The 243005-nt window shown below is 39.5% G+C and overlaps 9 protein-coding genes and 2 long non-coding RNA genes across 25 annotated transcripts in view; 3 read left to right on the forward strand and 8 right to left on the reverse strand.

Annotated features, from left to right (window-relative positions):
• Nucleotides 1-292: 292 nt before the first annotated feature.
• Nucleotides 293-5468, reverse strand: LOC110960019 (zinc finger protein 665-like). 2 transcript variants are annotated; one of them, XM_051939819.1, is made up of 2 exons: nt 4320-5468; nt 293-1096 (listed from the first exon to the last, which is right to left on the reverse strand). In XM_051939819.1, the coding sequence occupies exons 1-2, from the start codon at nt 5353-5355 to the stop codon at nt 414-416; spliced, it is 1719 nt and encodes a 572-aa protein (XP_051795779.1). In that variant the 5' UTR covers nt 5356-5468; the 3' UTR covers nt 293-413. The 2 variants fall into 2 exon arrangements, with proteins under 2 accessions (XP_051795779.1, XP_051795777.1); XM_051939817.1 differs by lacking the exon at nt 293-1096 and adding an exon at nt 1103-3686.
• Nucleotides 5469-5601: 133 nt separating this feature from the next.
• LOC127531149 (cyclin-dependent kinase 11B-like) lies at nt 5602-7416 on the reverse strand. The gene is made up of 2 exons (XM_051939842.1): nt 7085-7416; nt 5602-6274 (listed from the first exon to the last, which is right to left on the reverse strand). The coding sequence occupies exons 1-2, from the start codon at nt 7191-7193 to the stop codon at nt 5622-5624; spliced, it is 762 nt and encodes a 253-aa protein (XP_051795802.1). The 5' UTR covers nt 7194-7416; the 3' UTR covers nt 5602-5621.
• Nucleotides 7417-8391: 975 nt separating this feature from the next.
• Nucleotides 8392-42274, reverse strand: abca5 (ATP-binding cassette, sub-family A (ABC1), member 5). Its single transcript, XM_022207065.2, has 38 exons — nt 41623-42274; nt 39201-39370; nt 37361-37547; nt 37076-37249; nt 36484-36581; nt 35468-35694; nt 35243-35384; nt 33082-33270; nt 32192-32339; nt 31864-32041; nt 31415-31473; nt 30330-30616; nt 29131-29250; nt 28873-29011; nt 26469-26559; nt 26177-26316; nt 25618-25737; nt 25325-25526; nt 22560-22726; nt 22155-22282; nt 21861-21998; nt 21662-21775; nt 19312-19482; nt 19111-19224; nt 18864-19001; nt 17779-17847; nt 17592-17683; nt 17171-17294; nt 16929-17046; nt 16155-16246; nt 15237-15412; nt 15037-15112; nt 14644-14738; nt 14159-14278; nt 13912-14064; nt 13209-13288; nt 13057-13112; nt 8392-11665 (listed from the first exon to the last, which is right to left on the reverse strand). Exons 1-38 carry the CDS (start codon nt 41633-41635, stop codon nt 11525-11527), a joined length of 5046 nt encoding a protein of 1681 aa, XP_022062757.1. The 5' UTR covers nt 41636-42274; the 3' UTR covers nt 8392-11524.
• Nucleotides 42275-42372: 98 nt separating this feature from the next.
• On the reverse strand, nt 42373-53302 carry asb3 (ankyrin repeat and SOCS box containing 3). Of its 3 annotated transcripts, none has more exons than XM_022207069.2 (10): nt 53226-53301; nt 50332-50542; nt 49053-49223; nt 48834-48946; nt 48627-48759; nt 47698-47875; nt 43803-44021; nt 43415-43717; nt 43186-43319; nt 42373-43098 (listed from the first exon to the last, which is right to left on the reverse strand). In XM_022207069.2, the coding sequence occupies exons 2-10, from the start codon at nt 50537-50539 to the stop codon at nt 42866-42868; spliced, it is 1692 nt and encodes a 563-aa protein (XP_022062761.1). In that variant the 5' UTR covers nt 50540-50542; nt 53226-53301; the 3' UTR covers nt 42373-42865. The 3 variants fall into 3 exon arrangements, with proteins under 3 accessions (XP_022062761.1, XP_022062762.1, XP_051795968.1); XM_022207070.2 differs by having other exon boundaries at nt 52977-53257; XM_051940008.1 differs by having other exon boundaries at nt 42921-43067; nt 53226-53302.
• Nucleotides 53303-83492, forward strand: c19h10orf88 (chromosome 19 C10orf88 homolog). Of its 4 annotated transcripts, none has more exons than XM_051940010.1 (9): nt 53303-53486; nt 54669-54832; nt 55036-55227; nt 57190-57259; nt 57382-57573; nt 58502-58624; nt 59367-59484; nt 59797-59995; nt 82403-83492. In XM_051940010.1, exons 2-9 carry the CDS (start codon nt 54699-54701, stop codon nt 82464-82466), a joined length of 1092 nt encoding a protein of 363 aa, XP_051795970.1. In that variant the 5' UTR covers nt 53303-53486; nt 54669-54698; the 3' UTR covers nt 82467-83492. The 4 variants fall into 4 exon arrangements, 3 of the variants coding, with proteins under 3 accessions (XP_051795970.1, XP_051795969.1, XP_022062770.1); XM_051940009.1 differs by lacking the exon at nt 82403-83492 and adding an exon at nt 77993-78988; XM_022207078.2 differs by lacking the exon at nt 82403-83492 and adding an exon at nt 66415-67581 and having other exon boundaries at nt 53321-53486.
• On the reverse strand, nt 70777-112362 carry htra1b (HtrA serine peptidase 1b). Its single transcript, XM_022207071.2, has 10 exons — nt 111837-112362; nt 101120-101219; nt 100303-100417; nt 98708-98797; nt 82439-82633; nt 81411-81443; nt 80365-80479; nt 78239-78296; nt 75021-75116; nt 70777-71381 (listed from the first exon to the last, which is right to left on the reverse strand). The coding sequence occupies exons 1-10, from the start codon at nt 112294-112296 to the stop codon at nt 71213-71215; spliced, it is 1431 nt and encodes a 476-aa protein (XP_022062763.1). The 5' UTR covers nt 112297-112362; the 3' UTR covers nt 70777-71212.
• On the forward strand, nt 112239-113653 carry LOC127531203 (uncharacterized). Its single transcript, XR_007938182.1, has 2 exons — nt 112239-112359; nt 113027-113653. It is a non-coding gene; the product is annotated as an uncharacterized LOC127531203 (long non-coding RNA).
• Nucleotides 113654-132863: 19210 nt separating this feature from the next.
• plekha1b (pleckstrin homology domain containing, family A (phosphoinositide binding specific) member 1b) lies at nt 132864-161258 on the reverse strand. 9 transcript variants are annotated; one of them, XM_022207075.2, is made up of 13 exons: nt 161185-161258; nt 156498-156683; nt 152856-152912; nt 152320-152365; nt 149835-149932; nt 147156-147281; nt 146590-146727; nt 144935-145003; nt 143264-143328; nt 143127-143190; nt 141829-141909; nt 139867-139907; nt 132864-135426 (listed from the first exon to the last, which is right to left on the reverse strand). In XM_022207075.2, the coding sequence occupies exons 2-13, from the start codon at nt 156636-156638 to the stop codon at nt 135186-135188; spliced, it is 1167 nt and encodes a 388-aa protein (XP_022062767.2). In that variant the 5' UTR covers nt 156639-156683; nt 161185-161258; the 3' UTR covers nt 132864-135185. The 9 variants fall into 9 exon arrangements, 7 of the variants coding, with proteins under 7 accessions (XP_022062767.2, XP_022062765.2, XP_022062764.2 ...); XM_022207073.2 differs by having other exon boundaries at nt 139834-139907; XM_022207072.2 differs by having other exon boundaries at nt 141825-141909.
• Nucleotides 161259-169884: 8626 nt separating this feature from the next.
• LOC110960022 (wings apart-like protein homolog) lies at nt 169885-240317 on the forward strand. Its single transcript, XM_022207066.2, has 20 exons — nt 169885-170216; nt 171939-172450; nt 184296-185037; nt 188967-189325; nt 191891-192015; nt 201879-201974; nt 202954-203124; nt 205197-205333; nt 205410-205521; nt 217332-217571; nt 218887-218998; nt 219086-219183; nt 220488-220564; nt 225346-225482; nt 226647-226762; nt 228171-228344; nt 231393-231606; nt 231690-231778; nt 232835-232930; nt 234400-240317. Exons 2-20 carry the CDS (start codon nt 171961-171963, stop codon nt 234463-234465), a joined length of 3651 nt encoding a protein of 1216 aa, XP_022062758.1. The 5' UTR covers nt 169885-170216; nt 171939-171960; the 3' UTR covers nt 234466-240317.
• LOC127531024 (uncharacterized) lies at nt 190266-197122 on the reverse strand. Its single transcript, XR_007937810.1, has 2 exons — nt 193219-197122; nt 190266-192099 (listed from the first exon to the last, which is right to left on the reverse strand). It is a non-coding gene; the product is annotated as an uncharacterized LOC127531024 (long non-coding RNA).
• Nucleotides 240318-242801: 2484 nt separating the features above from the next.
• atoh1c (atonal bHLH transcription factor 1c) overlaps nt 242802-243005 on the reverse strand; it is an 825-nt gene continuing 621 nt past the window's right edge. Inside the window, exon 1 of the mRNA XM_022207080.2 lies at nt 242802-243005. This exon is cut by the window's right edge and continues 621 nt beyond it. Coding sequence (XP_022062772.2) covers nt 242926-243005 — 80 coding nt within the window. The 3' untranslated portion in view covers nt 242802-242925.

Here is a 243005-nt window from a genome sequence, read left to right on the forward strand (position 1 = left end):
ACCACAAAAACCGCAATCAAATGGCTTTTCTCCAGTGTGGATTCTCATGTGAGTCTTAAAGCTTGTCTTCCCCATAAATCTTTTACCACAAACACTACAATTGAATGGTTTCTCTTTCTCTCCTACATGGACACTTGTGTGTCTATTAAGGTAATACTGATTTCTGAATTTTTTTTCACAAACGTTACAACTAAACGGTTTCTCTCCTGTGTGGACACTCATATGTGTCTCAAGATATGTGTTCCGGGAAAATCTTTGGCCACAAACATCACAACCAAATGGTTTCTCTCCTGTGTGAACTGCCATGTGTGTCTTAAGATTATGCTGATACTTAAGTCTTTTACCACAAACATCACAGCCAAAGGGCTTCTCTTCTTTCTGGACTCTAATTTGTGAATCTATGTTTTCCTCCACTATAAAACAGCTGGAAGAGTTTTTCCTGAATCACATGCACTGTGTTTCTTAAGAGATCCCTTGTAGAGAAACTGTTTACCACACTCAGAGCAGTTGAAGAGTTTTTTCTCAGTGTCCCACCCCACATCGCTATTTACATCTGAGTTAGGCACTGTGGTTTCCTTCAAACTATTGTCACTGTTTTCACCATCAGGACCAGATTCCGACAAAGGTTCCTGCCAATCCCCATCCTCCTCCTCACCATCCTCATCACTGACTTCAATCTCTAAGGCGTCTGAAGCCTTTTCCTCAGTATTGGATTGTGATTGACTATTTGGCACTGGATTCCTGACTGTTTCTGGTCCTCCACAGTCCTCTCCATCACTTCCTGTTGTCATCTGTTTAGCTGAGCAGCTGGTTGGAGGCTCTGTCTCTCTGTAGTTTTCAGTTTGGCTTTGATCAAGCTGTGAGCAATGAGGTTTCTCTTCATCTTTACTTTTCACAGGAGTAGCAGTGAATGGGAAGTTAGTGATATAAGTCTCCTTCTGCCCATTAAGCATTTCTTCCTCCTGACTGGTCCACAATTCATCCTGTTCCTCCTTTATGCAGACGAGTTCTGGGTCCTGCTGGTCCAGACTGGAGTTCCATTCATGGGAAACTTCTTCTTTAATCACCAACACTCGCAGGACATCTGCAGGCAACACTGAAACACACATTACAGACAGCTCTGACTTTTTTGTATATTCAAACACTCAGTAGTATTGGTATCATTTAAAACACAACTAAAGAACTCAATGGGCTTTTCCTAGAAAGTTAACAAAAAATAAAATATAATTACAAATTAACATATTGTAAAGGGTGGTGATGTCTGGCAAGCTTGTGACTTAATTCAAATTTACTGAATGGAAATTATGCTTAAGTATGCTTAAACTGGGGATCATTGTTATGCAAAATGCTGACTGCAGGGTCTTAGAAACAAAGCAGACCATACAGGCAAGGGTATTTTCTTTGTTAACCCAGAGCACATTGTGTTGGAGAGTAACTCTCAGTCTCCTGCGAATTGACCAAGACCGGGATCCACAATCAAGCAGAAAACAGAGGCTAAGCTGACAGCAAAGAACCTGAGAGCACTGAGTGAACTAAAGCAAACCAAAAGCTAACACTAAGGGAAAGACTCAATGGAAATGCCCCAAATGTCCCGTTTAAGGAACCATGAAGTTTGATATTTAATTTTTCTATCCAAGTTTATTGTGTTGTTGTACTTACTTTGGCAATTAAAAGTTAAAAGATAATTAAGGATTTAATTAAGCTGTGGTGAGTAAGCTATTAGGAATTAGCAGGAAAGAGAATGACCAAAATGGTAAGAACGAAATGGGGAGGTCAAAAGATAGACAAAAATGTTCCGCAATGAGAGCAGTTATTGCCATCACTACACTGTTACATTTCCATTTCAGTCTGTTGTAGAGCTTAATTTTGAAGAATTCTATCTGAAACAAGGAGTTAACAGCATTTTACAACATTTTGCCATAAAAATGATTGCTTACACATGTACATCTCACACTGGGTCGTGACAGGCCACCCTGTGAATCTATGAAGCATGACAGGATATTTAACGCTGAGTTCAAAAGTGTTTTAACATCACCAGCTCACAGAAAACATCAGTGCATTCCGACATAAAAGTAGCAGCTTTTTTTCTAGGAAAGTACTCCACATTAAATTATTCTTACCAGCATTTTGGTTGATAATGGTGTGATGCTCCTGATGGGCACTAAGACACTCAGTACCCCGCTCTTCCTCTGCTTTACTTGGAGCTGGTGACATATTAAGTGACAGAGCAACAGTTCCATCATATCTCTTCAGATCTCCTTGAGATGCAAATCTTTCACCACAGTCAAACATTGTCTCTCCTAAATGTACCCTCCTGTGTCTTTTCAGGCTTTCTTTTCGTGAAAACTTTTTCCCACATACATCACAGCCAAACGGTTTCTCTCCTGTGTGGACTCTTAGGTGTTTCTTCAGATCCCCAAGTTGTGAAAATCGTTTACTACAAACACCACATCCAAATGGTTTCTCTCCCGTATGCACTCTTGAGTGTGACTTAAGGTGCGCGTTTCGTTTATATCTTTGTCCGCAAACATCACAGCCAAATGGTTTCTCTCCTGTGTGAGCTCTCATGTGCTTCTTCAGATTTTCTGGCTGTAAAAACCTTTTACTACAAACACCACAACCAAAGGGCTTCTCTCTTGTGTGGACTCTCATGTGTTTATTAAGATGGATCTTCTGGCTAAATGTTTTACAACAAACATCACAGAAAAATGGTCGCTCTCCTGTGTGGACTTTTGTGTGTCTCTCCAGATCCCCTGGTTGAGAAAATTTTTTGCTGCAAACACCACAACCGAATGGTTTCTCTCCTGTGTGGACCCTTGTGTGTCGATTAAGATTATACTGACTCCTAAATTTTTTTTCACAGACATTACAACCAAATGGTTTCTCTCCTGTGAGGACTCTCATCTGCGAGTGTATATTTAGCTTTACTCTAAAGCATTTCTTATTATTAACCAAACAGCTGGAGGAGCTTTTGCCTGAATGAAATTTCATGTGTCTTTGAAGAGACTGCTTGTAGCAAAACTGTTTATGACACTCAGAGCAGCTAAAGATTTTTTTGTCAGTGTCACATTCCACATCACTATTTACACCTAACTCAGGTACCCTGGTCTCCTCCCAACCATTGTCCCTGCCTTTGGTTTCAGGCCCAGTATTAGACAGAGGTTCCTGCCACTCATCCTCCCCTTCATCATCATCACCATCCTCATCACTGACTTCAGTCATAGAAGACTCTGAGGCCTTTTCATCAGCATTTGGTTCTAAATTAGTATTTGGATCTCGATTCCTGGTTGGTTGTGGTTCTTCACAATCCTCTTCATCACATTCTGTTTTCATCTGTTCAGCTGAGCTGCTGGTTGCAGGTTCTGCCTCTCTGTTGTCTTCCATTGGGATCTGATGAAGCTGGTCATCATCATCTTCACTCTTCACAAGAACAGTGGTGAAGGGGAACTGGGTGATATGAGTCTCCTCCTGCCCATTAACTTGCTCTTCAGCCTGACTGGTCCACAGTTCTTCCTGTTCCTCCTTTATGCCATCAACCTCCTCTTGTTCCTCCTTTATGTCGTCAACCTCATCCTGTTCCTCTTTAATGTGGAGATGCTCTGGGTCCTGCTGGTCCAGACATGGGCTCCATTCATGGGAAACCTCTTCTTTAATCACTGACACCTGCTGGACATCTACAGGGGAGACTGAAATATATGTATGCATTATAGACAACTGTGACTTTATGTGAATTCACACAAATTCTCAGTAGTTTTAACATCATTTCAGATAATACTTTTCTAGGAACCTAACAAAAATTATAAAATGAATAGGAATGAGCCAAAACTGTCAAGGTCAGAAATATTTAGCAAGTTCATGATTCAACTGTGCTTCAAGGTGCTAAAACTCGGGAACATCATTGTTATGTAAATTACTGTCAAGGCAAAGGGTTTTAGCAAGAAAAAAACAGACTATGTAAGCAAAATTATATTCTTTGCTCCACCAAACCTAACTGAAGTGACAGGAAGTGCATCAGATAAAGTTAGCAAGCTGATCTCAGTCTCCTACTGACTGAACAAGACTGGAACCCACAAATTACAAGAAGTACAGGCTGAGCTAATAGCAGAGAACATGGAAGTAGGGACTGAGCTAAAACTCTAGAATCTGATGAATCCACAGTAGTGTTGAAATGTTAGAATGTTTACACAATAGAAGCCTGTGAAATGAACAACAATTAACATCACACGTTAACTTAAAAATGTCTGCACATCATTGTCAATATCTGAGCCACTTCCACTTTGAGAAACACTCCACATTTGCACAAATCTAATTATTCTCACCAGCATTTTGGTTGATGACACCCTCCTGGGGCTGACAGACACCAGCTTGTTCATTTTCTTGATTTTCTCCAGGTTCAGATGGAGCTGGTAGGAAGTTCAGTGACAGAGGAACGGCGTCTACATGTCTCATTAGATTTCCTTGTGATGTAAAGCCATCATCACAATCAAAAACTGTCTCTCTTCCATGGACTCTCATGTGTCTTTTCAGACTTTCTTGTCGGGAGAATGTTTTGTGACATAAGTCACAACCAAATGGTTTCTCTCCTGTGTGGACTCTCATGTGTTTTTTCAGATCACCCGGCTGTGAAAATCTTTTACTACAAACACTGCAACCATATGGTTTCTCTCCAGTATGGACTCTTGCATGTGTCTTTAGATGTGCATTTCGTTTGAATCTTTGACCACAAACATCACAGCTAAATGGTTTCTCTCCTGTATGGACTATCATGTGTTTCTTTAAATCTCCTGGTTGTAAAAATCGTTTAGTACAAACACCACAACCAAATGGTTTCTCTCCTGTATGGACTCTCGTGTGTGTGTTAAGATGTGCAATTTGGCTAAATCTTTGTCCACAAACATCACAGCCAAATGGTTTCTCTCTTGTGTGGACTCCCATGTGTCTCTTCAGACTTTCCTGTACTGTAAACCTTTTCCCACATACGTCACAGCCAAATGGTTTCTCTCCTGTGTGTACTCTTAGGTGCCTCTTTAGATCCCCCGTTTGTGAAAATCTCTTATTGCAAACTTCACAACCAAATGGTCTCTCTCCTGTATGGACTCTCATGTGTTTTTTAAGATGTATTCTCTGGTTAAATCTTTTACCGCACATGTCACATCCAAATGGTTTCTCTCCTGTGTGGACTTTCACATGTCTGTCCAGATCCCCGGATTGTGAAAATCTTTTGCTACAAACATTACAACCAAATGGTTTCTCACCAGCATGGATTCTCATGTGAGTCTTAAAATATACCTTCCACATAAATCTCTTACCACAAATATCACAACCAAATGGTTTCTCTCCTGTGTGAACTCTCATGTGTCTCTTAATATGGATCTTCTGGTTAAATTTTTTACCACAAATATCACAGCCAAATGGTTTTTCTCCTGTGTGGACTCTTGTGTGTCTCTTCAGATCCGCTGGTTGTGAGAATCTTTTGCTACAAACACCACAACCAAATGGTTTCTCTCCTGTGTGGACCCTTGTGTGTCTATTAAGATTATACTGATTCCGGAATCTTTTTTCACAGACATTACAACCAAATGGTTTCTCTCCTTTGTGGACTCTCGCCTCTGAATTTTGCTTCACTTCAAAACACTGATTATTAAGTGAGCAGCTGGAAGACTGGAGAATGTGTCTCCGAAGAGAACGTTTGTGGAGAAACTGTTTACCACAGTCAGAGCAGGTAAAAGATTTTTCTCAGTGTCACATTCACTATTTACACCAGATTCAGGTGTCCTCGTCTCCTTCCAATCATTGTCACTGTCGTCAGTCTCAGGTCCAAAATCTGAAAAAGGCTCCTGCCAGTCTTCATCATCCTCCTCCTCCTCCTCAACACCATCCTCATCACTAACTCCCGTCTCAAAAGAATCTACAGGTTTTTCCTCAGTACTTGGCTGTGAATGAGTATCTGGATCAGGGTTCTGGGCTGGTTCAGGTCCTCTACAGTCCTCTCCATCAGTTTCTGCCTTCGTCTGTTTAACTGAGCTGCTGGTTGAAGGTTCTGACTCTCTGTAGTCTTCAGTTTGGCTCCGATGATGCTGTGAGGACTGACGTTTCTGTTCCTCATCACTCTTCACAGGAGCAGCAGTGAATGAAAACCTGGTGATATCAGTCCTCTCCTGCCCATTAAGCTGCTCTTCTCTTTGACTGGTCCACAGTTCCTCCTGTTCCTCCTTTATGTGGAGCAGTTCTGCATCTTGTTGGACCGACAGCAGCTGAACATCTGCAGGGGATGCTGAAACAGACATGCACATTATGGGAAACTGACTTTTTGTATATTCACAAAATGCTCTGTATGATTTGTATGTTGTTTCCGAATTATAATAAAAATAAGAAGAAGAAGAATAAACTTGATTTCTACAGCATCCTATCAAAGCTGGAGTTAGAAAGTGCTTTATAAAACATTAAAATGCACAAAGCATTAGTAGACAGCAATGAAATACTAAAAGAAGACAATAAAACATGAGTGCAGACAGAATTTACTGAAAAGGGGCTTCGGAAAACATCTGGATTAGTTGATAATTGCATAATTTACAAGTTATTTCAGAGTGGAGTGGTTGTTTGATGCCGTAGATGTGCTCACCGTGATATTGATGTGGTCACAGTATTTCACATATTGCATTAATTTCACTTGAATAACTTGAAATTTGTAAATTTATCAGGTTAAAATATAAAGATTTCAAGATCTAAACAACACCCATGAACAATGAGCATCTTCACAGCCCAGTTTATCATAAATTTAAATTTACTGAAGGTTGTGTATAACCTGATATTTGATGATATTTTCTGAATCATTATCAGCTCTGACAGTTTTTGGGCGTTTCTGTCTGCAGACTGCTGGAAAGTGTCCAGCTGGTGCAGCTTTTGTTTTGTCTGCTGCTGATCTCCAGACGAGGATCAGATCATCCCAAACATCTCCAGCTAATCTAAATCCAGCTGACCCTCTGACACCTTCTCTGCTCTAGTCTGAACATCTGTTAAATGTCCAGCTTTAGCCTCCTTTAGCCAGCTAGCAGTTAGCATTTTAACATTTAGATCTTCTTACCGGCGGTTTGCTTCAAAACGACGTCCTGCGGCTGATGGAGGCGTTTCATCTGCACTTTCTCCTCCAAACACACACTTCCAGTCGGCTGCTGTGGATCACATTCGTTCATAATGCCCAAACTGCTGCTTCTTGTTAAAAACTAACTGGAGGCTCGCTTGGGGCGAACCGCGCCTGCGCAGAAGCCACCCGATCAATCACAGCCGATCGGCCGGTCATATTGGTGCGAGGTGATCAATAGATGCATCCTCGGAGCTGACAGAAACCGTGAGATCTCTCCGTAATCCTGAAAGATTTACCGACGTGTCGTCTGGGTTTTAAACAGGCACCTGCACAGACACCTTTATTCTCCGTCACCATAGAAACCGCACTTAAAAGTTTATTTTCCTGCTTTTTTAAAATAAATACTTGACATAATCACTTCTAATCGGATTTCCCATTATTTTTATTTAATTGTTCGTATTTTTTTTAAATTTTATTTAAGGATAGTAGCTTAACTATTTAATTCTATTTTTTAAAAATAAAACAATTTTAAATAAATTATTTGTTAATTTTAAATAAATTACTATGATACATTTTAAATGAAATTAAATAAAAACAAAAGTCATGTATTTGTTTTTAGAGAAAAATTTTTATCTGTAAATTAGTCAGGTTAATCTTCAGTAATTTATAATCTTGCCCTTCATATTTACATTAGTGAGGTTAAATGTATAATACTGTGAGGTCCTAGCAATATTATTACATTAGTCAGCGTATTTATCATTAATAACACTATATCCTTACTGTATCATAATCAGGTAAAGCTGTGTTTTATATATTTTTATGTAGGGTTTTAATCCCTAAATTAAAATTTAATCCTCATGTGGATTACCAATTGCACAGTTCTTACATGATTCATATTTTTCTGCCTACTTTCAGTTTTAGTGTATACATTCTGTACATAACTATGCCTTTATATTTTATAAATATGTTTATATAGCCTGTGTGCTCATTTATTTTTATATATTCTGTATGTTTAATATGCTGCTTTCCCTCAGGACATAAAGTGCCTCCTACCTACCTAAAAACAAAATTATAATCACACCATAACTGACTGCAATACTTGAAGTTTTTAGGTTAATTCGTAACACCAGCTAGCATCTCTTAAACCATAGAAAGCACTTTGGTGCAATAGTTGTTTTTTCAAATGTTCTAAATTTTAAACAACTGTGACTTGACTTAACCCCCACTGATTCATTTATACAGTCACCAGCCACTTTATTAGGTACACCTGTTCAACTGCTTAACACAAATATCTAATCAGCCCATCATATGGCAGCAACTCCATGCATTTATTCATGTAGACATGATCAGGACAACCTGCTGAAGTTCAAACTGAGCATCAGAATGAGGAAGAATGGGGATTGAAGTGACTTTCAACATGACATGGTTGTTGGTCTGAGTGTTTTACAAACTGCTGATTTACTGGGATTTCTACTGAGACAATTCCACGTTTTAAATGAAAACTCACACTTTTATTCATGTACTAACACGAATAAAGGTAAAAAAAACAAGGGTTTTCTAATCATCAGTGAGCCTTTCAACACCATTAGCTAACACAATGTAGCATTAGAACACAGGAGTGATGGTTGATGGAAATGTTCCTCTGTACCCCTATGGAGATATTCCATTAAAAATCAGCCGTTTACAGCTAGAACAGTCATTTACCACTTTAGCAATGTCTACACTGGATGTATCACTCATTTAATGCTATCTTCATTAAAAAAAAAAAAAAAGCTTTTCTTTAAATAAAAAAAAAAAAAAAGGACATTTCTCGGTGACCCCAAACTTTTGAACGGTAGTGTACATATTGCCAGTGTTTCCTGCTTTTGTTCAGAATAAACCATTCACTTAGTTTCTTACTTAATCAAGTAAAGTTGAACAAACAGAAAAATGATTTGGATTAACATTTAATCATGAAATGGTCGTGTTGAGACCACAGAGTGTCCATTCAGACATGGGGAACATGGGAGACAAGAGGGAAACACAGCTAAACCACAGTCTTTAAAAAACAAAATCAGTGCACAGATAATCTTACAAAGATTGCATAATATAAAGTAAGGTTATAAAATTTCCCAGAAATAGTGCAACTTTACCACCACCAGGAAAAATAAAAGGAAACCTGCTCCGCTGTCGACGCCAATCTGTCTGAACGCTCCACTCTCCACGGAGCCGGACAACGTTTTTTGTCGTTTTTTTTTAAATTTAAATGATGTCTTCTGCAGTGGAAGCAGGGGTTGGAGAAATGCAAAAGAAGCAGATGTTTTCTGGATGGCTACATGTCACTGAAACTGACAGGACACACACAAACGTTTGCTTCTGCGAGCAAATGTCCAACATTGCACTTGGGAAAATGAATACAGAAAGAAATGCACATGAATGACGGCGTATGAAGCGACGCTCCAAAGTGAACCCACCGATACTCACCACACAACCGAAAACGGAGCCAGTGTTTTTTACTTTGAGGGAACGAGGCTACCTGTGTGCAAAAAGACACAAAAATAAAGACCTCCACAGGGTTTTAGAGTTTTCACATTTAAAAGGATGCCCGACAATGCAGTTCTTCAGCACTTTCTGTGTAGTGTTCTGATGTGTGGAGTGCATGTCTTGTCTCTTGAAACGCTTCACGAACCAGGCTGATAAATTATGACATCGTACATAAAGAAAACTGCAAATAAAGTGTGTTTCAGATTAGAGGAAGCTACTGCATGAACACGTGAAGGTGACTCAACCCCGACACCTCGTGCATGAATGAAAAAACCCACCGCTAGAAAGTTTCTGCACCGTGCACCCAAGAGGAAATAAATAGAATTCATTTTCAAAATCAAGTGTCAGCTTCTGCTCCAAGGCTGGTAAATGACAAGTAGAACATTTTTATCCTGCAGAGGTGGATGCCAAACCTGTGATTCCATTCGATATCATCACATGGATAATGTCGATTGCTGCGCCAGAGTTTGCGTTGGGTTTTTGCGTGTCCCTGTTGCTTTGTCCACCCCTGAACCAGCTGTCACACAGTAAGGCGCTCTCAGGTCGATGAAGGAAATAAAACTCAACCCGACAGGATTTCTCATTAAAAGTTTTTTTTTTTTTTAAATTCCCTTTAAACGAACTTCCGCTTGCCTGAATGTCATGAAAAAATTACAATTTATCGGTTTGCTGATGGGCGTTGCACCAACAACACACCCCAATACAAATATCTGATTATGCAGAAACACGGAATATTCACAGCACAACAAACAAACACACACCGATTAAGCTAGATAGGAGTTAACTAAACACAGCTGCGTGATCAAAAAGTGGCACCAAAGTGAAACTTAGTGACGTCGGGAAAGTCACCAAGTTTACAAACCCCTCCTCTCGCCTGGGGGCCCAACGTACATTCAAAATCTGTTATCAAAAATCCTCGTAAAACCCAGCTGAGAGAGAAAACGGCTCCTGGATGTGGCCTCGAGCTTCGACCTCTTCGTGTGCTACATGTACTGGTGTGCATATTCTACTCTACGATCCCAAACTATGGGTTCTACGCTAAACCCGCAGAGAGGAAGGCAACGGGGGGCGAATATCTTCTATCCAAAAACCCTCATTCCAACACTCAGCTCTGAAGAATGTGGCTTAAATGCGGGTTTGGATGTGTAAATGAGGAGAAACGATTCTTTTCTTCAATCTCAGAGAAAAAAAATGTGCTTTCTTTAAAGGTCCAAAGACTGTTAGCGTCTACGCGCTAACTCCACTGCCCCATGTCGATAATAGAACTATTTTCGCACATGCTACCGACACTAAAAACAACAAAAAAAAGGTACTTCTCAGTGTCTATATGTGATAGAGGTGTGGTAGTGTGTGGTTCAGAGATGTGCTGCTTTGGTACGATCATGGATGGATTCCAGTTCTGGTAGTGCTTTAAAAAAAATCATTTAAAAACTTTCACAAACAACAGACGGAAACATCCGAAGAGACGAGCAAACACACTTACTCCTGCTGAGGAGAACGGATGAGAAGGATTACAAAGCATAAATATCAGATATTATTTATACGGTTTCTTTTTCCCCCCCCATTCACTGACTCCCTGTGAAGATAAAAAAAAAAAAACACCATCAGAAAGAGGAGTAAAGTGTCGCGTCGGCGTGTGGAGACAGACTGCAGGCCCCTCGGTCGGTCAGAAAACACGGAGCACCAGTGGACGAGGGTTACACAACATGCACGCCTCGGACCCACAAAAAGAGGCCAGAGCAGCCCTGAGCCCCAACACTCAGTCGGTCCCAGTGTACGCCGACCCCACCATCGTCCGTCTCGTTCACTGTAAAGGGCGGTGGGCGTCGGGGTTTGCGTGGAGCGGGCGAGTGCTGGCGTGAGCCCTCAGACGCTGAAGCCGGTCAGGTCGGGACGGACCGGTCGCTTCCTCTCGCCTCAAAGCTGGTGCACGATGCTGTCTGTGTGGTTGACGGAGACGGAGCCGTCCTGACGCAAACGCTGCCACTGGAAAGTCGTGCTGAGGGAGCCCACCTCGTCCTCCTCGTTCTCCTGCTCCTTGGCGAACTCCATGAACACCTGGAGGACGGAGATGAGACATAAAGGTGAACACACCGCGATGCATGCTGGTTGCTTTGCAGCGTGTGCTCCTGCAGCTCATTTGTAAAAAGTAGACTTGACTTCTACTTTATGCAAATTGGGTGGCAGAGGTGCAATGCCTTGTGAAAGTTTTGTAAAATAAATAAACCAGTAGTCGTTGGACCCACCAAGCAGGTGATATTTAGATGTGGTGCGTTCACATGCGAGAAATTGAACGTGTGCATGTGAAACACCCCGCATTTCATGCTTACGGCGCTGTGGTATTGAGCTGTGTTGCTGCGGGTCGCCATGAAGTTGCCTGCAGCTCATTTGCATCTGTGGAGGCAGTGGAGGACCAACACCTCACAAAACTTTCGTTAAATGTCTAAGACAACGGTCGAACTAAAACGAGGACAGATTCAGCAGCGCATTTCTCTCCACAAATGCTTTTAGAATACTTTTCTTTTTAAAAGAGAGTTTGCGACCGAGCTGCCATGTTGGTCCACGGCTTCTACTGGACTGAAGGTCTGAAGGGTTGTCATGTGACCGCTGAGTGGAGGAAATTCTCTTTATCTAGCTGCAGCCACCACACATGGGATGGGATGAGCTGTCAAGGATCTATGGGGGTGGATTTTTTGCAGCACACATTAGAAAGAACCTCTGAAATGGTCTGAAGCCTTCGTGGCACCACTGTGATGCATTAGGTGCTCAAATGCAGCCTTTAGCCTCGACTACAGTCTGCTCAGAGGACTCCGTTCTGTACATGCACTGTAGATCAAATCTGAGCAAGTAGCAGAAAGTATCTGTGGACTGTGTGCTGCTCTTTTTCTTTCTACTGTTTTTTCTATTTGCTGCTGTAACAACAAAAACTTCCCTGCTGCAGGTACAATAAAGGTTTAATCTGTCTGTCTAATCTAGACTACTGCCAAGAATGAATATTTTGCTTTTTCAAAAGTAACCATCCCTGGACTTGGATGACAACATTTACATCACATGGACCCTTGCATAGTTTGAAAATGTAACATTTAGTCTTAGAAGGATGCATTCTCTGATCTAGGATGCAGCTTAGATGTGCACATTAATTGAAAAAGAAGCAGAGTTATCCAACATATTAATCATTTGAGAGAAGAAGTTCTCAAACGTATAATCCAAAGTTGTTCAACAGAACTCTTAAAACACGTCATAGGCTCGAGATTGAAAGTTTTCTAAATAGCTAACATTGCAGATTGATTTAAAAAAAAAAAAAATCACTCGTCTGTAAACTTCCATAAATCCTGATAAATGCCCACTGCAGCTGGAAAACTCTGGAGGTAACATCATCTGATGACTGATGTATGAATATTTTTGCTTATTTCAGTAGTAATGTTATTGTGGATTGCATTTTTTTTTACCTGCTCTAAAGTCGACTGGGAGAAGTTGTACTCTTCAAAGTTGAAGGTTTGCTTGGCTGAAGACAGAGACAGAAACATTTACGTTTAATGAATTAGCAGGCATGTTTCAGACAGCTGAAGTGTTTGTGTTTGAGATATGAGCTGTGACTCACCGCTCTCTAACTGAGAGAAAGACTTGGCCAGTGATTTGACGTCCTCCATGGGGATCTTATAAACCATCAGAGTGGCAAAGCTGCAGAGAAACGCATCAAAATACAGAATTACACCTGGACATGCACAAAATCGGAAACAAGGAATCACACGTTTAATTGTGACTTATGCAGCTCATATTTCCCATTTTTCACTTTCTGCAGAGTCTCAGATGAAGCTAACGTACATTTATGGGAGTAAACAATGAATTTAAATGTCAAACTTTCACATTTTCCTACAAAAGGAAAGGTTCTGTAACAGTTTGCATGTGTTGAATTTTGACTTTCACAAACTTCACTTCCACTTTTCATTGTACACTTTTGTTTTCTACAGTTTCAGGAGCAGTTTTGCTGCAATTTGGTGCAGAAAGACGGACCGTTACTGCGACCCAGATATCCTTTATGCAACTGACATTTACACCCACTTCATGTTGCCATTAGGCAGCTGTGCGGTGGTGAAAGAGGAGAGACTCACCCGATGCAGCTGTGAAAATGTTTATGTGAACAGTTTAACGCAACACCGTTAATGTCTTCCTGAAGATATTGTCAGAAAATACTATTTTTAAGAAATGTATCTCCTCCCGAACTCTCTTTAAAACAACTAAATCTGACCAAGCGCTACTTCTGAGACGCCTCAAGCTAAAAACACAAACAGATTTGGTCTCACCTCTCCTGCCGGGCAGCGTGAGGGAAGATTCGGAGGATCTCCTTGTGCAGCAGCGCCACCTGCTGGAGCCCCGTCAGCTCCTCCCTGAGCTTCACCTCCAAACTGTAGCCTCGGCCGTACTTCCCTTTTAAATGCTGGATGGAGCCGATGCATCTGTCGGGTTGGAGAAAGATGAACAGGAGGTTAAGCTTCCGGTGATTCAGAAATGTGAGGATTATCGAAAGCGCTGCTGGAAGTCGGCGCAAACCTCAGCTGGCCAGAAACCATGATGGCTACACGGTCACACACGGCCTCGGCCTCTTCCATGTAGTGTGTGGTGAGGACGGCTCCTCGCTGGCGGTTCTTGAATGCAGCACGAATGGCCCTCCTGCACAAAAAGACAAACAGGTTGTTTCTTAGAATAAAAAAAGACCGTTGATGAGAGGGGAACCAGCCGTATGAAGACCACGGTTCATCGTCTACAAGATCCAGACAACTTTTTGCTTTTTATTGCAATGTAGTAAAATAGAGGTGACCACTGAACAGAAATAAGAGTTTCAAATCCAAACAAACATTCAGTGGACTTAAAGTGCATTAGTTTAAGGCTTCTTCCTTCCTCTCAAAGCGAAATAAAAAACAAACAAGAAGAAGTACAATCTTCTGATTTATGACAGAACCACTTGTTAAACACTTGAGAATCCACAAATATGAAGCTGAGGATGTGTATGAGCACTAAATACTGTATAATCTCACCACATGCGCTGCTTAGACTTGGGATCCATCCCCGATGACGGTTCATCCAGTAAGACAATCTGAGGATTCCCGATCATGCTCAAGGCAAAGCAGAGCTGTAAGCAAAAGAAATAACAGTGTGATAAAATACACAAATCCAGCTACAAATACAGAATTAGTTGTGTGAAAGAATTTCCAATTTCTTTGTGATGAAATGTGCAACTCTGATTCAGCAAAGTGGAATACATTGTAAAGTGTCCAAATTGAGTCATTTCAGTCATCCAGGTTGCAGCAAAGTCGCTCTTACTTTACTTTACTGTTCATACAGATGAGCTTCTACTGGATTTTATAGCATCCAGGCAGGTCGAGCAGAAAATCTTTGCTCAGGTTTGTCAGTGGTGAACACGTTCTCACCTTTCGCTTCAGTCCTGCCGACAGAGTCTTGGCTTGTTTGTTCAAATGATCCTTCAGCTCCAGAGCGTTCACAACACTGTAAACAACAACAACAACAACAACTTCTACACGGACCATTCAGCTCCAACAACGGCGTATTTAAAACTTGGCTCTGATGTCACGATGCTGACTCTGTTTCTGTGAATAATCTGGACACCGACCGTTTGATGATTCCTGGTACGTCCTGTCCTTTCAGGCCTTTGATGGCGGCGTAGATCTCCAGATGTTCCTGCAGAGTGATCCTGGGCCACAGTGGGTTCACCTGTGGACAGTAGCCCACGTGTTCCAGAGGACTGTCCACGGGACGAAACTCGGTACTGTAGTCTCCCATCAGCACCTGGAGCAAGATAAAAACAGATCAGAACAGATTTACCCCATTTTCACTTCAGATTTTGGGTGCAGCCAGCAGGAAAAGGCTGCTTTTGATTGAGATTTTTCTAAGAGCTCCTGACAGAAAGGGGACGTAGAACTGTCATTTCATGGAGATAATGGAAAAAAAAGTTCATTTTTTTCTTATATAAAGTGAGATGATGCTCATATTCATGTATATATGGATTCACCTAAAATATGAGGGTAATTTGTTCATTCTGATTTCAAGTTACATGCAAGTAAAATAGTCACTAATGTTAAAACTGTGTTTTGGGTTAAACTGCCAGGAAAACACCGCTTTTGGCAGACTTTTTTTTTTCCTCAGACTTCTTAACAGAAAACAGATGAGATGTGCAGCAATACTAGCACCATTTCATTACTTTTTAGATTTAAATTAATTAGCATTTTTGTTTTTACAATAATTAAACACCAGGCTGAAATATAAAGTGACATTATGCTCATATTCTAGTAGATTTTGATGTCTTTCTTTCAAACATATCAGTGTAATCTACCTTTATTCCATCGTATAATGATTATTAAAACATAGAACAACAAACTTCTCACAGGTTTGAATTTTAAGACACATGGAAGTGAAAGGATCACTAATATTGCATCTATATGATATTGATTTAACCCCATAAAGCTACAGGAGTAACATTCTTGAATGGGAATCGGTCGTTTATAATACATTAATATTATGTGTGCTGTACCTGGCCTGCAGTGGGGTCAGTGTCACCCGACAACATGTGCATGACGGTGCTTTTTCCAGCTCCGTTGGGTCCCAACAGTCCAAGAACTTCACCTGAACAAACAGCAGGTCAGAGTTTTCCCACAATGAAGTTTCCTGACGTACTGAGGCTTCTGTACATTCTAATAAGTCAAATTTGACTCTGGTTAAGACTATTATGAATGTAACTGGCAGAATTCTATGTCACATCAAATTCTAGTGAGGTGGACTTTTGTTATTATGCCGCATGTTTCAATAAACATAAGATTTATTGTGTTGTGTATTTAATCATCATCAGTTTCTCTGTTCAGCGTTCATCTTCAGTACCTGTGTGGGAACATTCAGTGAAGCAAAAAACAAACATGAAGACGACATGGAAGCAGCTCGTACCTTTAACTGACATCTAATTCTATTCATGTTAGAGGCCTCAAAAGGTGGTGAAACGACAATTAAAGATTGTATTTTTAGCAGAAAAAATAAAGATATATACACTCACAAGAACCACTCTACTTTAAAGATATACTATTTTTCATTTTCCAGGGCTAGTTTTTTTTTTTAGGGGAAAAACACAAAAAACCTGAGTCTGGAATCTATAAAATCCTCAAAATTGAGCCAAAACATTTCTCAGAACTTAGTTTCGGGTCCCAAATATCAAATAAACTCTGGAGAAAATTTATTTTAAGACTTTCTGAGGACCTGAATGTAATTTAGGTCAGAAGTCGTTGAGTCTTTAAAGCATCAGAGAAACTACACGTACCTTTACGAACACAGAAGGAGACGTTTTTTGTGGCCACTTTGTTCCTCTTGCTCAAAGAAAAACCTTCTCTTCTGCCCTTGTACTGCTTCCTCAGGTTGCTCACGACCACGACTGGTTTCTAAACAGACACAGAAGAGCCAAAGTCAACTTGTGTTTATGGGGCAAAGAAACGACAAACTATGAAGAAAATCCTACAAATGCAGACTCTAAACGTAAAGCACTGAGATAAAATATCTCGTCACCTCTTCACAGGACTGACAGGTGAGGGCCTCCTTCACTCTGGCCTTCTCCATCTGAACATCCTCATCCTCATTCAGACCATCTTCTGGGTTTCTCTCCACTTTGGGCTTCGGCTGAGACGAGATCCTGCAAAGATTTCAAAAAACGTCTAAGCCGGTAATATGCTAAGATTTTTGTTTTAATGAACCTTTTTGCTCAGTTTGCAATCATTTTAGGACCTACATTTATGTTACACAGACAGAAACTTTGGCTTTTTTCACATGCAGACAAACTGTAAATACGACAAACATCCTGCTCAGATCAACCTGGTTTTTAATCCAAATGCAGAATTTGGAAATACAAAGCGCTAAACCTCAGTGTTTAAGATATAAATGTCCTGATGCTTCCTGTAATCAGAGTAATGATCCGACATCCGATCATCACCTGCAGAACTGATCGTTTTTCATCGTCCTCCCTCCGTAATGGATCTCCAGCCAGCGAAGCAGGAAAAGCAGAATGATGCACTGGAGATACGGCTGAGCACAGAAACACACACTCATTACTGTTAAAACACACTTCTGTCATCCCTTTATTCATATTTTGCCAAAATTTATTTAAGAGAGATACATACAGCTACAACTGAAATGAGAAGGTTCTTCCACAAGAAGTTCTCCTCATACAGAGAAGGAAGGAAGGTCGCCTAGAAATGGAGAAAAAAAAAAAAAAAAGTCTTTTGTCTCAAGCACTTCACCGTTTCTGCAAAACTCAGTGCAGATTCTGTATTTCCACCTTTATTAATGACAGAAAAGTTTCAGTGGATAGGTCATAACCAACGTCTGAGAACATATGAGCCTCTTTAGCTGCAAAATGTTCCACTGATCATCTTCTGTTTGGCACCGTGAAGCCACGTATCAGAGCTTGTTTGCTTACAGCCCAGCGCTGCCTTCCAGTGGGGTTGTGTTCATCTTGGTCACGAGAAAAGCATTCATGACCTCTGAAAGTCTGGACTTCATGAGTTGTGACATGTTTGCAGATGTTTTCAGAAATTGCAGAAGCCACGTGTGTTAGATTTTGAGGGGATGGTAAGTTAATACATCAGAATTTTTGTCGTATACAGGGTGTCATTAAAATCTACACACATATGAAATCTCAATAACTATAATTTTTTGCCTCCACAGGTTAAATAAGGCTATTATATTAAATACATATTTGATTAATTATCAAATATATATTAAATTCAATATACTAAAAAAATATCTTTAATAAAATGTTGTTAAAAATTTAATTCATTGAAAATATGCATTTTTGCCGATGTGTGTTCGTAAAGACTTTAGGGACACTCTGTAGTTGAGTTTTTCTTCCAAAATTCATAATATCTGAAGAAAAATATTGATATTCCCAATGATCTCCTTTTCTTATATTTATGCCATTTCCTATACTACGTTCCATGCTCATTAAGTTGCTAAATGTTTGAGTTACAGACATTATTACAACCTGAACGCCAAGTACTTCCTGTATACAACTCCCAATAAATTTCATTTGAAGGCAACTTATGTGCGAATGGAAAAATCAAGACAATGAGCTAAAATAGGCTCAGCAACTTTTCCACATCACATGACATGTCTGATATAGTTTTAAGATCTAAAAAAAGCAGATAAATGCAGGTTTAAAGATAAACTATTTTCAAAGTGCCATCATGTTGTTTGGAGCTCCCACCTTGGTGATGCAGTTGAGGCAGCCCATGAGAGGATACAGAGGGTTGAAGAAACACAGGATGTTGTGCAGGTTCCTCGTCAGCCCGGGGCTGTCGTTCATGAAGGACAGCTGAACCACGGAGGCCGACACCACACACACCTGAAGCGAGAGCCAGTCATGAAGCAGCAACAGCAACCAGCATTCAAAAGCAGAAGAAGCTGAAGCTCTTGTCTTTTCAGAACTCTATAAACAAATCATCGTGTCTCACCATCATGGAGATGACAGAGAAGAAATCCCTGTTGCTCTGGACTCGAGCGAAGCCAAAAGAAAACACGTACGTGAAGAGGATCATGGCTGGACCGAAGCCCACGGTGCAGAGGACCTAAAACAGGAGGGGGAAAAAGTCAAGATTAGCGATCCATTTTACTGTAAAATGGAGTGATAAAGTGTAAAGATCAGGCGTACGGACCACAGCGGTGAGGTTGCTGGAGGTGAGCAGGTTTCCAGTGTGGAAGGAGAAGAGGATGATGGTCATACAGGACAGGATGAGGTAGTAGAAGGGGATGTCCACCGCCGCCTGGCCACACCAGTAGGCCGACGGTACCAGACCGGAGATACGAAGGGTGGAGCGACACTTGATCTGAGCAGGACAAAACATACGCATTTAACATCCACGCCTTATCAGGAGTATTGAAAAAATGAAGCAGTAATGGGAGATGTCAGAGGTAGAAAAGAAAGAAAATATCACAGTTTGTGTGTTTTAGAGGAAGATAGAACAGGAAGAACATCAATCGTTAAAAATACAGACAATAAAACCATAAGAACAGATTCACCCCATTTTTACTTTTAATTTTGGGTTCAGCGAGCAGAAAAAATGCTGCTTTAAGTGGATATTTTTACTCAGTGTTCCCAACAGAAACTGGATGTGACCCGTTGTAGAGTTGTCACTACCTCATAACTTTTACGATGGAGAATAATTTGCATTTTTTTGTTGTATAAAGTGAGATTATGCTAACATTCACATACGTTTTGATGTCTGTCTTGCTCCGCCTAAGATATGAGTGTTATCTGTTCTTATTGCATTTTGATTAGCAAAGTAAGTTCATCAATTTCAGGATGCATGCAAGTGAAATGATCACTGATATTAAACTGACAGAAAAATGCTGCTTCTGACAGATTTTTTTGTCAGAGTTTTGAACAGAAAAGGGATGAGATGTGCTGCAAAGCTAGTGCTAGTTCATGAGTTTTTTGATTAAAATTAATTAGTATTTTTGTTTTGACACCCATTAAACACTGGACTGGTAGAAAAGAAAGAAAATCTCACAGTTTCCATGTGTTTTAGAGGAAGATGGAACAGGAGGAAGAACAGCAGTTGTGAAAAATAAGACATGTTGTTCATGTTAACTGCACAGCTGTAATTCATTAGCCACGTCGGATCAACCGCTGGAAGTCAAGTCTGCTGGTTTTGTTTTGTTACAGAAAACTCATTAAAGTGTGACGAATCAGGGAACGACGTGTAGTGACAGCTTAGACCAAATCAGAAAAAAACATGCCAGTCTGCTTCATAGTTTCCAGATTTTCTCTTTCCAAAATCTAAAACACAACCAAAACATCTCAGCGGTGTTTTCCAAAACTCTCCGCTTTAAGGGTCCTAAAGCGCTGGAATAGTGTGAGGAATAGGTGAAAACATAGCAGGAATTAAGACAAAAACACATTAGTGTGGATGGAACCTAACCATGACAAAGGATTTAACTCGACCTGGACACCTTCGTTTCACGTGAGCCTTCATTTTTTCTGCTGCTTCTCCATATTTAAACCGTGAAATAAATGCAAACGTCCACACTAACAACCTCTACTTTAAAGCAAAGTGTCCAGTAACCACTGAACAAAATGTCTAATTTGTAAATTTAGTGGAAAAACAATGAAGACAGTTCACAAAATGTACAATTATTTTCCCTTATCTGGGTTCTTTTGCAGCAACGTCACTCCAGTCACACATATTTTAAATTTACTTAATTCATTTACTCACAAGATTTCCAATAAAAAAACGCTTGAATCATTGACAAACCTATGCTAAGCTAACACTTTCTTGGTTAAAACTGTGTGTATAAATGCTTCTCTGCACGATTATGGCTGAAATGATAATCATGATTATCATGATCAATATTGAGATCCCGATTACTCAGTTATTTTGGAGACAGAATATTTTTACTGCACCATTCCATAAATAAACAGAGCTCTGCTTTCACTTCCATGATGTGCTGAATTCCTGCTAATATACAAATTAGCATCAATTTAAGACCTAAAATATTTATCAAGTATCCTGGAGGCAAAATATAAATAACACTGTACACAGAACACCTCACTTGCTGAACACTTGCTTATTGGAAGGCGCTATAATTTACAGACGTGCCCTGAATGCCTCACATGCAGTCTACGGATGCTTGCTTAGTCTCCACTCAGACAGCTGTGTGACTAAACATTTGTTTGAAAAGGAGTGAAATTAGGTGCTCTAATGTCAGGAATCTCTGAGGCTAGAACCAAATGATGACTATTATATGATTAAAGTTATCTTATTAACTGTGCAGCCCTAATATCACTACAATCTTACACATTTAAATTGGATTATTCATATTATTGCTGTTATAATTACTTCCAATTAAACATCCTTGATTGGAATACTTCAAATCTATTATCTTTTGATTAAAGTAGTATGTAGAGATGTGCCAAAGTGTAATATTTTAATATTTTATGTCTTTGTGTTTGCTGAAGAGATCAAATTATCACAGGCAATTATAACCTCTGGTGGTGGCGGTTACCTCTCGGTCTCGAGTGTGGTCCATTGCAAAATACGCAGGCATTCCAGCAGCCAGCATTCCCAGTATGATCGCCTCGATGTACACCAGAGCGTAGGAAGTAGCGTCTGGGATTTGCTGAGGGATGTCACAGTGGAACAGTTTAATGTCTTTAAATGGCAGCTGGGAAACTTCACATGTAATTTCTCTGTCAGATACTCACATAATCAAAAGGTTTGGTCCATGTTCGGATGTGTCCAGAACCATTTAAACCTCGCAGAAGAGCGTTGCTCAGTATGTTCACCGCCATCGGTAAGGAGTGAACTGTGGTGCTGTTAAAAGCGACGCTGTACCTGAAACCCTGTTGGCAAACAAAACAAAGTCATCTCCAACTAAATAAAAAGCTCTCAGAGGATTCAACAATTCATCTCTGCCTCTATATTAAGTTTAGACGCTCAGGTTTCATCAAATATCTGGTGCAAAGACTAAATTCAATCTGCGCAGTGCTAAAAGTGACCTTGCTGGATCCGGTTACGTTGATGGCAGCGCTGTGGGGAGCTGCGGACATATAGTCGCTGTGTTTCATCATTTCCACTCTGATATCCTGCAATTCCAGGTTGTGGATGAAGTCAGAAATATCAGAACCTGGAGACAAAGAGAAAGAAACACAGCTAATGTATGTGGAAGGAAAACTGCACTTAGAGCTGGAAAAATATTCACGCCACCATCCTCAAAGACAGAAGTTAGAATTACACCAACGGGACGAACCTATCTATGTTTTACTTTGTAATTTAACAGCAGTTGGTGTTATATCACAATATTTACAGCACGCAGCACTTTCTGACAGACAGAAGAACCAAAGTCGCATTCAGAGGACAAGTGTCAGCAAAACATCAGGATGCAAATTGTAACTTGATCTCACCTGAAGAGTTCTGCACCAGGAGGCTGGTGGCGTATCTGCGGGGCGCCTGGTGCCTTCTGAGGAGGTAAATGGGTGAAAACTGGCGGTCTGAGGAGTGAATCTGGATGTTTCCTGTGGCCAGAGACAGGACGAGGACGGCAGCGACGAACACCAGGAACAAGGCCAGACTGCAGGAGGAGTTAGGAAACACTGGATGAAGGTTTTTAACCACACACACGTGCAGATGCACCTCACAGGAAATGAAAGAGGGATATATCGTCCAACTAAGATTTCCAATTCAGAAGTCAAACCAGAGATGCTGCAGTTCAAACCTGAACGTAATTAAATATTTGATCTGCTACCTCCAACTCCTACATGGAGACTTGATTAAAACGTTCAAACTAACAAATTAAATATAAGAAAAACTAGGTTAAAGTTTACTAAATATGCACATAGAAGCACTTTGTATACGACGATGTAAGAAGTTGGAAAAGCACTGTGGCTGTTTCTGAGAATTTTCAGTTGGTGTCTAAAAAAAACTTATACATGTAAACAGTGAAAAATCAAAAACTTTTGAAATACTGGAATAATGTTTTTTACACTTGACAGATGTGGAAAAGCAAATTGTGCCAAAATGCAACGGAAACTGAACATTTCTTAAAGACAGCGACCACCTTCAAGGCCAACTTTCCTCTCTTCGGCTCTTCCAAGCTTCTTTGGTGGAATTTCTTTTTATTGCAAACAACTGCTTGGTTTTAACTCTGATAAGCTGCTTGGTTTTTGCATCAGTAACTTTACAATCAAAAGACCACGTGAACTCTTTTCTAGACTATAATGCATCTGACAATAAACACAACAACAATTAGGTTGTTGATGCCTGGCTGAGTTGGAAGACTTTTACTAATTAACCTACAAGTAGATGCATCAAATTTAAATGATTATGTCTTCCATGAGAAAAACAACACGCTGTTGCACGTTGTCAGAAAATCAGCATCAATCAGATTTGCTTTTAGAGTTGTATAACCCACTTTCTCTCTATATGAGCTGTTTTGGGGTGGCGTTTAATGTGGTATAACCTTCACATGAATGTGTAGAAAAAGGTAGGTGTAGGGTCTGGATTAACAAAGGCCCATAGATGTAGCTATTAAATTAAGGTCAGCACTAACAAGAAGACATGGAAGGAGAAAAAAAAAAGGAAATAGTGGCAGCCAAATCAGCAGAAACACCACATTAGAACTGCAGTGTCTATGATGGTGCCACCAGCAGGTCTTCCTGATGGTTCACCTCCTACTATTTGCATAACGCTAGAATATGGAAATGAAGATTAATTTGCATCTTTGCAAGAATTCTCAGCATTTGGTTTCAGTTTGCATGATTACATGCAAAGAAGTCTTTGGATGGAAATTCGACACGCTGATAAATGTCTGATAGTGTACCTGCCTGCTCTGGTTTGTTTCAGAAAGTCTGACCAACAATCAGCCGCTCATGGTTGGTCAGTGGCATCTGAGAGGGCTTTAAAATGCATTCATTAAACTGTTTCCCTCTGTGTCAGCCTGCAGAGTTCCCTCACACCCTAATATTCGTGGTTTTTAACGTATCGTCTTAGAAAACGTAAAACTGGGTTGTCCAGTATTTGCTTCCTTCTTTCAGGGTTTTTCCAGCTCAGAACAGGCCTTTGGTTGACAGTAAGCAGGACTGATCCACGTTCAGTAAAGGCAGTACGTCTAAGTAGCCTAATTCTACAGAAATCTATGCACTTTTTTTGTTATTTCCAAGTTTTTCATGAACAAAAAGATCTATTAAGCTGAGATAGTGAAACCTAAATCCATTAGTTGTCATCTTCTTCTTTAGTCCAGTACATCCTATTAGCTTCACAGTGGTGTGTTTGGGTCCATAAATTATAAAGAACACATTACAGGTCAAAGTGTCTGTTCACAATGCCTTTCTTAAAAACCAGTATGAATTCTATGGATTTAGGATGTTGGAGATTAACTGATGTGCACCACTTTTCCTCAGTTCACCTTGAGCTATACATTGAAGTGACCAGTTTGCTGAATAAATCTTAACAAAAGAAAAGAAGGGCTTAGTTTTAGGGTTGACAGGATTTGCAAGAGTCACAACTTCAGTGCAAAAGTAAAAAAAAAAAAATAAATAATAATCACAGTTAGCATTATTCACTTTAGCTCTTTGGCTTTTCCGAGTTTGCAGACAAAAATCCCAATAAATCTCCACTGTGTCCATATCTCTATAAATACCACAGAAATCACTGGAAAGAAACAGCTGAGTAAAGAAACAAGAGCACAGATACAAATACCTCAATTACAGCAAAAATCTATTTTGATGAGTGATTCTTTATATAATAATCATGCTTATTTTGTGGCTAAGTTCACTTATAAAACAATGACCTTTTTTTTGTACAAATCTGATCTTGTTTCCAAATTTTTGGCCTGTAGTGTGTATAAATATTAAATAAAATAAATAAGTTAAGGAATGGGGGACTCCTTGTGTTGTACTTGCTCAACAGTAGTTCGATAAATTGATATTTAACAAATTCACAGATGATTTTATTTGATATTTTTATTCTGAGTTTTTATCATTTTCCCTTTGAGTTCGGATAAAATCTCTTTAAAATGGCCCCACAAAATACTCCAGTCATGTTGCTACCTCCCGAGCCAGTCATGCAAGCCAACAATAACTCCAAGAAAATAGCAAATTGGTGCGCGAGTCCTGAATGACAGGTCTAAATTGGCATCTAGTTTTCCAGTGTTCTGTTTTTGTGTGCTCACGTGTAAACGAAGGCCTTCCTCTCCCGGCGCATGTTGAGCATGTGCAGCCACGCCACGGTGCTGAACTGCTGCCGCCACAGAGCGTGACCCGACACCACGTCCGACTTGCCGTCCGAGAACGTGAGCAGCCGCTGGTCTGTGTCGTCGATGGAGGCGTTGTCGCACTCGTCCTCCGCCTGCTCCCGATTAAACACGCTGTAGTCTGGAAACATCGCAGCTTTGCTCAGTGAAAGGGCACTTCGTCGTTTAGCAAATCAAACGCTTACAATCTCCGCTTTGGGAAAAACTCTCACCAGCTTGATCCACTTCAGCCTCGGCCTCCAAACGAAGGAAGACATCTTCTAGCGTTGTCATGGAAACGCCATAGTTGACTATACCCAGGTTGGGCTGACCGTCGAGCTCGGAGAACAAGCCTATAAAAGATAAATTAATCACTGCTCAAAGCTGAGTCACAACTTGAAATCTGTTTTTCTAGCATCTATCTGGGTGGGTCTTTTGTTCTGACGGACGTAGCGCTAAGAGGAAATTATATAAATGAACTTTTGCAGACCACAACGGTAGCTGAAAATTAAACCATTCACAAGAAAAGATTTCTGAATTCCATTCTGATCGCTATCACATTAAGTATTTATGTTACAGTCATTTGTGTTACAAAAATGTGGACAGCATCCACTTCAGCCTCGGCCTCCACCTGATGTGGATGTAAATAGCCTCAAATTAAAGCTGAAGTCTGCACTTCAAGCACATCTTGATTGTTTCTTTTCAAATCCATTGTGGTGGTGTACAGAGCTGAAATGTTGAAAATTGTGTCCAAATATTTATGGCGCTGACTGCATTTGTCTGGATAATGACCTGGAAACGTGTCCATGCTCTCAAAAGGCAGAGTGTAAGTCAGCTCTGCTTCGTGCTGTCGGGCCAGCTTTGCTCTGGGAACGTGGTGCTTCACCAAAGACGTGATCTTTTCAGCTTCACACCCCTCGTTGATAGACATTCTGCAAAGGAGGAAAAACAAAAAACATCTAAAATTAGTTGAACGAAGACACATCTGGTTAATCCACCGACTCTTAGGACGCATATTTAGCTGAACTTGTAGCTAAATCTATACATTTAATGAGCTTTTTTTTTTAAATCATTTGTCACTCGCCTGAGATGGTATCCGACACCACACTTGGTCTTTAGATACAGAGACGAGCCGACACATTTGAGCTGTCCTTGGGAGATCACAGCTTTGCGATCTGGAGCAAAACACACAAACACAAAACAGATTTCAGAGTTAAATCGTCAGTCTTTATAGGTTAACCCTTTAAGCTTCAGTCATTTCCAGCCGTTTTCAGTACAAAAAATCGCTAATATTCTATTTTTAAATAAAAAAAATTACGAAAAATACAGGGAATATTGGACGTGCATCGGGAGGTGCATTTCCTTGAAAACGACCGATTCGGGGATTTTATACGACTTCAGGACATGTTTTGGACAAAATAGTTTACTGGCTTGTGTCATCTGGATGTAAAAGGTTGGATTATGGCCGTTTTTTGTGGAATCTTTTTTTTTGTGTGTAATAATAAACCCGGAAATGTGAGTCGCGCTGTGTGCGTTGAAGCCGTGTATAGAGAACGGATGGATGAATATTTGTTTTTGTCGGACAAATGTGTTTTTCTCACCCGCTGTGGTAATCGCATCTGAAAGTGGTTTATACCGGCGGATTCATGAGAATCTAAGCTTTCCATCGGTGTATAGTGTTTGTATAATCGCGTTTGCACCCGTCGGACATTCTTGAAATTCCTATGCAAATTAGTAGGTGTACCGCCGGCGGTACACTGAAGCTTAAAGGGTTAAAAAGCTTGTTGCTGCTACTTTTATGGCTGTGTGTGTAAGGTTTATCCCCACACAGTCTGTTTATTACAAATCTTAAATCTCTTACTTACTCTATAGCTGTCAAACATTACTTTACAGCCATAAAAAATGCACGAGGCGTTTAAGTAATGCTTGGAGTGAGTTACTAAAAGGCCCAAATCTTAAAGATGATCCCATTGTATGAATTTAAAGCAGGTTTCTATGACTTGGAGGCACTGTATGATCATTTATGTCTTAGAACTGTGTCTATTTTTAACAGTACAGCACTTTGGTTCAGGTTTTGCTGTATTTAATGCGCTTTACCCAAAATTATTGTGATTTAAAATATATTGCTTTTGTCCAGTACCATAGGGCATTCTTAATCTTTACGTAAATCATATTTAAAAGCAGAGAGAAGCACAGAATCTGGGACTCTGCAGCTGCAGCTAGAAGCTATTTAATGACACATCTTTAAAGTGTAAGTACAGCTCAGATACTATTTAGCAAGAATAGCAAAGTTTTTATGTACATCGATTAAAAACAGACACAAAATGATAAAACGGGAAGGACAATGGCCAGAAAAAGACACAAAATAGCCAAATAAAGACACAAAAGGATCAAAAAGAGACACAAAACTACCAAAATGAGACATAAAACAACCAGACACAAAACAACTAAAAAGACACAAAACAAGCACAACAAGATGCAAAATGACCAAATAGAGATGTAAAGTAGCAAAGAGACACAAAATTATTATAAAGAGAGTCAAAGAAACTAAAAGATGTAAAATGACCAGAACAAAGTGCAAAATGGCCACTAAGAGACGCAACAACGTGCATAACAAGACACAAAATGACCACAAAAAAGTCCTAAACAACTACAGAGGCAAAACAGAAAAGAATATCTTAAACCTCCACACAAAGCACAAAATGACCACAAAAAGGTCCTAAACAACAGAAAAGAATATATAAAACCTCCACACAAAGCACAAAATGACCACAAAACGGTCCTAAACAACAGAAAAGAATATATAAAACCTCCACACAAAGCACAAAATGACCACAAAAAGGTCCTAAACAACAGAAAAGAATATATATAACCTCCACACAAAGCACAAAATGACCACAAAAAGGTCCTAAACAACAGAAAAGAATATATATAACCTCCACACAAAGCACAAAATGACCACAAAAAGGTCCTAAACAACAGAAAAGAATATATTAAACCTCCACACAAAGCACAAAATGACCACAAAAAGGTCCTAAACAACAGAAAATATATAAAACCTCCACACAAAGCACAAAATGACCACAAAAAGGTGCAAAATGACCAAATGGAGACGACAACACAGACACAAAATTGCCATAAAGAGACATAAAAACAGCCACTGAGTGATGTAAAACAACTAAAGAGAGATTAAAAACGACCTAATTACTAAAACATAACACATCTTTTTAAGTGGAAAGCTAAAGGAAGCAAAAGCAATATTTAGAACTTAAAAGATGCTTATTCCAAAGTTGTGGCTGCAGGATTTAGAACTCTGATGAAGGATTGAATCTTTCAGACAAACACTTTAATAAATGCAAACATAATACAGTGACTTGCAATCCAATATTTAAGCAACTAATGTTAATTTTAAGTATTTTTAATTTACTGCAGCTGCCTGATGCCTCTGTGTGTGTGTGTGTGTGTTATGTAACAGGGAGTGTTTGTACCAGCGAGGATGTCGGCTTCGTCCATGTAGTGTGTGCTCAGTACAGTCACTCTGCCGGCTCGGCGGCTCTTCAGCAGAGACCAGACCTGGTGCCTGGAGCAGGGGTCCATGCCGGCCGTGGGCTCATCTAACAACAGGATCTGACAGGAACAAATATGTCGCTCAGAGCAGCCACAGACTGGTGTTTTACAGATTAAACACTCTCCAGTCTGACACACAAACAATCAAATATAAGCCTATCATCAATGCTCAGAGCTACCTTGGGATCTCCGAGGATGGCGATGCCCACAGAGAGCTTCCTCTTCTGGCCTCCACTCAGATTCTTGGCCTGAGCTGTCATGATCTTCTCCAAGTCCAGGTCCTTCAGCACTTTGGTAACCTATCAGAGAAACAAGAACACACTAAGGATGAACAGATCTAGACTTCCATTGAATTGCATCCAAAGCTACATAGGAAGCATCAGAATGATAGTTCATGTCACATCCTGGCATGTAGATATCATGAAAAGCTGATATATTATCATTTTATTTAATGTTCTGTAAAGATGTTGAGGACTAAACTTGTGATTTATGTTTCTAATGTCACATGAAAGATTATCACTGCAGTTCAAGAGATGATGAAATCAAAGACATTCCATGGGAAAAGCCTCGTGTAAAACATGTTTTTACTTCATCAAATGGCCAACAACAGTCTAACTCATGCTAAATGTTGTTTAATTGTAATGCTGTATATAGAGCACCGTCTTTTCCTTAATGTCATAATTAGCAGGCAACATATCCTAAGATGTTAGTTACCACTGAAACTGAAGTCAAAAAGATAAACAAAAAGGAGAAATTACAGAAATTTTCCTTAATTTCCACTATATACTATCTGAAGTTGCACATGTCCTTGTTTACAGTTTAAGCATCAGACTGCAACAAACTAAAGGCGACATTCAAACTAATAAATGCAGAACTTCTGCCACATTTATGTCTAGCGTCCACACTACTCCAGCGTTTTAGAGCCCCTAAAATACAAAATTTTGGAACTGATGCTGACTGAGTTTGAAAACTCTGAGGTTGTGTTTTAGTCTGACTGGACATAAATTCAGGCTGGTGTCATTCCTTGGTTTGTCTCACTCTAAAGAAAGAGTCATTTCAAAACGCATGAATTTGTAAAAATGTATTGGTGTAAACTGGTGCTACCAAATCCTAGCTTGCTGAAGACACTAATGTAAGATGAAAACTACAAAAAAGAACATCCTCTCTTAATGTCATATAACCTCTTTGGCAATCTGTGCAACAACTTTAAACTGCAAGGAAACGAAGCATAAATCTTGTCAGCTGTGTTTTAGCATCTTTGCCTTTCCCCTTTGAAAGATGTGCTGCATCATTTTTAGGGACAATTAAAGACTTAACTTTGTCTAAATTGAGTTACAAATTCTGAACACGCGGACCGATATTTTAAGCCTCACTCTACCTCAGCATCAATGTCTGCAGGTGGGATCCCTTTGATGGCAGCGAATATCCTCAGGTGCTCCTCTACGGTCAGCACATCAAAGATGATGTTGAACTGAGGGCAGATTCCCACCAGCTGCTTCATCTCTGACCCGTCCGCTATCTCCGCCACGGGGGAGCCGTAGATGGTGGCCGTCCCGTTGGTGGGGGGGCAGATGCCGCACAGGATGTTCATGAGGGTGGACTTTCCAGCGCCGCTGTGTCCGAGCAGAGCTGTGATCTGACCCTCGTAGATGTCGAATGTCAAACCTAAGAAAGGGAGGTACAGAAACAGGAAGATGATGTCAGGAAAATGAGTGACAAAACTTTAAATTAGACTCTCTTCTTTTAATTCTAAGGCTTACTTGCTGCTCTGATACATTTTTACTCCAAGGAACGGCTGAGTTATGCGATGATTGGAGTACGTTTGTCTGTCTGATGGTCTCTCTGAGGCTTTTCTTGTTTAAACTGTTCTTACTCTTTCATTTGTCTGTCATTGTCAATTCCTGCACGTTTTTCGGCCTGTTAAATATAATTTTTATGTGCTATAGCCATGTATTCTTTGGACTGAAAACTTGTATTTTTGCACCTCAGCATGACTAAAAATGAGAACTGTCCATCAATGTGGTCTTAAATAAATGAAATGAAATGAAATGAAAGGAGGAGGCACACTGTGGTCAGAATATTAAATTATTTCAGCCTTTATTTCCAAAGTGTTCATGTTGCACTAAAATGTGATGTGATAAGAGAAATTAGGCTCAACATGGGACACTTTCTGCTTTGTAAATTTTTTTTACATTGCGAGAAAAGGGCTTTTTCCACAGCTAATCTTAAAGTGAAAGTGTCTTTTGGCCATCATCATAAGGCCTCTGTATAAATGCTTTGCCAGTATGGGTAATAACCAATCATATTTATTCTCATATCAGACTTATTCGTGTAATACTTAATGCTTTCCGCAGATTTTTTCAAAACTATTTAAATTACTTTAAATTAAGATGTCACAAAATTGTAAAAAACTAAAACTGGGCTCTAAAGGCCTTTGACCTGAGATAAACCTCGGGGACTCACCTCTCAGAGCCTCCACAATGCCGTCCTTCTCTTTGTACACTTTCCGGATGTTATTGATGCTGTCAGAGACGGAACAAGTGAGGGATGGAGACGGAAAGGGGAAAAAAAACAGAAAGCAGAGAAGTGTAAACAGAGAGAGTGTCAGAGTGAAGAGCAGGTCTCATGTTACCGGCTGTTCCCACAGGCTCTTCTCAGCCAGCGGCACCGTCTGGCTCCAAACCAAGAACAGGCTGCACATCTATCTGAGCCTGATGCTGATTTCTGCAGGAAACTCACAAGCTGCATTCTGTTTTCCTTTAGATATTTTGTGTGGTACGCTGAATATCAAGTCAAATATAGAATCAAACATACAAAAGCAGAAATTTAACAACCTACATGTACAAGAAGCAGACTGTAGCTCCCAGAACTTTCAACCCAACAGACATTCACGTGCAAGCCTAGACTTTTACCGGATGGCTTCTTTCCCTCTGAACTCGGGCGAAACCGGCTCGACTGACTCGTCCGCACCGGGAGCGCCGTTCACCTCCGCGTCGTACACCGAGCTCACTTCGACGTAGCGCTTCCTGCGCTTGGACCAATAGGACGGCTTCAGGAAGTACACCAAGGACCGCCTCATTCCAAACTCGCCTGCACATCAGACGGCGTCAGATTTACAGATAAGCACCGCACATTCCAATAAAACAACAGGTTAAAATTAGGGATGCCCTGATCCGATCTCACATCTGGTTTGAGGTAATCAAGATCAGGACATCCCGAGTAAAGTGTTTTTGTACCTACCAGGCAGCACCTGGTCCAGGTAGATAGCCAACAGAAGGTAAAGGACGCAGTCAAGAACCAGCATTAGCAGGGGCACGTATAGAGGATGAGGGCCGTTGGTCAAAGATGAAAACACAGCTCCGTCCCCTTGTGCCTCCAGGTAAACCACCTACAACAGATGCAGCAATGATCAGGACCTCTGACTCTCACTGTTCTACGTTTAGCTGCTTAACAGACACCGGCAGCTTCTGTAAGCTACTTCAAAGCGACTTAGCATTGCACATAAAGCTAGAAATGTTTAATCGGTGCGCTTCTTCACAATTTAGAGAACAATTTCAGAAGATTTTAGAGTCTCCAGAGGTCTCAAATTTCACACAAGTGAGGTTGACAGGATGTTGAAGATGCATCATGATTTGCTTAGTTCTGACCTCAGTTATTCAAACATGATTAAAGATAAAGTTTTTTTTGAGTCATGTTCCAGCTGGTGTAATTCAGGCCACGTTTTTGCAGCACAAACATATTTTCACATTTTATCTTCTAAATTAAGCCTCAAGCATGAATTTTGGCCATACAGTCTTCCATTAGATTTTTCTAATTGACAAATATGTGAAAATTCCATAAAAAGAAGCAGTTGTTAAAAAGTTAGAGGTCACAAGAAAGTATGCTTCAATTTAGAGGGTTTTTAGCAACAGTATGTTACATTTTTATAACTATATAGAGTAGAAACTAAAGAAAAAAAGAAAAAGCAACGTTAGCAGGAAGTCAAATAGATTTGGAGCTTGATTAAAGCAAAGTGCCACAGTCACAGTGGTGGTGGTGGTGGGGGGTGTTATGCAACAAACTACAGGAGTACTAACTACGTTCATACTTCAACATGACACATGAAGAGTGGTTAACTGAGTGTTTTTAACCTGTGCAATCCCGATGGAGAAGGCGCTGGGGGAGAGCAGGCAGAGGAGCCAGACCAGCGGCTGTGGGAAGTCCTTCATCAGCACAGTGAACAGGGACAGGCAGCCAAACACCACCGTCAGCATGGAGCCCACTGTGCTGGCAAACTTGGGCTTCTTGAATAACGGCGTCAGCATGAAGGAGAAAAAGATCTGTGGGACAGGAATGAAAGGAGACTGTCAGAGACCAGAGGAAGAAATCACGAGTTTCTGGACTCCCACCGTGTTGTTCTGTGGAGCTCTGACAATTTCAGCACAAAAATTCATAGTTTAGAGATTGTATGGAGGGAAATATGTGGATTTTATTACTCTGAAAAGTGAGGAGAAATCACTTTTTTAGCTGCCTAGCAATTTTTAAAAATATTTTCTTGGTAATTTGCAACTTTACTTTGCAATCACTGGACCTGATGTATTCTCAAGTCATGTGGAGACAGGGTTGATTTCCTGGTCTATATTGATCTATCGCCAGTTATTTTAGGGATTAGATCTAACTCTCAAAGAAAACTGTTCCAAATGTGAATTATCCAAAGTTACAGGTACATTGTTCTGCAAAAATTCGCCATTATTTTTCACTGTTGTGACCAAATTCAAATGTTTGTCTCAGATCTTTGTGACGACCCTCCACCTGAACACCAGGTGTGTCTGTTCAGGAGCTGAGGGTTTTCAGCTGATTGAGCCACACCTGGGATCCAGTGGCTCAAACTGAATAAAGCCTCCCTCCTTTCTAGCATCGGTCTCTCTCTGACATTAGCTGCTTCCTTCTGGATCTCCAGCAGCTTGGTTCTGGTTTGGTTGGAGGTCTTCAGTGCACCTTTGTTGACTGGGTTTGTACTTCAATAACACCTTTTTTTTTTGTCGCCACCCAGTGTTGTCTCCCTGTTTTTGTTGCAGCATCAGAGCCAAGTTGTAACATCTTGTGCACACAACCCAAACTGTCTACGGTACATGGCTGGACAGAGTTAGGGACAAATGAAATGACAAATGTAAACTGGCTGAAGAGGTTTGTTAATCCTGTAAAAACCTGCAGAAATGTTTAAAAGGTTTTAAAACAAAACAACAAAAATCAGAGCCGGAAACAGTTTGAACACAAAATTTCTAATTTTGTGACAGCTCTTAAAACACTTGTCTGTCGTCAGGAATCGTAACAAAATCCAAGTTAAAAATCATGATGATTCAGCAAAATGTTTTATTTAAAAATGACCAAAAATACGGGGGGGGGTCTGCTCAATAAGACAAAAATTCTGTTCTTGGTGGTGCAGCAGCAGATCTATTAGTGACTCAACTGTGAGCAACAGTCACATGACAAATGATTTTTGGTTTAACTGCAGGATGTGTTAAAGATTTCTGTATCATTGCAAGATAGCAGCACAACATCACTGTAACCATGACAACAAGTGAACACTACATCAGCTGCCTGCTGACGATCACATGATTGTGATCCTACTACAAATCGACAGCTGAAGACTTGTATGTTGGAAATGATACCAGGAACAACTGATTAAATTGCGGGGGTGCTTCTGAGTCCCATCAATTCCCACCACCCGCTGCATATTTAGGTCAAAGTGATTTGGTGTCCATACATAACATGTGCTCAGCGCAAGGTCATTTTGTTTGTGAATACATTCGTTTTAAATAGTCACATTCTATGGTGCTGTGATTTCTGCCACAATTTTTTTAAAGGTTTTTTTTTTTAAAGGTTTCACCCACTCTGAGTGCTTTTCTTGTTTCGACATGTGGTCTTACTATGAGCAGAAAAAAACAGCGTATGAAGGTGCACTTTAAAGCATTTTAAACATTTTTATGTATTGTTAAGCGTAAATACAGCACTACACCAAAGTCATAAAAGTGCTATTTTCAAACAATGCGACCAGTTCAAATTTTAACTCCTACACTCCCAAAAAAAGGTCGCAAATGCAACAGTTTTGGTCGCGCTGACTCCACGTTTTTACCATTTTTAAAACACATTTAATCATTACATTTTCTGTGATTTATGGCATATCTATCATACTGCATAAAAGCCACTTCTGAGTTCTCTCTCTTTCTAGCCATGGCTGCTCTGGTTCCACAGAGGCACAGAACTTAATATTGCAGCTCAAATAAAGGGGTTTAATTTCTCTCTACTCACAGATGATATTCCGTAGAGGAAGATGAGGAAGAAGATGACAAAGAAGTCGCTGTTCGGGAAAAGCGCCGTGAACGTGGCGATGACGGCCATCAGGATGGACATGGTGGTCACCAGAGCAGCGTACAGGAGCCCCCACGATAACCTGCAGGACAGCATAGGAACATCAGCACAAAAACAAGCTCACATGAACACAGATACTTCAGTAAATGCCCCTGTTTTCCTCACCAGAACGCTGTGTCGTAAAGCCCCATCATGGTCATGGTGTCCTTGAGGCGATGCTCCTTCTCAGCCGCCACGTTGACGATGAGGAAGGTGACGAAGGGCGTGAAAGCCAGGACCAGGTAGATGGAGATGAGGGCGTGGGGGAACTTCTGCACCTCCACAGAGCCCGGCTGACCCATCATCACCACCTTCAGGTCCATCTCGCTCCACACCGAACGCTTTGTCTGCATCTGCACGCAGCAAACGGACCAAATCGGTCAGTTGTTTGGGATTTAAAATGTCGGAAAATGGAGAAAAGTGTCAATCAATGTTTCACAATGTCCAAGATAACATCCTAAGCTGTCTTATTTTGTCTCCAACCCAAAGTAATTCAGTTTACTGTCATAGAAGAGGAACAAAACCAGCAAATATTCACATTTAAAAAGCTGGAGTTATTCACCTTGAAATTTCTCAAACCAATAACCATTTATTGGAGAAGCTTTTTTTTTTAATTCTTATAATTCCAACAGCAAGTAATGACTGCTTTTATCAGCAGTTTGTTTCTCATTCTTTATTTATTCATCATTTAGTGAAGAAAATGTCTTCAGATTGTGCTTATTTTGTCTTGGAAATAGACCAGTATTTTAGAATGCAACAATAAAAACATGTAAATAAAACAGCAGATGCTTAAATGAACAAATGTTTGGAATTTTTCCTTTACAAATGACTTAAATCATTTATCCAGTGCAAAAACAATGCTGCACATGTTGCTCCGTGAAGCTAACAGATCATCATTGTTCTTTGGAGGCTTCAAAAATCTTTATTCTTTTGAAAACTTTATACAAAATGCGTACCAACTAATATCATCTGCATATTCAAATGCACATCTGTATATTGAAAATTCAGATATTATGCTTCAAATGAGCATCACAAACTTCAATAAGCGTCAAAGATATTTTCTTCACTGCACAAGACGTCACATGCCTGCTTCTTCTTGACGGTAAAGTGGATTATTTGTGGAGGACAGTGCTCGGTCTCACCTGGATGATGGCTGCGTCGATCAGCGACTGGAGGCGGATGAAACCGGAGTACCAGTAGTTAGCCGCCCTGCAGTTCACCGAGCTCGTAAAGCAGTTGGCTGCAGGAGAACAATCACAGCAAAGTCAGTGCCGGATGCAGCTGACAAACACTTTACATTTCAGCTCGGGAAGGTGATAATCTGGCTTGTGTTGGTGTTACTCTATTTCTACTCGAGTCAATTAAACACCGCGTTTCTGACGACAGCTAAAGGATGTGATGGACACAACAACCACAGAGAGAAAACAGTCGCATGTAAAATGCCTCAAATTTTAACTCGCACACTCCTAAAAATGTTGCAAAGGCTTATTTAAATACGCATGCCACTTCTAATACACCTGGAAAATGTTCTGCTTTGTCCTTACGGGGTACAAAACTGGGCGGGCACAATGTTGACAGAAACTAAGCTACGTCTATTTTAAAATTAATCTATAAAACATGAAAAATGTGCAGGGTGGCTGCTCGGCGTCTCCACAGGGAGAGAGAGACGACAGAACCCAGAAAAAAAAAAAAAAAAAAAACACAAGATGAACCAAACATCACATCAGACTGTACCGATAGATTCTGTGTAATCGCTGGGTAGAGGCAGCTGGTTGTACGGGAAGCGCAGCCTGTAAGACGTGGCCGAGCTGTCCATGAACACCACACCAACGTAGCTGGACGGCTCGTACAGACTGGCGTTCTCCAGATCCTCCTCGCTGGCAAACATCTCCAGGCGATCCTGCATGTCTGGAAACACAAGAAGGGTAGAGGTTCAAAGCCTGTCTCATCTTCCATTAACTAGTTTCCCTGCATCTAACCCTGACTCAGTTTAAACCACGAGATGGATTCCAGACTTACGCATCTCCTGAGCCACCTCCTCCATGATGTGGTTGGTGACGTTAGTAATCGGTGTGTAGCCCAGGCCCTTGAAGAAGGGGTTGTCGGGCTCCAGCTCCGTCGTGTTGATGCCTCCATAGTAAACGTGGGGATTCAAGGTGCTGATGAGTATCAGGAGACCCAACAGTAGCAGAGGTAGGATCAATTCCTGTACAGAAAGACATGCAGTAGAAACTGCACATTAATCTAAATCCAAGAGGAGCTCCGTTTAGTCTAATTTTAGTGATTGCTCGTCTTGGATAGCCCCACTTATCTCCACAGTGCTGAAGAATGGTCTGGCTACACCTCATAATCAATCTGCTATAGAGGGACAAAACACAGTCTGATTAGTTTGTATTGCTTCAAACTAATCTCGATCACTTTGGGCAACACTAAGCCCAGGATGCAGCAACGGCCCTGCAAAATAGTGCCAAGAGGAGTTGTTTTAGTGGCAACAGCTAATCTGTATATAAAACCAAGCACACATGCCTTTTTAGTTGGCATTTTCATCGTGCAGGTGGCTCCTTGAAGCTTATTGTTTTTTTTTTTGATGGCGAAGGGTATTTTGCAGCAGAAATTAAATGCATTTACTTAGTCTAAATCCGGTGAGTCAGACCAGTTAGCATCAAAAGCTCACGGCCATGCCTGTGGGAATTCTGGCAAACTGCGACCACAACAGTGCAAAGACATGTCGATATTTTCTGCTGATGAGTGTGAATTCAGCAGTGAATGTGACTGAGGCCCTTTTTTCCCTCCCTGACAGACAGCATGCTACAGCTTGACCTTGAGCTACAGACTAAACTCAGAGCGATTTGATGCTTCTGGCGGTTGCACCGGTAAAGACTTGATCAAGTACTCTCAAACACGATGTTTACGATTTGGTTCACATGGGAAAACCTGTGTGAACATCAAAACTTGAACATTCTGTGCCCTCGAACGAAGCTCAAGATTCCTGTCGATTCTTGGGACAAATGAACGGCCATCCAGGGTTTAACAATTAACAATAAAAGTTTGCTTCTGAATCTAACAATAATACGCAGTGATGCTTATGACAGCTCTGAACTTCCCTGACCACCGTTGCAGAAGCTGCAGAGTGCCGAAGAAAAGTTGATACACAGGCGCATTAAAAATGCATCAGCGCAACTTAGAGCCAAATAAAAAATGCATGGCGTAACAAAGGGGAAATAGGAAGGAGAAAGAGGCAGGCCATGTCACCTATTCAATCCTAGAATTAACATTTATCTTGTGGATAACTCATTCGTATTTCTTGTTTTACCAACAGCAGAAGTTTGTGGTTTCTTTTGCAGCCACAGGTTCACCAAGTCGCAGCACAAATGTGTGACAACATGAACGCATTAAAAGGTCTGTTGGCTAGAAGTGAGGCTTCCCTGGAATGACTGCAGGGAGATTTCTCAGCATAACAGAGCGGCAGCCTTGGGGGAAAGGTGTGTGAAGGCAAGGTCACGCTGCATCATGGGAAAAAAAACAAACCTGCAGACATTTTTAGACAGGCACTTATTTGGTTTTCAGAAGTAAACGACTTTCTAACTTCAGGAAAAGAGGCTATATCAATGTAAGTCAGTAACAAACACAGTGCACATAGGTTTTAACTTGTGAATAAATTAAACTCCTTATCTATTATTCATAAACGACCTTCATTAGGCTCTCTCCAAGTCTAGTTCTGTCTTCACTCATGTAATGTACATTATTAAGCCATACTTCCAGGTAACCATTTACTCAGCTGCTGGATAAGCTGAGCAGCATGAAGGCAGCGGGGCTTCACGTTGAACACATTCATGTCCGTCTGCTGAGAACTAAGCACCTGAAGGCTCTGTTGCTTGGTCCTCCACTTGATGAGCAAATTCTTGTAGAGGAGGCTTCGCGTTTGGTGCCAGACTCCAGCATCTCGCCTGTACACGGGCTGCATGCTCCCAGCATTCCTCATCTGGATGACGTATGGGCGAGAGGTCGACCGACTGATGCTGGCCTCAGCTGCAAGGGAAACAAATGCACCCTTCAAGCAGTGTTATTCACACTTACAGGGACAATCACTCCAGATTTAAATGATTCTCAGTAGAGATTCCAGCTGTTTACACTGGGGCTAATAAAGTTCTCTAAAGCACTTCATCCAAAAATAACTCCCTGACCTATGCTAAAGGCTTCTGCCCACTGTAAAGCATCTAACTAGAAATATAACAAAACAAGGGATGATTCTTGAACTTTATTTAGAAATTTAATTCATTCAAGGGAAGAAAAGATGCTCCCACATCGTGTCCTGGGAACACATATTGCATTCCTGCTGTTCTTTCTAATTAAGCATCAATCTCAGCAGCACATTTTTACACAAAAGAGCACAAAGACATTTTCCCAGCTCGCAAGAAAAGGTAAACTCGGAGCTCCTTTCTCTGCCAAACCAGTGGATCAAAGTCCGAAGCAAAGACTGGTGGGTGAGAGTTGTTCTCACAGAGTTTACTGATCACTGAGTGGGAGTGGAACGTGGGGCAAACATGTGCAGAAAGAATATATTTAGTCCAACCAGTAAGACAGGATCATTTTAAACAGTTACATGTTTACTGAACAGACTATCAAAAAAGTTGTTGAAGATACATAAGGCATTTTCAGCCTGATTGTTCGTGAAATATCAGGATGCATGTGAGGAACAGGAGGGAAATGCTGAAAAAGAAGATTTGGCTGCAAAATCAAATGTGTGTCAGCTGAAATCAAATGTTTCGGGTACGGAATGGACGAGTTAAACCAAAAACTGGAGTCCAAACACAACCAATTTGCTTAATGAGTGCAAAGCCAGATCTGAAGCCATCTAAAGCAGAAAACTTCCTTTTCTTGATTGCTTATTTGCTCCATAAAATGACAGAAAATGGTGAAAAATGTTTTGCAGTGTTTCCTCAAATGTCTTGCTTTGTCCACAACCCAACGATATTCAGTTTACTGTCACAGAGGAAGAAAGAAAACTGAAGATATTCACATTTAAGATGCTGGAATGAGAAGATTTAGTCATTGTTTATCGTTTTTGTTTTTTTAAATAAAAACTAACTAATTACTTAATGAACAAATGAGTTATAATTGGTGTAGTTTAGCTCACACCCAATTAGATAATCATTGCAGCTCAATTTTGGATTTATAGTTTAAGAGGTGAAGGAAAGATTTCAAATGGTTTGCACTCCAAAAAAAAGCCTGCACAGTAAAAAAAACAAAAAAAAAACATTTTTAGCTTATTTCTAAAAGTTATTTTGAATTGTCTTTCTAATCAGCAACTCATCTGGTGAAAATTTAAATAAATCACAGAAAAATAAAATATTGTGATGCCCTAGTTTTTTCTTTACTGCCCATTTAACACTCACATTTTGTTCTACTTATCAAACTCTGTGTGCTTCTTAATGATGTCTGTTCCTGATAATAAATTATTCAGTCAACCATAAATATCGAATTAAAAACAAGCTAATGTCCACTTTAGATGCCTCTGCCTTGTGAGCAGTTTGTTTCAGTACAACTTTTTAGTGTTGATTTTATTGGGCTCCATGTGTGTGAGATCATGCACTTTTTGTGTACATTCAAGTAAAATTAATCAATATCATCCAGCAATTCTCTGTAGTATTTTCAAGATTTTTTGCACTTTGGATTTCTGATGTGGTAAAGAAGCAAACAGCACATAAACTAAATTATGTTCATTATTCTCTGATATTTTACCGGTGCTTAATCAATCACTTATCACAATGACAAATCAATAATCATTAATTACAGCCCTAATTTTGATTCATAGATTGAACTGCAAATTCAAATACAGCAGTGCAATCATGGATCACCCTAATAAGAATCCAGGAGCAGTGCTGGCAGCTGCATTATCAGACAATACAACAGTTAGCAGTGTGTTTTGTTAAATGAAACTCAGTGTTTTTGTTATTTAGCTTGTTTTTAGGAGCAGCTAGCTGGCGTTGGGTTACCAACTGCCGCTAACGCTCACATTTCTGTTTGCTAACAAACAGTTCCCTTGATTTGGAGCGGCTCAGTCTTCGCTGCTTTGCTCTCACGTTGAGTGCAAATCAAAAACACAAAGTCTAGGTAAGCTAAATCCTCAAAAATTAGTCGCTCCAGACTGAAAATGTTGTGTTTTCTGTGAGCTAACGCGCTGTATGGCAACAAGCAACGCGAAGCAAGCTAGCAGGCTACAGCAACACAGCCGACATCAATGAGGAAAAAACACATTCAGTGACATTTGGCGTACTCACGTATGAAATACATTAAGGCATATCCTTCCTCGTCTTGAATTTCGACGGCATCACATCACAGGTGTTATTTTATGTCACGTAAACCCCCCGAAATGAGCCTCTCGCTTCTTGCGTCGCTACTTCCTCCTGTCAAATTCAGCTCCCACAAAAAAACGTGACGCTGACCAATCAGAGCCAGCTTTTGTGTGACTGACGGCGCCTTGGGCCAATCAGAGTGCAGCCAAATGTTTCTTATTTTCATATCACAAACAGAGCACGTCGATAAATGCATGAACCCAACGAACACCGCTTGTTTGGGGATTTATCAACTTAAAATACAAAAAAATAAGGGAAAATACATCTAAAAATATGTTAATAAATATGCACATTAAAAAACATACCATTTATGGAATCTGGCCAATGCAAGTCAATGCATAAACCACAATTAAAGCTGCAACTCACTTTTACTTTCACTGTCAAATACTTAAGTCAGTTGTTTAGCGTACAAAAAGACAGAAAATTACGAAAATGTAGATCAAAAGCCCAAAATGACAAATCTCCTGAGCACAACACAAAGGTATGCAGTTTATTGTGTTGTCATAGAGAACCTGGAGTCAACGAATTTGTAACTTTTCTCTTTAAAAATTACTTAAACCAATTTCAAAATAGCTGTCAATTAATTGTACGGTCACCAACTAGTCATTTAATCATTGCAGCTCTAAACATAATATGCAACTGACTGAAAATATTTGAGAAAAGTGATAGATGAGGTCATATTTTATTCAATTTATTTTAAACTTTTTTGAGGGAACGCATACAAAATGCTGCAAAAACTCAAATATTTACATTTGACGGAACGGTGCAGCCATAAAAACATCAGATTCTTGGGTTTTGAATATGTACACTCAGTCTAATCATCACATAGCCTCATCTACTGATCCGTTGGCCTTAAAAGCACAGCTCTGGAGGTCCTCTGGAGGTGTCCTCAGGTGTTTGGCACTGAGATGTTGGCAGCCAGTCCTCTTGGTCCTGTGGGTTGGGGGGGGAGGGTGACACCTCAATGGGTCGGGCTTGATCCAGCACATCCTGCAGCTTTGGATGCCAAGTGAGATAAATATCTGGGTACTTTGGAGTCTTTTAGCAGTTTCTGAATAGTTCTCAGGAACTCCACTCAAGAGTTGAGTACTGCAGTAGCATTGTAAAGAGATTATCACCTGTCATCTTGTCTGTGATTTTAACTCATCCAAAGCAGCACTAGCCGGAGCTACAGAACATGTCGGTGCTGATGCGTTCTGTGGTACTCATATATTCGATCTGAAATTGGCAGTGGTGCTGAGTGTGTGTTGGAAGGTTCTGGGATGTCGCTGAATTTGAGGAAGTCGTGAAGCAAGGAGGGCACCGGGAGCTGCTGGACTACACCGGTCCTCATCAGCTGATCTGGTCCCAACGTTACCCGAACCTGCAGCCTGCAGAGGTGGGCGAGACAGGGAACAGAGTCTAGAGGGAGGAGGAGAGAGAAGATCGCTCGATTTAATGTTTACCACACACATAAAATAGAATCTGCAATCTATTTTGTTACTGCACCAAAATGTAAACGGGGTTCCCAGGTTTTTTCTGCCCGCCTTCGGTCCAGAATAAGTTTCAAAGATGGAGACAGAGTCGACCAATTTACAAACTCCAGCAGGTAATTCAACACGTCACTGTCTGCCTGTTCCAACCTGGTGAGAACAGAGGACATAAAGAAATTGATAACTGCTGATAAATGGTGGAAATGTACAAGTGAGAGAGGTTTGATGGCAAATTGACAGCTTACATGTGGGGGTGAAGCAGCAAAGACGGTTCCAGCCCCGTCTTTAAAAGCAGAGGGAGCCAGCAGGCGGCAAAACGGACTTGGTGTAGTGCCACACAGAGAAGCTCCCTCAGTTCTTGGAGCTTCAAAACGTTTTTTCCATGACGTTGTGGTATAGAACAGTCAGTGGTCAAAGCCTCGGGTCCAGGAATCCATCTGTGCTCCAGGATGAGCTGCAGCAGGTCTGTGCTGTCAGCGGCCAAAGCATAAATCCAGTCGTCCTCGCTCAGTTTTGCTCCTGCAGTCAGCAGCAATTTCACCGATTCACTGCAAGAGATGTTAATCAGAGGTACATCCATCTGGTTTACTCTGCAAATGTGCATGAGGAGGGGAAATCAGCTTTCTCACAAACCTGTATGGCTTGTTAGATGAGCGATCCAGGGCTAAGCCGAGCGGTGATCGGAGGCTCAGGGTGCGTGTGCAGTCCTGGGCGTCTGGGCTGTAACCTTCCCTCAGCAGCACCTCCATGCTTTTGGCCTGATCTTTCTGGACGGCGAGGTACAGCGGACTCACCATGCCGTCACCATGGCCACACACCCGATCCGTAACAGCTATCAGCCTATGAAGGACACTGGTTTAACAGAAACACAAAAAAAATACATAAAGCATCGACAGAAATGAAAGAAATAAGGTGCTGGTTGCAGATTGTTGAGTATTTATTAGGCAATGAAAGCAAGAGTACGAGGTGTGATCGATAAGCTCCCAGTTTCTGCCTTTAAAAAGCTGAACTGCATTAGAATTTAATTAGGCTAGCATCCATTTCAAAGTCGCCTTCTTGTGCAGCGACTTTACGTTTGGAACGCTCCCTGAAAGTGACGTTCTGTAGGCGCATCAAGCTCCATCTGTCATGAGCTGAATCTCTTAAACTGGGTCAAAGTGGCGACTTTTCCTCTTGAATTCCATTTTGTTGAAGAGGAAGAAGTCACAGGGAATCAAATACGACGAGTAGAGCGGATGGAGAGCGAAAATAATGGTACGAAAAACTCAGACACGTTGTTATGATGGAGCACAAAACTGCCATACTGCCACAGTTAGGGCCAAATACTCACCAGCCACCTCTACTTGTTGCAGCAGAACTCGTCCTTGACAGTCCAACAATGGGGAATGAATTCATGGTGCAAAACCACATGAATGTCAAAGAAAATGTCGAGCATGTTCCTAGTACGCTACTTATCTCATATGCTTTCTTAAGTCTCAGAAACTGCAGCTCTTCCACTCTAAAAACTGTTGTTTGGTCTCTGGGTTGTAAGATCTGCCACATGAAGGTTTAAACCACATAAGGCCTGCTGAAAAAGATCCTTCAGACTTTGACATGGTGCTGCTTCTGCACATCCATGGCCAAATCATAAGTTCACTTTCACTACCTGGATATTATTTATGACATGATTCCTTCTGTTTTTCTATTGTTTTATAAAAATGTTCTTGTAATTTCTTATTATGTGACGATCATCGTTGGTTTGTTCATCTGGTAGCAACAGATAAACGGATTTGGATGAAATTTTCAGGGAAGGTCAGAAACGACACAAGGACCAAGTGATTAGATTTTGGCAGTGATGCAGCTCATAGTCTGGATCCACGGATTTGTTAAAGATTTCTGTATCATTGCCAGATAGTGGCACGGTGTCACTGTAACCATAACAAGAGAACACTACATCAGCTGATTGTGATTCTACTACAAATCCACCACTGTGGATTTCCACAGTTATTTATTACTGTTGTTTATGTCCACCCGAAGGCTAATGCTGATGTAGCAACTCAGGCCATGCTAAAAACAGTGCAGCAGCTGCAGGGGTTAGCGCCGGACGCACCGTGCTTCATTTTGAGTGATTTCAATCACTGCAAACCGTCAAAGTCCTTGGCCAATTTTTATCAATATGTGACGTGTCCCACTCGACATGCAAAGTGTCTGGACCTTTGTTTTGGATCCATAATATGAGCATATAAGTCCTTCAGCAGAGCTCCACTCGGCATGTCTGATCATAATATGGTTTATTTGGTTCTGACCTACAAATCCATCCTGAAGAGGAACAAGCCGGAAAGAAGACTGGTTCCGGTTTGGTCAGAGGAATCAATCCACTGCCTCCAGGACTGCTTCCACAATACAGACTGGGATTTGTTCACAAATGTTTGCACGGATATTGATGAATTAACTGATGTTGTTTCATCATGTGTTTCTTTTTGTGAGGCCTCCATTATTCAACAGAAAGAAATTTTCCTCTACCCCAATAATAAACCATGGGTGACCAAAAGTGTCAAATCTGTGATTAATCAGAGGAACATCTGTTTCACTCAGGGTGACACTGCTAGATATAGGGAGCTTCAAAAACAGCTTAAAAAGGAGCTGAAACTTGCCAAATGTAAATATAAGGACAAGGTTGAGAGCATGCTAAGGACAGGCAGCTCTCGGCCTGCATGGGAGGGGGTCAGATCCATGATGGGGATGCAATCCAAGAAGAGCCATGTCTCCCTTAATGGAAGGTCTGATCTGGTGCTCTCAAATGAACTGAACAACTTTTACAACCGTTTTAACAACTGTGATTTTAGTGAGGAATTGTCAGTTTTTGAAAATGCTGGCCCTTCACAGAATAATGTTGTTGACAGGAGCAAGGTGTGTAAAATTTTCCGTGGAATCAAGGAAAGAAAAAGCCCTGGCCCCGATGGCATTGGAGGCCGTGTTCTTAAGCACTGTGCTGATCAGCTGGCAGATATATTTACTTTCAGTTTTTCATTGTCCCTCCAACTTCATAAGGTCCCATCAATTTGGAAGAATTCCACTATTGTCCCAGTTCCCAAGTCTGCATCTCCCAAATCACTAAATGATTTTAGACCTGTGGCATTAACTTCTCTTGTTATGAAATCATTTGAAAAAATTGTCAAGGAGATGCTTATGGCCTGTGTTTATGAGAACCTGGACCCACTGCAGCTCGCTTACAGGTCAGGCAGAGGTGTTGAAGATGCATTAGCCACTCTTTAAAATCTTGTCTTAACTCATCTTGAGAGAACCAAGACTTTTTCCCATCCTTTATTTATTGACTTTTCCTCTGCTTTTAACTGTATACAGCCACACATTTTAGCAGAAAGACTTCCATTGCATTGATCCTGGTCTAAAAGCGTGGCTAATGGATTTTTTTACAGAAAGACCACAACATGTGAGGGTCAATGGTGTTTTGTCAGACACCCTCATCTCCTCCACTGGATCACCTCAGGGCTGCGTCCTTTCTCCTTTACTGTTTGTTTAATACACAAGCGAGTGCCGCAGCCAACATGTGGGGCGTCACATCTTGAAGTTTGCAGATGACTCAGTGATTGTGTCCTTGCTGAGTAGTGAAGACCCTGACCATGGCCCTGCATTGAAGGAATTCACTGACTGGTGTTCCACATCCCTTATGCACATCAATGTGTCTAAGACTAAAGAAATGTTTATAGACTTTAGGAAACATCGGTCAGTCTTCCCCGCTCTTGTCATCGAGGATCAAGCCATCGAGCGGATCCATACTTATAAATATCTCGGCACTAATACTGATGACAAGCTGTCTTTCGACTTTCATGTCGATGCTGTTTGTAGGAAGGCGCATCAACGCATGTACTTTTATAGGAAACTGCAGAGTCTTAAGGTTGATAGTACTTTTATGAAAATGTTTTATTGAGTCTGTTTTAACTTTTTCTTTTATCTGCTGGTACAGCTTACTTTCACTTAAAAAATTACAGAGTATAGTGAGAGTATGCAGCAAAATTGCAGGTATTAACCTCAACAATCTCTCTGATGTATATAAGCTCAGAACCTTAAATGAGGCCCGCACACTCCTCACTGACCAGAGCCAGCCCTTGGTTGGTGAGTTTGTGCTGCTCCTTTCAGTTTGCAGGTACATTCTTCCAAGATGCAGGACAAACAGACTTAAGCATTCCTTTGTCCCTGCTGCAACTGTCCTGCTAAACAAGTGACCGACTAACCTGTTCGTGCTATCCATTGTTATTGTCTGTGCTTGTTACTTTGCGATTGTTGTTGACTTGCTCTGCTGGCTGCATAGTGATTTGCCCCACGGGGACAATAAAGATTCCTTCAACCTTGAACCTTGAACTGAATTTCAGTGATTGTTGCCATCCGGTGGACAGGAACCACCAAGTTCTTAAAATGACACAGATTCATCAACCTAAAAAAGCTAATATTTAAACTGTAAACAAAGAAACCACACCCTGCTCAGGTCAGGAAGCACTGCATCAACAAAAGACACGGTGTGAGTCAGTACCTGATGTGGCCAAACTCAGCGGCTGCATGAATGGGAAGCTGGGGCCACTCGCTGCTGCAGGCTTTGTTAGGATCTGCTCCGTGGTCCAGCAGAAAATCCACACAAGCCTGGTGGCCCTCCTGAGAGGAGATCAGCAGCGGCGTGGCCATGTCCGCTGCCTGGGCGTTCACATTGGCACCTAGAGTGACGAGGAAATAAATCATCATTGACGGCATATTATTTTACCTGATTGCTGGTTCAACCCTCGGAACCCCAAAACCCGACAGTGAGTTTTTAAAAAACAGGTTACCTTTAAGAGATTCTAAAATGAAACTGTACAAACTGAAACCATCCTACAGCTCTTGAACCTGTCACCTGTTCTGTTTGACAGCTGAACCGAAGCACGGCTTATAATGGCAATATTTCATCAAAATCAGTTCCATTCACATTCAAAAATTTGCCAGAAATAAACCTTTGCCCCAACCACATTCTGTAAAGAACATAAAAATCTGTGTTCCCCTCTGCAACAGAGATGCCATGACGTACTCAGCCGTCATGAGGAAAAAATTCAGGGACTTTTCGGCTGCACTGGGCTGAACTGCAGAAAAGAGACTAGCATGAAAATAGGTTAATACTGTAAGCAATACAACATCTATGGGATATTCACATTTTTTTAACAGTACTGATAACACCTGTGGGCAGTTGGAAAGTTGTTAAATGTTGATCCTGCTTTTTTCAATGGAAAGATTTTTTTTTGTTTATGATTTATGGCATTATAACGGTTTCATTCTACACAGAGGACATTTCAGAGTTCTATGTGTAGTCATGGTTTAACTGCTTCCCGAGAGGTGCAGGATTTTATATTGTAGAGAAAAATGAGCTCATGAAAAGAGCAAAAAACGTTCAGTGTGCACACAAACACAAAGTCATGAATAAAAACTGTTGTTTACCAGCATTAACGAGTATTTCCAGACATTCCCTCTGCCCGTACTGAGCAGCTAGAAACAGTGGCGAGATCTTGTGGTCGTCTAAAGCCTCCAGGTTTCCAACGTTCACAAGAATGCGCACAATTTCACTGTGACCCTACAGGAGAGACGGCCCATTCATTACCAGTCCTGACAGCCGTCACAGAGCGGTGTGTTTGCAGTCATTACTACCTTATAAACGGCTTGATGAAGGCAGGTCCAGCAGGACGCGGTGTGTGTGCTGTTCACCTCTGCACCTTTACTGACCAGCAGCTCCACGATTTCCATGTGGCCGCCGTCGACAGCTGGAGGCAAACAGATTTAACTTTACCACCCAAAAGAGGAAGCTCATTTGGTTAGGATGTGATGTGAAAAGCATAACAGGTAACACAAAGCTGATTATGTGCAAACCTGCGTATAAAGGGCAGGACGAGTCGTTGGTTAGCTCGTTGATGTTGGCGCGTGCTTTGAGGAGGAGTCGGACCACGGCCAGGTGTCCACGCTGCGCCGCCAGGTACAACGCCGACTCCCCTTCATGAGTCAAACAGTTCACATAGGAGCGACATCTGCCGAGAGAGATTCCTGCATGCAGAGAGGAGTGGAAAACGAAAAGTAAAATGTAAAAATGTAGTAAAAGTAAAATGAACTGAAATGTGTGTCAAAGCCTGGACTGAAGGGACTGACAGATTCAGCGGTTTGTCTGTCACAACAAATCTGAGAGGAAAGCTGTGAAACATTCATGTGGAAACTGGATGAGAAGATCATTTAAATAAAAAGGACAGTGAGAGAAGTCTGCAGACAGATCATTGCTCTGTCTGCAGACTTCTCTAGTTGTCCTTTTATCAGTATCTGCAGCCAACAGAATTAAGTAGAATATAGGAAAAAGGTACACTTTTCCACTGTATTTGGAAATGAATGGAAATACAACAATTAGCAATTAATACACTGAAATTAATAGGAATTGTAACCAGGTGTGAATGTGAGTGTGATTGTTTGTCTGTATAAAGAGGATTAAGCGATGTATAGATGGATGGATGGATGGATGGATGGATGGATGGATGGATGGATGTGATGGATGGATGTGATGGATGGATGGATGGATGCATGGATGGATGGATGGATGGATGGATGGGATGGGATGTGATGGACGGATGGATGGATGGATGGATGGATGGATGGACGTGATGGACGTTTTGAACTGTGGGAGGAAGCCTGAGAAAGCTGCCGCTCATGCACAGGGAGAACATGCAGACTCCATGCAGGAAGATCCCAGAACCAGGCCGGGATGCAAACCAGGGCTCTTCTAGCTGCAGGGCTAAAGTGCTAACCACCAATCCACTGTGCAGCCAGTTCTGGACATGACTGTGGTATTTTTCCATGTTGAATCAACTCTTATGCAAGTTACCACTGTTATCTAATGTTTGTATAAAGCACTGCACCTTAAATCTGTGATTCCAAGAACTAAAACTGGACATGAAATTTGATCCTGTTCTGGAAACCCTGATTTAGATGACGCACAGTCAGTCAGTCTTTCCTGCATGAGGGCTGAAAAAAACTCAACTACGTGGGTTGTCATTGGGCCAGATCTAATTTTCTGGACGGTCTTCTACTTCTCTGTACGCTCAGCTGAAGGAAAAGCACTTCAGTAAGCATTTGCAGCAGGCCTGAGTTGTATGATACTGCTTCTTACCGCGGACAGCAGTCAGAATCTCCAGCGCACACGCCTTGCTGCCAGCTGCCGCCGCCTCATGCAGAGCGTTCCAGCCGCGGTTGTCTCGAGCGTTGACATTGCATCCTCTTTTTATCAGCCTCCTCACCCTCTTCCTAGAGCCTGCACGAGCTGCAGCGGAAACGTCGGACACCGTGTCTCTGTAACACGTTGTGAACACGAAGTCCATCCCCTGCTCCAGACACAGTCACAGACATCAATTACAGTAAGCAAAATGGATTTCTATCGCACCTTTCACAGATATAAAATCACAAGGTGCTTTACAACAAAAATAAAACAAGGATTAAAAACAATAATGCCAAAGGTGTTAAACTGTTAAAACAATGGAGCAGCAGCTAAAATAAAGTGCATCAAAACAATCAATGAAATAAAGCAGCTACAGGTCAACAAAAGGCCTGTCGGAATAAAAATGTTTTCAGCTGCCTCATAAAAGCTCCACAGGAGTCGATCGATCTCAGCTGTAGAGGAAGAGCACAGTCACCACGGGTTTTATACTCAGAACGAGGGACAATGGCCTGACCTGAGAGCTGTATTCAGCGCGTAGTGATGGGCCACGTAAAGCCTTAAAAGTAATCACCAGAATTTTAAAATGTACATGAAAGTTGATGGGGAGCCAGTGAAGAGAGGAAAGGACCGGGGTGATGTGGAGTCTCCAGTTAGCTCCAGATAAAAGACGAGCAGCTGCATTTTGGACTGTCTGAAGATGATTAACAGAGGATTGATTTAAACAAGTACAAAATGTATTATAATAATCTAAATGGGATGAAAGAAAGCATGTAAAATTTAATTTACCACCGTTTATCGACCAGGTAACTGGGACATCGAAAAGCCAATGCAAGATTAATAGTAGACATTAAACATCCAAATTACATTTCCAAATCAGCTCTGTCTGCTTCAGTATCACAGCTTCACCAACTCATATACAACCCTTGAAATTCACTCTGTGCTGCACTAAATAAATACATTTAGAATGCAGCCCTCTCCTCTTTGGCTTTATCAAACAGAGGCTTCACACTCAGAGAAGGACTGTGCACAGTTTAGAGGAGTAACGTCACTGATTATGTCAATCTTCTGCTGTGCCTTTGTGATCATACGTGGCCTTATTAAATGCTTTGCTACACAGATTCACAGTCTCTATATCTCTGAGATGAGCTCAGGATGAATCAGCGCCACCACAGCTGTACGTGTATTTTTATTTTCTGCAAAAAATGTTTATTCTGGACAATTTGTTTAAGGCGTAGGAAGTAGTTTTAGTTTTGCTGCTTAAATGCAGTAGTATTTGCTGTCATGAACAGAATAGAACTAATCATTAAAGTAAATGTAATAAGGTTATAAGTTCATGTATATAGTGTAGTTGGGTCACTGCAAACTTATGTTAGTTCTTACTTCATTTCTGTTCTTACTGGTTTTAACAGACATCTCCCTAACTCTGATTTTAAGATTTTGCTAATCACTTTTAAAGCTCGCCAGGCTTTTCCCCTGGCTATATTTTAGACATGTTAACACCATATGTCGTTACGCGCAGCCTTAGATCCTCGGGTGGGTCCCTCCTAGTTATTCCAACGTCGAGGCTTAAATCCAAAGGTGACCTTCTCTGTCAGGACCCTCGGCATTGGATCAACCTGTCTGAGGAGATACGGCTCGCCCAATCAGTAACTTCTTTTAAATCACCTCTTAAAACCCACTTTAATAGACTCACCTTTAAATAAAGCTCTCTTTTATTTCTCTATTATTACTCTTTTTATCCCTTTTAAAATTTTCACTGCTTGTAGTCCCTCTTTCTAACCTTTTGATTTTAATCTATTTCTATCTTTTATTTTCTCTTCTCCCTTGTGTGATGTTGTCCTTTTAACTAGCTATCCCATCTGTGAATTTTTGTCATTTTTTATGTTCTACATGTCAAAACACTTTGTGAATGTTCGACTTAAAGGCTCTATACAAAAAAGTTATTGTTGTTAAGAATGAGTTTCCTGAGCCATAAATTAGCTACAATTATAAAAAATAATAAAATGTAGTAAATGGTTGTGAATATTGTCACACGTCTTCTGCATATACTGTTTCTCTTTATTTTGCGTGTCCTTGTCTTTTCTTGCTTCTTTTTTGACTGTTCCCTCCTGTGTGTTGCTGCTACAAAGTGTACAAGTCAGATCAGGTACACAAAATATTTCACTATGCAATGTTCTATGTACAACTGTGAAGGTGACAGATCAAATTGGATTATCATGATTATTATTAAAATGTCCCTGCTCAGTCTATATAATTGAGACATTGTATTATTGTTGTTTGGTACCTCACAGAGCTTCAGGTAGATTTTTTCCTTTCAAATCCATGAAACACGTTTAAATCAAAATTACCAAAACGTACATGGACATGAAATACAACAAAAATGATACACTGGCTTCTCCCGAATTGAATCTGGTTATTTAGATTCGATTTAATTTCAGATATCTGACTCTAAAATGCCACTAATAAAGCGGAGATAAAGGGAATTAGGTTTGTGGTGCAACATTAGAAGCTAACATTCAAAACTTAAGCGGCAACACCTAGAAACAGCAATCCACATGTACAGAACACAATGTGTGCAGCTTTAACTACTTTTTACTTACACAACAGTCCTCCTAAAAGGTCTCAATTTAACTCAAAAAATAAGATTTAAGACATCGAAACACAACTTCAGGCACCAAGCTAACTTTGCTGGCTAACTACGATGCTACAAATCACGACATAAGTAACTAAAAACGATTCAAAATGCTGTGAAACTCAAACATGCCTCTACACAACGCTACATACACTTATTTCCATAAAATATCAAACGATATATTATGTGTTTCACTGAAATTAAAGTGTGCTTCTACCGAGAGACGCTATGGAAGCTTCAACTGTCGTCCCGAGAGTCGCCGCCTGATGACGTCGCACCACAACAACCCACGGTACATCGCGTGTCAGCTGTTAGCTCGCTGCTGTGGATTTAGCTTCAGCTAAAACCGGGTTACCAATCCCCCGTTTTACCATCGTTTTTTGCTTGAATAATATTTTTTAAAAGTACGTGTTAAGAAATGGAAAGGAGGAGAATCTAAAACGGGAAAATCGACGCATTCAGCTGCAGCGGTTTTAAGGTAAATGTGTCTTATCGCTTCATGTTAGCAAGCTAATATTTATTTTTCTTAATACAGTTATTACTGTTTTAACATATATTTACATTACATCCATTAAAATGCATCCTGATATAAAAATGTGAAAGCATCTTCAAACCATGCAGCTCTCCAGTGCTTCCAGCTGTGCATCCATTAAAATGAAGAGATGAAATGATAAAAAAAAGATTAATATAAGTTTACCTGAACTAGTAAGCAGATTACATATTCACTAGATAGATTCAAAAACTAAAAAGATGAAATGCACTAACTTGCCTGTTTGTAGACAGTCCCATGTCCTGATTTGTCTCCTGATTTTTCTTTCTTTTCTCAAATTGTCTTCAATCATAAACCCTTTGCCAGAAAAATACAGTAAAAACAAACAAAACAGCAGGATACTGTAGCATTAAAAATAGGAGAAAAATGTAAAGCAACTATTTGTAAAAATACAGATTTATGATGTTTACATTATAGTAAAGTACAGATTGTTTATTGAAATAGAAGTACCAGTACAGAAAAGCAAAAATAGTTAATAACAAATAAAAGCCCTGCATGAAAAATCTTATTTAAGTCATGTAGTTAAAGCAGTAAAGTAAAAGTTTGACAAATTGGTCTACAGGCATTATTATATGTGCCATTATTATTATTATTATAAAAATGAAGCCTCAGTGTGTCAGCAGTGTGTTACTGTTGTAGCTGTGGCAACAGATCAGTCTGAGGGCTCAAAGCAGGATTAATCAGAAAAAAAATAAGAAAAAAGTTCTGATCCACAAATCTGTTTTCTCTAATCTTTGACTTTTGATGAGATATTGGATCAATTTATTGAAATATAACCATGTGAGAAGCGTAACAGCAAACAACTCAAAGACATCTGAAATATGAGTCAGAATCAAGTAGTGTAATCTTAAACTATTTATTATATTTGAAAAGTGTTTATTTTTCTCAAGAAATTTCAGGTTGTTCATCATGTTACGTAAAAAGCTAGTTCATTAAATGTGAGCATTTTCTGAATGTACTTTGTTTTGCACTAAAACAAACGTTATTTATAGGTTTTTATGCTCTGATTCTTCTGGTCCGGCCCGCTTGAGCTCAAACTGCTGAATGTGGCCCCTACACTAAGACAAGTCTGACACCTGTCCCCTAACCCGTTCCTACTTTGTCTTCTAGCTCGTCTCCCCAGAAGGTCACAGCAGCATCATGGTGGACATCGCTGTGAAAAGCGAAGCTGCTTGGGTCTGCCACACCGAGGGACGAAACCTGGCTGATGTCCTGCTTCCTGTTAGCATCAGTAACAGAGGCGGTGATGAAGAGGAGCTCAGTCAGACTAACCAGTGAGAAGCGTACCATTTTTTTACTGCCAGCATGTGGATTCATGACTGTGAGCATTAATGCTGCAGTAAAAGCACAGTCTGTGAGATTATTCTGTTTGCAATGTGGGAAAACAACCTTCATAACCTTTTCTATTACCAGAAGAGACAAAGAAGAGGGAATTTTCCATTTGTAAGTGAATGCCATGTTCACCATTTCTTCACAGGGAAGGTACGGTTCTGTTGCAGCAGATGGAGGAAGGCTCTCCATGCGTCCTGACGCTCCACTGCAGCTCCTCTGCAGCCATCAGCCGCCTGCTGGTCGTCAGCGAGGCTCGAACTCTGGAGGTTTACGACCAGACGGGAGAATACTGCGGGACGGTGAGAGGGTCGAAGGACGACAGCATCCAACCAGACAGGTAAAATACAGCACGGCTGGGTCACCAGGTGTGCAAAGGTTTTATGTTATTTGGGCCGTTTGATCAAATTTGTGAGAAATTAATTTGAACCACGACAGATCCTCCCTCCTCTGTCTTCTGGTTCGTCTCTTGTTAGTGATAAAAATCTAAGACTTTATTGCTTCAATTTTTTTCATTTTGAAGTGATTAACACACAAAAATGTAACATACAGTGCTAGCAGTGAAATTATAATCATCAGCCTAAGCGTTATAAAGTTATATATAAATAAGCTTAACTTTCTCATTTAGTCGACCCTCCCACCTTGTCTCCAGCAAAACACATCATGCAGCTGAACATTTTGTTACCGACAGACACTGCAATTTACCGATGTTCCCTAAAAGCCCCACATTGCAGGCAAGGGCGTTGTAACGTTAGATTTGTCTCAGATGAAACTGGATGATTTTTTTACATGTGGTATTTTCTATAAGCAGCGCGTGTAGGTGCATTTCATGAGAAGACTGCATTTTAAGAGTAAATAGAAAGGGAAATTTGTTTTGCTACAGCAGAACGAGTAAAGTTCTCACCACCATAAATTCGGATATATAAATAAAAATATGCAGTAAATAAAACTAAACAAGAAGAATGATATAGAAAGCAAAATGTCCCATGTAAAGGCTGTACACATGTTAAAGTGTTGTATAGTGAAAATAGTGTACAAGAGTATAAAAAAATGTGCAATTTCAAATTACAAAACTGGAAGAAGATGCTACAAGGCAGAGAGGACTGAGAGTTCTGCCAGCCAGTACCAAAGTACACAGAAGTCCATGGAAAGTATTTCTGCACACCACTGTGGTTCAGGGTTGGAGCTTCATGCCTCAGACCGACCCGCTTTAGACCACGACCTATTATTATTAAAATCACGTAATGATCAGCTTCCATATTAAGAGACCAATAGTGCACTAGTCTGTAAATCTTTGTAATTCAGTGTGTTTTTCTAAAATATTTCCAATTCAGTGCAAGTAAGGGTTGCTTCACAACATGGATTTATTTCAACATGAGTGCACAACGCCAGCGTTATTCTTTACAACATCACAATCTATTTTCTGTTCAAATAAGTGTTCACAGATATGAAGATATTCAGTTTTAAAAATAAAATAAAAAGTGTTGCACTTTCTAGTAACACCATCATCTCCTTTTCCTCTGTAAGGAAACAGTTCCATCACAACTTAGATTTCACAAATATGAGAAGATGAGTTAAAGGATAAAGCTCCAACACTATTCTTCACAGCTTCACAATGTCCTTTTTTGCAATATCAAATATCAGGCAAGTGTCCCAGTTATACGGTGTAGCATCGTACTATTGTTTAAATCATATAGCGTTATGTTGTATGCCACGGCGTCACACAGTTCATCATCCTCGTTAGTCGTTTCAAACCGTGAGCCCGTTTTAGTGAAAAAGGTTCCAGTTTCAGCACGTTTTGCTGTGTCTGTTTCCAGAGCTTTCCTCTTTTTAATGCTTGCCTTCTCCGCACCACCCTTACTCTTTCTATTTTCCGTCTTTCAAACATGTCAGGGTCCGTCTACAAAAAAAAGAAATAGAAAAAGAAGAGCTGCCAGTGGAGGTGGAGGTGGACAGGGACAGCGTAGTGATCAACCCAGTGCCATGACTGAACACCGGCCCAAAAAAAAAAAAACAAATAAGTGAACACCGGCCATCAGACCAGTCCACCGGGAAGTGTCCCAGTCCTCCCGATGAGCCACTGTGGGCCTGCTGTGGTTAATGCAGTGGCTGTCTGTGGCGGTTAGAATGACGACAGTACAGCTAACTGATCGTCATGTAACAGCACAATGACACCAGCTGAAATCTGAAATTGCACACTCTCAAATAAAGGTCGCAAATTCAGTCTGGAGCCCTGTAACAGAAAAATCACCTGAAAATGAGGTTCTTACATCACTACTGTGTCTCTGTTTTTTGCTCTCAGTGCAGACAGAGGACCGTTCTATAAGAAGCAGCTGATCCTTGAGCATCCATCCTCCTCCTGTGAAGTGAAGGTGAGTTTATACGGAGATATAAAACTATAAACCCTTCTGGATTGAGCTTGTTTGTCAACCAGTCGTATTTATATTCGTATACAGCTGTGTTTTGGTTTTAATGAGCTGCTTCTGTCTGCCAGTTGCTCTCCCTGGCCGGTAGAAACAGTGTTCTGGTGTCTCGAGTCGTCGTCGGCCTCCAGGCGCTGCAGCCCTGCCCGGCCCGAGGCCCCGGCATCGACATGCAGCAGGTCCAGTGTCTGGTGGAGGAGATGGGAACAAACCTGTCACCGGGAGCCCAGAGCCTCATGGACATGGTGCAGTTCCAGCAGAAGGTGGGAGTAAATCAGCAGCGAGTTTGTTTCTGTCAAAAACTCTCTCTGATATTTGAGATGTGGGAGTTTCCTCCTAAACATCAACATTAATCATCGTGTTTTCAGTAATCAGGTCTTCTGGGTTTCTGAGCTTCAGTGCAGCTCAGTTATGTCACTTTTTGGACTTCACATTTGAATGATGCCGTTTCCTGGAACTTGACAGGGACTTTCAGCTTCATTCAGATCCAAAACGATTCAACAACAAGCTGCATTAACCCTCCAAACCCCAGGCAGCTTCTGGGCGTTGCTCGCTCCTGTCACATATTTATTCACTCATTTTTAAATTTTATTTACTGCGGTATAAAATCCTGTACCTCTGTGGAAACAACACAGCCATGGCTAGAAGGAAAAAGACTTAGAAATGTGTTTTTGTAGTTATAATGCCTTAAATCATCAAAAAAGAAAACTAAAGTTGAATTTCTTTGATTATTTATTCAACAAAAATGTAAAAAAAATGTAATGTACAATACAGGGTGTTATTGATACAAAGAAAAAATGATAGCTGTACATATTTAAATATTTTACTGGTTACATTTTTTATTAGTTTTTCATCTTGTCTTTGCTCTGCGGAAACACTGCCTGCAGTTCAGCTGAAAAGTCTCAGAATTTTTCTGTCCCAACTGTTGGTCTGAGCTCGACCAATCATAGCTTCTCAGTTATGCTGATGAATGCAGAATTTCTAGTTTTTTACCGTTTGTGGTTAGAAGAAATGTTTTATTTTTGACAAATTTTTAAATGAGACGTGTAAAAATTGGAAAGTTGAAAATACAAAATTCTTGTTTTTTTGTTTTTACAGCTTCTGGCTCTGATAAATGGTGTAATTTTGGTATTATTTTAGAGCTAACAGGCCTGTTGGAGCGTTATCATATGATGGTGTGTGTTTCTGCAGAATCAGACCGGCTCTCTGGGCGGTTTCCTGCCTCTCCTGATGGGCGGTGGAGGTTTCGCTGCCTTGGCGAGTGGATTCAACATGTCCCCAGCATCCATCATCAACCAGCCTGCAGACTTCACGGTAAGACAGTAGAGCATTTTCACCTTAAGTCACACAAAAACTGTTTACTACTGATTATTTTACAGCTAATTTCTGCTCTGTGTGACTAAAAGCAAAAGGGAAGGAAACTTTAACAGCAAGAGAGCTCAAAGTGGCTTTTAAAAAATCATTAAAGTAGTCTAAAGTAATATAAAAGAAAAGACATTTTAAGACAATTTAAACACAGAAAATCTAAATAATCAGAAAAAAAGGGAAAATAAGAAGTTAGAGTGCAGTTTAAAATCTTTATTATTTATTGAAAGGCAGAGGCAAATAGAAGCCTTCAGTCTTGATTCAGTAGAAATGACAAAAGTCGTAACTGAAATTAGAGCAAACTGAATACATTTAGAGATTTTTCCCTAATGTTTATAAATACATAAATGTCACAAACTAGAAAAAAACATCTGGACAACCAATAAATCAGTGCCAGACTGAAGCAAAGTTAGAGAGAAGAAACAATAGAGTGAAGAAAAAGTGGTTGGCGTTGACAAAAACTGAAGTTTGTCAGCTGTTCTGAGATGTAAAAACCCTCATTTTACACCTTTTTTGCTCATCGTCAGTAATAATTGTCACAAGCCATACATAAGTTAGAAAAACATTTAGATGCTAATAAAATGTGGGTTCAGAAGATGTGACACTGACAGAGCAGCAGTTCATGTAAGCAATGCCAGCATCAGTTCTGAGGATTTTCTCTGATCAGAAAATATTGTTTTTCTGTTTCCAGCCTATGGACGGCTGCATCGGTCACACAGTTCAGAACGGAGGGATGTCTGAGAGCTCCACCTCCACCTCCTCGTCCTCCCCGGACCTGCCTCCGTCCAGCGACAACGCCAACAACAACAGTAAGGATTACTGTTTCTCTGGCTGAATTACAACGTCAATTAGTCAAAAATGACTTATTTTTTAAGATTCCGCTCATAAAGGAGGAATATTTTTGATGTTACGTGACTAGAGAAAGGAACATTTCTCCTGAAAGTGGTCATTTGTAATACATGTGTGTTAATGGCATTTAATTAGCCAGAAATGACCTCATTTATGTATATATTTTATATAGACTACCCCTTCTACGTGGAGTTTGAAGCCTGATTTTGTTGTCAGACTATAAACCTAAATCTTGAGGCAAACATCTGGATAAAATCGTCTCCCACCTTTAGGCAGCGGTCAGAACGGCGGCCCTTTTAGCCACGCCCAGCTGGCAGAGATGATGTCACACTTCCTGACTGGTGCAGGTCACGGCCAGACGTTGACCTCCGACGCTGAACTCCTGCCGATGCTCCAGAACGTGTGCGGTCAGGTGACCCAGCTGAGGCTGGATGATGCTGCAGCAGAGAGGAAGATGAGGAACGGCAGCTGGTGAGTGAAGCTGAAGAAAAAAGATGAGATAAAACTTTATTGATCCCTCACCGGGGAAATTCACAGTATTTAAGTAATTAAGTCTCCTATATAGTAGCTTCCTACATTAAGTAATTAATAAGTCAAGTCTCTTTTATTGTAGCTTCCTATAGTAACGTATTGAGTGGAATTCATCCCACTGATCGCTGCTGCAGCTTTGACTCAAAGTGAACAGATTCTTCTGGTTTAATTAGTCAATAAACTCACTCAGCCAGGACTTCTTCACATGTGGTCATTTCTAATCTACACTGAGAAATAGCTTCATGTTGTAATCATTAGAATTGTCTCCTCCTGGTGTCAGAAAGATGTTACTGTTTGGATTCTGCTGCTGAGCTAACTGAGGCTAATATCAGTTATTTATCAACAAAACACTCATTTAAAATGATAAATAGCATTAAACTATTATCATAATGCCTAATATACTACAGTCATATGTGTACTACTGCTAAATATTTAGTAGAAGTAGAGGTTTGTAGTAATGCTAATTTGTTTGACATAATTATAAATGATTTATTAAGACTCTTATTTTCTTGCCATGTGAAGCAGTTTTATACTGAGAACACTTGGTTTGTTTTTTAGGTGGATTCACTCTCAGTCTCTTATTGTTTTGTCGTGGTGATTAACAAGTGTAACGCCCAGTTAAACCTAAATGTTTGACTTTAGTAGTAGTAAACTACAAATGAAAGCACCGTGGGAAAAACTGCATTTTGGCTTCAGCTGCTGTGGTTTGCTGTTTGCTGTCCAAATCTGACCGTATTTAGTGTTAAACATTTATGAATGTTGGAGTCAGAGCTGCTCCTAAAGGGACCTATAGAATGCATAAGACATGCGGATTGTTTCCACCATAATCAATTAAAGAGGTTACATCGGGTGTGGGTGCCGTGGAGATTAGCTGAGCATGGAACAGACATGGATCATCAAATGTCCATCTATTTATTTACTATATCAGCTTCAGAACATGCAAACTTTACACAGAGATTTAAACCTTCTAACTGTGGGGCAACAATACCAGTCACTCACCATCGTATTGCTCATAAAATATCCATATTCTTTTAATGTCATTACCAGCATACAAGCAATGACTGCACTGCATGAAACAAGGCTTGCAGGTTGCGGTTTTGATCAGTGCTACCTGCTACTTTAGTCTAGAAATATTAATTTAACCATATTTCCCTAAATTACAGTTTGACAAAGCTGTGTTTGGTCCAGAAACTGGTTGTGTTTTACATGTGTGTGCTCTGCAGGTGAACCTGTGACCAAAAACCCCAAAAGTTCACTGCAGCTAAAGTGTCTTAAAAGACTTCAGCTCGTGTTTTCTCGCAGCATGACATTCAGAAAGAGTCAGAAAATACAAAACTGTTCTGTTTTCCAGCACCACACCTGTTCCCCACTCAGCAGGTGAACTCTGTGTGACAGGATGAACAGTTTTTCACTTTACAGCCCGTCTCTGTAGGTTTTTGCACATTTTCTTCAGCTTGTCTTCAAAAAGAAGCTGCTGCCGTAGAAACAGTGAACGCTTTGTTATCATGTAGCCGAGGAGGCTGAAACAGAGACACGATTATTTAACGGAACAACAGTTTGGATTGTCTGAGGTCACATTTTCACAGCGAGCAGACGCCCAAACGTTTCCTATAAAATATTCGCTGATGTCATAGATTTTTCTTCTGTTATCTGCTCTGGGTAAACCTCAGGCCCTCGTGCTGTAATGCTGTTTTTCAGAAACAATTACGGTAACATATCCAGCTAGTAGAAAAAGAGATCTGGGTTTGGTTTGGGCTGATAGAGAGACAATAGAGTTGATTTGTCAGCGGTGTTGAATCCAGAAAATGCTGCAAAATCAAACCGAATAAGTGTATTTATGTAAAACAAACACTCAGGCACCTGTTAAATAAATCTCCAGCTGACAGTAGATTCCCTCTGCGGCTGAAAAATGTCTTTCTGACCCGATTCCTCCGCCTGCAGCTGAATAAATCAGACTCTTTGTCCAAGCCGAGCAGCGCATGTGGGCTGATAGATGGTCTGCTGAGTCCACATCGAGCAGAGGACAGCAGCTCAACGGTACGTCCATTTAAAGAATTTAGAGGTAGATTACAGAACACTCGTTGAAAATTGATGCCTGCTCTTATGTAGGAAGGAAACTCGGCAGCCTGCTTGATGCTTTTCAGATGATGCTAAGTGGAAATCTCTAAGGATTAGTTTGACTTTTTATTGTTTCCTTTTTTTTTCTGTCTTATGAACTGCTTTTTGACAGATTGAAAGAGAAAGTTGTTTTTAACTGTGGAACTGATAATATTTGCAGTAGAAACAGCTCGACTTTTATTTTCAGCTGGAGAAACTGTGAGATTTATGCTGATTGGCTCAGAACTGTCCTGTGGTGGCCCTGTATTCTCATTTTCTAAAACATCTTATCTGTGTTGTCTTGAGTGTATTTGCTTTTAAATGAAGACGTTTCGCAATAATTAAGACTTATTTCAAGCTGATAAAGTTAGCCACTGTACCATAGTAACTCTAATTACACACAAAAAATGGGGAAATGTGGCTCAGAGAAGGGAAAGGCTTCTTCAAAACCACACTGAGACCTTTGACCTTTTTGTGTTGTTAGACTCTTCACTGAATTAATTATCTGCTGGAATGAAGATAGTTGAGCGTCGAGATGTTTTTGAGATTGGTCTGAGTCCGGGTTCAGATGAGATTTAAAATCCAAAGGAGAAACTTTACAGATTTTATCTTCTTCTATCCAATGCCAGACATGCAAACACTTCAAGACTGGAAAGTAATATCAAACCACACACTACAGGATAGTAATAGGATTATGGTACCTGTGGACCAATCAGGGATCAGAGCAGCACCTCACATGACCTCATGGTTAAACAGATGGAAACTGAATGGAGACTGTGGAGCGGCAAGTAGCTCTAACGCTAAAAAGAGTTTGCAGTGAGGTTAAAATCAAAGCTGAAAGTTGAGGAGACGTGGTTTGTTTATTCTAACAGCTGTAGCTAAAGTTTAGCATTGCTTGTCAAGTCTGTCAACATGCTGATTTTCACTCCTAAATGTCATACATAGATGTCACTTTAAGAAATACTAACTGGGTGATTTAAATGATTGTCATGGAAAAACCCATCAAACTTCATTTGTTACTCAAGGAAGATTGTTTTTGCGTGTCTGTAACGTGCCTAGAAAAGATGTGGGCATTTTCCTAGTACTTTTAGACACTTTGTTGAACCAAACTATTGAACTGCTGTTTCCATTCTCAGTTCATATCTTTTCGTCGCTGGTGATTTTCCATTGGAGCTGCCTCCACACTCGCATTACCAAATAATCTGCATCAGTTCAGTCTGAGACGTCAGACCAGATCTCCTCGGATTGTCTGGAGTGGTGAATTCGGGGTAAATCAGGCTGAAATTCCTGGAGCATGTGCCAAGACTTTAATTTACCCAAAATTCATAACAAACTAGTCCTGTTTAGGATATTCTAAACCTAAAAAACTTTGCGCAACGCCTTGTTTTAGAGGCCGAACCAAATCATGACTGTTAGTAAGCGTTGACTGAATAAAAGTGGCCACTGCCGGAGTCCTTCTAAGTCTCAGCTAATTGGAAAATTAGCAAAGAGACGGAGCATGAGTGCTGCTACAGCAACCATGGATTGTCCTACAATGGCACCCATGTCAGTCAAAGGGACCACACTCTTGATTATGCATAACTTCAAGCATTAATGCAATTCAAACAGGTGAGTTATATTAGAATTCACTCCTCTGCAGTTGTCAGAATGGGGGAAATTAGCTGTAAAGAACAGAAATGTTTTGTGTACTGGGCTGTAAACAGGTTTATTTCCACTGTAAAGTTCAGCATTTTAACATGGGTGTCTATGGGGAATGGCTCATTTTTGGAGTCAGCCTCAAGTGGACATTTGAGGAACTGCAATTTATGGCACCTCAAAGTCCAATTTTGTGAAGTGGGCTACTTTCTAACCCAAGTTCTGGTTCTTTCGTTGCTGAAGCTGCTCTATTTTGACCACAAAATTCCACATCAAAGACAAAGACGTATCAAGTTGGTCATTCGGTGTGGTGATGTTTTGTAATGCTGGAGATTTCCCTGCAGCGCTCTAATAACGTACATAAAGCTGAGCAGATGGGCAGCGAGGATCAGAGGTGAACATCACGATGCGACAAACCGGGCAGCAGCAGCATTCTGGATTTCCCCTGGTGTGATTCACTCGTCTTCAAAATCCCTGAGGGCAGAAAGTAATGCTGCTGGAATCTGCTGAGAAACCAAAAATACAAATAAAAAAAGTCCTCCAGGTGGTCAGGCTGAAACAAAGCCAACATCAGCTGTCAGAGGGTTTCATTCTGCTTGAGTAAGATGAACACAGAAGGACTGAGGTTGGAGGAAGACGATGGTCAGCAGCGACTGTGGGTGGTTTGGTTTTTAGATTCTGTGTTTATGTTGGAGGTTTTGTCTTTCATGTCTCTCTGCTCACCTCTCTGAACATTTCTGTTCTCATTTTAGTGACTAACGCTAAATCACACAGTGCAGTTATGATTGCATTTAACAGAACTAGTGTTAGCAGGCCCTGGAGGAAAAAATGATGTTCCTGTTCAGACAGGGCTTTTAATGAGTGAATGGATTAAAGATGATATTTGATGAGTAATAAGCACAAGACGGTTTGACTCAGCTTAATCAGGTCACTTTTTTATACTGGAAATAAGAGAATGTGCTGCTAAAGAGGAGGAACAGTGACTGCAGGCTGTGTTTTTAATTTAGTTACCAAGAGGTAGAAATACACCCCCTGTCAAAAGGTTTGACTTTTGACAGGGGGTGTATATCCGTAAAATAAAATACTTTTTCTTTCTTTTGTATCCCAGTGCCAGTAACAGTGCTAATTTGCAGCTTGTATTTAGATATGATTTAGTTACAGCAACACACAAATATTCAATGTAAAATTAGCAAAATTTTATGACAACAGTACCAGGAAAAAAACATTCTTCTTAAGGGTCAGTCTGCAGAAATTGCTCTTAAGCATGAGTGTAGACAGAAGAGCTTCTAGAAGAATGATTTTATCTCAAATTCAACACTACAACACTGAAATATAGTTAGATTTTCTTAGTAATTATTGTTAATTTAGCTTGTTTCAATGCACTGTCCAGTGGCAGCTACTTATATTTTTGTCATGCCTCCATGTATGATGACAATAAATCTATTCTATTCTATTCTATTCTATTCTATTCTATTCTATTCTATTCTAAAAAATAACTGCTTTTCTCCAACCAGTAAGGAGGCATAGATCACAGATGTTTTACCTGTTATTTGAAAGTTCAAAGGAAATACTTTATTTTCATTTTTGTGACCAAGTATTTTCTAATAAGAAATTGTCTGTGTTTGGTTTGTATTGACATGCATGGTTTGACTTTTTCATAATCAGTTTTTTTCTTAATGCGCACTCAAAGATGGGACTTTTAAACATGAGGCATTATTTGATCTATTTGTCCAATATTACAGATTTTGAATCACTGACACGATGTGAAATAACTGCAAACAATTCAGGATTTTATCTTAAATAGTTCCTGAGATATTGTTGTTCAAAAGTGGGTCGATGGATGAATCTGGGGAAATACAGTCGTGCTCATAAGTTTACATCGTCAGGCAGAATTATTAAAATATCTACCATTATTTGATGAAAACATGAATGATCAGCGCAAATACAATTCTGTGACAACAAATAACTCTCTCTGACCACTAACCCTGTTTTTCCATGAAAAAAGGACAATATTTCACAAATTTTTCCAAATGCATGAGCACAACTGTATTTGATTTACCCGTCTAAAATTTACATCTATAGTTTATGATTAAAAAAAGTTTCAAGCAGAAAGTCCCTGATGATTTCAGATGTAATGACGTACACCACCGTTCAAAGGTTTGGGGTCATCCAGACAATTCCATGTTTTCCATGAAAACTCCCACTTTTATCCATGTGCTAACATAACTGCACAAGGGTTTTCTAATCATCAATGAGCCTTTCAACACCATTAGCTAACACAATGTAGCATTAGAACACAGGAGTGATGGTTGCTGGAAATGTTCCTCTGTACCCCTATGGAGATATTCCATTAAAAATCAGCTGTTTCAGCGAGAACAGTCATTTACCACTTTAACAATGTCTACACTGGATTTATCATTCATTTAATGTTTTCTTCATTAAAAAAAAAACAGTAAGGACATTTCTAAGTGACCCCAAACTTTTGAACGGTAATGTGTATGCCTTCTGATAAATCCCCTGACGTCGATCCACTCCAGGGTTGTTTGGTGCAGCTCTCCCAAGCATCCACAACAAAGCAGTGTTGTCTGGTAGATGCAGAACTGAACGGCCCTTCTTCGGCTCTGCAGGGAACTGGACGAAGCCATGGAGCGCCGTCTGGAAGAGATGGAGCGACGGCTGAAGGAGCACATGGACCGACGCCTGGATGCTCTGGAGCAGAAGCTGGAGAAGGTTCTGCTCAGCGCCTTACCGCTGCTCGCCCTGAACCACGGAGCTGGAGGAGCGGCGTCCACCGGGCCGTCGGAGCAGATGGAACCGACGCCGGCGACGCACTGAGCTCCAGAACATGCAACCTGGAGGCCTTTCTGGTCGCTAACGGAGACACAGCAATAGAACAAAACAGGCTTTAATTCAAACACTTAACACCAGAAGTGTCTCGGCTCAAGACGCAGCTTCAGTAACGGTTTCTGATCCGCACCAGTGAATGCAACACCGTTTTAAAGCCTGAATGTACAGCAGCACTATCCCAACTGTTCCTACTGCAAAAAAAAAAAAAAAAGTTGCACTGCATTTGGAAAAGTTTGGCCCCTAGAACCAGGAGAAAGCCTAAAACCAGGGAGGTACAGAACACAAGGCCACTCATTAAATGCTTTAAATTATTGCAGTGATGCGATCGTATCCTGGTTTTAATGATTAACACCAGCTGAACACTCATTTATTCCACTTGAAACTGAAACGTCCAGTTATTCCTCACAGGTCTCACCATCCAGATGTTGGCCTCCGTCTTCAGTGTTGTTCTTCACACCCTAACAGCACTAAGGCTGCAGCTACGGAGTATTTTCATTATCGATTAAACTACAGATGATTTAATCCATTTTGCAAACGGTACAAAAAATGAAAGCATCCTCAAATGTCTTGTTTGGTCAGATCCCAAAAACATTCAGTTTAAAGCCAGGTAAACAGAGAAAAACAGCAAATCCTCACATTCTGAGAGGCTTAAACTAGAGAATTTTGACATTTCCGCTTTAATAACGACTAAAAAGATGCAGTTCTGATCTGGTGTGAAGAGTTTTGGTTGTTCGAACCTCATCAGTGTGGTTCAGTTTGTGTTCAAACTTTGTCAAAATCTCAGAATGAACTCATCTCCAGGAGTGTAAATAGAAGGTGTGACTGTATTTTAACACGGCGCTGTAATGTTTTAAATAATGTACATGTCTGTAAACTATTAAAATTTCCACTTGTGATGTTGAAACTGTGCTCACATTAATAGCAAATAAAATATATATTTATACGGATTGAATGCGCTTTGTGGTGTTTTTTCTGAAGTACAACAGAAAATACATGATAAGTTAATTTTGGATCACTTTTTGGTGCATTTCAAGATAAGAACTGAGGTACATTGGTGATAACTATGGCAACAGAACATTTTAATTTGTTCTCTTTGGGATGTGGCGCTGATTGTCTAACTGAAACATGAGTCAGACAGCAGTGATTTATGGATGTATTGTTTTGGTAGTTAAAGGAAAGTGGCGCTTATGAGTTCCCAAAAGGTGAAATTAACTCGGCTGGTGTTTCCCAGCACGTTTTCCAGTAACTGATGCAGGAATGAACCATTAAGTTTAAGTTCTCCACACGATTCTGCACAGGAGAACAGGAGAAGTTTTGCGACAAATGTTATCAGAAATGAAATGGGTCACAGGTTGCAGAAGGAGGACGCCAAATTAAGAAAAGATGTTTTGTTGGGAATGTGCCGGACAGACGGTGAGTCAGAACAAACCGGGTCACTGCTTCCATCCCATCAGCTGTGCTAGCTGTTATGTTGGCAGTGATTTCCCTAAAGGTCCTTCCAGGAATGGTCCTTTAAATCACAAACTTGTACAGAAATAGTTACATTAGTACCGACTTTTGAGATTCAACCTCACATTTAAGTGCTTGAAGTGCTTTGGATTTTGCTCTGTAATTTTAATTTGCCTCGTTTTGTCCTCTATTCTCTTAAATGTGTTTTGACATCATGCTTTATATGATCTTTTCGTGCTATGTGATCCACTTTGTAACTTCATTATACTATAAAGGTCACCATTTATCTACTGTACAGCTAATTCTAAATGGTTGTATTTATATAGTGCTTTTATCCAAACCGCTTTACATTATACATCACATTCACCCATTCACACACACATTCATACACTGATGGCGGGAGCTGCCATGCGAGGCGCTAACCACGACCCACCAGGAGCAATTAGGGATTAGGTGTCTTGCTCAGGGACACCATGACATGAGCACGACGGGCCGAGGATCGAACCGCAAACCTCCGGTTGCGAGACGGCCACTCTACCCACTGAGCTATGCCGCCCCCCTAATTCTGCTTGATGTACACGGACAATCCTACACCTTACTGTACAGATTTTAGTGGAACATTCAACTAACGTGCACACTGTAATATCTTATGACATGATCATTGTACAGTGTATAGTTAGCACATAGTATGGCTCTATGTTCCCATACAATTGAAGTATCTGAACTTGTTTTATGGCTCTTATCCAGACGAGCCCTTTAACTAACCTCCTGCTCAGAGATCACATCATAACATCGCTGCTTTTTAACGTTATCCGGCGTTACGTAACACTTTATCTCCACTGGGCTTCACACATGCACTGCATTCATGCACACTCTCATTGTGTCATCCTGCAAAGTTGGAGTCAGTGTTCAGTGTGTCACATTGCACAGAGGGAGGTTCACACACCGAGGTCACCGAGACCAGAACACGGTGTTTGAGACTCGATGGGATTCTTTCCTTCAGTGTTTTCTCCGTTTCCTTGTGAACGGAGCTCGGGCGCTGGGGTTTAATTTCTTCTCTGTTTGTTTTTAACATGTGCATATGATTAAACATCCCTAATGAGGAAATATCATAAAGGTTCACTCATTCAGAGCTCCGAATGCCAGATTTCTTTTAGCCACTTGGAGGCAGTGCACACAGCAGAGACGCACTGTAAATTATGAAACTGATGCGGTGATTGTGTTTCATCAGACGTTAATGTGCCAATGATTTACTCATTATTACTGCAAAATAATTTTAAAAATACTCACCACAGCTTCCCAGCTCCCTTAAATGTCTTTTTTTGTTCAGATGAAAGTCCAAACAGTCCAGTTTGAATGATAACAAACAGACAAAAACAGAAAATCATTCCATTTAAGGAGTAGGAACAAGCAAGTGTTGAGAGTTTTAATGACAATTAAAATAATTGTTGACTCATTTTCTAGAGATCATTTAACTCTTTTGGGTCAAAACACAATGATTTTGTGTAATGTTTCAGGATACCTTTATTCAGAGTTCTGTTAGGGAAAATAACATCTCATTAGCTGCTAAATGCTCCCCTGTGTTCATCTGGTAGCTGCAAACTTAACAAAACTCAATGTATTGACTGTATTTCTACAAATATTATTAGCAACTAGTAGGCCAAAAATATCACATATGCCTCGTGGTAAAGTTGCAAATTTAAGTTGTATTTGTGTGAATGTATGCTTTACGAGCAGCAAAAGAGAGCTGCTGTGTGAGTTAAAAGGTTAAACAGAAATTAGCTATTTGGTGAACATTCCTTCATTGTATCATCTCTCAGTAGCTGCAATTTTACATTAAACAACAGAATATTTGCTCTGATAAATCACCAAAAACAAATACTTTTTAAGGATTATATTGATGTTACAGTTCACCTGTGATTTTCAATCAGTCTGACTGCATAAATAAAGTATAAAATGAGCTTTTTGAAACAGAACTTCTTCAGATTTGGGCTTATCGACAGAGTCTGTACATCTGCATCATGACTCTACATGGGAGCAAATATTTTTCGTGCGATTTTAATGAATTTCACTTGACTTAATAACTTCCTTTGAGCCAGCTGAGACAAATGGGGGCTCGTCCGGGATATTCAACCTTGTTTGTTTGAATACATGTCAAAGCTTTTCTTGGTGCTACGTGCAGCTTAATGTGACTTTTGAATTCATCATTGGTGTTTTTGGGGAGTTCAGTGGAAGACTTTGAGTTCTAATGTGGACTGTTTAGGTGGATATGGAAAGAAAGCAGCATTATTCTCCCATTAATAATAATAACAGTAAACTAGGGACTGATTAAGGTTGCTTTGCCAACTGCATTATAACTAATACATTTTTTAAACAATGTTATATGTTTTTTGGTAAACACTGGCATGAAATACTTTCCAGTGTCTAGTTTTAATAAATTTCATTTCAGAACATTTTCGAACCAGTTTGAGACAAATGGGGGCTCGTCCGGGATAAACAAACCAGTTTTGCTTGTTCATGTATTAAATGCAGCTTAATGTGGCTTTTGCATTTAGTATTGACGTTTTTTTTTTTTCAATGCCATGCAAGATTTTGCATTGTGTGTAAAATATTTGGGTGACTGTAGCACTATTCTCCTTTGCAATAAAGTTGGGAATGATTATTACATCAGCTATATTACAATAAAAACAACATTTTTAAAAATAATTTTATTCCCTTTCTTGAAAACATTGTCATCAAACACAGAGACAAAAAAATACTATTACAAAATATTCCATCCAGAACATACAGTACACAGTGAAACTACGGTAACCTGCAGGAACCTCTTTGTAGTGACAGATCGTTAGTAGGATATAAAAGGTTTGTGACAATGAAAGTTTAGAGGAAACATTAGTTTGAGATGACAGGGTAGAAGCTGCAGTTTCAAGAAGGTGTGTGTGAGCATTAAAAAAACAAAAACAACAAGAAGAAGAGCACTAATAATTACAATCTCCAGACAGACGCACGCCCCCTATTGGTTGGTCGGTTTATTGAAATGTTCATGATTGGTTGGAAGACACTGAGAGCCAGCTCGGGATTGGTCGACTGGTTAAGGTGTTGCGTTGACTGGTCGCTCAGTCGGCTGAGAGGTCAAGGCTCGATCTCCTCAGGGACGATACTGAGCATGACGTCCTCGTTGCCTCGCCTCACCACCATTCGCAGCGTCTTATCCCGCTTTATGGCGGCGCTGACGTCGCTGGCTGAGGTGATTTGCTCGCCGTTGATGCTGATGATGACGTCGCTCTCCTTCAGGCCAGCTCTGTTGCAAAAAAAGAATAGAATTGAGGTCTTACAGTGAGATATTTCACTTCCTTTTGTCTGATTATATTCTCTTTGTCACCCAGAAACCCAGCTATTTGTAATGGATGCTCTTTCATAAGGTATCCCCCTGTTTTTTCCTTTTCCAATGACAACATGAATGACAACATAGTTAAAGTTTGGACCTTTGAAAAAAACACAAATTAATTTACTAGTCTAAATTCTTTTTAAACTTGTCATCGATGCAATCTGACAATTAATTGCTTTTGTTGATAACTTGAAATTTATGTAGGAGCTGCCCATATAGTGTCTAAAAGTATTTTCGAACAGAGAAACTTAATGTAAAATTCTCAAAAAAAAGTTTTAAAATGACTAGATAAGACCATTTTTTCACTTTATGCTTGATAAAGAAATAGAATTACACAGCAGGGTAAAATAATGAGGAAAAACAAGCATATTCTCAGAAATTAAAGAGGTAAATTTGTGAAAAAAAAAACTCACAAATTTACAAGAACCAGTATGTAAAATTTGAATACAAGAAATTAAATTTTGCTAAATTTGTAATATCTTTAAAAAATACATAATGAGTTGGGCAAGGGTGATAATATTCGGAATTTTCAAGTGTAAAATTATCAAGAAAAAACTTTAATCAGAGAATTTTTGCAAGAAAAAACCTCAGATAATCTAAAAAGTTGGATATTATTAGAAGGTAAAGTTGTAAATTTGCAGGAAAAACTCTCAAACTTATGACAAACAGGCTCAAATAACTTATGAAGTCAGAAATGTAGGAGAAAAGAGTGTTTATACTGTTTGCAAAGCTGAATCAACATTATCACACCACAGGAAGCAGAAATAAATAGATAATTCCACATTACTGTCAAAATGTGAGGAACTCGTGCAAAATGAGAAAAAGTTGCATTCATGCACTTCATTTGCTCCCTTTTTGTCTTGTTTGCCTTGATTTGTACGTCTAAACCTGCCTGGTTTGATGTCATCCTTTGGATTTCTAGCCTGAAACATGACAGACGTGGATCCAAACTGGATTTAAGGACAACTGTTTACTTTTGGCTTCCCAGCGGCTCGGTATTTCAGTGAAGTGAACCCGAAGCCCTGCATTTCTTTCAGTTCTTCAAACGCCCAGCCTCCATTTCCAGAGCTGAAAAGACGCCAACAAGAAATCCAAATCTATTCCACTCTGACTGCAGAGGTTTGTCCGACCTGCCAGAGCGAGTTGGACGATCTGGGTGGGAAACGTTTTTCCTGCCAGCCCTCGAGACGTTTCCAAAAGCAAATGCAGCAGCTTTAAAACCAGAAGTGAACTTTCCGAACCTTCACGCAAAACCTTCACATCTAATAAACGTCCTTTCAGCGAGATCAGACGCTCATCCCGACCCCTCCTGTGTTAAACCCACCTGACAACAGGAAAACAACCTGTATTTTCTCAAGTGGGATGTTTATTTTCATGTGAACAGAAAAATCTTTCCATAGAGCAAATATGTTCTGCAGGAGTGAAGCTGAACCAAGCAGCAGGTACTTTTATTCAGCAGGGTAAATCAGGAAAGAGGTGATGAATGCGCCACTTGTGCTTTTGCTGACATTAAATCAAACTCACGATTAACACAGAAATACATCAAATAACGTCTTACAAGCTTCTGTAAATGCAGCTGAACTTCGGATTTAGGTTTCTAAAGATGCTTCTTCTGTTTCTACTAAAGCTCCAAATAGGGGTGTAAAGATTCATCGACACTAAATCAATTTGAACTTTAACGACATGAAAACATTGATCAATAGGCCTCTATATCTATCTACTGTAGAGCGGTCGATGTCCGGTTGTGAAGTTAGGAATCGGTTGATTGGAGCTCTGCTACTACCAATCTCGTGAGACTCCTACTGTGACATATTACGAGAGTAACGTTCGCTTAATGCGTTTGCTAACAACAACACAACAGCATGGCCAACAGCACCGCCACAGTTTGTACCCTCACATCTTAAATCTAAATGTGGAAGACTTTTTAGATGGAAAGTTTTATAAATGTCTAACCATTTGTAAAGTGTTTAAAGCTGCAGCGGTAGTACAACTTAGGGCTGCACAATTAATCGAATTTTGATCGCGATCACGATTTTGGCTGCCACAATTAAATTAACCTGATCGTTGGCGATATTTACATTTAAACTGCGGGCTCTGGTGCATATCTTATCAAGCACCTTGTCAACCAGTAGTCAGCCAACCACCAGGAGGCGAACACATGGTTAAGGCTTCATTAAGCTGCCTAAATAACAAGCGAGCGCACCCTGCAGCGGCAGCCTCAAATCACTCAGTGGACTGGGCTGATGAGAGCGAGTCATGTCGAGAGAAGAAAGTACAGCAGCATTTGGAGATGAGGAGCATCATGGTGAGGAGCTGGTGCCTCGAAACGGATCAGCATCCATCGTCTGGACTTGTTTCGGATTCAGGGCAAGTGACGTTAAACAAGAACAAGTCACAAGTAAAGCGTGTAGCAGAGTTGTGTCTGCCCCGCACAGTAACACAACTAATCTATTTAACCATCTGAAAAAACATCACAAACGCAAATACGAGGAATGCATGAAGGCTAAAGCTAACGTTGAATCACAAAATCCCCGTCCGTGTCCAGTTGCAACCCAGACAACCATTACAGCGACCCTGCATCGGGCAACACTGTATCCTGCTACCTCCCAAAGACACACAGAGATAACGGACGCAATATCGTTTTATTTGGCCAAAGACGTGTCCAATAAATACAGCGAGCAACGAGGTCAGAAAAATGGTCAGAACAGTGGACAATAAATATGTGATGTCCTCGCGCAATTATTTCTTCAAAGTGGCGTTATCTACACTGTATGAAAAATGTCGGGGAAAAATAGAGAGGGAAATCACAACTGTCGAGTTCTTTGCACTGAAAACGCTTCATATATTGTTTGCTTAAAAGTAGTGCAATAAAAATACAGATATTTTCTCTAACATGATGAACAATCGTGATTAATAATCGTGATTACAATATTGATTAAAATAATCGTGATTATCATTTTGGCCATAATCGTGCAGCCCTAGTACGACTAATCTCACCTGTTGAGACGGCATGGAGACACCAATACGGGCGAGAAGGGCTCTGTCAATGCTAGTGCTAACAAAGTTAGCGCAAGCAAGAATACGCAAAACAAAGACGCTGGATTAAAAAACTTCTTCAACCTTAGTGACAACTCCACAAGGTCCAAGATAATCGCGGCATCTATTGCCTGTTTCATTGCGGGACCTAAGACCCTACAGTGTCGTTGGAAGTGACGGATTGCAATATACTGAAGGGGTTAATGTTTTCTCATATTTAATATAGCAACAGTCTGTCTTTTTGTGTATTTGAAAAATAAACACAATGACATTGCTCTGACCTGATACATTTCTCTTTCATTTTTTCACCACACAAATAGATTCAAGCTGCATCGCATTGAATCGCATCGCAATGTATTAAAATGTAACGTTAGTGAATCATAGTGTCACCCATGTATCTAGACTCATATCAGATCACCTCTTAAATTAGAGATTCACACCCCTAGCTTCTAGGGTTACCATGGCCTAAATGCCTGAGAATCTACACAACTAATATGACTCTGACTTGACACTTACGCCTCGGCTGGAGTTCGGCTGATGACCTCAATGACGTACGCTCCAGAAGTGACATCTGGGAAGTCTGACTGCCTCTCCTTCAGCTCCTTCGCCAACCTGAAGTGGAAAAAAACACCCAAAACATGAGCTTCATTACCAATCATTTTCAACTAAACAGTCTGGCTTTAGTTGGGTTTGAAGGGACGATGCATCTGATTCGTCCTGAACATGACATCTGATTTTGGAGGAGCATCTTTGTGAACACAGAACAGGTTCAACTCCAGGAAAACGACTAAAACAACAAGCCAAAGTCAAAATAAAATCCTAAACCACAACAGAGCATCAGGTCTCTAACTCTGAGAAAACTTAAGTTTTCATTTAGACTGATAAAGTATTTCAGTGCTGTGTTTTTTTCAGCCCATGTCAAGGAATGTGTGAGGCCGTAAGAAAAATACCAACGAATAATTGCCTGAAATTTGATTAGGATATCGCAACACTGTGGTCCAGTCAACCCCCCAACAAAAACATTTGGACAAATGGGAACTAAAAGGTATTTCTAATCAGGAAAAACAGCTCTTTCTCTCTGTTATAGCATTTTATATTCTCAGTCATAAAGATTGAAGAGTTGCAAGTCCTGATTCACAGCAGTCAGGACTGTTTTTGACATTAGATGTCCCTGGTGGATGTCACATTTAAAATACTCAGTAAACCTGAGGTTTTTCAGATGGATCTGTGCTTACTGAAGGGATGAGAAAGTGCATTAAGAATATACCAATCTCTCTGATATTCTGTGGGTTAAGTGGTTCCTTTAGCAGTTGGTATACATTAAGAATACACCCACTTCTTGAGGAACCACTTATCCAGGTGAATATCAGAGAACAACCTGCAAGTAGAAACCTGCCACACTGAAAGAGTTCAGTTTTGCTGTAAATTTAGATCATGCACAGAGTGAGCCCTGCTACTGTGTCCAAATGTGATACCATGTACCTAGATAATACACACTCTGAGTTTTGTAGATCAGTTGTAGTGCTAGTTGTGCCACCAGATGGAGTCCTGAACTGTTTAATTCTGCAGCAACCAGAGAACAAGCATTGTGGGGTTCCAGCTAGTGATAAAGGGGCACCATGACAAAGTCGTATGTGACATTTAATGACTTTCATCCAGTGCACACGCCTCAAATTAAGCTAGGTTTAGGTTAAGGTTCAGGCGTCTCTGTAATATAAGCACCAGAAAAATGTCCAGTGTACTCAATTTATGATGCAAATTAGTCAATATTTGATTGATGATGCTGCATTTATTCAGAAATATCTTTAAATTTAAGACACCTGAATGACAGGAGATGTAAATTTCACCCTGATCTTTAAATCTGGACCAACACAAGAAGCTAAACATACAATATACTTAGTCTAAAAATGATCTTTTCTTCATTCACAAAACAATACAACAGGTGGCAACATTTATCTTTCATATGCATGAACGTTCAAAAGTTTGGGGTCATCCAGACAATTTCATGTTTTCCGCAAAAACCCATACTTTTATTCATGTGCTAACATAACTGTACAAGGGTTTTCTAATCATCAATGAGCCTTTCATAACCATTAGCTAACACAATGTAGCATTAGAACACAGGAGTGATGGTTGCTGGAAATGTTCCTCTGTACCCCTATGGAGACATTCCATCAAAAATCTGCCGTTTCCAGCTAGAATAGTCATTCACCACATTAACAATGTCTAGACTGGATTTATCATTCATTTAATGTTATCTTCAATGAAAAAAAAAATCTTTCAAAAATAAGGACATTTCTATGTGATCCCAAACTTTTGAACAGTAGTGTACATTCCTGAGATTGGAGAGTTTAGTGATGAAAAGTTTGTGCTGTCCGTCAGATCCAAAAGCCAAAAAACCAAGAACAGCATTAAAAAAACATGTCCTGTGTGGTCTTTAGCTCTTATTCTTCCCTCATCTCCAATTACAACCACATGGACGGACCGGAGACAGAACGGCAGCAGTAAAACTACCATGTAGCTCCAACATCTGCTCATTTAATAATACAACAGACACAACACTCAACATGTTGTGGATGGCAACAGAAACTCAGAGGAGTTCTCTACACCGGAATGAAGTTACATTTTACAATATTATTTCCTCTGTCTATCTCAAAAACTTGTAAAAACTATTTCCAATAAATAATCCTCAAAAAATGATGTAAAATTTGACATTTCTGTGTATTAATCTGTTCCCAAATGTTAAGTCGTTAAATGCAGCATCATCAGGGCAACTGCATCACGATGTCATGACACATGAGACAAAGACTCAAACATCTCCCAGATCACTTCTACAGTGTAGTAAAATGGTCTGTAATCTTTGCAAAAAGGGTCATTATTGATGAGACAAACAGGCTGTTGATTTTAAACGTACCCTCTGGTGTGTTTAAAACGATCTAGCGGTCGTAAAATGGAACTTGTTTTGGGGTTTGGGGTGTTTCCTGCTGAGCCTCTGGAGGCCGGTTTAGGCGTGACTCTGACCTGGAGGCTGTGGCCTGGATTGACTCGCATTCCTGATCAAACTGGTCATTTGGCAGCAGGTAGCTAAAGCTGAGCTCACGCTCTCGATACGATCGCCACCCTTTTTATGGATGGAAGTCAGGATTGAGAAACATCCGGAGATTAAACAGACTGCAGCAGAACGGACTGACGTCATGGAAACCCAAGATTTAAAGCAATTTTGTAATCAGTGCATGTGAAAAAATGGACTGATTATTACGTAAAATGCACTGATGGTGTAGATTTAGTCTAACCTCGCTGTTTGCGTTACTTTTCAGTCACTGTTTTTCGTCACTTCTGGTCATTTTTTTTGCTTTTTCTATCATTACAAAGGTTTAGTAAGTGATTGCGGTTTGGGTTAAAATACACCCATAAAAGCACTTTTCAATCACTGTTTTCTGGTGTTGCTTTCACCCACTGTTTGCTTCAGCTTACACCTGTTCTTTCAGTTCACCACAACAACTCCCCTGCCACTGCATCGAAGGGGCACCATCCCTGCATCCTGGGCTGAGCATCGCCTAAGACGATTGGTTTAAAGAAATACAAACAAGGCAGAGTTTATCCTCTACAGCAGAATGATGACGAGGTGCAGCAGGCCATTCTACAACACCGACAGCTCTGTGGAGGTTACAGGTCTGAATATGTGCGACTAGACGCCACAACACCACCACGAAACATCAGAAACTTTAACTTACGTTGGAGTGAGACTCATCATTCTGACGCCGATGTATTTCTTCTTCAGGGTTGTTTGACCTGCAGAACAGAAGGAAATGTGCCGTTTGTAAAGCACGCTTAGAAAACCATCTTCCTCTTTATTTTATTTGTTTTTAGACATCAACACAAGTCAACAGAAAAGCATAAAGATGTTCGACAGGCAGCTTTTCAAACCGGATATTTAGCGTCTGCGTGTCTTGTAAATTCCTGACATTTCCCCACATCTGTGAAGAAATTACACTGTTGACACTTTCTCACAGCTGTTAATGTCCAATACTGAAAACTGCGTCCAAAAGCTGCTCTGAAAGCAAATCTGGAAATCATTATTTACATTCTGGACTTAGATGTTTACAGACACCGCAGGTAGAAACCTCTAAACTGAAATGGACTCCAATAAAAAATGCTCATGCTTTTAGTCTGTGTTTGGCTCCTGGAAACTCAGTTTAATTCACTCATTATAAACTGACTGCTTTAGTAGCTGCTGAAGGCTGCATTTTACTGCAAAAAAGACTCTCTACTGTTAACTGAGGTGGATTCCAGTTTTTAGTTTTCATGTGTTCATGTTAAATATCAGAAATATAATCAGGCATTTTATAGTTTATGTGCAAATCTTTAAACAAACTGAACAGAACTGTAAGCCTAAAGTTTATCGTGATAAATGGATCTTAAACATTTTACATGTAAATGATTCAGTGTTTGTGCATCATAAATGTTTAAAATTTTGTCATTTTTTTCTGTTTTCATCTCACTCTTGTCCTACTTTGTGCACTAAGTGGTTTCCTTTACAGTGGAAATAGACTGTTTTCTTTTTTTGCTTTAGTTTGTCATTATGAAAGAAATGTTGATTACACAATGTTAAAAGAAGAATAGCACCATCAGTGTGTAGATTGGTTCACTGTGAGAACAGCTGGAACTATGGAAACTCTACTATAGCGAAGAAAAAAAGAATTGTTTTCCAGGTTGTGTAAAATAAGAGTGAATCTTGATGGAGAGGCTTCAAAACCGGCATTCACTTATTATTTCTACTACATCAGGAAGTAACGAAACCTGCAGAGATATTATTACAACCGGGTGTTTATTCTGCCTTTATAATGGCACTGATAGCAGGGCGGAAGCTGAAAAGTTATCTGTTAATTTCCTTTAAGCTGCCCTCAGGATTTCCTAAGAACTAGCAGGAATTTGGCTCCAAATCAAGGATTTTTCAAAGGAAGTCCTGCATAGTTTGGTGCAGAGAAGGAAAACAAAAGGAAATTAAGTTGTTAGGAGAGTGAAAAATAACTCAAAAACTAACAAAATAAATAGCTAAAAGATAATGTTTAGTTGGCAATTTGAGGTGAGGAAAGTTTCAAGGAACCACGCTGGACAAAGGGAGCCATAAAATAATGCAATACTTCATGAAACTGTTGGATTTTAGTGAAAAAAAATCTTCACAGAGGTGGAAAAGCAAGGAAATAGCTTAACATTCATCCACAATAACTCAAAAATTGTTTAAATGGCTCAAAAACGGTTTCAAAATATGGTAAAATTTGTCAGTAATGACTCAAAATGATTAAAAATGACACAAAAATGGTCCATAAATATTTCTTGAAGGACTCAAATTGTGTCCAAAATGACAAAAAAAAATGTCAAAAACAACAAAAACCTGCCTGTAATTCCTCAAAACTTGTTGAAAATTACTTCAAATTAGTTCAGAATGGCTCAAAAACTATTTCAAAATATGCTAAATTTTGTAAGAGATGACTCAAAATTATTAAAAAATGACATAATTAGTTAGAAAATGGCCAATAGGACTGAAATTGCATCCAAAATGACTTGAAATGTGTTCAAAATACCTCAAAATGCCTCAAAATGCATTCCGAAATATACAAATTTGTACAAAAAGACTAAAAATTGGTCTATAAATAGCTAAAACTCTGCAATTACGCAAAAAAAATCATTCAAAATGACTTCAAATCTGTTGGGAATGACTCAAAAACTGTTCATGGCTCCACATGGAAAACTGCCAGAGGAACTAAAACATTTTAGATCTCACAAACATGGAAAAGGACAGAAAATGCCCCAAGATTTCCTCCAAATTGCTTGAAAAGACTCCTAACTGTTGCCGAACCTTTGGCCTGCCTGTCGTGCGACTCGGCCAGGAACTGTCTGATCTTGTCTGATGGGATGGCGAAGGAGATTCCTGCTGTGACCTTCAGCGTGTTGATGCCGATCACCTCCCCGTCCTGCAGAGAAACCACACAGTTACAGTCACACATCCTCATGAAGCTCGTTGTTGTCGCTTTAGTAACACGCCTCCTAATCAGACTCAGCTGTGGACGAGACCTTCTGCCAAGCGTTACCTAAACTCCTTATTTACCTTCCTAATAAGGATTTCATGGCCTCGGGTGTTTGTTTATATGAGATTACGTATGTCTCCGTTTTGCAACATGCGGACGTGTGCCAAAAGAATTACAGTGTGTTTGTGTTTCACAGATATGGAGAGACAAAGTGCCAATTAAGTTAAATCTGAGGGTGGAGAAAATAGCACAGGACTGCTCATGTTTTACCAAAAAATTCTGTTTCAGCTCCTTGAATATTACATGAAATAAACTTAGATAATAAATAACTTTGACTATATGCAGAAAAAACATTGTGTGCAGCATTAATGCATGAAATCTAAGTGATTTTTCCATTTTTTGACAACTGGAGAAGCTGCTTTTATACAGCAAATCCTCTAAAAACAGCCACACAACATAAATAATCCTGTTTGCACTGAAAGTAGCAGCAACATATCTGTTTTTAGTTTACTTAATGTAAATATATGAGCTTTGCTTGCTAGTAAACAGTGCGTTTAATAAATGAAGAGCTCAGAGTTCCCTAAGCGAATCAAATTAGGTTTAGTAGAAATAAAACCATCACAAGGAGACACTTGCAAGGTTATTAGAGAGTTAAAACTCCGCAGAGCCTCTTTGTTTTTTGCAGATTGAGAAAACAGGCTGGCCGTGTGTCTGTGTTAAACCTCATTACGGTTGTTTCATAATAATGAAAATAATTCAAAGTCAGTAATGAATTCAGTCCCTGTATCCACTGGAAACACTTAAATGAGCGTCACTGCAAACATTTAAAACTCATTTTAAATCTTATTTTGGAAGCAACACGTTTTTATTCACTCACCAGGTTGACTAGTGGTCCTCCTGAGTTGCCGTACTGCAAGAAAACAGACACGCAAATGCAGAATGTCAATGTATTTTTTCACATAATGAGACAATTCATTTTCATATTACACAATTTTGGAAGTATTTTCTACGTAAATACGCATTAATTTCTACATCAGAAACCTGAATGTTTTTTTTATGTTATATTAAAGTAAGAGGTTTTTTTGCAGAGGAGATTTTGGATATTTGTTTTTTATCACTCCATAATTCAGAAAATACAGTCAGCAGCTGGAGAGAAAAACTGTTTTTTTTGGCATGTTTTTAGAGCAGAATAGAAAGAACAGAAAGCCTTTAGTGTCATTATACAGCGAATTTTAAAGAGCCGCTCCCAAAGTGCACCAACAGTACACGCTATAAAACATTAGAAAACTATATAAAACACTATATATATATGTGTGTGTGTGTGTGTGTGTGTGTGTGTGTGTGTGTGTGTGTGTGTGTGTCTGTGTGTGTGTGTGAGAGAGAGAGAGAGAGAGAGAAAGAGGTGATATTCACAGAAGTGACATCAGTGTAGGTCAAGAATAAAATATTCTGTAAATCAGGCTGTAAATGATATATGAACAAACTCCTCTGTAAAACCTTCAGAATGTACAAAAAAGGAATAAAACTGGAAAGTCTGGTTACACATGATAATAAAATAAACACCTAAATGTTTATTCGAGATATTTTCCTCCCATTACTCTGAAAGAAAACATGATATGGAGGCAAAATAGTCCAAAATCTCAAAATTGTGCATGAAAAAATCAATATTATTCTAGTCATTCCTAAACAGAAAGACAGTTTGATATTTGAAGGCAGTCTGTGCTGCTAGAGCGGACATTAATGCAATATGAAGAATATCTGCACTCATATTCCACACCAGCAGGTTTGCATTACTGCTGCAGAAGATTTTCACTGATCAGGGACTTTTACAAACACAGTCATGCAGTTGCATCATTTCTACTTCTGCAGGCTCTGGAGACTCTTTGTGTTGGTCTCTCCACTCACGTTGATGATGGCGTCCGTCTGGATGTAGTCCATGTCTGAGTTTCGGAGACCCAGCTCTTTGCCTCCCCTCTGGGTGGTGCTGACGATGCCGGTGGTGACGGTGTTCTGGAGGGAGAACGGGCTGCCGATGGCGACCACAAACTCTCCAGGACGCAGATCTGCAGAGCGACCGAGCAGCAGCACCGGCAGCTTCATCTGCTCCAGAGAACACACAAAGCAGAGAGAAGGAAAGAAAAGTTCAGCGGGATTCAAAATACACAGCCTTTTTATTGACTTCAGCTGATAAATCATAGTTTAGAGACTGTATCTGCTGGTTATCTGGCCTAAAAACTACATTAAATATACATTATAGTGAAGAAAAATCCTAAAAATGATCATGAAAGTGTTGGATTTGAGTGTTTTTCTGCTAAACTGAGCAGACTCTCGGCAGTAAACAGCAGTTTATTCTGTGAGCAGCTGCAGACGGATTTCCTGAGCAGAGCTGAGTCAGCGTTCCTCCAGCATCAGGCTTCTCTTCATGCACAAACCCGACTCTCACCAAAGCAAACTGAGCTATAAATCCCTCGATTCGGCCCTGTGGCCTCGTTTCCACCCGGAAGGACCGACTTCTCCGTGTGTGTCCCGCTTCCAAATCATCGCTTCGTTCCTGACGACTAAAAGCTTCTGACACACAGTTAGTTCTTAATATTTACACCCCAGACTGAAAGCTCTACCACGCAGAGTTTAGAAATAACAAAACATCTGGAGGAGTTGTGAGTCTCTGCTTGTGTTCTGTGTTTATGTTGGTTTAAACATGAAAGCTTTGATTCCTTCCTTAAGATCTGGCGTCATGTGTGGCCACTGATTCCACGTCTTAGTGATCAGATGAGGTTGTAAAAGCTAAAAACTTGACTTTATACACTGCCTACTTTACCCTGTAATGAACATATTTCAAATGATTGATTAATGCATCTCATCGTCACCAGTTTGTTGATTTAAAATGTAAATCTGTGTTCTTGACTGTGTTTTTATTGTGCTGTAGAGCAAATTTAAATAAAACTGAATTAAAACTACAGATTTCAGCGTCATTGTGACTAGTCTGATGTGACACCAGATTTCTGCCATAAAATGTCACTCTGACCGGTAAAAACCATAATCTAATCAGAAAAACAGCTGCAAATCGTCACAACTCGTCTGAACTGTGCTGCTCACAGATGGCTTCCCGTTGGATGTTGGTCCTGCAAAGCGTTTTCACAGTTTTAGCAGAAGCAACAGCAGCTGCTGTGGTGGAGAAGATGGTTAAAAAAATGCAGTGAAATGGAAAAAGCCAGAAGTTTGTGGCGAACTAGAGCTTCCTTCATTATCTTGTGGTGGAAATTTACTAGAGCTTTGGTCTGGGGCTGCTCTGAAAATGGTTTTAAAAGCAAGCTGCCACAACTTCTCAGCTTCTGAAGCAACTGCAGAGATCTGCAACACCATTTTGCATTCCTAAACTCTAATTTAAGGTATTTTAAAGTTAAATTCCCAGTTCAAAATGTCTACAGCATCACTTTGGCCAGTTTAAACTTAATGTAAGAACCTAAAAAGGACAGTGGAGATTTATTAAATTGAGGAAGATATTTTGAACCAGAATGTTGAAAAGTCAGAATTAAACTGGAATGACAATTAGTCAGAATTCAGCTGCAGATATTTGCAATTCAGTCATAGTCTTTGACTCCTTCAAACAAACAATGTGGCTCAAATCAGCCACACTCTCACCTATGCAAAACTTTAAACTTTAATAGAATTTCAACAGGTGAGTTTTATAAAAAATTGAACTCCCTGTACAGCTGGAGGAATGTTGAAATAAGCTATAAAGACCAAAAGAGGGGATGGTTCCAGGCTGAAAACATGTTTATTCCTGCTGTAAAGTTGGACATTTTAACATAAAGGTCTATGGGGATTGACTCGCTTAAGTAGGCAGTCTCTAGTGGACATTTACAGAACTGCAGCTTTGGCATTTCTTCATTTTTCAGCCCTGAACGTTTCTAATTAAGTGCAACAGAGCAACAAACTGTGGACTAAAAGGCAAAGATGTAACGTAAAGAAGCTGGGTTGACTCGTCTAGCTGCTAAACTAGTGTCCTGGCCTTCCTCATCGGTCTCTCTCTTTTCATTTTCTGGCAGATTTTTCATTTTCTGTCATGAAATCCCACCAAAAAATCTTAAATAAAACCAGGACGACGTCCACTTTCGACTCCCTGTTGCAGTTTTCTCGTCTTTTTCCATCGTATGAATCGATTCGCACCAACATGTGGCCACTTGGCAGCTCTCTCTCAACTTCCCTGCTCGTTTTTGTTTTTTTTTGTTTGGTTTGGTTTACATGTACATCTGCAAAAGATATTAATCACAGCAGAGTGTCATTACTGTATGACTGCGGTTCGCTGAGGTGGGAACCGAGGTCAAGAACAAGTCCAGCTGGATGGATTTGTGAGATTCCAACAGATAGTTTGTGTAGTTGTACTTGTGAGCAGCTCCTAAACATTAGCTTTTCCATGCCTGGCTGTGCAGCTTCCAGTGTTGCCGTATAAAAGCTCCACTGCTGCTGCAAACACACTGAACACTCAAGATTTTAATAGGTAATAATCTGTTTAAATGGACTTCAACAGGATTTTATGACTCTCTAACTCGCTCCTTCTTGACGTTATATGAAATCCAGCAAACGCTCAGACTGCAGACCGATGCTAGTGCAACAACAGCTAATCTTCATCAGCCACTAGACAAACACGCTTTTATGTGCATGAGCCAAAAAAATGTGAAAATGAGGATTTTATTGTGCATTTAAAACAAACACGAGCGCCACAAGCTGCTTGCAGTCGGCCTCCAGTTGCTCTGTTAGCATTTAAAATTAATGAAAAGACAACAACAATAAAGAAAAGCTTCTTCTTTCTGTGTGCAGCTTCTCATGCAACAGTGGACAGATTTCCACATAAAACAGATGACTAATGGTGGCATTTTCAAGCCTTAGAAACATTTTTCCAACCTTTAGTCATCATCTTGCAAGTTTATTAAAATGTACGACTGAACTTTAACCCTCAGATCTTCCTCTACACCCTTGAAAACTTTGGTACTTCAAGCTCTTACATGCTGCTCTAAGGTTGCCCAAAACTGTTTTGACAGTTTTCCTCTTTTTGTGTGCAGCTTCTGCACTGACTCATGCAACCCTAACCCTATCCACATGAAACAAATGACTACTGTTGACATTTTAAAGCCTTACAAACCTTCTTCCAACCTTTAGTCATCATCTTCAACATTTACTAACATGCACTCCTGAACATTAACCTTCGGATCTTCCTCTAAACCCTTGAAAACTTTAATGTCTCAGGCTCTTGAATGCTGTTATGTATGCTCTGACAACAAGAACTGCCCCTGTGGAGCCTCTTCCAGGGCTGATTTTGGGGTAGAAAAACTACCTACATTGTAAATGCTAGCAGGTTAGCTCTGATTCAGAACTCTGGCTAGCTCACACACCAGTCAGAAATAATGTTTGAATATGTCGCAACAATCTTCTTTGTTTATATTTCATAGATGCTGAAGATATTTTCATAATTCTGTTGACATTACTGGTAAAACAAAGATGGTTTCTGACAAAGACGTAGCATGTGGTTAACTGGATATGTGACATAGTTAGCCATTTAGCTTTGAAGCTGGTGAGGAAACGGATACTTGGCATTACAGCGAGCTCCACCGTTCTGTTTTCCTGTTAAATGATGGTGAAGATGTAAACATAGTAACACGGTTCCGGTTCCTCGTCTCTGGCCAGTGGCTGAAAAACTCCGACACTGATTGTTTGGCTCTTTAACATCGCTACCAACAATGTAAAATCCACCACATGTGTCATTCTAAACCCTCCATAAAACAGCAGTTATGTCCAGTAGCAACCATTTGTTGCTATTTTGGTGCACTTGGAGTTAAAGTTGCGGTTGAAGCTGTGCCGCAATGAAAATAGAAAGACTAAAAAGACCGATTACACAGGCGGTTACTGGTAACGCTGGCATTGCCTCATGGAAATCCTGAATTCCAGCCGCCTATTGAATCATCGTGACTTAGTTTTTTTCCCTAATGACACAGCAAGAAAATTCCCCAAATGGAAACTAAATATTCTGCTAACTAGTGGATCTGAGCAGCTTTTTAAGGGCAATAAAATACCAGAAATTCAAAGTAAAGATGCTCAAAAAAGTTGTCATATCAACTTAAGACGAAAAATACATTAAAGGCCTACTTTAGACAAATAGTCACTGTGATTTGTTCAAATGTCACATGTAAGTCACCTTTAAACTACACATGTTGACTCAAAGTGCTTTCCAGTGCTAAAATAAGATTCACGAGCAAATGTAACTATATAATTTAAATAGTAAGGGTTAAGATAAAATATTTTACAGTATAAATACAGCTTTAACTGCAGTCTTACTAAAATAGTCCAACAAAATCAGTTACTCAGATTTCAGGGTAAAACTTGTATTTTTGCAGTTATTGTACACTAGAAAAGGCGTGTTTTATTTGGGTTGTTACCAGTTAGTTGTACTTGAGTGACTCCTGTTTGTTGTTGCTGTTTTTTTTTTCTTCTGCAGCCTGCACAGTGAAACAGAATTTAGTTTTATCACGTAATTAAATTATTTATCATTAAGGTAATTGTCAAGCATTTTAAAACACTTTTAAGTGCATTTGGTTCTTGAAAATCTTTTTGTTGGGAAAAATAAGATTGCAGCCTGAAAGCACTTTAACACTTGCAAATGTTTCAACACATGTCTGTGTTTTCCGTTAGAGCATTCCAGGAATAATCCTTGTTTTTTTGCAGAAACGTAAAACAGAAAATGAAAACAGGAATGTAAAAACCCGTGTCAAGTTAGCACTAAAAAGATAATTCATTAACATGAGCTGCACATGCTCATGGATAAACACGAAAGAACTGTACCAATGAACAACCCACTAATAATATCCAGGGAACCTCTAATCATTTCTAATAACTGTACAGATGTACTGCGATCTTACTCTTGTGACAATCTGCCATGTTTGTTATTTGTAAAGTCAGATTTATGAGCATGCATTTTTGAACACATTTAGGGGCATTTGGATCTTGAAAATTAAAACTGCTGCCTGAAAGTCATCCTGTCTGCACTTGTAAGTGTGTCACAGACTTCTCTTGAATAACTGTGCACTTTCTGTTGCAGTTCTGATGTTGACCACCAGGACAAACTGTTGGTTCTTTAACACTTCTAAAACTTTAAAGCCCTCCAGCTGCTGCCCAGAGTCTGGAGGTAAACCGAGTGCTGGCTCGTCGCTCGCCGTCCTACTAACCTACTTCAGGCCAGATGTGACGCGCAGCAGAAAAAGTGAGACATAAAGCAGCCGTGACTTTCATCGACTCCACCGTTGCATGACAAATGTCTGCTTGTCTGTCAGCGTCTGAGTGCGTGTTGTTTCCTCCCGGCTGACAGACACATGTGCAGCCCATTTCCTCTGTTAAGTAACATGACTGTGACCCACTTTCAGGGAAGGTTTGGTAAGTCGTGGAACAAGGTGAGCGGGAGGGCAAGAAAGAAACAAAGCAGACAGCCAGTTGACAGCATGCAGAGAAACACATGCAGCCAGATGTGACAGCTGTGGAAGTGTTTCAGTGCAGCTGTGCACAGATGAAGACATTTCCAGACTTTGTGCTGCAGAGTTTTGAGTGGCGTGCAGGAACAGCACGTCTGCAGCCACAGGTATGTTCAACACATCTGTACACGACCGACAACAAATCATCAAAATGAAATGTGCAGCCTCGAACAGAAGCCAAAAGTTTGGGATTAAAGTTTCACTGAGCTCCGGAAAATCAGGATCAAAATGGAGACTTGAAACTGCCTGTTTCCCCTCAGATGATGTAAAGTCCTGCACAAAAAGCAGAAATCCATGTTCTCACTTAAATCATTAGGAAAAATGCTTTTTGCACACAGTCTCAGGTGTTTTTTTCTCACCAATAAGGTGAAAGGAAGCTGCATAATATTCCACTGTGGCAGCTTGAGCGCTTTTCATACAACTCTGGCATTAAGCTTCACAAAAATGTTGATACAACTGTTTGTCCAGCAACAGATCGTGTTTTGAAGACCCTGGTGTCACATCTTCTTATACTCCCTGCAGTTTGGAACATTTCCTTTCCCTACCACTTGATTAGATGTATAAATAAAAGGTGTAAATTTCATAATGTAGTGAAGGTGGTGGCAGCATCATGATTCAAAGCACAGTTGTGAAGTCAAAGAGCAGAGCGTCCCCAAACACAACTGACTGGTGGACGTAAAACACACTCCAGGCCTGAAGAAGAAATTGAAGTTTAATTTAATGAATTTGCTTCACATTCAAAAAATTTTGAAGTTGAAAGTCAATTTAAGTTTATTTAGTAAATGTGTAAATTTAATTTCTTTGGTTTAAAGAACATATGATGTTTGATTTCATATTGAAGGTTATCAACCTGTCAACTTTCATTCCATCTTCAGCCAAAATTCATCAATAAAACAAAGAAAGAAGGCTGAGTTGTCCCTTTGTGTTCCTCATGGCCAAACAGGCTTTTTTCAAGTTTGGGCAAAACTGTGTTGAAGCACGTACAGAACGGTAGTGGCAATATCATGATATGAAGCACGGTGGCGGCAGTATTATATTATAAAGCACGGTGGTGACAGCAGTCAGTAACATTTCTTTTTTCCACTACATGATTAATTAAATGCATGAATATAAGGTTAAAATTTCTGTTAGTTTCAAAACATGATTCTGTTGTCATGTTTTGCATCAACTTGATATTTTGTGTATTTTTAACTACATTTTTCTGTGCATTATTTGGTGTAAAACCAAAAATTAACTTAATAAATTGGTTTAATAACTTTTTTTCTCCAGCTTGAGGTCAAGATTTTAAGTTCTCTCCTCTATCTGCTGAACATTTGGAGTTCTTAAACTGACTTTATCATGATGAGCGTCTAAAACACGTTTCCTTGCATCTACATCAAAGCAGTGACAGACAAAAGGAAGGCAGATAATGAGAAGGAGAGACAAGGGATGAACAGAAGCGCCGCTTTGTTCCTTGTTGTAGCGTTTGGTTCTTTGTTGCTGCTCTGTTGGCGTCTCTTAAATTACGACTAAACACGACCTCTTGGCTTTGTAATCTCGCTGCGGACAAACTGCTGTCATCCTGGAAACCACAGAGTGGGAAACGTGGTCATTTTGCTATTTGAGCTTCAGAACAGAGGAACTTTATGTTGAGCTGATTAGAGCAGCTGAATGAATCCTTTCATAAGCAGCTCCTGGTGTTTACGTCTGTACATGCAGCCCAGTCATTGAGTTTCTGTTTGTGTGTTTATGTGGGTCGACCTCATTGGAAGGACTAATTATATAAGTATTTATCAGTGTACGTATAAATTAGGTTTGCAGCCACAAATTGCATGCATTTCAGTACAAATTGACGAAAAACAATAAGAGCTAAATGCAAAAGCATTTAGCATAAGGTAAAACACTGTGTATTGTGCAGTTTTTCTGATTGTGCACCACCAAACTGAACAGTAATAGAAGACACTTTAAGAAAAAGTATAGTTTCAGGATAAATAATGGGATTAATGCAACCTGAATTCCATTTTTTAGCTTAGCTCATATTAAACCTTGACTAGAGTTCACCAGTAGACACGTGGAGGCTCTGGAGTCAACTGGAAGAAGGTTCTTTGGTCTGATGAGAAAAAAACTTAGCTTTTTTCAGCCACAAGACTAGATTCTATGTTGGTAGTGTCTACAGATTAGGACCCGTACCCGTAGCCTGTGGGCTATGGATACGGCACTTTCCATTTGCCAGACAGATACGGACCCGTACGCGAGTCTCACGAGTCAAGAAGCTGCTAACCACTGCAAACTGTTGAAAGGTAAGCAAAGGTTAGGGTTAGGGTCAGGTTTAGGGTCCGTACCTGTAGTACCGATGCTACGGGTCCGTACCGCTAGCATCTACCGGGAGTCACGTGACCAGATCTCGGGTATCTGATTGGCAAATGGCAAGTGCCGTATCCGTAGTCCACAGGCTACGGGTACGGGTCCGTAACTCTAGCAACAACCTTCTATGTTTGACAGATGCTAAACCCTGCACATAATCACACACACACCATCCCCACTGTGAAGCATGGTGGTGGCAGCATCATGAAGTGAAGCATGGTGGTGGCAGCATCATGATGTGAAGCACGGTGGTGGCAGCATCATGAAGTGAAGCATGGTGGTGGCAGCATCATGAAGTGAAGCATGGTGGTGGCAGCATCATGATGTGAAGCATAGTGGTGGCAGCATCATGATTAAAGCATGGTGGTGGTAGCATCATGATGTGAAGCACGGTGGAGGCAGCATCATGATTAAAGCATGGTGGTGGCAGCATCATGATGTGAAGCATGGTGGTGGCAGCATCATGATGTGAAGCATGGTGGTGGCAGCATCATGATTAAAGCATGGTGGTGGCAGCATCTTGATGTGAAGCACGGTGTAGAAGCTTTGGCAGCTTGGGGCCACAGTTGTAATAGGTAAATTAAACCAATGCTGTATTTATTGTGCAGTTTTTTCTGATTGTGCACCATCATACTGAGCATTGGTAGAAGACACTTTAAGGAAAAGTGTAGTTCCAGTATAAATAATGGGATTAACGCTGCTTGAATCCCATTTATTAGCTTCCAGATTCCTGCAGACTCATAGTTCACTGCTATTCTTAACCAGATGTTAATGTTCCTACTAACACCTGTGTTTTGCTACACTGACAGATTCATAAAGTGTGCTGGGAAACTGTTCTGCTGCATGAATCCAATGAAATGTCATGTTTTCTCTCTCATACAGGACTCAGCCAGACCTTTCATGCGCCGGGTTGAACCAACACAGCAGAGATTTGGCAGCTCTCTGGGGGATAAAGAATTACAGAAATAACAGCAGAGGATTCACACTCTATGGAAGGTAGCTCTTAGTTATAACAAACTCTGATTTTGCTTCCTTCAGATCTCTTTCTTTGAACTCGAGAATTTCTCATTCTTGGGAACAAATCAACTCCTTCCTCTGTGCTGTTCATGCAAACAGCAGCCTGTAAATACTGACCTGCGTGTAAAAGCTGATTGGATCAGCAGCTTCCATAATCTGCTCATGGACACGTGTCATGGAAAACAATCAGGATCAAGGTGGAATATAGCCGCGAGGCTTCGCTGGATGAATCGAGACTCTAAACAGCCGGCAGCTCTTGTCTGCACACGCTGCTGGATGAATGCCTAGGTAGGTCAGCAGGAGGGACTCAAACACTCCCTCGTCTAAAAGCCACAGATATGAATGCAAGATTCTTCCCATTCCTGCAAACTGATGCATCTCTAAAACACCCATTAAATCCTCTGACCTTCGTTTCAGCTCACTGCTTCATTAACTCGCCTCCAACTACAACCAGTGATTGACCTTCACCTGCACTCTCAGGTGTTTCCAGTTTACTGATTAAAATTAGGTGCAGTGACCTGATTTCACCAAACTTTCTGTACTAACAGCAAGCAGTAAGTTGGAGATGAAGTGCAGTTTTTGCTCCTCAAATGATGTATAATCAGTCAGTGAATCAATGCAAACGCCAGTCTGGGTGAACTATGCTGCTTTCTAAAGGCACAGTGCAGTAAAATGGTCAAAACACTCTAGCGTTTGTTTTACTGTGCTGGATGTATGAGAACGAGTTGCTAAGATAGCTGCATTCTGGCTCAGCTAAAAGCAAAATTTAGTTCAATTTCTGATCTTAAAGGCTGAAATCTTGATAATCTGTAAACAGTTTGCAAACAACAGGATGACCAGGAGCAGCTTGGCTCCTCTCAATAAGACCTGAGCTCCGATGAAACAACATTTGGGAAGTTTTCGGTGGCGTTCGTGCTATTTTTGCCATGCATTTGGCAGCTACTTGTGCTTATACAGTGGTTTTTAACAGTCATTTTGTCTCGTTTTATGCTCAGTTTTGTGTTTTTGTGGTCATTTTTCATCTCTTTGCAGTCATTAAAACATGGTGGTGGCAGCATCATGATGTGAAGCATGGTGGTGGCAGCATCATGGCATGTTTTTCTCCTGCATCTTTTGAATGAAAAATCACGCCAAGCAATTTTTAAAAGGCTAGTTTTGATGTATAACTCATACATAAAGCCACTAAATGACAACATAAGCAAAACATTAATCTATATAAAATCAAAGAAATCCCCTCAAAACGATCCATGTGAAATTAAAAATACAGTAGAAACAAAGATGATCCAAGGAATGTTTGGATTTGGTGGGTTTTCATTAATATTAGCTCAAAATTAGTCGGGTTAATCTCCATGATAATCAAATCTTTAGGGTCTTAGCCTTAATATTTCCATTAATTTGATTAAAATCTGTAAAAATTACCATACAGGGTCTCGAAAGTAGTATTTTTTGAAGGTTTCAATCCCTATTCATATCTTAAATAACACTACAGGATCACAGCCTCTATATTTAAACTTGTTAGGCTAATTTGAATGTTAAACATATTCAGTTATTTTACACTTTGTCACTGCAGCTGTTTTTTAAATGTGCTGTATGAATTAAAATGGCTTGACTTGACTTGTCATCACTGCTGAAGCACAGCAGCACAGAATCGTAAACTCACAGATCAGATAAAAGTTTTACTGGTGCCAACTGTCATATAACAAAACAGGAGAATAAAACAAACTGCCTGTGGAGCTGAAAGCAGACAGAAGCAGCTATTTTCAGCTTATTTTTAAGGTCAGAAGCAGCTTATTCTTGGAGGTCTTATACCTATTTTTCAAAATATTGCTAAATAAAAGCTAAATCAAAAGTATTATAAATAACGTTTTGGTTGTTTCGGACTATGTGAAGCATAGTGGAGGCAGCATCATGATGTGAAGCATGGTGGTGGCAGCATCATGATGTGAAGCATGGTGGAGGCAGCATCATGATGTGAAGCATGGTGGTGGCAGCATCATGATGTGAAGCATGGTGGAGGCAGCATCATGATGTGAAGCATAGTGGAGGCAGCATCATGATGTGAAGCATGGTGGTGGCAGCATCATGATGTGAAGCATGGTGGAGGCAGCATCATGATGTGAAGCATGGTGGTGGCAGCATCATGATGTGAAGCACGGTGGAGGCAGCATCATGATGTGAAGCATGGTGGTGGCAGCATCATGATGTGAAGCACGGTGGAGGCAGCATCATGATGTGAAGCATGGTGGTGGCAGTATCATGATGTTCTGAATGCTTCCATTTGTCCTTAAGTTTGTTTAAATATTAGTTCTATGTAAAAATCGTCTTTTTTCAGGTTTTTCCCACTTAGACATGAAGACAAAAATGAAGGTTTTACTTCTTATTTGTTCATTTTCTTCCTTCATACCAAAATGAGCCATTAATTGTGTTTTTTGCAAACATTTAGTTCATTAGGCTCGTAAGTAATGCTAACTTCATGGTATAAATTTGACCCTTGTAGTTGTACCATTGTAGTTGACAACTTGCTTGACAGTTACTGTTTTTATTATTTTTTAAACAATATCTTTAAATTTCTGCAATCAAGTTGTTGATTTAAATGTCTACAAATGACCAGGAACGATCCCCAGACCTGTAAATATCAGAATGCAGGCTGTAAACAAACTGTGACATTTCAACATCAAATAACCTCCCATTAAAAGAGACAATGTTTGTGTCGATGAATGCACAGTTCAGGTGTGTTTTGTAATGTGAGGGAGGGTGGAGGTCTGAAAGTGATTTGTACGCAAACAGACTCTTCTTTGTTTTTGTTTCTTGCATGCATGCAAACCACGACCACTAATGCCGAGCGTGTTTGTGGACTTCTACACCATTTCACCTCCTGAATCTCCAGTTCCTCCCTGTCAGCCGCCCAAACATGTCCAGGGAAAACCACAACTCTGTCCGACCGGCAAACATGAACTCATATCCTGCAGCGTTGCTCTGTGTGTGTGGGATTATTGTGTTAATTCATGTTTGTCTTGTGCGTTGTGTGTTGATCTTAAGTCAAAACAAGTCTGACTTTAATTCTCTTCGTCAGCCCGGCTTTCTGACTGTGCAGTAAACTTTTTATATTTAAATGTGTGCAATCATGCAGCCAACAATAACAGAAAAAATATGAGCTGTTATTTGATTGCAAAAACAGCAGTAAACTTAATCCTCACACAGCATCCTTGTTACAATAAAAAACAACATTTTCAGACGCCTATTTACTACAAGAAACAGTAAATATTCTCGATATTCCCTTTAAATAGCTTTTTTTAAGAGGCTTCTGGGCTCAGACTTGCAAATCGAAACAACTGCAAACAATGCACAAGTGCTTGTTTTGTGCTTCTTTGCAGTGGTTTTGTGGCTGTTTGTGATGACGTTGCATCTACATGTCATCTGGTCCATCTCTGTAGTCGTCCTTTGGCTGTTGTCCATCTCTTATTGATTAATTTTTGACTTTTTGTAGTTAATTTTCAATTTTGTGAGGTCGTTTTTCACTTCTTTGTAGTTCTATTGCTTCTTTTTGGGGTCGTTTTCTGTCTTGTAAGTCATTTGGTTGCTCTCCATGGTAAAATTTTCATCTTTTCGTCTTCATTTTGTGTCTTTTAGAGGTCATTTTTATGTAAATGTAGCCATTTTGTGTTTATTTGTAGTCGATTTTGTGACTTTCATTCCTTTGTGGTCACCTAATGTGACTCTGTGGTCATGATTTTTGTCTCTTTATAGTTAGTTTATAGTAACTGTCATTATCTGTGTGGCTAATTCAAATCTGTTTGCAATCAATTTTCATCTACTTGTGGCTGTTTTGAATCTCTTTCTGGTAAATTTGGGGCTTTTTGGCATCAGTTGTTGTGCCTTTATAGTTCATTTTCATCTCTCTGTGGACATTGTGTCATTTTGTGTCTCATTTTTGATCTCTTTGCCACTTTGTGACTTTTACAATACAGCAAGCTTGATAGCCAACCAAATGACGTGACTGTAAACGTTGTTTTAACTATTCAATTGATTGTTCAGTGTCTAATATGTCAGAAAAAATCGCATCAATATCACCTAAAGACCGAATTATCCAATTTCTTTTAACCTAAAATTTGAAAATATCAAGATAATTATTAGGATTACGATTTGAGATGCTGTCACCGGCACATTTTCAGCAGTTATGCAGTTAGCTGCTGAAATTAATCATCAATCAGGAATAATAGTATCACAGTATGGGTTTATCAGGGTGTCTGATGAAATAATGAAGCTGACATGTAAAATGTGGGTCAATAAAACTAAGTTTAAAGTGTCATATTATGACATGTAACTGTAGTATATTAAACCTTCTGTTGAAATGCTGTAATATTTTCACAACTCTGACACACATGCACGTGTTAATCCTTGTTGATATGAAAAGACCAACTCAATATCTGTATTTTATGACCTTTAAATCTTCCTGTTGTTGATATTATGAAAAGTGAAACCAGATTAGAGTTGTATAATACAGTGGCATGACATAAGATGCTTACAAAAGCAGGCAGAGCTTTCATAAGTGCAGCTGGACTTGATTTCTCTTCATTCTTCGTCTGTTTTCTCTTATCCGGCCTATTTATAACCCCAATCTTTAATTATGTGCTCTCACAAACAGACTTCTTATGAAATCGCAGAATAAGGATTAGTCTGTCCTGCTCTCTGTCTAATATGAGATCTCAGACTGTGATTAAATGCACTTTGATTGTAGATTACTGTTTTTAAACCTTACCTAAGAAAACCGGCTGAATTTTCTGACCTCAAACAGGAAGTAGCAGCAGTAACCTCCCACCGTCTGGACACAAACGGGACACACCCACCGCCTAATCCGAAAAATGTTTCTTCCAGTTGATAAATGTTGTTAAAAACCTCCCTTCCTCGACGTCCAGTCATCGGCGGACCAAAACAAAGAGCCGTGAGAACACGAAAACCCAAATCAACCCCAACCTGCTCCACAGATTCAAAACTCTCATGAATCATGATATTTTTCTGCTTCGAACTGAAAAAAATCCCATAAATTAAAACTAGGCTTTCCTTCCAGGAAACAGAGATCTTGGAAAAACAAAGACAAAAATACCTGAATTCAGCAGTTTGTTTACGACAATAAAAACAAGGTATGAGGAGGGAAAAACATTTGTTATCCGTCTGACAATTCACAGGACATTTTAATCCAGTGTGGAAGCAAAGAAATGAAAGATGATACGCATCTTTTATCTCGAGCCCTGCAGCAAACCTGCTCACTGTCTGATTTCTTACAATTATCATTTCAATCCATTTAAGTAATCACGATGAAAGGCAGATAAAGGAAAATTAATGACATAGACAATGAAAAATAGGTATTTTTTGTTTTTTTCCTCTCTGATAGTGGTCATTTTGTGGTCATTTTGCAGCTCCTTGTGCTTTCACAGTGGCTTTTGAAAGTCATTTTGTCTCGTTTCACGGTTAATTTTGTGTTTTTGCAATCATTTTTTATCTCTTTGCAGTCATTGGAACATCGTGGTGGCAGCATCATCATGTGAAGCATGTTGGTAGCATCTCCCTGTGCTTGTTAAGTGGCTTTTAACAGTTATTTTTTTTCTCAATTTATATGTTTTTGTTATTTTTGACGTCTTTTTTTCATCCCTTTCCAGTCATTTTTTGTCCTTTGGTTGTCTGTGTGGTCATCTTGTGTCTTTTTGTGGTCATTTTTCATCTCTTTGCGGTCATTTTTTTGTCCTTTGGTTGTCTGTGTGGTCATCTTGTGTCTTTTTGTGGTCATTTTTCATCTCTTTGCGGTCATTTTTTGTCCTTTAGTTGTCTGTGTGGTTATCTTGTGTCTTTTTGTGATCATTATTTATCTGTTTGCGGTCATTTTTTTGTCCTTTGGTTGTCTGTGTGGTCATCTTGTGTCTTTTTGTGGTCATTTTTCATCTCTTTGCGGTCATTTTTTTGTCCTTTGGTTGTCTGTGTGGTCATCTTGTGTCTTTTTGTGGTCATTTTTCATCTCTTTGCGGTCATTTTTTGTCCTTTAGTTGTCTGTGTGGTCATCTTGTGTCTTTTTGTGATCATCATTTATCTGTTTGCGGTCATTTTTTTGTCCTTTGGTTGTCTGTGTGGTCATCTTGTGTCTTTTTGTGGTCATTTTTCATCTATTTGGAGTCATCTTGCAGCTCTTTGTGGTCAATTTGTTTCTTTAAGAGGTGATTTTTTGTGTCTGTGGTCATTTTGTAGTTCATTTTGTTTTTTTATTATCACATCTTTGTGGTAGTTTTACTTTTCTTTTTGATCCTTTTGCAGCTTTTTGTGTTTACATTGCATCCCTTTGGTCATTTTGGGACTTTTTGTCGATATAATTTGTCTCTACAATCACTTTACAGCTCTTTGTGATACCATTGTAACTTTTTCTGTTCACATTGTGTGCCTTTGGTCATTTTAGGGCTTTTTGTAGCTGTCTCTTTGCGACTCTTTGTGGTCATTTGATGGCTCTTTGTGGTATTTTTGTAGTAATAATGTGTCACTTTGTAGTCACTTTGCTTATATAGTGGCATTTAACAGTAATTTTGATCTCATTTTATGGATAATTTTGTGCTTTTGTGGTCATTTTTCATCCCTTTGCAGTCATTTTTTGACATTTGGTTGTCTATTTGTGGTCATTTTATGTCTATTTGTGGTCTTTTTGTGTCTCTTTGTGGTCTTTTTGTGTCTGCAGTCATTTTTCTTGCATCTCCAATTACTTTGCCTCTCTTTGTGGTTATTTGAGACTTTCTGTAGTCATTTTGTGTCTCTTTGTGATAATTTCAGATCTTTTTGTGGTCACTTTCCAGGTGTATATGGGGCTTTCCATTTGTGGTTTCCTTGAGTATTTTGTGGTGTCTTTGTGGCTTCTTTGTGGTCATTTTAGATCTTTTAATGGCTGTGTTTCTTTGGTCAATTTGGGGTTTTTTGTAGACATAATGTGTGTCTTTGTCGTCAGTTTGCAGCTCGGTGTGCTCGTTTCACGTCTCATTTTGGTCATTTACTGTCTGGTTGTTGTTATTTTCAGGCTTTTTGTTGTCTCTGTGATTCCTCCTGATCTTTTTTGTTTCTTTGTGTTAATTTTGGATCTTTTTGTGGTTGCTTTGAAACTATTTGTGGTCATTCTGTGTCTCTTTATTTTATCTGCGTTTGCTCCACCAACACTCACCTTCAAGACTCGTAATGCTATTTTGCATCAAAAATCCCTTCATGCTGAAATTAAAACCAGACTCGTCTCCAAAATAGACCCTTCCTTTATCTCCCCGCTGCTCACCGGTGTGTCGATCTTGATCAGAGCGATGTCGGCCTTCTCGTCGATGTCTTTGATCTTGGCATCATATGTGGCTCCGCTCTTCAGCTCCACCTGGAAGAATCAAATAAAACACCATCCTGATCAGAAGCACACATGTTTCACATCCATAAAACACCTCGTTCTTACGAGAAAACTTGCCAGAAAGTGAACAAATACAGACTAAAGACGGGACTCATTTTGCAGCTGGGAGACACCATTTTACTTCCTGTTTTTTGTGAAAGTTTACATCTGTCCACACAAGCTCAGGTCCAGATCTGTTTTTTTGTGCACCTGGATTTCAGGAATTTAGGTCTTGGGATGTTCTTTTCTTACAATACTGCGACTGATAACCTACAATTTCATTTGACATAAAACATTAAAACCACCTGACTAATATTGTGTAGATCAACCTCGTTCATCCAAAACAGCCATGAGGCCGAGTTTTCCATCAGAGCATCTTCCAGAGCATCTTACTGCCTTCTCTCCATAATGAATCCTTCTTTCTAAATGACGCCCACACCCACAGGATGGAAAAGAAAATTCATCAGACCAGGACACTTTCTTCCATTCCTTCGTGGCCCAGTTCTGATGACCACTGCAGGACGCTGTGACTGTGCGGTCGGACACATTTTCTATCAAAACAGTAGGAAGGTTTGCGCTACAGTGGTTCTTCTGTAAGATCAGAACAGTCAACCTTCACTCCGTCTCTGGACCACTTTGTTAACATCCCACAATGCTCATTGCTTTGTAGCAGCTCTGATCCAGTCGTCCACCATCAGAGTTGGTCGCGGTCTCTCAGATCAATGAACTGTTCACCCGGTGCCTGCTAAATCACCCAATCATAATATTCCCTTCACCTGTCAGTGGTTTTAATGCTGTGGTTGATGGATATATGTCAGCAACAGAGAAACAATTCTCAATGAAAACAATTTATAGAATTTAGCTATGAAAGTGAGGTGTTGTGAACATGTTTCTGTGTGCTTCTCATGCCTTAACTCCGTGTTTATTGACGACCACGTGAGCGTTGGTGATGACTCTCCTATTATTCAGCCTGTCTTTGTGGTCATTTGACACTTTGTCGTCATGTTGTGTCTCTTTGTGGTAATTTTGGATCTTTTTGTGGTCGCTTTCCAGGTGTATATGGTGCTTTCCATTCGTGGCTTCTTTGAGTCTTGTGTGGTGTCTTTGTGGCTTCTTTGTGGTCATTTTAGATCCTTTAATGGTTGTGTATCTTTGGTCATTTTGGGGTTTTTTGTAGACATAATGTGTCTCTTTGGTCACTTTTCAGTTCGTGCTTGTTTTACATCTTATTTTGGTCAGTTAGTGTCTGTTTGTGGTTATTTTAAGGCTTTTTGTGTTTCCTCCTGAACTCATGTTCACCCGGTGCCTGCTAAATCCCACCCACTGACGGCTGCAATCAGATAATCAATATTATTCCTTTCACTTGTCACTATTTTTAACGTTGTGGCGGACTGATATATATCAAACAACGAGACACAATTCTCCATGAAAACAATTTATAGAACTTAGCTATGAAACTGAGGTGTTGTGAACATGTTTCCGTGTGCTTTTCATACCTTTACTCTCTGTTTATTTGCGACCACGTGGGCGTTGGTGACGATGAGTCCGTCTTCAGACACGACGAACCCAGAGCCGCTGGCCACCGCCACCTCCCGCTTAGAAAATATCATCCTGAAAAGAAATAGTAAAAGATGAGCCTGGTTTTACATCGGAAACAAGAATATGAGGTCACCTCATATCAGCTGTTCCTGCTGTCAAGTGCTGCACTAAACAACAGAAGGACTTTATTAGGTGGAAATGTATGCTAGAAGCCGTAACACTTACTGTTAGTGTAAACAATTTTTGTAATGGAGTAGAATATTATCGGTTTTGCAGGTATTTAGTGTTAAAACGAAGTGAAAAGTTCAAAGTTTGGCCGGATGATGACTCTCAGTGGAAAGTAGTTGTTTTGTGTCTTTTGGATGTCATTGTATTTGTTTTGTGTGTCATTGTGGTTGTTTTATATGTCTTTGTGGTTATTTTGTGCCCCTTTGTGATTGTTTGTGTCTTTTGTGTGTCATTGTAGTTGTATTATGTGACTTTGTAGGTGTTTTGTGTCTCTTTCTGGTCGTTTTTGTGCTTTCTGTGTATCATTATAGTGGATTTATGTGTCTTTGTGGTTATTTTATGTGTCATTGCAGTTGTTTTGCATCTCTTTGTGATTGCTTTGTGTCGCTTTGTCTAAGTTGACTTTGCCTCTACATATATTTTATACACATTACCTCGTCTAGTCCACAGGAATCCACATGCAACTCAAAGTTTTTGACCACACTGTCGGTATGTGTACTGAGCATTTATACATTTTGTGTAAGGTATACAAGTAGATTTTCTTACTTTCGGTACAGTTCAATATGAACAACAGCAGGTGCGATCTTCTCCACCACGTCAGCAATGAAGTTGTACTTGTAACGAAGACTGTCGGGGTTCTGCTGACCTGAAGGAAGGAAAACAAGGTGTTAATGACCACTCTATGGCAACAATCAAAGGGATTTTCTCAGCAGCAACACATCTCCACCTCATCCATCATGGGAGTTGTCAGACCACAGTGACAGAGGAGGAAACTGTGGGCTTGGGTTGCCAGGTTGGATAAAAAAATCACCGTCTAATTGTTGCTGGCTTGTGAGAGAATCACGTTTCAAGCGTGTGAATCGTGGCGACTGTCTGCGCTTCGACGTTTGGTGCAAACCGACCCAAACTGTAGCCGCTGTGTTAAACCAGATCCAGATGTGCGGCATTGGGTATATAAACTGTAGGTGTAAGAACAGCTGCAGTCTGTCTGCGGCTCCCACCGATGCTTATAAACCAAACGGAAATGACTCAGGAGACACGAGGAGACAGAAACCGTCACTGTAGCTTTACGTAACCCAACACAACATCAGCTGATCATTTGTGTTGTTGGACACCTTCCTCCATCTGACGTAAACGTGTCTTTTAAAGCGAGACGTCGAGACGCTATTAAATAAGACCACTGTTCTATAGTCACAGTTAGAGTATATCACATATTGCGGCTATAGAAGCAGTTAATGCGCACAAATATTGAAAACAAGCTTGTAAATATTCTGGATATTTAATGTCCACGCCGAGTCATTTAAACAGTGACCTGTAGGAGGGTTCAGAAAGCAAACATTGTCTTGTATTGCAGGTATTTTGTGTCTTTTGTGGGTCTTTTAAGTGTCTTTGTAGTTGCTTTGTGTCTATAGTTTTTTGTGTCTCTTTGTAGTTGTTTTGTGTGTTTTTGTAGTTTTATGTCTCTTTGTAGTCGTTTTGTGTCTCTTTGAAGTTGTTTTTGTGTCATTTGTGCCTTTGTAGTTGATTTGTGTCTCTTTCTAGGTATTTTATGTCTCTTTGTAGTTCTTTTATGTGTCATTGTAGTTGTTTTGTGTCTCTTCTTGGCTGTTTTGTGTCTCATTGTGATGGTTTTGTGTCTCTTTGCAATTGTTTTGTGTGTGTTTCTAAGTGTTTTGTGTCTCTTTGCAGGGTTTTTTGTGCCGTTTGTGGTTGCTTTGTCTTTGTAGTTGTTTTATGTGTCACTGTAGTTGTGTTGTGTCTCTTTGTAGGGTGTTTTGTGTCTCTTTGTGGTTGTTTTGTGTCTCTTTGTAGGTGTTTTGTGTCTCCTTGTGGTTGTATTGTGTCTCTTTGTAGGTGTTTTGTCTTTTTGTAGGTGTTTTGTGTCTCCTTGTGGTTGTATAGTGTCTCTTTGTAGGTGTTTTGTGTCTCCTTGTGATTGTTTTGTGTCTCTTTGTAAGTGTTTTGTGTCTCTTTGTGGTTGTTTGGTGTCTCTTTGTAGCTGTTAATTGTTTCTTTGTTGTTATTTGTGTTAAATGTGTGTCTTTGTAGTTGTTCCATTGTGGAGCTTTCTGAATGATTTCTGTGGCCGTTTTGTGAAAATCATTTTTGAAATAAATCGTTAAATCCCACGTCACAATTACTACCACTGAGTAAGAACAAAGGAAACACTGACAGACACACAGTGGATCGTATGAAGCGATTCAGGTCCAAATGTCAAACAATGGACGTGTTGTTTGAAGGACATTAAGAGAAGAACAGCTGGATTTTGGACCTTCTTGTTCACAGATCTGGATCCAAACCACTGGACTAACATGACCTCTGAGTCAGCGGTCACACAGCTGAACATCAGTTTATATGAAGATGAACCTGAAACACGTCTCCAGTCACATGATGGCTCTGAAGTTTCATTGTTTCTTTTCTTCAGAAAGAAAATGTCAGATGTGGTGACAGAATCAGACGTTGAAAAAACACAGCTGTTCATAAAGCAGCTGGTCTGACAGGACTGGATGCAACTGTGTTTTAAAAATGTTCACATTCAGTGGATGGTTCAGTGTGTCTTTGCAGTTGTTTGGTGTTTTTCTGTGATTGTTAAGCATCTCTTTGCAGTTGTTTGGTGTCTCTTTGTAGTTGCTTTGTGTCTCTCAATAGTTATTTTGTGTCATTTTGTTGTTGTTCAGCATCTCTTTGCAGTTGTTTGGTGTCTCTTTGTAGTTGTTTTGTGTCTCTCAGTAGTTATTTTGTGTCATTTTGTAGTTATTCAGTGTCTCTTTGCAGTTGTTTGTCGTCTCTTTGTAGTTTTCCATATTTTAGGGAGCTCTGTATGCGTTTTTGAGGTTATTTTTCATGTTTTGGTGAAGGTTTCGTATATCTGTAGGTTTTTCATCTTTGTGGTTGCATTGTGCCTCATTTGAGGTAGCTCTGTGTCTGTGGGGGTTGCTAAATTTTTTGTGCTTGTTTTGCATCTTTGCTTGAAGGTGTTTCTTCTTTTGGTGGGTACTTTGCATCTCCTTGTGGAAGTTTTGTGTCCCTTTGTGAGTGATTTGTGTCTTTTTTAGGTTGTCTTGCATCTTTTTGTGGTGGCTGTGGGTGTTTTTGTAGCTGTTTTACATCTTTTCATAGATGTTTTCTGTCTTTCTGGAAGTGTCCTGTCTCTTTGTGGTTGTTTTGCATCTCTTTGTGATGTTTTTGTTTGACCTTTTCATCATTTGGTAAAAATTAGTTTAGAATGAAACAATTACATTTTGAGAAATTCTGACTTTTTTTTACTTCTTTTGTGTCTCTGTCATTATTTTGTGTCTCGTGTTTTCCAGAAATTCTCATTTTTACTAAGTAAGAACAGATAACACTGTACTAAGGACAGAAAACACACTTAGAGAAACACACAGTAGATCATTTAAAGTACTTCAGGTTCAGATGAAAAACAATAGAAATGTTCTCTGAAGGACAAAAAACTCACTTGACCTCCATCACATAAAGCAACAGGAGGCTGAACAGCTGGATTTCAAAGATCTGTGTCTAAACCTCTGGACTAATAGGACGTGTAGGTTGATTTTTTTCCTGTGTCATGTGCTCTGGAAACTTGTTTAGAAGCTGAAGCTGAATATCAGTCTGCATGATGCTGCACTTTTTAAAAAAGGAAACAAATGAGGGCACATTGTGTAGAACAGTTGTCGGCTGTTTAAACCTGACAAACCGCCGCTGTGATCCGTTTAATGTAACCTCCAGCTTTCATTTTTCCAGCATTCGACAGCCGGCGGAGCTGCAGTAAGGACACGTCTGGGTTTGTCCTCGGCTCACAGATCTGCAGGATCTTTCTGAGCGTTATCACCCGATCCTTCACATTCTTCAGATCTTAATCAGCAGATCGTTCTTCAGCACATCGCTCCACTTCATGTCAATCCTTCCCCAGACGACATCGCAGCTGATAAAACTCAAACCAGTAGCAGCTCGTTCTTTGACCTCGCAAAGGAAAGCGTGTATTTTTAGAAGAAAATTCCATTTTTTTTACTTTAAATGAATGCTCTTTGCACATCATTGCATGTTTCAGTTATAAAATGTCTTCCTTAAAAGGTAAAAATAAATGCAAATCTAGCATCAGAAGCTTTATTAATGTGGCTTTGTGAAGTTCAGTAGCTCTTTACTGCAGAAAGTTAAAGGTTCATGCGACATATAATCCACACTTTACTCTGTGTCAACATCTGCAAAAACAATAAAACCTGTAAAACCACTTTTACAGCGATGGGAAATGCTGCCACATACCAAACTAATATTTCAAAATGTCACCATAAATAACTCTCACATGGTCTTACTTTCTGTAAAACATCAATAAGAAAGTTGTTGAAGAAATATTGTGGTTGTTTTATGTCTCTTTGTGGTTGTTTTCCATCATTTTGTTGAAGTTTTCCATCCCTTTGTAGAGGTTTTTGGATCTTTGTAGTAGTTTTTTGTCATTTTGTGGTGGTTATGAATCTTTTTTGTCGTTCTTTTGAATCATATCACGGAGGTTTTGTGTCTTTCTATGGCTGTTTTTCATTGTTTTATGGTAGTTTTGCATCTATTCATGGAGGTTTTGTATCTTTGTGGACATTTTGTGTGTTTTTGTGGATATTTTTCATCTTTTAATGGAGATTTTGCTTTGCTTTATGCAGAAGATAATCCAGATTTAAACAGTGTGTTAAGAAATTCAGATTTCTACAATCAATAAGGTAGTTTGGACCTTTTGTCTCCCCCTTCAGGCAGTGAGAGTAACTACACTAACACTGCCCGTGCATGTATATGATGTACATCTCGCTGTCTTGTTTTTTCTTTAGAACTTTAACTTTTCTCTGAATCATCTTTTTTACGTTTCTCCTTGGTTTTTCTTTCATATTCTTCATCTTACTTCTTGCTGTCGTTGCTTAGAGCTGATAGAAAAAGTTGACTTAAAACTCAGATCAACTGTGAAATACAGAGAAATTTAACTGACATCGAGTGTTTGGCTTAAATATAACAGAAGGAGAAGCCCAAAAATCTTTCTTTTAAATTCTAATGTCATACTTTATTCGGATTTTTGTTGGTTTGTCACATTTTTGCTCAAAACAGAAAAGAAACTGAAGAAAAAACAAACTCCTCCAGTTTGCTTCAGCATCAAGTGCAATAATCTGATTTAAATATGACTTCTGAGGATCCTTTTCATCCAAATTAACATTATAAACATCTTTTAAAGTCTTATTCTCTACATTATTTTCATTAACTGAGTATATTTTAGCAGAGATATTTCTGAATGTTGGAAAATATTGAGAGCAAATCAGGTGAATTCTTCTGACTTCTAACCAGTTAAAGAGGAAGTTTTCCTGCCTGACCTGCTTTAAATGGTGATTTTTACAGTGTTTAAAAGGCTTTTTGTCACATTAAGTCTGAGGCTGTTAAATTCTCAGCTTGGCTTTGACTCGAGGGGAAGTTTTGTCATTTTGATTCCATCTTACACGACTCCGGTCTCCAACCTGATGAGCTTTCCTGCTGCAGAGTTTCCGTCTGCAGGACTCAGCTGTTTGTGTGTTTGGCTGCAGGATTAGTGGTTTCACTGCAGCTTTGAGGTGAACTCAGAGTCAGTATACGGAAACTGAGCGGCTGCAGGTGTCGGTGACATCGCTGCAGAAGTCAGGAAAGGTCGACTGAACGCCGAGTCGGTGTTTAAAACTTGCAGCAGGTTCATTAAATAACGACGGTTTCTGGTCACACTGGTGCTACATGATAACGCAGTTTAATGGATAAAGCAGGAAAAGCTTCATTTTCAGTATTAAAACCCAAATAAATTAAGTCAAATGATGTGTTCCTTCACCCCTAGAAATAAACTCAGTAAAGCTGCAGTCTGCTGAAGAAAATCTTGATGTGTTTGCGGTTGTTTTGTGTTTTTGTGTGGTTGTTTTGTTTGTTTTTCTGGAGGCTTTATGTCTTTGTGTACTTGTTTTATGTCTTTTAAGACTGTTTTTTCTTTTTTGTAGACACTTTGGGTCTTTGCAGAAGTCTTTGTGATCGTTTTGTGTCCTTTTCTGTTCGTTGTGGATCTTTTTGTAGTTCTTTTGTATTGTTTCATGGAAGTTTTGTGTCTTTCTCTAGTTATTTTTCACCTTTTTTGTGGATGTTTTGCATCTTTGTGGTTGTTTTGTGTCTCTGTGGATATTTTGCATCTCTTTGTGAAGGTTTTTCATCTTTGTGGACATTTTCTATTTCTTGACTGTCGTTTTGTGTCTTTTGTGTTTTTTTTTGCAGTTTTGCATCTTTATTTTAAGGTTTTGGTTGTTTTTGTTTACTGAATTTGTTTGTCTTGTTGTGTTTCAACAATTTACATTTCAAAGCTGTAACACACATGATTGTTTGATTTTTCCTGCATACAGTACATGTGTGATGCACATCTTCATTAGGAACCAACAGATGCAGTGCAGAGCTCCACAGAAGGAGCTGAACTATCTCGTGTTTCCATGCAGTTTGTAAACTCCAAGAACAGCGCAGTGCAGCAGCAGTGTTGTTCTTTAATAAGAACCGGAATGTGAATGTAATTTGTAGTTGAACTAAACTGTTCTTCAAGTATTTTTTGCTCCAATAACAGAAGCGTGTGTCCTGTGAACCCAAATGACAGTTTGCATTTCAGGGCATCATTTTGGAAACATTCCTGCAGCTGAGTCACCGTGCGACCGTGTTTTTTGTTGTTGCCGTTTCCAAGACTGTCGATCTGACAAACAGCCTGCAAGTCTGCACAGGAGGCAGAAAAAGCAGCAGAAAAAACTGTAATAAAAAACATTTTGATCCCCTCGAATCTGGGTTAAATAACTGCCTGACCTAAATCTGTGTCTGTTTAGGAAGTTACACAATTGGCCAATGAGATCCAAGAGATGAATCAGCGCAGACTGAGTGTTAGCGCGTCGCTAACTGCTTCCAGACTTCTGTCCTCAGCTGGAGAAGGTCAAATCCTCAGAAAGAAGGAAGAGCATCTCTGGCGGTTAATTACAGTTTTAGTTTTATGTCTTTGTGTGGTGGCTCTGGATCTTTTTCTAGGAGTTTTGCATCTTTGCATGAAAGTTATATTTCTTTTTGTGGGTATTTTGCATCTTTTTGTGGAAGTTTTCCATCTCTTACTGGAGGTTTTGTGTCTCTCTGTGGTTATTTTGTGTCTTTTTATGGTTATTTTGTGTCTTTTTCTGCTGGTTATAGCTGTTTTTGTATGTGTTTGCATCTTTTCATAGACATTTTGCTTCGCTGAGGTAGTTTTGTGCCTTTTTGTGGTTGGTCTGTGTCTTCTTGTGTTGATTGTGGATCTTTTTGTAGCTGTTTTGCATCTTTGCATGAAGGTTTTATTTCTTTTTGTGGGTATTTTGCATCTTTTTGTGGGTATTTTTCAACTTTTTGTTAAGTTTTGCATCTCCGTGTTTAGGTTTTGTGTCTTTTCATGGCAGTTTCGTGTCTTTTTGTGGTGGTTGTAGCTGTTTTTGTAGCTGTTTTTGCATCTTTTCATGGCAGTTTTGTGTCTTTTTGTGGTGGTTGTAGCTGTTTTTGTAGCTGTTTTTGCATCTTTTAATGGCAGTATTGTGTCTTTTTGTGGTGGTTGTAGCTGTTTTTGTAGCTGTTTTTGTAGCTGTTTTTGCATCTTTTAATGGCAGTATTGTGTCTTTTTGTGGTGGTTGTAGCTGTTTTTGTAGCTGTTTTTGCATCTTTTAATGGCAGTTTTGTGTCTTTTTGTGGTGGTTGTAGCTGTTTTTGTAGCTGTTTTTGCATCTTTTAATGGCAGTATTGTGTCTTTTTGTGGTGGTTGTAGCTGTTTTTGTAGCTGTTTTTGTAGCTGTTTTTGCATCTTTTAATGGCAGTATTGTGTCTTTTTGTGGTGGTTGTAGCTGTTTTTGTAGCTGTTTTTGTAGCTGTTTTTGCATCTTTTAATGGCAGTTTTGTGTCTTTTTGTGGTGGTTGTAGCTGTTTTTGTAGCTGTTTTTGTAGCTGTTTTTGCATCTTTTAATGGCAGTTTTGTGTCTTTTTGTGGTGGTTGTAGCTGTTTTTGTAGCTGTTTTTGTAGCTGTTTTTGCATCTTTTAATGGCAGTTTTGTGTCTTTTTGTGGTGGTTGAAGCTGTTTTTGTAGCTGTTTTTGTAGCTGTTTTTGCATCTTTTAATGGCAGTATTGTGTCTTTTTGTGGTGGTTGAAGCTGTTTTTGTAGCTGTTTTTGTAGCTGTTTTTGCATCTTTTAATGGCAGTTTTGTGTCTTTTTGTGGTGGTTGTAGCTGTTTTTGTAGCTGTTTTTGTAGCTGTTTTTGCATCTTTTAATGGCAGTATTGTGTCTTTTTGTGGTGGTTGTAGCTGTTTTTGTAGCTGTTTTTGCATCTTTTCATGGCAGTTTTGTGTCTTTTTGTGGTGGTTGTAGCTGTTTTTGTAGCTGTTTTTGCATCTTTTAATGGCAGTATTGTGTCTTTTTGTGGTGGTTGTAGCTGTTTTTGTAGCTGTTTTTGTAGCTGTTTTTGCATCTTTTAATGGCAGTATTGTGTCTTTTTGTGGTGGTTGTAGCTGTTTTTGTAGCTGTTTTTGTAGCTGTTTTTGCATCTTTTCATGGCAGTTTCGTGTCTTTTTGTGGCGGTTGTGGCTGTTTTTGTAGCTGTTTTTGCATCTTTTCATGGTGGTTTGTGTCTTGTTGGAAATTGTGTTTCTTTGTGGTTGCTCTGTGTGTTTTGTGATTATTTTGCATCTGTTTGTGATGTTTTTGTGTCACCTTTTGATCATTTTATAAAAACTAGTTCTGAATGAAATAATTTCCTTTCTTTTTTTACTTCTTTTGTGTCTCTGTCATTATTTTTTGTCTCGTGTTTTCCAGAAATTCCCAGAAAACACAGACGATCATTTAAAGTACTTCAAGTTCAGATGAAAAACAACAGAAATGTCCTCTGAAGGACAAAAACTCACTATACCTAAGTCACATAAAGCAAGCCGAGGCTGAACAGCTGGATGTGATTAAACATTGAAAGACCTGTGTCTAAACCTCTGGACTAATATGACTTTTAGGTAGACTTTTTATTTCCTGTTTCTTTGTGTTCTGGAAACCTCTTTTGAAGCTGAAGAGGAATATCAGTCTCCTTCCAGATTTCTGTCCTCAACTGGGGGAGATCAAACCCTCAGAAAGAAGGAAGAGCATCTCTGGTTGATTAAAGTCCATTAGGAGGGAAAAGGACGAGAGAAGTCGAAGAAGAATGAATGAATGAATGAATGAATGCTTTGGATGCTCGGATCAAAGACGGAGAAGGACTCTGACCTGGTTTAGCTCCTCGGCAGGTCGGTGTGTTCGCAGCTAGAGCAGGTTGTGTTTGCTCCTCCGGACTCTTTCATTGCTGCCTCTCTGAGCCTCTGTTTGTTTTAGCAGCTCAAGGGAGGCACTCAGGACTTCCTGGCCTCGTTTCAACACATTATGACCCTGTTAAGATAACACCGAGTCTGAGAGCGTTGTGAGACAGATTTAAAGGTGGAAAACATTTTTTAAACGTGATGGAAAGACGCCAGAGAGACTGAAGGATTTCATGTCGGATTCTTGCAGCGGCTCGCCAAGACATTAAAACGTCCTTTTTACAAGAGCTGATGAAGTGGGATAAAGTTGAAACGTGTAGCTGCACATTCTGGTAATCTGATGAATAAAAGATGTGGAAAAAAAACTGCAGCATCATTTGCAGAAAGGTCACCTCAGAGGTTACTGATTAGAAGTTTTAGAGCGAAACTGACGACAGAGGGACAATCTAAAATGCTTAAAATGCAAACCTCGGAGATGCACAAAGACACTTACAAAAAGGCACAAAACAACCACAAAGAGACACAAAACTTCCAACAAAGACACAAAACCTCCATGCAAAGATGCAAAACACCGACAAAAACACCCACAACCGTTGAAAACCGTTGAAGTATCAGACTGAAAATATGAAATTCTAATTTTCCTAGATTTGCTGTAGCGTCTAAAATGGCCAGATTTGTAGTGATTTCACCTCTTTTCATACTTTTTTCCTGGTTATTGAGTGAGAAAAAAGACATTCATCACCGAGCGGATTCACATCAACAACATAAAGAACTTAACGTCTTCAACACACATTTTCGACTTTGTAGATTTGTGTCACAGTTCAGTCAACAAACTTCCTCTCGTTGTTGACTTTTATTCATCTTTTTCTGAAATACGTTGCTATGTTGGATTTCGTCTCTCTATTTAAGAGCGTTTTGTTGGAGTGACATCTAGTGGTCATTCTGAGAATTTCAAGTTCCGACGCTCCAGTTGTGCTTTCGTTTTTCTCCAAAGTTCTAAGATGTTTTTGCTGTTATTTTGCATGTCTTTGTGGAGGTGTTGTGTCTCTGTGATTGTTTTGTGTCTTATTATGGTTGTTTGTGTCATTTTGTGATAGTTGTGGATCTTTTTGTAGTTGTTTTGCATCTTTGCATGAAGGCTTTATGTCTTTTGTGGGTATTTTGCATCTTTTTGTGGAAGTTTTGCCTCTCTTTGTGGAGGTTTTGTGCCTCTTTGTGGGGGTTTTGTGTCTTTTTATGGTTGTTTTGTGTCATTTTGTGATGGTTGTGGGTGTTTTTGTAGGTGTTGTGCATCTTTTCATGGAGGTTTTGTGTCTGTGGTTGGTCTGTGTCTTCTTGTGTTGATTGTGGATCTTTTTGTAGTTGTTTTGCATCTATGCAAGACAGTTTTATTTCTTTTTGCGGGTATTTTGCAACTTTTTGTGCGTATTTTGCATCTCTTTGTGGAGGTTTTGTGTTTCTCTGTGATTGTTTTGTGTCTTTTTATGTCTGTTTTGTGTCGTTTGTGATTATTGTGGGTGTTTTGTCGGTGTTTTGCATCTTTTCATGGAGGTTTTGTGTCTTTGTTGGAAGTTTTGTGTGTCTTTGTGACTGTTTTGTGTCTTTTGCAGTTATTTTACATGGCAACTCTAAACTTTGTAACTCTAAAATGTTGGACTGGATGTAGAGATGTGTATGTTTTTAATGCTTATTTTAAAGTTTAACAGATAAACTATTATATTAACAGTTGCATCCTTACTTTGAATGCACGTGTAATTTAGTAAACTAGTGTTTGTTATGTGATTTAAAGGTGATTTCTTTGGAATATCTGGTGAAATGTGAGAACATTGTGATGTTTCTGATGGAGAAGGTTCATTCTGCTGCTGTTACTGAAATTCTTCTTTCTTATCAGACTTCAGGCTTTTTAAAACGTTTCCTGTTTGTTTTTTAAGATACAATCTCTTCCTCTCACACGCACACGCACGCACCTTTCCCGCAGGCTCCCCTCTGGATGAAGATCACCGGCGGCTGCTGCAGCTTCATCGCCCGGTTGCTGACGCGCTTCAGCTCGCAGATGTTCCGGTAAGAGACGCCGTCGCTGCCGCACACCGGCTCGGAGTTGGTGCACACGCACACGCCCGCCTTGCCCCTCCTCCGGACGGTGGCGGACACCTCCACGCCGTCGGTCACCAGGCACTCCATCCCCTCGGCGCACTCCCGGTCCCCGGTGCCGCCGCACTGCTCGCCCTCCCCGGACGCGCACACCGGGCAGCAGTCGCAGCGGTCCAGCACGTCTCCGGCCAGACAGTCGGCGGGGATCGGGGCGCACTGGGACTTGTCGCACTTCTCTGGACAGCCGATGGCGAAGCGTTTGGAGATCCTAGCCTCGGACAGCAGGAGGGAGGAGGCGAACAGCGCCGCGACGCACAGAACCGTCTGGAGACGCATCGTGAAGAAGAGAGGAGTTCTGGTCCAGAAGTTCTAAACGAGCTCCTGACTGAGGAGTTAACGGTGAGTTTACTAAACTGATGCAGAGAGAAGAAGCTGCTGAGTTTATATCAGCTGCAGGATAAACGCGGGAGCTGATTGGCGGACCTGAGTGACGTCACGCTGGGGGATGAGGGGAGGTGGAGGTGAAGCGAGAGGATGAAGTGATGCACTGTAAAAAACAAAACAAACACAGCTAGCATCAGACTGTCAGAGTTATGAGAAGTTCTACACTGTAGAAAGTGTTTATTTCAGCTGATTGAAACCAGAAGAACCAGTGAGGTGGAAATGAACAAGTTTACCAAATATTAGCCTTTTCTGTGTTTACATTTTTTCCTCTGCAGATTTTATTATATTTCCAGGTGACCTTTAATACATCTGTGAAAGAATCAAAATGCCTGATTTTTTTGTCTGAAAATAGATTCCTGTGTTTCAGTGATTTCCTCAGAGAAAATCCTAGGACTGTCATCATGTAAAGGTGTTTAGAAGTGGATGGAAACTTTTATTCGTGTCTGTAGTCAAACTGCAGCTCAGTCCTGTTGTTTAAAGTTTGTGTTTTGTGCAAGTTTTCTACTAAACATTAAAACAACAGTCTGGTAACACTTTTATTAACGTCTACAGTAGACCTGTTTCTGCTTCTGGTCTTACACTGATCAGTCTTCTAACGTCTCCTCTGTTCTTCATCCTTCAGTCTGAACGTTCTCCAGCTGTAACTGAACACTGATGCTGCTGCACTTTGTCTTTGACCTGCTGTCAGCTGATGCTGCTGTTCAACCATCGATTTTTCCAGTAACAGAGACAAAGTTCAATACAGTGACGGAAGAGTTCAGCTGGTCTGAAGCCTCACATCAAACAAAGAGCTAAAAGTCAGGGATGTTTTACAGGAACGTATGTTTAAGAAACATCCACAATAACACTTTAATACCAACCATTTTATTGCTGTGCATGATTTGTTGTAGGTTTTGATTCATATGTGACCGTGCAGAATAAAAGTGTCGTGGATGTTGCTCTTATTAACACCAATATTCTACATTTCAAATGAAAGGAATCCTCCTGGTGCTTCCTTTAAAGATGAAATATGATCTGAATATTTATATATTAAGCATCAATTAAAAATATTTTATTAACTACACCAAAAAATCTAGCATTTAAATTTTCTTTGCTCCACGATTTCACTATTAAATTCACAGTTTAATTTAAAAATGAATAAAACAAATCTCTACTTAAAACCTGTAGATCTGAGTTAATTACTCTCCTTTTCTTGTGAAGCTCATGGTTCCATTTCACCACCTAATTATTAAAATTGTGTTAAAAACAACAGTATTTTTGTGTCCATAATCATTTAAACTTAAATCACATTCATCTACAACAACATTTAGTCTCTCATTTGTAACTCAAAGCTGCAAATTAGTAAAATATTTGGCGCTCGTTCAGCCACAGACACAGAATTCTAGCACCACAGCTATTTCAGTGCTTTGGTTATGCCTATTTTATTATTTATGAGTACAAATAGATCCATAAATGTGCATTTTATCTCATCTTAAATGAAGCAGTTCATTCAGAATGTAAAAGTTGTTCAGAGCAGCTCAGACGTCACAGAAACTCGGGGCTGGAAACGATCAATAGTTCCGAACCTGAACGCTCGATGACGTCGGTTTCTGTGACATCATGCGGCTATTATGTCATTGTTTGACATCCAGGAAAACTAATGGATCCTCGACGTAGCGGTAATGAAGAAGCTCATTTGTCTCGCCGCTGTGGAAAAGCTGCTTTTTAAAACATCTGTGGGGAAAAAGCCCATTTGTTCTGCAACACATTAGGAAAAAAATCAGTGATGTGGAACTGGCTTTACAAAAGAGAAGGAACCAGAGTTATTGCTCTTATATATGTCTATTTAATAAATTCTCTGGTTCGTACACTCGAATTAGAAGCAAAAGCCAAGAGCACAGTGTTGTTTCAAAACAAAAGGCATCCAGTCTTTTTTTTAAGTTGTTTTTTTGTAACTTAATAAATCTCCTGAGGGAAAGAGGAATCACATAATATTTCATAACTCTGGGTTTTCGATATAGGAATCGTTGAATTACTTCTCTCATAAATTTATTAAAGGTCTTCTGGAAAGATGACAAAATCCATTGGGTCAAAAATACACATATAGCAACTTGAATGATCAGTTCTGATGATGTAGAATGTTGCATTTATCAAATGTTCTTAGTTTAATGCTTCTTAACATCTGTTGAGTAATTACAATTGACTACAGCTGCTGACTCCACTGGAAAAGTCTGCTAGGTGAAAAATATAAATATAGCAATTTGAATGATCAGTTTTGGTGATGCAGAAATTGTGTTAATCAAATTTTCTTAGTTTCACGGCCTCTCAACTTCTGCTGAGTGATTACATTTGACTACAGCTGCTGATTCCTCTTGATATGACAAAATCTGTTGGGTCAACAATATAGAAACAGCAACTTTAACAGTTTTGGTGATGTAGAAAGTTGCATGAATCAAATTTCCCAAGTTCGATGGCCTCCAGACTTCTCCTGAATGATTAGAATTGACTACAGCTGCTGACTCCTCTGGATATGACAAAACCTGTTGGGTCAAAAATATACAAACAGAAACTTTAACAGTTGTGGTGATGTAGAAAGCTGTCATTTTTTCTTAGTTTCATGACCTCTTAACTTCTCCTGAGTGACTACAGTTGACTACAGCTGCGGACTCCACTGATCCAGTTTAAATAGAACCCATTAGATCCACTCATTAGACTCAAACACTGAAGTTGGAAAGTCTGAGGAGCTCAGCAAAGATCTGAAAATGCAAATCGTTGACTTGAACAAGTCAGAAAGTCATTTGGAGCCATTTCAAAGCAGCTTCAGATCCATAATCATCTGTTTGTCAGGATAAAGTTCATGGTCCAGTTGTGTTACTGCCACCATCAGGAAGAAAACACAAACTACCACCTGCTGCTGAGAGACGATTGGTCAGGATGGTCAAGAGTCAACCAAGAATCATCAGAAAGCAGGTCTGAATTAATTACAAGCTATTTATTAACTTCTCTGTGTCGTAGACTTGACCTAGAAGCAAAAAACAAAGACCACAGTGTTGAATTTCAAAACAAAAGCCGTTCAATCTTGTTGTTTTTGATTTTTAAAACAATAAATCTCATATAGGAAGGACGAATCTGGCCTGAGAAAAGGTTAACACATCCTCACCATGTCCTCTACCACTACGTCACTTAATATTTCATGTTTCTTCGCTATTCTTGGGCGGACAGTCTGTGATGTTCTGAACACAAAAATAACCACAAACTCATTTGTCTTTTCGCTCTGAATCAACCCACAGTGGCGTCTCCTGCATTGATGCCAGCAGAAGAAATAAAACACTGAGATGTTTTCTGTGTGGTTTGGTGTCAGGAACAAAAGCTACTCAGTTGTACTCTCCAGAACCCAGTCAAGAAAAGGCAGCACTCCATGTAACCGTATAATTCATAACAACGTTGTGTTTTGATCTTTTTGATGAACTTATTTGGCATCGACCGGCTCATAAATCTGCAGAATTTTTCTTTGGAGTAAAGCCTCTCTCAGTCAAAGTACAACAGCAGCGGGTGTTTTTTTAAAGAACACACTAGCTGGATACGAATCTGCAGGAACATTTAAACCTGTTTACCTGAGAGGCGCTCCTTTGTACTTACAGTTTCCAACAACTCTGACACTTGAGGCCGAAGTTCCTGTGCTGAGGGACATAATGACGGTTAACTTTACAGAAAACTATTAAGGTTTTACTGCATTGGAGGAGATTTTACAGCAGAAAAATGCAACAGTTTCACCAAAGTTACTTTGTTTCCTTATCTGGAGAAAAATTACAGAGAAAAAGAAGGCAATAAAACTAAATCGATCACTATGTAAAGCCTAATTCTTCTGGCGGGATACAACCAGAAAGCATGGATTTTCTTTCAAATGTAATCCTTAACAGGAAAGCAAAGAATGTATTGGGGAATTTGCAACAAAATTGATTCAAGAATGCTGGAACTATTTATTCTCTTTATTTATCGTTATACCCTTGTCTATGTTTGGGTTAAAAAAGAGTTAAGATTTTTCCTGTCTTTAGTTGCTACCGTCTTAGCTTTAGCTAACTTTGGGGATTTGTCAAGTATAAGACAAAGATAAGGAAGAAAAAAACTTCAAGTAAACATTTCATGGAAACTTTAAGAAGAAGACTTCAGGTGTTTTGTGCAGCAGATTTCATTTTAATCAAACCTCAATGCAGACTTAAAGTAAAAGCCTGACTTATAGGGTTTTATGGACATTTTGTTGTCATGCTACAGACAAAAACACACAATTAAAGTTCTGATATGACCACGGTTAGAAGCAGTGTTGACTTTGAGATTGATTTGTGAAGGATTTTCTTTGTCCAATGTTTGTTGACCCAACCATCCACCCCAACCTCCTGTTTATACCAACTTTATGGTTTCTTAACTGCATCAGATCACTTCCTTTGACCCAGTCATAAAAATTGCTGCCACCAGAGGGCGCTGTCATAATAAAGCATAACTAGGGATCATGTAAGGTGCACTTACAAAATATTGGGTCTTTTTTTGAGAGAACAGTCTGATTATACCCACTTGAAGACTTGGTGCCTGAATGAAAACACCACATGCCTCTGAACATCCTTTAGACTTCACATGATGACAATATCAGGCCAGTTAAACTCACTTTTCTGGCCTCTGGGAACTTCTAACAAATGTAAAACTTCATTGTTTGTGGCTAGTAGTCTCCTGTCACAGTTTTAAAAGCTTCTCCTTAATAATTGGGGTCGATGGGGAAAATGTTTTCTGGCTCTAGGAATCGTGTCGTTGCAAAACCATGAATCACGACTTGTTGAACTTCTTATTTTGAGCCATTAAAGCACGAGAATTACTCTCAAGTACCTTGTAAACATGACTGACATGTGAAAGATTTACTCGGCTAATAGCACTTTTTAATGTTTACCAGATCTGAGGACTTTATTTACTGGCCAAAGGGTATTACATAACTCTGACTGCACAATCCAGCACAGTTTCTGCTGCTTCTAAGGACATCTAGAAGACTTCAGTTTCATGATTTCAAATTTTAGTTCATCTGTGCATTTAATTTGAAATATCTGAGACATTTCTGCTCATAAAACTCCGCTAAGAGGCTGTTTAACGTGAGCTTTAGTGAATGGAGTCACAGCAGCCTTTTCCTTGATTCTGCTCGGTGAATATTTTCACACAATTAACTAACAATCTGCATCCGACTGTTCGGCTGCTGCTGTTGTGTTTGACAAACTTTCCAGAGCTATTGGTGCAGGAGGAAGCCAAGGAAACCCACCCAGAGTCTGATCCCCGAAGGGTGTGTTGGTCTGAAATAATGGTGGTGACACATAAATCAGAGTGATAAAGCACCAAAAAGTAAGAGCTCCGATTTAAACCACCGCAAATGTGACGAAGAGAGTTCTAATGTTCCTGAAAGTGTTTTAAATTCCAGGTTTTGAAAAATGAAGGCGTGATGTTGTGTGTTTGTTTTGTTCAGGAAAAAGTTTTGGGCTTTGTCACGGTGGATGAGCGGTTCAGAGTTTAACCACAACGTTCCTGATTTAGTTCCACTCCAGGACTGTTGTTTTGTGTTCTCTTCTCTGAATTAATATGAACTTTCTGTCTTGCCAGATTTGAAACTTCATCATAAAACTCTTGGCGGTAGGTAAGACTTTGTATTTTTAGAGAGTTTGCCTCATAGAGACAAAAACAATAAAAAAGCAACTACCTTTCTGTGCATAATGACATGTACAAACGTCTTTGAACTATTTTCTATCATCATTTTGCACTAATATGCACATCTCAGCTGCTGCGACTTATAATCTTCCTGTTTAGAGCCATGTAGGTGTAAACAATTAAAGTTCTAATATGACCACGGTGAGAAACAATATTGACTTTGAGACTGATTTGCGAACGATTTTCTGTGTCTTGTGGTTTGTTGACCCATCCATGCACCCCAACCTCCTGTTTATACCAACTTTATGGTTTCATAACTGCATCACCTTACATTCCTTAGTACTTTGCCAGGTATTATTAATTCTGGGGGGAAAAAAACAGGTTTGAAGCTTTCTGTAAGATCTCGTAGCCCAGCAACATAAAAAAAAAGATATTTTTAAAAAATGTAACCTTTATTGAAGCAGATACGTCAACTGAGAACCAGTTCCCCTTCATAATGATGACCGGGCCAAGAGGCAGCATAAAAGGTAGATACAAAACAATAAGGACATAAAGAGAAAGAAAATTAAAAAAAAACAAACAGATAATGATAAAGAATAATCCATGATTTGGCCTTTGTGAGCAGCACATTTATATGAGTACAAAACAAGAGTTTACTGTCAAGCCAGATACTGAGATACTTGTAACTTTGGACATCATTGATCTCAGAGCCATCCAAGGAGCAAAGTTTGAGGGGACACTCAGTCAATGTTGGATTTCTGTTGAAAACTATGCATTTAGTTTTATTTGTGTTTATAACTAAATGGATATTGAAGTTCATGAAATTGGACTGCAGTGAAGATCAGTCAGGCAGGAAATAGATGTGTAAATAATGGTGTCATCAGCGTACAGATGTACGTGAGCATCACCAGCAAGGGCAATGTTATTAACAAAAATATTGAATAGTGTAGGACCCAGTGTGCTTCCTTGTGGGACACCTTTAGATTTGACAGAAGACTGTCTGTCCTCACTGACTGTAGATGACCAGAACAGTAGCTCTTGAATCAGAAAGTCACACATCTCTTATCCTGTCCAGCAGTATTTCGTGGTCCACAGGGTCAAAAGCCAGACCAACAAACCCAGTTACACAGTACTCCTTTTGGTCAATGGCAGATATGTCATTGAGGACTTTAAGTGCAGCGGTGATGCAACTGATCTGAAGCCAGACTGAAACTGGTTGAGGACATTATGAATTACACAAGAGTAGCTAAAGTGAGACCATCATCATCGTGAAATAAACCCAAATGTTTGTTGCTAAAGGATGCAGATTACATCCCAAATTTTCCAGGCAAAAGAAAACCTGCAGGATGGAAAATGGCCTGCAGCAGAACTGTGACAGACAAGAACCTATTCCCAAAGATAGGAGGTGATGCAGAGAACTCATTAGTGTCTTAGATGATAAAGACAGTTAAAGGAAACGTCTGGCATTTAGGGAATTGGAAACAATTTAGATGAAGATACTGATGTATTGTATACTGATATAAAAAAGATTTTTCTTGGTTTGAATTCAGTGTCCTTTTGAGATGGAAAGAAATTATTTTTCTAACATTATTTAAACAAAGTTAACTACATTTCAATACACTTTTTTTTTTACTTAAACTGAAGAAAACCTGGGCTGCTCAGTGGAGTAGTGGTTAGCACTTTTGCCTTGCAGCAAGAAGATCTCTGGTTCAAATCCCGGGGTGGGCCTGGGATCTTTCTGCATGGAGTTTGCATGTTCTCCCTGTGCATGCGTGGGTTTTCTCCGGGTACTCCGGCTTCCTCCCACAGTCCAAAAACATGCTGAGGTTAATTGGTTACTCTAAATTGTCCGTAGGTGTGAGTGTGTGTCTGTATATGTAGCCCTGTGACAGACTGGTGACCTGTCCAGGGTGTCCCCTGCCTTCGCCCGAGTCAGCTGTGATAGACTCCAGCACCCCCCATGACCCTAGTGAGGATAAAGTGGTGTATAGAGAATGGATGGATGGATGAAGAAACCTGTACCTGTAAATATATATCAAAGAATGTATTTATCTCTCTGAAAACAGAGGACATCTAATATGAAAAATGAGGATTTATTGCGTTAACATTTTTACTTGCTTATATTCAGGGTGAAAAAAATGTTTCCGCTGCTCTGATAGTAAATGTTGTTTTGATAGTAAGATAAAGTGTTTAGAGAGTTTTTAAGTGCCTTTAAGTGATCTTTAATGTTTACAAGATGCACTCAGTTGTAATGAAAATAAATGGGATGTTGGATAATATTTTTACTGACAATGAAACAGCAGAATAACCTCTAATTGTGTATAAAAGTAGGCTATTAGTTGCTAATAAATTACAGCCCTCCATTTGATTATTACAGCACTAAGTTTGGTTATTAAAAAAGCAGTTTCATATGTGAACAAACTGCAGATGGAGATCAGTAATAAAGAAAAGTTCAAGTCACATAACCTCATAAAATCAGCTTCTTGAGGAAAGGAAATGCCAGAGCTTATTCCTAATGTGTCACACATGGGAAATATATTTCATAATTAGATGAAAAGGAATGAGTGTCCTACTTTGGTAATGGAAGTCTTTAGTCCTTGGAAAGTCCTTGGCCTGATGGAGACTGAGTCAAAACATGCTGGTTTATCTCTGAATTAGCAAATTATTTTTATATTTAAAACCTGATTTCTGTGGATACTCTTTGGGAGAACCATTATTTTTCTGTTTACTCTGTCAAAAGCACCTGATTTAGTATTTTCTTCACTTTTAACTACCAACGTTACTGATTTTCAACCAGACGGTGCATTTTTTTATTCTGAAAACACAGTGAACTTATAAACACAACAATTTGCATGAACTGAAAGAAAGAAACCACAAAAGTGAGTGTGAGTGTACATTAGAAATGTAAAAAATGGAAGAAAATACTGCACAATTACTGGGAAAAACCATAAAGTGTGCCTCTATGCAGCCCTTAAACAAGTCAAAATCCACATTTTTTGCATTAATTTGCCCACAAATCAGAGTTCAAACGTAAGAAAATGTAATTATGAGTCGACCTAACAGTCGACACTGGTTCTGTGCAGTGCAACAGAAAGAAGGAAGTTAGAAAACCAAAAGACTTAAAGACTGATCTGTGCTGTAATGAGCGGTTGGGCCTCTGGAGGCCACCAGAGAGGCTTTCAGTGCTTCAGTCTGGTTTTCTAAACACTCCGTTGGATGATTCAGGACTTCCTGCTGCAGCCCGTCAGCCCCACAGAGGACGTGATGCTGAGCTGATCTTCATCCATCTTCCCCTCTCTCTGTTTGTGTGTGCAGCTGTTGCCACCCTCATCGCCATGGAGACCAGAAGTTCCGTATCGATGACGTCAGGAGCAAATGCCAGGAGGATGCATGTGCAGTGAGGCTGAGAGGTTCTAATGTTGCTTAACAGAGATTGTTTGAGGGTCCCTTAGGTTCCTCTGACTCCTTTGGAGGTTCCAGTGCAGAAGATCCTGAGGGTTCACCAAAGTTTCCTTACAACGCTTTAGAATGTTTAAAATGTTTATGCGTTAGCATCCAGGTTTTGGATGATTTGGTGCATTCATATCCAAGTTTTTGACCATTTTGTGTGTTACTATCCATGTTTTTGACACTCTTAACATCCACAAAACAACAGTTTTTGACATGGTGGTAATATGCAGGTTTCTGGGACTTGTGTTAAAATCTAAGTTTTTGGCGTTTTTGTGCCGTAATGTCCAAATTTTTGACACTTTAGTGCTTTAATATCCAGGTTTTTGGCACTTGGTATGTTGATATTTCTTTTTTTTTTTTACCCTTTTGTACACTGATATCCAGGTTTTTAATACTAATGAGTGCTAATATGCACGTTGTTGAAACGTTAAAACGTTAGTATCCAGGTTTATAACTATTCATTGGATTCATATCATAGAGACATTTGGCCTTTTTGGTGTTTGTTTAAGGGTTCTACTGGTTGTTGAAAAGGTTGAAGTTGGGATCACTAAATACTGCTCAGATTTAATGAGTGCACTGACAGGCTTTTGAGATTTAGCCATCAATTATTTCTGCTTAATTCTAGCTGATGGTTTGATGTTTGATGTGGTAATATTTGGGTTCTGGATGCTTTGACACGTTTGTGTTTCAAAATCCAGGTTTATGACACTTTTCTGTATTGATATCCAGGTTTTTGAAATGTTTATGTGTTAGCATCCAGGTTTTTGACGATTCGGTACGTTCATATCCAGGGTTTTGGCATTTGTGTGCTTCAATATCCAGGTTTTTGACACTAATGTGTGGCAATATCCAGGTTTTTGAAAAATTTGTGCATTGGTGTCCAAGTTTTTGACTATTTGGTGCTTCAGTATCCAAGTTATTGGCATGTTTGTTTGTAAATGTCCACGTTTTTGACAGTTTGGTGAGTTAATATCCCGGTTTTTTGACACTTTTGTCCATTAAAATCCAGATATTCAGCATTTTTGTCCATAAATATCCAGACTTTTGACACTTTGTTGTTTTTATATCCAGGTTTTTGACCATTTATGTGGCAATATCCATTTTTTCACACTTTTCTCCATTCATATTTAGATTTCTGACAGTTTGCAACATTAACATTCATTTTTTGATGTTTTGTTGTGTTAAAATACAGTTTTTTTGTCATTTTTGTGTGTTAATATCCAGGTTTCTGAAACTTTAAAGCTTGCAATAAAGGCCATATGATGGGAAGATGCTGAACGTAGCTTTTCTTTCTTCCAGAAGTTCAAAAAGCTAATGAGTCATGTTAGTTAAATGACTGCTAGTTAAAGAAAAACAGGAACTACATACATTTACAGTCTGCGCAGTCCTTGATAAGAACGTTTCCTAAAAATAAGGTTTGGCATGTTTAATTAACAGGACTTCTGGGGAGCGTTGCAAATGTTGCAGAAGTCCTGGGAGCAGAGTATCACTGTGCAAGGACCCTACTGGCAGTGGCCTCTTTGGGTCTTTGACGAGGTTTAAATGGTCTTTAGGATACCCAAGAGGTCCTCGGAGGCTTCAGTGATCTCTGGTGGGGCTCCAGTGGTCACTGAAGGGTTTCCAGGGGATTATGAAGCAGCGCTACCGACCACTGAAGAAGCCTGACAAGCTTTAAATGAGTCTCACTGAGCCTTGAAGGGTTTTTCAGACGCTCTTTAATTTCATCATCTGTGTCATGGAGGAAAAATCCCTGGAGGACTTCTAGCGATCCCAACCAGGATTCCAGTGGTCGGTTTGGTTTGGAGCGAACTGGTGGTCAGTGCAGGAGTTCAGTAGTTTCTGAAAGGGTCCTTGAAGTGGTTTCAGTGGCGATTTGGAAATTCTACCAACCTTTTAATGTGTTTATCCCAAAAAAATCTGCTGCCTCTTGAAGGTTTCTTAGTTTTTCTTCTTGTGACCGAGTTCATGGGGTCTCAAAGTCCCCCAAATCCTGAAAGTGATCCGAAGCAACATGAGGAACAACTTAACAGCAGCAGGCTTTCCTAAGAATGTCCTAATGGATCTATAATCTCAATCATGATTCAGCTCTTTTATATAATAATAAATACACCAGGGGAAACAAGCACGATGCGAATCAGCTCCTCGGTCATGTTTAATGTCCTGTTACATGATCCTGTGAAGAACATTTAGTGGAGAAGGTTTGGCTGAATGGAGGAAAGCTGTTCCACTCGGTTTAATTCAATTATGTACATTTCTGAGCTATAAAGTTATCCGCAATTTGTCATCATGTTGCAATCGGGCCCAATAGTTGAAATGTTCTAATTCCTCTTTTATCTGATAATTCTGACAACTTCTAATCAATGATGGCTTAATAGTTAAGACTTCAAGTTTATCACCAACCTTGGTGCATTAATGTTTAAGTTTTTGACACTTTGGTGCATTAATATTCATGTTTTTGACACTTTGTGTGTCAATGTCAAGATTTTTTACACTTGTGTGTGTTAGCATCCATGTTTTAAATACTTTGGTCCATTAATAGATGTTTTTAATGATTTTGGATGTTAACATCCAGGTTTTCGACACTTTTGTCCAATAATGTCCAGATTTTTAGCAGCTTGGTGAGTTAATATTTAGGGTTTTTTTTATACTCTTTGTGTTAAAATCCAGGTTGTCGACACTTTGGTGCATTAATATTCAGGTTTTTGAAACTTTTGCGTGTTAAAGTCCAGATTTTTGACACTTTTGATGTCAATATCTACATTTTAAATACTTTGGTAAATGAATATACACGTTTTTGATACTTTTTCTCCAAAGCTTCAGTGTACCGCCGGCGGTACACCTACTAATTTGCATAGGAATTTCAAGAATGTCCGACGGGTGCAAACGCGATTATACAAACACTATACACCGATGGAAAGCTTAGATTCTCATGAATCCGCCGGTATAAACCACTTTCAGATGCGATTACCACAGCGGGTGAGAAAAACACATTTGTCCGACAAAAACAAATATTCATCCATCCGTTCTCTATACACGGCTTCAAAGCACACAGCGCGACTCACATTTCCGGGTTCATTATTACACACACAAAAAAAGATTCCACAAAAAACGGCCATAATCCAACCTTTTACATCAGATGACACAAGCCAGTAAACTATTTTGTCCAAAACATGTCCTGAAGTCGGTATAAAATCCCCGAATCGGTCGTTTTCAAGGAAATGCACCTCCCGATGCGCGTCCAATATTCCCCGTATTTTTCGTAATTTTTTTTATTTAAAAATAGAATATTAGCGATTTTTTGTACTGAAAACGGCTGGAATTGACTGAAGCTTATCCACATTTTTGCGTTAATAGCTTTGACATTTTGAATCAAACCTGTTGTTGTCTAAGTTTCTGACACTTTTAGGTGTTAATATTCAAGTTTTTGATGCTTTTGTGTGCAAATATCTACATTTTTGACACCCATGTGTTAATATTCACGTTTCAAATACTTTGATGCATTGATATACATGTTTTTGACAATTTTGTGTGTTAACATCCAGATTTTTTGAAACATCTGTCCAATAATACCCAGCTTTTTTTTAACACTTTGGTGAGTTTGGTGCATATAAATATTCACATTTTTAATACTTTTGTCCATTAACATCCAGGTTTTTGACATTTTTGTATGTCAATATTCAGGTTTTTGATACTTTCGTTCATTAATATCCACATTTTTGCCACATTAGTGAATTATTATCTGGATTTTTGAGACTTTTGAAACAAAGTCAGTTATTGTCATGGTTTTTGACCCCGCTTGTGTGCATGATGAGTGATATATGACGTCACTGTAAAGCACATTTAGTGAAGAAAGTTTGTCTGAATGAGAGAAAGCGGTTCCACTATGCTTTGTTAAATTATCTAAATAATAAAACACCCTGCAATTTGTCATCATTTACCCCACTGACCAGTTTTTCTTGCAGTTATTTTGCATTTTTTGTACTTGTAATTGTAGAAAGCCATCTTTAACTGTATTAAGAAGATGTTTTGTCCCATTACTTTTACAGAGTGAATGAGAAGTTTAAATGCCCTTTTATCTGACAGCTTTTAAAACTTTCTAATCCACGTCTCTTAGGAGTTAAGACTGAAAGTGCATTATCAGCCTCGGAAACACGACCTTAAAACGTCTGTTGTGCATCTGAAGCGAGTCAGAATTAACGTTAAACAGACCGACTGTAACAAATGAATAAAGATGTGAGTGGAAACGTCCTCTGTCTGCCTCTCGTCGGCTCCAGCTTCACTTGGACAGCTCATCATTCCTGTTTATGATGTGAAGACCGCTGGAGGCCATTCAAACACTTTCCCAGAAACCCAGAGCATGTGTGTGCGAAATATCAATCTGATTCCACTCCGCTTGAGTCAGTCAGCAATAATGTTTTGATTTATTCGTGTGCGTGTCCGAGTTGGAGTGAAAAAGACAAAAAGACAGAGCAACAAAGTGAGAGTTGGCGCTTGTTTCCGTGCAGCTGTCGGCCCGAACACACTGTGCTGGTGTTGTCTGTTTGCTCTGGGATGACTCAGGCCTCCTCCCATCCGTCCAAACAGTCCGAGCGAGTCCTCAAGTCACCGCAGATCTGCAGCGTTCAGTTGTGGTTTTACATGTTGGCTGCAAAGTGAGCATCCCGAGGCTGATTTTTAAGTGGAAACCAAGACAAACAATGTGGCGTCTCCAGAAACAGATCGACAGGAGACCCAGAAACGGAGCTTTTTTCTGGCTTTAAAGCACTGGACTCCAATAAGAATCTGGCCCAACATGAATCATCTACTAGGCTTCTCTTCCGTCTTTCTTCTTGTCACGCTGAATTCAATCTCTGCAGGCCGTCTTTAAGGATGCTTTAGCTCCTAAAATGCGTAGTGAGAGGAGCCACTACGAGCTGTGTCTTTTTCCTGATACCTTTTTGGAAAACAGGAGCCGTATCTGCCGTACCAGCTGCTGCTCTTCTCACACCTTGAAGACGTCAGGTTGGAATGAAAGCAGGTGTCTGGAGATGAATAAACGCTGGCCTCAGATCAGATCTGACTGGACTCAGGTGCTGCTAACACGTTTGCTTAGTTTGCTGCAGTAAACAAACAAACTCACAGATGAACAAACGTCTGTCTTCATTTGACTCGAGAGGAAAAAAAAATCACCAACCAAGAACCCGCCTCCTTCACAGGCTGATATTTAACACTATAGAAGTGAACTTTTGCAAAAAGCCTGCAAGCATCCAAAAAACGAATTTCAAAAGTGCATCCTCTCCTTTTCAGTCAATTTTGAACAAACATAATGATAATAAATAACGATTTTTTTAGTTTTTGCGCACCAATTTCTGCATTTCCTGCATGAAATTATGGCAGAATATTATTGTTTATGTAAAGAAAAATAAGTAATAATTCAAAATAAAGTGACATTGATACAGTGAAGCTCTCGAGCATTCTGTATTGATTTAAAGTATCTATTGTCTTACACTTAGATGATAATCCCCAGAGGGAAATTAAACTGTTACAGCAGCACGGATATTCAATAAAGATATTATAATTATAGTAAATAATAAGACAGCAAAGAATATTAGGATGGAAAGCAAAAGCAGAATAAAATAAAATAATAAATAAATAAAATAAAATAAGCTGAAATTAAATAAAATGAAATAAAGGAAAATAAAATACAATAAGGCAAAATAAAATAAAATAAAGTTAAATGAAATAAAATAAAAAATAATTAAATTAAGGAAAATAAAAGGAAATAAATTAAAAATAAAATAAAGTTAAATAACATAAGGTGAAGGTAAAACTAAAACTAAATTAAATAAAGTAAAATAAAACAAAAATTAAATTAAATTAAATTATGGTCAAATAAAATAAAACAAAAAAGGTGAAATAAAATAAAAATCTAATTAAATTAAATGAAGGTAAAATAAAATAAAAATCAAATATGGGAAATAAAATTAAAAAATAAAATAAAATAAAGTGAAATAACATTTTCAAAATATCTAAAAAAAATCAACAGAATATACAAGAGTGATGCAGAAGCGTCTTGTAGACCAGCTTTCCTTGTTTAATTTGATCCATGATGCGTCACCACAGATAATAATATATCATCATATTTTACTCTTCTGCTCTCTTTTGCAGCTTTTGTCAGAGAAAATTACGGGTGAGTCATGAGAAAGATTTCAGATCAGATCACAGGTTCTGTGTGTTGCATTCAATATGGATTCTTTATTAAGATTTTGACCTTTTTAAGTTCACATGTAGGCTCTTGTGGTCTTACATGGCTCTTTTGGTGCTTTATATTTATAGTAGAGGCCTGTTTTGTGACTTTTTCATCTAAAAATGAATGAAATGAAAGAAGACTGAGCGTCTAAAGTGATCTTAGGTGTTGGTTTATTTGAGGCTGCAGCAGCTTTTTCTAATCTCACGTCGGCTGATTAGTGTTTACACATCAAACTGCATCATTTCCTTCTGAGTTTACTGATGAAAGAACTGCATAATTTATTTGTTTTTAAATAAAGAGAAACAGATGAATGAAGCTGCTGTGTTTTTCTTTTTGTGGATGAAGTTTGAAAGCGACTCCTCTCAGAAAACATGAAGCTGAAGCTCGTCTCAGGTGGTTTTGGCTCCTAAATGCAGTTTTTCTTTCTAAGGATTTGTTGTCGTGGCTCCTGCTGTGGAAACTCTCCACGCTGCTTTTCCAAACACCTGATTTATTCTAAGTCTGTGTTTACTGAAAGAACAACTGAGCTGATTTTCCAAAACCTGTAAATCTTCCTTCAGACTGAGCTGTAAAAACATGGATCCAGAGGAATGCAGATTTAAAACTCCTCTGATGCAGAAACATCTGTCAGATTCTGACAGACGTTACTGAAACATCTGGAGGAGAACAGATGTTACGTAAGCAGCTGAGCGGTGTTTAGAAGAATCGCAGCTAAGTGACTTTTCTGGTGCTTATATTGTGTTTCTGTTTGTTGAACTGACATCGTGTGCAGGGCCGGATCCAGATTCATTTCAGTGGGGGGCACAGGGGGGTACTACAGATATTTGGGGGACACCGAAAAGTTGTAAGAAAAAATGAAAGCTGCTACCGACCTCTCGCTTTTACAAAGTAATTTTCATGTTTTTTTTTTGTCTCTTTAACCCAATAGGAAAGCTGTATATGACTTTTCCATGTTGGACTGCTAACATTCAAACTATGATGGACTTGTTTCCTTGTTTATGTGAATTACAGCATCATCAGCTGAAGCATCTGTCTGTTATGTAAAACTGGTAAGCTCAATGACAGAATCCTGAGGGCAATTAAATGACAAATATTGTGCAAGAACAGCACGATTATACAACCCTGTCAATTTCCACTTCTTAGAATGTTTACTGACAATTATCACACCTAAAATAAGAAATAATATTCTGTACTAGCTAGTTCTCAGCTGTAAACCAGAAACATCATAGGTTCTCTATGCTAATCAGTCTAAATCAAAATGAGTACTACCCAGTACACAATGAACAACAACAATCTGTACCCTTGATCTGTGCTAAAATAATCTGAAATGTTCTGTGCAGTAAAGTACATTTTTAAAATACAGAGATTTCAGGTTTCAGAAGGTGGTTTTCAACTTTCTTTGTTAACTTTCTGCTTCAACTTTAAACTAAATTTCCTTCACTAAGCAGCCCTTCTGGACTTCCAGTAAGCTGTGTTCCTATTGGCTGTCCAGGTGGCTGCTTGGTGTCATCAGGAACACCTGAGCAGCTCAGTGTCTTCCTGCTTTATGTCTGCAGTCAAACATTTTTTCTGCTTCTCTTCACTGAACCGGGTTTGGCTCCGTAGCTTTAGTTTGTTCTTTAGGCGTTGGCTTGCAGCTTCCAGCAGTAAAATCCTCTTTAATGTGTTTCTTGGTGTGTTTTAGGGCTTTGTACTGGATAGTTGTCTTGGTAAATGTGGTTCTTTAGCCACAGTTAGCACATGGTGCTAATGTGTGCAGTGATTAGTGGATTTGGTGCAGCTGAGTTGTGTCTTTATCTTGGCTGTAGTGAGTCTTTAGAGGTTTTTGGTTGTTTGTGAACCAACGTTGGTTGTCCAGAAGGTAAGAGTTCCTGTCCTGATTCTCTGTTTAAAGAGCTTCTCTGGTAGGCTGCAGGAGACTTTAGCGGTTGGGTTGTGCTAGTTTGGTTTTTGTACGGTTTCATTTGGACGACTATCTTGAGGCCCCTCCATGTGGTTTAGTGAGGTTTTCTGGAACAGTTCTACAAAGCAACCTGCAGCAGAAGAGACTTTGAGAGTTTTTAGGAAGTTCTGGAGACCAGACTTTAGAGCAGCACCAACATTTGTCAGCAGTTTGAGCAGGAGAAGGTGAGCTTCAGAGTAGAAATGAGAAGGAAACCTTGTTGACCGTGTGGTGAGGTCCTGTACCAAGAGTTTGAGCAGGTTGTGAAGAGTCTGTAGTTCTTTGGTCTGAAAGCACCAGAAGAGTCGATTTACTAAAGGAGAAAACAGGAGATATTGTTGGTTCTTCTGTCGCTCTGCAGTTTCCAGTTTCCTTAGACTGAATATCAAGTTTCTATTTTAAATGATTTACCGTGTGAGCCCAAGAAGACTTCAATAAACTCCCTCCATCCCCTGAACACAACACATTTTATTACCATGTTAAATCTTTGTCTTTCTTTTGTAATTAATTTCTTGTTTTGGTTTATAAAATGTCAAACCCAAATATATTCAGTTTACTGTCATAAAAACCAAACAGATTTACATTCATGATGCAGGAATCAGGCAGTTTTTCACTTTTATCTTAGTTTAGTCAGAAAGATAGCTGATGTGTGAATTGTTCCAGCTTGTGAGCCGTAGAAGGTTTAAATCTTTGGGGCCGAGTGTCAGAAAACATTTAGAAACCAACATCAACTAAACCCTCAAAGATTTGAACATCATTAAAGGGAAATCCAACTTTTGCATGACAATGTCTAATTAAAGGACATTTATTTCCAACGTAAATGTGTGATATTCATCCTCTGGAGCTTCTCTTCACATCGTCACATCAAACTCAGAAGAACACAAACTCCAACAGAAAACTTAGTTGATACGTTTTTGTTTTGTTTACAGATGTTAAGTTAAAGGAGTTTTATTTGTGACGTATAACCAATCAAACCGCTCTAGAAGACAGAGCGACCACAGCTAGATAAAGGTTCAGAGCCAAAGTAGCCCATTTTTTATTGATTTCATCACATAACTCTGCCACGTTCTGAGGGGTTACTTTGAATTCTTGACTATTAATTAATTGAATTAATAATCAGTTTATCAGATTAATTTGTCTTCTGAAGACCTAAATTCTCTTGTTGCAGCTTTTAGAAGGTGAAACTAAATGTATGATGTTTTGGACGAAACAAAACAGGCTTTGGAGGAGAAAATCGACACATTCGCAGGGAAAATACACAAAAAGGCCCAAATAGACCGTCAGGTTTCACTATTTACATTTGTTAACTGTGAATTTTCAGTTTCTGTCAGATAACAGTTTGTTCAGCTGACTTTCCTGTTGTTTCTTCCTGCTTCTATCAGAAAATGAATGAATAAAAAGCAGCACATTTCACATGTTCTGTGTTTCAACATTTCAGACTCTGAGGTCACTGATTGGAACGAAGCCAAAGAGCAACAGAACAATAATTATCCCACTGAAGAACATGTCCAGTCCAATCAGATGAATAATGATGGAAAACACCTCATTTCTAACCAGCTACAAGCAGAAACGTGGGAAAAAAACGAGAGAAAAACAGCACAACGCACGAAGACACACTGTTTATTAACTTCTCCTTCACTCTGTTGGTCTCTGAGGGAATAAATCCTGACCTGGTGACCGACAGGCGCCTCAGCAGAGTTTATCTGGAGAATCTGAAGGATGGAGGAGCTTCACAGTGTTTAGATCAGCGCCACCTGGTGGACAGTCAGATTTTATCCAGGATTCATCCAAACAGAAACGTGCTGCAGAGTTTAGAGTCAAAGAAGGATTCATGACAGAAAACTGTGAAGACAAACGAGGATGAACAGATGGAGGAGACATGAAGCATCCACGAGGAAAACATGTTTACAGATAAATAAATTAAAATTATACTTTAATATGGTAAAACATAATAAAGAGAAAATGATGCAATTTGAAGAATTTATAACTTTTTGATTGAAAAAAGCACATCAAATGCAAGTTATTATTGAAAAATTAGCGTTTTTGAACATGTCTAGAAGAATAATTTTTGGGTTGCTTTAATTCTTATATACACACAATAAAAATCCCATAAAAATATGAAAATCTGTCAGCAACAAATAAATAAATGATTAAATAAATAATACTGGTGAAATACTGTAATGATATTTCAAAAACAACAGTAAATATCTGTAATATAATCATATTTCTAGCTGATTTAAATACAGTAAAAGAACTAACAATTAACCTTATCTTAAATTTACACAATGCAAAAAACAAATTAAAACCAATCAATACTGTGAAAATAAAAAGTTACCTTTAATTTAGCAAAATTTTAATTGTGTAAAACAAAAAAGGAAATATCTGCAAAAAAATACATTTTTGCTGAATTAAACACAATTAAACAATATAATATTATTATTGCATTATATAATGCACAAGAATAAAGTATTATTTGTGAAAACAGAACCTTTTGATGTGAACATCATTTACATTTCTGGCCAACATACTTATTGGGTAAAAATTTAAATACTTTTTTTTTTTTTTTTACAAATTTGGTTGTTACCTTTAATTTAACAAAATTTAAAGTAATTTCAAGCTTTGTTTAATAAGAATAATTATTTTGCTGATTTAAATACAACTAAAGGCAAACCAAGAAGTTATTTTTTTTTTATTTGGCCACAATTAATAATTCAACAAACTTAAAATCTCTAAAAAAAAAAGTTAAGTGTAAAAAAAAAGGAAATATCTGTAAAATAATGATTTTTTTGTTGATTTAATACTATCTATATATATACACACAATGCAAAAGATCAAATTACTAATTAACGTCTTATTTTTAAATTTATTGTTCAACAAAGCTTAAAATGTGTGTAAAAACAGTGTAAAAAAAATGGAAAAATATTTTTGAAAAATTATGCGTCATGTACAAATGTCGCCCCAAAAGCACCAAATGTGTCTCAAACTGCCACTGAAAATAGTCCCAACAAATGCTCAAACAGCTGATTTAGGAAATTACCGAGCATTTATGAAACACTGAAGGCTATAAATTGATGTGTTTGTGTGATGAAAATCACAATTTTAACCTAAAATCGGACTTAAAATACTGAAATTTCCTTTAAAATCTGGTGTGAAGAGAAAAAAAAAACATGAATCCAAATGATATTCTGTTCAAATGTCGTTTAATAAATAGAGCACATGGTCTGAGTATCACACTAAAAAGGGTCAAAACAGCTCATCATCATCATCAACGACAACTCTTTAGAAAGAACAGGCACTTTACCAGCTCAACATCAGGGTGGAGGCGTGTGCATGTAGCCGTGCACACGCCTGTAGAAAAGTCAATAAACAACATAAACATGTAGATTTTATTTTTTTGTTTCAGCATCATCATGACTGCAAATAATATCAGAAAAAGCTCGTCAGAGAAATTAAAAAAAAAACACCCAGAACCAACGCAGCCGTTTGGTTTCTCCCCACGTTTTACACAGAAAAACACCAAAACAAGAACATGGGAAGGAAACTGGTGAGACGAACGGAAACGCAGCTTCAGTCCACAGCAGTAAAGACTTTTTAAATCCATTGCATTTTTATTAAAAGTCATCAAAAACCTTCCAGTCACTGAATCCAGATCCTCAGCAGCGACTAAAGCACCTCACACTTTGGCAGATTTTACGTTTTTCATTCCACTTCCTGTCTCTTTCATTATTTTTTTTTTTTTTTGGTGAATAAAACATTTTTCTTCATTCAAACTGATTTAAATGAAGCAAAAACAGTAAATGGAACAGATGAAAAGCTGCAAAAAGCAAAATCAGGCAGAATGTCATTTGTTTTCTGCTGCTCAAAAAATGAAAATTTTCAGTCTCGATACCAACAATCAGGAAGATGTTTTCCTGGAAAAGAAAAGGTTTGGCTTCTCCTGCACATTTCTACATTAAATATTAATAAGATTTTGGTCCAGAAGCCTGTTTTCTACCAAAACGTTATTGGCATAAACCATTCTAATTTGTGATAAACTTTGCACAATCAGCTGTTTTGGACTCTTGTTGATGAATTAAAGTACTTCTGAGTTAGTTTACAGATAAAATTCAAGTTAATTCTGCTTCACTTTTGTGTTTTTTCACCTCTTTTCTCCCTCTAATAATCAGTCAGGACGGCTGCAAAATGCATCTAATTTGGTCTTGGAAGCTCCACACAGACTGAGCAGCTTTAAAACAAACTGATTTCAGTCATAAAACTGAAATTTAAAGCCCTTTAATCAAAACTAAGAACCTCTTGGAGGCCTATTTCACGAGACGGCAGAGCAGAGCTGCAAGCTGAAATTATTTCTGTATTTTCTCAATTACTAAATGATCATTTGGTCTTGAAGATGTTAGAAATAACAGATATATAGTTTACGGTTATAAAGGAGGAAAGAAACCAGAAAATGTTCACTTTAATGAAGCTGAAATCACAGAATTTAGACTTAAAAAAATTCACTAAAAACCGATTAATTCAACCTATGAACTGGTACAGGTTTATTACTTAGTCAATTCTACAATAAACTCTCGTATTTTGGCTTCTGACTTCAAAAACAAGAGTCTCCAATATGTTGAACGACCAAAACCTCCAACTAAAAGTCGCATTTTTTGCTTACTTTTTACTTAAAGCTGCCCGATGAATTCAGTACGACAAAAGCTTCAGATTTATTTCAACAGCTGACATCTAAATACATCAATTTTTGACATTTCTGTGCTAAATTTTCATCGGCCAAACAGTTTGTGACAAAGAGAAACCTTCTTAAATTATCGTCCGTTAGAAAGTCTGCTTTTTCACATCAGAAAGAGAGAAACAGGAGCGAGACGTGGATTTAACAACGCTGCAGGAGCTTTTAAATGTGTTCTGACTGCAGGAAAAGTTGCTTTTACAGCAGAAAATGTAAAAACTGGAGAGTGGGTGCTTCCTGAAAACCTGCTCACACCTGCACACAGCTGAAGATTTAGTGTTCTTTCATGTTTTTTTTTTAATATTTGCATCAACAGCATCCTAATTTTGACATAAAAGCTTCCTGAAGAACCACCAAAGACATCTGCTGGAGGTGAATCTGGACCTCGGTGCTCGAAGAAAAATCAAAACGTAACAAATAAAAGAAGAGGATTGTCGTTGAGAATCTGGATTAGTCAGTTTCTCTAAACCTGCTGGAAGGAAACCAAAACTAAAAACTGCAAACTTTGGTTCTTCTGTCTCCTGCACTGCTGCTGCTTATTTGTTTGTTTGTTTTTTTGCACAACAACAAACACGTGCTGTTGTTTGTTTGGAGTAAATATTCGGTAACAAACACGAGGAAGACAAACCCCAGATGTGCACCAACGTACAAAAAGAACTGGTCCCTGGAAGAGTTCGGAGGATCCTCGGTCCGGATTGTCAGTCGTCGTCAGATCAGGGTCATCTGCAGGTCGGGGTCGTCCACAGTGACGGCGCCGTCGCGTTTCCATGGAGACGCATCCGTCAGTCGGAAGGCTGCAGCGTCTCCTGCAGCGACAAACGCGATCGAGTCGCTGGCAGCATCGCAGACGGGACGCCGCTCAGCCTCCACGGCAGCAGGCCCAGGAAGTTGTCCCGGTGGTGGGGGGAGTCCAGGGTGAGGCTGAGCACTCGCTGGGGGGGAGACGGGGCCCGGCGGAGGGTCGAGAGGGAAGTAGAAGGTGGAGGAGGATGGTGGGGAGTGAGGGGAGAGCTCACCGCGCTCCTAAAGGAGGAGGAGAAGAAGAAGTAGTTAGAGGAAGAAGATAAGTCTGGAGGGAAAATGGATGGACGATGGATGGACGATGGATGGATGAGTGTGATGGAGAGAAAAGAAGATGAGCAAAAACTGTCAAATAAAAGCCTCTGATTAATCTGCACGTCAGAATCTAGAAAAATCACTTTGTTCACCAGCAAACTCACTGAAAGGCTTTTTATCTAATTAGAAAAAATCCACAAAAATTACAGAACTTATCAGAGCTAGAAACTGGAAAAAAAAAATGTGCTGGATTTTCAGCTTTCCAACTGTCTTTGAACACATCACATGTGATCTGCAGTTCTGTTGGAAAAATTTACTCACTGTAAAGCATTGTATCTAATTTCTTTGTGAAAATTTTCAAAAATTACAGAATTTATCAGAGCGAGAAACTGGAAAAAAAATCGCTGGATTTTCAGCTTTCCAACAGTCCTTGAATGCATCATATGGTACACCGAGCGCTGTTACAAAAATTAGCTCACTGAAAGGATTTTATCTCATTTTAAAAAATCACAAGAATTACAGAATTTATCACAGATAGAAACTGGAAATAATTAAAAATTTGCTGGATTTCCAGCTTTCCCACAGTCCTTGCACACACCATGTGCTACACGCAGTTCTGTTGGAAAAATTAACTTACTGAAAAGCATTTTATTTAATTTTTTAAAAAATCACAAAAATTACAGAACTTATCAGAGCTAGAAACTGAAGTAAAAAAAAACAGAAAAATTTCAACAGTCCCTGAATGCAACACATGCTATACACAGTTCTGTTGGAAAAATTAGATTAAAACTGTGATATTTCATCACTTTCTTCACCGATACTTTTAAAACCCATATCTTTATCAGTGTCCTACCGTAGTTTGGGTTTCTGTTTATTTTTATTATTTAATAAATATTATTTTCGGACAAAGTGTGCGTTTAGTCTCAAGTCCTTTTCCTGGTTTCACTTTTTCATGTTCAATAAAAACATAAAGTGCTCTGAATGCATTGGATTTGTTTTGAAAGGTGTTATATAAATACAATAGATTTATTTAATAAATTGCCCCCCAAAAAACATTTCCTTTGCCAGATTCTGTAAAAAAAAAAAACTTCAGAAATTCAAATCATCCTACATAAAAATTATCTTAAAATAGTGACACTTTGTCACTTTCTTTTAAACGTGTCATCCAGTAAATTGCCAAAAAATAAACTGTTTGCTTGAACCTAATTCTGTCAAAAATAAAAATTCTGGGTGTCTTGGTGCAGCCAGAAAGTTCTAAATGACTCCGCTGTGACCAACAGTAAAGCAACAAAAATTCTGAGAAATTTATCTCACAGGTTTAAGCATTAAGGTAAAGAACTGACAATGTTACATAAACACATTTAAAACAAATAACTTCCTGACTATCCTGCTGGTGAACGTCTAGATTCTGACGTGTGATTTGATTTAACAAACAGAAAAACATGCAGAAAACAGGTTTTATGGGTGAAATTAAATTCTCATGACATTCTGTATTAGTAGAGAAAGTGAGCAGGCAGAAGACACGACATGACGCAAGAGAAAAACAGTGTTAGACTGTGAAATGTTAGTTTTCAGACAAAATTAGTTAAAAAAAGACTAAATGTACCTTTAAAAGACTTGTATTTTAACGGACACAGCAAAAAGACATTTACGCTTCATTTTCTTATGCGACTAAAGCTATTAATTCTGTGAATTCTGATATTAAAATATGTGAACTGAATCTGTTTTTTTAGCTACATATGAATGCAGAATACTTTAAAAAACATTTAATAATAATGTGTGCATATACTTCATATGCATGGTGTTTCATGTTATAAAGATGATTTTACAATTAAAAATAGCAAAATCCTACTTTTTAAAAGCTAGATAGTGAACTCTGCTGATAAAAAGCAGATATAAAAATGTAAAAAACGAAAAATTTCAGGTAAAATACAAAATTTTAGAGCAGAAATTCAATTCATACGACATACAAGTTATAAAATAGAACACAAAAATTAGCAATCCTTCACAGATGTATGTCAGAAAGCAGTATAAGTCATGAAGATTAGCTTATTACAAAATTAGATTGAGCCAGAAAATTTTGAATGATTACAAAATCAGTAACGAGAGAAACCCTACCACTGACTACGACAAACCTGGGTTTCACGGACACAGAACTTTTCCTATTTTTCGCACATCTTATTAATTCCTTACTATTTAGCATCTGTAGCATGATGTTAACAGCTGCTAGCACAGCTTCTCTCCAGAATGAGAAACGTCACCCCAAAACAAAAGGTTCATGCAGTTGCTAGCGACACGTACGAACGAGTGATGCTGCGGTTGCCAAGGAGCAGGATGGGGTCAAGCGGCGGCGGCGGTTGCTAAGGAAGTGGAGAGGCAGTGGGGCGCTGTGATTGGACGATGAGCAGCAGGTGGGAGGGACGGGAAGCAGGAGGGCTCATTTGGGGAAGGTTAGTACATCACTGTCACACCTCACTCTCTGAAAAAGCAGACACACGAAGACGCAGAGGAAAAAACAGACAACAGCAGGGTTAGCGGGAAGAAAACAGGAAGCTGAGGGTGAAGGAAGTTCTGCTGGGAGTCGGGAGCGCTGGAAATGTTATTCAGGCGTGAAAGACGACAGAAAGAAGGTCAGACAAGTGTCATTTTACTGCCCACATATCGACATACGGCGTTTAGACATAAAAATATGATGCAAATGGACGGATGAGTTAAACGATGACGTCTGGTGGAGGGAGGAGGGAAGACGGAGGAAGCTGCCGACTAACAGCAGCAGGAATGAAACCAGGATCATAAGTTGGACAGATATTAAAGCTCCTCCATGTGGATGTCTTTATGTTTGACATTTCCTGAATCACTTTCCACCTGCATGACTATCGTGTATTAAATCCACACAGCTCAGACAAAATGTGGGAAAACGTGTAAAATTACTGGGAAGGGGAAAAAAATTGAAATGCAAGAATGAATGAGTTTAGCTAAAGTGAATGAGCTTCTCTGAAATATTCATTTGATCATCCAACAAAACTGAAATTCAGATTTAAATGTCATTTTGTTTTTGCTTAAATTGTTAAAAAAAACAATTCTCTAAATAAACAGTGAAAATCTGGAAGCACTGGAGTCAGAAAATAATATGCGGAGCTTTAACGTTCAAAAACAGTAAAATAAATAAATAAATAAAATAAAAAAGAAGCAAAAATATATAAAATAATTCACTTTTTTATAAATATAAATTAACATTAATTCAAATTAAATATGAATATGGTCACATTGTTAACAGAACAAAATGCTATTTGGAAAAATACAGATTTTAATGCACATATTTAAAAAAAATACATTCAGCATGTAATTAATACTTAAATTACGGATATTTACTAAAAATCACAGAAAAACAGCTTAAATTTACTTCTCAACCGCAGAAACAATAACAGCAAAAAACCTTCCACATCAATAATAATAATAATAATAATAATATTATTATTGTCATCATTACACTATCCGTTTGTTTGTAAAAATAAGTAATGAAATAATTAATATTATTTTGAAAAACAATAAGAACAATAATGAAAATATTATTAATAACATAATAATAATTCTTAGCATTACTATTTTACCATCATTTGCCATTATTTGAAAAAAACTTACAGAAAAATTTACATATTTCTTTCATTTATTTATTTACTGATTTTTCCTGTTTTGTTAAGCTACATATAATATTCAGTAAAATCACAGAAAAAGGCAATAATTTAAATGCTAACTATAAAAAAAAAAAAAACACAGGAAAAAAACTACAGATAATGTCCACATCATAAATCTGTATTTTTGCTCAAGGTTATTTTTTCTTTTACATTATGTTTTACTGTATTTAAATCCCCTAAAAATAAAATAGTTTTACAGATATTTTCTGCTATTTTTACAGTTTTTGAACACTACAAGAGTCCAGTGATTTTAACTTGTTTTTTTCTTGCAATGTTGCCTCCAAATTTTCACCATTTAAATTGTTTTTTGATTTTATTTTTTGTATTTTTTTTCCAGTGCCAAACTAAGCTTCCAAATCAGATCCGGTTAAAACATAAGAAGCTTCTTCATGGAGGTGGAACAAAAACTACGGTCTGAAAATTGAAGTTTTGTCCATTTTGAGGAGCAAACTCTGAAACAAACTCGTCTAAATCCACAAACTGTGGCTCCGGCTGTGATTTGAAAGGTTGTCCTGCTTTAAATCTAACAGCTAGCTGCAGCTTTAGCCTGGATGGAACTAAATCTGTGCTGGTCTGAGCTGGAGGAGGAACCAGAGAACACCTGTGGGGTGAGATGGGGGAAACTGTGATGGGCGTGGGGGAGGAGTGGGGTGAGGAGAAAGGGGGCGGGGTCACATACGTGCTGCATTCACCACTGCAGAATGGCGAATACCTCTGAAAACAAGGAGTGGACAGACGCCGGGCCTGACGGATCTGAAAACAACAGTTTACAGTTACAGAGGCCGAAGAGCTGCTTTCCAGAAGACCACACGGATGTTTCTAGAACATCTGCATTTACTTCAGTTTGTGGTAGAAATGGAAACGTTCTGTTGATGTTCCTGCATGTTTCAATTAATTTGGAGAAATCTGAGTCATTTCCGACCAATTTTCTGAATTATTTTGAACAAGTTTCTAGGTTTCAGTCATGTCAAGTTAGACAGTTCTTTCAATTATTTCTTTAAGCCACTTTGGACAAATTTTCAGTCATTCTGGCAAAAAAAATCTCAGACATAAACCGTCTTTTAGGATGCACCGAAATCACTCATAATACTACTGATGTCTGATTAACAACAAAATTAGCTCATATTCATTCACATCTGTTCATCTGCTAACTAATCATCAAACAGGCTCCAAACGTTTCCACTTCACATTTACACCCAAACAGACCTCAGTTTTTCAGAGCCGTCGTCATTTTTGCTCATTTGAACCTTTTTTGGTTTGTTTTAGTGGATAACTCTGCGGTTTTGGAAGGAAACTCTTCAGACAGAAAGAAGAGACGAAGAGAGAGAAAGTGTGTTTGTGTGCGTTTGTGTAAGAATTAACAACAAAACATGAAAACACACTTCAGTCGTCATTATCAGGTTGTGAAACTCCTGAAAACACAAAACATTGAAAGTACAACATGTGAGACTTCGGCTAATATTAAATGAACAAACAGAAAAACCATCTTCTGACTGAAACAACTTGATTTATAATCATCAAATTCCTAAATAAGAGGTGAAACTGAGCATCCAAGAGTAAATTAATTTAAATTGTAGATGACATACAGTACCCATATCTGAGATATTAAGTCACCAAAGTGTTAATAATCTTAATATTAACATAAAAAAGTATCAATACCTGGATATTAACACAGAAAAGTGTCAAAAATCTGGATACTAATGCACAGAAATGGAAATAATCTGAATATTTTTGCACAAAAAATGTAAATAACCGGGATATTAATTTACAAAAGTGTCCATAACTTGGATATTAACATAAAAACTGTCTATAAGCTGTACATTAATGCACAAGAATGTAAACAATCTGAATAAAAATGCCCCATAGTGTAAATAATCGAGACATTAATGTACAAAAGTGTCAAAAAAATTAGATGTTAAAGTAAAAAAGTATCATTAATCTGGATATTAACATTAGAGACTGTCTATAACCTGAATATTAATGTACAAAAATGTCAATAACACGGATATTAATGGACAAAAGTATCAATAACCTGGATATTAACCTTAAAAATTATCTTGGATACTAACACAGAAAAGCATCAATAACCTGGATATTAACATTAAAAAAACACGGATATCTTGGATTAAAAACATCAGAAAGTTCCAGAATACTGGACATGAACACACAAAAGTGTAAATAAACTACATATTCTACATATGATACAGAAACGTATCAATAAGCTGGAAATTAGCAGTAAAAGTACCCATAAATAAGTTGATTTAAATTTTAAACCTTTCCCAGTTTGTCTGCTGCAGTGATTCTTTCTGCCACTAGATGGCATTCATTGATTAACATAAGAACATGGAGCCACGTCTGAGTGACTGCACAGAAAATAAACCAAATCATGAATTAAGTATTTACCATAATGTTACATTGTTGTGGCTGCAGTGTTGGCACAGTATGATGCTTTTTGCTCTTTTTATGTATTTTTGTGCATAAAAAAAGCTTTAAGTCTAATTTAAAAATGATGTAAATTATGTTCTTATGATACACTCTTTTGTTTTTATACTGAATTCAGGCTGAATGTGATTTAAAGATTTCATTCCGGGTCTGATTTTTGTTCCATACAAACACATTTTTACGCTAAACGTATTTAAGGCTCTCGGACCTCTCCAGGCATCCAGATACCTACTGAGCGTCCGGGGCCCCGCTGAGCCACGATGGCCCCTGAAATGGCCTTAATCCAGCTGTGCATGTCCTCTGGACTGTCAGACTGAAACAAACAGAAACAAACGTGAGGTTTAAGCAGCCGGTCGAGGCAGACGTCTGACCGGAGGTTTCTTTTGGTAATACAACACAATTATGCTGTTTCAGAGATCAAATAAGAGAAATCAACAATCTAAATTCATATGTGTACTCATGCAAAGTGATTCTTTAGAATATCTAATCAGCTCACTATGAAAAACGGCACATGGGCCCATTTAGTAATCAATATGTCGATAGAACAGGTCAATAATGAGCTGTGAAAGGGCAATGAAACATCAATAACCTGAATATTAACACAGAAAAATGTCAACAACCTGGATATTAATGCACAAAAATGTAAATAATCTGGATATTAACATCGAAAAATGTCAACAACCTGGATATTAACGGACAAAAGTATCAATAATCTGAATATTAACATAAAAACTACCAATATCTTGGATACTAACACACAAAAGTGTAAATAATTTGTATAATAACATAAAAAAGTGTCAATAACATTGGTATAAATCTTTACAAAATTACTAATAACTTGAATATTAACATAAAAAGTATCAATAACCTAAATATTAATGTGATAAAGTGTCAAAAATCTGGATATTAACTCACAAAAGTGTCAATAATGTTCATATTAATGCACAAAAATGTAAATAACCCAGAAAAAAATGACCCAAAGTGTAAATAGCTGCGATATTAAAGTATAAAACTGTCAATATTCTTGATATTAACATAAAAAAGCAGAAATATCTTTGGATAATAACATGAAAAAGTTTAAACAGATTGATATTAACATGATAAAGCATCGATAAACTTAACAATAAAATAAAAAGTGCAAATAAACTGGATATTAACATTAGAAGCTATCAATATCATGGATAATCTAAATAATCTAAAAAAAAAGCTAGTAACTTGGATATTAGCATAAAAAATATCAATAACCTGAATATTAATGCACAAAACGTATCAATAATCTAGAAATTACCAATAGAAATACCCATAACATGAATATTAATTCACAATTACAGCACAGAATCTGGGTATTTTCCTCTTTTAAACTGTTTTTTAGCTTTGATTTGTTCACATTTCTTTAAGTCAGTGACAATAAAAGCAGCTAAATTAGCCTTTAGCGGCTAACGTTTGTCATGTTTTCATGGACGTACAGAGAAGAAAAGTGACACTTCAATCCATGCTCAGTAACAAAGAGCAGAAGTCCAGGAGTGCTACCTGAACGTAGAAGGTCCTGGTGCCGGTCACCATCTCAAACAGGTTGTCTCTCATCATCAGGTCGCTGCAGAACACAACACATTTTAACAACCTGCAGTAAATAGACATAAAAACAGTGAAGAGGAGAAGCTGCTGACCTCTGTTTACACTCCTGGACTTTATGGATCTCCTTCAGAGGAATCACTCTGAGCGCCTCACGCTCCTGAGGAAAGAAAAAGGAAAAAAAACAGCATTTCTCCATGAGGTTTTCTGGTTTTATTCTGCACCGCTTTGTTCTGTTTTACTTCTGTAAAACAAATTCACAACAGTTTGCTTCTGGTATAAAAGAGGATCCACTTTCATACAGGCTGAGAATCACAGAAAAAACATGAATCTGCAAACATTTTGGTTCACAGAGACAAACGTTTGCAAAAATCAAGGCCAACGGGCTCTGAAAACATTCTTTTTCTGAATGAAAATAAAACGACAGTCATATTTTATTGAGAAGATTTTGGGGGAAAAAAGGAATAAATGGGAACCGGCAGCAGCTCCGTCTGTCACTGACTGATGTTGATTTGTTGTGTTTTTTACGTCAACAAAGCACAATTTTTGGAGCTGCATTTGAATCAATCAAGTATTATATTCACACAAATGCATTTTCATTTTAATTCCCCAGAATTTTAGGGTTCTAAAACGAAGGTTTTTGGATTCAAAGACACAGATTGTTAACCTGAATAATAAAACACAAAAGCATCAATAACCTCAATATTGTGGCACAAAAGTGTCAATAACCTGGATTTTATCACACAAAAGTGTTAATAATTTGGATATTAATGCAAGAAAGTGTCAATAATCTGGATTTTAATACATAAAAGCATCAATAATCTGGATATTAATGCACAAATGTATCAATCACCTGGATATTAACATGAAAAACTGTCAATGACCTGGATTGTAACATAAAATTAGTATGTAACCTGGAAATTTACATGGAATAGTCTCAATAACCTCAATATAATTGCACAAAGGTATCATTAATCTCAATATTAACACATGAAAATGCAAAAAACATGGATATTAATGCACAAAAGTAGGACTAAACTTGATTTAAACACACTAAAGTGTCAATAATCTGGATATTTATATGCTAAATAGTAAATAACCTCAATATTAACACACAATAGTGTCAATATGGAAAAAAAAAGTACTAAAAATCTGGACAGAAGTATAAATAACCTGGATAATATAAAATGTGCCAATAATCTAGAAATGAATGTAAATAAGTATGAATAAACTGGATTTTAATGCATAAAACTGTCAGTAACCTGAATATTAACACACTGAGGAGCAGTAACGTGTCAGCTGAGACTATTCCTGAAACTGAACTAAAACATTTGTCTGGTTTTAAAATGAAAGTGCACTAATGTGCGACTGTTTCACATCTTCAGCGGAGTAAATAAAACTCCTGAAGCCACAGCCAGCAGCTCTAAGCTCTCTAACTAGCGCTGGGTGTGTCTCTAAATGTGCTCAGACAGGCTGAGGTTTCATCTGTCCACACGTGGATCTACCAGGAGGAATTCAGGACGCAAGCTGCTGCAAGTCGACTCTGCAGGGCGAAGCCAGACGAGCAACACACTAACACACACTTGAAATCCTTCAGGCTCTGCTCGTTTTTACTCTGAACTCCTGTTAAAGGAAACATTTAACTGTACATGTTGTGTTGATGTTGGACTGTAACGTTCTCTGTGTTTATGTGCATTTCAGTAACCTGGTAGCATGTTTTTTAAAGGATTACTTCATTCAAACAACTCAAAAACAGATTTCTTCACCTGGTCGGATTTGTAGTAGCTGACAGCGTTTTCATCCAGCGTGAAGTACCTCCTCTTCCAGTTCTTCATCTGAGGAAAACACGAGCAAACAGAGCCTTTAAAGAGTGCTCAGTCCGTCCTGAGCTGCGTCTCTTTTTTAAAAAGCTTTTCAGCATCAAATCATGGTCAAATTAATTTAGACTCTTTCATGTCCAAGTGAAAACTGATTTCTATGAAGTAACATTGATTCATGAAAAATATAAAATAAAGTATCGCATATAAAATCAACAAAGGTGCAGTAAGTTGGTGCTAGAAGTCACACAGTTACAGAAAAGATCTTCTGAGGTCAGTGAATGTGTCTCAGTGAGTGTAGGAAAAAGACTCCAGTCTCTGGTGGATCAGTACTCCTGGATAGAACTAAACCAGGAAGACTGAAGAACACCAAGAAACTCTGAGAAGAGGTTGTTGAAAAGCATCAGTCAGGATGATACAAGAACATTTCCAAGTTCCTGAAGATCTCTTAGAGTCCAGTTAAATCCATAATTAAGAAATGTAAGGAAGATGGAACATGAATAAATCTGACTAGAGCAGGACGTCCTCAAGAACTGAGAGACTAGAGAGGGAGGCCACCAAGACTCTATGACTCCTCTGAAGCAGTTCCAAGCTTTAGACTGTTCATCCAACAAATGTTATCCGTTCTTCACCAGTCAAAGCTTCATGGAGACAAAGAGAAAGACTCTGATGGAAAAAGCTCCAATTAAATCTGGACTAGAGTTCACCAGAAGACATGTGGAGACTCTGAAGACACCTGGAAGAAGGTTCTTTGGTCTGAGGAGACGAGGATGGAGCTTTATGGTCATCAGACGAGACACAATGTTTGGTGGTCACCAAACACTGAACATCATCATAGATACACCATCCCCACTGTGAAGCACGGCGGTGGCAGCATCATGATGTGAAGCACGGTGGTGGCAGCATCATGGTGTGAAGCACGGAGGTGGCAACATCATGATGTGAAGCACGGTGGTGGCAGCATCATGATGTGAAGCATGGTGGTGGCAGCATCATGATGTGAAGCATGGTGGTGGCAGCATCATGGTGTGAAGCACGGAGGTGGCAGCATCATGATGTGAAGCACGGTGGTGGCAGCATCATGGTGTGAAGCACGGAGGTGGCAGCATCATGGTGTGAAGCACGGAGGTGGCAGCATCATGATGTGAAGCATGGTGGTGGCAGCATCATAATGTTCCTCAGCAGCAGGTCCTGGAAGGCTTGTAGAAGTAGAGGGTAAAATGAATGCAGCAAAGTCTAGAGGAATCCTGGAGAACAACCTGATACAGTCTGAAGGGAACTGAGACTTGGAGAAGATTTATTTTCCATCCAGACGATGAGCCAAAGCAAACAGAAAAAGAACCTCAGAAATGGTTCAAAGAAATAAAAGGTAAAAGTTCTGGAAGCCGAGTCAGAGTCCAGACCTCAATCCAACTGAGAATTAGTGTCTGGACCTGAAAAGCTCAAGTCATCCCCATGTGGTCGGACAGAACTAAAGCAGTTTTGCAAAGAAAAATGAGGCAAAACTGCAGCATCCAGACGAGCACAGCTGATTGAGGATAAAGATGTCCAAAATTCTAAACATTTGTCACTTTGTTAGACCCCGTTTGAGTGCATCTTCTCACCAAAGCTCCTTGTTTGACGCAGTATCCGGCCTTGACGACAGCCTGGTCCTGAGTTCCTCTGGACAGGAAGTAGGGCAGCTGATTCTGACCTCGCTTCAAACCTCCTCGGTCTGCCCCGTTCTGCCCTTCACCCTGCTCCTGAAGCACACAAACACACAAAAATATACCACATATTTCACTTTATCTCAGAATAGTCACCAAAAAACAATATTTAATGACAAGCTAAAGATGTCATGTATAGAGAACGGCTCAGTTTGGGGAGTCTGATGTGTGAGGCATATATTGTAGCTAATGTAGTTTCGAGTAAAGATAAGGAGCAGATTGCAGATGTATTTTAGTCCCTAAATTTTATAGTTTTATAGTTCCACTTTAATAAAAAAGTGTAAACCCCAACTTTCAACGGCTAAATGTTGGTGGTAATCCCAGCTGACATCCTTAAAACCTTGAGCTCAGTAGAATCCAGAGCAGATGTCTTCTTGTGTTGCTGCCTGCTGAGTCACATTCGTGTTCGCATACCAGCGAAGGCAGGACCAAACCTGCCGGTACAACACACCTGACAGAGTTACCTGAGTGGCGGTGATGATGGGGACTCCTCCGATGATCTCCGTCTTGTAGGAAACCTGCTTCATGGCACCCAGGACCTCCTGAGGAGTCTCAGCGTGGGCAGCGTTGGAGTCTCCGAGTTTTGGCACCTGAAAGTACACCGTTAAAAGATGGAAAAGTTCATTTAATTTCTTTAACCTTCAAGGACTTCATCGCTTCTTTGGCTTAGAATCCACAAAACACCCAAATCAGTGCATGTTTAGCTTTTTCTCTGCATTGATTGCTTGAAAATAGTCAACAGTTCATGTGTATTAATTAGTTTCATCAGGCCACATAGATTTTGCTGTTCCAATCAATTATTGGTTTTCGTCATGTCTAATCTTTACCTTAAGTCCTCCCAGAGCTAACTGATTTGACCGCTGTAGTGTTTGAAAGTGTTTGAAATCCTATAGAAGCTCATCATCGTGACTGTTGGTAAGCACAGTGTTTATACATCTTTAGCGTATTAGCATCTGTAAAACATGTAACTCCCGAAAATACAAACAACTCTACGAGCACAACAGCAAGCAGCCAGTTGCCATCACAAATGGATTCCTGGGAAATTTCTTCTCTACATCATTATTTCTTGATTTGTTTACGTACTCTCAGAAAGAGTGCACCAAAGAGTTTAAACTGAAGCCCTCATGCATTTGGTAATTTAAATTCTCAAGCACAGTGTAAAGAGGAAGTCACTGCTGAAAAAAAGCTCAAATTAAATCTGGACTAGAGTTCACCAGAACACCTGTAGGAGACTCTGAAGCCACCTGGAAGAAGGTTCTTTTGACTGAGGAGACCAGTGTTGAGATTTTTGGCCAATAGATGTCATGTTATGTTTGGCCAAAGACTGCACATTACGACAAAAGCGCCATCCCCAGCATGAAGCATGGTGGTGGCAGCATCATGATGAAGCATGGTGGAGGCAGCATCATGATGTGAAGCATGGTGGTGGCAGCATCATGACGTGAAGCATGGTGGTGGCAGCATCATGACGTGAAGCATGGTGGTGGCAGCATCATGATGAAGCATGGTGGAGGCAGCATCATGACGTGAAGCATGGTGGAGGCAGCATCATGACGTGAAGCATGGTGGAGACATCATGATGCAGCAAAGTTTAGAGAAATCCTACTGACTCGAAGGGTTGAAAAATTATGGAAATGCTTTTGTATTCTTAATATTTGACAGGAATCTGAGTTGTTTTTGGTAAATTTTTGACCAAAAAGTCAAATTAAATCGACCCTGATTCAATGTTGAAAAGCAATAAAAGGGGAAAACGTGGAAGAGTGGCGACTACTTTTTAAAAGGACACTGCAGCAGGACTATAAAGTCTTTGATTTAATGAGGCTGGCGTTGGTTTGTCTCTTAGCGACCTGTGGCTGGCAAACCTGCTCGGCATTACCTCATCACCTCCTGAGGCATAAAAACACTCTGCCAGATTGTTACCCACGGCGACAACTACGCTGTCAGGCCAACTCTCTAATTCCAGGCTTTGTTCTTTCTGTGATTTCTCACTGAGGTAACCGTGGATTCTCCTTCGCTCTGCCAAACCTCCATCTGCCTCCCATCATCCTCCTCACCTTCAGCTACCAGCTCCATCTAATAACCAGCCATGTTCACACAGAGATTACAACTAAGACAACTCCATTACTATTCAGAAGCTGCTCTTCAGAACCAACCACTATTTTTTTTTTTTTGCATTATTGAGAAATGTTGTGATTGAAAAAGTAAAGCAGACTCATCCACTTCCTCTTGGCGTTATTTTTCAGCCTTTAGAAAATGAAGCGCACAATAGAAGGTCTTTTCTTCCTTTTTTATGATTTATGGCACTTTATCTGTGTGCATGTGGTTCTGTTGTATAACTATATATATATATATATATAAAAAGGCTCTGATGAGAAAAATGGGCAACTAGTGACTGCAAATGCTTCTTAAGGTGGATTTTGTTTGGTGTATCTTTAGTCTTTCGGTTGTTTTTATCCCATGTCTGTTGTTGTGATGCTTGAATTTCTGACTTTTTTGCGTGTTTTCTTTCCCAGATCTCCCTCCAAAAAAAGGTTATAATATTCTAGTTAAATTAAGCTTACTTTTTTTTTAAAAGTAAACTATATATAAAGGTTCTCATGAGAAAAAAAGTCCAACTAAAAGAGTGCAAATGCTTGTTGAGATGGATTTTGTTTTAGATGTCTTTACTTTTTTGGCAGTTTTTTTCCTTCTCAAAAAGGAGATTTTTTTCTGGCAAAGATAAGCTTAATTTAAAAAAAAAAAAAAACTATATATAAAGGCTCTAATGAGATAGAAATGCTTCCTAAAGTGGATTTTATTTTGTGAATCTTTAATCTTTTTTTTTTTTTTTTTGCCAGATCTTTCTTTAAAGAGATGAAATAGTCTTCTGGTTAAATGAAGCTGAATTCAAATAAACTCAGCCTTTAAATGTCAGTAGAACCCACATGGCCTAAAATAGAACGGATGAAGCAGCTGCAGGTGCATTTAAAAGCCTTTTTTCCATCCTGTTGCTTTTACACTCTGCTAACCTCGATTTGAACCTCTGTGGCCTGATGGGTAATTTTTCCATCTGTCGTGGCCCGAGGCCGAACACGCAGCGACATGCATAAAAAACGGGGTCACCTATTGATCGGTGTGTTTGTGCGAACATGTGCGAGGCTCACGGTAATCTTGGTGGCTTTGTTGAGGACGCTGATCCACTCCACCAGGTCCTGCTGGTCGTTGGCCTGCAGATAGAACTTCCTCATGCCGGCGTTTATAACTGCAGAGAGACAAGAGAGATGCCCTGAGCTCAGTGGAGATCTAAAAATACTGACCTGCTTCTCAGAGGATGTGTTTGTGTGCGAGTGTTAACATCCCATCCAGACTCGGAGGTCAGGTCACCGTCATTGTACGGTTTCCTGTGATTGAGCGACAAAAAAGCGCTACCGTTGGACGAGCGGAACAACAACAGGCAGCGATGGGGACAAAAGGGAGGAAATAAAGCTAACGGACGAGGAAAAGAGGGAGGTAGGAAAGAAGGGGGAAGGAAGGAAACGAGGAAGGAGAGAGAACAAAGGAGACGCAGGAAGAATTCTTCCACAGCGAGCCGAAGGAAGCGTTTCTTCACGGCTTCGTGTGCAGGTACATTGTGGAGTTCAAACAGGAAAAGCGACAAACTGCGGCCACGGATTTGGAAGTGAACTATTGTTTAAAACATCAGCACAACTTACATCTACACTGGAAGTACAACACGAAGCCAAACCAAGAAACAAACACACAGCTACAGTAAAGCAAAGACAAACGTGTTGTACCTGCTAAACACTGAATCATGCTCAGATTAATTTGACTCTTTAGATTAAAAGACTCTTTCATGTCATAGTGGAAATATTTTTCTACAAAGTTATGTCAATTTATGAAAAATATAAAGTTGAAATAAGTGATTGCTTGAGTATACAACCCCTTCTAGTCAGCATTCAGTAGATGAGCCTTCAGTTTGATTGTTGATCCTGTTGGTCTCCATCAACATGAACATCTGAACACTGCAGTTTCACCTCATTCTTGGTAAATGGTCTCTATTTATATAGCGCTTTACTATACCTGCAAGGTACCCAAAGCGCTTTACATGATACATCACATTCACCCATTCACACACAGATTCACACACTGATGGCGGAAGCTGCCATGCAAGGCGCTAACCACGACCCATCAGGAGCAATTAGGGGTTAGGGGTCTTGCTCAGGGACACCTCGACATGAGCACAACGGGCCGAGGATCGAACCGGCAACCCTCCGGTTGCAAGACGGCCACTCTACCCACTGATCCATGCCGCCCCATTCTTCTTGATAAAGAAGTTCAAACTCGGTCAGGTTCCACAGAGATCACGAGTGAACAGAAGTTCTCAGTTGGATTGAGGTCTGGACTCTGACTCGGCCTCCAGAACTTCCTCCTTGTTGTCTTTAAACCATTTCTGAGGATCTCTGTCTGTTTGATTCGACTCATCGTCTGGACGGAAAACAAATCTCCTCCAAGTCTCAGTTCTCTTCAGACTGCATCAGGTTGCCCTCCAGGATTCCTCTAGACTTTATTTTACCCTCTACCTTTACAAGTATTCCAGACCTGCTGCTGGGAAACGTCCCCACATCATGATGCTGCCTCCACTATGCTTCATGGTTGGTGATGTTGGCTTTGTGATGATGTGTCGTGTCTAGTCTGAGCCATAAAGCTCCATCCTGGTCTCCTCAGACCAAAGAACCTTCCTCCAGGTGTCTTCGGAGTCTCCACATGTCTTCTGATGAACTCCAGCCGGATTTAATTTGAGCTTTTTCCAACAGTCTTTCTCTTTGTCTCCCATAAAGCTAAACAATAATAATTATAATAATAATACATTTTATTTGTATAGCGCTTTTCTAAACACTCAAAGACACTTCAGATGTAAAATCAACAAACATTAAAATAGAGGAACATCATAAAACTAGTCAGAAAATGCATCATAAAAAAGTTTGCATTATGTATTGGAAGCTGTTCTGAACACTAAAGCTTTGACTGGTGAAGAACAGAGAACAGTTGTTTTACGAACAGTCTCTCCATCAGCTGCTGAAGCTTGGACGGCCTTCAGAGGAGTCATAGGAGTCTTGGTGGCCTCCCTCTCTAGTCTCTCAATTCTTGAGGATGTCCTGCTCTGGTCAGATTAATTCATGTTCCATCTTCCTTACATTTCTTATTGATGGATTTAACTGGACTCCAAGAGATCTTCAGGAACTTTAAATGTTCTTGTATCGTCCTGACTGATGCTTTTCAACAAGCTTTTCTCAGAGTTTCTTGGAGTGTTCTTCAGTCTTCCTGGTCTAGTTCTATCCAGGAGTACCAATCCACCAGAGACTGGACCTTCTAGATCCTGGACTCTTTATCCTATAATCACAGAGACTTCAAGCATCTTTTGGTTGCACTTGTGTTGAGTTGTTTTAAAGGGGTTGAAGACTTCTGCAATCACTTAATGTACTTACTTTGTAGAAATGTGTTTACACTTAGACATGAAAGAGTCTTGTTTTCTTTATTCCTGTCCAAAAAAGCCATATTATAATGACCATTAATCACTGCTGAAGGGCAATAACCCTGACCCTCAGAGTGAAGACCAAGGAGGTAAAGGGAAAATAAAGACGAACTTACCAAAGCAGAACTCTGCCTTTGGTCTGAGTTTGGTGGCATCGCTGACCTGAGCAAGAAAAATAAAAAGGCACAAACGTTTTTACGGGTCTGATGGAAACATGGAAAATTACGGCCATCACAAGAGAGATACCCACAAAATCACCAATGAAATGCTGTAGTATCAGCGACAGGTAGGTTTTAACACCCCACGTTTGATTACCAGTCATGAAATTAGCTGTTAGCAGCTCCTGTTTGTACTGTCCACATGGATGTACAGACCACTAGCACTGGATATTGAATAAAACTTGAAAATGCGAAGATTCTCAGACATCTCCAGAACTATCTGTCTTTCTTTTCTGCTTCTCTATTAACTCTACAAGCTTCAGAGCATTGTCAGAAGACATCCTGTCACATCCACAGCTAAAACATGCTAAAAATATCCATTATCTGCTTGCAGTGGTGATACCCAGCACTTTAGCATAAGTTATATTTGCACGTTGGCATTTGCAAAGAGTCATAGCTGCAGGGAAAGTCTCTGAAACCGCCGGTGAGCTCACCATAGAGATGTAGGTGAGTTTGAGAGATCCCATGATGTCTGCACCTGCAGGCAGATTCTGAACAGGAAAAGACAAAAATACCACAGTCAGCCTCATCATTGTCTGTAGTAACGGCAGCAGAACAAGAAGTAAAAGCAGTAGTAAAAGGTAGCGTTGGTGTAAAACAGGACATGGGCTGTAGCTGCAGCTTTTAGTTACCACATCTGTGGATAAATAATGCACATTTTGAATGCAGAAACTTGTTTTGTTTCGCTTATAGTTGGGAGTTTCTCACAATTAACCATTGGGGCAACTAAAAATTGATAAAACCACATGTTCACAACCAACAACAAGACAACTTTTTCAACTAATCTGTGGATTATTTTCTGTATTCTGGTCTGTAAAATATCAGAAAATGGCGAAAAATGGTGATTATCATCATAAAGGAGGGAAGAAATCATAAAATATTCAGATTTGAGAAGCTGAAGAGAATTTACACTTTTTAAAACATCTGGCAATTAATTCAATAATCGACAACTAATCGATTAACGGTTTTAGCTCTGATGTCTTCATGGTTTTTGGTTTCAAATTCTTCAAATCCTCAACCCTTAAACTCATCATCTGTTAACTAATATTTTCGGCTTCTTGGACAAGAATTTCCCCCCAAAAAAGACTCTTTCACATCAAAGTGAAATCAGGTTTCTATAAAGTAATGTCAATTAATTAAAAATATACGAGATAAATTAAGTTACTATAAAAATATCCACCCCTTTCCAGTCAGTATTGTTTATTAGATACACCTTTCTGTGTTCACTTAGACATGAAAGAGTCTTTGTTTTGGTAAATTCTTGTCAAAAAAGCCAAATTAAATTGACCACAACTCAGCGTAAAAGGAGAACAACTCAAATAACCTGCTGTTCAGGGTGGTAAAATCTTGTCTCAGTCCATTTTTCCAACATGTCCTGAAGTGGGAAGCTCATTTATAGCACCATTTTCTGATTACAGATGGAAAAATATCTTGAAAAGTGAATCTTCTAATCAAATTTCATTTTCTGGATGGCTTAAGGCTATTTTTGACTTGAACAACTGGCAAAAACACACCTTTTAACATCCAAATAGAGTGTAGACAAGACTTCAAAACTGTCACAGTGACATAAAAATTATGTTCAACCGTCTCCCGGCTTTTTAGTTTTCGATTTCAGTCCAGCGAGTTTTTCTTTGGTATGATGGGATGTCTCTGGGTAAGAATGTTGGTAAACTAAATCTAGATGTTGTCTGAGATCCCTTTCCACTCAAATCTGGACAACAAATGTCAACTTTCTGAGAGTTTTCCCAGCAGATGTTAGAAGTTAGCAGCTGCAGCTCAACCTGTGAAGCTGTGGTGATCGAGGAATTCCCCCGCTGTGGGAAATCTCAACGCCGCTACTACCAACCGTCTCAGTTTCTGTTGTGGTTCCTGTTTGTCTGCTTGGTTTGGCACAATCTTAAACTAGTCCAACGCTTATCTTGATTGTAGTTCTCTCTATAAATACTCGACTTCCTCTTTAGATCTGGTTTTTCTATCGTGTGCCGTATCTTTGACACCTTTCCTTTTCCTGGTTGAATACCTGCAGTGTTACAGCTATTAAAACGTATTCGGACTCTTACGAGGAGCTCACCTCAATCTGATAACAGCTAAAGTCGTCACGGTCCATCAAACAGCTGAATTTCTGCAGTATTTCAACTCAATCCCACCTTCCTGCTGCTGAAACATGACAAGTGAATACATCCGCCGCTGAAAATAGTCCCTTAATAAATGACCGACTTCCTCCTCCTCAAGTGACGTTTGTTAAAAACTACAGAGTTCAAGTCTTTTAGGAAATTACCGAGCCTCTTTTTAAAATAGAAATTACGTTTGTGTTTAAAATGTGGGACAGAGGAGGGAAGTCAGGCAGCATTAACCTGCTGAACTCCAAGTATTATTTGTTCCCGTCTCATTTTACTCACCATGGGCTCATTTTTCACTGCAGCATAAAGTCCTGAACCTCCATGGAAACACATGTTTCTCCATGCTGAATGTATCTCCATCAACCTGCTCCTCTGTTCACTGTTTCTGCTGCATTTATTTATTCATTCAGTAGCTTTGATTTTCATTCTAAAAATCTCCTAAACTATTTGAAATTTGTGCAAAATAACTCACAACTGGTCTAAAATAACAAAGAAAAATCCAAAATGAGACACGAATTGCACAAAAATAACTCAAAAGCAGTCCAAACATACCTGAAAGTTCCTGAAAATATCTGAAAATGTGTCATTTTTAACTAGATTTGGGTCATTACGATAAATTTAAGTCATTTTGGACGAGTTTTAAGCCACATTTCAGTCTCTGCTCGTCATCTGTAGAAAGATGTTTCACCATGCTGAATGTATCTCCATCAACCTGCTCCTCTGTTCACTGTTTCTGCTGCATTTATTTATTGATCCAGTAGCTTTGATTTTCCTCTCAGGATCATTTTGGATTAATTTTTAGCAATTTTGGACAATTTTTTTTCAGACATTCAGACAAGTTAAAGACATTTTAGTTGCTTTTTTTTAGTTTATTGCAGAAATTTGATCCATTTTTGACCAATTTTGAAGCAATTGCTTTGGCCAAGTTTCCAGGTTTTATTAATGTTTGACCAATCTGAGCCATTCTGGACAAACTGAAATATACTGGACCATTCTTTAGGGCATTCAGACAAGTTTAGGACATTTTGGATTAATTTTGAGTCAGTTTGGACATTTTTTTTTCAGATATTCAAACAAGTTTAAGTCATTTTAGACAATTTGTAGTGTTTTTTGCAGAAATTTTAGACATTTTTTAAATCATTTTGAAGCCATTTAAGATACAATTCTCAATCATTTTGATCAAGTTTCCAAGTTTTAGTCATGTTTGGTCAATTTTGAGCCATTTTGGACAAACTTTCAGTCATTTTTAACCATTTTTTAAAAGTAATTTTTAAAGAAACAACGTGTTGATGTTTAGTAGCTAAAGAGACCAATTCTTACATGTTGTTTGGTGATTTAATTGTAATAATGTTTTGATTTTAAGCTCAGATTTCAAACATGATGAGTAAGAGGACTGTCTTAATGTGAAAAAAATGATGATTTTTTGTGTTTTTCCAGGTTCTTCCTCTGATGAATGGTTTAATTTTAGTAATTTTTAGACAGAAAACATGTCTATTAAAACTCATAAGCAGGTTTTGGGGTTTTATACACGTTGGTGGTGATTTCATTTCATTTGCTGACACTCAGAAAAGCACTTTAAAGTCCCATATTTTACCTTTATGTCTATCATTTAACGACAGTGGAGTCACATGCATTTAATGACTTGAAGAAAGTCGCTCCAACATCAGACTAAGTCTAAGAGCTGGCATCTGAAATTTAAACGTCCGTAGGTTTGGTGATTGTTTGAAACTGAAGCTCACAAATAACAATCAGACATCAGGAGGGTCCTTGAATGCACCGCCAAGACAAACTGAAGCAAGTTTCAAGTCCCTACAAGCTGCTTTTCAGACTGAAAGCTGTAGATCTTCTACATGCTAACCTGTGCAAACGCTCCCAGAGTATTTATAGATGTATTTACTCTGCTGGGATGCCTGACATGTTTCCGCTCTGACTCACATTGGAGGAACGCCGCCTCACCTGAGGGTTGTCCATGTACCACAGCAGGCTGCCCTGCTGCGTGTCCAGGATGAAGTAACGGCGGAGGAAGCGGCCGCTGCTTTCGTTCTCCTCGATGTCCAGGAAGCCGCAGATGCGATTCTGTCGGTCCACGTAAGGCATCGCGACGCCGAGCAGCTCAGCCCGCTGTCGGGCATCACAGGGACCCTGAGGAGGCGGGAAAAGGAGAGGTTTAGCTGTTTAGAGCAGCAGGACGGCTAGCTAGCAGGGTTAGCTCAGGCTAAAGGAGAAACGACTGGAAGTTTAAAGATCCAGAGAGGCTGAATTTCACTGCTTTTAACGGCTTGCTTTCTTGTTTATTTCACCCTCGATCTATGTAAATAAGGACATGAACTCTCAAGATTTAAATAAAGATTAAATGATTGAATGAATGTCTGCAATAAAACGACCAATCACAGTCAACTTGGGCAAAGCTCAGCCCAGAATGCAGTGATGGTGCCCCAGGTTTATTGTTTTTGGATGCAGGGAGGCGATAACTGTCTTAAAAAGGAATTGAACTTTGAGTTTTTTTGGACCAGTTTTTGGGCATTCAGACAAGTTTTGGACATTTTGGATGATTTTTGAGCCCTTTTGGACAATGCTCAGTCAATTCAATTCAATTCAATTCAATTTTATTTATATAGCGTCAATTACAGTCAAATCGTCTCAAGACGCTTTACAGAACCCATATGCCTGACCCCCAGAGCAAGCCCAAAGGCGACAGTGGCAAGGAAAAACACCCTTTTAACAGGGAAGAAACCTCGAGCAGAACCCGGCTCTAAATAGGGGGGACCCATCTGCCTGCTGGCCGGGCGGGTTGAGAAGGACAGAAGAGGGCAAGGGGGAGGGATGGGAGAAGAGGGAGGGGTGAGAAAGCAAGGAAAACACAACACACATTTGAATACATGCATGACAGGATATGTGACACAGACAAAGTATAAGCTAACATTGAAAACTGACTCATAGTTTACTCTTATGATGTACGGCTCTGACATTAAACATACTCCTTATATAGCTAGCAGTAAAATTCAAACAGTATGTAAGTTAGCATAACAGTATATTGAAGGCGATGCAGAGTTGACTGGTGGAAAAAGGGAATTGGAAGCAGAGGGCTGGTGGAAGGTCAGTAGCAGCATCCCACAGTGGACATGGTGGAGACTGGACCAGCTGGTGGAACATCGACCGCAGATCTGAAGCATCCAGCTCTGGGACCAGGGACACTCGGATCATTCATCAATCATTTGTTTTTGTACAGCATTTGACAGTTAATTACAAAGTTTTACTGTATTATAATTAGCAAAAAAATATAAATATTCTACAGATATTGGCTGCTATTTGTAAAAAAAAATGTGTACGTTAAAGATTAAAAAACATAAAATATTTATTAAGCTGTAATTTTACTGATTTTATTCAATTATAATAACTACAATAATTTCCATTTTAATTGTAAACAAACAGTGCAAAATCGTGAATAAATTCCACATCAAAACTACGCATTTTTTAAATAAAAAATTTGAGTTTAATATTTTAATCGCATTTAAATCTCCAAAAATATAATTATTTTACAGTTATTTGCCTACATTTTTTGAATGTTATAATATTCCACAGCACTCTCACTGTCAGATTTTCACTGTTTTTGTTTGTATTGTTGTTTTTTTACAGTTATATCTGTTTATTTACAAGAACCAGATTTAACACCTGAGCTCTCCTGGAGCAGATGGACAGTTTTACTACTTCCTGTTCCTGTTGGGATTAAATACATCACATAAATATAACCACTCGGTGTATTTTTGCACCCAGAATGTTTCCCAAATTCCAAGAAACCGTCACTGTTGGTCTGAGGATTACTGTCTTAAACATTTGTTTCAGTTCATTTTCTGATTAAATTCGTTCGGTCGTTTTAATCTCAACAATGAACTTTGTAGCTTCAGGGTTTAAACAAAGAACAGACTAAATGTATTTCTACAAACAGCTGAACAGCTAAAAACAATCAGTTTAGAAGAAGCTGGATGAGGATCTGAACATTTTCTCTTGATAAAGTCATCCTGATATAAAACAACAGATTCACACCTGTGGCTCATCTGACGGAAACTGAAAGCAGGTTTTGGTTTTTGTTCATTTCTGTCTCACTTTGATGTAGATCAGTGTGTGTTTTTGTGAGATTGACAAGGACTGAGCTGGTTAAAGCAGGAAGAGATGAACAGACAGAAGAACAAACACAGAGGAAGCAAAGAATCTCATGAATCTGATGTCAGATAGGGAGTTGAACCTGATAAACCCCAGAATATTTGTGGTTTCAGACCCACTCAGGTGTGTTTCTCGGACTTCAGAGGACTGACATGAACTAATCTAAACCCAAATTCTATTCAGATTTATTTATAATTTACTATAAATGTCATCTGAAGACTCCTAATGTAGAACTGTAGAGATCTGACAGATTTATAAGGAGAAACCCAACAACTGTCCTTCAAATCCCCTTAAAGAAGCTCATGGGAACCACGGCTAATAACTTCACCTTCTTCTAAACAAAGACTTCATGATTTATATCACAGGAAGTGGCTTTTTGCTCCCACAGTCAACATGACAATCACACATCCTAAAGCCTTCATTAGACTCCCCTGCAGACAAAAACAAAGCTTATAGCATTGTACGTTCTGTAAATTTCATCTTCTGTGTTTCATATCCATAGAACATGGTGGAAAAAGTTTAATGTTTTTAGGCAGACGTAGCTCAAAGTGAAAATTATTCATATTCTAGACGTATTACACATAAACACACTTTAAACATAAAGTTTGATGATAACGGCTCATAAAAGCAGCAAAATATTAGAATATTTCCATAAGATCAATTAAAAAAAATGCGGTTAAGCCATTTAAAATATTTTAAATATAAGAGATGCACCCGTATGTGAAAGTAGTTGCAGTATTACTTCAAATACACGATCAGTCAGCTGGTAAATGCAGATCTGTTGAGGTTGCAATCGCAGATGTTGTCTTCTATATCTATAGATACAGGATTTTATTTGTCATTGCATAAATCCAACAAAATCTGTGATATAATTAGCACAGTTCAACCCCTTTGTAATGTAAAGGCTCACTCATAGCTTCTGCAAATTAATTAAAAACATAGAAAAAAAAACACAAAAGCTGCTAAATATTTGGCAAAAAACTATTTCTATCTGTACATCTATATATCTAGAAATAAACCTAGATATTAATATAAATATATAGAAAATATAAATATAGCACATGCATAAATTATCTGTTGAGTCTACGGTAATATTTAAAAGACGTTTTTGGTCAAACTCTTGAGTCCATGTGGTGATGATGCTACAAAATAAAGTTTATGTGCAGAATTTTTACAGTAGATGCAGATTTATGGTGCAAATTCCACCAAAAGTCGCATAAAAACAACGTACTTGCCTCCTTGGTGCACAAACTGGTGCACGAAAATTCACTAAAACGCACAAAATTAAGCGTTTGATGAACACAGTTTCACAGGAAATGACTCTTAGACTGAAGATGGACTGGTTTTGCAGACTCAGACTATTCTGTAGCAAAGAATGATCTGACTTCACTTCATTATTATCATTATTCTGCTAGAGGGGGCAATAAAAAGAAACAGTTCAACCAACCACAGCCTACTCAAAGCTCAGCCCGGGATGCAGCGATGGTGCCCCAGATTGGCCGAAGCAAAAACTGTCTTAAAACAAATCATTTAAAAACATATATTTAAAAGTACCAACATGGCTGCTATAAATCCAGTAGGAAGTGATGTCAGTAATGTTACACCTGAAATCTACAACCAGTCAGAGATCAGCTGATTGTCAGATCTGATGTCGAACCAACATTCTTCTTCAACGATTCGCAATAAAATTAAACCGGTTTCCAGTGATGGGACTAACCAGTTTGTTTCAGGGCTCAAAAGCGTTTTTCTTTCCTTCAACATCAGCAACAGATTCTCCAGATATTCTGAGATGATTCATAAAACCCTCAGACTTCTGGAGATTTGTCCAGTAAATTTATGGTTGTTTTGTCAAATCTGTTGGATTCTGCATCAAATGCTAAAAATGGACAAAAATGGACTATTTCTGTAAACTTTTGAGCTGCTTCACACCTGAACTGAGTTCCTGCAGTAAAAAAAAACATATTTATTCATTTTAAAAGCATGATTTTAGCCCACAAAACAACTCAGTTCTGCTGTTTTCAATTGAAGGTATTTTCGTGAGGTTTTGTGTTGCAGTTTGTGATAGTTTAAACTCTGACACCAATATTTACACTTTTGCTGCAGAATTCAGTCACAAAATCTCAATTTTATCGCCAAATAATGAAACTAAATCTGCTTCCAAAATCAAAATATTAACATATTAACGCATATCTGGGTTTAATCTCTAATGAATTCATCCTCTCATCCTGCCAGCTCATCATTAACGTTAATTAATGGTTTAATTAGAGGTTTAATTGGTGATTTAAAGCTGAGATCCTGCTGCAGACCAAACTCAGGCCTGAATCAGAGACTCGTTTCCTTCCACCCCCTCCACGTTTGGCTCTTTTCTCCTCATTCCGGATTATTCCGGTTTTATTTCCGTCTCTCTGCGGTTCTTTCTCCGGTAAACCGGCGGTTCGGCAGCTCTCGGCCCGTTAAAGCGGCGGATCTACGGTTTACTTACACAGTTCGGTTCAGTCCGAGTCCGGTTCAGTTGTGCGGCTCCAGCGTCAAGCTACAGGAAATACACACGGGCAGCTTCCGGTATAAGCTGCAAAAATAAAAGCGCCTTCTTCAAAATGAAAGTTCAACAGCTCTTACGTAGTGCAAAAAAAAAACCTGATAAATATATGTAATGTAAATAATGTAATGTGCAAAAGTGTAAAATATGATACTTGAAAGAAAATGGACATAAGAAAATTCCAAAAATGTAAAAAAATAAGAATAAGAATAATCTCTAAAAAAAAGAATAATATGTGCCATTTGAAAAATTGTTAACGTGCAATGTGAAAATTGCAGAGTAAAAAAGAAAGACTTTACAGCACACAAACTCTACAATATGCATAACTGCATAACTATATACAATGTGCAGAAATCTTAACTTGTAATGTGAAAAACTGCACAAATAATTTGTAACACGCAAAGTCTACAAAGCACATCTTTTTCAAAAAGTTTCCTAAAATATCTACAGTGTGCAAAATTGCAATAAAAAAATAATGTAAAAAATCTAGTTTGGAAATTGCAAAATAATATGCAATGTAAAAAACATACTGTCTGTACAATGTTTAAAGAGTTTATTGTAGAATTTTAAAACGTGCAACATAACAAATACACCAGGTGCAAAAAGATCTTTAAAAAAAAATAAAGTAAAATAATATATACACCATGTGCAAAAATGCAAAAAGAATAACACAAAACATATGATGTAAAATACACTGTGCACAAAAATATGGAAAAAATGTGAAAACAAATTAACAAATGTAATTTTAAAAATATATACTAAAAAAATATAAATGTCCGTAATGTGAAAAATGTGCAGTGAGCGAATTATATCAAACACAAAATCTGAAATATGCAAAATTATGAAAAAGTAAAATGAAAAATGTAGTGTGAAAATCACAAAATATTGTGAGATTGTAGAAAAAAATATAAAAACAATTTGTTGTATTATTGCAACTTCAAAACACAGCATTCGTAAAAAGTATTTTTAATACCATATAAAGTAAAAAAATGGATTGGTACAAAAGTGCAAAAAGAGAAACCCAACACCAAACAAGTGATTTAAGAAATGCTGTGTATAAAAATGAGAAAAATGGTCCAAAATAATTCAGATATAGTGTAAAAAATACACACACACACACACACACACACACACACATATATATACTGTGTGCAAAAATAATTTCTGGGGGAATTATCTTCAACAATCTAATTCTGAAGCCAAAAAAATGAGATTAACCATTTGTGAAGTGAATACAAACAACAGAAATGAAAAATTGTAAAAACCATCTGGTTTATTTTGAAAGTGCAGATTAAATGAAAGCTGCATCATACTGGTCATGTTGATGACGAAATCTTGAATTTATTATCACAATATCATCTTCTGACCAGGTTTAACACACCTGAGGCAGTGAAATTATCCAAGATTAAAACATGAAATATTAAAACATAAATGTTTTCCTCCTTTCCTCAGTTCTTTCCTTTTGAATGATTTTACTTTGAAGGCTGAATGTTCTGTGTGTGTCAGCTGTAACTTGATGCTGCTGCAGGTTTCCAACCAATCGCTGAGCTGAAGTTTTCCCTCACTCTGGCCTCAAAGGCTGATGGGAAATGAAGTCTAACTGAAACAACAGCCGCTCAGGTGCATCCGAGTCAGACTCTGTTCAAATTAAAAACACAGGAAGTCATTTTCACACCAGTTCAGACTAAATATTCCGACTAATATCCGAGTCTGGATGCAGATTTTATTCTTATGGACTCGTCCAGCAAATATATTAAACGTCATTCTGGTGAATTTCTATGCATCAGTTTGTGCGTTTTGCACCAAGTTCACACATTCTTCATCTTTTCTGTACTGATTTTGATCTATTTTTTATACTTACTGTAAAAATAAAACAAAAAATCTGTAATTTTACACAATTTTCTCTTCTTAGTTTACAGATATTTTCAGTATTTTTTAAACACACAAAAATATTTTAAAAATTACACAAATTATTTTCTTTATTAATTTATTAATTTTTTTATTAATTTTTTTGCAGAATTTTAAAAATATTGCGAGCATTTAAACACTGTTCACATACATTTGTACAAATATTTATTTTTATTCCATTTTTATTTTTGTATAATTTTTATTTTTATTTTTTTGAACATTTTTTTGACTTATTTCTTGAATTATGTACCATTAACCTCACATAAAATCAAGGCTGGAAAATGTTTTATAATAGTCAAACAGTACAGAGATGGTCATTTTCTGATGTTTTCCAATATTTCTTGTAATTCTTTTTGCTGTATGATGCGGATAGAAATAAACTTTCTGCGTTTTTTGAGGCACAATAAATAAATGTTATAGTGTTTTTTCAAAATAAAAGTCTCTGGCTGCTTTCATGTTATTTTTGGAGGACAAACGCAACAAGTTTTACTGGTTTCAACGTCTCGGAGCGATGATTTTGAAGTTGTGTGCTATTGCAAATCTGACAACACACACACACACACACACACACACACACACACACACATACACACACACACACACACACACACACAGACACACACACACACTTCACTGATTTGAACCTGAAACGCCCTCAGAGGAGGAAACAGCATCTGGTTTACTGTTTCTACTGAACCAGGGGACTTCCCAGAGGCCACAGCTGTCCTGAAGTGTGTGTGTGTGTGTTGTGTCTGGCTGAATTAATTTCCTCGTATGGAGGAAGAAAAAACACACCACACAGGGCGGAGCAGAATGAACAGGTGTTTCTTCGTGTTTCCTTTTCTGTTCTGGGCTCAGAGATTATTTTCTGAAATTAACAACATAAAGTCTCCCCAAAACGTCAGAACGCACCGTGATAAACTGGACTCAAACATGGATCCACTCATTAGTGAACTGAACTAACCTTCCACCTGCACATTTTCACACTTTTTTATTCTCTAATTCATTCATTTCCTCCCAACTCTGTACAGCAGATCAGCAGATAAACTTTTCCTGTCTGCTCGTCGGTCTTTTCTTTGATTTTTACACTTTCTGTGCGCTGCATTTGCAAACGTGTTAAAATGACACCACATAAACACACTTATATGAACAAAACTTGCTGCTTTTCTGCACGATAAGCAAGATTTTCAATGCCCAAGACTCAATAATACCTAAATGATGGTTAAAACCTGTGTCTTATTTCATCATAAATACAATCATAGGTGGATAAAATTGAATTGGTTAGAAAAAAATGTTCATCTCTGTGACTAAACATCTAAAAATTAGTGCTAACAGGAGCACAGATTAGAAGATATTTATCACAAGCCACATTTAGAGAGACAAATTTATTTATTTATAAACAGGAACAGTATTGGAAAGTGGCATAAATATAATTTATCATCCATTTTACACGGTTTAATACTTCCACTGCAATAAATCTCAAAGGAAAATGCTGCATTTCCTGCTTTAATACGTTCATTTTACAGTTTAAAAAAAACAATTCAGCTAAATGCGACCTTAATTGGCCTGTGAATCTGTGAAACTTGACAAAATACAAAAAGAGACACAAAAAGAGACACTAAAAAATTAGTAAAATCAGAGGTTGGGCAAAGCTGAAATAGTATGAGAGTAAATTCTGACATCTAGTGGTGAAGATCAAGAATCACAGCTCAGTTTGTCCCATTTGGCTCAAATATATTTGAACTGAAAAACTGTAAATTCCAAACATTACTTACGTTTACAATATTTTTATTCTTGTTCTAAATGATGAATAACCCACATTAGGTCAGTTATGGGGTGTCTGTTGGACGAAGCAAAAACAGATTAAAGGGTAATTCTGACATCTAGTGGTCAGAAATGAGAACCACAGCTCAGTTGGTCTTCTTGTGTTGGAAAACTGCGAATATCAAATGCTATTTGCGTTTTTTGATCACAGTATGTTTAAAAATTGTTTTCAAAATTCGGCAAAAATAACTGAAACATGATGAAAATGACTTCAGCTTGTCTGAATGTCTGAAAAAAATGTAAAAGTGACTCAAAATTTATCCAAAATGATCATGAGAGGAAAATGCAACGGCTTGACAACAAAATGAAGACGCAAAATGTCCACAAAGAGACACAGTTAGAGCCCTTTTGTTTCTCCTGTTCTCCTGTCTCTCCTTTCGGTCTTTTTAGTTTCATTTTCATCAAAATTATTTAAACTTGTCTGATTGATTAAAATGTGTCCAGAATGACTCAAAAAATCGTCCCAAAAGTCCTAAAACTGTCTGAAGGCCCAATAAATGGCCTAAGAATCTCAAAATTTGTCCAAAATGGCTCAAAGTTTGCCAGACATGACTAAAATTTAGAAACTTGTTCAAAATGATTCAGATTTTTGTCTAAACGTCTTCAAAATTTGTTAAAAATTGCTCAAATTTCTCCAAAATAACAAAAGAAATATCTAAAATGACTTGAACTTGTCTAGAATTATTGCAAAAAAAGAAGTCTCCAACATGGCTCTGAATTTGGCCCAAATGATCCTGAATGGAAAATAAAATGCATTGGAAGAATAAAATAAAAGCAACATGGCTCAGGAACAGTGAACAGAGGAGCAAGTTGTTGGAGATCCATTCAGCATGGAGAAACATCTTTCTGCCGCTGATGTGCAGAGTAGAGAGGAAAACATTTGGAGAGGATGGAAACATGGAAATAATTCAATATCTGTAGTGTTTGGAGACAAAGCGACCACAAAGAGACAGAAAACAACATAAACGAGACACAAAAGGGAAGAAAAAAGACAAATCAACACAAACAAGATGAAGAAAACAACAAAATACTGACACAAAACTGCCCAAACAACACACAATTTGTCAAAAATGAGACAGGAAACAACAAAATGGAGACTATAAAAGTGCCCCTTAAGAGGCTAAATCAGCCCAAATGCATAAAATGGCCAAATGAAACTTTCATGGTATCTATAAAGAGCTCTAACCCTTCTGTACCTTTTCTGGGTTAGCATGCTAATGTACCTTTCTGTATACATTAGCATGCTAACCCAAAAGGCTGAAACATTTGATGAATTCTTCTTCAAGTACTTCACTAATGTAACTCCACAGGGACGACAAATGTTACTTTTAGCACCTTTAAATCTTCAAATATTCATAAAGAGGCGATAAAAGTTTACTTCTTATGCAGACGATGCTATTTTATTCTTCACAAGGAGAATCTTTGAAGCACATAAAGTAAACCCATCGCTCTCTGAGGCCTTCCTCCTTTCTGAACCTTCATCTCCTCAGACAGCGAGCAGATCAGGCCAGTAAAAGTCACTTGGCTTCGCTGCTCTTTGTCTTTGCCAGAGTCGATCCTGCGGCTGCTATCTGCCGAATGTCAAAGGCCTAATTGTGTCTAAAGCCGGCGCTGCCAGCCCCGATGCCAGCCGCTGGGCCAGTTCATTCTTCAGAGCCGTGTGATGCCTGGACTCTCCAGGTGTCGACCCGAAGCTCTGCCAGGTTCTCGACAAGCGGGGAGCTGCTGGCATCCAGAGGAAACGCTCGGATCTGTTCTCCATTGTCGGTGTGGAACCCCCTCGCGGTGCAGTGCCGTCGGTCCGATGGCTGGCAGGAAGGACGGAGCTGGCACAGGGGCCTCAGCATGCGAGGACGGGCCCCGAGCCAGGCTTAGCGCTCGGCGGTGGCTCTTGGAGGGAGTTTTGGGGTTTGAATAAACGGGGAACGCTGCCAGGATGACCTGAGTGGCCCGAAGGAACAGACAGCGGCAGCAGGGTTCTTGTCAACAAGCTCTGGGATTGTTTCAGGTCCGACGGTGTTTCCCCAAATCTCCTCACAAACAACCAGACGGAGGTGCAGGTTTTCATACAATCACCCAGATAGAAGGTTTGATTTTTGTTCTGAAGATGTTCTGCAGAGGTCATGCAATGTTTTCATGGAGAAGTTTAGTACATTATTCCTTAATGCAGGATGCCTCAGCGCCCCGACGTTCTTAAAATGAATCACTGTGGGAAGGTTTGATAAAAGAATTGCTAAATGTTTTGTGATTATAAAAACATTACCAGAACATATTCCAAAGACAGTTCTGTCACCCGAGGTTGAGGGAACGTTTTTTGAATGCTGCTTTAAGAATCGTCTGGAGTTACACAGAGAAAGTTCAGTTTTTTTGTGAGAAAGTTCCGTTTTATTCATGCATCATGTTACCGGGATCTTTTCTAAAGTAAGTTCTGTCGTGAGAACTCAAGAACAACTTTTGAAGGTTGCATCGAGAACGTTCTTCTGTAATTGCAGAACAACAAGAAAGTTCTGTTTTGTTCAGATGTTACATTATTAGAATGTTTACTAAATAAAGTGCCATCATCTGAGGTCATTAGATCATCTGGGGAACATTTTTGAACCTTGCATGTTTTCTAAAGAAAATTCTGTCGCCTGAGGACTTGAGAACATCTGTAGCACGGTTTTTTGAATGTTGCAATAAGCATGTTCTTCCTCAACAATTAAGGAACATTGTGGAGAAATTTGAACGGAAGATTTGCAGGACAAAGGTTTTGTTAATATTACCTTACTGGAACGTTTTCTGAAGAAAGTTTTGTCATCTGAGGACGAGAGAACATCTTGAAAGCAACTTTTGGTTGGAGGGTTGAATGGAGAACATTCTGCTTTTACACCTGAGGAAGAATGACAAAGTTATGCTTTGGTCATATGTTGCATTACTGTAATATTTTCTAAAACAGCTTCTGTCATCTCAGGCCTTGAGAACATCTGGAGAACATTTTTTGAACGGTGCATGAAGAATGTTCTTCCTCTGTAATTACAGAACATTATGGAACATTGTAAAGGGGTTTAAAAGGAAGATTTGCAGGATAAACGTTCTTCTTCTGTAACTGAACAATGTGAAAGGTCTGTTCTGTTCATATATTGCATTACTAGAACATTTTCTGAAAGAAGTTCGGTCATCTGAGGCCTTGAGAACATCTGGAGAACGTTTTTTTTTGAATGCTGCATTGAGAATGTTCTTCTTCTGTGACTGTGGGACATTAAGAAAGTTGCATTTTGTTCATATGTCCCATCACTGAAACATTTTGTAAAGAATATTTTGTCATCCGAGGGCTTGAAAATATCTGGAGAACATTTTGAAATATAATTTATCAGGAATTTTCCTCCTCTGTAGGCCTGGAACTTTGTAGACCATCATGGAAACATTTTTATAGAAGAATATTTTGTAATTTATTCTCTTAAAGAACATTGCAGGCAAGATGTCCACCTTTGATAACAAATCGCATCACAGGAATGTTTTGATAAAAAGTCATTTGAGACTTGGAGAACGTCCGGAGAACATTTCTGGAATGCTGTATTGAAAACCTTCTTCCTCTGCAATCATGGAACGTTTTGTAGAAGAACTGCTGGCTGAAGGTTTTGTTCACATATCACATTATTTGAATGTTGTTGTTTTTTTAAAGAAAGTTCTGTCATCTGAGGCTTGGAGAACATCTGGAGAACTTTTTTAAATGCTGCACTGAGAACTTCCTTCCAGAACATTCTGGAACATTGTGGGAACAGGGTTACGTATTTTGTTCATATGTCACATTACTCCAACATTTTTTTAAATAAAGTTTGGTCACTGAGGCCTTGACAACACCTGGAGAACATCCGTTAAACGTTTCATCGAAAACGTTCTTCTTCAGCAATCGTGGGACGTTGTGGAACATTGTGGAGAAAAGAAGATAAGATAAGATAAGATAAGATAAGATAAGATAAGATAAGATAAGATAAGATAAGATAAGATAAGATAATCCTTTATTGATCCTCAGATGGGAAATTCAGGTATTGCAGCAGCACAGGGCAAGTACAAGGATACAAGGGTAGTGGCATGCACTGGGTTCAAGAATTACACATAGTTTTAGGACAAACCAAGGGTGACGTATAATAAACAAAACAAAAAGGAAAACAATAAACTGACCAGTAGCAGCAAACAGTATGAGATATTCACCATGCCGAAAAAGTGTCATCCAGGACAACTGAGCTATGCAGTGCAGTGAAGTAAAGTGACAGTGATATTAAAGTGACAGTGTGAAGGGTAACAAGAGTTAAATACAGTAATCAACGGGAGTTATGTACAGTAATTCCAGGGGGGGTCAGTGCAGTGATGTACTGTGGCCTCCGCTGCTGTTTAAGAGTCTGATGGTGGTGGGCACTAAGGAAATTAAGTTTTCTGTCTTTATTACATATGCAATTCTTTATAATTGCGCAGGACTTCATATAAAATAAAATCAATTACACTAAAAATAAATCAAATCAATTTCAAAACATATCAAAATGTCTTAATATTGGAACTGAATCTCCTTTATCCGTTTATCATCCCAAAATTTACATTTTTTCGACTGTAACAAGAGTCCCTGAACGCAGCATTCGTAATGCTAAGATTAAAAAGCTAGTGTTGTAAAGTTTTAAATGTTACATGAGGGTACTTCCGAGTATTGCTGAAAAATAAAAAACAAACAAAAGCAAGCATTTTGAAAAATATAGTGCCAAATATCATATTAATTTGATATTAGAGGACGTGTAGATAAGTGGTTCTATATTTTTGAATTGTTATGTAAGGTTTAAATTATTCTATGTCAGGTATTTTTGAGCTAAAATGGTTTACAATGAGTTAAGTTTATGCTTTTATTTTGAAGGGCAGACCAGCCAGTTTACGGTTACGCGCCGCTACTTCTCGTTAACTTGACGCAGCGGAGGAGTCCAATGGAAGCCTTCGTCGCAGCCCGGAGGAGACAATCGAGAGCGATTTAGCCCGAAAACTGGAGCCCGTTTCTGCAGAAGAGCTTCTAAACCGAGCGTTTTCTCCGTAGACCGGATCCTCGGTTCTCTTCGCTCCGTTCGTGTCCCCGATCGGCCGTTAGCGGCGGCTGCTCGGCCTTGTTTATACTGTGCAAGGGGCAGCTCGAAGCAGGGAAGCAGGCCCGGTCCTGTTAACGAGTTTAACGACCGTTTCGGTGGTCCGGAGTGTGTTTCGTGTGGATCGGCCCTTTAGCTCACCAAGTAAGTGGACACATCGATGGCATTCGGGGACAATTTAGCGGTGGGAAGTACCCTATGTCCGGATGTTTTGGTTGCGGTGCTGTGCGATGCCAGTTTGTAGTTATTGTTAGCCGTTAGCATGCCTAGGTCGCTAGCGGTTCGCTGGCTGCTGTGTTCAGCTCGATGCTAACGGTTTAAACTCGAGTTAAGATACGCAGCGCGCATTTAGAAACATATCTACACGCATTTGCTGTCTTGTTTCTGTCACATCCACCGCGATATTTAGTTATATTTCCATTAATTCGCCCGTTAGCATCCTACCGCTGCTGATAGCATCAACTTAGCACCTTTAGCACGCCGCCAAGCTAAGCTAAGTTAGCCTTGTTTTGTCAAACCAGCTGGCTGAGAAGTATCCGAGCTGCTAGCTGCTAGTTCTACTCAGCTACACTTCTTCTGTATTAGCCTTAACACGAGAAAAACTACTTTTAAATGATTATATTTGTTCATTTTACAGTCTGTTTGCTTACAAAATCATGAAGAGGCCGATCATTTGTCAACTAGTATCTGTTAAATCACTGATTCTTTTCTTGAAATCACTGATTTAGTTTGTAAAGTAAGAAAAGATGTAATGCTTTTGAGTAAAAATGTGCAGAAATGAGGGTAATAATCAGAGATCTTGTTGAGATTTTAACACACTGGTGGCTCATGCTGCTAATCTTTAGATTTGAATTTGACATTTGCACAATTTTTGAGCCATTTCAGAGTAAAAATTAATATAAAATGTGAGATGCTGTGCTCTGATTAATATCACTGAGTGCGGGAAAGCCGCTATTTACCTTGGAATTACTTGTGTGATTTACTGCTACATAATATTTGTTTTAAATTTAACAGTAATTTGGGTGATCGACCCTTTAAATAGTCCAGAAAAAGAGAAGCAGATGCTGGTGAGGAGAGAAAATTCATCCATGAAGTTGCAGAACACAACACTACAAATAAATAACGGATAATAATCACAATAAATCTGCTTTTTGTGTTACTGGAGGAAATAATCTCTCCGTAACTTGTCCAGCTGCAACAATAAAATGCTTTTTGGTGATTCAGAGAGGTTCTACATTTAGTGATGGAGTAAAAGGTTTACCAGACAAAAAAAAAAAACAATAAAACTATCATGAGTCAGCTGGAAAAAAAATCTTGTTTTGAAGGACAGATGAAAAGATCCAGAGCTCTCTTTCTTTATTGCACTTAAAAAAAACAAAAACAAAATGCAAAAGCAGGATGCCCCGAATGCAACATAGCAACATACAAATGCAAAAACAAAAAAACAACCCAGATGTGAATAAAATATTAATAGCGATGAAAAGAACAGCTCTGTAAGAAATTATTTAAAAGAAGTTGGTGATTCTGTGAGCCTTAGTGGCTCATGAAGGGCTACAGATGGGTGCTGATGGCAAAACTGATCACTTTTAGGTCCTCCTGAAAAGATTTAAGGCTGTGATTGGACTCCAATAGTTCTGCTGTGTAGCTCAGAGCTGAAATCAGATGAGCTTTCACGGTGATCAGTAGCATCTTAAACCTAATTTAACATTAGCAGGAAGTCAGGAGTGATGTGATCTTGTCTGCAGAAGCCAGCAAGAAGCTGCTGAACTTTTAGCGTCAGCAGAGCAGCTTTAGGTTTATGAGTTGTAGGAGAAATAAATGACTTTAACTGATTCTCATTTAAGATTGTCTCTGCTCTTGTTTCAGAGAATATGATCCAGATGCAACAATGACATCCAGATTTGGTAAAACCTACAGCCGCAAGGGAGGGGAGGGCACGTCCAAGTTCGACGAGGTTCTGTCCACCAAGAGGGGCACCCTCAGCACCAAATGGGGCCACACCACCTACAAGGCCAAGGTGGGCTCCAAGCGCTCCGGCGCCCCCAAGAATGACTCCGTCCTGGAGGTCTACAAACGGCCCCGCCCCTGCGGAGACGGCCTGGAGGACCCGTTTGGGTTCGACAGCGACGAGGAGTCCAAACCTGTGTCTTCCCGCAGTGGCAGCAAGTCGTCGCCCGCCAAGCCGGCCTCGGCGGAGCCTCCGCAGGCCGAAAGACCGGACGTTTCTCAGCACACAGGGAGCAGGTCCAGCTTCCAGGTGGGATCCCACAGCTCGGTGTCCACAAGAGTGGCAGCGTGGCTGGACGGGGACAAGAGTCAGCCCCAGGGGATGGTGGACACGGCCCGGTTCTTAAACAGCAGCAGCAGCGCTAACACAGGTAACACACCGTCTGGATGCTGGAACTGTGTAACCTGGCAATAGCCAGATTAATAATTGTGTAGTACTTGATAGTACTCCACAATATCAATCTGGGACCGCTCCATGTAAATCCGTTCGGAGGAAAGAGGCACGGATTGGACAATGCAACAGTATGTCCCGCCTCTGACAGGTTTGTTTTTAGCCAATCGCGGGATCTTCACAACGAGCGGAGCCAATTGGTAGATTAAACTCTTACCAAAACCCGTAGGTAAAAAAGCACAAACATCTTTACCATCCAGAAATGCGCAAAGTGCCTCTCGTTGTTCTTCCTTCAAAGAAGCGATAGGAGATTCAGCTAAAACTGACTTAATAGCAGCATCTACACGATCGTTGTCCTCCGTTGCCGTGTTTGTTTTGATCTACTGGTGCTTGGTGTCGTCTTCACACCCGGATATCCCGCCCCACACACGAATACTGCTGCGTGATTGGCCCGTGCCAACTTGGCTCTGTCCGAATAGTGAATGTGGGAGCGGTACAAGATGCTTTCTTGAGAGATTTGTGAACTCACAAATATCGCGAGAAATCAACTTGCTGGCAAGGTTAGGAACTGTGGATTAAAACCACATCTGTGTTTTTAATTTAGTTTCTTATTTAGTACGAACACGACTGTTCAAAAGTTTGGAGTCACTTAGAAATGTCCTTAGTTTGGAAGGAGAAGAAGTTATTTTAAATGATGCCAACAATACCTGAATCTACTGTGAGGGAATTACCAAGGCTGCCAGTGATCATCTGAATGTTGATCGGAAGCTAGAAGGGCTGTGGTGCTGGTCGATATATTCTCTCGTTTGACGAAATTCTCATTTACTGGACTGTCTCCATAAGAAAACAAGCTTTACATCGACAGCCCAATGGGATTAATCCGTTTACTTTGGCAGCAGGAGGCACAACCCCCCCATGATTTCACAACTTTGAAGTGGTCCAACCAAATGAAGATCTACTCTAGTTTTCATTTATTTAACGTTTACTGGAAGTCGAATCCCAACTATCGGACGTCTGGTCAGAGACGTCTTCAGTGTGGCTGCAAATCTGTGCGAAAAACGCGACTGAAAACAGCATTTTGTACAGAACACCCCAAAAACCAACATGTCAGATCATCTAAAACAGCAGCTAACTTATCTGTGTTGTAGCTGGGTAGGTGCTTTGTGGATCCAGAGGGAAATTCAGGAAACCAGCAGCATATTAACAGAACATACAGAAGTGAAGATAAATATCCATAGAATGTACACTACCGTTCAAAAGTTTGGGGTCACTTAGAAATGTCCTTATTTTTGAAAGAAAAGCAGTTTTTTTTTATATAGATAACATTAATTAATGTGATAAATGATTATTCTATCTGGAAACAGCTGATTCGTAATAGAATATCTCCATAGGGGTACAGAGGAACATTTCCAGCAACCATCACTCCTGTGTTCTAATGCTACATTGTGTTAGCTAATGGTGCTGAAAGGCTCATTGATGATTAGAAAACCCTTGAACAATTATCAATAACATTTTCATGGAGAACATGAAAACTTTTGAACGGTAGCGTAGATGTTACCAGAGCTGAATTAATCAATACAAATGTGTATTACAGCTGCATCTGTATTGATTAATTTAGTTTTTTTATTGGTTGTGAATGTTAGCAGAGCAGTGACCTCCTGAACACCCTGCAGCGTTTCGTGCAGATCTGAGTGAAGTCATCTTATCGTTTCGTGTGAGTTTTTTTTGTCCACGTCGTTTTCATAGAAAATCAGCGTTCTCCCGCGGCCGCCGCTCGCTGTCAGTGTCGTTGCTTTCAGCCCGACTTGTCCTCAGCTTTCCGTGACTGCTGCTGGCCACCTGCCAGAGACGAGAGCCACTCAGAGCGAGCAGAAAGCCGCGATCTGACGAGCTCTCGGCCTCAAGTGTCGGTGCTCTGAAGCCGGCGAGACGAGCGAGTTAACCCGAAGCTCTTCCATCAGCAGCAGCAGCAGCAGCAGCCGCAGCCTTGCTATCTGCTTACTAAGGCTGGCCGTGTTGACTCAGTAAATATGACAAAATCCTTGACCAAATAACTCCTCTGATAAAGTGTGCCGGAGCTGTGGAGCTGACTGTTGCTACTTTCAGACCTATATTTATATATTCGGGAAGGCATGAAGTTCATTTTGCTGAGCTAGAACTCAAGATACATCTCAGCTGTAAATCAGAAAAGCAAATTTAAAATGTTGAGCTGCTCATGCTGTGATTAAATATCCTAAAAGTGTGTTTCGTGACAGCAGATCCTGTGTCAGGCGTTATTAGGATGATTACTGTTTTAATGAACCTGAATCTGTGTCTCAGAGCTAGAGGTTTTAGTTAATTCGATCCGATGTACACTTCCATTCAACAGTTTGGGACAATTCCATGTTTTCCATCAAAACTCCCACTTTTATTCATGTGCTAACATAACTGCACAAGGGTTTTCTAACCATCAATGAGCCTTTCAACACCATTAGCTAACACAATGTAGCATTAGAACACAGGAGTGATGAATTACAGTTACTCTATATTTGCTAAAATTGATATTATTAGTTAAAATTGCTCTATATAAGATAAAGTTGACAAACACTTACTTGCAAAAAATTTGGGGTCACCCAGAGAATTCCATGTTCTCTATTGAAAAAATCAGTCGTTTCCAGCTAGAATATAGGAGGTCCTCGACTTAAGTTGGATTTCCGTTTCTACGGTGCGACATAAGTCAATTTTTGCCGTAAGTCGGAACTCAAATGACGTGCATCATGATATTTATCAGCTCTATGGAAAAGTCATGAATACCATATGTGGCGTACAACCGGCGAATGTAAACAAAACCGTCTTCCTCTTATAGCACCACATGACGACGTATTCATCCACCCCACTCGCCAACTAGTTCCACACAGCGCAACCAGTTCCAACGTAACGACGAAACACCATAGGTCGTAGAACGTCAAAAACCGAGGATCCCGTGTCGTCATTTACAACATTAACAATGTCTAGACTGGATTTATCATTCACTTAATGTTATCTTCATTGAACAAAACTGCCTTTCTTTCAAAAATTAGCACATTTCTACGTTACCCCAAACTTATAAACGGTAGTGTAGATCATAAATGTGTGTTTGACCGCAGATCCTGTGTCAGTCCGTAGTTTGCAGGCTTGTCAGGAGTTCTGGGATGATTACTGATTTGATAAACCTGAATTTGAGTCTCAGAGCTCAAAGTTTTACAGCTAATTTGATCCAGTGTATGTTTTAAACCGTGTTCTGTGTGAACCGCCATCCAGAGTGAAGGATTCCCTCAGGATTGGGACCGAGGCCAGTCCAGGTATCGGCTAAACCCTGATCTTTCCAATAACATCGTCGAGTGGCAGCTGTGAAAACCACCTCACTGTCCTCTTTAGGGACGAGCGAAAGACGGAGTAGTTAATGCCAGCACAGGGCAGAAATCCACTATAGTAGGTGCTTGTTTCCTGGTTTTGTTGATGTTTCTGTGCTTCTAGTATAAAGATAAATTGTCCAGGTCCTGTCCCAGTTACAGACCAACACATGTAGATGTAGAGTAAGAAACCATTCGATCAATACAGAGCTAATAATGGGCTTTATTGTATTTTTAATGCAGTGAAATTGAGCAGCTGAACAAATACAAACTGCCTTATTTAGGTACCATCTTTGGCCTGCAGTGCCACAGTGACTCCGATCGAACCGAGTTTCTTTAAAAATGCAATCTAAGTTCAAACTCTGGCGGCACACCCGGCTTCCAGTCCAGTCTTTGGCATGGAGACACTACACCCAGTCATTTCGAGCTGCACTACGGCCAGCAGCTCTTCATTTAAAACATGTGTTAAGAACAAGACTCCTGGCTCGGGTCATTTATTGCGGCCGTGTGTTGTTATATATATTGGCCCCAATAAGATAATAAGTTAATCCCCTTTTTTCTCCCCACATCTGTTGAGAAGAAAATGAGTTTTTAAGGATGGGAAACACTGTTGCGTTGGGAAAGTTTCTCTGAGAAGCCAAAATTTAGAGTAGAGTTCTCAAGGACTGAAGCAAAGACTTTTCATACCCTACTATCTGGTTCTTGAAGCTTAAAATAAGTATTTTCTGTTGTTGTTGGTGGTTTATTAGAATATTTTGAGCTCATCAGTTGTCTTTGCTTGGACTTGAGAATCGTGTTTTTTGAATTTTGGCCGTTCATGGTTTCACAAACCTGGATTAACTCTTATTCCAGTTGTGAGAAACGTGATTACTCTAGTTGCATTGCTCAGAAAGAAGCTGGGACTGTTGCATGTCTGCATTTTAACCTGATTTCAGAAATAAGGATTCCAGAAAATTCTGTTATCTGAGGCCTCGAGAACATCTTGAGAACAGCATTTGAAGGTTGCATCGAGAATGTTGTTCTTCTGTAATTGCAGAACAATGAGAGAGTTTTTCTTGAAAAAGTTACGTCATCTGAGGCCATTAGAACATCTGGAGGACTTTTTTTTCAATGTTGCTTTGAGAATCCTCTTGAAAAAGTTCAGTTTTGTTCTGTTTTATTTATATATCATATTGCTGGGATGTTTTCTAAAAGTTCCGTCACGGGAGGACTCGAGAACATCTTGAGAATAACTTTTGAAGGTCACATCGAGAATGCTCTTCGTCTGTAATTGCGAAGTAGTGAGAAACCAGGGTTTTAATCACATATTGAATTACTGGAACGGTTTCTAAAGAAAGTTCTGTCATCTGAGGACTGGAGAACATCTGTAGAACATTTTTTGACTCGTATTGGAAACGTTCTTCTTTTCTAATTGCGGAACACTCGGTTCTGCTTTTCTTAGTCCTTAGTTGTTGCTTGGTTCTAGTTTTGCTTCCTTTGTTCTTAGTTTACCTGATTTTTGCTTTCTAGTTGTTAATTTACATAGTTTTTGCCTTTTTATATCTTATTTTGGACATTACATTTCTAAATTTACACTATTTTTTTAAATCTCTGAACCTAAGTGCTTTTTTAATGTCTGCTGTTGCACAAAGAGAGAGTGACGTGATTTCGATTGGTATGCCATGTACATATTGAAGAATTGCCAATAAAGCTGATTTTGACTGAGAAAGTAGCTTTTTATTCATATATTGCATTATTGGAACGTTTTCTAAAATAAATTCCGTCATCTGAGGCCTTTAGAACATCAGGAGACCATTTTTTGAATGCTACACTGAGCATGTTCTATTTCTGTAGGTGTGGAGCATTAAGAAAGTTCCGTTTTGTTGATATATCATATTACTGGAACATTTTGTAAAGAATGTTTTGTCATCTGGAGCTTTTTTTTTTTTTTTAAAGACAGGAAACACTTTTGAGTTTGGAAAAGAACCGTTCCTCCTACTGCTGTTTCATTTTTCGAGTGTTCTTTTGCTCTATTAATAAGCAAATGTTCTCTCCACTGTGGACCGTTAGTATTCCTTTATCCCACCAGTATATTATTCCGGGTGATGCTAACTGTTACAGGACTGTCCCGTTAAAGTTCCAGTTTAGTTGTAAACATCACCAGTAATCTGAATCTGGATGCTTCATTTATTACGTAAACGAAAAAGGTGATTCTCTGTAATTTTGCGCTCCATATAAATACCATATTCTGCATATAAAAACCAGGATAAGCCTCCAAACCGGGTGTCCATGTAAGCACAATCTGCCGTGATCGTCTGACTGTGTGGCAGATTTTCTGGGCGACGCTGTGAACTCGTTTTCAGTCGTCTTTAGTCTGTTTCAGGTTAAACACTCGACTGACTGATTCCTTCAACCTTAGCGGCAGCATTTGGTGCTCGTGGGTGTTCGTAACTGCTCGGATACTTTGCAGTTTCTTTCTTTTTTTTTCTTTTTTTTGATGTGCAGCTTTCTGCAGACTCATGAGATAGTCTGACACCCACACAAGCTGAGACTCATAACCGACACCGAGCCCCATCTGGTGCACCGAGCCGACCGGCCAAACTGTCGTCTTCGCACGTCGCCGAGGTGTCGCCTCTCCAGACTCTGTTATTTTTATCTGGCTGTTCGGAGGAAGATTGAAGCCGTGCAGGGTGAAGGAATATCAAACGTCTTCTAGGCCTGCAGAACCAAAGGAAATCAGAGCTGTTCTTCAACCAATCGATCGGTCGTGGGTGGGGAAAAAAAACACTGATCTATAGATTAGCTAAATATAGCAAAGTGCACTGACTACTGCTAGCCTAAATGAATTATAAACAGCTATGTTTTGCAGTGTATTAAATCATTTGAACTTGGTTATTTTAAGCTGAAAGGAAAACAGACCAGCATTAATGTGATTTCTGAAAGTAGAACTATATCAGCTGGTGATTTGGAACTAAAACTACTGAAGAATAAACACATCCATACAGTTTTTAGCTTTACTATGTACGCTACCCTTCAGAAGTTTGGGGTCAACCAGACGGTTTAATGTTTTCCATGAAAACTGGCACTTTTATTCGTGTGCTAACAAAACAGTTTTAAGTGACCCAAACTTTTGAACGGTAGTGTACATGACTTAAAGTTGCTCTGTCAGTTGAAGTTGCTCAAAAATGAGTTGAAGTTGCTCTGTGTAAATTAAAGTTGCTCTTTTTGAGGAAAAATTGATATTGGTAAAGTTGTTCTCTATTAAAGTTGCTCCATATTAGTTAAAATTGCTTTGTAAGAATTAAAGTTGCTCTGTATTAATTAAAATTGTGCTGTTTCTAGCTAAAATTGCTCTTATTTGCTAAAGCTGATATTATTATTCTCTGTTGAAATTGCTCTGTTAATTGAAGTTGCTCTATTGTAGCTGAAGTTGCTCTATATATTTGTGAAACTTGATATTATTAAAGTTGCTCCGTATTAATTAAAGTTGCCCAAAAATGAGTTAAAGTTGCTTTATATTAGTTAAGGTTGCTCTGTTTGCTAAGGGTTGCTCTGTTTGCTAAGGTTAGTATTATTAAAGTTGCTCTATTTAAGCTGAAGTTGCTCTGTATTAGTTCCAGTTGATATTATTAGTTGAACTTCCTCTTGATTAAAATTGCTCTAAATGAGTTAAAGTTGACCTGCTCCACCTTTCAAATGTTTGTGACTGTCTAGACTGTATTTATTATTCATTTAATTATATCTTAATTGAAAAAAAATACTTTTCTTTCAAAAATAAAGACATTTCTGGGTCCTCCACTTACATCGGAGTTCTGTTCCTACGTATTCCAAAAAGTTGATTTTCACCTTAATGTGAAAATGTAAACAAAGCCGTTCCTTGCATCACAATATCGATCAGTTCTTTCGAAAAGTCATGAATACCAACGACTTCCATGCATGCATGAGTCATTTTACAAGTTAGTGAAAGTAGCACAGTCCAAGGTGGCGTGCACCCGGTGAATGTAAAGAAAACCGTCTTTTAGCGCCGCGTGACGTCGTATTTGTCTGCTCTGCTCACAAACTAGCGTAACCGGTTCCACGTAACCAGTTCTGACGAAACAGCGTAGGTAGAGGACGCCGTAAACTGAGGAATCCCTGTATATCCCCTGTGTGCTCTGCTCTTGTCTTTATTTCTGTATATTATCTATGTTTAATATGCTGCTGGTTTCCTGAATTTCCCTCTGGATCGATAAAGCACCTACCTAGCTATAGCACAGATAAGTTAGCTGCTATTTTCAGATGATCTGGCATGTTGTTTTTCTTTAGGTGTTCTGTACAAAATGCTGTTTTCACTCGACTTTTTGGCACAGATTTGCAGCCACACAGAAGGCGTCTCTGACCAGACGTCCGTTAGTTGGGATCCGACTTCCAGTAAATGTTAATCAAATGTTAAATACAGTAGATCTCCGTTTGGTTGGACCAGTTCAAAGTGTGAAAAGACGGTGGTTTGTGTCTCCTGCCACTAAAATAACGGATTAATCCTGGAGGGCTGTTGATGTAGAGCTCGTTCTCTTATGGAGACAGTCCAGCCAATGAGAATTTGGTCAAACGAGAGAATATATCGACCAACCGATCAACACCACAGCCCTTCTAGCTTTGGATCAATATTCAGATGATCACTGGCAGCCTTGCTAATTTCCTCATATCCTGCAGAACCTCCAGCGTGTCCAACAGGCCGGCTGCTGCTCCGCCATCTGCTGAGGAGCAACTGAAACTCTGTTAATCGCCGGCACATTTTGCAATCGTGGCAAACAAAAGGCTTGTTTTAAAAAATCAAAACAAGAGCTTTTGTGGCTTTGTGTAATCGGGGCGTGAGGTAAATTCAAACGGGATTAATGGCAGATACTCCGAAGGCCTCCAACCTCTTCTGCTTGAAGTCGTCGGGGCTCGACGGATGAATCAACCAAGGAGAGTCGAGTCAGAATTATACCTAATCCTGAAATGCAGTGATCAAGTCTGGCTGATTTAGACTCACGTGGCTCCAAAACCTGAGACAAAGAGTCCAGAAAGATGGATGTTGAGGTCTTTAAAGGCAAGACAAGTTTATTTGTATAGAACAATTCATACACAAGGCAATCCAAGGTGCTTCACAATGGTAAAGAAATACATTCAGCACAGAACTTTGAAATTATTTAGACATTAGGATCATAGAAATAAAACGTAATTAGGCAATAGAGGTGCATTTAAAGTCAAGAGAATAGATTGAGGATCTAAGAAAAAGCTACAGTAAACAATCTGGTTTTCAGGCCTGATTTAAAACAGTTTGAGCAGAACCTCAGGTGTTCAGGAAGTGAAGCATCATAGCTGAATGCTGCTTCAGTGGTTTTGGTTCTGGTTCTGGGAACACGCAGTAAACCTGTCCCTGATGACCTGAGGCCTCTGGGTGCTTCATATGGAGATAAGTCCAGGATGGAGTTTGGTACAAGACCATTCAAGAATCAGATTTTGAACTCTATCCTTTGACTAACAGGAAGCCAGTGTCGTGACTTGAGGAAAGGCTTTGCATCTGCTTTTTTAAATTTATTTTTGTGTCAGCGGAGTTATGTGACGATCGGCGTACGTTTGTCCAGCTGACTGTTAGCAACATCACTCAAAAACAGATGGATTTGGATGAAGTTTTCAGGGAAGGTCAGAAATGACACAAGGACCAAGTGATTAGATTTTGGCAGTGATGCAGCTTATAGTCTGGATTCACGGATTTGTTAAAGATTTCTGTATCGTTGCGACATAGCAGCACAGCGTCACTGTAACCATGACAACAAGTGAACACTACATCAGCTGCCTTCTGATGATTGTGATCCTACTATGGACTTATCAGGCCTTATCCATCAGAAATGATACGAGGAACAATTGATTAGATTGTGGGGGTGTTTTTGAGTCCCATCAGTTCCTGCCGCCCGCTACATATTTATTAGGTCACGTGATTCGGTATCCGTACATAACGTATACATTTATAACACACACCTGTGCTCAGGGCAAGGTCATCTTCTTTGTGGGTACATCTATATTAAATGGACATGTTCTATAGTGCTGTGATTTCTGGCATTAATTTTTTAAAGATTTCGTCCGTCGGAAGTCATACAACTTATCAGCCTTGGTGGAGTTCTGCGCGCTCTGAGTGCTTTTCTTGTTTTTCTAGTTATTGTGTTATTGTTGTCCTTCAGCTATAAGACTGATTTGTCCTGTCTCGCTCTTCAAGTGTTTTATCTTTTTATTCATTTGTCACATAGTGTCTGAGTGAGGTCGTGAAGCAGTGAGATGGCCTACTTTCTGCACTTACGCCCCGACAAACTAAAACCACAGCTCCTGTTAAGAACAAGAGCTGATATTCTTTGATGCTATGCCGTGAAGCAATTTCTTTTTTCCCGTCTTTGCCGCCCGTTTGTTATCTGTGGAGGCAGAAGTGACCAGAGGGGTGCTAATAACCAAAGTGTTGTCCTGGCGAAGTGGCTCCAGAGATTTTCTTGAAGAATTTACAGCGTCTGGGGAATGAGTTTGATGTGAAACCTGGTTGTTGTTCCAGCAGTTGACCTGTTTTCGAGGGTGCTTTTTGAAATGGTGCAATCATTCGGTACAGCGTCTTTGTGCTGAGAAGTCTGTGGAGGCTGGCAGCGAGCCACATTGTGGGCACAGCGTTGTCTCGGTGATGCACCAGGTGGTATTCTGCAGGTTTCAAGTCAACACTTTTTGCTACAAATCTATTTTATTGCTTTATAAAAGTGAGATTTGTTTTCTTCCCTAGAGGTAAAGGCTTGTAAACTATGTTGTGTTGAATTTATCCGTGATCCTGACCTCTATTTGTTGTTTTTGCTTGGATAAATTTCAGAAAATACAGAAATTGAAGCATTAGGTTGACGAAAGCCCAAAATTTCCTGCAAATCTCAAATGAGTTTTCACAAATACTTGAGCATTTCATTCACCAAATGACTGATTAAGCCAAACAACACATGCAATTATTCAAAATAATCCATCTGCAGCAAACAGGAGGCATTTTACAAGCTGGATATTTGCTATTAAAGCAGTTTTGCATGTGTCTTTTGACTCTTTGTTACTGTAAACATGTGCTCTGCTCATAGGAAATTTATGCACACAGAAAACAGTCGATGCAGATAAAATCTCTTGGTTTCAACTCTGGTGAATGTGACCTTAGAAAGCTTCAGTTCACTCTTTTCAAAGTCATTTTTGGTCAAACACCTGCTGCACTGCAGTAACTGATGGGAGACTAGAGGCTTCTCTGTGTGCAGCTGCTAAGCTAGCTTGCATGTGAGGCGTTCAGGAAGCATCTGTAAATTGTAGAGTCGGTCAATACGCATTGTAGGTGCTGTGTTGATTATAATTAGCCTCTCGGAGGATGTGCTGAATGACGGTGAAGAAGAACTTTATTTTCAGTCATATTTGAACGAGACATGCAATGAAATCAATGAATAATCAACATAATTATGATTTTTGGCCAGAATTGTGCAGCTTGACCATTGTGTTTACTTTGGTTTTAAGCATAGTCTTGCATTTTTATACTAATTAATTAAAACTGAGATCTTAAAGAGCCAATACAACCAAGCCAATAGTGGTTGCTGCATGTTTTGTTCAAACCCTAGTATGTTTATACATGCAAATCCATGCAATATTAATAGTTATGTCCGTATTCCCATTTATGTAAGAATCTGTGCATTACTACTGGCACGTGCAAGAATGTCATTTCTGTTTAGTACTTCTGTATATGTTGGTTTATTTTGGATATTTTTTATTCTGTATTTCATTTTCTAAATGTTTGAACCGTCTTTGTTGCTGTGCCAACATCTTGTCTTATCTAACATTACAAGTAGTTTTGAGTCCAACTTGACCAAACCCCCCTGCGATGTTTGGCGGCATCAGAATCGTGACAGAATTGAACTTTTAAACAGTAGAATTTAGCCTCACAATGATATCGCTTTATTTTGTTCCCATACAGCAGGTCCTCAGTTTATGACATCCTCATCCTACAGCGTGTCGTGGTTACATCGCCAAATCACATAAATTTGTTAAGAAAGTCTTGTTCCTTCATTCCGACATAGGGCGTTTCAGACGTTAAAACAAATTTCACACAGGAACTATTTGGCGGCCTGTTGGACGAACATGTTGTCACATGGCGCTATACGAGGAAGGAGCCTTTGTTTCCATTCGCCATTTGTACGCCACATTGGATTGTGCTACATTCACTTTCTTTTGTTTGTGTTGTTTTTTGGGAAACTTTCTGCCCTTCATTGTGGCTCCTAAACGTTTTAGTAGTGTGTTTGTCTCGGTGAGTGACATAGGTTCTTATGTACATATGTGACTTCCCACTTAAGGCGAAAAGCACATTATGTTGCGCGGTGGGAACGGAATAACCCCCACCTCAACTTACACTCTGTCCGCTGATTTTATTCCACAGGACTGATTCTGTTTTTTTGTTTTTTTTAGTGAAGTCCAAGCAGAGCTTGTCTTCATCAGAGAACCAACACAGCTACTCGTGGTACCAAAACGCCTCTGAGAGCGACAGGAAGCCGCTGGCCCAGACCACCACTCTGAAGACGGGCTCCAAGGCAGAATCCACCTACGACTCCTGGGATGTCATCATGGGTCTCCGCCCGCCTTCGCCCACCCAGGAACCCCGAAACCCCGCCCCCACGCTCTCCTGGGTTTCGGCGGGCGTCACCGCTGCCGGCTTCGACCCAGTCCAGACCCGGCACCAGAAGCCGCCCTCCCCTCCGCGGCTCCAGAGCCTCAGCGAGAGCGATGACATGGGCGGCGATTCCGACCTCCTGGAGTTGTCAGACTTCTCCCAGACCTCCACTTCATCGTCACTTGAAAGAAACTCTAACTGTCGGACATACAGGAGGCCAAACAAACAGGGCTCGGGCAAAGCCTCGGACTCCAGCGGCTTTGCGAGTACCGTTTTTGACAGTGACCTTCACAAATCCACGTCTGACGGCAGCAATAAAACGACAGGTAGTGGAGGGAGTCGGAGCAGGACGAGGGACTACACAGTGCTGCACCCCTCCTCCATGTCAATGTGCAACGTCACCATCCAGGGCCGAGGTGTGGAGGAGTTTAGCACCGACGCAGCGCCTTCTAGTGGCAGCAGTAGCGGCGGTTCTGGTAGCACAACACAGCTAGAAGAGACTGGGTGGCAGCGGAAGAAGACGGAACAGCAAAATACAAGGTAGGTCAACACAAGATGGAACTTTCTGGAATAAATTCCACTGGAGGCCAGCAAAAGAGAATAGATTCCTACTTCTTATATGATCAATATGACTGGAAAAACCAACTTAAAGTAAGGTGTGAGGCCAGTAGAGCAGGTTCAGTGCTTCTCAGGATAAAAATCTTTCATCATAGGACAAAGGTGATCACTCAGAGCAACTTTTTATTGATTTGCAGCGATTCTTTACCATAAAGAGAGGGACTGAAATCATGCCATGTAAATGCCCCCTAATCCAGGTCAAGAGGTTGAGGGTTCAGGTTTTTCCTTTGATTTGTCACCCATCTGCACATCATCACATAGAGTTTGGATTGAGGTTCAGAGTTTATTCACAACTTTGGAAACAGAACTTGAAAATAACAAATCTATTCAGTCACATTCCCAGCATATAATCATCATTTTGCTTAATAGTTCCTATGAGTCGACTTTATCAGGAACATTCACTGCTCAAATTATCATTCATCCTGTAATAAATTTAATGAAGCATTAACACATGAGGAACCATCAAATCTGTGAGGACAGTAAATCCTTTGAAAATGTGATTTCAGTTGGAAGTCGATTAGCCGTTCAGCCCAAGTTGTTCCCAAAGTTATTCATGAACTCTGAAGCTCAGATCTGAGCTGACACAAGTGTGAGGTTGTCGTATTGCTGAGTGTAACGCATGTGGTGAGGATAATGTTAGCTCCAGTGCTAAAGATGTTACTGATTGTTGGTTCAAACAATTAAAAATATGTCAACTGACGGTACAGAAGACAAACGTTGCTTTAGCTGCAGTACCCGGTCATCTCACTCTTTTAATACCATAGTAAACCCTGCTGTAACATCTCGTCCTACATTACAAATAACTGTGGTTCCAACCTCTTCCAACTCACCTGGGATGTTGGGCAGCATCAGAATTACGCCGTAAATTAACGTTTTTAAACATTAGAGTTGAGTGTCACAGTTCTTTATTTTGTGCACGTACAGTAGGTCCTCAACTTATGGCATTTCATGGTTACGTTGCCATCTCCCATAAGTTTGTTAACAAAGTCTTGTTCCATGATTCCGACATAAGGCCTTTGCGATGTGAAAACATATTTTGCATTGGAAATGGTTGGAGAGTGGACGAATACGTCGTCATACAGCCCTGTACGAGGAAGACGGCTTTGTTTACATTTTCCAGTTGTGCGCCACATTGGATTGTGCTACATTCGCTTTCTTTCGTTTGTGTTGTTTTGTTAGAAACTTCCTGCCATTCATTATGGCTGCCAAGCGTTTTACCACTATGTTAGCGTAGATGAGTGACATCGGTACTTATGTACATATGTGAATTCCGATTGTCCTGGTTGTTTACACTTTAATACCACAGCAAACCCAGCAAAACGGTCACTTGGACTACTGGCAGTTCTGTGCTTGCAAGCAGAGAGCATTATGGGAGTTTTTTTTAGTAAATTGCCACTATGAGAAAGTGTCCTGTGATGCTAATGCCTACCAGACTGAGCTTTTTTTGCTTTGTCTGCATCATTGGAGCGTCTTATGTGATGACTTTGTTTTGTGTTATTGGATTATTAACTGTTAAGGAAATAAGATAATTTGCCAAAATGTGCATCCTTGTCCAGTCCACTGACTGATTATACCAGGCGGTGAAATGGTCTTTGAAAATTAACCGGTGATAAATGATTAAGACTGCATTCGCGCTAATTTGGTTTCATTTTAAACCACATAACTTCTGCTACTTTCTGCATTACTTTAAGACCTAACAGAGACTTTTGGGAGCTCTGTGGGGGTTGCGTGTTAGAGGGATGTGATTTTTCCGCTAATTCGCGGAATTCCGCTGTTTTTCAGGGATGGGAATTTACCGCTGATCCCCACCGATTTCATTTGTTTGAACGCCGATTTCACAAGTTTGAACACTTTATTGTCCCTGATACTCCCGCACGATGGTAACGACGTTAACGATAGCTTGTTAACGACGATTGTAAACGGCCCAGCGATTGGAAGTCGCCCCCCCCCCCCCCCCGGCTAGAATCAGAACTTGCTGATCCCATCCCTGGTTTTAGTTCAGATGGTGAGAAATTTAGATTTTAGTAAACAAGGACACAAACACTCGTGTTAGCTTCCTGATTGGCTTTAATCGTGACACGGTGTTGTTCTGGAATTCGTCTCGCTCCGATCTTGTGACCAGTTTTGCAGAGAAAACGATGTCATAAGCTTTGACTTCCAGCGTTTAATTCAACACGGATAATAAGCCGTTAAATCTTCTGTGCTGCTTGTTCCTGCTTCATGTTTGGCCGCTGTATGTGAGACGTTGTTAGTGTGCATGGAGATTATTTCCGAATCAAAGCTAAAATGCTCATTGTTTTAAAATGATATATCTTTGTGAGGATGTAGCCTTTTGCAGTTTGCAGGACTCGCATATTCTCTACTCCATAAATCTGTGTTTGCTAACAGCGAACCTCTGCAGCAGATTGTTTTGGTTCAGAGTTGGAAAGACGATGAACACGCCAGGTCGAATTACTGTGAATTTAGCCTCAGATGATCCATAAAATACCCAGAATATTTATAATTTACACAGAACGATTCAACCACTAAAAAAAAAAAAAAACACATCTTGGTTTGAATATTTCACTCGGTGAAACGAGCAACTGTGTCTTTTTGTCTCTTTGTGTCTTTCTTTTGTTTCCTTGAGTCTTTCTTTGTGTCTTTCTTTTGTCTCTCAGAGGCTTTCTTTTGTTTCTTTGAGTCTTCTTATCTCTTTTAGTCTTTCTTTTGTCTCTTTCTTTGTGTCTTTCTTTGTCTTTCTTTGTCTCTTTGAGTCTTTCTTTAGTTTCTGTTTCTTTTTTGTTTCCTTGAGTCTTTCTTTTGTCTTTGTGTTCTTTTCTCTTTGTGTATTTATTTTGTTTGTCTGAGTCTTTTTGTCTCTGTGTCTTTGTTTTGTGTTTTTCAGTGTTTTGTTTGTCTCTTTCTTTTATCTCTTTGTGTCTTTCTTTTGTTTCTTTAAGTCTTTCTTTTCTCTCTTTTTTTGTCTCTTTGAGTCTTTCTTTTGTTTCTTTGAGTCACACTGAGTTAAAATGAGTGAAGAGATGAACTGAAAGAAGAAATGCTCAGGATTTTAATAAAGTAAAAGCTCCTTAACGGGGACGCCGCTGTATATGAAACCAAATTTCATCCCCGTCTGCCGAGGAAGTCTGAATGGCAGCACATGGTTATATCAGGAATGTAGAATACATTCAGTGTCGCCTGCTGTCTGATTTCAGAACTCGCCTGCTGCTACTTTCAGAAAGATCCCGCTGAGAAAATTTATCAGAGGGGAAAAAATCAATAAAGCAAGTGGCTGAAAATATGTTTAAGTAAACATGCAAGCTGTGTTGGCTCACACAGAGAAACGTTAGTATTAGTATTATTCTGTAGCTGTTCATTTACATCTTTTAGCATCCGCATTTCATTTTGGTGTCATTTCCTCCAGCTAATCTCACCATGCTTTAATCTAGCGATCTGTTTTACCGAGGACAGTGAAGGCACCGTCATTTTCTTTGGGTTGAGATGACCAAGGTCACAGATCAAAGTGGAAGCATTTCTCTGTGTCACGTGAATTTTTCCTCTTGAACTTTTGAAACGCTGTGAGAAAGACAAAATTTTAATTAAGTCTGCTTTCATTACCTGGCTTGAAAAATAATAGATTGGTTTCTTGACCGAGGAACAGTCCTGTGAAAGTATTAATTAGAATTTGGCAGCTTGCTGTTTCATGTCGGCTAATCTGGAACACATTATACGAAAGCTCCGAGATGGACTCTACGGTGAACACTGGGTGGCACCTGAGCCTGAGTTTGTTTTTTAATTGATTCTTCTTCATCTTTAAGTGAACAGAGTTTGACTTGTGCGGCTGCAGAATGCTAACCGTGTCCCTCCGCCAGGTCCAGGCCGACCCAGACCAAGTCAAAGAAGGACAGTAAGCTGGACCTGTTCGGGTTCGAGGACGCCGACGTCCACCAGGAGGAGGACGGAGCCGAGTCCAGCTACAAGATCAAATACTTCGGCTTCGACGACATGAGCGACAGCGACGGCGCTGAAGACGACAACAACGGCGGCTCAAAAGAGAGGAGGAGGGCGAAGAAGGCCGCCGCCGTCGCCCAGGTAACCCCGGTGGTTACCGTGGAGGAGATGCTCACCGATGAACCGCCAGATCCGTTCGAGAGGCTGGAGATCCAGGAAAGACCAGCCGTCAAGGAGAGCAAGAAGAACTTTGAGAGGCTGGAGAGCAGAATACGAACAGGTTGGCACAAAACGCACACAAACACGTGGAAAATACAGGATTTTAGTCCAACCTTAGGGAGATTTTAGCTGCTCAGTTGAGTTTAAATCAGTCTAGAGTCTGAAAAAAAATGATTTTTTTTTGTTAAACTGGAATTGTAGTTGTAGGAATGAAGCAAACTAAAGAAAATCTTTCCCGACTGAAATCATAAATAAGCTTGAACCAATTGTATAAAAATATTTTCTGGAGACAATTTTCCTCTTCTGTCACCAGCAGGTAGAGCTAGCAGGCCTAAATAATCCAAATTCAACATTCAAAGCTGGGCTGTAGCTTGTAAAATCATTTTAATCCAGTTATTCTGTACTGAAATGACAACAGCTGCACATATTCAAATGACTTCAGATTATCTGAGCTGCTGTTTGCACACTGAACCATTCAGGAATTTCATTAATATAAAAATGCAGTGAGGAACAGTTAAAATGCACTCCTGGAATTTAGCAGACAAAATAATATGAACTGATTATAGATTTATTGCACCTTTGTTTGTGCAATCTGGCTGCAAGTCAAATGAAATGGTGTCGTCAAATTTACGATGAGAAGGAGGAATGAGTAACAGAGGGCATTATGGGGGAAATGCAAAAAGTGATCCATTTAGTTCTATAATTCATCTCTTTGTGTCTTTATGCTGATCAGTTTTGTCTTTGAGTTTATTACATATATATTTTTATTTCATTTTATCCCAGAGGTTTATGGTTGTTTATTGGATATTAATAGTAATCCAATCATAATAGGAAAAATGAGAAAACACTCAATCATATTATGCTAACCTTGTGACCAAACTAAATTAACTGACTGGACTAGATCTGAGAGTAAATAATAATAAATCTTTCCAGGTCGGTCTTGTGTGTCTCCACAACATCCTCAAGCAGCATGTAAAATAAAGAAACTAATCGATCAAAAATTCAAGCACGGGTTGCTCATTTTTATTAGTGTGCGTCGGCTGAATGTGCCCCACCAGAACTGGACTGTAGTTCTGGTAGTTCCACCACAAAAACAACCCAACAAACACAGAACAAGAAACATAAACCATTAAATCTAAACAGATCTGAGAAGGTTTTGATGAACAGGTTCAGTACTGATAAAATACTTTTCATTCCTCCTGAAGCCGAGCCTTTCATCACGTGTTGGACGAACTGGTTCCACTGGAGCCACGTCCTCCATTCAGTGTGACGAGGCTGCCGGAGGAGCTGGGCTGTGTTTCTGGTTGCACACATGAGCAGGGGTCATGTTCTTTGTGTTTGTGTGTACATGTAAACAAAGCCCACACACTGGCACTGATATCCTCACCAGCGTAGAGCAGAACCCACACTGACAACAAACACTCGCCCTGTTTCCAGCTTCAGTTCCTGTGAGCTCATCCTCAGAGTGGTGTTAAACCAGGAGGCCACAAGCACACAAACCGCTTCATTTTACAGTATTTGGAAGATTACAACTTAAAATAAAGCATCCAGAATCTATAGTTGGCTTCAGAGCAGTTTGATTTTAACCCTCCACTATGACTGCATACTCATGTCTGATTGGCCGTAGATCTAAAACCAGACCAGGCAGATCCATCATTCTTTTTACACATAAAATATGAGGAGTTCCATGAACATGTCACACATTCACCAGGTCTCAGAACACTTTTTGGTTGCAGTGATGGGTTTGTAAAAATACACAATAAAGCACACATAACAAAAATCTTTATAAACCAGTCCACAGGATGTTGTGTAACTTTTTTTTTAACAAATTTAAGGGATACAGCTATGCAGTTTCTGTATTTTCAAGTATATTTGTAGAAGTTTGTTGCACTTTTAAACAATTTACTGTCGTAGTTAACCCTTCTGTTGTCTTCATCTACTGGCACCAAAAAAATATTGTTTCCTTGTCTGAAAAAAAATCCCCAAATTCCCCAAATTTCTGAAAATTTGCAAAATCTTCAGGAAGAAAATTCAAAGTTTCCTTGAAAAAATCCCTTAAAAGTTTAATTTAAAAAAGACAAACAAATTTGGCAAGACAGTTCTTGTAAATATTTTCAAAAAATGAGTAAAAATCTTCAAAAAAAATCCTAAAAAATCTAAAGTTTTATATATATATATATATATTCTAATATTTTCTTTAAGAACATTCACAAAACAATCTACTGAAATCCAGCAAAATTCGCTGGCTTTTGGTCAAATTTTTTTTTGAATGTTCTCAAGAAACATCTTTTTAAACATCTCTTTTTTCACTAAAAATGTTCAAAAATTTCCCAAAAATGATGAAAATGTGGACATCAGAAGATTCACGATAAAAACATATTTTGTCCCACATGTTCAAACTTTAAAACGGGTTAATTTGACCTGCAGGACGACACGAGGGTTAAGACATAACTCTTGTTTAAACGTCGACTATTGCAGAAGAGAAAATGATTCAGAAGCAAAGAAAGAACAACTGCAGGGTGCAGTCATGTCTCCACAAGATAATCTGGCTCCCAGTAATCCCAGTGCGGTGAAGCTGCCTGACTGGAACGTCCCGTTTGATGCGTTTGTCCGTTTTTGTCTGCAGACGTCCTGGACTTCTCAGAGGAAGGACTGAGGATGGTGGCCAGCGGTCCCAGGAGGCCGCCTCAGGGCAAGCCGGCCGAGAAGAACCCGGACACCTTCAGGAGGATCTTCAGCGCACACAAGAAGGTCAGAAAGCACCACGCCACGTTTACCCACAACACACTGCAGAGGTTCACTCAGCAGGGAGGGGAGCTGTGTTTATGGGAGAGTCTGAAAAATTAGACAAGTCAGACAACAAAAGACCAAAAACAAGAAAGATATTACAAAAATGAGACACACAATGACAAAAGAACTATCTATGATCAAAGCAACCTTTCATGGTCTAGAAATGATTTTAAATTTATAGTTTTACTAATTCATAATCTGCAGTTAATGTCTTCTCTGGACGTTTTACACTTTGAGGCCCGGTTTTGGACCCTCTGGAGGGCCGGTTTTGGACCCTCTGGAGGACAGGTTTTGGACCCTCTGGAGGGCCGGTTTTGGACCCTCTGGAGGGCCGGTTTTGGACCCTCTGGAGGACAGGTTTTGGACCCTCTGGAGGGCCGGTTTTGGACCCTCTGGAGGGCCGGTTTTGGACCCTCTGGAGGGCCGGTTTTGGACCCTCTGGAGGACAGGTTTTGAAACGAGACTGATAAACCAGCAGAACAGCTGTGGAATAAAACACCGACACGTTAGCTGCTGTTTTCAGATCGTCTGTGTTGGCTGTTGAGCTGAGACACAAACATGGTGAATCAGAGGAAGTAAATAAATGAGAACTAGTCATCTCCATTGCTTCAAAATCAGGAAAACGAGTACAATTTATTTCCTCCGCCAAAAATAATGGATTAATCAGCCGCTGTAGCTTTCCTCCTCCTGAAAGTAACACCGGAGATTGTTCAGCCGATGAGAACGTGGTCAGATGAGAGCGCATCGACCGGCTAATCGACCAGACGACCTCGAGGCCGAAGACGAGAATCTTCAATCTTCAGGCCGGAAACATGAGTCAATAGACGTGTCGGTTCATAATTCAGCTCAGCTCGTGTTCATGTCAGATTAAACTCTCCTCGGTGTTCAAACCTTATTCTTCCATTTCTGTCAGAAGCTAAACTTAACATCTAACTCTTCTTTCAAGCGTTGGCTGAAATCCTCGGGGTGTTAATTTATGTGGCGTAAAAAGCAGAAAAGTTAATCTTCTGCTAACCGACTGGAGTCCCAGAATCAGCTCTTGTCTTCAAAAGAGATCAAATAATTCTGGAAACTTCCCAGCGTCGGGCGCACATCTGGGTCTGTGTGTTTGAAGTGTTTTAATGAAATGAATGAAACCTCCAGCTGAACAAAAAGGAGACGTACCTGCAGGGACCGTCCACCTACGCCCAGCGTGACTCAGTCCTGAGCGGGGGAGTGGGCTGCTGTTTTATTCACGAGGCCCGTCTCCGAGCTGCTTTAATTTAACGGTGTTCTAACGGCCTGCCACAGCCCGGTTCACGGAGCGGTCCCGGCTGGAGATCAGACTGTCGATCTGAGAGCAGCCTGGAGACGGATCGATGCCGTCCGTCCAACTCCCAGGAACTCGCTGCACCTCTAGTGTCGCCGTCTCAAACTGCAGGCTATATGGGTCAGTCCAGAACAGGAGGACAAAATTAGCACACATTCTTAGTCATTTTAGACAAATTTTAAGTCATTTAGGACAGAAATTCAATCAGTTTGGACAGGTTTTGGGTCATTTTGACAAAACTGGTTATGGGAAACCTTGACTGCTCTGCACTTGTCATTTTACAAAACTTTTTAATCGTTTTGGATACATTTTTAGTCATTTTAGACTAATTTTGAACAATTTAAAATCAGTTTTTAGTCATATTAGACAGGTTTTTGTCATTTTAGACAAATTTAGGACATTTTTTTGACAACTTAGGACAAACACTGAGTCAGTTTGGACAGGTTTTGCCCCATTTTGGACAAATGTGTAGTCATTTAAGGGACATTTTTGTCATTTTAGACAAGAATTGAGTCATTATGGACACATTTGGTTGAATGAAAACTTGACTTTTTGAAAATTTTGGGTACATTTGTAGTAATTTTGGACAAATTCTTGGTTGTTTTAAAGATGTGTTCGTCAATTTGGACAGGTTGTGGGCCAGTTTGTACAAATTAGGAGTCATCTTTAAGACGTTTTGGTAATTTTCAACAAGAATTGGTAAGCTGAGTATTTGGATCGTAAAATTAATATTCAGATACCACCACAACAACCGAATATTTGGATATTCAGGTCCAGCCCGAGTAATTTTAGAGACGTTTTCGTCATTTTAGACAAATTTTGAGTAATTTAGGACACATTTTTGATTATTTAGGACACAAATTGAGTCAGTTTGGACAGATTTAAAACACGACAAAAACAAAACACACAATGACCAAAACAAGACAAAAAAACAACAAAAAGAAGACACAAAACGACAAAAACAAAACACAAAATGATAAACGAAACAGAAAACGACAAAAGCAAGACATAAAACGACAGTAACAAAACACGATGACAAAAAGAAGACACAAAACGACAAAAGACGGAAAAGACGTTGAGGTGCACATTTGGCGGACCCCGATGGTTTCTGTTTCCTTGCGTCGTGCTGCAGCAGCCGTGCCGTTAATTAGAGCTCTCTGCAGTTTGTGTCGTTCCTAACGAGCGCTGGAAGGCCTCGCTTCATCACGGCTGCTCGTTAGCCGTGTTCTCTCAGGTCACAGGCGTTTGGACTTTGTTGGGGAAAGCGACGCGTGATTACCGTCGTAATTAGAAAGACAAATTCCCGCGTTGAAATTGGTTTTGTGGAAACGACTGCAGGTTAGTTGGAACACTCTGCCTCTGGTGTTTACATCTCTGTCTGCAGATTATTACAGTTTTCAGCTGGAAACTCCTCTCAGTGCTCATTTCACAACTTATCTCTGGGAATCTGAGCACCGATTCAATAATGTTTTTCTATTAACGAAGCATTTTACGTCACCGTGTTGGAAGCTTATTGATTTATCTCATTATGTGGTGGTTTCTGACTAATTTAGAGATGCTTTTTGTCATTTTAGACACATTTTGAGTTCAACTAAACCTTCTCTTTGAAACTTTTCTGCTCCATATTCATCAATAATAGGTAATAAACTATCAAAGTCATGATTCACTCATTGTGTTTACAGATTGTTTCCTCATTTTCACCTGACAGTTGCTGCTAAAACAGCGACTTTAGCAGCATCTCTGCACATTTAGCATCACAGAAACAACCTGGATGGGTTTTTGGACACATTTGGAGTCATTTCAAAGACATTTTTTTGTCATTTTTGATAAGAATTTTGGGCAAATTTGGTTGAGGGAAAACTTGACTTCCCTTCACTTGAGTCATTTTACAGAAATTTTTGATCTTTTTGGATACAATTTTATAAATTTTGGACAATTTTTTTTGTCATTTTGGACAAATTTTAAATAATTAAGGACAAATTTTTTGATAGTTACAACAAAAATGTAGTCTGTTTGGACAGATTTGGGGCCATTTTGGACAAATTGGAGACATTTTTGTCATTTTTGACAAGAATTGGGTCATTTTGGACATATTTTTTTGAGGGAAAACATGAAGTCTTTTCACTTGAGTCATTTTCCAGAACCTTTTAATCATTTTGGATACATTTTTTGTAATTCTGGACAAATTTGGAATCCTTTTAGAGATGTTTGTCATTCTAGCCAAATTTTGAGTAATTTGGGACAATTTTTTTGATGATTTAGGACAAAAATTGAATCAATTTGGACAGATTTTGGGCCAATCTGGACAATTTGGAGTCATTTTCGCGACATTTTTTGTTGTCTTAGATTAGATTTGGGTCATTTTGGACAAATTTGGTGGAGGCAAAATGTGAAGTCTTTTCACTTGAGTAATTTTAGAGAACATTTTGATAGTTTTGGATACATTTTCAGTCATTTTGTACAAATTTGGAGTCATTTTAGAGATGTTTCTGTCATTTTAGCCAAATTTTGAGTAATTTAGGACACATTTATTGATTATGTTGGACAAAACTGAGACAGTTTGGACAGGTTTTGGGCCATTTTGGACAAATTCTTAGTCATTTCAGAGATGTTTTTGTCATTTTATACAAAATCTGAGTTAAACTAAACCTTCTCTTTGACAGTTCTCTGTTTCATATTCATCAATAATAGGTCATAAACTATCAAAGACATAATTCACACTGTCTGTTTTCAATATTTAAACAGCGACTGTAGCAGCATCTCTACATCATTAGCATCAGACAGGATGGTTTCATAGAAAGTCCACTCTGTGAGCCGTGTGGTGAGCGTTGGCCTGTAGGAGGACCGTTTGATGTTCTCTGTGCTCGTCTGAATTCTGTGCAGAGGCTGAGATAACTTTTCTCTCTGAGCACCTGCAGGGGGAACTTTAGAAGTGCTGAAGTTAATTTCCTCTGCATCTGGCCGTTGCAGTGTTAGCGGCCACAGCGCCCATAGGAGCACAATAACGTCCTTAATGTACTCTTGTTATCCAGTTTCATGCCCCGACTCTTTAAATAGCTTCCCTCCCTCCCGCCTGAGTACCGTCCTCTCTCCTCTCTTGACCACGTCGTCTTCACCCCTTGCCTCCCCCCTCCGTGGTTTAATATACTTCCTCCCTCCAACACGCCGTCTTCCATCCTCCCGCTCCGTCCTCCATTAGCATAATTGAGAAGGAGAGCCGAGTGGAGCTCATTACGAAAACAATCGCCCCTGGAAGTGACCGGCCTGCGGAGGAGTCGTCAAAATTCAGCCTCAATTACGATAAACTGCGCGTCTGCGGAGCCGGAGTGTTGTTAGGTTATTCAGCCGAGGACAGGGAGATATTAGACGTTAGCGTAATGACAGCACGCAGACAGACTCATCCATATTTAGGAGGCGACGTCAGGTTTATTTGAGGAGTGTTTTTTATGGGATGAGAGCGGTTATTACATCCATTACAGTGACCCTCTCCTCCGTTCTAATGGGCTTCTGTCCACCGTTGGATCATAAAGACTTTAAACTCGTTATTATTATCCGATGTTTTTTTTTAACATGGCTGCCCAAAGTTAGCTTCTGTACATGTTTTTAAATGAAAATGTTGCTTATTTTTATCTTTGAGGTCAACAAAAGAAGCAGAGAGTTTAATATCTTGCAAGCGTGCAGGACTTTTGCATGGATATTCAATAAAGGGGTCAACAACAAGACGACACAGAATAATACAGGCTGTAAAGTGATGGTAAAATAAGAGAAAATTAAAATAAAATATAAATTTAATGAAACAAAATAAAAATATAAAATACAATAAAAATAAAATAAAGTTTAAATTCAATTGAAATGAAAAATTAAATTAAATACATTAAAAGTAAAATTAAATTAAAAAATGCAATAAAATAAAATTTAATAAAAATAAAAATTATATTAAAATGAAATAAAATGTAATTGATCGTTCCCATGTTAGCAGAACAAAAAGGGATGATAACGAAAAGAAAAACAATAAATAAACCTGAAAATCCAAACTAAATACGAAGCTAAGGTAGAGCAAAGATGCAGCCAGAGTTCACTTCCATTAAGCGTGTCGATAGCAGCTTTTAGTGCTGCCAACAGACTTCCAGAACTCACAGGCTGAGGATAGTAAATGATTAATCTGTATGAAAATCAATCATAGAAATGTCGATCAGTGTTTCTCAGAGATGACAGATGTCTGGTTTTATCCAGACGTGTTCAGTTTCCTGTCCTGGAGGAGGAAAGAAACAGAAATGATCCATATTTAAGAAGGTGCAATCGGAGAATTCAGGCTGTTTTTCTTCAAAAACATCACTCAATTATTCAATTTTCACAACAGCTGGTGATTTAAATGAGGACTAATCTAAAAGAAAATAAACTAAATGACGAACTGTAAATATTAGAGTAGTTTTCTGGTGACATAAACTGTCCTGTTGTGGACCAGTGTGTGCTTTAAAAGAGAAACTAAAGGGTTTTCTTCTTTAAAAGTTCAGAATTGGCCGCAAATATTCCTTGTTAGTGACACAATAGATGTGTTTATTATTTTGTTATTGGTAGATCTGCCAGAGCACAGATATATCACTGCTGATGTCCAGGTGTTTTAGTGAATAACTGCAAATTACAAAAACTTTCAGGGTGCATTTAAGGACTTTTCCCCCTTAAAACATCCTCAAGTCAAGTCTCCAGACTACAATCAAAATGCCAGCCTTTGTGACCGTTATTTGAGAGTGTTTAAGTTCCACTTAGTCGGTTTTTTTGATACTACAGGATAATTATTAGGCTGATTTAAATCCTCTTTTGCAGTAGATCTTGTCCATTTACTCTTGCATGTTTTGGGTTTGAATAGAATATTTTTATTGTCAATTTTTCTCTATCTAGGACGTACAGAGGAAAAGACAAGCTGTTGTATCAAAATAAATATTATAAAATGTCTAAAAATCAACCTGTGAACTGGCGGTAGTGTGATACAGGACAGCCTGTTGAGGTAAATAAATCAAATCTGTTTCAAACTTGGGTAAATCTGACATTAAAAAGCCTAATTTCACTCATTTTTTAAATATGTTTTGAACACACAGTCGTCTAGCTAGTGTCTCCTGCAGCCTGCACTGTGAGGCGTTCAGGGACAATCTGTAAATTATAGCATCTGTCCATAAGTAGAGGATTAGCCTGAGTTTGTAGCAGCGATATCAGACAGCTTTCAGGGACATTTTGGTGACAGAATGAATGTTTTTAGATTGAAATATTTTGCAGACTTCAAGCCACTACAAAGCTTTACATGAGTGTGAAAATTCAGTCATTTATCGGCATAAACGACTGATTTCTACCAGCTGAACGGTTGGTCTGGAGCTCTGAAAATCACCGAGCTCCTTCCAGAGATCTAGGACTAAAACAGACTCAATAAAAGTTCTGTTAAACGAAAGATCATCTCAATAGAAACTGTAAAGGAGTTTATTTTCCTCCAGGAGAACACGTCTTTGCCTCGTCACAAATAGCATCGACATGAGTTTTTACCAAGAACAGCACCAGAATATTTATACCATTCCACTTTGTCGGTGTCGGAACCTTTTACGACCGTTGGCAGCGAGCTCAGTGCGCTTATTTTACATTTTTATGGGATTTCCACCCTTCCATGCTCGGCTGCCAGAGAAAATATTAACAAGTGTTAAAGTTGGAGAGATAAATGAGGAAAGGGGCAGAATTTATGCAGCTGAGACCGAGTTATCCACGTTTTTTAGGCCTCTGTGTTTGTCCTACACTTCCCACGATGCAACTTTTTATTAAGTCTGTCCAGGTTTTGAAACTTTAAACATACACTACACATGATCTTATTGTTGAACAGCAACTTTAATGGGTTTGAGCAACAGAATCTTAATGTAAAGCACAAAATGGCAACTTTTTTTAGGAGTTAAAGAAGCAAAACCCTCTTTTTTTTAAACTCTATATTAGTTATTAGTTACATTTACTTAAAGTTGCTCTAAATGAGTGAAAGTTACTCTATATTAGATAAAATTGCTCTATTTTAAAGTTGCTCTATATTAGTTAAAGTTGCTCTACATTAGTTAATGTAGCTTTAAATGAATTAAAGTTGCTCTATATTAGTTAATGTTGCTCTAAATGAATTAAAGTTCCTCTATATTAGTTCTCTCTTCCAGACTTTTTGCCTGTCGTCGGTCCAACAGTTCTTCTGTATTGTATTTTTTTCTTCCGTCCTCGGATCGTGACAGCAGTGATTCGTCCTCTGATCGTCCGTTTAAACTTCCATCTCTTTGGTTTGTTCTCTTTCCACTCCGCGGTTTATCGGAACAGAACTCAGGGAATAATTGGATCGATGAGCGTTAAGCGCTGCAAAGTCGGAACACAAAAACTTCATCTCCTTGGCAGCGATGCGTTTGCTGTTAATGAGTTTTTTTGCCCGCGTGCTGCTGGGCGTTGGGCGGGTGGCCGTCCGTCTGTGTCTTCAGATTACCGCAGGAGGCTTTAATTTGGTGTGTTGATGTTCCAGCGCTGCAGAGCTCATCCCCTAACTCCTCTTTTGTCTCTGCTTATTAACCCCACTGAGCCCAACGCCCCCCACAAACACACCTCCCATCCTCGGCCAACTCCGCCTTTTGTTTCTGGACACGAACGCCCCGGCAACCACAAAAAAAAAGACCCGGTACAAAGAGGACGAGGAGGCGAGCCAAGGACGAGGTGTTTGTTTTGGGTCCTGCTGTTTGATCAGAGCTGGCCTCTCTCTGCATCTCATCAGCTTCCAGTTCTTCTGTCTTCACCTCCTTCTCCTTCATGTTTACTCTCCTCTCTCTCTCTTCCTCTTCTCATTCTTTCTGGCTCTTTATTTGAAAACTTTTATGGACTGGAAACACGTTTTTTTTTGGTCCACGGGGTGTGAAAGCATAAATACAAAAACAGACCTCCTGATATGTTTAGAAAGATTGGACACGCGTAGCAGCGTGTTTTCAGGAGGCTTTTCATGTTATTTACATTTTAAGGGACGGGAGAACTGAATGATGCTGCAGAACTAAGCCTGAATGCAACACTGTGGTCCATATTATCGAATGAATGAAACTCTTCCTGTGGTATTTAAATCTGTGGTATTTTAAATCTATTTGTGCCAATTTTACATCATTCTGTGGCCTTATCAGTTCTTTTTGTGCCAGTTTTAATTCTTTTGTGGTTTCTTTAATTTTTTTTCTGCCAATTTAAAATCTTTTTGTGGTAGTTTTGCATCTTTTGTGTCAGTTTTGCATCTTTTTTTGCTCATATTTTGCATATTTTTGTGCCAATTTGACATCTTTTTGTGCCAATTTTGCATGTGTTTTTGGTTATTTTAAATCTTTTTGTCTTTCTGGCACAAACTAAACAGAATTTCCACACAAAAAAAATCAAATCTTTAACAACCCAGGGATGCACCCATCTGATACTGACTGACTTATAACAATAAGGATGATCTATAAAGATTTCTTTACTTTGCAAAAACATCCTCACTTTTAAAAAATGTCTACAACTTTGTGAAGTCCATTCTTTATTAAAATATTCTGCTGTTTAATTGAAAGCTTTTACTGGCTTTTTTTGGTCCACGGGGTGTGAAAGCATAAATACAAAAACAGACCTCCTGATATGTTTAGAAAGATTGGACACACGTCGCAGCGTGTTTTCAGGAGGCTTTTCATGTTATTTACATTTTAAGGGACGGGAGAACTGAATGATGCTGCAGAAATGAGCCTGAATGCAACACTGTGGTCCATATTATCAAATGAATGAAACACGAACTAAACAGAATTTTCACTAAATAAATGGTCAGTCTGTGCCAAACTGATAGCTGAGCTGTTGTCTTCACGTCGGCCTTTTTTTCATGCAACAATACTCAAACTGCGCTGGCCGTTATTCAGTACCAAGTACACAAGTCTGGACTGGTGTGTTTATCAAATACGGTGTCCCTAGAACGTGAGAACGCATCGTTATCGTGCAGTGGGAACACGGCGTACTTGATGATGTCACCACCTTGGCTCTTCTACTTCTGTTATTTTTTACCAAGGGTTTCAAACATGCAGCCTGTGGACCAAAACCGGCCCGCCAGATGGTTCCTTTTCCAAAGTGTAAAAATTACAGAGCCGACGTTAACTGTAAATTTGTAAAGCTAGAAATTTAAAATAATTTCTAGACCATGGCAAGTTGTTTTGATCCTAAAGTAAAGACTGTTCAGATGTTTCTGCTGGTACCTGTTCAGAGAAAAATAAGACTACAGATGTGTAAATGTTACCTTGCTGTTCTGATCGTGGCTCTGCACTCTGAGGGTCATCTGTTTGTTCTACAACAAACCACATAGAACATTACTGCCCTTCTAGTGGCAAATAGCTTTGTTTTTTTTAACCCATTTGTTACCTTTAAAAGAGAAAGCGTCTCTAAAAAGAGAAAATCTGTGTATTGAAGTGTTGGAATGCCATTTTTTCTTGTTAGTTCCAGATGTTTACAGATGTTTATGTTTATTTCACAGTCTCCCACCAAAGCGGTGTACAACGCCCGACACTGGACGGTGGACAGTGAAGAGGAGCCTCCTCCATCCTTCTTCTCCAAGCCCCAGACGGCTCCAGTAAGTCCACCAACATCAAACACACTTCCTTTTGTGCCATTTTTGCATCTTTTTGTGGTCATTTTACATCTTTTACATCTTTTTGTGCCAGTTTTGCATCTTTTTGTGGTCATTTTACATCTTTTTGTGCCAGTTTTGCATCTTCTTGTGGTCATTTTACATCTTTTTGTGCCAGTTTTGCATCTTTTTGTGGTCATTTTACGTCTTTTGTGCCATTTTACATCTTTTTGTGGTCATTTTACATGTTTTTGTGGTCATTTTACATCTTTCTGTGGTCATTTTGCATTTTTTTGTGGTCATTTTGCATCTTGTTGTGCCAGTTTTGCATCCTTTTGTGGTTATTTGAAATCTTTTTGTGTGTTGTTGTGGATATTTTGCATATTTTTGTGCCAGTTTTGCATCTTTTTGTGGTCATTTTACATCTTTTGTGCCATTTTACATCTTTTTGTGGTCATTTTACATCTTTTTGTGGCAGTTTTGCATCTTCTTGTGGTCATTTTACATCTTTTTGTGGCAGTTTTGCATCTTCTTGTGGTCATTTTACATCTTTTTGTGGCAGTTTTGCATCTTTTTGTGGTCATTTTACATGTTTTTGTGGTCATTTTACATCTTTTTGTGGTCATTTTGCATTTTTTGTGGTCATTTTGCATCTTGTTGTGCCAGTTTTGCATCCTTTTGTGGTTATTTGAAATCTTTTTGTGTGTTGTTATGGATATTTTGCATATTTTTGTGCCAGTTTTAAATGTTTTTGTAGTTAGTTTAAATTTTTTGGTGCCAATTTTAAATCTTTGTTTGCAAATTTTGTGTTGTTTTGTTCCAATTTTGCCTCTTTTTGTGGTTCTTTAAATCTTTTTGTGCCTTTTTGTTCCAATTTTGCGTCTTTTTGTGCTTATGTTTGATCAAACATGACACTTCCAGCTTCTACACCAGACACTAGCTTCAGTTTCACACCATCCTTCCTTTGTCCTCCACCCTTCAGGCTTCAGTCTCGGCTGGAGGATCCAGTAAGGAGACGTCTGACTCCCAGAAAGACGACGGCGTCTTCAAAGCGCCACCTCCTCCCCCAAAGGTCACCAAGTGTGTCAGCGTCCCCACAGACCCCTACCAGGACACCGTCACCACGCTCAAGTGTCGCAAAGAACACAAGGAGGTAAATAAATCCCTCATTTATCCTCAAACTGTAGAAAACATCCAGTTCTGTCTGAGTTTGATGCGCTGCTGTCAGTTTCTGCTTTATTTTCACTTTTCTGTGCACATCAGTCCACTTTATTTGCTGTTATTTCACAATCGTTTGCTCTGTGGAGTTCTTTACTCGCTGCATCGACAGGAGCTCCTAGTTCAAAGTCTTCAGTGTCTCGTCGATGTTTGTCTGCAGCAAAACGCTCAATATGTGGATTTAATCGTGTCTCACACCAAGATTTTGGTTCAATAGACGACCTTTAAAAATGTCTCCACTTTCTAAAACTTTTCTCACTTTACCAAACTGTCCTGGTTTCCAAAATTCAGCCAGTTTTATAAAACTGTCCTCACTTATTTTCCACATATTCTCAATTTTTTAAAAATGTTCTCACTTTCTGAAAACGTTTTCACATCCAAAGAAATGGCCCCAATTTACTGAAATGTCCTCAATTTTCAAAACTATCCCGACTTTCCGAAAATATCTTCACTTTATTAAAATGTTCTTAATTTAATAAAAATGAATTCAATTTATTAAAATATCCTTACTTTATTAAAATATCTTTACTTTTTAATATCCTCAATTTAAAAAAATGTCTTTAATTTAAATCAATATTCTTAATTTATTGTAATGTCCTTAATTTAATAAAAATGTCTTCACGTTATTAAAATATCTTCACTTTATTAAAATGTCCTTAATTTAATAAAATATCTTCACGTTATTAAAATGTCTTCACTTTATTAAAATGTCTTTACTTTTTTTTAATATCCTCAATTTAAAAAAATGTCCTTAATTTAATCAATATTCTTAATTTACTGTAATGTCCTTAATTTACAAAAATATCCTTAATGTATTAAAAATGCCCTTAAATTTCAATTTTAAAAAGTCCTTGATTAAGAAAAATGTCCTTAATTCATTAAAATGTCCTTAATTTATTAAATTATTTTCACTTTATGACATTTCCCTAATTTATTAAAATGTCCTTAATATATATCATTATTCTTAATTTATTGTAATGTCCTTAATTTATAGAAATATCCTCATTTTTATTAAAATGTCTTTAATTGAATTTTTAAAAAGTCCTTGATTAAGTAAAATATCCTTAATTTATTAAAATATCTTTAATTCATTAAAATGTACTTCATTTATTTAAAAAAATGCCCCCAGTTTATTAAAATATCTTCACTTTCTTAAAATATCCTCACTTTCTTAAAATATCCTAATTTTATTAAAATGTCCTTAATTTCTAGAAATATCCTCATTTTATTAAAATGTCCTTAATTGAAATTTTAAAAAGTCCTTGATTAAGTAAAATATCCTTAATTTATTAAAATATCTTTGGTTCATTAAAATGTCCTTAATTTATTTAAAAATCCCCAGTTTATTAAAATATCTTCACTTTCTTAAAATGTCCTTAATTTATTAAAATGTCCTCAATTTACTAAAATATGATCACTGTATTAAAATATCTTCCCTTTGATAAAATGTTCTCCTTCATTAAAATGTCCTTAATTTATTAAAATATCTTAAATCTGTTAAAACATCCTTAATTCATTAAAGTATCCTCAATTTATTAAAATGTCCTTAATTTCTCAAAATATCTTCAATGTATTAAAATTTTCTCCCTTTATTGAAGCGTACTTCATTTATTAAAATATCCTCAATTTATGAAAAAAATCCTGGCTTTGTTTAAATGTTTTCAGTTTGTTTATTATTGTCCTTGCATTCCAAAAAGTTCTAACTTTCCCAAAAACATCCTCATGTCCCCAGATGTCTTTACTTCCTGTTCCTCGTTAATCTGCTCTGTCTCGTTCTTATCAGTCATCTACTGTGAACTTCAGTCTGTATGAAAGGCGTCGTAGAAACACAGTTTGATTCAATCTTTCATGCAAAGTTTCTGTGGAATCTGGAATGATGCAGCAGCAAAAAAAGGATTAATTAAGAAGATATCGAAGTTTCCTGTCAGTTCAGCTGAGTTTTCTGAGTGAAAAGCAGTAGAACGATGTCGCGTAAAAGGTGAATTGAGGTTCCATCGTGTTCTGCAGCTCTACACGGTGGTCCAGCACGTCAAGCACTTCAACGACGTGGTGGAGTTTGGAGAAAACCAGGAGTTCACCGACGACTTTGAGTATCTGGCTACTGGTCTGAAGAGCGGCCAGCCTCTCAACACCCGCTGCCTTAGGTGAGGACCCACGCTTTGTTTGATTTTGTCCTTCTTTATGATGTAAATACTGACGTTCTGGGTGGTGTTCCTCCAGTGTGATCAGCCTGGCCACACGCTGCGCCATGCCCAGCTTCAGGATGCACCTCCGGGCCAGAGGGAAGGTGGCTCAGGTCTTCAAGACGCTCAACGACGCCCCACAGCACCCGGTAAGAACCCGGTAATTAGGGATGGGCCGGATATCCGGTTAAAACGGATACTCGTTACGGATAATGCCTGTTTTCCGATTACGAGTATAGTCCGGATAAAGGACGCCACTATCCGTGATCGTAATGAATGAAGTGTTACTCCATATTTGGAAAACTCGCTGCTTCACCTTACTTTCTAAGCTCTGTGATTGGTCAGTCACATGCAGCGCCACTCCCTCACCGGGGCTCACATCACCCATGGGCTCATTCTGCTCACAGCACTGTCGGGAGAGGAGCTGCTGTGTGACTCACCGTCTCCGCGCTTCCTTCACTCCACTTTTGCTCGCGTACGCTTTATTTGGTGCTCAGTTTTCTTCAGTTTGCCTCTGTTTTCGCTTTGTATGGTGTCTGTTGGATGTTGGAATGCATACAAGGTGCATTATTTGACAAGGCTGAGTAGTAAATGGCTCGCGTCGGTCACTTTATTGCACCTTTTTCTCCCCTCTCTGCTTTTTCCCCTATCGCGCTGCCATTTCGGTTAGTCAGGGCTATTATTTAAAGATACCCGGTGAAGTTATTTTCTAACGTAAGTGGTGCATTTAACCAGAGCAGTGTCACGAGTGGAGGCTTTCTCTCCGGTGTGTGTGTTGTGTGTGTGTTGTGCGTGTCCCGGGGCGCGCTCGAGTTGGAAAACTTTGACGCGGTGCTTTTGTGAGGACGACAGTATTATACAACATACACAACTGAACTGACATTTCCCCGTTTGCAATGAGGTGTGCATAAATCACCAAATTCACCCAGATCATTGACAAAATAAGCCATCTTCAAACCCTTTACACATATTGGAGAACAGATAAAAAGCCAGTGTCGAGCCCTCTTGTACTATACAATGAGTGACACAGAGGGAACTTCAGCTTGTTGTGAACAGGGCAATAGCACTGTCACTCGCAGTAGAAGCAGTGGGAGCACCCATACTGCCCCAACTGGAACTGCCAATGCATCTGGTGATGGATCTCCTCCACCAAAAGTTAGAAAGACCTCAGCAGTATGGGGTTATTTCACTGTTTTTGAAAATGATAATTCCAAAGTCATTTGCAAGCTTTGCAAGAACAAAATAAGCAGAGGGCCAGACCCAAAACATTACAATACAACATCCATGCATAATCATCTGTTTCATGCTCATCACATAAAAAAGCCAGGGGAAGCAGCCACGTCCTCCACTTCTCAAGGCTCTGGTGTTCAGATAGGAGCTGCTAAAGGCTCTGCTCCGTCATCCTCACCAATACTCGCTGCATTTTCAGCAAAGCAGCCTTTCGCTGCAATCATCCCCGATCAAAACAAATTACAGAGTTGATTGGTAAAATGATCTGCCTTGATCTTGAGCCTTACTCTGCAGTGGAGAGGAGAGGTTTCAAATCCCTTGTTGCATATTTAGAGCCCAGGTATAAAATCCCATCAAGACACCATTTCAGTAGAACTGTTGTGCCTGAGTTGTATCAGTCAATGAGAGGGGAACTTGCCCAGTCACTCAAGGCTGCTGATGGAGGTGTTATCAGCCTCACAACCGATCTCTGGACGAGCAACCACAATGCCCATGTATACCTCTGTATAACTGGGCACTGGTGTGAACATGTGGAGGATTCATCAGTGCAGAGGAAAGCAGGGCTGCTAAATGTTGGTGTGCTGGACATTGAGCACACAGCAAACAACATTCTTTGCTGCCTCAAAGACAAAATTAATGAGTGGGCAGAGTTTCTTGGACAGCCTATAAATGTGAAGTTTGTTGTATCGGACAATGCAGCCAACATGGTGAAGGCTTTGAGTGAATTTGGGCATATTCGTTGTGTGTCTCATACACTTCACTTGGTGGTGTGCAAGGCGTTAGAGCAGGACAGGACAGTGACATCCCTTCTGTCCAAAGCCAGAAGCATTTCTGGCTATATTCATCGCTCAAGCAAAGCCAACCACAGACTTCATGAGCTGCAAACACAGTTTAACCTCCCCCAGCACACTCTCATAACTGATGTAAAAACCAGGTGGAACTATACATTTTATATGCTCCAGCGGCTGGTAGAGCAGCGCAATGCTATTCAGATTATGACACAGGAGTCTAACATGGGTAGAGCTCCAACAGTCATCTACCCAAATGAGTGGAGGTTGGCATCAGATATGCTCACTGTTCTGAGTCCTTTTGAGGAGGTAACACAAGCACTCTCAAAGCACAGTGCATCCATCTCTGAGGTTATTCCTCTGCTGCATGGCTTGTGCTCCATCATGAAGTCACATCATTTGAGTGAGCCATGTGCAGCTGGTGAGGAATCCGAGAGTGCCTCTGCCCGTGTCATGGCTGATGATGAAGATCTGGTTGCCCCAGGGCAGCATGACCAGGATGGTGCAGCTGAGTCTGTGGAGAAGTTAGGAGCAGCAGCAAGGAAACTTGCAGCCAATTTGAGCAAAGAACTGCAATGGCGTTTCGAACCCATTTTTGCAAACTCTACATTTCTGCTCGCGACTCTCCTTGACCCTCGATACAAAGCCAGCTGTTTTCCAAGCAGTGTTGATGTGAATGCACTCAAGAGAACATTATGCCAGAGGATGGAGCTCTGTGATCCTGTAGCTGCACCTGCAAGAAATGAAGAGGAGAGAGAGAGACCTACAACTAGCAGCAGCACTTCAGTCCTGTCCTTCCTTCAGAGAAAGAAGTCAGCTACTCCGATGAGGACACAACATTTGCCATCAGGTGATGTGGATGCCTACCTGGCAGATGGAGAGATCACCCTTACTGATGACCCAGTAAAATACTGGTCAGGCAAGCTCCAATGTTGGCCAAGTCTGACAAGGTTTGCACTGCACCTTCTCAGTTGTCCACCTACTAGTGTCCAGTCAGAGCGTGTTTTTAGCACAGCTGGAAATGTGGTTAGTCCACAGCGAGCAAACCTCGACCCTGTCCACGTGGAACAACTGGTCTTCATTAAAGTAAATGAAGATCTAAAAAGCAGCATAGGACTATTTGGTCAGTAGAGAGAACACTTTCCCTCTCACACATTCACTGTCACACAGGAAAACACAAAAACTGTTTTTTTTTTCTTTAAAGAAAGTTGTGTTGAATATGGCAGCTCTTGTATACAAAAATAACCACTTACTGTTTGCATTGTAATATTTGTTCATTCATTAAAAATATTTAATAAATAATGTCATGGTATGACAACAACAAAAAAAAAAATCAAAAATTAAAAACAAGGGGGGAAAAGTTGTTCAGTAAATAATACCTATTTTTTACCTATTTTGCAAATATTCACTAAGCACTTGAAAAATGTTCTGTTCAAGTATATGTAAACTTGTTCTGTAAATATTTATTATTATTACTTTACTATTGTGATCTGAAACATTTAGTTTGACTTCTGATTCTGAAGGTGTTGTGTAAATGTCCATTCATACTACTACTTAACATTTAAAAAAGATTTATGGTTGGAATTAGATGTGTATATATATATATATATATATATATATATATATATATATAAAAGAAAAAAAGGAAAAAAAATCAGTTCTAAATATGTTATGTAAACATTATTTCAAACACTTAAGAATGTTCATATTGTGAGTTTTACCATAAACTTGTTCTGTAAATAGTTCCTTTACATTTGTGATAAAAATTTATGAATCTTAATTCTGAGGATGTTGTAAACATTGATACACTTATAGTTATTTATGTTGTGTTTAAACAAATTATGTTCTGTAAATTGTTCTTTTACTTTTGTGATTTAAACATTGATTTGAATCTAAATTTGGAGTTTGTTCTGAAGTTTTGAAATAAACAATAAATGCAGCAACTTATGAGCAATCCACGCAAATGTTTGACTAAAAATAATGTACCAATAAAATCCATATATTTCTGGTTAAAATAGACAAACTTCCGGTTTAAACCACGCCCACTTCCGGGTTTGGCCCCTCCCCCTCCGGATACGGATACGGATACAGATAATGTAGGTGAGTGAACAGATACAGATACAGATACAGATAATGGTGTATTCGCTCATCCCTACCGGTAATAACCAAAAACACCCGGTAAGAACCAAAAACACCCGGTAAGAACCAAAAACACCCGGTAAGAACCCTGTAATAACCAAAAACACCCGGTAAGAACCCTGTAATAACCAAAAACACCCGGTAAGAACCCGGTAATAACCAAAAACACCCGGTAAGAACCAAACACCCGGTAAGAACCCGGTAATAACCAAAAACACCCGGTAAGAACCCTGTAATAACCAAAAACACCCGGTAAGAACCAAACACCCGGTAAGAACCCGGTAATAACCAAAAACGCCCGGTAAGAACCAAACACCCGGTAAGAACCCGGTAATAACCAAAAACACCCGGTAAGAACCAAACACCCGGTAAGAACCCGGTAATAACCAAAAACACCCAGTAAGAACCCTGTAATAACCAAAAACACCCGGTAAGAACCAAACACCCGGTAAGAACCCTGTAATAACCAAAAACACCCGGTAAGAACCAAAAACACCCGGTAAGAACCCGGTAATAACCAAAAACACCCGGTAAGAACCAAAACACCCGGTAAGAACCCGGTAATAACCAAAAGCACCCGGTAAGAACCCTGTAATAACCAAAAACACCCGGTAAGAACCCTGTAATAACCAAGAACACCCGGTAAGAACCAAACACCCGGTAAGAACCCTGTAATAACCAAAAACACCCAGTAAGAACCCTGTAATAACCAAAAACACCCGGTAAGAACCAAACACCCGGTAAGAACCCTGTAATAACCAAAAACACCCGGTAAGAACCAAAAACACCCGATAAGAACCCGGTAATAACCAAAAACACCCGGTAAGAACCAAAAACACCCGGTAAGAACCCGGTAATAACCAAAAACACCCGGTAAGAACCCGGTAATAACCAAAAACACCCGGTAAGAACCAAACACCCGGTAAGAACCCTGTAATAACCAAGAACACCCGGTAAGAACCCTGTAATAACCAAAAACACCAGGTAAGAACCCGGTAATAACCAAAAACACCCGGTAAGAACCAAACACCCGGTAAGAACCCTGTAATAACCAAGAACACCCGGTAAGAACCAAAAACACCCGGTAAGAACCCGGTAATAACCAAAAACACCCGGTAAGAACCCTGTAATAACCAAAACACCCGGTAAGAACCAAAAACACCCGGTAAGAACCAAACACCCGGTAAGAACCCTGTAATAACCAAAACACCCGGTAAGAACCAAAAACACCCGGTAAGAACCCTGTAATAACCAAAAACACCCGGTAAGAACCCTGTAATAACCAAGAACACCCGGTAAGAACCCTGTAATAACCAAAACACCAGGTAAGAACCCAAAACACCCGGTAAGAACCCTGTAATAACCAAAAACACCCGGTAAGAACCAAACACCCGGTAAGAACCCTGTAATAACCAAAAACACCCGGTAAGAACCAAACACCCGGTAAGAACCCTGTAATAACCAAGAACACCCGGTAAGAACCCTGTAATAACCAAGAACACCCGGTAAGAACCCTGTAATAACCAAAAACACCAGGTAAGAACCCAAAACACCCGGTAAGAACCCTGTAATAACCAAAAACACCCGGTAAGAACCAAACACCCGGTAAGAACCAAAAACACCCGGTAAGAACCCTGTAAGAACCAAAAACACCCGGTAAGAACCCGGTAATAACCAAAAACACCCGGTAAGAACCAAACACCCGGTAAGAACCCGGTAAGAACCAAAAACACCCGGTAAGAACCTTAAGAACCCGGTAATAACCAAAAACACCCGGTAAGAACCTTAAGAACCCGGTAATAACCAAAAACACCCGGTAAGAACCCTGTAATAACCAAGAACACCCGGTAAGAACCCTGTAATAACCAAAAACACCAGGTAAGAACCCAAAACACCCGGTAAGAACCCTGTAATAACCAAAAACACCCGGTAAGAACCAAACACCCGGTAAGAACCAAAAACACCCGGTAAGAACCCGGTAATAACCAAAACACCCGGTAAGAACCAAACACCCGGTAAGAACCCGGTAAGAACCAAAAACACCCGGTAAGAACCTTAAGAACCCGGTAATAACCAAAAACACCCGGTAAGAACCTTAAGAACCCGGTAATAACCAAAAACACCCGGTAAGAACCCTGTAATAACCAAAAACACCCGGTAAGAACCAAAACACCCGGTAAGAACCCTGTAATAACCAAAAACACCCGGTAAGAACCAAAACACCCGGTAAGAACCCTGTAATAACCAAAAACACCCGGTAAGAACCAAACACCCGGTAAGAACCCTGTAATAACCAAAAACACCCGGTAAGAACCAAACACCCGGTAAGAACCCTGTAATAACCAAAAACACCAGGTAAGAACCCAAAACACCCGGTAAGAACCCTGTAAGAACCAAAAACACCCGGTAAGAACCAAACACCCGGTAAGAACCCTGTAATAACCAAAACACCCGGTAAGAACCAAACACCCGGTAAGAACCCTGTAATAACCAAAAACACCCGGTAAGAACCCTGTAATAACCAAAAACACCCGGTAAGAACCCTGTAATAACCAAAAACACCAGGTAAGAACCCGGTAATAACCAAAAACACCCGGTAAGAACCAAACACCCGGTAAGAACCCTGTAATAACCAAGAACACCCGGTAAGAACCAAAAACACCCGGTAAGAACCCGGTAATAACCAAAAACACCCGGTAAGAACCAAACACCCGGTAAGAACCCTGTAATAACCAAGAACACCCGGTAAGAACCCTGTAATAACCAAAAACACCAGGTAAGAACCCAAAACACCCGGTAAGAACCCTGTAATAACCAAGAACACCCGGTAAGAACCAAAAACACCCGGTAAGAACCCTGTAATAACCAAAAACACCCGGTAAGAACCAAACACCCGGTAAGAACCCTGTAATAACCAAGAACACCCGGTAAGAACCCTGTAATAACCAAAAACACCAGGTAAGAACCCAAAACACCCGGTAAGAACCCTGTAATAACCAAAAACACCAGGTAAGAACCCAAAACACCCGGTAAGAACCCTGTAATAACCAAAAACACCCGGTAAGAACCAAACACCCGGTAAGAACCAAAAACACCCGGTAAGAACCCTGTAAGAACCAAAAACACCAGGTAAGAACCCGGTAATAACCAAAACACCCGGTAAGAACCAAACACCCGGTAAGAACCCTGTAATAACCAAGAACACCCGGTAAGAACCAAAAACACCCGGTAAGAACCCGGTAATAACCAAAAACACCCGGTAAGAACCAAACACCCGGTAAGAACCCTGTAATAACCAAGAACACCCGGTAAGAACCCAAAACACCCGGTAAGAACCCTGTAATAACCAAGAACACCCGGTAAGAACCAAAAACACCCGGTAAGAACCCGGTAATAACCAAAAACACCCGGTAAGAACCAAACACCCGGTAAGAACCCTGTAATAACCAAGAACACCCGGTAAGAACCCTGTAATAACCAAAACACCAGGTAAGAACCCAAAACAACCCGGTAAGAACCCTGTAATAACCAAGAACACCCGGTAAGAACCAAAAACACCCGGTAAGAACCCTGTAATAACCAAAAACACCCGGTAAGAACCAAACACCCGGTAAGAACCCTGTAATAACCAAGAACACCCGGTAAGAACCCTGTAATAACCAAGAACACCCGGTAAGAACCCTGTAATAACCAAAAACACCAGGTAAGAACCCAAAACACCCGGTAAGAACCCTGTAATAACCAAAAACACCCGGTAAGAACCAAACACCCGGTAAGAACCAAAAACACCCGGTAAGAACCCTGTAAGAACCAAAAACACCCGGTAAGAACCCGGTAATAACCAAAAACACCCGGTAAGAACCAAACACCCGGTAAGAACCCGGTAATAACCAAAAACACCCGGTAAGAACCTTAAGAACCCGGTAATAACCAAAAACACCCGGTAAGAACCTTAAGAACCCGGTAATAACCAAAAACACCCGGTAAGAACCCGGTAATAACCAAAAACACCCGGTAAGAACCCGGTAATAACCAAAAACACCCGGTAAGAACCAAACACCCGGTAAGAACCCTGTAATAACCAAAAACACCCGGTAAGAACCAAACACCCGGTAAGAACCCTGTAATAACCAAGAACACCCGGTAAGAACCCAAAACACCCGGTAAGAACCCTGTAATAACCAAGAACACCCGGTAAGAACCAAAAACACCCGGTAAGAACCCGGTAATAACCAAAAACACCCGGTAAGAACCAAACACCCGGTAAGAACCCTGTAATAACCAAGAACACCCGGTAAGAACCCTGTAATAACCAAAAACACCAGGTAAGAACCCAAAACACCCGGTAAGAACCCTGTAATAACCAAGAACACCCGGTAAGAACCAAAAACACCCGGTAAGAACCCTGTAATAACCAAAAACACCCGGTAAGAACCAAACACCCGGTAAGAACCCTGTAATAACCAAGAACACCCGGTAAGAACCCTGTAATAACCAAAAACACCAGGTAAGAACCCAAAACACCCGGTAAGAACCCTGTAATAACCAAAAACACCAGGTAAGAACCCAAAACACCCGGTAAGAACCCTGTAATAACCAAAAACACCCGGTAAGAACCAAACACCCGGTAAGAACCAAAAACACCCGGTAAGAACCCTGTAAGAACCAAAAACACCAGGTAAGAACCCGGTAATAACCAAAAACACCCGGTAAGAACCAAACACCCGGTAAGAACCCTGTAATAACCAAGAACACCCGGTAAGAACCAAAAACACCCGGTAAGAACCCGGTAATAACCAAAAACACCCGGTAAGAACCAAACACCCGTTAAGAACCCTGTAATAACCAAGAACACCCGGTAAGAACCCAAAACACCCGGTAAGAACCCTGTAATAACCAAGAACACCCGGTAAGAACCAAAAACACCCGGTAAGAACCAAACACGGTAAGAACCCTGTAATAACCAAGAACACCCGGTAAGAACCCTGTAATAACCAAAAACACCAGGTAAGAACCCAAAACACCCGGTAAGAACCCTGTAATAACCAAAAACACCCGGTAAGAACCCTGTAATAACCAAGAACACCCGGTAAGAACCCTGTAATAACCAAAAACACCAGGTAAGAACCCAAAACACCCGGTAAGAACCCTGTAATAACCAAAAACACCCGGTAAGAACCAAACACCCGGTAAGAACCAAAAACACCCGGTAAGAACCCTGTAAGAACCAAAAACACCCGGTAAGAACCCGGTAATAACCAAAAACACCCGGTAAGAACCAAACACCCGGTAAGAACCCGGTAAGAACCAAAAACACCCGGTAAGAACCAAACACCCGGTAAGAACCCTGTAATAACCAAGAACACCCGGTAAGAACCAAAAACACCCGGTAAGAACCCGGTAATAACCAAAAACACCCGGTAATAACCAAGAACACCCGGTAAGAACCCTGTAATAACCAAGAACACCCGGTAAGAACCCTGTAATAACCAAAAACACCAGGTAAGAACCCAAAACACCCGGTAAGAACCCTGTAATAACCAAGAACACCCGGTAAGAACCAAAAACACCCGGTAAGAACCCTGTAATAACCAAAAACACCCGGTAAGAACCAAACACCCGGTAAGAACCCTGTAATAACCAAGAACACCCGGTAAGAACCCTGTAATAACCAAAAACACCAGGTAAGAACCCAAAACACCCGGTAAGAACCCTGTAATAACCAAAAACACCCGGTAAGAACCAAACACCCGGTAAGAACCAAAAACACCCGGTAAGAACCCTGTAAGAACCAAAAACACCCGGTAAGAACCCGGTAATAACCAAAAACACCCGGTAAGAACCAAACACCCGGTAAGAACCCGGTAATAACCAAAAACACCCGGTAAGAACCTTAAGAACCCGGTAATAACCAAAAACACCCGGTAAGAACCTTAAGAACCCGGTAATAACCAAAAACACCCGGTAAGAACCCTGTAATAACCAAAAACACCCGGTAAGAACCAAAAACACCCGGTAAGAACCCTGTAAGAACCAAAAACACCCGGTAAGAACCAAACACCCGGTAAGAACCCTGTAATAACCAAAAACACCCGGTAAGAACCCTGTAATAACCAAAAACACCCGGTAAGAACCCTGTAATAACCAAAAACACCCGGTAAGAACCAAACACCCGGTAAGAACCCTGTAATAACCAAAAACACCCGGTAAGAACCCTGTAATAACCAAAAACACCCGGTAAGAACCCTGTAATAACCTAAAGCACCCGGTAAGAACCCTGTAATAACCTAAAGCACCCGGTAAGAACCTGGCAAGAACCAAAAACACCCGGTAAGAACCTAAAGCACCCGGTAAGAACCTTGTAATAACCAAAAACACCCGGTAAGAACCAAACACCTAGTAAGAACCTAAAGCGTCCGATAAGAAGCAAACACCCAGTAAGAACCCGGTAAGGACCTAAAGCATCCGATAAGAACCAAAAACACCTGGTATGAACCCAGTAAGAACCTAAAGCCCCGGATGAGAACCTAAAGCACCCGGTAAGAACCCAAAAAACACCCGGTAAGAATCGAAAACGTCCAGTAAGATCCAAAAACACCCGACAAGAATTCAGCATGGTGAAACATCTTTCTACTGAAGATGAATAGTGAGAAATTTCAAGTTTGTAAAGATTGCAAAAGTTAAATATGTGTAGCATTTAGAGTGACTGTTGGTTATAAATTAAAAACGTAAGAAATTCTACTTTAGTTTTACTTTTAATGTCTTCTGTCATTCTACCCGTGTCCTAGTGATCAGAGGACATTTCTGAGTTCTCTCTCCTTCTACTCATGGTTTCCATGGAGGTGTTAGTTAATAAGGAAATAAAATATGAACCACAATGAAGAAAGATGTGACGGGAATGATGATAAACCGTTTGACATTTCAGATACAGGCTTTCTGTGGTCACATATGGATGTTTTATTTGCCATTTAAGGCATTTTCTTTAATCTTTATCTAAAATTTAGCAGATTAGAGTCTTAATACACTTATTTTACCATTCCACATAGCCTAGCCGCGCTAGACCCATGTTTCTGAAGGCACAAGGGTCTAGGGAAGCTCGACAGGGAGGGAGGCGGGCTAAAAGATTGTCTTCCAAATCCCTCTGCAGCAATTGGGTAGGTATACAACCAATCAGCGCAACAAATAGGCTGACGTAGTTCCTAGAGCGCCGGCGGATTGTGGCTAAGTCCCATTAGCTTCCCAACCAGCGGAGCCAACTGGTATATTAAGAATTTGCCATATCCCGTCGGCATAAGTCCAAATACGTCTTTCTTCTCAGTGAAACACTTCAGTACCGTCCTTTGTTTATCTTTCAAGTTGAATTTTAGCTTCAAATCTTTAAGGGCTGTGGCCAAAGCCGAGTCGAAAGATAACTGTTTATTGTGTGCCGGTTGTTTCTGTCAGAGTCGTCGCACCTCTGTCGTCACTTAGTTATGCCCACCTTCTGACTCTACACTTCATGGTGATTGGTCCGGCCAATTTTAGGAGAATCCAGCCTCGAGCCTTATGGAGGGTAACTAGACCCACCCTGGCAGAGAATTAAATTCGTTGCCGTGGGTTGTCTAGCGCGGCTAGGCTACATTCCACATGTAGATCTACAGGAATAAGATTATCAGGGTGGCAGATTTGTAGTTTTAGTTGGAGAGAAATCAGTAAATATCCTGACTAGTAGTGACAGTAATGTGGAATAAAGTGTGTTCTGGCTGACTGTTTCTGAAGGAAGACGGTAAATAATTCAGTCCTCGTCTCTCTTGTCTCTGCAGAACTTGGCTCTGTGCACGGCGTCCCTCATGTACATCCTGAGCAGAGACCGGCTGAACATGGACCTGGACCGGTCCTGCCTGGACCTGATGATCCGGCTGCTGGAGCTGGACCAGGACCAGGGGGGCGGCGTCGACACCACCATCCAGTTCAGCGCCCGGGAGATCGCCAAGATGAAGGAGAAGATCCGGAAGCTGTGCGACACCGTTCACAACAAGCACCTGGACCTGCAGAACATCACGGTACGGAACGTTAAAGAATCACATTTCAGTGTTTCCTGCTTTGTTTCCAGGGTGGAAAAGCCCTGAAACGCTGCTGATGGATGCTCTCTCAGCTGCGCTTCAGTCAGGGTGACTCACAGCCGCCCACATTTGTCAGGATATTTCTAGCAGTGGAGCTGAAGATGTGTTGTGATCTAATCCTGTTTAATATCAGGGAGGAGGTCCAGAACCACCAGAGAAATCTCCTCTTACAGGGATCCACACTGACTCTTTCACTGGCAGAGCCGGTGCCACCAAAAAGAAAGCTGTCCCCTTCAATACACATCACCTCCTGAACATTTCCTTCTCTATGGACGCTGTATTTTACCGATGATCCCTAATGTGGCCCTAAATGTGTCCAAATTGTTTGTCTAAATGAGTGAACAAATCGTCCAAGATGACAAAAAAATGGTCAACCTGTCCAAAATAATTAAGGAAACTGTCAAAATTGGATTTAAAATTTGTCCATAGTGACTTCACCTTTTCTGATTGACTGAAAATTGCCCAAAATGACTTAAAAATCATCCAGAATGGCTTCAACTTGACCCAATAGTCCGAAACAGCTCAGAATTTATCAAGAATGACTCAAAGTTTGTCAAAATGACTGAAACCTGGAAACCTGTTCAAAATGATTGAGAATTTTTTCTAAAATGGCTGAATGCCAGGAAAGTTCAAAATGACTAAGAAAAATGCTCTTAAATGCCTTCAAATTTGGTCAAAATCATTAAAACCCAGAAAGTTGTTTGAAAAAAAATGGTCTAAAATGGCTTCAAAATTGATCAAAATCATGGAAACCAATAAACTTGTTCGAAAAATATGGTCTTAAATGGCTTCCAAATTGCTAAATACCTTGGAAACCAAGAAACTTGTTTTTTTTTAAATGGTCTAAAATGGCTTCTAAATTGGTCAAAATCATGGAAACCTTGTTCAAAAAAATCGCTAAAATGGCTTCAAAATTGGTCAAAATGGCTCAAATTTCTGCAAGATAAGTAACAAACATGTCCAAAATGGCTTAAACTTGTCTGAATGTTTGAAAAAAATGTCCAAAGTTACTCAAACTTTGTCTAAAATTATCCTGGGATGAAAATCAAAGCTACTGGATGAATAAAATGAATGCAGCATGGCTCAGACAGTGAACAGAGGAGCATGTTGTTGGATAAACATTCAGCATTTTTGCAACTTTTTTGGTCTGGAGTCTGGAGCCCTTTCTTCCAACCCACAATGTAACGCTGTACACGTGTTAAACGCCCCAGACTGTAATTAAAACCTGCGCTTTAATGAACCGTTCTCGCTGCAGACGGGTCATTTAGCCATGGAGACGTTACTGTCCTTGACCTCGAAGCGAGCAGGAGACTGGTTCAAAGAGGAGCTCCGGCTGCTGGGAGGACTGGACCACATCGTAGATAAAGGTCAGACTGTACACAAACACAACCCTGTAATGTAGTAAAATGGTTTCTGATCTGCTTTAACTCCTGTTTCTACCTGTCCGCCCTCAGTGAAGGAATGCGTGGACAACTTGAACCAGGAGGACGAGGAGGAGAAGCTGGTGTCGTCTCTGTGGGGGGCTGAGAGATGTTTACGGGTGCTGGAAAGCGTAAGTCAGATAAATCCTACAGAGGTTTGATTGGAGCCAACAAGAAGCAGAGTCACTAATTAAAGCTGCAAGCGGCGTTGGTCGGTCCGCACATCCTTACTGCTCAGTGAATCCAAACACGTCCACCAGGTGGCGCTGCGACTGGGAGCATATTTCAGCATGTTGCCTTGTTGATGGTGACCTATCAACTGTCCACCAGGTGGCGCTGTCACTGTGAATGTATATTGGCCTAGATGATGTACAAATACAAAAATGACACCTGCAAAACTTAGCTAGAATGTTTTCAGATATGTGACTACAGCTAATGAAAATGTAATTATTAAAACTTGACTAAAACTAGAAGTCGTTTTCCTGAAAACACCAATATTATATCAGGTCCTGCCACAAACGGTGCAAACTTAAACACACACCTTCTCTATTAAAGCTCATGAGGTTTCTTCTGTTTTTTCCTCCTCCTTTTCCTTCTTTTCATTCTACTTTTCATTTTCCTTCTTTAAATTTCTTCTACTTTTCCATTTTGTATTCCTCCTCCTTCTCCTTTTTCTTCTAATTTTCTTCTTTTTCTTGTTTCTCCTTCTCTTCCTTCTCTTTGATCGTCTTCTTCTTCTCCTTATCTCCTTCTCATTTTCCTTCTTAGTCTTTTCTTCTTCCTTTCCTTTCTTATTCTTTTTCCTTCTTCTTGTCTGTTTTCTTCATTTCCTTCATTTCATCTTCTTTTCCTCCTCTTTGATCGTCTTCTACTTCTTCTACTCCCTGTCTTATTTTCATTTTCCTTCTTAGTCTTTTCTTCTTCCTTTCCTTTCTTATTCTTTTTCCTTCTTCTTGTCTGTTTTCTTCTGTTTCTTCATCTTCTACTTCTTCTACTCCCTGTCTTCTTTTCATTTTCCTTCTTAGTCTTTTCTTCTTCCTTTCCTTCCTTATATTTTTTCGTTCTTCTTCTCCTTCTTGTCCTTTTCCTCCTTTTTCTTCATTTCCATATTGTCCTCCTTCTCTTTGATCGTCTTCTCCTTCTTTTACTTCTTCTACTTATCTCCTTTTCATTTCCCTTCTTGTTCTTCATCTTCATGTTCTTTTCCTTCTTCCGTTCCTTCCTTTTCCCTTCTTCTTCCTCTTCTCCTTTTTTCTTCTTCTTCTTTTCCTTCTCTTTTGGTTATTCTTTTCTTCCTCCTCCTTCCTGGCTGTGCAGACCATCATGATATAAAACCAGTGTTAAATCTCTTGTGGTGTTTCTCGTTGATGATCCTGCTACAGTGATTGGTGGATAGAGAACTGTCCAGTTAAATCCAGTGTTTGTGTTCCTGCAGGTGACGGTCCACAACCCAGAGAACCAGAGCTACCTGATCGCCTACAAGGACTCATCCCTCATCATCTCTTCTGCAAAGTGAGTCAACTTTAGTCCACAGTTCTGACCCCGGACATGGTCAATATCAGAATCAGGACGATCAGCAGCAAACCAGGGGTGTGGTTTCAGCTGCTGGTGTCAGTCTGGGAGGAAGGAAGAGAGAATATTACTGATGGAGGGATATGTACACATCTAGAAAAGAACATATATACTCAATAGTGCAAAACAATGTTAGCTGAAGTGAGAATAAAGTGCAAAAAGCAAAGATTATGAGGCTGAGAACAGAACTGAAGCTTCACAACTTAGAAGTTCAGATGAAACGTTTACAGAATTTCTACTTCCTGCTCTTGTTTTTTTTCCTTATTCCTCAGAATTTCTGTTTTTGCGTTGCATTTTTCAATATGTGCATCATTCTTCTTCTCCTTTTCTTCTTTAAGTTCTCCTTTTTCTTCTTCTTTTCCTTTCTCATTAAATTCTTTTTCATTCTTTTCCCGTCTTCCTTTTCTTCTTTTTTTCAGTGTTCTTTTACTTCTTCTTTTCCTCCTCTTTTAATTCTTCTTCCTTCTTCTTTTTCGTCGTCTTCTTGTATTCCTCCTCTTTCTTTTCCTCTTCCTCCGTCTTCGTTCATTCTTCTTCTTCCTCTTTTTCTTCTTTTCCTTATTCTTCTTCTTCTTCTTCTTTTCTTTCTTCTTCCACATCAAGAAAGCAAATCAAAGAAACAGAATCTTTACTGAAAACCTGTCAAACATCAGTTCAGTTCTCTCTGTTGTTGGGTCCTTGGTTGTGTTTTTGTCTCGTATTCGAACAGAAAACCATCAAAAATCACCAAATTTTCCTCATAATTTCTGTGCACTGAGTTGGTTGAGAAGTCTGAAGGACGCTTTGATTTGTTTCTTCTGAAAGCACACAGGATCAGACAGAAGCAGCTTAAATCCAGACGTATTGATTCCTTCCTCCAGAAACGCTGAATGAATGAATGAATGAATGTACGGACCGTCTGTGTATTGTTAGTGGTTATTATGCAGACGATCGTCGGGGTTTTGTTGCTTCATTTCCTGGTGGTGACTCGCTGTCAGTCTCAGCGCTGATCTCTGAGCTCTGACCTCCACCTCCAGCCGTGGAAACCATCTGAATGTTTTATTTTATTCCTGTCTTTGCCCTCCAGGGTTTCAGGTGTTGCAGTCGCTCATTTCATACGAAGATTTTTATGGAAATAATCACCAGTTCTCAACTTTAACGGATGTGTGAATAGATTAATGAGTTTAATTTGTTCAGTTTTGAAAACTTGCCTTGATAAAAATGATGAGAAATAATTGTTAACTTTTAGACGTAACAATAAAAACACGTACAGACGTCCTGGAGCGCTCACTGTTTAGCTCCTAAATACGGCTGCAAATGATGTGTATTTTTATCCTTTCGATCAATCTGTTGATTTTTTTCAATTAATTAATTGTTTGTTGTAAATGTCAGAAAAAAGCTTTTCGTCCTGCAGTCAGATGCTCGAGTTACTGATGTCCAAGATGACAAACGTCTGTTTAATATCAATTCTTTCTTTCTTTCTTTCTTTCTTTCTTTCTTTCTTTCTTTCTTTCTTAAGCTTCTTCTTCCTCTTCTGCCTTTTTTTTCTTCTTTTACTTCCATTTCTTCTCCATTTTTCCTCCTGCTTCTTTTCCTTCTCCTTCCTTCTTTTATTCTTTTCCATCTCATTCTCATGTTCCTCTTGCTTCTTCCTTTTCTTCCTCCTACTCTTCTTCTTATTATTATTATTAATATTCTTGTTATTATTGTTCTTGTTTTATTCAGTTCTAAAATCTCCTCCCTCTTGTGGTCACAGTTTCTTCAGTGCTCTAAATCTCCTCCTCCTCCTCCTCCTCCTCCTTGGTCCTCTGTTTGACCGGACCTTCGCCCTCTGCAGACGCTCTCTGGTGATGATGGGGGTCGAGGAGGAGGAAGATGAGGATGATGAAGGCTGGATATGTTGACAAAGAGCTGCTGTTGGAGTCTTTTGGTGACCCAGGCTTCAGTCTGAGCCTTCAGCTGTCGCCTGTTAACTCGATTAACCCCTGAAGCAGCGGGGTGATCCAGAGAACGCTGCTCACAAACTAAAACTTTACATTCACTCCTGCTGCAGGTTTCCACCTCCACAACTCTCTCTGCTTCTCCTCCACCTGCTCCTGATGGTTCCTCCTCTTCCTCCTGGCTTCTCTTCTTCTTTTACATTTCACTTCTTCAGCCTGATCTCGTCCCTTCTGCCTGTCGGAGTGTTTCAGCTGTCTGCATGTTAATTCAATAAACCTCCAGACCAGCCTGTTACACACACAGAACCTCCTTCTGCTTATTGAGCAGCTTCATCTGGACCCACAACCAAATTATGGGATGTTCAGTTGATGATGTGAAGCCAGTAAAAGCAGAGTGCTCACAAAGCTTCCTGCTGGACAGATGGTTGGACTACAAACCTTTATTATCCGACTTCTCCGTCTGATTGAGTTACTGCATGAAGGACGGCGATCGTGTCTGTGGTTCTGATTGGTCAGCAGGCAGAGTGATGGGAACTTGGTGATGTTTGAGGTTAAAGCTGAACGGTGTTCAAACAGTAATATTGCAGTTATTTTGACACACACATCACAATTTGAGTCACACTTTTAGTGGAAATGGAAGTTTGACATTGTGCTTAGCCGTATTTTGTGTTCACTGTTTTGGTCCATAGGTTCTCTGTAAACCCTGGAGATGATTGTGTGTGAAAGTCTCAGTAGATCAGCAGTTTGTGGAGCACTCAGAGCAGCAGCCATGTCACGTTCACAGTCCCTTAAATCCCCGTTCTGTTGCTCAGTCTATCTGGACCACGTCTACATGAATAAAAGCACTGAGCTGCAGCCACGTGATTGGCTGGTTAGATGTTTGTGTTCAAATAAAGTGGACAGTGAGTGTGTATGTGCTAGCTGTACAATCATGTTTAACCCTCATGTTGGTCAAAACTGACTCGGTTTAAAGTCTGAAAATGTGTGAAAAAATTTAGATTTCCACAGTGAAACTTCTGATGTCCACATTTTCAACATTTTTGGGAAATATTTGAACTTTGTTTGGTGGGAAAAAAAGAAATGTTAAAGATTTAACTATTTTTTTTGGAAAATTTTTACTCATTTTTTGAAAATATTTAGAAGAGTTTTCTTGCCAAATTTGGGGAATTTTTGAAAATAAAACTTTTTAGGAATTTTCTTCCTGGAGGTTTTGCAAATTTTCAATTTATTTTTTCCACGTCTAACTCCCACTTTTATCGTCCTGCTCGTACAGTTCCTCCTCCTCTTCCTCCTCCTCCTCCTCCTCTTCTTCCTCTTCCTCCTCCTCCTCCTCCTCCTCCTCCTCCTCCTCGCTGTTCTCTAATATTCAGGTTTCTGCTCTGGGTTCCGTCATTAGATCTAATTTGGTTATTTTACATCAGGCTGCTGAGCTGCTTTTGCCTTTTGTGAAAGGAGCTGAATCCTGCTGTGTTTTATGATGGAGCAGGAAAGGAAGGAGGGGAGTGGGACATCTGGATCTGAATCCAGTTTGTGTACATCGACCGGAGCTTCAGACGAATTCACGAGGAAGCGCTGGTTGTTTATCTTTTAAAGAAGTCAAACACATCGAGACTTAATTTGTTTAGTGGAAATTTATCAATGTTGAGAGAATGAGGAGGCAGATTCAGGATGATTAGGTTGAGAGTAAAGTTTACTGACGTCAGGAGAAGTGACACCGACAGAGCGGCAGTATGTGTGAGCTTTGTCATGTCAGAATACACCAGATCTAAGGTTTTGGACAGATTTTTTAATTATTTCAACAAGTTTAAGTCACTTTGGACACAGTTTCAGTTGTTTTGGGGACATTTGAGCCATTTTGAACCAATTCTGAAGCAATTGTAGACGATTTTCAATCATTTTCGAGAACTTTAAACAATTTTCTGAATCGTTTTAAACAGATTTCAGCCGTTTTAAAAAAGAAAATGTGTTTTTTTTGGAAAATTTTATTCAATTATTTGAACAAATTTAAGTCACCTTTGAGTCATTTTTAACCTTTTTTCCCCCCAGACATTCTGTTAAGTTTAAGTAATTTAGACATTTTTAAAATTCTGGAGAAATTTGAGCCATTTTGGACAAGTTTCCATTTAAACATTTTTTAGACAAGTTTAAGTCACTTTGGACAAATTCATTTCAATTTTTTATTTTTTTTGTCAGATATTCAGATAAGTTTTAGTGATTTAGACTTTTTTTTTTATTTAGGAGGTATTTGAGCCATTGTGGACAATTTTCTCAGTCATTTTGAAGAAGTTTCAGTCATGTTTAACAAATTTCCAGTCATTTTTGGACAGTTCTTTGAATTTTTTTCAACTAGTGTAAGCCACTTTGAACAAATTTTGAGTAGTTTTGGACAATTTTTTCAATCATTTAGGTAATTTTGTACAATTTTTCAATTATTTTGGCGAAATCTGAACTATTTTGGACCAATTTTGAAGCCATATTGTACAATTTTCTCAGTCATTTTTGCATAAATATCCTTTTTTTTTCAATTATTTAGACAAATTTAGGAGACTTTGGACAAATTCATTTCATTTTTTTGTCAGACATTCAGATAAGTTTAGAGGTTTTTCAGTTATTTAGGAGATATTTGAGCCGTTGTGGACCAGTTTTCTCCGTCATTTTGAAAAAGTTTGTCGTGTTTGACAAGTTTTGAGTCATTTTTGACAAACCTGCACACAGATTCTTCCATTTTCTCCGATGAATAAGTCATTTTTGAGGCTTTGAAGCGTCAGAGAGCAGCTAATGAGCCTTTCTGTGGTGTTCCAGGGCGCTGAGGAGGTGTGAGGGGATGATCCAGCGCTACAGCCGGGAGCTGAACTCTGACGGAGCCGTGGTGGGGAGAGCAGTGGAGGACTGTATGAGGGCCATCATCGGAGTGCTGCTCAACCTGACCCACGACAACGGTCAGTCCACAGAAACACACCTTACACTGACTTTACTGCACATTAGAGACGGATTTACAGGACAGTTTAACTGGAATTAAAGCTGTTAATTTGTTTCAGGGGATTTCTGAGGGATTCCAGGAAGTTGAAGCTGGAATATTTCACATTTCTGCTTTAAAATGTTGAAAAAAACCAGCTCAAGAATTGATTCATTTTGTTGACTCAGATACTTACAGTTTCTCTAATGTTTCCAATAATGTTCAAACCCAGAAATAACTAATTTAATTTTGTAGCATAGGAGTGTGATTAACGGAGGAGAGCGTCCTAATTTAGTCACTCATATTTCTATTTTAAAGAATCTGGAGAATTTAGAGTGACTTTGGGAGCATTTTGAGTCATTTTTATCAAATTTTAAGTCATTTTTTAAACCATTTTGAAGTTTTTTTGAGGTACTTCAGAAAAGTTTATAATCATTTTCGAGAACTTTGAATCATTTTGGAAAAGTTTTGTGTCATTTTAGACAATTTTAAGCCTGTTTGGAAACATTTTTTGTCCCCACATAAACAGAGGAGTGTCCTATTTTAATCATTCATTTCTATTTTAAATAATCTGGAGAGTTCTGAGTCAGTTTGGGAACATTTTGGGTCATTTTTATCACATCTTGCATCATTTCGGACAGTTTTTTAACTATTTTGAAGATTTTTTTTGAGTCACGTTGGAAAATTTTTTTGTAATTTTGCTGAATTTTAAATGTTTTGGGAAATACTTTTGCCAGCGGATCCCACATAAACAGAGGAGAGCGTCCCAGTTAATCGCTCCTGTTTCTATTTTACACATTAAAATACAGTCACCTTTATTAATGAAGGTCTAGTGAGGAATGACAGGCTCTCTAATCAGAACTGATGCTGCCGTTGTTTGCATGAACTGCTGCTCCTGACGTCAGTAAATATTGGTTATCTTCCTTTATATAGATCAATAACTACTTGGAGCTGTTTCTTCAGAACAAATAAATGTAACTACTGTGAATAAAGCTTTACTGCATTTCCTCGTCTGTTAGCGATCATCAGTAGTAGTGATTCTGTGCTACGTCTGGACGTCTTCACGCTGTGTTTTTTGCTGCTGTTGTGACTGATAGTGACACGTTGAACTGTGCATAATCAACCCGCCTACCTGTGTTTTTTACAGAGTGGGGCAGTACGAAGACGGGAGAGCAGGAGGATTTAATGGTGACGGCTCTGAACTGTGTCCTCAAAGTCCCTCAGTTTATTCCTCAGGAGCAGAGGTTCGACATCCGAGTGCTGGTGCGTAAAGTTTGCATCCAGAAAATCCACATCCCTGCATCACGGTTGAATTTCTCCTGAGGTTTTCATGGCAGCCAAGTGCAGCACCGTTTCTGTTTTTAATCTAGACTGCGGTATTTCCTTGCTTTGTATTCACATTTTGTCTTGTTTTCCCTCAAACCCCTGCAGTGTCTCTCAAAAACAACTCATTTCACTCAGATTTGCTGTTGCTCCTTCAGTTTTTAGTGCCTCTTCATGCTTACACGGTTCCTCCTGAAAGTTGTGACTCTCCGATCTTTGTGAAACAACACAAACTGTCAAAAATCCACAACTAATGAGAGTTCCAACTGGACCCGGTGGAACAGCGGAGGTCGATGTGCTTTGGAAAGGCTATTATCTGGGGCTATTATAGTTTTAGAAAAAAGAGACAGACGGTGGTGTATTTATTAACTTTGCAAGTCCTACAAGAAAGCAAGTGTAGTACAGAAAATAAATCCAGCATTTCATCCGTCTGGTCGGCATCACAGCTGGCATTCTCAGTGGCTTTGGACTGTTCACAGGATTGTTTCTCAAAGAAATGAGAGCAAACGCAGAAATCTGAGTGCAGACAAACAGTTTGGTTCCCAAATAGTGACTGTTTGACCAAATCTGAGCATAAAATGAAGGATTGTTGCTCTCTGAAACACCACATTCGTCATTAAAGACAGTGTGGTAACTCCAACATTGGCAAGCTAAATAATACTAAAAACGTAATTTTCACATTTGCTATTCTTGTTTGAATTGCTCATGAACTCCTCGCTACATAAATATGGAACAAAGATCACAAGAACCAGAGATCTGTGATGGTTCTCCTCGTATTTATACTCACTAAAGTAGAAGATCAAGCTTCTATAAATTGATATCTTTGCTCGTTCTTTCACTCTTGTTTACACTCCTGCTTCTCAGCTGAATAAGTCTTTATTCTTTTTTGTGTTTTTTTACTTTATTAAGTAATCCAGGTTTGAAATTCCGTTAACTTTTTAGCTTTATTTCCATCATAGAGCTGCACTGCTTCTACTTTTTTATCAAAAACAAAATGCTTTTCATTGCTACCGTTCAACTTGACTCATACTGGCCACAGGAAATGTCTGAAATTTTCCAGGGGGCGCTATCGATGCGTCCATTTCTACGAAAACATCAATTTTTTTCTCCGATCCTGATGTGCCTGTTCGTGTACGTGTTTGAGTATTTTTAGGCCCTTCAAAACTGGGATTCAAAAGACGGGATCAAAAATAAAATTAATAATTGAAGCTGCAAGCAGCGTTGATCGGGTCCTTGCAGCTCGGCTATTCCACCAGGTGGCGCTGTGACTGAGAGTGTATTATAACAACAGTAATAAAGAGTTAAATTGTCCTTCAGATGTTGAATTAATCGCGTCTGTTTGTGTCAGGGTCTGGGTCTGCTCATCAACCTGGTGGAGTACAGCTCCAGGAACCGGTACTGTCTGATGGAGATGGAGATGGAGGAGGGCCAGGGTCCGTGCGACTCCACCGTCCTGCTGAACCCTCAGCACCAGAACATCACCAGCACCGGACCGCTCAGCGCCATCGCCGCTCTCGTACAGGTAAGCCCATCATTCAGGCTCACCTGTTGGTTGTTCAGCCCAAAAGCTGTCAGACAAACGGCCTGCAGTCCTTTGGTAAGGTTTCACCGTCCTGGTTTCACTGTTTTCTTGAATTAAGTGTTTTACTGTGTTTAACTGTAAAAGTTCACCTTTTTACTGCTTTTAAATCATTCACAAATACTGGTATTTTACAGATGTTTACGCTTATTTTAAAGAAAAGAACATTAGTATTAATGAGGAAAAACTACAGAATTTCCCAGTTTTGTTGAATTACAGACAATAATTAATAAAATCACAGAAAAAATTAGTTAATTTACGCGTTACACCCAAACAAAAACAGATCAGAACTTTAAATATTGTCTACATCAAAAATCTGTTTTGTTTTTTTTTACAAATGGTTATCCACCATTTTACTCCATTTAAATCAGGAAAAAATAAAATTATTTTACGAATAGTTGAAAAAACTGCAGAATTTCTCAGTTTTGTTAAATTAAAGATAACAATGCTGCTTGATTTTTATTTTTTTTAAACTCATTTTTTCTTTTTTGGTACTAAAATATGACAAGTGGATTAAAGTGAGTTTGATCTTTAATTGGATCAATTAAAGACAGGTCAGTGTTTGGTTCATTAATTTTTTATTAAAATACAGATAACTTGTAAAACCAAAAGAATAAAAATGTTCATTTACACGTTAACCTTAACAAACAACAAAGCAACAAAACTATGTCAAAATGTGTTTTTACAAACAGTAAATCATCGTTTTACAGTAAAACTACACAAAAACAGATTATATAATCAGCAAAATCGATTAGTTTTCGCCTTTTTTTTCTGTCTGTTATGTTGAACTTTTCCCAGCTAACGGAGGGTTGTGTTCCCAGAGAAGCAGTTCATTTTCGTCTTTAATATAAACAGCCTGAATATTGTCACTTTATTTGACAATAAAAACTAAATTTACATCTCTGACCAACCCCAGAGCTCACATATGATGCATAATTTAGTTAGTTAGGACTGCATGAGGAATATTAGCTTTATTTTACGCTCCAGAAATCCTCATTATTAAATTTCCAACCGGCCTCTTCCGCTGTGCAGCCATGCAGGGAGTTCTGCTGTTGTTCGTCTCTGGTTTTAAAGTTTCTGCTTCCTCATTTCTGTTGCTCGCAACATCAGATAAAGATTAAAATAAAAACGAGCTGCTCTTTCCTGCAGTGCTCTGGTTAATGAAGCGCAAACGGCGTCAGATTAATTCATGAAGCAGGTGCCGAACACGAAACATTCCCAGCGCTCTCTCACATTTACATTTTTGGATAAAAAATTAATCATGACATCACGATCCTCAGCGTTCCCACTTTGTCCGATCTGTTCTCCCCTTTAGCGCCGCTTGGGCTTCATTTAATCTAAATGTGATCAGATTTAGATGATCCTCTTGAACAGCGAGGCCAGAATCTGCAGAGTAACGTCAGAATTAAAGGGAAAAGCCATTCTGAGGAAGGAATAGAAGTATTCACTGAGGTGAAGTTAAAGATGGTGACAGAAGATGATGTGAACGTTCTGCTGGTGCTTCACATGAATTATTAGCAGAGCTAATCAGAAAGCCGAAACGTAGAAGTTAAATAATACGGTTGGTTGGAAACGAAAACCGAAACTTGGACTCGATATGCGTTAATTACATAATAAAAGGACATGATGGCAAGAAGCCTGTGATTTCTATCCAGTTTTATTAATAATAAAGACGAAACTGTGGAGGAGCTATAGACATAAAGATCCTTTCTTTCCTGAGATCTTTCTTTATTCTGTCACTTTTTATTGCCCACTAAGTTCCACATCTTAAAGAATTATTCCTCATTGTTTTCCAGACTCCAGCTAGCAGTTAGCCCTTCTGAGAACAGCTAATGTACTGATTTGTGGCGACGTCTGTGATTTTTAATCAGTTTTTAGAGAGCCAGAGAGACACATCTGTAAGTTAAAATGGATTTTTGAAGTAAATCTAACTTTAAAAAGTTGTTATGGGGTGGTCCTGATAGCGTTAGCTGCAAGCTAAAAGGTACAGCAAGCCTTCTAGCTATAGCATTAAAGGGGGACTTCGTGTTTTTTTCAACCTGGGGTCTGTTTCCATATGTAATTTCATACATGTGAGTGATGGAGAAATTAATTTTCAACATAGCTCCAGTATTTAGCCAGGTAGGCAGCTTAGCAGCTCAGCTAGCGAAAAGTATACCCCCCCCCCCGCGTCAAAGTCCGCCCTAACGTGCTTTTTGCCCCACACTGACCGGCTCTGATAGTCTCAATGAGTGTCCTACTACCATACTAGAGATGAGAAGTGAATGAAAACCTCCACATTACCTGGCGATCGCTCTTTGTTGTGGTCTGTATCCAAATCGTTTTGGCGTGAGCTCTCGCGCGATTTCGGAACGAGATTTGCTTTCTAGCGTCCTGAGATTAAGCAAACCTCCTAATGATAGCATTAGCTACAGGCTAACAGGTACAGCAAGCCTACTAATGATAGCATTAGCTACGGGCTAACAGGTACAGCAAACCTCGTAGTGAGGACATTAGCCACAGGCTAACAGGTGAGAACATTAGCCACAGGCTAACAGGTGAGAACATTAGCCACAGGCTAACAGGTGAGAACATTAGCCACAGGCTAACAGGTGAGAACATTAGCCACAGGCTAACAGGTGAGAACATTAGCCACAGGCTAACAGGTACAGAAAACCTCCTAATGATAGCATTAGCTGCAGGCCAAGGAGCACAGTAAACCTTGTAGCTGTAGCATTAGCCTAGCTGCAGCCACACCAGCTAATTTTCGTGGTATTTTCAGCGTGATGTGAACGTTTATTTAAGCATTATTCTCCACAAAGCAGCTCTGCTAATTTACTGGAGCTGCTACAGTTTGCTAACGAGCTCATCGGTTGGCTGTTACTAGTGGTGTGTAACCAATCAGATGGAGCTGTGGGCGGGGCATCAGAGCATAAATAGTGCGTTGAGTTTATTTTTTGTCAGTAATCGGTTAATAAACATGATAAACATGAAGAACATCGTCCTCCTCAGCTGTTCCTCCAGCGGGAGCGAGCCGCCGTCCTGGCCGAGGCGCAGACTGATGACCTCATCAAGGAGGCACCGAAGCCCGCCCTGGACCAGAGCGGCGAGTGGCAGGAGACGGGCGGCGAGATCCAGTGGGTCGCCAACGACAACGACACCGCCAAGCAGGACGACGGCAAGAAGGAGGCGGACGAGGAGGACGAGGAGCTGGACCTAAACAAAGGTACCACCACCTCCTGTCCTTTTGTTTATTGTTTACCAGAAGGTTTTAAATTTAAACTACTAATCTATGTTTGTGTGTCTCAGCTCTGCAGCACGCAGGGAAGCACATGGAGGACAGCATCGTAGCCTCCTACACAGCACTGCTGCTGGGCTGCCTCTGCCAGGGAAGCCCGGTGAGTAAAATCCAACAAGATCTGACCACCTAAGATCGCTGGGTTTGGTCTGGACCTGGTCTAAAGTGGTCCAGATGAGGGAAAAAAAAGGAGTGAAATCTCAATTTTTTACATTTCTACACATAAAATAATGGTTTTCCGTATCAAAAAGCATGTTTTTAAAGAGTTTTTAGCCTTCGTATGACAATCTGTTCCACATTTAACCCATCGAAATGTGGAGGTTTTTGATCTGGACCTGATCCAAAGTGGTCCAGATGCAAAATAAATGCACTGAAATCTCAATGTTTTTACATTCCAACACATAAAATAATGGTTTTCCAAATCAAAAACGATGTTTGAAAGGGTCTTTAGCCTACATACAACAGCGTATTCCAGGTTTGACCTGGTGTAAAGTGGCCCAGTTGCAACAAAAAGCACTAAAATCGACATATTTTTATGTTTCTACACAGAAAATGATGGTTTTCCTTGTTTTGAAGAGTTTTTAGCCTTTGTATGAAAATCTATTCAGGATTGATCTCTGGTTTTTGATCTGAAATGGTCCAGATGCAACAAAATGCACTGAAGTCTTCACATTTTTACATTTCTAGACAGAAAATATGAAGGTTTACTGCATAAAATGATTTTTTGATGATGATGTATTCCAGATCTAACCTTTCTAAGGTCACTGACTTTTGATCTTTTACAGAATTTGGCTACAAATTCTTCACTTTAGGCCATTTTATTTAAAAGACACTTAGGATAAAGTGGTTTTGATTAATTCTGAGCATTCTAAGCTTCTTTTTTGTTGTATTTCCTAACTTATCTTCATATTTCTGGCTGGTAAATGGTGTTTTTTTTGGCATTTTTTGAAGAAAATCTTGCTTTCAGAGCCACCATCGGGTTCAGAGGAAATAAGAGCAGAACTGTGTTTTTGCTTCATTATTGTCTTCATGTGAGCTTCTCTAGAGTTTGTCTTTGTTGTTTGTCTGTATTTGACTAAAACCCACTTTAAATGATCATAACTCTCCCTGTGGTGTGCCGTCAGTGTGTCTGACCTCCTCTGTGTTCCTCCTCCAGTTGAATGTGACTACTGTGAGAGAGAACCTTCCTAAAGGAGATTTCTCCATCATGACGGAAATGCTGAAAAAGTTCCTCAACTTCATGAACCTCACCGTGAGTTCCAGCTTTTTTCAGCTCTCATCTTTCCTGCTCATTTCCAAGCTGTCAAACACGTCGGGCTTTAAATGGATAATTACTGAAGGTTCTCGTTAAGTTGTCAAACCGGGCTGAGCGTTTATTTAACAGCACAAACGAATAAAGGCGACTTTAGAAAGAAATAAAATGACATAAAGGAGCCTGGGTTTCATCCAGTGTCTGAGAAATGATTAATTTACACAGAAACAGTAAATGTGGCTCAAAGTGTCAGAAATCTGTTTTTACAAGTAATCATTCAATGTTTTACTGTAAAATTACAGTTTTACTGCATTTAACCTCCTAAGACCTTTGGTTTGGTTTGTATTTTAGTTTTTTTCTACTTACTTGGGATGAGGAGTCACCAATAAACATAACTGGATAATATCTAATATCTGATTATTATGTTTATTACATTTACATCATATATATATATATATATTTTACTACATTTACATTGTTATTACTATTATTAGTAGTAGTAGTAGAGGCAGTAATATCAGCATTATTATTAGTATTAACAATATGACCTTTTGGGGGAAAAAAATCAAAAACAAAAACATGTCCACATCTGTGGATGGCAGGTCTGAAGAGGTTAAATCAACCAAACATCAACTTATTTTACAGATTTCTGCTGGTATTTGAAAGAAAAACTGTTTCTGTTAACGATGAAAAACTGCAGATTTTACTGGGGTTTTTTTTAAACTACAGAGAATAATTTATAATATAAAAATATACATTAACAAATTCACCTTAATAAATTCATTGAAAGAAAAAAAACATTCTTTTAAGGATAAATATTGGTTAAATAACATTTCTGTCACTTCATAAAAAAGTGTTAATTTCCACATGAACCCAAACAAAAACAATCAGAACATAAATAAAGTTCACACCAGAAATCTGTATTTTTATAAATCATGACTTTTACTGCATTTAAATCAACCAAAGATGCTGTTTTACATGTGGTTATTTTAAATAAAAAATATGCAAATTCATTATGAAAAACAAAAGATTTTCTCTGTTTTCTTGAATTAATATTGAATAATTTTTAAAAAATGAATTAAAGATGAAGTCATGAAGGGTGGCTGATTTTCACTGGGATTTTGGAGTGTTTCTTCAAGATAGTTTCTTTTTTTCTGGCCCCGTTGCTGCTCGATTTTTACTGTTTTGAGATGATGTTGAAATGAAAATATATGAATCTAGATGGAGCCCGAGTTTGGCAGTTAAATGAATAAAATCTAATAATTAATGATCGATCATGTTAGAGCAAAAGCTGAGATCAAAGTGAGTTAAAGGGAATTTGATGGTAAATCAAACCATGGTTGTCAGGTTTCTACTGCGTGTAACTAATGAGTGAAGCTGTACATCATTCTAAGGTGATTTATTCTTTAAAATGATTGAAAATTGAGATTATTTCTGATTTTATTTCTCTGTGTATCTGACCTCTGCAGTGTGATGTCGGCACCACAGGACACAAATCCATCTCCAAGATCATCGACTATCTGGAGCACTGCTAAGAAGACACACACACACACACACACACACACACACACACCGTCTCCTTCATCGTTGTTACCATCATCATCACCACCTCAGACGTTCGGTTCACTGGAAGCTGAACTTCACTGGAGGAGGTTAAAGTTCGGTTTCTCCGGTCGGTCCGACGTTCCTCGTGTTCCCGTTCAGCCCCAGTCAGTATTTTTGCTTTCACTTCACCTTCTAAAAAAGCTGCTCAGAACGACCAGATTGCTTTATTCCTCCTTCAAAGTTTCCCCTCTTTTCGATCGACCATAAAAGCGACAATAGAAGAGAACTGCTGACTGAAATTACGGCTCCTTTGAACACTTGGTTCCCCGCTGAGCTGCCCTCCACCTCTCAGAGGAATCGGGAGCGTTGATCTTTGCAGGAGGTCCGTTTTCAGGCGGTGCTCGTCGGTTCATAGTGGGACATTTTGGGGAACTTTTCTTTCTTTTCTGTGACTCTAAAACACGCTGACCTCTGAGGTTGTTAAAGCTGAAAGTTTTCCTCTCTGAGAATCGATCCAGCTCCACTTCAAAGCTCGGCGTCTCGGCGGGACCCGAGGCCTCCAGACCAGAACCGTCGTCCTGCAGCCGCCTTCAGTTACCGTCGAGGCCCTGAGAGGACCTCTGTTAGACTGCAGACCCTCCATCTGATGGAGAGGACCTCCGTTAGACTGCAGACCCTCCATCTGAGAGGAGAGGACCTCTGTTAGGCTGCAGACCCTCCATCTGATGGAGAGGACCTCTGTTAGACTGCAGACCCTCCATCTGAGAGGAGAGGACCTCTGTTAGACTGCAGACCCTCCATCTGATGGAGAGGACCTCCGTTAGACTGCAGACCCTCCATCTGAGAGGAGAGGAGCCTCTGTTAGACTGCAGACCCTCCATCTGAGAGGAGAGGACCTCTGTTAGGCTGCAGACCCTCCATCTGATGGAGAGGACCTCTGTTAGACTGCAGACCCTCCATCTGAGAGGAGAGGACCTCTGTTAGACTGCAGACCCTCCATCTGAGAGGAGAGGACCTCTGTTAGACTGCAGACCCTCCATCTGAGAGGAGAGGACCTCCGTTAGGCTGCAGACCCTCCATCTGATGGAGAGGACCTCTGTTAGACTGCAGACCCTCCATCTGAGAGGAGAGGACCTCCGTTAGGCTGCAGACCCTCCATCTGAGAGGAGAGGACCTCTGTTAGACTGCAGACCCTCCATCTGAGAGGAGAGGACCTCCGTTAGGCTGCAGACCCTCCATCTGAGAGGAGAGGACCTCTGTTAGGCTGCAGACCCTCCATCTGAGAGGAGAGGACCTCTGTTAGACTGCAGACCCTCCATCTGAGAGGAGAGGACCTCCGTTAGGCTGCAGACCCTCCATCTGAGAGGAGAGGACCTCCGTTAGGCTGCAGACCCTCCATCTGAGAGGAGAGGACCTCTGTTAGGCTGCAGACCCTCCATCTGAGAGGAGAGGACCTCTGTTAGGCTGCAGACCCTCCATCTGAGAGGAGAGGACCTCTGTTAGACTGCAGACCCTCCATCTGAGAGGAGAGGACCTCTGTTAGACTGCAGACCCTCCATCTGAGAGGAGAGGACCTCCGTTAGACTGCAGACCCTCCATCTGAGAGGAGAGGACCTCCGTTAGGCTGCAGACCCTCCATCTGAGAGGAGAGGACCTCCGTTAGACTGCAGACCCTCCATCTGAGAGGAGAGGACCTCCGTTAGACTGCAGACCCTCCATCTGAGAGGAGAGGACCTCCGTTAGACTGCAGACCCTCCATCTGAGAGGAGAGGACCTCCGTTAGACTGCAGACCCTCCATCTGAGAGGAGAGGACCTCTGTTAGACTGCAGACCCTCCATCTGAGAGGAGAGGACCTCTGTTAGGCTGCAGACCCTCCATCTGAGAGGAGAGGACCTCTGTTAGACTGCAGACCCTCCATCTGAGAGGAGAGGACCTCCGTTAGACTGCAGACCCTCCATCTGAGAGGAGAGGACCTCCGTTAGGCTGCAGACCCTCCATCTGATGGAGAGGACCTCTGTTAGACTGCAGACCCTCCATCTGAGAGGAGAGGACCTCCGTTAGGCTGCAGACCCTCCATCTGAGAGGAGAGGACCTCTGTTAGACTGCAGACCCTCCATCTGAGAGGAGAGGACCTCCGTTAGGCTGCAGACCCTCCATCTGAGAGGAGAGGACCTCTGTTAGGCTGCAGACCCTCCATCTGAGAGGAGAGGACCTCTGTTAGGCTGCAGACCCTCCATCTGAGAGGAGAGGACCTCTGTTAGACTGCAGACCCTCCATCTGAGAGGAGAGGACCTCTGTTAGACTGCAGACCCTCCATCTGAGAGGAGAGGACCTCCGTTAGACTGCAGACCCTCCATCTGAGAGGAGAGGACCTCCGTTAGGCTGCAGACCCTCCATCTGAGAGGAGAGGACCTCCGTTAGACTGCAGACCCTCCATCTGAGAGGAGAGGACCTCCGTTAGACTGCAGACCCTCCATCTGAGAGGAGAGGACCTCCGTTAGACTGCAGACCCTCCATCTGAGAGGAGAGGACCTCCGTTAGACTGCAGACCCTCCATCTGAGAGGAGAGGACCTCTGTTAGACTGCAGACCCTCCATCTGAGAGGAGAGGACCTCCGTTAGACTGCAGACCCTCCATCTGAGAGGAGAGGACCTCCGTTAGACTGCAGACCCTCCATCTGAGAGGAGAGGACCTCCGTTAGACTGCAGACCCTCCATCTGAGAGGAGAGGACCTCCGTTAGACTGCAGACCCTCCATCTGAGAGGAGAGGACCTCCGTTAGACTGCAGACCCTCCATCTGAGAGGAGAGGACCTCTGTTAGACTGCAGACCCTCCATCTGAGAGGAGAGGACCTCCGTTAGACTGCAGACCCTCCATCTGAGAGGAGAGGACCTCTGTTAGACTGCAGACCCTCCATCTGAGAGGAGAGGACCTCTGTTAGACTGCAGACCCTCCATCTGAGAGGAGAGGACCTCTGTTAGACTGCAGACCCTCCATCTGATGGAGAGGAGCCTCTGTTAGACTGCAGACCCTCCATCTGAGAGGAGAGGACCTCCGTTAGGCTGCAGACCCTCCATCTGAGAGGAGAGGACCTCCGTTAGACTGCAGACCCTCCATCTGAGAGGAGAGGACCTCTGTTAGGCTGCAGACCCTCCATCTGATGGAGAGGAGCCTCTGTTAGACTGCAGACCCTCCATCTGAGAGGAGAGGACCTCCGTTAGACTGCAGACCCTCCATCTGAGAGGAGAGGACCTCTGTTAGACTGCAGACCCTCCATCTGAGAGGAGAGGACCTCTGTTAGACTGCAGACCCTCCATCTGATGGAGAGGAGCCTCTGTTAGACTGCAGACCCTCCATCTGAGAGGAGAGGACCTCCGTTAGGCTGCAGACCCTCCATCTGAGAGGAGAGGACCTCCGTTAGGCTGCAGACCCTCCATCTGAGAGGAGAGGACCTCTGTTAGACTGCAGACCCTCCATCTGAGAGGAGAGGACCTCTGTTAGGCTGCAGACCCTCCATCTGAGAGGAGAGGACCTCTGTTAGACTGCAGACCCTCCATCTGAGAGGCCACACTTTGTTCTGTTTTTCACCCAGAACTTCACCCAGAAAAAACTGAGAGGAAGAAACTCCTGAGTCTTAAGAGACGGATTTTACCCTGAACTGTGCGTTTACTGGCTTGGAGGAATAAAAGTTCTAAACTCTTGATTACGTTCCAACTTTCAGCCCAAAAAACATTATTGTGGCAAAAACTAGTGAAGCAGTTTGGTGAATTTTTTTGGATTATTGTCGATTCTTCCGAGCAAAACAACAACAAATATTCCAAAAACCCGTTGGACTTCAGCCAAAATGTCAATTAATTGAAGGTGACTTCACGTTGTTGGGCTACTTTCAATGAATCAACAGCAAACGAACTGTTTTGTTCGTTAAATTTGGCATTAAAACGACTTTCATCATCTCTACAGAAGACTGAAGTTGATTTTTTTAATATTAACAGTCTATGAGCTGCAGCTAAAGGCTTTATTAAAGAATATTTGTAGTTTGATCCTCCTAAAGCTTTATAAATCCTTAAAGAATGCAGGAAATTATTTAAAAAAAACAGGTGTTTCAAAAATATTTCTGTTGAAATAATGATTTATTGTCTACTTTCAATAAATCAACAACAAACGAACCGTTTTATCCATTGAATCTGACATTAAGACGACTTCTATCGTCTCTACAGAAGACTAAAGTTAAATTAATATTAAGAGTTAATTAGCGGCAGCTAAAGGCTCTAATTAAAGGAATATTTGTAGTTTGATAATATAATATAAATCCATAAAGAAGGCAGGACATTATGAAGAAAAAAGCGTTTTGACTGAAATAAAAATGATTTATCATCTACTGTCAATGAATCAACAACAAACGAGCCGTTTTAGCTGTTAAATTCAGCATTAAAACGACTTTCATCGCCCCTACAAAAGACTAAAGTTGAATTTCTAAATGACAGAAATGATCATTTTCTTTTCTCTTGAAAAACAAAAACTGAAGTGTGAAATCCATCAGCTGCAGTTTGACTTCTGTTCTTTTAGGCACCGTTTATTAAAATTAAGAGTTTCTGAGCTCCAACTAAAGGCTTTATTAAAGAATATTTTTAGTTTGATTCTCCTAAAGCTTTATAAATCCTTAAAGAAGGAAGAAAATTAGGTTTAGAAAAGGTCATATTTGGCTAAAATAAAGGTGATTTAGTCACGTTTTTGTCAAGTTTGAGGCTAATTTCCTGCAACGTTGGAGCCTACGTTTCCCACAATGCACCTGTTTCACTGGAAAGTTTGTAGTTTATCACTCTAACTCAATGTTTTAAAACTGAAACTAGAACCAATAAAAATTAGCATTTGCAGCTCATAAAGTTGTTATAAAAGAAGTTTTCTTTAATTTGGCAAAGAAAATGTGAAAATTGTAGCTTGAACGTTGAGGAAACACCTTCGACAGATAAATCGCGTTAATGTGGCAAAAACCCCACAATATTTCAGCTGAAATAGAAGTGATTTAGTGTCACGTTTTGGAGGCTAATTTCCTGCAACAATGGAGCCTACGTTTCCCAGAATGCACCTGCTTCATGTATTTAATTGGATCGTTTGCAGTTTATCACTCAAAGTTCATATTTTAAAACTGAAACTAGAACCAATAACAGCTGGCAGCTCCAGCTCAAACTTGTTTTAAAAAGACACTTTATTTTGAAACCACCAACTTTAAAGTATTTTTGGAAACATTTTCGATTCTTCTGAGCAAAACGACGACAAATCTTCAGAGATTCCTCCATCTGGGGTTCATTTTCTTTTTTCTGAGCTCCTGGCTGACGGTTCGCCATTTGATTTTTTTTTTTTTTTTTAATTAATTTTTTTCCTCGTTTTCTTCGTCTCACAGCTCATCCTGTTTTCTGTTCCGGTCGCCGTCACACACAGTTCAACCCTCACACTCCTTTTTCTCTTTAAAAAAAAAAACAAGTTTACAAGAGCTTTATTGGCAGACGTCTGGAAGAATGAATGGAAGAGCGTTTTGTTTTTGTACATAGTTCTGTACATAGATGGATTTCCTCACGTAGGAGGAGGGTCAAGGGTCGGTTCGGGGGCCGCGGGAGGGTCGGGGTTAAATTTAAATTTAGACTGTAGACTCTACTTTTCTGGATCTGACTCTATTTTTCATTTTCTAAAGCCTTTTTCTCCCGGTCGTGTTGTTGTTTCAGACAGAGAGCTTCTTAACAAGCCAACTGCAGGAAAACTTGATCTTTGTACCAATTTGCAGACTGATGTCTTTGGTTACCTGTACATAATTTTAAAAAAATAAAAATTGCTACTTTCAGTAAACTCCTGCCCAGTCTTTCTGCTTTTTATTTTGTTTTGTGTGAAGAACAATGTGCTTTTTTTTCCCCTTTAAAGTTGAATTGAGGTTCAAGATTGTAATGTTTTTTTTTAAGATTTTTGCTATCGAGAAACGTGTAAAACAACATTTTCATGGTCATTTTGCCACTATTGTTACACTAATTTCTCTAAAATAACTCAAAACTTTTCTAAAACTACTTAGAATTTGTCAAACGTGACTGAAACCAAGAAATCTCTTCAAATAATTGAGAAAATTGTCGAAAATGGTCAAAAAATGGCTCAGATTTCTCCAAAATAATTAAAAATTTGTCTAAATGACTTAAACTTGTCAAAATGATAAAAACAAAAAACTCCAAAATACCTGAAAGAACGTCCAAAATGACTTAAACTTGTCTGAGTGGCTGAAAACTTTGTTCAATATTACTCAAAATTGTTCAAATGTGCCTAAAACCTGGAAATCTGTTTAAAATAATGAAGAAAATTGTCTAAAATGGATTCAAAGTTTATCCAAAATACGTCAAAACTTTTCTACAATGACTTAGACTTGTTCAAAATGGTTAAATTTCTCCAAAATAATTGATGATAAACATCCAAAATGACTTTAAAATGGAATTTAGGTTGAAAATGGTAGATTTTTTAAAGAGTTTGAGAATCGAGGATCATTTCACTACTTTTACACTTGGTTTAGATTTATGTTGTATTTTAGATCTCATTTGTCAAAAACGACTTAAACTCGTCTGAATGCCTTGTGAAAAGTTTGTCCAAAATTGGTCAAACGTGAGTGAAACCTCGAAATCTGTTCAAAATAATGGAGAAAATCGTCAGAAATGGCTCAAATGTCTCCAAAATAACTGAAAACTTGTCTACAATAGTTAAAATGTCTCCAAAATATTTGAAAAATTGCTCCTAAATGACTGAAAATTGGTCAAACATGACTGAAACCTCTAGATTTGTTCAGAATAATTAAGAAATTTGTCTACATGGCTTCAAAATTTGTCCAAAATAACTCAAAATGTGATCAAAATGACTTGAACTTGTCCAAAATGGTTAAAATTGCTCCAAAATAATTGAAAAAATGTTCAAAATGACTTGGAAGTTACTTCAAAGTTCAAAAAAAGTGAATACCAAACTCAGTTTTGCTCCCGCTCTATTTTTAAATACGCACACTTGTGTGCTTGTTTTATCTGTGTTTTACCATGCCCGCGACTATTGATGATTTAAAAAATGTTAGTACTTTGTAATCAATACTTAAATAAAGCACAACCAAACTCAGTTTTGCTCCCGCTCTATTTTTAAATACGCACACTTGTATGCTTGTGTGTGTGTTGTTGTTGTAAGGCCGACGTGGATTGTATATAAAACCCTCGCCATATAATCAGGTGCGCCTTATGTGTGTGTTAAATACAGTAATGGCACACATAACTGAGACTGCGCCTTTTGGTACAGTGCGCCTTTTGGTCGTGAAAATACGGTAGGTTGAAGATTGTGGATTTTTTTTTTTAAAGTTTGGGCATCGAGAACCATAAAACGATATTTTCAGGTCTTTTTGCCACTATTTTTTACTCTTAGTTTTGATTTATTTTGTCATCTAAGGCTCATTTTCAGTCACTGTGTAGTTAAATGTAGGGGAAAAAGTCCTGGTTTCCTGAAGAAAATTGTGGAAAACCCCAATCACTGAAGTGTCCTATTCAGCTTCTCAGCCCTTGTATGGGATTATAGTTCCCTGGTGGCATAGATATGTACATTTATGTGTCATCTGCATAGTTAGAATTTTAAAAAATAATTGTTTTCCAAAATCTGAATCAGTATAATCATGTAAATACTGAACAGAAGAGGCCCCAGAATGGAGCCTTGAGGAACTCCACAGGTTGTTATTGTCCTCTAGACACAAAATAGTCCCTGTCCTCAAAGTAATCAATTCAGTCACTATTTTTACACTTACTTTTGATTTATTTTGTAATTTAGGTCTCATTTGTCAACAATAACTGGAAAATATCTGAATGCCTCCTGAACAATTTGTCCAAAATGACTCAAAGTTGTTCAAACGTGACTGAAACCTGGAAATCTGTTCAAAGTAATGGAGAAAATTTGTCCAAAATTGGCTCAAATTTGTCCAAATAACTCAAAACTTGTCTAAAATGGTTAATATTTCTCCAAAATAATTGAAAAAAATGTCCAAAATTACTTTAAATTTGAAGATTGTAGATTTTTAAAGTGTTTATTCATCAAGAAAAGGATTCTGCTGTAGAAAACTGGAGAAAACACATTTTCTTGAGGTTTTCTACAATTTTTAAACAGTTGAGCTCATAAGTTTCCATCTCTGGCAGAATTCCAGTGAAATCATGAATATTCAGAGTAAATAACTTGTCTGACCTCTAACCCTGAATGATAAAAGGAGAATATTCCACAGATGTTTCCAGGATCCCAGATGTGTTAAACTCAGAGAATAAATCCAGGTTTAGACAGAAGTCATCTCAGTGTTTTTTATGAAATTATAAAATGTGCATCACAAACAGGAAATGTATTTTACAGGGGAAACGATAATTACAAATAGTGTTAAAGCAGAAAAAGTCTGATTTTAAGTCTCTGGGTGTCACTTGGTTCCGCTCGGTCTCTCCCACATCTCCTCCTCACAGCGACGCTCCGCAGACAGACCCGGACCTCCGCCGCTCC

Source organism: Acanthochromis polyacanthus, chromosome 19 (genome assembly GCF_021347895.1).
Source record: "Acanthochromis polyacanthus isolate Apoly-LR-REF ecotype Palm Island chromosome 19, KAUST_Apoly_ChrSc, whole genome shotgun sequence".
NCBI classification, from domain to species: Eukaryota; Metazoa; Chordata; class Actinopteri; family Pomacentridae; genus Acanthochromis; species Acanthochromis polyacanthus.

Excerpts from the sequence above, each read along its gene's own strand:
- LOC127531149 (XM_051939842.1), bottom strand. The coding sequence starts at position 7,193 with ATGAACGAATGTGATCCACAGCAGCCGACTGGAAGTGTGTGTTTGGAG. Across the intron at positions 6,275-7,084 it reads CGTTTTGAAGCAAACCGCCG|CATCCCCTGCAGATGTTCAG; the intron begins GTAAGAAGATCT and ends TGTCTGTTTCAG.
- asb3 (XM_022207069.2), bottom strand. The coding sequence starts at position 50,539 with ATGGACTTCGTGTTCACAACGTGTTACAGAGACACGGTGTCCGACGTT. Across the intron at positions 49,224-50,331 it reads GATTCTGACTGCTGTCCGCG|GAATCTCTCTCGGCAGATGT; the intron begins GTAAGAAGCAGT and ends CTCTGCATGCAG. Across the intron at positions 43,320-43,414 it reads TTGCTGCTTCACCCCCACAT|GTTGGAACAGGCAGACAGTG; the intron begins GTAAGCTGTCAA and ends TGTTCTCACCAG.
- c19h10orf88 (XM_022207078.2), top strand. The coding sequence starts at position 54,699 with ATGGTGGACATCGCTGTGAAAAGCGAAGCTGCTTGGGTCTGCCACACC. Across the intron at positions 57,260-57,381 it reads CCTCCTCCTGTGAAGTGAAG|TTGCTCTCCCTGGCCGGTAG; the intron begins GTGAGTTTATAC and ends TCTGTCTGCCAG. Across the intron at positions 59,996-66,414 it reads AAGATGAGGAACGGCAGCTG|GGAACTGGACGAAGCCATGG; the intron begins GTGAGTGAAGCT and ends TCGGCTCTGCAG.
- abca5 (XM_022207065.2), bottom strand. Across the intron at positions 37,548-39,200 it reads CCAAGCAACAGAGCCTTCAG|GAATTGATCCTACCTCTGCT; the intron begins GTGCTTAGTTCT and ends CTTTCTGTACAG. Across the intron at positions 19,002-19,110 it reads TCTCTGTCATCTCCATGATG|GTGTGTGTGGTGTCGGCCTC; the intron begins GTGAGACACGAT and ends CTCTCGCTTCAG.
- LOC110960022 (XM_022207066.2), top strand. The coding sequence starts at position 171,961 with ATGACATCCAGATTTGGTAAAACCTACAGCCGCAAGGGAGGGGAGGGC. Across the intron at positions 218,999-219,085 it reads GGACCACATCGTAGATAAAG|TGAAGGAATGCGTGGACAAC; the intron begins GTCAGACTGTAC and ends GTCCGCCCTCAG. Across the intron at positions 232,931-234,399 it reads TCAACTTCATGAACCTCACC|TGTGATGTCGGCACCACAGG; the intron begins GTGAGTTCCAGC and ends TGACCTCTGCAG.
- LOC110960019 (XM_051939817.1), bottom strand. The coding sequence starts at position 5,355 with ATGAGAGTTCACACAGGAGAGAAACCATTTGGTTGTGATATTTGTGGT. Across the intron at positions 3,687-4,319 it reads TGTCATCAACCAAAATGCTG|TCTCCCCTGTAGATGTCCAG; the intron begins GTGAGAATAATT and ends CATATATTTCAG.
- plekha1b (XM_022207072.2), bottom strand. The coding sequence starts at position 156,638 with ATGCCTTACGTGGACCGACAGAATCGCATCTGCGGCTTCCTGGACATC. Across the intron at positions 143,329-144,934 it reads GCTACTACAAATCCGACCAG|GAGCGTGAGGCGCTCAGAGT; the intron begins GTGAAGAAATCT and ends TTCTTTCCTCAG. Across the intron at positions 135,427-139,866 it reads TCCACTCCTTGTTTTCAGAG|GAGCGCGGTGAGCTCTCCCC; the intron begins GTATTCGCCATT and ends CTCCTCCTTTAG.
- htra1b (XM_022207071.2), bottom strand. The coding sequence starts at position 112,296 with ATGCGTCTCCAGACGGTTCTGTGCGTCGCGGCGCTGTTCGCCTCCTCC. Across the intron at positions 101,220-111,836 it reads GAGGGGAGCCTGCGGGAAAG|GTCAGCAGAACCCCGACAGT; the intron begins GTGCGTGCGTGT and ends TCCTTCCTTCAG. Across the intron at positions 81,444-82,438 it reads AGACGGACGCCATCATCAAC|TACGGCAACTCAGGAGGACC; the intron begins GTGAGTGGAGAG and ends GTTTTCTTGCAG.